Genomic DNA, 288,358 nt, shown 5'->3' on the forward strand with positions numbered 1-288,358 from the left:
ATCTTGTATTATTGCGCCGCCACGCAATACAACAAAGTGCAATTTAATTTCTATATAGGTACTTGATTTCTCGAGTTCTCGACTTTTCTCGAGCTTGATTTCCCGGGAACAAAACCCAACGATTTCCCGGGAATTCTCGACCCGAGAATTCCCGGGAATGAACCCTAATCTAGAGCCTTATTATTAATAAAAATAAATCCAGCGGTGTTGTATGTATAAGACCTAACTTTATCATGTGATTAGTTAGTATGTTTAATTCCAAGACATGTATGTATAGAACTTCCCAAAATGAATTACGAACATCTTCAATTTAGAAGTCAGCTGACATTTAAAACTATATCCCATGATGATGATATTCTGATTCTGACAAGATCTGAGTACCAACGTCTCCGGAAAATAGGTTGGTACCACTTCAGAACGGTCGCGGGCGCTCATTGGCTAATTCAAATAGCGCGCGCATTTAACGTAACATCCAACTATTGCAAAGTTTAATAAACAGCAATTCATTTGTTGTGTATAGATCCTTAGTATTCACCTACTGTATTAATTTTATTTATATACAGTTACTATTTCGGTGCCGCCACGCTCCCGCCTTATATCACTTGCCAATGTTTTCTCTTACATTTTATTTAAATTATTCTAATGGGTAGACGGCGTTCGAATTTTAAAATACATTGTGGTTATTCATAATTTGAGGACACTGGCGCCTATTCATTGTTCATGCTTATTTATACGTAAATAAAGTTCAATTTATAATAAACACTGTACTATATAATGCTACTAAATTAAAAGGTTTTTAGTTGCTATTGAAATTTATAAATGTAGCATTACTCTTTAATTTTATCGACTCATGGAACTGTTAGTTTATTAGATGATTGATGTGTTGATGATTTCGTGTTGCTACGTCATCGCTCATAGAGAATGACGTAGTCATGGGTTCAGTATTCTGTCAATATTTAGACACTGAAATATCAACCTTAAACTTACATTATGCAAAGTTGGTTTTAAAGCGAATATATCCATTATCCGTCTTTCCTACTGATTACTGTATACTGTATTTTAGAGCAAAATCGAGATTGTATAAGAATCTAGAAGTTTTACTGTGCTTTCAAATACAGTAATTTTAACAGGACCGCAAGCAACTTTTTTCGAACTATTCTAAGGCCGCAGCTGGCCTTTTCAGCTTTATCGAAAGATAGGGGGGTAGGGGGAGTGCAGATGGCACTCATGACTAGTTTGAGGGTACCGCTTGGGGTTCGAACCTCGGCTCAGGCCGTCGTAGTTTCAATCCTTGTTTGAATTGAAGGGGAGTGTTATCGCAGATTGAGTAATCAGAGCCATAGTCAACTGTAGACGCGGTAATGAATTCAATACTTGATGAAATGGAATTTATACCCGACTAGCTGTTTCCGCGATTTCGTCCGCGTGGTATTTAATTTGATTTTTTTAAAGTAAAAGCTTTTTATCTAAATTAAAAGTAGCCTAAATTACTCCTTATTTTTACTCCTTATTCCATCAGCTACTTGCATAAAAAAGCCCCGTCAAAATCGGTCCAGCCATTTCAGAAATTTGCAGGAACAAACAGACAGACAGACAAAAATGTTATTTTGGTGTATGTGCCGTATTTATATTCATATGCATGTAGTAAAAATCGGTTATTTCAATATTACAAACAGACACACCAATTTTTTTTAATATGTATAGCTGCATAGATGACTGGCTGACATGTATAGACCATCTTTTACATAACACCTTATCACGTACCCAAAATCATTTATTTTTATACTATACATAGGTGTCAAATATTTGATGGTAAACGGTTACCGTAGCCCATAGTTACAATAAAAAAAAAATATTATTACAATTCTCCATTCAATAGGAACAAACCGTTAAAAACTAGAGACGGAATAAAGAATATTGTTCCTTATTCCAAATTGTGACGTATTCTTATTCTAAATTCGAATTGTCGCTAAGTAACGTGAAAAACACATAAGTCAAATATTATATATTCAGTTGCATTTATAAATAAAAAACAAATAATGTTTTAACTACTTTATTACTTATAGGAAAGTATAAGTAATAAAATACTTAAAACATTATTTGTATTTATATTTGCAGCACAAATACTTTCTTAGTACAAGCAGTTTGTATCACCGACTTGCTTACTAGAGCAAAGGACGCTTAATAATACTGGCCACCAATAAAAACATTTGGCCATTTAAATTTCGAATTTTAAAGAAAATATTCAATTAAAAATAAGAACGGGAAGAAAATGGACGCTCCATCGTTTTACTATTTTAAAACAAGAAAATTACTAATTTAATTAGTATAATATAATTGTTTTTAATAAAATATACACTCTAGAGTGCGTGGCTATCAAACTGTATGTAATGTCGGGACGTTCCTGTGCAAAGGTGAGTAAGTTTGGTGTTATTTTCTTTACTTTGGGGTGTTCGGAATGTTGTCGACGTTCTTTCTAGATAAAATCGTTTTTTTAAACTTCATTTTCCTTAGTTTTCTTTCTTAAAATACGGTCTACTATCTATTTTTATTTATTCGTGCGGATTTGTAATGTAGCAAATACATAGGGATCTATTTCCGTAGGAGCACGTGCTCATGTATCTAGACACGCGGCAGCGTGTCAAGCCGAGTTTCAAGTAAACTGGCCTGCAGCACCGTGTGTATATTTACACGAACCATTTGGAGCCACTTTTGACCCCCTCATAACTCAAAAACTCTTTCACACAAACCTGTCAAATTTGGTTCATATATTGAGACTTGCGAGATAAATATGTGTTCCAAATTTGATAAACATATCTCAAACGGTTATTTAGATATTAATGTCCAAAAATCGTCATTTTTATCACTGATCAACTATAGATCAAAATTATAACCCACTTCCAGATGACCTAGGAAGTTCAAATTTGGCATGCAGATAGGTAATTAGGTGAATATAAAGGAAAAAATCTGAAACTGGTAAATTGTTATCATTTTACTACAATTTTTCACTTTAATTGATTCTATTTCAACTTATACTGGACGAATACTAAAATTCTATGAAAACGTCGATAGCCACCAATGAACATTGATCCCTGGCGAAAAATCTCATCTTGTACTGGACGGAAAGTAATATTGTATGAAAACGTCGATCATTACCAATTTACGTTGACCCTTTTACATCAGTGTCGATAACTAGCAAACTTCAAATATTGCATTGAGCGGTAAACACTAGTTGCTATAATTTAGATTCTGTCTAAAATATACTCGTACTTATAACTAGGAGTATAGTCGAATTTCGTATTTATTATGTTATTAAATGAGATTTGGTATTAATTATTGTTTCAATATTTAGCGCACATCGATAGTGTAAAATCATTATTTTTATAAATAATTATTAAATAATAGGCATTTCGGTATAGGAGGCCGCGGCGGCGCCGTGTGGGAGCGGTGCGAAAAAACTCAATGTTTTGTTTCTCGATATCTAACCTATAAGGTTGCGATTTATGCTACGAAATTCATAGCTTTCTTAAATTATACTTATATATTTGTGGTTATATTATTATTACATTATTTTAGTAAATACGTATGGTATAGACAATAGTTTAAACCAAAAATTAATAACAATTTTAGTATAGTTATAAGTAGGAATGTATAGTTAACTCGAGAATGAGAACTCATTGGTAATAAATTGTTTTCTTGAGAATTCAATAGATAACAGTCAATTTGTTACATAATCGTCTTTACGAACTATAACGTGTCAATACGAAGTTTCAGATATTAAATAATGTATATGTTGAAAGAGAACAATTTCGTATTTGCTTAACATATGCTATTACTATCCACAAATCTCAGAGTAATATCTATTAAATACGTCTGCGATAGAATAATTAGTAAAAATTAGTTAAAGTGCATATAAAACATTACAAACATATACCAAATATAGCTACAGAAGTAAGTTACCCTGGCATATATGAAAAACGAATCACAAAGTGCTACGAATGCGAGAAATTCACTATATTTCCAAGAGCGGTAAGCCACAATTTACCGTTAATAATTTAAAAATACCGTTACAATATTATTTACTCCAATTAACTGATTCATGGATGTAAACAAACAAATTTTCACTAATTGAATGGATGGAACTGACTCAATAACTGACAAATGACATATACACGACTACTACTTGTCACAGTGTAATAGTTGACACTTTAAAGAACGACGCAGACGCATTTTTCAACATTATAACAAGACATAGACAACTAGATAGTTTTGGATGCAAGACCATTTGGCCCATTAATTAACATCATAGGTAGGTGGCGCTACTATCGCTTGATTTTTAAATATATTATAAATATTTTAAATATATTATAATATCAGTTAATGGTTTATACATATAACTTATTGATTAATTAATTAATGTCAAGAAAGACTAATTTAAAGATGACTTCGCCAAGCAATATAACATTTAGGAAAATTAGACGATCAAGCTCATTCCATAGTCTATCTAATTCGTCACTTTATGATACCACGAATATGAGTTTACCAAATACTTCGATGGATGAGAGTATAAATATTCAAAATAAAGATAATTACATAGAAAAATTAACTACAGATCTACATTCGGCATATTCTGAAATTGATGATCTTAACTTGGAGAATACTAAATTAAAGCTAGAGTTAGAAAAATGTTTAAAAATTATAGACATATACAAAAACGATAAATGTGAGAGCACACCTATAATAAAAAGAAGAAATCCGTAACAAAAAAAACGATCTCGAGAGAACCATCGTTTTCTCCAGACAATGTATGTATACAAGCAGAGTGCAACCAAAACCTAATTACTGATAAGGGGACCAAAGAGCAAAACTTGAAGGATACATTGATAAACACTAACAGACTGGATAACAACATAGAAGTATTTTCTAATAATAAATCTACATACTACGACAATGAGCAACATATAAAAACAACAAAAAAGAATGTTGTAATTCTAGGAGACCAACAATGCCGCGGAGTAAGACAAATATTACAAAACCTTTTGGGCAACGACTATATAGTAACAGCGTTTTGGAAATCTGGGGCAAGATTATCTGAAATATTGAAATTTGATAACAAATATATATTAGAATTGACAAAAAATGACTATGTTCTTATTATAGGAGGTACAAATGAAGTTAATCCGTATGAATTTAAGATGTACGTGACTAGTTGGCTGAAGAGTATTGTTAATACTAATGTAATATTTTCTGAAATACCATTTAATATGAAACTTAACGAAAGTCGGTTAAATTATGAGTTGCGGCACATTTCTAATTTTCACAAAAATGTTTCATTTATTGACATGGATTATTCTAGGATTAAATTAACTACAATGAAATTTACAATTAATCTATGTAGACATCTTTTAAGAGAAATATTACATATTACCTACAAATATAATTATGAAACATACATTTTAAATTTAAGTAATTATGACAACGTAGTAAGGCAAACAAATTTCTGTCATAAATATATACAGACTGATGATATTTCTCATACTTCGAACATAGCTTTAAGTAATTGTAATAATGACAAATCTAATTCAGAAATGGTTAATAAAACAGAAGATTCGTTTTTTCTTGTATAATAATATCACTGTATTGCATCAAAATATAAATGGTCTTATTAGTAAATCGGATCTATTAAGCATGAGTTTGAATGAGTTAAAAAATGAGGGCTTTTCAATCGATGTGTTGTGTATAACGGAACACAATATGGTGGAAGGTGATATCAATCAGTTATATATACCAAATTTTAATATTGCAGCAGTTTTTTCTAGATCTATACGAAAAGGAGGTTCGTGTATAATGGTTAAAAACATACATAAATTCAAAACATTGTCCAAATTACAAAAGTATAGTGTACAAAATATTATTGAATGTTGTGGTATAGAATTAGTTAGCCATGACATCACGTTGTTATGTATCTATAGACCACCAAGACAAGATTCAACTTCAATGCAGACTTTTTTTGATGTATTTGATAAAATGTTATCGGAAATAACAAAAAACCAGAGGAATAAAAAAATAATAATAGGGGGAGATTTCAATATAGATACTTTAATTAAAACTAAAAATTCATTGCAATTTCAAGGTACCCTGCACAGTTTCGGTTTAAAATTTGCTATTAAAGAACCAACACGCTTGGTCAGCTCAACTTGTATTGATAATATAATACACAATGTTAGGGGTTCTAAAAGTAATGTAATAGAACTTGCTCTATCTGATCATACAGCACAAGTTCTAAAATGTCCCGTAAAAAAAACTTGCATTATTTCACACTGGTTTACGAAAAAACGAGATATTCATATTGATAATTTGATTAAGTTTAAGAAAACTCTTAAGGCACTAAGTTTTGTTGATGTATATACTAATAATGATCCTAATGAAGCATTTGACGTGTTTTATGATACATTTAAGTTGTTCTATGACCTCTGTTTTCCAATACTCAAAATTAAAGTACCTACTGAAAAAAAAAATTAATTGGATATCTAAGGGCTTAAAACTATGTAGTAAACGTAATAGAAAATGTTTATGGGAGTATAGACGAAATAAAACTATAGAAAATAAAAATAAATTTAAAACCTATAGTAGGCGTCTTAAAAACATTATTAAATTTACTAAAAAGTTAAAAAATGACAATTACATACAGACATCAAATAATAAATGTAAAGCGACGTGGAATGTTATAAATAGCAATAAATCTAATGTTGTTAAGGAACCTATAGAAAGTATATATATTAATAAAATAATTGTACATGACTCACAAATAATAGCAGATGCATTTAATGATTACTTTATAAAAAATTCAATCTGTGATAACAAATCAAATACGGATGACATTTCTTTTGACGAAAATATAAATATGACATGTAATAGTAGCAATAATAATGTAATTGACATTAATCGTATCGTATCATATCGAAATTATAATTCTATGTTTATGTTACCCACTGGTCCTGATGACATAAATTTAATAATTAAAAACTTACGAAATACTGCAAGCATAGGTTATGATGAAATTTCAACAAAAGTAATTAAATATGTAGCAGGAATAATTTCACCAGTTTTAAGTTATGTTATTAATCTTTGTATAGAAAATGGCATTTTTCCTAATAAACTAAAATTATCAGTGATAAAACCTTTATTTAAAAAAGGTGATAGGGAAAATCTAGACTGTTATAGACCTATAGCTCTTATCACAATATTTGCAAAAATTTTTGAGAAGGTAATTTACAATAACCTTTACTCATATTTAGAAAAATATAAAATATTTGCTAATGAGCAAAACGGATTTCGAAAAAATAAAAACATTAACTTAGCTATATTTAATTTTCTTAATACTGTAATTACTAACACTGATAAGAAAATAAGTGTAACAGCGCTATTTATGGACATGACTAAAGCATTTGATCATGTAAATCACGACATATTATTTAAAAAAATGGCGTCGTATGGTATAAGAGGAAATGTATTATCATTATTAGAATCGTATCTATTCAATAGGCAACAGGTAACACAGATTAGTAGAATATGTGTAAAAAGTAAGAATGAGACTATTTACACCTCGAAATTGCGATACATACGATGTGGTGTTCCTCAAGGTAGTGTACTAGGTCCGCTTTTATTCAATATATACATAAACGATCTACCGAGGGTTGTTAATCATCCAATGATTTTATTTGCAGATGACAGTACTATATTATTTATAAATGATAAATTAGCCAATTATAATTATGAAAAAGAAATAAATAACTCTACAAAATGTATAATTGACTGGTTACAAAGACATAATTTAAAAATTAATCTGACTAAAACAAATATGATGACATTTAATAGACACTCAATTCAAACTGCTACAATGAACATTAACTATTTAGGACATAAAATACTTAACATTGATAATACAAAATTTTTGGGTATTTATATTGACGATAAATTAAAATGGAAGTATCAAATCGAAAAAATTTGTAAAGACTTAAATCGATTTTCATTTGCTCTATACAATCTTTCAAAGGTAGTAAGTATAACTACTCTTCTAAGTGCTTACCATGCGTACGTCTCATCAACTTTGAGATACGGTATAATTTTTTGGGGTAACGCTACGGGTAAGGATCTAGTATTTAAAGCACAAAAAAAATGTGTCAGGGCGATGTGTAATTTAAAAAATACTGATAGTTGTGTTCCATATTTTAAAAAATACAATCTACTTACGGCTCCATCCCTTTACATTTATGAGGTGTCTATTTTTATTAAGACGAACCTTGAACTTTTTAATAACATCAAAGGAATACGTAATAATGATAAATTGTGTAATTTTCCGGCTAAAACTGCTATGTCGTGTAATAGTATTTTAGGAATGGGACCTAGAATATATAATAATCTTCCAAGGGCATTAAAATCTATTGGTAGTATCCATCAATTTAAAACTGCTCTTAGAAATATACTGATTGGTAAAACTTACTACACGGTTGGTGATTTCCTGACTGATACATTGACGTAAAGACAATTGATTAATGACTATCGGTATGATGACGTAGTACAGTAATTTTATTTCATTAAACATTAATTGTACCTACAGTTTGAAATTTTGCACACCTCTTACGAGGTTAATGTACGGATCTCAACAACATATTTATAACACCTGATTGTTTACCTACATTTGGCAAATAAAGTATTATTATTATTATTATTATTATTAAATCACAAGGCCTTAGTTTTAGCAGTCCTCTTCTCAACATAGGCTCCTCTATATTTAATAAAGGGCGGGTTTACGTGGGACTCTCCAGAGTTAAAACCTTAGATGGAGTACGTCTTAACAATTTAGATCCAAGTCACGAGAGCTCTATTGTAGAGTACAACCATCTGTGGACGTTATACCGCCCCGATTTGCCCAAAAAATCCTGATACTGAATTGGCATTGCACTTGAACATTTAAAAGTTACAAGAAAATATAGAAAATAACACAAAAAAAAGACAATAATACCCCGTAAATATACGAAAATACAGTAATTTATCAAAAATAATTTGGTATTAATTTAGTTATAAATAAGTACCTCGTATAATTTATGTACAAAAAGTAATGATATCCCATCAAAAACATAAATGTGAAATGATAGCCGAGTTTAATATTATGATATATGCCTTGATTGTTGACTTCTACGACAAAAGAGGTGAGATCTAAATGGGTGCCAAGTTCAATGGTCTGTCCTGAAATGTATTTATAACAATATAAAATATCATTTCTTCTTATAACTTAGGATAATATACTGTAGCCTAAGGTCTAACTTGGCTAGTTTTCATATACGAAATATACTGTAGCCTTCGCAAGTTCTAAACATGTTACTTGTCGGTTCCTATTTTAATATTAATAGTAACTAGCAATCGAAAGTAATAATTGGTATATGAGAACTGGCCAAGTTAGACCTTAGGCTACAGTATATTATCCTAAGTTATAAGAAGAAATGATATTTTATATTGTTATAAATACATTTCAGGACAGACCATTGAACTTGGCACCCATTTAGATCTCACCTCTTTTGTCGTAGAAGTCAACAATCAAGGCATATATCATAATATTAAACTCGGCTATCATTTCACATTTATGTTTTTGATGGGATATTATTACAGCAACTGTTGATATACCAGTATTGGTAGAATTTAGATATCGGACGATACAGTTGCCTAGTGTTGACAAAACATCATCTGGTGGTCTGTTGGTTTATCACATCGCTTTATTTACGATTGTCTCGGATTCGATTCTGAACATAATACATTTATAGTCATAAGTATGATTGTATCGGTTTGGGTGTTTTCTATGTAATAAAACCTATTTAAGTATTTATATCAGTTGTCTAGTACCTATAACACAAGCTCAGCTTAGTTTGAGACTAGATGGCGCTGTGTAAAAATGTCCAGAGTCATTATTTTATAATAATGACTCTGGAGCCCAGAACGTATTCTGTGAGCTAGAATTACATGGGATCGGCTTGTGTTAACACGTGAACGGTAGCATACGGCGAGACGGACTTTATAATGTTCTATACCTAATTCCTTTATTGATATTTTATTAGAACTTTCTTACCTAAGTTTATATACTAATATTTCGTATTGTATTAAAATCACAGAGTAATAAGACAGAACAATTTATCAGACTGTATATAGTATTATAAAAAATATTATACTCAAAGCGTGCCCATAATCACGTTATCTGCTATCGGAGACTCTGCAATCTGTATATGATAATACATTCTATATAGGTATACGGTATCTAATCTTTACAACTAAAGTTGTTATCAAACTCAATTGATCTGTATTTATAAACTTCCTCATTTATAAAAACATCAAACCACAGAGCAAGCGAAAAGCTGTATGATGTAGAGACCTTTGCCTGCTTATATTACAAATAAAAAAATGTACATTTTATGAAAAAAAATTATGAATGAAAATTTATACATACAATTGCAGGCAAGGCTGTATGATTTACTCTTTTGTTTGTTTATTTTTGTAGAATTAAAAAAAACTTTTTAAGAACTTTTCAAAGAACAAAATCTTAATTGAATCAATTTAATGTTACTATCATGAAATTAATAGTCTCTGATGTTAATATTCTGATGCATAAGATATATTACTGTAAAGTTTCAACAAAATCTGTTCAGTAGTTTTTGCGTAAAAGAGTAACAAACATCCATCCATCCATCCATCACTCCATACTCACAAACTTGCATTTATAATACAACTAGCAGTGCCTGCGGATTCACCCTCGTTAAATTTCAATAAAAATGTAGCCCATGTGTTATTCGGATGCATAAGCCATATCACTGTAAAGTTTCCATATAGGTTCACGTATAACGCATTTAAAAGAGCAACACGCAAGTTTCTTGCTTAATCTCATGTGATGAGACAGCTTTCAGAATGAGCGGTAATTTAAAAAAAATGTGATGACTATTCAAAAGTGCTTTAATATTAATAAACTTAACATTAAATATAACTAATAATAATAGAATAGATAATAAATAAAAATAATATTCTATTCTATTAACGGCCTCGGTGGTCTAGCGGTCTAGCAACACCGCTTTACGACCGATGGTCGCGTGTTCGATTCCTCGCACGTCACAAACATTTGTAATCATGAGTATAATTGTTTGTAGCGGTCTGGGTGTTTTCTATGTATAATATGTATGTATTTACGAAAAAAAAATCTATGTATTTGTATCAGTTGTCTAGTACCCATAACACAAGCTTTAGCTATCTTAACTTGGGTCTAGATGGCGCTGTGTGAATTGTCCTAAGATTATTATTATTATTATTCTATTCAACGTCGATATCTAACATACATACAAAGCCATCCTAAATTAAAATATCATCTGTTTTGAACCGTATAATTTTATGTACATTTGTACAATAATAGTACTAAATATGGGATACTTGAACCGGTTTTCCGCAAACCGCTCAGGTTTACTCATACAATAGTGATGTCACGCGATGAGTCGCCCAACTCACAGAGCAATTAACACGTTTTGTAATAATTTGCACCGCCCTTATGAGAATTGTAACAAAACTGAATCTGTGTAACAATATCAAATCAAATCAAAATGTCTTTATTCATGTAGGTCTATTACAGACTCTTATGTCTAATCTGGACATAGGTCTCCCCCAAAGATCTCCACGACGATCGGTCCTGCGCTGCTCGCATCCAATGCCTTCCAGCGATCTTGACCAGATCGTCGGTCCACCTTGCAGTTAGAAGTGCATGCAAGTTAAGAAATGACTCAACTCTTAGTCTTTTCAAATATGCTTGTACATGATTACAAAAATACAGATTCATTTTTAAATTCAAATTATGTAATGTTTATTAACATTATAAATGCGAAAGTAACTGTCTATACAAAGATATCCAGAGTTCTAGACCCTGAAAAAGGATATGGGCTACATACGTACATAGGTTGTATCGAAGTATCGTCATTTTTATAGCTAGCGGCTTGAAACTTATTTTGAAGTAACAATGAACTTGAACTATATAGTAATTTTAAGTAGCTATGACGTGGTCGAGTGGAATGAGTAGTCAATCTCACTAAAATGTCGAGACATGTGGCGGCGTGGTGGGCCGGGTCATTGGGCTCCCTAAAATATGGTCGAGCGCAGTGATGTCTGGCTCATCCGAAATATTCGTGAACGAGTGCTACTTGTAGGGACTGGCCCTACAAGTAGCATTAGTTCACGAATCTGCTCTTATCACTACGACTGAATTAATCTTATTGTGTTTTTATATTAGACCATAATAAATTAGTGCTTTTGTATTCACACGTTTCGACTTGCAAAATGTGAAATTACAAGGATTATTTAAAAGAGCAACACACAAGTTTCTTGCTCGTTCTTCTTGTGATGAGACACCCTTTCGAATAGCGGTAGATTAAAAAAATAATTTTCTATTTCTATTTCTGAAGCTGAAGGACAATGAAATGTTTTTTTTTTCTTTTGTTTTCTCTTTATTTGGGTCATTGTTTTGTTTATTTCATTCGTCAAAAGTAGATTACTTTCGAATTTAGTAAAATGTTATTACGCCTAAGTATGAGGTGAACATAAAAAAATAGAGGATAAGACAGCCTCCAGTCTGTAACATTTTGGATATGTGTACAAAACCATCAATGAGTCTGTGTACAGTTTGCAACTGTGCTATGGTCGCGGGTTCAATTCCTTGTACGTTGCCAACATATGTATTCTTGTTGTATCGGTCTGGCTGTTTTCCATGTACATTATGTATATATTTACAAAAAAATATCTAAATATTCAGTTACATAGTATCCATAAAACGAGCTATAGCTAGCTTAACTTGGGACTATATGGCACTGTTTCAACTGTCCTGAGATTATTATTAATATTATTGTTTTATTTATTTAATTCATAAAAAGTAGATTACTTTCTAATTTAGTAAAATGTTAAACACATGAAAAAATAGAGGATAAAGATAACTTCTACGATTTTTGAAGTCTGAAATTGAGGGGATTAGACATGCTGACAAAACCATCAATGGGTTTGTGTAAACAGTTTCAACTGTGCTAAATAAATTGTAACAGATTCATACAACAACTATTTGGGTGGATAGTTGCGAGTCTGCGCCAGACTGTGACATTGTGACGTCACGCAATGAGTCGCCCCGAGAACGTCTGACACACATTGTGACACGGTATTTAAAATTTGGAATGTTTGAGTTCAGTATTTATAATCTGTGCATTCTATTTTTAAATTTTCATATTTTTTAATTATTCATATTACTGAAATTTTGATACTCCAATTTACTTTTCTTTATTCTGAACGGATTTGACGGCCTCGATGATCACACCATTTTTCTTCCGATGATTGCGAGTTCGATTTATCGTACGGTGCAAACATTTGTATTCATGAGTATAGTGTTCACTTATTTGTTATTTATGTCTTCTTGTATGTAAGTTGTTATCGATGTAATATCGGCTCGTTAGCCATAGCTCCACGTCTTTACTCCGCGGCGCTTGCGCAGGGAATCCCTTCCCTCTTGCGCACGGCGGTACGTGTACGCTCGGCTCGAGACGATAGATAATAAACTGCTAGTGTTTCCACATACACTACATCTCTCTCCTTTTTAAGTTTATTTTCTTTTCAAGCATGAATCAATCCACTCTATTAGGTATTTGTTCCTTGGAGGCATGTGTGCTACGTTACAACGATGGTGGACTCATGTTGACACTATACTGCCACGCATAAGCCGAATGCCTCTAGTGCGATTGGTCTTTCCAGCGTAACCAGCACCGTGATTTTCCTCCTCATTTGAATGTAAATTGCATTTATATATTAACTCCAATTTACTCTGTGTTTCACATACTTCACCTTTCTTCTTTTATCTTTGTTTTCATATAATCGTTATTCCACTTTGTTATTGTGTAATATTAGTATAAAGCACTTCTGAAAAAAGGTTGTATGTTTATGACCAGAATATCTCTATTATAGTAGTCACTACTTTATATTTTGTAGGTTTAAGGTAAATACTTATATTTTTTCCATTCTATCTGTCTCATGCAATGTGTTATTTACATGTAGTATTTTTCTTTATGATGTACATTTGGAAACTGATTATCTAAAAGATAATCTGGAATTTCTTCAAAACTCCCCGCTATTTATTATTATCATTCCATAAAATATTGATGGGTCCTGTGGTGGTATATCAGAATATTACTATTATATCAAGAGTTGCATCAACAATTGCAATCGACTTTCCACTATATTCTGTCTACACATCTGATATCAGTCCATGTAGTATTTCTATTTCTATGTATATAATATGGTCCGTATTCCGAACCTCCTTAGTCTAAGCAGGTTGTATCACCGGCTTGCTTACTGAAGCAAAGGGTAATTGGGTATAACTATAACCATTCTTCATCGTACCAAAATTATCTCTCTTATCACCTGCATTAATTCAGTGCTAAAATATTAGGAAATGTCAGACCAGTCTTTGAGCGATCGACATATACCACATATATCACCACGGAGACTACGTACTCCAGCAATCGTCAATTATATTAGTTATAGAAATTATATTTTCGACCAAAATTAATTTGTGTCCTATGACTTTTGATTTATTATATTTTACTGAATCCGCTCCATTTCACTCCGATAATTAATATGCATTACAACTGGCAATTTTTTTTTTATTACTTATATTCAACCGCAATTTAATGCAACATTCTATCAATTTACACTTTAATGAATAGGACACCATTCATCAATACTCAATACAATGCATGATGACCCCGCCAAAGACAATTTAACACAAACTGGACGTTAATACGCAATTTAATGCTTAACGACCCAGCCAACGCAATTTAATGCAACCTGTCCGCCAATACGCAATTTAATGCTTGACGGCCCAGACCAACGCAATTTAATGCAATCTGTCCATCAGTTCGCAATTTAATGCCTGATGGCCCAGCCAACGCAATTTAATGCAATCTGTCCATCAGTTCGCAATTTAATGCCTGATGGCCCAGCCAACGCAATTTAATGCAATCTGTCCATCAGTTCGCAATTTAATGCCTGATGGCCCAGCCAACGCAATTTAATGCAACCTGTCCGTCAATACGCAATTTAATGCTTGACGGCCCAGTCTACCTTACCTCTGTAGCTCCTCTTTTAGAATATCAATGCCATTGTCACCGTCATTATAACTCCATTGAACTTCTTAATTCATCCTCTTTAAGTATTGGTTATTAGTATTATGCTCATTGTTTTTCTTCCTTTGCTAATTTCTTTAAGGTCCTCTGAGCCAATAGTTGCAATCGACTTTTTTATAAGCAAATCATGAACTCCTGCAAAACACCAAATATTATAATTATAGCACAATTAAACGCCACTCTTATCCATTTAATTTTCACAATATATACATTTATGACTACTAATATTAAACATATTTCAGATTTATTTACTCCACAAGATTGTCCAGTAAATAAATCTAGTCTAAAGTATAGGAATACTAATAGTATCCTCAGAACTATTGTTTTTGCAATAATGTCTATCGTTAGTAATTGTTACCATCATGCATCATGGTTTACATTATTATCTAGTAATAATAATAATCGTGCAGCCATAATATAACGCACCTCATTCACAATAATATACCTCGTATATAACGACTTCCTTGATTTAACTAATTCTTTGTAATCCTCTTGTATTTTCCATAAGAATCGATGTAAAATATACCTTTACATTGCGACATTATTATTATTTTTAATTTGGAAAACACCTCTTACCTCACGGTTTTAAATTATATTGTAAATAAAGTTATATAAATTAAGTCTTCATATAAAACACCTCTTTATAAGGAATTTCTTAACCCAAAACCTTTATATAATGTTCCCACCAATGGTATGGCTCTAACTCTACTTATCTCTTATCTAATAAAATGTGATTCATGTCAGGACATATTTCGACGTACTTTTGTTCGTAGAACAATAATTGTTGTTCGATGGAAAGTAATGTAAAGTTTTGTAAACACTGCTGCTTGTCACTATTGTTAAAGATTAAAGTTGAAATGGCTCAGACTGGTTTTTTTTTTTTTTTTTTACCTTTTTATAACGAAGTTTAGACCAACGTACCTTCAACATAATAAATCTCAGTTCAACGAATTACTTGATATACTACATATATATATTATTTTACTTGCTTCCTTTGTTTCGATTTGTTTTATCGAGGTTGCACTGTAGTACGTATGTAAAAGTTAAAACACGCTAATTTGTCTAAGCTACCCTGCAATGCGGCCAAAGTATTTAGAGAGCGACCAACACCAGTACTATGACGATAAACATGTATATATTTTACAACTACTACAATGAAGCAGGTATTATTTCCTATTAGCTATCTCAAAACTCAAAACCACATTAATACACTTATTTCGCGTATCGCGACACTACACAACTCCAGCTGCAACTAGATTAACTGTCAATTAAAAATGACACCCCATCGCTCCAACATCCCCGTTACATTCATATAAAACAGCTGTCAGCGCTGTCTGCATGTGATCACAAAACAAATTCTAACTCCATTCCACAGCTACTAAATGCTGTACATTAATGCAATTATGGCTATAATTCCTATTATTTATTCAAGCTTCTTTGAATAAAGAATATTCATATTCTATTCCATGTTCCCGAAACTTCAAAGAAAATAAAAATCATTTTTTCACTCTAATAACCCCTTCACTCATCTGCATAATGCATTAGGCGAGTAGGTACAATAATTCAAAACTTAATAGTAGTTCTATTTCATGTAACCATTATTGTGCAATTTCTAATTTACAGGTATTTTTAAATTAGAGAGAATCTTAAATATGATTCCATAAAGACATACTCACCACCACTATACTATACTATAGCCTATTATTAAAAGTTAATCACTGTCATTGCTGTAAAAATAATAGAATAATTCTAATTTCGTTCCAGTGTTACTGACTATAGAAACCACACACCGCATACAGAAACAGCACTCCTGTACCTTACATCCGACCATAACTAGCGACTTGACTACGTTGCTTTTTTTTTCTTCAACAAATTCATTAGACACTATTCACCAAACCAAAAGATTGCCTTCTAGGTCGCAAGTGTAGATGCGCATTCATTTTAACACAAAGCACAAATTGGTAAAAATATGCCAGACAAGTAGATAGGCACCTTGCACTACACAACATGTATAGTAGACCCCAACATAATATATCAAACTAATAATTAATCTACATTTAAAACCTTCCTATGCAAACAATAGCAATTCCCACCGGCATCCATTGGAATGCTCACTAATAATTATTATTTATAAATTATATAATCCAAAAGCCAAATCCAATCCAAATAAAAACATTTTAACAACACTACTTCGCGGCTCTGCTCGAATACCAAAATAAAATAGTCTGCAGGTATTCCGAACAACTCATTCGCATCGAAATGTATGGGACACTGTTACCCAGATACTTCAACACTTGCAATCAATTAAGGCAAATATAAATATTGTCTACCAATCACTGCTCAAACCGTGTCACCCCACCTTAGATTTTACTATTGTTGTTTTGTACATAATACCCAACATCAGTACTATAATGCAGGTACAATTGTCAGCTATCCATCATTTGTAATAATATCGTATCACCCGACAACATCGTAATATTATCCCGTACAAAATGTAATATTAGGTTATCATGTGATCATTACAGTTAGAAAGAGGAACTTTAGACCACTTCCATTTGCAGCAATACCCTAAAAGAAAATAGTGACATTTGAACACTTGTCACCACATCTGTATAAATACAATAAGGCGGCCCTATTGACAAAAGTAATTAAAGTGCATCGACACCTAGAAAAGATAAAGCAAAACAAACGTGTCGTCCGCACAGTGCTCTATTATACTTCATATCCACAGGTCTACTGCATCACGTAATATGATGTCCCACCAAACATCTCACCGTCACCGACCCCACATAAAACGAACATGCAGCGGCAACCATTACCAACATTAAAAATCGGCAATCATTACCGATTTTTATTTCAACACGGAAATACGGAAGGGGTAATGGGATTGTTAAAATAATCCCACTGCTACAATGTATCACGCCAGAGGGACCTCCACGCGGTTCCCCCCAGAAACCATCGCGACAAATTAACACGAACCCACCACGACGGGCCAACCGATCCTATCCCCCCCGCTCATTCTACCATACTCCATCAGTGCCACGCCAGCGCAGGCAGTACACCATTATTATACATTAAAAATAATAAATCACGGATATACGTAAACATAGTACCACAATGATTATTAATACGACTATTCCTACCAGCTAGAGACATTATAGGTATAGCAAGTACAATTTATAATTAGGTACCTACTTACTTGGCTCAAATCGGTCGTAAACCGATGTTACCCAGCTATTGTTTTTTCTGTATAGGTCTATATAATTCGCTCCCCGTGCGGCCCCACCATAATCCTTCTAAATTTGTAATTACTCCGTACCCGTAGGTATATGTATATCTTATTAAATGATTTTGTACTTATCTTTATTTATATCCATTTTGCCTCGTCGCCACATATAGTGTTCACTTATTTGTTATTTATGTCTTCTTGTATGTAAGTTGTTATCGATGTAATATCGGCTCGTTAGCCATAGCTCCACGTCTTTACTCCGCGGCGCTTGCGCAGGGAATCCCTTCCCTCTTGCGCACGGCGGTACGTGTACGCTCGGCTCGAGACGATAGATAATAAACTGCTAGTGTTTCCACATACACTACAATGAGTATAATTGTTTTATCGGTCTGGGTGTTTTCTATGTAGATTGTGTATGTATTTACAACATTACATTTGTCTAGTACCCATAGTTGCGAGTCTGCGCCGGGCTGTGACATTGTGACGTCACGCAATGAGTCGCCCCAAGAACGTCTGACACACATTGTGACACAATATTTTAAATTTAGAATGCTCGCGTTCAGTATTTAAAGTTCATAGTGTTCATTTATTTAAATGTAAATGGTTTACATATTATTTTAAAATATGTTATCTTATGTCTGTTCTATTTTTAAATATTCATATTTTTTTCTTATTCCTTATTAATATTATAAATGCAAAAGTAACTGTCTGTCTGTCATGCTTTCACGACAAATCTACTGAACCGATTTAAATAAATTTTTGTACACAGAGTCTCTAAACTCTGAGAAAGGACATAGGTTACTTTTTAATGCGAATAAAAGGGTTGTAAAGGAGCTAAAAGAGAAGATAAAAGTTTATTTGGAAGAATTGCCATTTTAAAAGCTAGAAGGTTGAAATTTATTATTTTTAGTTTAGACTGTTGATTGAATATAAATTAAAATAACATTCAAAGTTTGTAAAAATATTACTCTGTGAATCATACAGCAAGCACTAGTAATACATAATTTATACTATATTATAAATAATATACACAGAAAAGGTACACAAATACAATCATACGCATGTAAAGTCCGAGTATCGAACCTGCGACTTTCGAAAGTAAGGCACGTGCTAAACAGCTATACCATTGAGGTCGTCAGTTGACGCGTCTATTTGGGAACACAAAATACCAGAGACTATGATGCAACAGCCATGACGGAACGTCGGTCGTGCGTGACGTCAAAAGGACGTTTACCTCTACGCATAGTGTACTCTGTTTTTGATACGTACCATAGACAATAAACATTTTTTTTAAGTAACTGAAAAAACTTCTCACCTGTTAGTGATGGTCGATACTTCCATATAATCTTTCATCTCCTCTATCAACCTTTTACAACCTTTTTCGTCGTATCGTATTAAAAATTGTCCTTACATTCTTTATTAGGATCTAGACTATTTTTGTATCAAATTTCATTTAAATCCGTATAGGGTGTATATATATAAGGGTGTTCTAAGTTTGACGCTGACGACTTTTTACAAACGCGTCAAATTTAGAACACCCTTTTTGTGTCGTTCATTATAATACACTGTGCATTATATTTTTAATTTTATATAAAAATAGACATAGATAAAGTACAATGATTATAGATCTAGGGTTGCCAACCATCGATCTGAAGCTCACCTCAGGGGTGTCATTAGGGTCCGGCGGTGGCGTGCAGAGGCCATTCCCTGCACGCCTAGATGAAAGGTCCCTTCGATGGAAACCGTGTCGGTGGTCTTGGAGAATATATGCGCCATATGCGATCCCATGGCTACGGCGATATGTTCGAGGAGGAATAGTCGTCCGGTTTTTGGCCGGTATGAATCCGGCAGTCCCCATTTGGCCCCTAAGCCGGTGGCCCTCTACGAAGATTTTCCTGACGTTAAAAAAAATAGAGTTGTCAATCATACTAATATGATACAGTAATTATGATGTGAAAGCACTTCAGTAAGACAAAGTTACTTTCGCAATTATAATATTAGGAAGGAGAGTACCTAAGTAAGTACGACGCAAAAAGGGTGTTCACGTTTGACGCTGACGAATTTTTACAAACGCGTCAAACTTAGAACACCCTTTTTGTCGGGGTTAAAAATAGACATAGATAAGTACAATGATTAGATCTAGGATTGCCAACCATACTTTTAATGTATCCTACTTTATTTGTGGTAATTACACTTTATACTTTTACATACAAATAAAGTATGCAAAACACTTTATTTTCAACCTTTACTGTGATGCGTAAAACAGAATACTCATTATAAGTAGTTAACGATTTATAATTACTGAACCTAATGTTAGATGTCAGTTGTGCGTTGTGACATTTGTCACAGCTCACAGATGTCACTCACTATCGACGAAATTGTACAAAAACAAAACCGTTTATAATTGAAGATTAAAAACGAATTGTTTATTTATTTAATTATATGTAAATGTTAAATGTTGATTGTCAAACAAGCTTTGCAACATTTAAACATAACAAAAAAATATTAGCTTGTGCTAAAAGCACACAAAATATAAAATTTGAAAAACACCTTTTATTTCTTAATACTTTATATTTTTTACCTTATTTTTTTGTCAAAAAAAGTTGGCAACCCTAATTAGATCCTACGCTGTGATTATTAAAATATGTCCTTACACACGCAAACCTTCGATATTCCGATGACAGTCGATCTGATCAGATTGAGAATTGATCGATGGATTCGATCTCAGATCTATTAGTTAAAGCATCTAAGATCGTGCGTCAGCGATTAGTCTAAAACGATCAGATTGTACGGCACTTTGATTTAAGTGGGTTTAATGATAAAGGTGTCGACTGTAGATTAAGAAAGCGGTAATAATATAAATCAGGTTTATTACAGACTCGTATGATATGACAAATCTATCGTCAGTTCGAAGTGCATTCAAGCTAAGAACTAATAAGAAATTCAGATCTGATTCTTTTATATATGCTTGTACATTTATACAAAATAACAGATTCATTTTTAAATTCAAATTATATAATCCGTACTAATATTATAAATGCGAATATAACTCTATCTGTACACAGACGGCCTCGGTGGTCTAGCGGTTTAGCACGCTGCTTTACTTCTGATGGTCTCGGCTTTGAGGTTCGATTTCTTGCAGGCCACTAACATTTGTATTCATAATTATGATTCTCTGGGTGTTTTCTATGTATAATATGTATTTACGAAAAAAATATATATCTATGTATTTGTATCAGTTATCTAGTACCCATAAGATAAGCTTTAGCTAGCTTAACTTGGGTCTAGATGGCGCTGTATGCATTGTCCTGAGATTGTTATTATTATTTTAAGAGTCCACAATACATAATCGGAGGTGATCTTACCGCTTGTCAGTAATTCTTAGCTCGTTTGTTCCTTTTTTCGGAATACTCTAATTTTGTTGACCGCAGCTGGCCTTTACAGCTTCACCGGACGATAGGGGGCGAGTGCAGATGGCACTCCAAACCAAAGGTAGCTGCTAAATGCCATCTCCCGTCTGATGGATACCACTTTAGTCTGGGCACCGCTAGGGTTTCCAACCTTGGCTCAGGCCGACGTAATTTCGATCCCCATTTGAATTGGACGGGGGATTAAGATGTCATAGATCTACATGAATAAATATATTTTAATTTGATTTGATTATTTGTTACAGATCAACAGAAAATGAGGCTAGTGACGAAGACACACCTGCCAATCAACAGATAGAAGAATTCAGCAACACAATAGAAGAACAGAAAGAACTAGACAACGATACTGTCGTGAATGAAGGTGCCGAAGCAGACAGCCTCAGCATCGAAACGTTCTCATACCTACCTAACATAGAACTTGATAGATACATCTCGAATGATCTCGAATATTCTAGAATAAAACGAGAAATTGAGGATAACGTTGCTAAAGACAATAGTACAGATAATGCAACTGTTAAAGCTAACGTGAATATAGTTGGTGGGGTTAAGGTGATGGGTTTAAGGGTTGAAGAGTCGGAGAAAGAGCCGCATATTGTGGATGGTATGATACCCAGCGTGCTGACGGCGACCACGTTCACTTTGAGATTGTTTGGAGAAGGATTCAACAACGATACAGTGTTCTCTTTCACACACAGAGCCCAGAAGTATGGGTCGTCGTGTCACAACTTGTTGAATGGGGAATATCAGGTTTGTATTTATAAGTCTTTATTAATAACTAGTTATCCGCCCCGGCTTCGCATATATATTATACCTATAAAGTTTCCAATCACTATTGCTAAAACTGCATTAAAATCCGTTGCATAGTTTAAAAGTTCTAAGCGAACAGACAACGGAAGTGATTTCATTTTATAATATGTAAAGATATTTTCAAGAAGGGTATATTAAGGTTTCTTAAGGGTCGGCAGCTTTATAATGACACCCCTGGTACTTCAGGCGTCCACCTTTGACGGACTTTATAGCCATTTATATATATAGCCGGAACAAAAAGATATACAGACAAAAATTGTAAAAAAAATATTTTGGTGTATGTGTATACCGTATTACATTCATATGCATGTAGGAAAAAACGGTTATTCCAATATTACAGACACTTAAATTTTATTTATATGTTTTTATTTATGTATGTATATATATATATACTAGACAACTGATATAAACAGATAAGTATGTAATTACAAAAAAAAAATTGCCAGATCAGCTAGTTAATTAGATTTTTTAATAAAACCTCATGATCAACACCTTTATTCGGCGACTAACCGCTTCTTTTATAATTCCAGGTAAAATACGTGGATAACGATTCCGCATTACTAGAATTAACCGCACCGGCACCACTAGACGATTACAAATTCTACATATGCGCTAAACATTTGAACAGCGACGATTTCATACACCAAGGAGACGAGAAATGGAAAATACTGGCAACACACAACAAACTTTTACCTCTATGGGCTTCTATAATCCTTATAATTATATTATTGATGCTGGCATCCCTATTCTCTGGTCTGAATCTCGGACTGATGGCGCTAGATCGAACAGAATTGAAAATCATAGCGAATACAGGCACGGAAAAGGAAAGGAAATACGCTCGAGCTATTATGCCTGTCAGAGCACAAGGGAATTACCTGCTATGTACCATTTTGCTGAGCAACGTGGCTGTGAACAGCACATTCACGGTCATCCTGGATGATCTGACGTCTGGATTAGTAGCTGTCATAGGTTCGACTCTGGCTATTGTGTTTATAGCGGAGATTACACCGCAAGCGATCTGCGCGAGACACGGGCTGCTGATTGGTGCTAAGAGTATTTGGATAATGAAGGTAGGCTATTTATTTACATTTTGTACTATTTTCTTAATAATACTTGGACAATTAACACTAGTTTTAAGTTAAGTAGAGCTTGTGTTATGAGTAATAGATAAATGATACATATAACTAAGTTTTCTTTTTAAATAAATAGATTTTTTTTAATAAAACTGTACAATTTAACATATATAAAATCATAATAATGAATCTAGTCACAAATAATTTATTCATGTAGGACATTTTAGCCTTTATGCCTTATGGACACCAGTCTAAAGTTAGAGCTTGTGTTATGGGTACTAGACTATTATAACTCTTGACCAATAACACTAGTCTTACGTTAAGCAGAGCTTGTGTTATGGTTGCTAGATAACTGATATATATATATGACTTGGTTTTCTTTTTAAATATATACACAATATACATAGAAAACACCCAGGCCGATAAAAACAACCATACTCATGAATGATTGCACTGTGTGAGGAATCGAACCCGTAAACGTAGGGCTCATTACCTCTTTATTTTATTTAATATTTTTTATTAATTTATTTAAATATTAAACTTATTAAAAATACATCTTGAAAATAAATATTTATATATTTATAGATTGTAATGGGTATATGCGCCCCCCTCGCCTGGCCCACCAGCAAGCTCCTCGACTACTTCCTGGGTGAGGAAATCGGCACACACTACAACAGGGAGCGGCTGAAGGAACTTGTCAAGGTAAATAAGATCCTAAGTTCTTTCTAATATAATTGAAATTGCAAACACACTGACGGCCCACCTGATGGTAAGTGGTAACTGTCGCCTATATACATGAACAGCACTACGGACATCACGTTATCATGTGACGGCTGTAGTATCCTGAATACGTAATACACTGTAATTTTACTGACCATATCTCTCAACAAACCTTCTATAAATTCATGTTCTCCTGGTACTTTTAATGTAGTTTCGCTTGTTTGCTACTTTTTCTGTAATTGTAATAACAACAAACAAGCTGATGTTCCGCCTGATGGTAAGTGGTAACCGACAGCACTACGGACATCACGTTATCATATGACGGCTGTAGTATCCTTAATACGTAATACGCAGTAATTTCACTGGCCATATCTCAACAAACTGCCTATAAATTCATGTTCTCCTGGTACTTTTAATGTAGTTTCGCTTGTTTTTTACTTTTTTTTGTTATTGTAATACCAAACAAGATGTTCCGCCTGATGGTAAGTGGTAACCGACAGCACTACGGACATCACGATATCATATGACTCTCGTAGTTGGTAAGTGGTAACAGTCGCCTATATATGTACAGGAACAGTGCTACGGACATCACGTTATCATACTTTCGTATTATCCTTAATACGTTGTACAATGTAATTTCACTATCTCTCAACAAACCGTCTATAAATTCATGTTCTCCTGGTATTTTTAATGTAACTTCGCTTATTTACTATATTTTTTGTCATTGTAATACCAAACAAGCTGACGGCCCGCCTGATGGTAAGTGGTAACCGTCGCCTATATACATGAACAGCACTATGGATATCACTTTATCATGCGACATCCTCGTGGGGGGGAGGGGATTGCTACTAATGTGGACAAATAACCACCATGTACCATGTCAGGTTGACATCCACGTGGTTCCCCCTGGAAACCATTGCAATAAATTCATGGTGAATTTACCACGGTGGGCTAACTGACCTGACCTCATACTCATCTTGTCCTCCACTGGTGCCCCGCCAGCGTAAACCAATAGCGCAGACGGGTGCACCACATTACATTACAGACTCTTACGATATGTCAAATCTACCGTCAGTTTGGAATGATATTGAGCTGAGAAGAACTGACAAGAAACTCAGCTCGGTATTCTTTTCAAACATAGTTTAGAATAATACAGATTCATTTTTAAAATCAAATTTGGGAGAATAGAGTGACCACCAGGATCTAAAGGGAGGGGACGCCCTAAGAAAAGATGGATGGATTGTGTGAAAGATGATACGAATAAAAGAAGAGTATGTTTAGATATGACGACTGATAGAGAGCAGTGGAAGAGAATGACCATACTGCGCCGACCCCAAATAATGGGATAAAGGCAAGGCAATGATGCGAGTGACCACAAGCATATGCTATTGCAATTTAGGTCAAAAGCAAATAGTGTAATCAGTGGTCGTAACCCGAACAGACGATAATAATGTAAATTTATGTTATTTTTTAATACATAAATAACCCTGAATAAAGTACACAGCGGCCATAACGTCTCACAATAATCTATGTTAGAAAGCATCCAGATCGATTAAATCATACTCATGAATACAAATTATTACACTTTATAACACTATAAATCGAACTCTCGACCATCGGAAGTAAAACGGTATAACCGCTAGACCACCGAGGCTGTCTTTAATTGAGTTGTTTTTAATTTGTAAATTCTTATCTTATTTAATTGTTTTTAGGTAACAAACCATGTCAATGATTTAGACAAGGAAGAAGTCAACATCATCTCTGGAGCCCTCGACCTTCGCAAGAAGACGGTCAGGGATGTGATGACCAAATTGAGTGACTGCTTCATGCTGCCGATCAATAGCGTTCTAGATTTTGAGACCATGACTGATATCGTGAAATCTGGTAAGTGATAGAAATAGAAATAATCTTTATTCAAATAAACTCAATACAAACACTTTTGAATAGTCATATTTTTTTATTCCACCACTCATTCGGAAATCAGACTCATCACAAGAAGAATGAGCAAGAAACTTGTGTGTTGCTCTTTTGAATAAATGTTATTTTTAATAAATAATTACACTATAACAACACAAGTGAATGTGGATGGTAATAAGGGCAGAGAAAACCGAAAAAGAGATGGACGGACTGTGTGAAAGATGGTAAGAAAGGGAGTAATGGAAGAGAAAAACATATTACACAAATAAAGGAGATAAGAAGAAGAAAGAAGAAGCAGATGATGATTGTAGTACTTTACAAAGAGAATAATATGAGACTTGTTCCTACAGGTTATTCCCGAATACCAGTGTACGAGGGCACCCGCGGAAACATCATCACGGTGCTGTTCATCAAGGACCTGGCGTTTGTTGACCCCGACGACAATACTCCCCTGCGAACACTCTGCCAGTACTACCAGAACCCTTGTAACTTTGTCTTCGAGGATGTCACCCTGGACGTGATGCTGAAGCAGTTCAAAGAAGGTACCTGTTAATTATTTATACAATACTAGCCACCGGCCCGGCTTCGCACGGGTGTACATGTGTTATATATATAAACCATCCCCTTGAGTCACTTATCTATTTAAAAAAACCGCTACAAAATCCGTTGTGTAGTTTTAAAGATTTAAACATACATAGGGACGGACAGCGACAGCGCCTTTGTTTTATACTATGTAATGATGATCAAGTACCTATCGTTCATTGACCCCGACGACATCACTCCCCTGCGTACGCTCTGCTAGTACTATCAGAACCCTTGCACCTTTGTTTTTGAGGATGTCACCCTCGACGTGATGCTGAAGCAGGTCAAGGAAGGTAACTATTTTATTTATTTGTTTATACAATATTAAGTGTGGCAATTGTTGATCCAGACGAAGAAAAATTGTAAAAACTCGTCTGCATGTGTACCTTAGTTTCACCTACTTCAGCCGCCAAACAGCGTTTTTTAGAGGGAATAAGAAATAGTAAGATGTAAGGATAGGAATGTAGTAATAAGAGGGAAGGAATGTGCTATAGTCAGGTGCTAAGACCTGTAGCACTGCGACCTATATAGATCTCTTGTGCTCGCCCTTTTCGCTAGTTCACTACCTAGACCCGTCAGGGACAAGAATTGAGCAACAACACGACAAGGACAAGGATATTCTTAGGAGCGGTGGTTTTTTTCTCCTCGGGAAAGAGTGTAAACTTTCCAAAGGAGATATTTCGTTTATGCATGAGTGGGCTACAACTATATAGGGTGTTAAGTGACGTTTCCTCTTCAGCTCAACAAGCAGCTTGCTCTGTAACATACAAAAATAAGTGGCATGATATCATCAACCTCCGAAATGACAATACACAAACGATATCATGACGTGATAACGTGGTATCCTTAGTCCCATCATGTATATAGGCCGTTCTAATGATTCACATTTCTCCATTGCAATGTGTTAGGGTTCAAGTCATTATTGGCGAAAAAATAGATAATTTAAAACATTGAAAAAAGGAAATTTATTTTATTTATTTGATTATTATTAGATATTATAATATGTCCTTGGTATAATAATATTATTGTGAGCCTGTTTAATTGCCCCAATTTACGATCGATGCAAATTTTGGGTATATTAAAATGGAATAATTTATAATATTATAATTTAAAATTAATGTCTGAGCCAGGTTCTAATTATATAGTAATAAAAAAAAAAAAAAAAGTCAACAATCATCAGATAAATATTCTTTGATGTCATAAAAACACTTGTCAACAGCAATAGTAATATAATCGATTTTTTAATTTATTTAGGGGCATTTTTCTCAAGTCCAGTTGGTAATTTATTAAAGATTTTTTGTGATAGATATATATCCTTTAAATAGCGTAAAATTAAATTTTACCAATATTTTATTTCTTCTCTGTGATTGAATCAGTCTTTTATCTGATCATGTGTGCTAAACAAGTCCCCCCGGATGTTGTTTCATAAACTTGCAGATATCAAATATATACATACAAGGCAACGGAAGAATACCAGTTCTCATTAAATCATCATACATGATTCTCTGCATCCGACATTGCAAAGGCATACATTTTTTTAATTTATTTCACGGAGGTACTTTGATTATTACTGAATTCGATAACATCCCCACGCCTGGCAGATTTGGTATAAAAGAGTACAATTTGTTCGCATCCGTTTATTAATATTGAATGAGTAATACATAAATTTGATGTGATAAAATTACCGACCTCTGGCCGAGGTTAAACGCACCTAGTGGTGCCCTCATAAAGTCGTATCCGTCAGGTTCGATTGGCCTTCAGCCGCTACAAACATTTGTATTCATCTGAGTATATTGTTTGTTGTGCGGGTGTTTTCTATGTATAGCAATGTATTTATTTACAAAAAAAAAGTTTTTATAGCCACGGCATTCTGGTAACCAACGGAACGTGCCAGTTGTGTCTTTTAATAAGTGGAATTGTGATAGATATATATACTTTAAATAAGTAAAATAAATATTACATACATTTATTAATACCCGTAGTTATTAATCAACAAATGTAACATGTCAGGTTGACCTCCACGCCGTCCCCCCTGGAAACCATCGTGATAAACTTCCAGTAAATTTGTCACGATGGGCTAACTGACCTGATCTCATTCTCATCTTATCATCATACACTGGTGTCCCGCAGGGGAGTGCACCATACCATTATCATGCCTTGAATGATTCACGTTGGGTGCCCTTCAACTCAAATATTTCACTGTCTGGCAGATTTGGCAAGAGTACAATTTGTTCGCATCCGTTTATTAATATTGAATGAGTAATACATAAATTTGATGTGATTAAAATTACCGCCTCGGTGGTCTAGCGGTTAAACGCACCAGTTTACTTCATATGGTCGCGGGTTCGATTCCTCGCAGGGTACAAACATTTGTATTCATGAGTATGATTGTTTGTTGTGCGGGTGTTTTCTATGTATATTATGTATTTATTTACAAAAAAATCTTAAGTTTTTATATAAGATGTCTAGTACCCATAACAAAAGCTTTAGTTAGCTTAACTTGGATCTAGATGGCGCTGTGTGAATTGTCCTGAGATTTATTATTATTTACCAAAAAAAGTATCTAATGTTTAAATCCTTACGCAATTGCCATAAAACAAGCTCTAACTTTAGCGTGGGACTAGATGGACTGTGTTAAAATCAGGGTTTTTATTATTATTTACAAAAAAAGTATCTAGTGTTTATATCAGTGCAATCACATAACACAAGCTCTGCTTATGGGACTAGTTGGCGCATGATGTTAATTTTCAGGGTTATTTATTATTTAGAAGCAACGGTGAGTATATTTGATTCCGCCTTAAAATCTCGCAATGAGTTTTGATGTGTAATTACGCATAAATATCGAATGGCCCTCTTTTGTAAAATAATGGGAAAATAAAATTGTTGTTTTTACTATTCTCCATGAAATTTCTTCGTATTTTATCACCGAATAAACCTTCCCTGGACTTACGAATATTTTAATACTAAAATTAGCCAAATCGGTTCAGCCGTTCTCGAGTTTTAGCGAGACTAATGAACAGCAACTCATTTTTAGCTTCTAATTTTAAAAATGACATTTTCAAAATTTGAAGCTAGTAGTGCCTCCTTTTATAACCTTTTATAAGTCAATTAAATTAAAAATGATATACAATACTTCTGTGTAAATTTAAAACTTAAGGGAAAAATAATTTCAATAAATTTAAGAAAAAAAAACTTTAAATTGCTTGCTTGTATAAAATGTACATTTTTATTATTGCCATTTTTCTATTTAACCGACGATATATATATATGTATAGATTTATTTATTATTATATAGATATATTTATTGGCTTTCGTCAGGTCACAAAGGCCATATGGCGTTCGTGCAACGCATCGAGGAAGGCGACGGCGATCCCGTCTACGAGACGGTGGGTCTCGTCACGCTCGAGGACGTCATCGAGGAGATGATACAGGCGGAGATCGTCGACGAGTCTGACGTCATCAGTGAGTACACAACCATTGACAAATTATAACTAACTGTACACGCGACTACGACCGCGTCGAATTAAAATTTCATTTTTCTAAAATAAAAGCAGCAGCAGCCTAAGTTACTCCTTTTAACATCAGTTACCTGCCAATAAAATTCACGTCAAAATCGGTCCAGCCATTTCAAAGATTAGCCAGAACAGACAGACAAGAATTGTAAAGTGTTATTTTGGTGTATGTACCATATTCATATTCATATGCATGTAGTAAAAAACAGTTATTTCAATATTACAAACAGACACTCCCAATTTTATTTATATGTATAGATATAGACTATGTACATATGTAATCCTCCAAACTATCTATAAATTCTGTTGTCCTGGTACTTTCAATTTAATTTCGCTTCTTGTTTATCATTTTGATTATAGTTTATGTAATTAATTGTAATGGTAAATAAACTGATGGGCGATGATGATGATGATGGTAAGTGGCAACAGTCGCCTATATGAACAGCAACTTTCGTTGCTGCCATTTTGAAAAACCATGATGTGCCTCCGTACTCAGTGGATTCACTGTCCATATCTAACTCTGCAAACTGTCTGTATATTTATTTTCTATTCTTGACTAACTGTGCTCGCGGTTTTACCCGCGTGAAATTTATACCTTAAATGTTATTCTAATGTTATAAGATATATTACTGTAAAGTTTTATCAAAAACTGTTCTGTAATTTTTGAGTAAAAGAGTAATAAACATCCATACTTACAAACTTTAGCGTTTATAATATTATTTAAATACATATATTAAATAAAATTTATATTGACAGGTGACAACCGTACCAAGAAGCGTCTGGCGCGACCACTGAACAAGTTCCAGGACCTGGGCGCGTTCGCCAGCCACCACCATCAGCAGCGTGTTCACGTGTCGCCGCAGCTGGTGCTGGCCACCTTCCAGTTCCTCAACACCAGTGAGTCTTCACCGTTTTGTTGGTCTGATATGATCGTTGTCTATAACCGACTTTTAAAAAGGACTTTTGTGTCACTGTTAGCTGATGCACGATCGGATGGTAAGTGGTAACCGTCGCCTATGTACATGAACACCACTACGAAAATTACGTCATCATGTGATATCACTCATGGAACTGTCTATAAATTTATGTTGTCCTGGTACTTTTAATGTAGTTTCGCTTCTTGTTTATCATTTTGATTATAGTTTATATATATATTTATATATGTAAATAATAATGGGCGATGATGATGATGATAAGTGGCAACAGTCGCCTATATGAACAGCAAATTTCGTTGCTGCCATTCCGAAAAACCATGATGTCCCTCCGTATTCAGTGGATTCATTGTCCATTTCTAACTCTGCAAATTGTCTATAAATTCATGTTCTCCTGGTACTTCTAATGTAGATTCACTTTACTACGTGATTTATATATTTTTAACGTAATTATGATGGCATATAAGCTTAAACCTGATGGTAAGTGGTAACAGTCAGTATTTGAACAGCACTAAGGACATTACGTTATAATATGACATATCCTTCACGCGTTGATTTTCTGTAGTACTGCAATGCCAAGTCTCCATACACTGTAATTTCACTGTCCATATCTCACTCCTCAAACTGCCTATAAATTCATATAGTCCTGGTACTTCTAAATGTAGATTCGCTTCTTTACTACTGTTTATATATATTTTATGTAATAAATATGGTAAATAAGCCGATTGATGATAAGTGGCAACCGTCGCCTATACAAATGAACAGCACTACAGATATCATCATATAACACACGTGTGTTCTACGGTTTTGTCTCCGTACAATATAATTACGCAGTTCATATCTCTCATGAAACTGTCTATAAATTCATATTGTCCTGGTACTTTTAAATTAGTTTCGCTGCTTTACTACTTCGTTTCTGTATTTATTATGTAATTATAATGACAAATAAGCTTATGAGAGATCTGATGGTAAGTGGTAACGGTAAATGAACAGTACCACAGATATGCATTGCTATTCCTCGGGACTACAATGTCATAATATAATTTCCTATAATTTCACTGGATGGTAATCACTACTGTCTGCACATCATCAGGCGTGGACCCGTTCCGGCCCGAGCTGATCTCCGAGACGGTACTCCGCCGGTTGCTGAAACAGGACGTGATCCAGCACATCAAGCTGCGAGGTGACGAGGACAAGAATGACCCGAAACGCTTCGTCTTTCAAGAGGGAAAGCCGGTGAGTTGAGTGCAATGATGGCTGCCTCATTCGTCATACTCGTGAACGAGTGCTGCTTGTAGGGACTGGTCTGTTCGGGTTACGGCCACTGATTAACAATGGCTAAAGGAAATGGTCTACCGTTTCCTTTTGACAAGATTGCTCTAGTAAAGGCTCGTGGTCACTCTTGAATTAAAAAATGTATCTGTATTTTTTTTAAACATCTACAAGCACAATTGAAAAGAATAAGAGCTGAGTTTCTTTTAAGTTTTCCCCAGCTCGAATGCACTACGAACTGACGGTATATTTGACATATAAGAGTCTGTAATAGACCTACATGAATAAAGATATTTTGAATTGATTTGATTTAGAACTTAGAACTTTAGACTGTACTATATTAGAATTAATAAGAATTTAGAGGTCTTAAGGGTAAAATTTTTACAAACTTTGGATGTCTTATTTATTTAAATTTAATCAACAGCCTAAAAAATAAGTTTCAAGCTTCTGGTTTTACGATATTTTCGTACAACCTTTTATCTCCCCTTTCAACCCTTTTTCAGGGTCTAGGCTATCTGTGTACCAAATTTCATTTAAATTGGTTCAGTAGTTTTGGCGTGAAAGCGAGACAGACAAGAGTTACTTTCGCATTTAAAATATTAGTAAGGATTTACAAAAAAATGCATTTCAGTACTATCAGTTGTCTAGTCTAGATGGCGCTGTGTGAATTGTCTTGAGTTATTATGCTATTGTTTAGGTGGACTACTTCGTGCTGATCCTGGAGGGCCGCGTGGAGGTGACGGTCGGTCGGGAGAACCTCGTCTTCGAAGCTGGACCCTTCACGTACTTCGGCGTGCAAGCGCTCACGCAGAATGTGGGACTTGGTAAGTTTCGATTCTTCATGGTGAAGAAAAATATATTTCTAAGTAGCTAGTAATGAAAATGTCGATAACAAAACTTATCCAAGATATGGTGGTAGGCCCCCTTTTCTCCGTTTTTTAATAGTAAGAAAAAACTTCGAAAGACCGTTCTTACGCCAAAGTAGTGACGAGGGTGTGTGTGAGATTCTTGATGGATGGCAATGGATTCAAATATAGAGAGGGAAATGTGGGCATCACCGCTTTTTTTTCATGCTGGGGGAAAAAACCTTCGAAAGACCGTTCCCCCGCAAAAATGGTAACAAGGGTGATGTGTGGAATTCTTCACATTCTTCTTTTTTATCCTGGGGAAAAAACTTCGAAAGACCGCTGTCCCACCAGAGTGGCGACAAGGGTGATGTGTAGGATTCTTAATAGATCGCAATGGATTCAAACATAGAGAGCGAAATATATCCAGTAATGGAAAGGTCGATAACAAACCAATTATCCCAGACACGGCGGTAGGATCGCCCTTTCCTTCATTTTTTAATAGGAGGAAAAAGCCGTCCTCCCGCCAGAGTAGTAACAAGGGTGATGTGTGGGATTCTTAATAAATCGTAGTGGATTTAGATATAGAGAGCGAAATATGGACATCACCGCTTTTTTTCATGCTGGGGGAAAAACCTTCGAAAGACCGTTCCCCCGCAAAAGTGGTAACAAGGGTGATGTGTGGGATTCTTCATAGGGCGGGAAAGAAATCGTCCTTCAGCTAGAGTAGTGACGAGGTGGTGTGTGGGATTCCTAATGGAGGACAATGGATTCAAATATAGAGAGCGAAATATAGGCATCACCGCTTCTTTTATCCTGGTGAAAAAACCTTCGAAAGATCGTTTCCCCGCCAGAGTGGTGACAAAGGTGATGTGTGCATTCTTCCCTTTCCTCCCTTTTTTAATAGGGGTGGGGGGTGTCCTTCAGTCAGAGTGATCCTTCAGACGATGGGGTGTTCGTAATGGTTCGCAATGGAGGTCTGGACAGGTCAGGTCAGTTAGTCCATCGTAACAAATTCACTAAGATTTTATCACGATAGTTTCCAGGAGGGTTCCTCCTTGGTATGGACGTCGACCTAACATAGTGCTAGCAATGGTAACCCCATTGCTAGCACTAAAAATGATGTATTCAAGTATTTCTATTTGTCTAGTACCCATAACACAAGCTCTACTTAACTTAGAACCAGATGGCGCTATGTGAATTATCCAGGGTTGTCATTATTATATTTTGAATTATTTATTTTTATAAAAATGTTTTATTTCCGCTCTTCAGCGGAAACGCCGGCGCCCTCTACGCTGGGTTCGTTACAGAACTTGAACATGGACTCAATGTTGCGACACTCGTTCGTGCCTGATTACTCTGTGAAGGCCATCGCGGAGTTATACTACCTCACTATAAAGCGGTAAGTTATATACACGATTATATATATGAATTAGCTGTACCCGCGACTTCGTCCGTGTGGAATTTTACAAAAAAGTTAATTAGAGAATTTTTGTAAAATAAAACTAGCCTAAGTTACTTCTTATTACATCAGCTACCTGCCAATAAAAGTTCCGTCAAAATCGGTCCAGCCATTTCAGAGATTAACCGGAACAAACAGACAGACAAAAATTGTAAAATGTTATTTTGGTTGTATGTACCGTATTTACATTCATATGAATGTAGTAAGAAACAGTTATTTCAATATCACAAACAGACACTCCAATTTTATTTATATGTGTAGATAAGAATAGAATAGAATGATGCTTCTCACTCGTCTGACAACGTTCTGGGAAGGGTCTTATGTTTTGTGATATACCAGTTTTCAATAACTAACATAAAAAAACAGGTTTCTATTTGAAGGCCATTGAAAACAAATTAAAAGGTTTCTAAACTAATCCATTTCTATCCTTTTCTTTACTTGGTGAGTATTCTCATGGAGAGCCGATCGCCCGTGGGAAGTAGACCGGGTACTGCCGGACTCTTACACCGGCGAAAACCCTCAGTGTTCCTTCTCTTATCCTTTTGTCAGAGTTACGGAAATGCGCGAGCAATTCTGCTACCCTGGCAGCATATATGTCGAACAACTAATTAAAACACGAAATTTTAACTATTAAAATGTGATCAACTGTTTTGTGCTTCTCTTAAGCTTTTTTCAGAGTTACGAGAATGAGCATGCAATCTTCGGCAACCCATATGCCAAACCCCTAATTAAAATACGAAATTTAATGAAAAATATGATGAACTGTTTTGGGTGGCTGTAAAAATTACTGAAATTGATATGGTGATTTATGAATGTTTTAAAATTAACAATTTCAGGACTATGTATTTGGCTGCCAAGCGTGCTACGCTGATGGAGAAGGGCGCTCTCAACAAAGGAGGCACCAACGAGCAGATTGAGCCTGAAGTTGATAAGGTACGGTTGACTTTAACACCGAAGTTGATAAGGTAAAATTGTGTTTTTTAAGGGTTATGGACTATGGTCACCTGACCATATAGCACCTGCTAAGACTGCTGACTCTTTTTTCACAGTTCGCTACCTAGACCTATCAGGGACAAGAATGGAAGGATATTCTTGGGAGCGATGGTTTTTATCTCCTCAGGACATAGTGTATACTTTCCAAAGGATGAGGACGGTTACGACTTCTCATCAGATAGGATGTTTGCCCTATGCCATTCTGGATACAGAATAAGAAAATATTTGTGATTTCAGTTGTTGAGCGAAGGCGACCGCCTGGAGGACATCAGGGAGCCTGAGAAGCCGCCGCGACAGGTAAACAAATTTTTAACTTTTACGAATTAAAATACACACTACTATGCCAGTTTTTTTTAATTTCTTCCTTTTTTCTTATTCTTTATTGTATACTAATCAACTCATCCCTGAGTCACTCTAATTATTATCTGTCTATCTATTGCTAGGAAACTACGTTAAAATCCGTTGCGTAGTATAAAAGATTTAAGCGTGTATAGTATAAAACCAAGTCCACTGTCGTACAGTGGACTTCGTTTAGTTTCTAGTCTAAAACCTCGGCAGGTAGTTCATTCCACACGCAGGAGGAAGTTCCTCTGAAACCGAACTGTCCGATACCACTTAGTTTCTAGCGTGTTGTCCGATACCACTTAGTTTCTAGCGTGTTGTCCGATACCACTTAGTTTCTAGCGTGTTGTCCGATACCACTTAGTTTCTAGCGTGTTGTCCGATACCACTTAGTTTCTAGCGTGTTGTCCGATACCACTTAGTTTCTAGCGTGTTGTCCGATACCACTTAGTTTCTAGCGTGTTGTCCGATACCACTTAGTTTCTAGCGTGTTGTCCGATACCACTTAGTTTCTAGCGTGTTGTCCGATACCACTTAGTTTCTAGCGTGTTGTCCGATAACACTTAGTTTCTAGCGTGTTGTCCGATACCACTTAGTTTCTAGCGTGTTGTCCGATACCACTTAGTTTCTAGCGTGTTGTCCGATACCACTTAGTTTCTAGCGTGTTGTCCGATACCACTTAGTTTCTAGCGTGTTGTCCGATACCACTTAGTTTCTAGCGTGTTGTCCGATACCACTTAGTTTCTAGCGTGTTGTCCGATACCACTTAGTTTCTAGCGTGTTGTCCGATACCACTTAGTTTCTAGCGTGTTGTCCGATACCACTTAGTTTCTAGCGTGTTGTCCGATAACACTTAGTTTCTAGCATGTGGAGTTAACTGTCGTCAAAGTCCGCCCTCATTATAATGCTGGTATAGATATCTAATGATGATTATTTACCTTTACATGCTGCTAGAATTTGGAAGTGCCTAAAACCAGATATTAGGTTTGTATTCTGATATTTATGCAAGTTTTTGGTCAAACATATTACTTGTCTTATTGACTCACTGAAAGAAGGTATTCGAATAATACACTTTTAATTAAAATATTTGTATTTTGTGTGTATTGAACCGTGTATTCTAACGTAGACTTATTAATGCAATTTTCTTAAATTTTGTGTATCGACACTTCGGCACACACACACACTTGTAAAATAAAGAAGTATGTTGAACCGCTGAGGTTTTTCGAGGCATTAAAATTTTTTTTTTTTCTTCTAGTTCCTACCAGCTTCTGCCAGCCCGCACACAAATGCCACATTCAAAACAACAGACAAGAACCACACCAATCCGGAAGAAGAAAAACTACTAAAAAAGTAGAATTCTACCACGGCAACACTGTAATGTAAAATTCCTACAGTGTTGCCAGATTTACCCATGATGAAATCCTAAGAACAAGATATGACAGAATTCTGATTAAAATAGCTAATTTATCTAAATAATAATTTAAATTAAACGAAACCTACATTTTTCTCGTTTCGACTTATGGTGCCAGTAAAGAGTTAGAAGAGGTTGCATGTACGAAATGCAATTTAAGGCTATTAGACAAACATAAAAGTATAGCCAAATTATCTGCATTTCCCTCTATAGGGCATGTCATGCAAAAATATGTAATATTCCGTAATGACCTAAAAACGGCTGTTGGTACCTTTCAGTAACGGTATACTTCTATAGGGTCAATGAACTACCTTAGTGCCTAAATTATATATATATTTTTTAAATTACTTCAATGTAATTTTGATATAAAGGTATTTTTATTTCATTTATTTTAATACACAAATGAATTAAATAATTATACAATTTTGGTAATCCACTAAGGCTTTCAAAGCCAAAAATGTTTTGTTTTTAATTAATAATTGTTTTAGGTATGTGAATGCTCTATAGCAGAGATAGCAGATAATTTTGTAAGCACTTTATATACAAGTTACTTGACTATATTAATCAGAATTACGTATTCTTGTTTTTAGATATCTATGCATACAGTAGTTTTCAATAGTAGTTTACTAAATAGACTTATGACAACATAGTTACTTAAGTGTGCGTAACATGAACAGGAAGCCGTTAGCTTTAGATGGCAACACCTAATTCGATTTTTAATTACTTTTTGAGAGGTGTGGCGACCTAACTTTTTAATTTATATTTAAGTGTTGCTATATACAAATATTTAGTAATATTAGTAGAAAACGTTTAATGATAGATGTTACAGTCGGTCGAGTGGTTTAAAAATTAATTATATTCTATTTAAATAAAATTATCAAATGATCATTCAGTTAATTCGAATTTATTTTCAAATTAAAATAAAAATATGACGACAGAATTTGCAAATTCTAATATTTATGAAATATCCTAAAATTCTTTTTAATATATTTGTCACATTATGTCTTAACTCATATTTGAACAATGAACGAATGAAAATACTTCAAATTTATATCACTGATCCTTTGTCATTGAAAAAATAATTATAATAATTCTAAAATATATCAATACGTGTGCCTTAATCAGAAAATGGTGCTGAATATTAAAAAAAATACAAATTTTTGCTATTTTAGTACCTTAATATTAGATAGATAAAAAAACTTGATTATAATTATTTACAACTAGCTGTGCCCGCGCCATATGTTATTCTGATGTATAAGCTATATTACTGTAAAGTTTCATCAAAATCTGTTGAGTAGATTTTGCGTGAAAGAGTAACAAACATCCATCCATACTCACAAGCTATGGCGTTTATAATATTAATAAGATTATAATCTTGATTGATATCATTTCTAGCTACAAACTAATATGTACAAGAATGTTCTAATAATACAGTATATTTTAAATTATAAAACGTGAAATGTAAACCATAAGCAAAAATCTATTAACTTAGACAGAAGAATATGGGTGTAGACTCAATAAGGGTCTGAATTTGATCGCCATCAGAGAAGGTCATAACGCTTCCAGTAGCGGTGGTCAGGTTTCCGCACTGAATATTTGTGGTCTCCGATCAATCTTCCAACTCGATTTGAATGATTCGTTTTGTAATCTATAAGGCTTACTTTCCCCGTGTTTTCGGGATTGGTAGACCATATTTTTGTAGAACAAAATGAACTTTATTATTCAGTGGATAAAGTAGTCTTTTTAGATAATTTGAAAGAGTATAAATTATATACGACGTACGTACAACACTAGTACATATCTATACATAAAAAAACATATTACCCTACTTTCTTCGGTTTGGTCGGGTAAAAAATTATTAACTCCTTGTTTATAAAAATCTAAATCTCTTACAAATCCTCTATCAGAATGAAGAAAATAAGTCGAAAGTCGAACACTTATTTATTAGACATGATCATATTGTCTGGAAGAGATAGCATTAGTGATAAGGCTGCTAACATACGCTCGGTTAGTCGTCAGGTTGCGTGAATACGCCCGATTAAGTATAAAAACGTGTAACAAAGTAAGGAATAAATATGCCAATCCGCTTTTGGTCACTGCTGCGCTTATTTGCAAAATAATTATAAACGCCAATTGTAGACCAACCTTACGATCAAACGACTGTATCTTACCGGCCTAAGAGACATCTAAGAATGAAATTAATTCTTATTTTTTAAACTCCTGAGAGGTTTTAATTTACTGTTTTTATAAATAAGGAAACGACTTATTTGCGTAGTACTTATGCAATTTTGGTTATGTACTTATATTTTTACTTTTTGTGTTATATCCCTTTTTCTTTATATAGTATAGAGAGAGACAGACGATCATGTATTATAGGTTCCCATGTAAATAAATATATCAAAACCGAATAGCTGTAAGTTACAACAATGAAATATTGTTTTTATACAAAAATAAATCTTAACCACTTCATATAAAATGTATTTTTGAAGATTTTTCCTAGTATATAAATAGCTTATTGAGCAATGTACACTTGGTGTCATGACTTTATAATTTTATAGGACTATAATCGTGCTATCCCTTTCTCTAACGTTGGGATAGAGAGAGAGGGCAAGTGTAATCCGACCAAGTTAAATATATATCTATTGATATAAAATGTAATAGTTTAAAAGCTTGTGAATGATTCACGAGATGTTATGCAGTAATTATTACGTAAAATGTTATTTTGTTTTAAAAGAAATGAAAGAATTAATAAGCTTTTGAATTTGTTTGTTTTATTTATTATATATCCCTAACCTAGTTAATTGTTAGGCACTTAGGTTACTTGCAAAATAATGATTTTCCAGGAAAAGTTATGAAGCTTTTCTGTAGGACTCTGAGAATGCTACCCAGAACTATTATCAGATCGGCTAGAACTCGTCGGAAGTTGCACTTTTCTTATATGAATTATAATTTGGACGCGGCATCTTAAAAAATCGATTTTACGTTTTAATTTCTAGAACTATTGATATAACTGATAGAGAACTGTAGAACTGTTGTAAAGCAAGCTAGAATTCTGAAGAAAGTATTGATTTTCGTGATTTCGAGAACTGCGTGAACTTAGCGCATGATTTTTTTAAATTTTTACTTAATCGAAACTAAAATATATAAAATGTGACTATTCAATAGGATGTCAGAACTCTGACGTATGGCAAGTTCACAGGAGTTCTCCCACGTTAGCGTATCTATACCTATACCTTACTGTACTATATTAGGTCGACCTCTACGGGGTCCCCTCTGGAGACCTTTATGGTTCATTTCTAGCAGTTTCTAGTGAATTTGCCACTATGAACTGAGAACCATTCCATTATTATCCATTAAGTAAAACAGTCACGATTTTCATTAAATAAAACAAACACATTTGTCGCTTTGTCACGATTTTCATTAAATAAAACAAACACATTTGTCGCTTTGTCACGACTTTCATTAAATAAAACAAACACATTTGTCGCTTTGTCACGATTTTCATTAAATAAAACAAACACATTTGTCGCTTTGTCACGATTTTCATTAAATAAAACAAACACATTTGTCGCTTTGTCACGATTTTCATTAAATAAAACAAACACATTTGTCGCTTTATCACGATTTTCATTAAATAAAACAAACACATTTGTCGCTTTGTCACGATTTTCATTAAATAAAACAAACACATTTGTCGCTTTGTCACGATTTTCATTAAATAAAACAAACACATTTGTCGCTTTGTCACGATTTTCATTAAATAAACACATTTTTCGCTTTGTTAGATTTAAAGAAGATAATAATAATTTACTACTTGAACTCTATATACAGGAATACTACCATATCACATATTAGGTGCAACTTTTTTCTGTTTACTCTCCTTTCTATTATGAGTTTTTACGTGCGACAATAAGGTGCACTTTTGCGTGAAACTCTTGCCGCAGGTATCACAGGAGAAGAGTCGCTCGCCGGTGTGTATACGCAAGTGGACCTTCAAAGCCTTTTTACGAGGATATCTGAATATGTAAAAAAAAACTGTAAATGAACAAAAATACAAACAAGCTGACGAGTCGCTTCGTAGTATAATATATGTAGGTAGTCAACATAATCTATGCATATAAATAAAATTGGCGTGTCTGTTTGTAATATTGATATAACAGTTTTTGTACCCTCGACTTCGTCCGTGTGGAACTTAACTTTATTTTTTATTCTTATTTTAGAAAAAAAATTATTACATTAGCTACCTCCCAAAAAAGTCCCGTAAAAATCGGGCCAGTCGTTTCAAAGATTAGCCGGATTATGGTACATACACCAAAATACAATTTTTGTATTTGGTATATGTACCGTATTTATATTCATATGCATGTAGTAAAAAACGGTTATTTCAATATTACAAAAAGACACTCCAATTTTATTTATATGTATAGATTACAATAATGACAAAACAGTGAGTATTGTAATCTTATCAAATTCAAAATATCTTTATTCATTACACTCTTATAATATGTCAAAACTACCGTCAGTTCGGAATGATTCCGTGATGAGAGGAACTGACAAGAAACTCAACTCGTATTCCTTTGAAACAAATATTGTACATGTTTACAATAATACTGATTTACCAGCATATGCTATAGCAATTTAGTCAAAAGCAAATAGTCTGATCAGTGTTCGTATTTCATGTTATCTCTCTGACTACAAACCTTTTAGGGCACAACGTACACTGGTACAGCATGACGCCAGTATGCGACGCCATGTGTGCGGTGAGCTCTTGTTTGTAAAAGAAGCCCGCCTCACACTCAGTACAGAAGTAGCGCTTTACTTTCATGTGTTTGTTACGGATGTGTGCATTGAGGTTACCTGTAACGTAAACAATTCGAAATAGAAATAATCTTTATTCAAATAAACTTAATATAAGCACTTTTGAATAGACATCTTTTTACTCTATTATTAATTACAATTTTTAAAAACAATTCCCTTTTAACAGTATCTCGGACACACTCCATTAATATGTTATGCAGATTTTCTATAGTATTGCAATAAACATTTTTAAAGTCATATTTTTTTTTATTCTACCATTCAATCGGAAAGCATTATTTTAGGATGTTAATTAGATTGAAAGTAAAAATTTTATCCTTAAAATATTTATTTTATTTTTGTATATTCGTAATTTTTTAAGTTAGAACGTTGAATTTTTTTCTTTGGCTATTTTTGGTTACATTATTGAATATTTTTTCTTTATTTGGTCAAGGTCACTATTCCACGCGGACAATGTGCGAGCACAGCTAGTATATATGTAAAATGTTAACCGGCGAGTAGGAACCTGCGACCGCAGGCGCGGCACTGCCTGCGCGGTGGTGGGGCTGCGTGCGCGGCTGCTCGGTGGGAGGCTCGCCGGGAAAGTGTTGCGAACCGCTCCGGACACTGCGGGCAGCGGTACAGCTGCACTGAGCCGTGCTTACGCTGCCTACCACACAACAACACAAACTTTTAAACGTTAAATAACATAGGAGGGGAGATTATTAGTACACCAGGACCTCTGAAATCCGAAACCCTTCTAAGTCCGAAAACTTTCTCTCTTAAATTAAAAATTATAAATATAACATTACATTTACAAAAATATTACAATCTGTTAGACACACAATGATAATCACTGGTAGTTTTTATATTTTTTTTTTCGGACTACTTTAATGCTGTTGGCTGCAACTGGCCTTCACAGCTTCACCGGACGATAGAGGGCGAGTGCAGGCTCTGCAAACCCGCGGAAGGACTTATGGAGCGGCTGAAGGCCAGCTCCCGCCCGACGTATACGATTTTAGTCTGAGGGCGCCACTAGGGGTTCGAACCTCGACTCAGGCCGTCGTAACCTCGATCCCCGTTTGAATTGGAAGGCGGATCCATCGAAAGGGATATATTCTTTTATCTATATTCAAAATATGATGTTCTGTATATACATTTTGTTTTATACACTTCTGTCACTGCGCTCTGCTATAATAAACGTCTATACAAGCATCTCTCTATGTTCATTCATTATTATTCAATCATTATTTTGATTAAAGAATTCCATTTCTTTAAAAAAAATAATGTAACCTTTATAAATGAAAATACACATGTACATTTGAAATTTCACGATGCTATTTGTTTTATTTCATAAAAATACCCTATAAATTCTTACCAACCTACTCTGTTCCGACTCTAATGGATATTCTGATTTGTGCCTTTTTGGCTTGCTGAGACACATGTATTTTTTTATTAAACTGTTGTTCGAAATCTGATCAATGCGATCATTACTTGATTTAAATAAAGAATTACAAATTTAAAGTCGTTTATTGTTCATAATGAGTTTTGTACAGAGAGATATGACAATAGATGTGTTGCCAACTTTATTTCCATTTTAGGACATAATCAATCAATCAGGTAGTAAGTTCTTAGTCAATTTGCCACGTTGTGCTCACTGACCTGGCCTCATGCTCATCTTATCCTCTACTGGTGCCCACCAACGTATATTCATACTATGATGGTGGCAAACAACCATATTACAATATTAGCGACTCACGTGGTTCCCCCTGGAAACCATCGTGTTAAATTCCTGGTGAATTTGTCACGATGTGCTAACTGACCTGACCTCATGCTCATCTTATCATCCTCCACTGGTGCCCCGCCAGCGTAAACCGTTAGCGCAGGCGGGTGCACAATTCCATTATCATCCACAAAAAAAAAAATATTAGCAACTAACCTATGTGATCCCAGTGAGTTGATATTCGTAAATTCTGTATCACAATCATCACATTTGAAAGGTCCCTTCTTATGGGACGGCATGTGTCGCTTCAGTCTTTTTTCTGTTAAGAAACCTGTGGGTAAAGAGGAAAACTTAAAACTTTTGTTTTGAGAATATCACTCCTTACTTAATAATAATCTCAGGACAATTCACACAGCGCCATCTAGACCCAAGTTTAGCTGGCTAAAGCTTGTGTTATGGCTAGGGCATGTGTCGCTTCAGTCCTTTTTCTGTTAAAAAACCTGTGGGTAAAGAGGAAAACTTAAAACTTTTGTTTTGAGAATATCACTCCTTACTTAATAGTCTCAGAACAATTCACACAGCGCCATCTAGACCCAAGTTTAGCTAGCTAAAGCTTGTGTTATGGGTACTAGACAACTGATACAAATATTTAGATATATTTTTTTGTAAATACATACATATAATAAAAATAATCTCAGGACAATTCACACAGCAACATCTAGTCCCAAGTTAAGCTAGCCAAAGCTTGTGTTATGGGCACATAATATATTGCAATATTGTCAAAAGCAAATAATCTAATCAGTGTTCGTAACATGAACAGACCTTACCCTCAATCAGCACCCGTTGAATTGAAAAAATATTTTTGTGTTGGATAGTCCATTTGTTGAGGAAGTCTTTAAGCTATATAACATTACGCTACGACCAATAGGAGCGAACCATCAGTGACAAATGTTGCGAAAATTGGGAAAAAATCGCGACAGTGTTTTTGATAACCCCGCGAACGAAGTCGCGGGCACAGCTAGTGATAAATAACCAAATATGTACCTTTTCCGCAGGACTCGCATATATGATTAGGAAAATGTTGATTCATATGTGAATGGTAGACATACACGTTCGGTAACACCATAGAGCAAATACCACATTTCAAATCCGCCGCCACTTCATAATAAACTTCCTGTTTCACATCCTGTCCCTTTCTTTTATCAATATAAATTGTATCTTTGTCTCTTTCTAGTTGGGTTCGAATATTCGAATTCCGTTCGTTATTTGAATCTGCATTTTCTTTTTTTATTGTCTCTGGTTCAAAGTCTGTGAATGAAATATATTTTTTAATGGATAATGGAATGGTGCTCCCGCCTGCGCTAATGGTTTACGCTGGCGGGGCACCAATGGAGGATGATAGGATGAACATGAGGTCAGGTCAGTTAGCACATTGTGACAAATTCACCAGGAACTTATCACCAGGGGGAACCGCGTGGAAGTAACCATGGTACATTGCTAGCAATAGGGTCATCAGTCCACATTACTTACAATCACATACAAATGTGAAAATTTGTTATAACGTCACGTCACGTCACGACACGTCACGACTCGTCACGACACTTCACGACACGACACGACACGTCACGACATATCAGACAAATATAAACTCACCTTAAGATGGTATTTTTTATTTTTTTCCCGCGCAAACGTAATGCACCACAGATGCACAATATTGATGTATAACAATATAACCAGTATTGGTACAAACAGAGCACATGCCACATTATAGTCTAAAATCATTTTGAAAACTTACCTTTCACTTCTCCATCAATGCAACTGCCATGCAACTCATCGACATCATCGAAACTTGATTTATTATCAAAACTGGAGAAATCTTCATTGATTTTGTTTATTAAAATACTACCATTGTCATTTTTTATTTCTATCACTGGAAAGAAATAGAAATAGAAATAATCTTTATTCAAATAAACTCATTACAGGCACTTTTGAATAGTCATATTTTGATTCTACCACTCATTTGGAATGCAGATTCAACACAAGAAGAATTAGCAAGAAACTTGTGTGTTGCTCTTTTGAATAGATGTTTTTTTTATATAATAATTGCAGTATAACAAGTAAGAGGCATGTGATAATCAACATATCGCTATGCACTCATTATTAAATTAAATTAAAATAAATAAGAAATTAAATATATGTATAATTTATTAATATTTTACATTAATACTTCTTTCCTACCTAAATTAAATAATAATAATAATAACAATATCTTAGAACAATTCACGCAACGCCATCTAGTCCCAAGCTAAGCAGAGGTTGTGTTATGGGTACTAGACAACTGATATAAATACATATATGCATTTTTTTTGTAAACATATTATTATACATAGAAAATACCCAGATCGACACAAACTTTAATACTCATAAATACCAATTTTTGTACAGTGTGAGGAATTGAACCCGCGACCATAGGATAGTAAAGTGGTATGCTAAACCACTAGACCACCGAGGCTGTTAATCAAATCAAAATTTAAAACATAAAAGAAGGGAATATTGAAAAAAAAATGCACTTGCAGCTGTAGCTGTTTTTGGACATATTAAAAATATCTCAGGACAATTCACACAGCGCCATCTAGTAACAAGATAAGCAGAACTTGTAATATGGGTACTAGAATAACAGAGACTAGCCTCATATAAATATATAGATATATTTTTTTTAAATACATACATAATATACTTAAATAGGGGAAAGGAATGTGTAATGTAGACTGCAATGTACCATGTCAGTTTGATCCTGGAAACCATCATGATAAATTCATGGTGAATTTACCAGTTTGGGCCAAATGACCTGACCTCATCTTATTATCCTCTACTGGTTTACTGCCAACATAGACAGTGCATCATTCCATTATCATCCATAACAAAGATATACATAGATAACATCCAGACAGATAATCAATCATACTCATGAATACAATTTGTATTCAGGAACTGAACCTGCGCCCATAAGTAGTAAGGTGATGTGGTAAACAGCTAGACTACTGAGGCTGTCACAATCTTTATTGACATAGATAACATCCAGATGGATAATCAATTATACTCAAGAATACAAATGTTTGTATCATGCAAGGAATTGAACCCGCACCCATCAGTAGTAAAGTGATGTGGTAAACCACTAGATCATTGAGGCTGTTATATTTTATTTTATAGGTACTCACATCCAGTATTAGATAACACATTCAATGTTTCATGGACTTGGTTCTTGAAGTTAACTGCATCTTTCAATGTGTTGGCACATATGCCACATATATAAGTATCATCTTCATAATAATCTGTGGACAGCTAAAAATACACATACGTGGCAATTACTACGAACAATGCCACTGTAGGAATAGGCCGACCAGTCCAGGGCCCTCGCGGCTGCTTATAGTTAACTGTACCAAGGTTGTACTGCCCCTCCGATCGATCCCCAGTCCAATTCAAATGGGGATCGAAATTACGACAGTCTGAGCCGAGGTTCAAACCCCTAGTGGTTCCCTCAGACTAAAGTTGTAAACGTCAAGCGGCAGTGGGCCTTTAGCTGCTCCATAAGTCCTTCCATGTGTTTGAAGTGGCATCTGCACTTGTCCCTATGGTCCGGTGAAGCTGTAATGGCTAATGGCTGCGCCCAACAGCATTAGAGTAGTCAAAAAAATGGATAAGTAAAGTAGAAACACCAGAGGAGACATGTGGGAGTTGCCGACCCTTAATAAACCTTAATATACCCTTCTTGGAAAACTCCATGCTGTAATCTCTCGAGAAAACCTCAGCAAGTAGTTTATTTGCACAATATGACATTGAGGTTCAAGAGGTTATTCCTTCTTAAATGGCTGGCAATGCACTTGTAAATCAGCAGGTATTGAAAGTACTCCTGGGTGGCGGTAATCATTTACCATCAGGTGAGCCGCAAGCATATTTGTCCCTCAAAATTTTATTGCCAACTAGCTGTACTCGCGACTTCGTCCGCGTGGAATTTAACTTTATTTTTCTAAAACAAAAGTAGCCAAGTTACTCCTTATTGCCAATAAAAGTTCCGTCAAAATCGGTCTAGCCATTTCAGATATTAGCCGGAACAAACAGACAGACGGACAAAAATTGTAAAAAATGTTATTTTGGTGTATGTACCGTATTTATATTCATATTCATATAGTAAACAGTAAAAAACGGTTATTTCAATATCACAAACAGACACTCCAATTTTATTTATATGTATAGATAACCTACTCCAAATAGGGTGTTCTAAATTTATTTAATTGATGGCGCTGTGTGAATTGTCCTGATATATTATTATTAATTGTACATACACTAATCAAAAAGATCTCCTTTAAAACTTCCAGGTAATTCACATTATTTTCGAACACAAATAAACTGCTAAGCTCCTCTGTGGATAAACAGCAAAAGCAAAAATATGCATCTACTGACATTTCTTAACAACGTAAATTAAAATTTAAAACAAATATTAAAATATTCAATAATTGCATATAGATTTGAGGTTATATTATTGTTTAAGTTTTTTTTTTTACATTATGTGTACTCTGTGGATTTTTTTAATTCATTCAAGTACGTTGACGTACAGCCTATAAGGGTTGCCTATCTTAAAAATCTTGGAATTGTACAACAATAAAAAAATGTTAGACATTGGTTAGATTTGGATGTCCAATAACTAAATAATAATATGTACCCTATACAGCGTTTATTGATGTCCGAGACCACTTATGTTCCAGTATGTAAGGATCAATTTCCTGTCGATGGCGAGCGGTGCGACGGTGAATAGTAGCCGAATGGTACAATTTATCAGAACATAGTCCGTTGTGTATTATATATGTATATTGAATATCATATTTGTATATTAGGGTTCATGATTTCTCGAGCTTTTCAATTTCTCGGGTCTCGAGAATTCTCGAGGTCAATTTCTCGGGTCTTCTCGGGTTGTCGAGAAATTTACATTTACGTACGTTTTCTCATATTATTTGGTTCCAATAACGTCAAAAAATTCAGTGGTTTTCCTCTCAAATAAAAGTATCAAATTAAACTTTTGAGTATATTTAAAAACATTAATATTACATATGTATAAATTATTATTTTTTTAAATAGAGAAATAATATTAGATCCTTACATATGAAATTGGCGTTTTGTGGTACTGGTCACTTTGATCTCAAATATCTCCTCTTTGGTTAGGAATTTCATTTCCAAATTTATACAGCTATTCACTTTGGGTCACTCACAGCATACAAAATGAAAAAACTTAAAATATCGCGTTATTTACGAGTACGAGTTCCGCTGTGGCACCAGTGCTACACGGTGCTAAACGGCTCGAAGTATTAATGATGTGTATGGCAGTGGTCTCGCAAAAGAAAACACGTGCATTTTTGGTTACAACGTTTTCGTTCTGGAAATTTCGACCTGCAAAGCAATCTCCGTGGGCGGCCGGAATCCAAGGTTAATAATGAAGAATTGAAGGCTATTGTGGAAGCGGATCCATCGCAAACCCGTCCGAGTTAGCTGCAAGCTGCGGTGTTAGTGACAAAACTGTTTTAATCCTTTAGCAAATTGGGAAGACGAAAAAGCTTTTACCCCAGGGTGGTACCAGTAACCATGTTACTGGAGAATCCAACCCTGAGATATCACACTCAGGCTGCCCTGCGTATTCTGGGGTGGGCAATTCTCCGCTCAATTTGGCCAGAAGGAAACCGAGCAAATCTCCATCGGCGTTTTCTTTGCTCATAGTCAGTTTTTGCAACATCAGGGGAATTCATTCTAATCTCAACGCCGTTCACCACCATCTAGAGTCGGCGAGGCCGGCTTTGCTCTTCCTTACGGAGACGCAAATATCCTGTCCCGACGAAATTATTGAGTCCTTGGCGTTGATATATCAAGTGACGTTGTTTTGCGGTCATTTGGAGGACAAGGCTAAAATAGCCTCAAAGAAGCTTGGTGTGCTTAGTAGTGCATATGGAATACTGTTCTCATCTCTGGGCCGGAGCACCACAATACCAGCTACTTCCATTTGACCGCATTCAGAACCAAGCAGCCAGAATCATTGGTAATCATGTCTATGTGACAGACTCGACCCATTGGCTTTGCGGCGAGATATTGCATCTCTGTGCATTTTCTACCGCATATATCACGGGGAGTGTTCTGAGGAATTGTTCGGATTAATACCAGCTGCTGAGTTTCACCACCGTACCACCCGCCAGAAACTGAAATACCATCCTGATAATCTGGATGAATGGCGGTCTTCCACAGTACAGTTTTCTAGAAACTTTTTGCCTCGCACAACCACATTGTGGAATCACCTTCCAGCAATGGTATTTCCGAACCGATACGATATTGAAACCTTCAAGAAAAGAGCTTATTCCTTTTTAACAGGCCGACAACGTACTTGCAATTCCCCTGATGTTGCGGGTGCTCATGGGCGGCGGTAATCACTTACCATCAGGTGAGCCGCATGCTCGTTTGTCCCCTGTGTTATAAAAAAAAAAAGCTTGAAAAGTGGGTCCCTCATGAATTCAATGGAGTAAATCGACGTACGCGCGTAGCCTGCTGCGTTACATTAATCAACCGGCATAATAATGAAGGGATTTTAAATCAAATCATTTCCTGTGGTGGAAAGTGGATCTTGTACGATAATCGGAAACGCTCATTGCAATGGCTAAACCCTGGCGAACCAACCAAATCCTGCCCCAAGCGAAATATGGCTCAAAAAATGTTACTTGTGAACGTTTGGTGGACTATTTACGGTGTTCTTCACTTCAGCTTTCTTAAATCTGGCTAGACGATTACGGCAAATGTGTATTGTCAGCAATTGAGAAACCATGATGGAAAAGCTAGCTGCTAAACAACCGAAGCTGGTCAATCGCCAAGAACGCTTGACCACATAGTGCACAACAGACAGCACTTCCCGGACCTTGCTCCAACAGATTACCATTTTTTTTCGAAATTCGGTAACTTCTTGCAAGGGATAAAATTACACTCCGATGGGGCAGTCCAAAGTGCAAAAACAAAAGGCAAAAGTGCATAAATAGAAATGGTACATACTTTGATTAAATAAATATATTTTATATATTATTTACTTTAACTTTAGGTTATTCCCTTACAAAACGCCAATTTCAATTTTTTAGGACCTAATTATTCAGACTTATATTTATAATGATAGCACCATTTTTGGCTGCTTATTTAGATAAAAAAAAACAATGTAAACAAAAATAGTTTCTACAAAATAAAAAAATAACATGAAAGAAAATAAAAACGTTAATATCTTAAATTATTGCGCCGCCACGCAAGAAAACAAAGGGCAATTTAATTTCTATATAGGTACATGATTTCTCGAGTTCTCGACTTTTCTCGAGCTTGATTTCCCGGGAACAAAACCCATGAATTTCCCGGGAATTCTCGGGAATTCCCGGGAATTCCCGGGAAATTCGGGAAATGAACCCTATTGTATATCTATATTGAACATACAAAATGAAGTGAAAGAGCGAGAGCGTGATTCTGTCGTTGAGTTCGTCGGTGAGCCTTAGTAGATACTCCCGCCATAGCATGGACCTAATGAAACCGGTAAAAATAATGACATGAAGTTCTTCGATCATATTATGCTATTTTTATTCAAAATGCCGGGTCTTAAGAGGAAATCCCTTGTTTGGAACATTTTCGAACCGCCAGTGATTGAACGTGTAAAATGTTAGAAATTCTCGGATTCATTTTAAACATTTAGGAAATACGAGCTCGTTATTGAAATATATTAAAACCTTTTTAGTTGACCTGACAGTCCTTCCACGGATTTGGAGTGCCATTTCCACTCCCCCCTATGGTTCAAGGTCAGCTGCGGCCTTTAACATTGGAATAGTTTGAATAATAAAAAAAAAATTTTTTTTCAGCTCGAGTTAACTTGAGTCATGTTTATTATGCATAGAAATTAGAACGTCTCTGAACCGAGTCAAAACAGGACTCAGACTTCAGACAGTTTAGAGACGTCCAGTTGCAATTATCCAATTCTGGTGCCCCGTCAGTGTATACCATACGCGCAAGCGGATATCATTCGGATATAAGATATCAGAATTAAGAACAAGCAAAAATCAGGAATTTTTATTTTATAATTATAAATAAAACTACGTAATACCCTTTTAGAGCTTCCAAACCCGTAGCACCTTTTAATTCTTGAAATTTACATTGTAATTAATGAAATACAAATAATACATACAAGATAACTTATCTGGTTGATAACATTACCTTGTGAAAAATGAGGTATAAAATGTACACGATGTAGATTCTACTGATATATCTTTTTTATTTATTTTACCTATTTAAACAGATTTACACACATTTAAATTATGTTCTGGTACAAAAAAATATTTTTAATAATTAAACAATACTTTTTGTACTTTTTACTGTATTTTGAGAGAAAATAACATTGTAGTGCAGTCTTCTACTACTGTTATATTATGCTATAATTTTCTCTGAACAACAGTAAGTTTATCTGGTATAATTTTAATAGTTTTTTTTGTTATAATCAACCGAAATGGATTTCAGAAAATACTTAAGTACTCATTACTGGCTTTTATTTATTCTGTTTCCACTATGTGAAATCAAGTCTTGTGTTGACTCATGTTGTCTTTTAAAACCACACACATTGCAATTATTTTATTAATTTATTCTTTATTGCACTTTTTAGAATAAATGTACAATTGGAGAGCTTATGCCATATGCCATATGGCATTCTCTACTAGCAATGGTTTGATAGTAGGATAAAAACAAAGTTATTGAACCACCTTCTGTTCCGGCAGTAATGGGACAAAGCCTTCTTTTGGTTTACCTAACGTAGGTAAATGTGTCAATACTTATATGCTTACATAACAATAATATAATAATAATAATAATATAGCCCTTTTTTCTGAAAGTTGGGGTACATTTTGATGTTTACAAAATGTAGCACAAATCGGTGTGCCTTTTGGCAGGCCTCCTTCAGCTCTCTCCACTGAACTCTGTCTTCTGCAACCCTGTTCCAGAACAGTCACAGAATCAGGTTGATGTCATCTGTCCAGCATATTCTTTAACAATAATATATATGTATTTAAATACTAACTATAATAGATACTATATATCACTATATATAGGTTAGAGTTAACTACGACTGTGGTTTCTCATCAGTGTGTGTAAGCAAATGGCGAGTCAAACCAAATCTTTTTGTAAAAGATTTTTTACACACATCACACTGGTTTGCATTTTCACCAGTGTGTAAAAGCAAGTGATGTTTCAAAGTCTGTTTTGTTGTGAAACTTTTTTTACACAAATTACAGCTATGCGGCTTTTCACCAGTATGCGTAAGCATGTGTAATTTTACTGATGCACTTGATTTAAAGCCCTTTGCACATACTTTACAGCTATACGGCCTTTCATCGGAATGTGTAAGGTAATGCTGTTTTAATTGGTCGCTTCTTTTAAAGCCTTTTTTACACAAGTCACATGTGTATGACTTTTCACCGGTGTGTGTAAGGAAGTGCATTTTCAGTTGACCGGCTGTTCTAAAAGATTTTGTACATGTGTCACAATTGTACGCCTTTTCATTACTATGTGTAAGAGAGTGTAATTTTAGTTGCCAGGCTGTTCTAAAACATTTTGCACATGAATCACAAGTGTACGGCTTTTCCCCAGTGTGTGTAAGGAAGTGCCGTTTCAACTGCTGGCTTCTACTAAAACCTCTTTTGCACACATTACACACAAACGGCTTTTCATTAATATATATACGCATGTGCTCTTTCAATCTATACTTTGTACTAAAACTTTTTTTGCACATGTCACAGCTATATGGCTTTTCTTCCATATGTGTAAGTAAGTGTAATTTTAGTCCCCCAGCTGTTGCATAATATTTCATACACACATCACAGCTATGTGACTTTTCACCAGTTGAAGCTTTTAAATCCTTCGTTTGGGATTCAGGAGAGTTCTTGTTACAATCTTCAGAGCTAGTTTCCTGATTATGAGCTGCCACATGCTCTTGTAAAGTAATATAATTGCTGAATGTTTCTCCACACACATCACATCCGTAAACTTTATCCAACACTGATTTTGTTTTACCATTATCAGACTTTACTTTAGAATCTGTTGACTGTGAAGATTCACCCGATACAGTCTCTGTTTTTACAGCAGTAGGTCCTATATTCAACTCACTCTTCACCTTATGGTCCTCATATAGGTCTGACTTTAAATTATCATTAATATTACCAGAATTACCTGGATATGCTTCTGAAGATACCTCAGTCAGATAAATACACTCCGTCTTCACAGATCTGTAGTGATTGTCAGCTTCTGTGGACTGGTCCGGTATGTTGCTTGCCGCGTACTCTGGAGTCTCGTCAGGCGGAACCTTCTCTTGTTTAATCTCAGTACCAACATGTAAATGATCTTGTGTATTGTGAGATACAGTATCTGATTCTGGGTCCAAACACTCCACCTTGATATGTACGATGGAGTGTTCCTGGAGTACAGTGTTACAATACATCGCGGAGTTCAGTGAAATCGCTGACACAGCAAAATCGGGGTTACAAATCACTTAAGTAAGAAATCAGCTTAGTGTTGATTACTGACTATATTCCTGTTAAAATCGACTTATGAGAGCTGTGACCAATCATCACTTGATTTTATGAATTTAAGAAATAATCAAAGATCAGAATTTTTTTAATAAATTAATCAGTTTTAATTAAAAAAATATTAATGTTATTATATATATATACATATGTCATAATACATTGAAATGTCAAACGACGTGACTTCAGATCAATGTTGCCAGCCTTAATTTATTGCCTCGTACTAAGTTGAAATTCCCGTATAGAGATAAAAATAATTTTTATTCAAATAAACTTGATTATTCAAAAGTGCTTATATTAAGCACTTTTGAATAATCAAGTTTTTTTACTCTGGCGCTTATTCGGAATGCAGATTAATCACAAGAAGAATAAGCACGAAACTTGTGTGTTGCTCTTTTAAATAAATATTGATTTACTTATATTTAATTAACAACAAGGATTAGGCATGCGACAATCAACATAGAAACCGCTACGCACTTGATCTCTATTCAATCAGATAACATTGTCAGCGCTATGAATTTTAAGTTAGATATTTTCTACAAAAACATTATTATCATTTATAAATTCTTTAATTTTATAATAAACTTTATTACGAATAAAATATTTTATGACACATTTGAATTTTTTCTGGCAAATTGAGTACAGACTCTGGAGTTTGTTGTAAAACCTTACGCAATTTCCATAAAACGAATTACTAACTTTCTTCAAACGGCACTTAGGTAAAACTAGTTTGTTGACATTACGTAAGCTTTTATTAGTGTAATCACCTACTTTTTTAAAACCGTTAATGTTTTTCCTGGCATACAAAATATTTTCGTAGATGTATTGAGAAGCAACGGTGAGGATATTTGATTCTTTAAAACATTCACGCAAAGACTCCCTGAAACCCATACCGTAAACGGAGCGGATGGCCCTCTTTTGTAAAATAAATACTGTATTTATGGTATATCAGCTGCTTTGCCACATAATAAAATACTGTATGTCATAATGCTACGAAAATAGCTAAAATACACGAGTTTATTGTTGATACACTAGAATGTATAAATTATGTATATATACATATACATACATTAAATTGTAGAATATTGAATCAGTGTCATTTTTATATTCTGTGATAGTACAGGTTACGCGGTGGTTATCACCTCACCACTATAGCATTATATATGTGATGAGGTGTCGTTACATAATATATTGTTTACTGTAGTATGTAGGTAGTGAGTATACAGATGAAATAATTGTACTATTTATTGTACATTAGTAAGTTTATTTGGTAGTGTGCTACAGGGCTTATTAGTAACGCGTACATTCGACGCGGAGTCGTAACGTGGACTGTTTACACTGAACTTAAATATATTTAATGTGGAAATGTAAACTTGTGGAGGGTTTTAAATGTATATATAATAAAGTACTCTGTGTTAAATGTCAACAGAAATATTACAAGGGTAGGCACAGTGTAATAACATTTTTTAATTGACAATCTCTTTAGATCTACTATATATTATTTATAATTTTTCTTTTTTTTTTATTTAATCGACATACTTTTCGGGTTTTGCAAATTGGCCAGCGAATACATTTGGTCACAATAAAATACAAGAATAAAATATATATATATAAAAAAAACCATTTATTCCAATTATTACAAATCTTAAGGTATATTTGCTAAGTAGTCTTTAACGTGAGCTGGTTCCAGGCGTCTGAAGCCGCTCGCATCACATATCCCGACTTCAATGTTATCTTCAGTCATCTGACCTTCGAAGCCTTCTTTGAGTGTCAGGATGGCGGTGTGGACCGCATCATCCAGCTCCAAGTCCTCGGTATACCTGTTGATGCCCCATGTTTAATAGAAAAAGATTTCATCACGAATATAATCTAGTTATGAAAATAAATTTAGAAAAATTCTAAAATTAATGGTACTTATAGATACATGTATATAGACTAGCATGTATGCATATATATAGACTAGCTTTGCCCGCGACTTCGTTCGCGCAGCGCAACGGAAGCCCTCAAATATGAATAATTTTCTCCGTTTTGCAACATTTTTCAATATAGCTTAAAGCCTCGACAAATGGACTATCCAACACAAAAATAATTTTCAATTCAGACTAGTAGTTCCTGACATTAGAGCGTTTAAACAAACAAACAAACTTTTCAGCTTTATAATACTTATTTTATACATGGTTGGCAACATGGCCGACGTATTACGTATAATTGATGTTACTAGTAACTAAGTTTGATATTTTTTTTTATTTAAATATTCTTAATTTAAGCACATTTGAATAATTAATCTACGACTGTCTCTGTGGTCTATCAGTATAGCACATTCAAAGTAGAATCAAACCCACAACCATCAATAGTAAAGCGGTGTGCTAAATAGCTAGACCACTGATATATTGTCTATATATATTACCATACCTCTTTTCAAGGAATGTTTTGCCGTTGTTGAAATTCTTGCCCATTGCTGTTGCCTTCCATGCAAAGTATGCTCCAGATGGATCACATTGAAACAGGTAGGGGCGGTCGTTGTCCCACCCGCAGATCAGGAGCGACACCCCGAAGGGGCGTACACCACTGTAAGGTTGAAACTATATATAAGACTAGCTGTTACTAGGTACGTCGTCCGCACGAAATTGAACTATTATTTAACACGTAGAAGAACGCATTTTTTTATTGTTAATTACACATATACTATTTTTTAAATATGTTTTTAATGTACAATAATTGAAGGTAGACATTATTTAACCATTAGATTTATTTCAATAGGGCACTTTACCCATGGGTGATCACCGTTTCCGGAATCATTGGTAATCAAAATCTATGTGACAGACTCTACCCATTGGCTTTGCGGCGAGATATTGCATCTCTGTGCATTTTCTACCGCATATATCACGGGGAGTGTTCTGAGGAATTGTTCGGATTAATACAAGCTGCTTTTTCAGTTTCAGTTTGCAGTTTCACCACTGTACCAACCGTCAGAAACTAAAATACCATCCTGATCATCTGGATGATTGGCGGTCCTCCACAGTGCGGTTTTCTAGAAACTTTTTGCCACACACAACCACATTGTGGAATCACCTTCCAGCAATGGCATTTCCGAACCGATATGATATTGAAACCTTCAAGAAAAGAGCTAATTCCTTTTTAAAAGGCCGACAACATACTTGCAATTCCCCTGGTGTGGGTGCTTATGGGCGGCGGTAATCACTTACCATCAGGTGAGCCGCATGCTTGTTTGTATCATGCTGCTTGTTTGTGTCATGCGTTATAAAAAAAGAAAAAAAAAACTGAGTCACTAGTCTTACCCAGACTGTGTATATTCCTGCATGACAGTAGCCACTCGCTGCACAAGTTGAGCTGTGGGTATCGGTTCGTGATACATCAAGTAATACTGCTGCGCCATCTTGCGAGCCTGGGTGACGAGCAGGCGGTAGTCTGGCCCCATTCCTGAGTACACCATGCCTGGAGGAACAGTCAATTGTCATTATTGAGTTTAAAAGATTTTTTTAATGGATGATAATGGAATGTTCCACCTTCCTGTAGTAACGGTCTAGGGTGGCAGGGCACCAGTGGAGGATGTTAAGATGAGCTGCGCATGGAGTCGGGTTGCATGCCACTGTCCCTTAAACAAGCACCTGTACACAATAGGCGCTACAGTGTAGGCTGCAAATTATAACAAATGCTCTGCAGGTCACAGGGCTAAAAACCTAAGCACCAAGTAACAGCCCTAACTCAATTATAAAGAGCAGAAAGGGGATTGCTAGTAATGTGAACTGATGATCTTATTGCTAGCAATGTACCATGTCAGGTTCACCTCCAGGCAGTTCCCCCAGGAAACCTTTGTGATAAATTCCTGGTGAATTTGTCACAATGGGCTAACTGTCCTGACCTCAGGTCCATCTTGTCATCCTCCACTGGTACTCCGCCAGTGTAAACCGTTAGCACAGGCAAGTGCACCGTTCCATTATCCATTAAAAAATATCAGGTCAGTTAGCCCATCGTGACAAATTCACCAAGAATTTATCACGATAGGCTAACTGACCAGACCTCGCAGCTGGGTGCATAATTCCATTATCATCCATAAAAAAAACCAATAATAAAAAAAAACACTAACCAATATGTCCCGTGATCATTTCAACTTTGTTCACACTGTGTTCATCATACAGTATGCTCTTGTGTTTGTTCTCAGTGGCAATGACAATTCCATTGGATGCTGAAATAAAAAACACAATTATATTAAATGTAGTATTAAATTATTTATATTATAGCCTACTCATACACAAATACAATTGTATAGGTTTCTAACTCCTTCTTCTTGTGATGAATATATGTTCAGAAATGAGTGGCAGAATAAGTAACAAACAAAGAGACTTATAAAAAAATATATTGGTATATATATAATTGATAATGTAATATACATTATCAATTCATTTCAATGCATTTAATATGTTTTAATAAGTCATTGGATATCCTTACAAATGGAAAGAGTTTATAAGTTTTAATTTCCGATGTTTGCCTGAGGGATGACTCGTAATTTGAAAATATCATAACCTAAAAATGTATATAAATACTACCTTTTATACCGACGGAAGTACCGCCGGCTGCTACAGCTGCTAAAGCATATTCTATTTGCACTAATTTTCCTGACGGGCTGAAAATAAATGCAAAAAATGTAAGAATTCCTCAAACGTTCAGTAACGAAAGTATAAACGGATTATATACATTATTTACGGTACTTAACAGTTAAATACTAGGTAAATTAGGAATAACATATTATAATAAAGAAATTTATAACTGAATAACATAGGAATTTTAAGTAAAAACATTAATTTTACCTGAAAGTGGTGAGAGAGAAACTATACCGTTCTGACGCCATGATTACATTGCAAAATGTCAGAAATGTTAAATGTCAAAAACAAAATTGCTACCGCTGTCATTGTAGAATTACTTTTTTTATCTCGTAATGGTAAGGCAAAGGGAATTGTACTCATACAGCCATGTCAGCATGTTTTTGATATTCACATTTCATTCCTTATTTTATAGAATAGAAAATAATTTATTCAAATAAACTTAATTTCAGCACTTTTGAATAGTCATAACATTTTTTATCTACCGCTCGTTCGGAAAGCTGACTCATCACAAGAAGAACGAGCAGGAAACTTGTGTGTTGCTTTTTTAAATAATCCTTGGAAGTTTACATTTACAAGTCGAAACGTGTGAAATGTGAATACAAACTACCAACCAGCACTAATTTTTTTTGGGTCAAATATAAATATACAGTAAGATTTAATCAGTCGTAGTGATAAAAGCAGATCAGTCCCTATAAGCAGCACTCGTTCACGATTGTCTTGAATTGTTGAAATAATGTAATGGTATTATACAGTGCAAGTAAAGGAATGGTTGTCTCTGACTGACTACAAATACAAGCTTTTTTAGCGGCTTGCTTGTTACCGCTATTATTTATTTTGTATTCGTTTGGTACGGGGTGCGACAGGTGTAGGAAGATGAAATAACAAGTCCAGTGATGGCTATGTACAAATGTATATTCTTGCGTTATTTACAATGGTTGTATGGTTTAACTATAATAATAAATCGAATATTAAATGTATGAGAACAGAAGCGATTAGGTACCAAACTGACAGGTTTGTTATTTTCCGTCTCCCAACGTCGCTAGGCAACAGTAGATTAGAGTAGAAACAGTAGAATCGCCACACTTTTTTAAAATTTATTAGCAAAATACAAAAAGACTTATAATATCACCAAATAATTATATGAAATCCTAATAATATATAAGGAGAAAACAGCAGTTTTTGACCTCGGTAATCTAGGATGTTAGCATATCGCCTTACTTCCATTAGTCGCGGGTTCGATTCCTCACACTATACAAACATTTTTGACCATGATTATAATTATTTCTACTGATCTCGGTGTATTACATGTTTAGTATGCATAACATAAACTTTTGTTAGGTCAGGACAAATGTCAAAACAGTTGTAATTACCATTACATGTCTAATTATACAATGCGTTGATGTTATTTCTAAAAAATATTCTTTCACTTTAAACCTGTATACCCCTGATTATCTATATCTACAAATAAATAAAATTGAAGTGTCTTTTTGTAATTTTAATTAACAGTTTTTCACTAAAAGCAAATTAAAGTAGGTATAATACTATTGTTATTTCCATCAATAAATTTACAACTGTTTGTGCTTACTTGACATTGAAGCGGCTAGACCGATTTTAACGAGACTTTCACTCGTAGATAGCTAATGTTATAATGAGTAAGTTAAGTTACGTTTATTTTCGAATAGAAATATAGGTATTTCAATAAAAGAAAAAATTTAACGGACAAAGTCACGCGTCAGTTTGTATTTAATGAAACAAGAGTACGTAAGAGTGCTTAGTGCTTACTTACCTAGTGGGGTAGTGGGCTCTATCCGAGAGAAATTCACCGCCGTTTTTTTTTAATTTATGAATTTATATATATTTTTTTTATTTGATTCAGATGTCTATATCTAACATTACATGAAAATCCCGTACATGAATAATTGTTGTCATTTTGTCTGTGGTAATAGTAAAACATGATGTAGCAGGTTTTTTTTTCGGACTACTCTAATGCTGTTGGCCGCAGCTGGCCTTTACAGCTTCACCGGACGATAGGGGGCGAGTGCAGATGGCACTACAAACCTGTAGGACTTAATAAGCGGCTGAACTCAACTCTCGCCTGACGGATACGACTGTAGTCTGAAGGCACCGCTAGGGGTTCTAACATCGGCTCAGGCCCATTTGAATTGGACGGGGAAGCATGTAAACATTTATAGTTGGTAGAGTCACAATATAAATCAATTTGGGATCTATCAGAACGTCATACTCGTGTACGGATGCTGCTTGTAGGGACTGCCCTACAAGCAGCATCCGTACACGAGTATGACGATCGATCCATTCATCATTGCTCTAACTGATGAATTTTAGTAGGAGGGTTTCAGTTTTATAGGATTCCAATAATAAAACTCAATAATACAAATTAAGTTCTTTATATCTTGAAAAGATTTAACAATAATTTACTTTTGAATGATATTGACAAAAAAAATAACATTAATAAGAAGGTTGTCTATGGCTAACGTTATATAACTTGTAAAATACTGCGGTAATCTCAAATAAAAATATATCATAACATACAAAATGCGCTAAGTATAATTATTTATTTACAAATTACACAAAATGTGTTTAATAAAAAAAAATGACTTAAAATTCGTTATTCTCTATATCAAAGCTGTCCAAAGCAAGACCCGAAGTTTTCCTTCGTTACGACGTATGTAAAACGAAAAAATATTTTACTTTTTTTCTAAATTATTTTTGGTAGCATACGAAATAAATGAATATAATATTTTTTTCGTATAGCAGCAAGTAGGTTCTCTTTGTTGAAATATCAAAATCTGTAAATATTTTGTTTCTGTATACTACAAAATTCTTTTCTATTGGACCCAGATCGTAACTGGTTTGGACAGTTCTGTTCTAAATAAGTTTTTTTTTTAAATCTAAAACAAATACTACCAATATTCAGTGCTCTATGATTCTCATAAAAATATGAAAATCGAAGAGAACCAAAAACAATTGACTCGTGAAATTGTCTTTTATAATTCGAGCGTGTTAGTAAATTAAAGTAAGATAATACAAGCGTGGTACATGTTTTAAGTGGTAAGTAGTAGTTAGTTGTGGCTTATAATAGTTTTAACTGTATAACAATTTACCCGACTCTCGCTTCGATAAAAAAAAAGAAAAATTACTTTTTTTATCAATATGCAATTTAGTAGAATGAAATATGGTTATATAGTTCTTTTGAAGCTATATAACCATATTTTTTCCTACTAAGGCCTTGAATAAAAGCTTTATTTTCAAATATATTTTAATTGTAAATAACTTGTTGAATAAATTAAACGTTTTTGTCGAATTTATGTATTAAGTAGTAGAGATTCACTTTCAGTAAAAAAAAAAGTTTTTTCTTACTTATTAGGGCGCTCAATAAAAAGCAAGTATATTGTAAAAATATATAAAAAGCAAGTTCAATATAAAAATATCTTTTTACCAACTTTTAGAATAAATTAAAGGCGTTTTTTAAGATAATCTATTATTAATTAAGTAGTAGATATTATATTTTTCTGCTTATTAAGATTCTGCGATCAGATCCTATGCTTATAAACTCTACTTCATTTAAAAACACTTTAAAGAGCCAAGAAAATTGTTATACGTTCCAGTTTGATGTGGTACTGTTTATTGTTGTCAATTTTGTATTGTGGACTTCTTCATTCCTTGAATATTAGACAAGGACGGCACACTACAGTATTTTTTTTATAGCCAATCACTATTTGTGCTTTTACTAATACAGACAAGAGTCAGTAATTCTAGAGGCCATCTATAAATTACGATACACGAATTTAATCATTTCTAAAACCTTTCCCTCGTTCTTGTCACAGTCTGTCACATTTGTGATTCTCCCCTTAATATGAGGTATAGGTAGATATTTAATAATTTTATTAAAATCCCGGAAATATTTTAATAAGACAGTTCAAACCTTGTTTGTAGTACTCCACCCATCCCTTGTCATACAACGTCACTCTTTGTCACCTCTGACGTAATTTATAGATGCGCCCGTATGATTCAGACCAATATAAGACTAGTGCACATATGTTTGAACGGAAGATGTCGGAAATTGTCTTTGGTTTTAAAAGAAAAAGTATTTTATGGCAGAAAGTAGGTATTAGCTTATTAGGCTAATAAATAACAATTTGAAATACTATAAATTAGGCACGTTCACTTAGCCCTATTATAATTATTAGGTACTGTACACAATATAGTTCTACATATCAGTCGCCATTTTCTAACCAACTGAGTGCATTAATTCGCATTACTTCTTTAATATCTGTACAAAATATACATATTTCCATTCGTGCGTCTATAATGACTAATCAGAAATTACATTATATACTTACACTAAATTATTTTCAGTTAAAATAGTTTTAAAATTAAGTATCATCCTTCAAACTCACAAATTGTAGGTATTATAAACAATTCCTTTGCAGTGGCCTTTTGGCGCCAAATTATAAAAAAAAAAAGTTATTTTTTTTTTAATTAAAGTACTCTGTAATATCAAGTACGTATAGTTCATAAGGTCGGTCATGTTAACAATTCATTTCATTGTTGTTTTTAAAAACTTAATACGAATATAATATTAATACAGTTAATAGTAACTTGACACAAATAATTTTATTGTAAATAAGGTAGTTACCTTTCTCGACGTTTTATTTATTATTCGTGTTAAGACTTGATTAACTATGTATATTCTACATTAAACACGAAAGTTTATAAAAAAGAATCGATCCTATTTTGTTTTTTGATGTGGCTACACTAATACTTTTGCATAATAACGCCAAGGACTATGAACCCATTCCACTATTCAGCTAGTCGATCTACTTTGAAAACTAGTTCCGATCCAATGACATTAGCCGTTTCGCGCCTTTTTAAATTATACGCAAGCAAAGTACCCATGTTTCGTGATAATGATCACGAAACATGGGTACTTCGCTTGCGGAAATTTGCTTAAGGAATTTAACTGATATTATTATTATTAATTTATTCTGTTTAGTCTTGATTATGTTTCAAAATACATTGGATTGAAATCTATATTGAAATTAGGCTCCAGAGTAGACCTGCCAACTTTTTATTTGACCTTTTATCAAGTTTGTTCCTTATTTTGGTAATGACTAACCAATCCAAATTGCCTTTAGTTTAAAAGTGTTTGTGTTTGTAATTGATATAGACAAAATCTCTTTCAAGTGAAATATATAGTTGGTAAATAGAGAAAAATTATTCTTTAGTTTAAAATTAATCTGGTAGACTTTTAGGCGTTTTTTCTGATCGCATTTAGACTCATAATACTACCATATAAGCACCATATGGTGTTAAAATTGACCAGTCTCCCATATGGAGTAACATGGTTACTCTATTTTTATATAAATTACTTTTATTAGCTCGTTTTCAGCAATTTATACTTGTGCCTTATATTACCAACATCTTTAGTTGTAGACAAGGTAAGTTAGATGTTTTGTGAAAATATATTTTCATTGTTTTATTGTAAAATCCAATATATCAAAAGCCCAGTTCTTATATTGGTTTCATTGTAATTAATTAAATGTATTTCAATTAAAAAAAAAACAAAAATTATATTAGGCAGTTTACTTACGATGTCCTTTACCGTATTTAAGTATTTAAACTTTCACGAAACGTCAACAGTTACGTTCTAGCAGCTGTCAAAAGTAAAATCAGCAAGTTTAACCAATTACTCCACTGAATAAAGCACCGTTTGGTATTAATTTAATTACAATATCAATTCCATTTTACGAGCGAAACGTTAAACATTTTAAATAACATTGTATTTATTGATTAACATTTTTTATATTCCAATATGGCGGCATTATAAATTTATTCAAACATAGACAAGATTTTATTCCGAAAACGGGATTTTTTTTTTGGAGATACGATTATTTTAGAGCAGCATTCGGACGACAAAAGATAGTCATGATGATAGTGCAGAAATCGATTGAGGCACTGACAGTCTGTTTTGTGGTGAAATGCTAACGAGAAACTCTGATTTTAGTGATGGCATTACGAGGTACATTATGTGGTTTGGTAAAAATCCCACAGATACCATCCACTTCCACCTATGAATATCTTCATGGTCCTGCTCTAAATTGGTGAAGATTATCCACACGCCAAAAAAAAATACAGGAGAATATTCTGTATCTCAACGTTTTATATGTAACTTTGTAAAACTGCGTTTTCCACTTGTTTATAAAATGCTTAACGCTTCCTTCAACCTTATTGCGTAATAAATAGGACCGTAACATACTTATGTGCCATTTCGTAAAAAATATTAATATACTAATATAAAATCACTTCACCAAAATTAGGCGTACGTAATTAAGTGAAATCATCACATTCCTTATAATATTTTAAGTTTGAATTGTGAAATTCTTCCACTAACTTAAAAAAAATAATGTGACAGTATTTATTTCAAAAGGTTTCTGAGCATTTACATCTACCCAGTCACTGTTCAAATTCAAAAGATCGGTAAAAACCGTATATTTAATCTTTGATACGCAAGATACAGATCAACGACAATTAGAGGGACCAAATTCACAATTCTTTCAGTAGTACAAAATTAAATTCATTACCATAAAAAATAATTCATTGGCTATATTTAATAAATTATTTTCTTTTTAATTTTTTCAATAAAATTGTATGTATTTTTACGTTAGCATTAAGCTGAAATAAATCTAATGACATACCAATACGTTTACACAATCGAGAGCAATAGGCACGACTGATTTTACAAGGCTTCCAATATACATAAAGTACTATAAAAAGTGCACACATCGATTTAATTATCCTACACAACCCACGGTTTTACATTTCATTCTTACACTTCCATCACCTTTTTTTAAAAATCAGTCGAATTAGTATTAAGTAGTATTTATTAAGTAGTACAGTCGATAACACGTACTGATTTCATACTTTTGGCACTTTCAGTTTTTTCCTTTTCCTCACTTTCCTGCACCTATCTAGTTTAAAAAATATATTGCCTACAAATTGTTTAAAAATTTGATTAGTATTTTAAAATATTTTCCTTATCCGAAAATTTTTTTCACTAATACTACACCCACAGCGCAATTTTATTGGAACCATCCCTAAAAATCTTTTTAAAAATGCAACCATCGACTAATTGTATGAGTTTTATTTTTACCCCATATATTTTTGCACCCGCCCTTTTATCCAAAAGCACACATTGCGCCACACGAGACAATTACGTTCTATGACAATATATTTATAAAAAAAAGTATTGACGCCATATTAAAAAGTTTTGGCGCCAAATATTTTTATTAATCTGTGCCGGTGTCTGAATCCGCAGAGAAGGGCAGGCGTGCGTATTTTATGTGCTGCGTCCAACTCTACGATTCTGTTTTTCATACCTTTGCTGTCTACGTCAGTAAACTTACAGCTTTATTTTCTTAGCCATGAAATAGGTTGGTACCACATTATCTGCATTTTGCATGTACACCTCATACTGTTATATGTATTAAATCTGTTTTGTGTAAAGATGCCTTTAAAAACAGGCTTTTGCCGCTTTGCATAACAATATGATTTGGTAGTTAGGATAAGGGTTCAATGAACTACCTTAGTATCTAAATAATGACCTATATACATGCAGTATTTTAGTTTTTTTTTATATTTTAGTGCGACAGGGAATTAATTCCCACATGTTAGAACCCCAACAGGTCTAGTGTGTAGATAGTGCGCTTTCAAAGGAACTTCCTCCCGCGTACACGCGTTTTTTATATAACTATCGTGGTAAATAAGCATACGGCCCACACTTAGATAATGGAATGAACTACCTGCCGATGTATTCTCTAGAGATTACAGGATGGGGTTCTTCAAGATAAGGTTTCCTAAAGGTCGGCAATGCGCACGTGATCTCTGGTTTTTCAGGTTGCCCATAGGCTACGGTAACCGTTTACCATCCGATGACTATGCTTGTTTGCCACCATCGTAGTATAAAAAAAATGAAATTACACTATCCCTTTATCCCTCCGGATGCAGATAATATGGTAGCACCGTATTTAACGTACTAAATTATAGCGTAAATTCATATCATTTAATGAATATTCAATAGAAAATTCTATTACGGATATTTCATCGATCAACCCATTGCCGAGTAATTTTCAATTCTAAACACTACGCTTTAAATCCCACTTTTGTGTGTTACAATTCTTTTAATTGACATTTCAGTCGTAGTGACTGGAAGCTAAGCTCGTTCTAGAAGAATGCAACGTTGAGCTGTGTTGAGGCATCGTAGTTGATGCATTTGGGAGCCGCGAGTTGGACGATTGCTTCTCTTGATCTTCTAGTTGGGCAGCGAACTCCTCTTCCAAAGCCTGTAGATAAATAAAAAAAAATAAACATCTTGTTTAGTGTAGATATTTTCCTAACTACCAAATATGGCTCCATAGGATCGGCCGGACGACTCGTGCTGACGATGCTGCTGGATTAGCGTATTAGTTGCTTTAGATTGGAAGTGCGCCAATCGAATGTGAGTCGGCACGAGTCGTCCGGTTGATTGTAATAACGTGTTAGCAGATTAAACGTTGCCTATACCTTATGTAGGTTATTGTAACATATATATGATCATATTTATCTATTGTAACGTTACAAAATTTTCTAGAAATAAATATACATAAAAATCTTGTGTAGATATAATTTAGTAAAGTATTTTTTTGTTTAGGTATACTGAATAGTAATCTAATTAATAAAATGATCATATATACACATGATAGTGTAATAAACTCCTAACACGCCACGGTATTCCAAATACAAAATTTTATACACAGATAACGAAATCAACTCAATATATTAAGTATTGAAAGTGTTCGTTTAAACATTAAAAAGTATTTTTGACGTCTATAATTTTATTCTAAAATTAAAGTTAGGTTTCATTATCTATGGAAATGTGTATCTGGAAGTATAAATTAATAAAAAGGGACTTCGAAATTATCGAATTTCATCTATATTATATCTAATTTACCTATAAACATAATTCCATGACAGCTGTAACAATATATTTGACTGTTAATAAGAAATCGGATTAGTACGTAAACTCATATTAGTATTAAAAAATTGCTTCAACATACTATATATTATTCAAGACTTATAAAACATATGCAAGCAGTATAGATCATGCTCTTCGCCTAATTCGTCTTCTAAATTATAAACAAACATTTTTTTTTCTAAATGTGACGCAACTGAACTTATAAAATTACTAATTAGGCAGTATGAGCCATGTTCTTCGCCTGGCCAAATTTTAAAACAAATACAAACTTGTAAAAAAGAATCGCGCCAGATTCATCTTACTATAAATAAAATATTTTTTGGTTGAATCTATCATGTTAATGTCTAAAATGCTCTCAAATTATTATCAGACACTCTTTATACGTAGGTATACACTGGAACCAGGTAAGTGAGAAACTACTATTATTGAGAGTTGCAATGAGGCGGGACCTTTTCATTGAGTTACCTCTGTTAATGGGACTTTTCGAACATTTGTACGTTTACCTCTATAATTGGGACTCTGTAACTCAATTCCTGGTATAAGTGAGACAAATTAATTAATTCAGCTGTTCACAAGGTTGTTCTCATCTCTTCATATGTCTAGCAATATATATTTATAAAGAAAAACTTATCTAATATGCAGCAAACACAGTACAGTTGACAAAATTTAGTCGTTGCGTATATAATTTCATAAATTTCTCTATAATCCTATATTATATGACAGTAAATATATTAAAAATCAACAAATTTCCAAGAGAGATTAAAGAAATGGGATCTCATACGTTATTCAAACGGAAACTAAAGACAGACTTTTTACAGTGTCCAAGAATATTTAAGTAACACAAAAACCTTCACGTAATTTGCATGCCTGTATGGTAAATGTTGCTGATCAATCAATTTCATGTAACATCATATTAATTATAATACTGTACCAATATTTCGGAAATAAATTATTTTATTTCATTTCAAAAGATAGAACAAATATGGACCAATCTGACTAAAAAACAATATGTCCAACCGAATAGAATTTTATTCAATTAGATGGTATTATGCGGAAATCCATGTTATTATTTAATGAATTTGTATTATTATATTTAATTCCATTACCATTACGGCAGAATTAGATCACTAATGCAGAAGGTCGTAACGCTTCCAGTAGCGGTGGTCAGGTTTCCGCACTGAATATTTGTGGTCTCACACTTGATAATTGTAGCGGAATTTAACAAAATACAAATCCATTAATTAATTAAATAATATCCATTAAGTAATTAATTTTATAAAACATTTCATATGAGCTTTTAAAGAACATGATGGAACATCGTGGAAATTGGCAAGAGCTCCACTGACAAGAGCGTCTTTTAAATTGTGAATAAATTAATTCATTATTATGAATTCATTTATTCATAATTGAACTAACCACGTGACCATACACTTTGTATGGACGTTTGAATATTTTTAATTTCACCTAAATCTATATCTAATATGAAATGAAAGTTCCGTGCATGAACAACTATTGTCAATTTTTTCGGATTCTTCTAATGCTGTTGGCCGCAGCTGGCTTTCAGCTTCACCGGACGATAGGGGGCGAGTGCAGATGGCACTCCAAACCAAAGGAAGGACTTACGGAGCGGCTGAAGGCCAACTCCCGCCTGACGGATACGCGCTTGGAGTTTGGAGTTCGAATCTCGACTCAGGCCGTAGTAATTTCGGTCCGCGTTTGAATTGCACAGGGGATCGATCGGAGGATTACACCTACTACGACAAGTACCAAATTTTGCCAACTGTACTAAGAATCATGCGATTTAGTGCGCTCTATATACAAGCACTTAGTGTGATTAAAAACTTAAAACAACATACCATGCGGTCCATCCGGCGGTCTGTGCGTTGTTAGAAACCAGGCGCCTTCGTTAGGGAAGCACATGCAGTAAGGCTAACCAGTAGTATACTCCATACAGAGTATAAATAATACAGATACGTAATTGTAAGGGCAAACAATTGACAGTTAACAGTAGTTTTTTTTTTTGGTTTCGCTTTCACTCCGATTTTAAGGTACTTCGGCAAGAGCGGTATTACCTATATTACATATTATAAATAGTACCAGTAGTACAGATTATAAATAGTACCAGTAGTACAGATTATAAATAGTACCAATAGTACAGATTATAAATAGTGCCAGTAGTATAGATTATAAATAGTACCAATAGTACAGAGTATAAATATGATACAGATACGTAATAGGACTGGCAAACTAGTTGTCGGCCCACCTTTCCTCTATATACATCAACAGAACTACAGAGCATCACGTTATCATGTGATATCACTCATGCATCATTCAGACAATAAAAACATTAATATATTCTATATCACTCTCTAATCTGTACCTTACAACCGAAACACATCTTACAAAGCAAGCTGCTTGGCGGCTGAAATAGGTGAGACTGAGGTACACACGCGGACGAGTTTTTATAGTCTAAAGTCTAAATATAATTGAACTATATATAACCCTATTATATGCCCTAATTTTAGGCTTCTAAGTCACCTAAATTACATGAATTAATAATTTAGAAACAAACTGTTATATTTGTTATATTATATTTATTGAGCAAAGCCTATTACTCACTAAACGATTACTTAAACATGTACAATGTAAAGCCAGTTCTCAATTGAATCTATATACTGAACTGGACGGTACGGAAAAAAGACTTAATACAAAAACTTGACGTTGATAAGCGGCAAAAATGTCCTATATTAATCAATTAATTTTGATTTTATTTGATAAATCAGTGTAGTAAATCAGTTGAGTTTCTTATCAGTTCTTCTCAATTGAATCTGTATGCTGAACTGGTCGGTAGGGAAAAGATACTAATACAAAAAACTTGACGTTGATAAGCGGCTAAAATGTCCTATATTAATCAATTAATTTTGATTTTATTTGATAAATCATTTGTATGTTAATGTTTCAAGTAAAAATACTACACAAATTAAGATGAAATCTTCACGGAATGCATTATTAAATAGGAACCAAAATATAAATAAAATTTGGAAAAACACCCCTTCAAAAGGCGATAATTATTTTTGCGAGTCAAGTGAACCGACATACATACTCAAAAAAAATTGGAAAAATTGGGCATTAACTAACTTACAATTTCCTCAACTAATTCCATAATCGAATAATAGATGGCGCTGTATATAAACTTTATTAATTGCTCTCATTTGACCACCATCAACAGATGGCGCTCTACTTCACCCGCGTATGGAGTTACGACCACCACTAGCTAGCATACCAAGCTGTTACTCTTTCAAAACGAAGCTAAATAACCTCCACCAATTGTTATAAATAAAAATGCAATCATTCGTAAACTTAACGTTTATTTACACAATAAGTAGATACATAATAATGTTTCTAAACTTAGGCACAAATTGAATAATACCTCTTATAACTACGTACGGGAATTTAATAATAATATCTCAGAACAACTCACATGGCGCCATCTAGTCCCAAGCTAAGCAGAGCTTGTGTTATGGGCACTAGACAACTGATACAAAGTACACCGTCTTCTTATCTATGCTTGCTACATGGTTGACTGGCAGCAAGTGCCTTATAAGGTGTTAAATCCGCCATATGTATTTTTATTTTTGTATTTGTGCATTAAAGCTTTAATAATAAAACACATAATATACATAGGCAACAGCCAGACTCATGAATAGAAAAGTTTATACTGTGCGAGGAATCGAACCCGCGACTATCGGAAGTAAAGTGGCGTCATACCGCTAGATCCCCGATTGTACTGCGCGAGGAATAGAACCCGCCACCATCGTAATTAAGACCATGTCTAAACCGCTATGCCATCTTGGCCGTCTGGAGTACGACAATGGTTTGGTCTATATCCGGATGTCTTCTCCAGAACGAATATATTTCGTTCTAGAGTTACAGAGTTATTATATTCCCCGTACACAGTTATATGGATATTATTATAAATATGAACACAAGTATTATTAATTATATATATATATATATACACACAATACAAATTATTGTTAAAAGCATTAAAGTTAATATACAAACACGTTCATTATCTACATCTCATAGTCTGTGGTTAAAATATAAAATATAATTTGTAAATAATATATAAAATAAATTCAAATATGTTTAGATAACACAGTATTAAATCCTTTATTTGTAATCTATAATTAACGTCACACATTACGGAGGGAGAGGCAGACGGGTCGATGAACTGTGACATAGTGTGACAAGAGTCCGTCCGTGACATTGTGTGACAAGAGACTGTCCGTGACACAGTGTGACAAGACACTGTCACACTATGTCACACTTCAATTTTAATCGTTCAAATTTCAAAATCCTTTAAATGCAAAATAATATATATAATTTTTAAATTAATTTCGAAAATGGTCATTATTTACACTAAGAATGGGTAGTTATATGTGACGTGGATGAGGGGGGAACGAAGAGATAGGATGAGGGTTGGGGGGAGGGGGGGAACTGTCATAAAGTTCGTGTGACGTAATTACCATATCGAATATAATTGGTCATTGTTTATAATAAATAAAAGCCTACGAAGTAATTTTTCAATTATTGTAATAATTTAACCTTGTATTTCAAAACAGCTTCACACAAATGGATAAAACTGTTCAACAGCCAAATTCAACAGTTAAATTATAATTATACAAATTTCTATAGAAAATAGGATAGTATAGAATAATTAATTAGAATTTATATTTCTTTATTATTAAAATAAACTTAATAATATTAACATATAAATTTAAGTTTATTGTTAAAGACTATTTATTTGATTCCCTTCGTTTCGTTGCTGAACGTGTTGAATGATATGAACAAACAACAAATTAAATTAAATTTACATTAAACAATAAATATTTATATAGCAATACAACTAGTATAAATTATTAATTAATATATAACCTAATTTTATATTTAGATTGAAATAATTGAAATCAATTTATTTGACTTTATTCGTGTTTGTTAAACAGTTTTGAACTAAACTATGGTGAGAATTACGCAATATTATATATTTTTTTATTTAAATAATAAAGCACAAGAATTTTGTTAATGTATATTCATGAATAATGGAAACGGACGTAGTAATACATATCATACATATAAATCAACTCCGGAATCATAGTATCCATATTAGAAATTCTTTTAGGTACTATTTTTGAAGGTTATTATTTCAAAGTAACCTAGGTTACATATATTCGTATACAAAACTCGGAAAGTTATTACCACCCGAATAAAGTCGGGTCAGACATCTAGTGATGACAATAAATTGATTTTAAATAACATCTTAATTTAAAAAAATATCAATTTCCAATCATTGATGTATTATGTATTAATGTAGTAGAGAAGACGCTGTATACCACATGCACTATTTATTTGTACAAACAAAAAGTAATCAGAAATATTTATGTACCTAAATTAATATTCTTTGTCGATAATATATTTATATAAAAATTACTTTACTACTTTTACCCCCTTAGTTATCCCCGGCGATATTATAAATCACCCGTTAATTGCTCGGGGCCACCCGACACTTTTCTATCGAAAGCTACATCTCATCGGCAAGTAAAATAGACAACACTTTTCTTTAGACAACATTGTCCAAAAAATTAGGAAACTCTTACATTAATTAATTGTAAACGTTACTTCTAACTACATGCAGTCGGCCCGGACTCAATTGCGGCGCGAACACCGCAATCGTCATACCAGTGGTCACGTTACACCCGTCTCATCTAGTACATTACTACATAATACCTCGATGTTTACAGCATATATTATTATAAATATTAACACTATTATAGCGTAAAGGCTTTGTGATTAGGCACATCGAATGTTTACAATCTAAAACTAATGGAACGTGGCGAATCAATGCCGTATGTGGGCATGCGATGCGATAATTGCGAAAAGATATAAGATAATTTCATTTGCTGATATATCTTACAAGTCTTACTACTAATATTATAAACGCGAAAGTTTGTGTGTATGAATGAATGTATGGATGTTTGTTACTCTTTCAAAAACTGTAAACTTTACAGTAATATAGCTTATACATCAGAATAACACATAGGTTATAATTTAAAAGTAAGTTTGTGAGTATGAATGGATGGAAGGATGTATGGATGTTTGTTACTCTTCAAAAAAAACTTTACAGTAATATAGCTAATACATCAGAATAACACATAGGTTATAATTTAAAAAGATATTCTGTCAATTGGGTGAAATATAATGTTAAATGTCAAGTAAATGCTGTAAGTGTGATGCAGACGAAGTTGGGCGTGTCAGCTAGTCATTAATACTATTTGTCTAATTCCACTATTACTAGAGGCCCTCCATAAATTAAATTACATTCAATTCTAGTAATTGTTATGATTTTTATAGTACAGGGGACAAACGAGCTTGCGGCTCACCTGATGGTAAGTGATACCGCCGCCATTGAGACCAACACCTATAGAATCTAAAATTAGTAATGGTCGAGACATTTGAGATCTTTTGTTATGGTAATTTCTTTATTGCTGTGATCATAAATCACATTAAATACAAAGGTATTGCGTCCTTTGTATTTAATGAACAAACTGTTAAAAACATCCGTGCACAAATGATTTCATTTGCATAAATTTATTATTGCTTCACCAAGACAAAAAAATCTCGTCAATGAAGCGGTATGACAAAGTCTACTGAATTAATTGAACTAATTCTAAATCTATATAGTTTATATTGATGGCCTCAGTGATCTAGCGGTTTAGCACACCGCTTTGCTTCCGATGGTCGCGAGTTCGATTCCTCGTACGGCACAAACATTTATATTCATGAGTATGATACTTTCTATCGGTCTGGGTGATTTCTATGTATAATAAGTGTGGAATTATGTATTTGTATCAGTTAACTAGTACCCATAACACAAGCTTTAGCGAGCTTAACTTAGGTCTAGATGGTGCTGTGTGAATTGTCCTCGATTATTATTATTATATACCCCGCTTATATAGAATAATTTGTATAATTGTCAACTACTGTGATTAAAAAATTTAAAACTGTTTAATATTATCATTACATAGTATAAAACAAAGTCGCTGTCTGTCCGTCCCTATGTATGTTTAAATCTTTAAAACTACGTTTTTTTTAATAGATAGAGTGATTCAAGAGGAAGGTTTGTATAATACATGTACACCCGTGCGAAGCCGGGGTGTGTAGCTAGTTACAAATATAGCATCGTTACGATATATCGCATTCGCGTCGCGTTGCCCACGTAGGAACTTAAACAACGCCATCTTGCTTTGAGCACTCGAATAAATATTTTAGAGACTTATTACATACAAAATTCAAATTTGAAATATCTTCATTCGTGTAGGTCTATTACAGACTCATGTCAAATATACCGTCAGTTCGGAGTGATTTCGAGATGAGAAGAACTGACAACAAACTCAGCTCGTATTCTTCACTACATATTATAAAACAAAGTCGCTGTCGCTGTCTGTCCGTCCCTATGTACGCTTAAATCTTTAAAGCTACACAACGGATTTTGAAGATGTTTTTTAATAGATAGAGTGATTCAAGAGGACTGTTTATATATTTATATAATAGATGTACAAATGTAGCTAGTTTCAAATAAATGTTGTACATGACTACAATTATCAATTATCAAATACATTGATTTCATAATGTCATCGAACAGTATATATAATCTAAAACATCGTGCATGACGAGGGACATATTGATTATATAAATATATTTGACGTATCTGACTTTCATAAGCGGCTAAAATGCCCTAAGGGACGTTCAAGTATTACATAAGCACTATTGGGGGGTTCTTTGCTTTGCTTATTTTGGATAACATGGGGGGTAGGGTAGTCTAGATGATGATTACGTAATCGGGAGTTCTTTTCGTTTTTTTCGCGAATGGCAACCCTCACATTGTCTTTGCAAAAAAAAAAACAATACGTTAACTGAAAAATGTTTACGTAAGCATGGGAGGAGAGGGTAAGAGCTTTGCTTACTTTTGCTGACAAGGGGGATGGGAAGGGGGGTAAATAATTGCAATATATGCTTACGTAATACTTGAACGGCCCCCTACACGAAGAAAATATTTTCGATTTGATTTGATCGTGTAATAAGGCTCTAATACAGACTCATACATTTACATCTCACAAGAGAAATCACGTGTTTCAATGGAGTTCATTGCTAACTTAATTTGTAACTCTAATACTGATAAATGGAAGTGAAAGCTTTATGCCCAATTTACACTCAGCCCGAGTGGGCAGGGAAGTGAGCAGCGCGAGAGTGTAAACACGAGTGGAAACACTTCCCATGCCATTGGCGCTGCCACTCGCGCTGCCCGGCGCTCCCTCGATTGTCGGTTTTTCGTGCGCGAGTCAAAGGACTGGCAGCGCGAGTGGCAGCGTATTTTTACATTCAGCCCTCTCGCTCAGTTGTCGACCGGCAATATTTCCGCCAGCGCGAGTGGCAGGGGAAGCGGCTGAATGTAAACGTAGCCCTTAGTAGTTAGACTATTTGGAAGTCAACGGGCTGTATTTGAGTTTGGAAAATCATTTGCTATGCTCATTGGAACATTTGTACCAATACTGGATGAATAACGCATTGTTTTTTTTAACACATTGATAGACAGTAGGTACAAGTGAAGTTTGAAAATGAACACTAATGTTTTTGTAATTAATAGAAAATTAGAAGTATTATTTTACTTTTTCTGCTTAAACAAACTTAATTTTAATACAATTCAAGTGGAAACACGCTCGCACTACCCCGTGCGCGACCACGTGCGTTCAGTACGCGATGCAACCTACATATATCTATTGTGCAGGTCCTTCAAAGTTCGCTAGACCCGTGAGGTACACGAATTGAAGGATATTCTTAGGAGCGATGGTTTTTTATCTCCTCAGGATAGAGTGTAATCTTTCCAAAGGAGATATTACGTTTATGCATAAGTGGGCTACAACCACATAGGATATGTAGTGGCGTTTCCTCTTCAGTTTGGCAAAATCTCCAGATTTTTCTAGACCCAGAAATATACCCAGAATAATAACATAACCAATAATTAAATATACATATTATTATTACTAAACCAAATATTTTCTGTAACTCATGTATACCATGTCTCTGTAATTGGTTTAAAAGAATTTATATATCTATCTATGAATATATTCCAATTAGATGCAAAATTCTCCAAACTCACATACAAAAAAATAACTATAAAATATGACACATATTTCTTAATACAAACTTATTTATTAAACCTACATCTTTATAACAATAATAATGGAATGCTTTTAAATACTTAATTAATTATATATTATAATGTCTTTTAAATTGAACTTAGCGTAATACAATGAGTAAATATATAAGAATCAAGCAATTAAGAATGTAGACAATGCTACCAAAACAGAAATAGGACCGTTTTGTTATTAAAAATACATTAATAGCCTGATCTAGTCGAGTCTATGGTTTTTAACACCTTTTTTCGCTGACAATAGACACGCCTGCTGGGCACTGATCTAAACCTCTAACCCCTGACAATAGGGTCAAGCTACTGAGTTATTTATCTAATACATAAGCCCGTAATACATTGTTATAAATGAGATTGATCTAGGGAGAGTGTACCCTCGGTGCGTCACCACCAAACTGAAAAGAGTCCCCCACGCTTTGAGGACTGCCCGCTTGCTGGGGTCGCGGTCGATAAAGAAAAGTGGGTGTGACCCTATTCCCTAACAATATACCCAATCAAGTCAATACAATCCTTGCAATGTCCCGTCCAATTCAAAAACGAATCGTAACTACGACGCTTGAGTTGGATTTCAAATCCCTAGCGATGCCTTCAGGCTAAAATCATATCCGTCAGGCAAGAGTTGGCTTTCAGCCACTCCATAATCCCTTTCGCGGGTTTGGAATGCCATCTGCACTCGATCGTTGAAGCTTTAAAGGCCAGCTGCGGTCAACAACGTTCGTAAAAGGTCCATTACTATGCGGTTCTAAAACCACTTCACTTACAGGGATAGATCTGTGCCCAGTTTCAAAAGATAATTTAGTACCGTTCATATAAGCTCAGTTATTCTTATCTTTGCTTCCCTTTTCATTAATAGACGCTCTCAGATTCAACGTGGACAACTGACTTACAGGCACTTCGGTGTTTGAGTAACTATTTGATCCCCTAACTGGTCCCCATCGGCTAAAATGTTTACTGCTAGCACCGTCTATCTCGCTATCATCGCTACATATTGTGCTCGAACTTTTCACCGTGCCGTACCTCTCGCCTTCTAACGATGGCATATCGATCATCATAGCTTCCATTGCTATATCCTGTTTCAGACTCTGCTGCGATATGCTCCTTTTCATCGTGGTCTCCGTGTTTATCTGTGCCATTAACTGTTCTGACATGCTTTGCCGGTAGTATTTCTTCTCTTTCTTCTGCGTTGTTCGATCCAACGTCATGGTCTCTTGCATCTCATTTGGCACGTCGTCCCCGTACGCCATGATCGGTGTTCTCCTCCCATCCGATCCGAAGACTGAGTAACCTGACACTTTCTCCGAAACCAGTTTCAGGTTCGATGTGGACCCGAATTTCTGGGCTTTAGTCAACTTGTCTCTTTTGAGTGGTTTCCCCCGTGGGGGGCTTGTACTTAGTCTCCTGTCCAGACTTGGAGTGTTTGAGTTGGAGAGGAAGTTTAGGCTAGTCCTGGATCTGGACAGCGAGCCCATGAAGGAGCTCCTCTGGTGGTAGCTGTTGAGGAAGTGTTGCAGGACGTTCTCCGGCCACGGCACGTTTAGATACGACTCCCTGTCCGGAATGGGTATTTGGAACTTTTTCTCGTGGTTATCGAGTTCCTCCTCGAAGTACTTTATTTGATTCTGTGTAGAAATGGTCGCGTTTAGTCGCGTTACTATCGGGACGACACAAACATATATCCACCGCCTTTTAGGTAATGGCAAACAAGCTGACGGCCAACCTGATGGTAAGTGGTAACCGTCGCCTATATACATGAACAGCACTACGGACATCACGTTATCATGACAGCCGTGGTACCACTCATGCGTTGCCATTGCCACGACTAAGATGCCTCTTATCCCGTAATTTTCCGTGAATTTGAGACGCGATGACAACACTTAGACTGGTTGAGAATGTCAATTTTGTAAGCCATTTTGAGGATACTTATTTCTTTGTCATATTTATTTTTTTTACCTAAAATTTACATTTTTGACAATGCGTAATATTTACTATATTTTTTAGGTAACTGAATGACCAAGCTGATGATAATTAACGAACCGCTATAACCGTTGTCTATATACTCGTGAACAGTCTCACAGATAACAGAAAATATATTGTCTATGGTACTGCTAATACGTTCCCAAGAAGTATATATATATATAGTATGCCTAATATTTCAATTTTTTTTAAATACAAGTTATTTTAATAAATATAAATTGAAATTATTTAAAATATATATTAACGTCCAATCATGGAATGTTCAAGGCGGTTTAGAAAATAAATTCTTTACACTCTATACATTACATTACTAGAATGTATAAATCATACTTGCGATTTGCACAACCAAAATTACTCGTATCTACTCACCTACCAAACAAATTTTGTTCCTCGTGTATATACGCAATCAGCAAGGTTGTTAAATGACTATGCAAGTCTGCAGTCCACTGAGTGCATGAGTTTTATTTTAAATGATGCCTCAAGCGTTATGTTAAGATATTAAGAACTGGACTGCACTTTATCCTACAGTATTTTTCCATTTCAGGCATTTTGGGAGATTGTTAATCCGTAACCTCTGAGCTATCATTAGGATTGACACTCAGCCAAATGGCAACCAAACAAAATGCCAATATAATATAAAGCCTAAAAGATGTCTCGCGTCTCAAAACCTATGTCTGTAAAGGAATGACTATCACCGGATGCTGTACAATATAATGTTCCATCGTTCCCATCACCTGATTAGTGTTACCAAGCGGCAATGTACATGCGTAACCCACATATAGTACTGGAGATAGGGTCCATTTAATTCATACAATATAAAATTAAAATATTGTTTAAACTAATATTGTAAAGAAAGACTTGATTATTTCTTTAAAATAGATTAAAATATTTGACAGACCATCAACATATAATGCACTTAGTCCATTTAGTTCACACAATTTAAAATTAAATTATACTAAAACCAATATTGTAAAGAACTTGAATATTTCATATATAAAAAATAGATATCCAAATATTTGACAGACCTCTAAAATATTGCATTCAACGCGCACGTATATGCCCACATGCATATTATATTGGTATGGTATTTGGGCGTCAAAAGGCTACGATAACCGTTTAAGAATGTAGTATAAAAAAAGTGAAATTATTAAACACTACATTAATACAAATCTCACAAAGTTATCAATAACTGGATTAAACAGGAATTGGCCTAGGACACAGCAACGAAACGAAATAATGACGACGCCCGTTGAACACGTAAATTAAATAAACACTAACTCCAGTACTACGTATACAAACATGCTTTACAATTTCAGATGCAATATTCATGCACATACCAATATATATTAAACTGTAAGACCCTTTAGACCCTTGCGATCTGTATTATAAGCTCTTAGACTTAGTTCAGACCCTAGACTTACGGATTTTCTGTAACGAGAACTAGGTCCATTTGTAATGAAGAATGATATGACCACCTCTTTGTATCCCCCTCAGAACCCTATCGTAGTCAAATTCTGGTATATCTGCTATGATGTGCTAACTGATCAGACTTCATGCTCATCCTACATCCTAACATCCTCCACTGGTGCCCCGCTAGTTTATATCAGGCGGATCCTTAAATATTTATTACTGATAAATGAGAACATAATGATTCTTGATTGTATTACTAACAAACTAAAACTCTTGATGATCAATTTCCACCCGCCCCTTCTATATTTAATTTGATTTTCAGAATTCCTCGTGTATTTCACCACGCTAGTTCACCTGACCTATCACCTATTACTTATACATATTACCAAAGAGGAATTTATTGAATAATCACAAGAGGTCGAAAGGTCCTATATGAATAAATGAGTTTTTTTAGAATCCCTGGTGTATTCATAATGAAAGTCCACCTGACCTACCACCTCTGTACTGGTGGGGCACCAGCGTATACTGTTACCGAAGAGGAATTCACCGAGTTATCACACCAAGTCGAAAAGTCCTACATGAGCAAATAATTCTGTCTTTAAGTTTGGAGTTCAAATAGACTCACCATCTTCCTCTGTCCGAGGGTCGCCCTCCACTCCTTCAGTTCGAGCGAGTACTTCTCCTCAACCGTCTTGATCTTGTTCGCCTCATGGTTCATGAGCGCCTTCCGTTTCTCATTCTGATATTGCTCCAGTTCACGTACTAAAGCCTGGCGATGTAAAAACATTATCTTAACATACTATAAAACAAAGTCGCCGCCGGTGTTTCTTCGCTTATATCTTTTAACTTACGCAACGGATTTTACTTCAGTTTTTAGCAATAGATAGAGTAATTCAACAGGAACATTCAAATGTGACATTACCAAAATTGCCAGGATTTTGGAATTTTAAATCGAATTGTGACACAATAGGAAATTAATATTAATTACCAATTTGATAGGTTACTCGGAAATTTTTTTTGAAAATCTGTTGTGGAGACGTCATGTAAAGCTTTAAAACTAATATGTTATAATAAAAAATTACGATTAAACAAATGGGTATTGCAGGTACAGCACTACCACACTACAACTGGTGGCAATATTTGAAAATTTTATGTGTGTTTATATTTATTAATTTTGTATGTTAAATGTACACCTGGCAATTTAGTCTCTGAGATTAAAAGACAGACTATAGTATTTATTTATTATCATATTATATACCTCTCCGGCTGCCTTCAGCTCCTCCCTGGCTTTCGCGTGCTTGGTGGCCAGTCTCTGTTGCTCCGCTCTGTATCTTTTCTTCTCATTCTCTTGGAACTATAACAATAATATATTTTTAATTGAAAATTCACGACTATGTACACAAATTATACATATATTATACACATATTTACTAATCTGCAGTAGCTGTTTAGGCTGTATATGATAATTCTGTTGCTATCTAAATATATATAACTCAAAGGTGACTAACATAGTGATCTATCAACACACAGCCCAAACCACTGGACGGATCGGGCGGAAATTTGGCATGCAGGTAGATGTTTTGACGTAGCCATCCGCTAAGGAAGGATCTTGATTAATTCTACCCCCAAGTGGATAAAATAGGTGATGAAAGTTTGTCAATTTTAAACCGATCGGGCTGAGATTTTGCATGCATAAATCTACTATGACGTAGGCATCCCCTAAGAAAGGATTTTGATAAATTCCACCCTTAAGGGGATAAATTAACGCGAGCGAAGCCGCGGGCAATAGCTAGTTTAGATATAAAAAGCAAATATGTTATATATTCTAGAATCAAATGTAATGGAAAATACATGGAAATTTAACTTTTAACTAAAGTATTTTCACTCTCATCAATTGCAATCTTATTCAGTAACTAAAAATAAAAAAGACAATTCCTAGCACAGATGTCACGGCCTCTAAATTAGTGACATTGTGTAAAAATGAATAAATATATTATTATATATATCTCCCTTTTTATGGGGGTAATATATTCAAACACGCGGGCCTTAGCCAAGCATAATAATAATGATAATAATAATAATAATCTTAGGACAATTCACACAGCGCCATCTACACCCAAGTTAAGCTAGCTAAAGCTTGTGTTATGGGTACTAGATAACTGATACAAATACATAGATATTTTTTTTTTTTTTTTGTAAATACATACATATTATATATAGAAAACACCCAGACCGATACAAACAATCATACTCATGAATACAAATGTTTGTGCCGTGCGAGGAATCGAACCCGCGACCATCGGTCGTAAAGCGGTGTACTAGACCGCTGGACCACCGAGGTCGTCAAGCATGGATGAGTTATGTGATGAAGATAGAATATAATATTATTATTATTATAATTACAATGTTCTAATATATACTAACTTTGCAACCACATCATGTAATGATGGAGAAAAAATATCTTTATTTTTATTCTATTTTAAATCGCCATAGACTATATACATGATTACCACCACTATGGTATAAAAAAACCTCATACCCTCTTCAGTTTCTCCCGGTCGTCGTCGTGCTGGCCAGGAATGGCGCTGATCCGCAGAGACTCTCTGAACATCATCTCCCTAGCTTTCTGCTCGGCTCGAATCCGCTTCGGTAACGATCGCTTCTCTAACGTTTGACACTTAGCCAATTCCTCTTCTTTGCGAGTGTTTTTTCTAAATAATTAATATTATTTAAATATAACAGGTGTTTATTGTAGCCCTGGTTTTCTTATCTAAATATATATAACTCAAAGGTGACTGACATAGTGATATATCAACGTACAGCCCAAACCACTGGATGGATCGGGCTGAAATTTGGCATGCAGGTAGATATCATGACGTAGGCATCCGCTAGAATTTTGATTATTTCTACCCCCAAGGGGTTAAAATAGGGGATGAAAGTTTGTATGAAACTTTGTCAATTTTAAACAGATCGGGATGAAACTTTGCATGCACAAAGCTACTATGACGTAGGCATCCCCAAAGAAAGGATTTTGATAAATTCCACCCTTAAGGGGATAAAATAACGCGAGCAAAGCCGCGGACAAAAGCTAGTCTATATATATAAATGAAATTGGAGTGTCTGTTTGTAATTATTAAACCGTTTTTTACTACATGCATATGAATGTAAATGCGGTACGTAACATCAAAATAACATTTTTTACAATTTTTGTCTGTCTGTCTGTCTGTTTGTTTCGGGTAATCTCTCTAATGGTTATACCGATTTTGATGGTACTTTTATTGGCAGGTAGCTGAAATAATAATAACTTAGGCTACTTTAATTTTAGAAAAACAAAGTAATATTGCAAAATTCTTGCGGACAAGGCCGCGGGCACAGCTAGTTAATATATAGGTTTTATCACTCAGGATAAACTCACCTTCTGATCTGCTCCAACTCCTTGTCGTGCCTGACCAGCATCTGGTGCCGCCGCAGCAGAAACTCATCCTTCAGCTGCCGCTTGGCGAGCTGATGCCTCTCGTGGATTTGCTTCTCTTCCAACTCCCAAAGTGCCGCTTCTCGAGTACGCATTATCTGTTGAGGACATACGTACAAACAATGAGTCTTAAAACTACTGTCAATTGTTGGTATCGATTTGGGTGTTTACTCATGAATACAAATGTGCGAGGAAACGAATCCTCGACCATCGGATGTAAACCGTGTGTTAGCTAAACCACTAGACCATCGAAGCCGTCATCGCCTGCCGCTCTCAGTGCGAGTCGTGCAGTCTCCGCAGCAGCGCGTGGCCGCCGTGTGTGTGTGTGTGTGTGTCTGTCTGTCTGTCTGTCCGTCCGTCCGTGTACGTGCCTGCTGCCGCTGCTGCAGGTACTGGCGGTCTGCGAGCGCCTGCCGCTCTCGATGTGAGTCGTGCAGTCTCCGCAGCAGCGCGTGGCCGCCGTGTGTGTGTGTGTCTGTCTGTCTGTCTGTCCGTCCGTCCATGTACGTGCCTGCTGCCGCTGCTGCAGGTACTGGCGGTCTGCGAGCGCCTGCCGCTCTCGATGTGAGTTGTGCAGTCTCCGCAGCAGCGCGTCGCCGCCGTGTGTGTGTGTGTCTGTCTGTCTGTCTGTCCGTCCGTCCGTGTACGTGCCTGCTGCCGCTGCTGCAGGTACTGGCGGTCTGCGAGCGCCTGCCGCTCTCGATGTGAGTCGTGCAGTCTCCGCAACAGCGCGTGGCCGCCGTGTGTGTGTGTGTGTGTCTGTCTGTCTGTCTGTCCGTCCGTCCGTGTACGTGCCTGCTGCCGCTGCTGCAGGTACTGGCGGTCTGCGAGCGCCTGCCGCTCTCGATGTGAGTCGTGCAGTCTCCGCAACAGCGCGTGGCCGCCGTGTGTGTGTGTGTGTCTGTCTGTCTGTCTGTCCGTCCGTGTACGTGCCTGCTGCCGCTGCTGCAGGTACTGGCGGTCTGCGAGCGCCTGCCGCTCTCGATGTGAGTCGTGCAGTCTCCGCAGCAGCGCATCGCCGCCGTCGGCCAGCGCGGCTACGAACGCTCGCTCTCTCTCCGCCTGTTCGGCGTCGAGGCGGGCTCGACGCTGACGGTACGCTTCCTTGCGCCGCTCCTTCGCCACCAGCTCCACCTCCTGAACACACAGACAATTTCACAATTATAATATATATTTTAAACCGATAAAAGACGGCGTCAATATCTTGGTGTTCACAATTGTATTATAAATACAAAAGTTGTAATCTGAAAGAAATTCAACACTAGTATCCGGCTCGAAGTATCAATGTTGGTCCTTTGAGCCGCATATACAGTGTAATAACATAGTTATTCCTCATTTTCTTCGGCTGTGAGGGTGGGAGCGTGCGGTACCTGCTTGAGCAGCCGCAGCTCCTGCTTGAGCGTGTCCCGGAAGTGTCGCAGGTCCCGCTCGTGGTCGGCCCGCAGCCTCTTGGCGGCGGCCCGCAGCTCTGCCTCGAGCGCCTGCTCGGCTCGCTGTGAGGGTGGGAGCGTGCGGTACCTGCTTGAGCAGCCGCAGCTCCTGCTTGAGCGTGTCCCGGAAGTGTCGCAGGTCCCGCTCGTGGTCGGCCCGCAGCCTCTTGGCGGCGGCCCGCAGCTCTGCCTCGAGCGCCTGCTCGGCTCGCTGTGAGGGTGGGAGCGTGCGGTACCTGCTTGAGCAGCCGCAGCTCCTGCTTGAGCGTGTCCCGGAAGTGTCGCAGGTCCCGCTCGTGGTCGGCCCGCAGCCTCTTGGCGGCGGCCCGCAGCTCTGCCTCGAGCGCCTGCTCGGCTCGCTGTGAGGGTGGGAGCGTGCGGTACCTGCTTGAGCAGCCGCAGCTCCTGCTTGAGCGTGTCCCGGAAGTGTCGCAGGTCCCGCTCGTGGTCGGCCCGCAGCCTCTTGGCGGCGGCCCGCAGCTCTGCCTCGAGCGCCTGCTCGGCTCGCTGTGAGGGTGGGAGCGTGCGGTACCTGCTTGAGCAGCCGCAGCTCCTGCTTGAGCGTGTCCCGGAAGTGTCGCAGGTCCCGCTCGTGGTCGGCCCGCAGCCTCTTGGCGGCGGCCCGCAGCTCTGCCTCGAGCGCCTGCTCGGCTCGCTGTGAGGGTGGGAGCGTGCGGTACCTGCTTGAGCAGCCGCAGCTCCTGCTTGAGCGTGTCCCGGAAGTGTCGCAGGTCCCGCTCGTGGTCGGCCCGCAGCCTCTTGGCGGCGGCCCGCAGCTCTGCCTCGAGCGCCTGCTCGGCTCGCTGTGAGGGTGGGAGCGTGCGGTACCTGCTTGAGCAGCCGCAGCTCCTGCTTGAGCGTGTCCCGGAAGTGTCGCAGGTCCCGCTCGTGGTCGGCCCGCAGCCTCTTGGCGGCGGCCCGCAGCTCTGCCTCGAGCGCCTGCTCGGCTCGCTGTGAGGGTGGGAGCGTGCGGTACCTGCTTGAGCAGCCGCAGCTCCTGCTTGAGCGTGTCCCGGAAGTGTCGCAGGTCCCGCTCGTGGTCGGCCCGCAGCCTCTTGGCGGCGGCCCGCAGCTCTGCCTCGAGCGCCTGCTCGGCTCGCTGTGAGGGTGGGAGCGTGCGGTACCTGCTTGAGCAGCCGCAGCTCCTGCTTGAGCGTGTCCCGGAAGTGTCGCAGGTCCCGCTCGTGGTCGGCCCGCAGCCTCTTGGCGGCGGCCCGCAGCTCTGCCTCGAGCGCCTGCTCGGCTCGCTGTGAGGGTGGGAGCGTGCGGTACCTGCTTGAGCAGCCGCAGCTCCTGCTTGAGCGTGTCCCGGAAGTGTCGCAGGTCCCGCTCGTGGTCGGCCCGCAGCCTCTTGGCGGCGGCCCGCAGCTCTGCCTCGAGCGCCTGCTCGGCTCGCTGTGAGGGTGGGAGCGTGCGGTACCTGCTTGAGCAGCCGCAGCTCCTGCTTGAGCGTGTCCCGGAAGTGTCGCAGGTCCCGCTCGTGGTCGGCCCGCAGCCTCTTGGCGGCGGCCCGCAGCTCTGCCTCGAGCGCCTGCTCGGCTCGCTGTGAGGGTGGGAGCGTGCGGTACCTGCTTGAGCAGCCGCAGCTCCTGCTTGAGCGTGTCCCGGAAGTGTCGCAGGTCCCGCTCGTGGTCGGCCCGCAGCCTCTTGGCGGCGGCCCGCAGCTCTGCCTCGAGCGCCTGCTCGGCTCGCTGTGAGGGTGGGAGCGTGCGGTACCTGCTTGAGCAGCCGCAGCTCCTGCTTGAGCGTGTCCCGGAAGTGTCGCAGGTCCCGCTCGTGGTCGGCCCGCAGCCTCTTGGCGGCGGCCCGCAGCTCTGCCTCGAGCGCCTGCTCGGCTCGCTGTGAGGGTGGGAGCGTGCGGTACCTGCTTGAGCAGCCGCAGCTCCTGCTTGAGCGTGTCCCGGAAGTGTCGCAGGTCCCGCTCGTGGTCGGCCCGCAGCCTCTTGGCGGCGGCCCGCAGCTCTGCCTCGAGCGCCTGCTCGGCTCGCTGTGAGGGTGGGAGCGTGCGGTACCTGCTTGAGCAGCCGCAGCTCCTGCTTGAGCGTGTCCCGGAAGTGTCGCAGGTCCCGCTCGTGGTCGGCCCGCAGCCTCTTGGCGGCGGCCCGCAGCTCTGCCTCGAGCGCCTGCTCGGCTCGCTCGGCGGCGGCGCGTCCTCCTCGTGCGAGCGCGTCCAGCTCGGCCTCGTGCGCGCGCGCCAGGGCCGCCAGCTCCGCCTCCAGCCTGCATCACACCAGCATCACCTCATCATTATATTCCGTGCCGCGTTGATAGGGGAACCGAGTATCGAGCTCCTGCGCCTGTCCCAAAATTGCTAGGAGCCCGATAGCGCACCCAAAATCGATCAGCGACTAGCACTCCACAGGAAAGGACATCAAAATCAACGAATTTTGTTGGCATCATAAAAAGCCATATCCAAACGGTTTGAACACGCTAATCTCGGGAAATTCTAGTTCAAATTGAAAGATTTTTTTGAGTTGGACAGTCCATTTTCCGAGCAAGACTTTAAGCTATATAACATTACGCTACGACCAATAGAAGCGAAACAGTGAGCAGTAAAAAATGTAGCAAAAATAGGCAAAATTATTCATATAGGAGGGCTTCTTCAACGGAAGCCTATATAAATATAGTTAAGCCTAGTTTAAAATAATTTATACCACAATATTGACCTATATCGTTAAGAATGACGTGACTACTACGTTAACTATTACAGCAGTCAGATGACCCACCTCTTATCCTGTTGCTCCCTCAGCTGCTGCTCCTTAGCGTTCAGGTCCTGGAACTGCTTCTGTTCCTGCTTCTGCAGCATCTTAATCTCGCGCAGCTCCTGTTTGCGCAGCGCATGGTCGTCCCACGTGCGGCCGCTCTCCTCATCTCCCCATATGACCTTGAATTCAAAAGTTATTTTTCAAAATATATTTTTGTAATTTTATTACAACAGTAATATAATTCCCACCGCTCCAATTTTTTAGTATTGTGTTCAAAAATAATTTTGTTCTCAATAACGCTGGAGTATCAAAAAAATAAAGGTACTCCCATAATATGGTTGAGAGCAATGATAGCTGGCTCATCCGTCATACTCGTGAACGAGTGTTGCTTGTAGGGAGGGGTTCGTGTTACGTCCACTGATCAGATTTTCTTTCGTCAAAAATGCATTAGCAGCAATGCTCACTGTGATCACTTTATTATTCGAAATTGATATTAAAAAACAGGCAGTAGATGTCCTCAGCCGCTCCATAAGTCCCTTCTTTAGTTTGGAGTGCCATCTACACTCGCCCCCTATCATCCTGTGAAGCTAGCTATAAAGGCCAGTTCCAACAAAGAATTTAGAGTAGTCCGAAAAAAAAATATCGGCTTCATACCTTCGAGGTGGTGGTGGTCATGATGACGCCGTCGATCTCGAACTTTCTCGTGCGCTTCCTCGTCTTCTTCTTGAGGTTTGCCATGTGGATATCTTCTTTGGACCTGATGATAAACACTGTGTTGTAATCTCTTTGTACATTCTTATATGTTTAGTTTTTTTTTAATTTTGAATTGATTTTCTTTTAGAATTGTCATATATTTATATTGTCACCTTTTTGACTTACAACCGTTTGTATACGCATCTTAATTATAAGTATTTACCATTTTCTATCCATTGTTTGATTTATATCACGCATACTACATAACTACTATCGCCCACACATCGCATTTATGATCTACCTTTACAACTGACCATAACAATCTCAGGTCATTATCAACCAATATTGTTATAAACCAATATTGGAATTACCCTTAAATAAATTCAAAGCATCTGTTAAATCATATTTACTGAGCAAGGCCTATTACTCACTAAACGATTACTTGAATGACGAGCGTGCATAGCAATAGTTTTCATGTTCGGGATTTTCATTTAATGTTAGACATAGACACCTATATAAATACCTATGCATTGTAAATAAACTGGATTTTAAAAAAAAAGTAATTCAATTGAGTTTCTTGCCAGTTCTTCTCAATTGGATCTATAAACCGAACTGGACGGTAGGGAAAAAAAATATAATGTAAAAACTTGACGTTCATAAGCGGCTAAAATGTCCTACATTAATAAATGATTTAAGAATTTGAATTTGAACCTTATTTTGTTAAGAATAAGAATAATTTATTGTTGCCAATGAGATTACATAAAACTAAATACATTTATAGGGTCAAGTACCCTTAGGCGATGCACTAGGTTCCTAAGGTTTTTTTATATCGTTAATGTTATTATTATATATATGTAAGTAGGTATAAATATACACGTTGGGGGTAGGAGATTGTCAGTAATGTGGATTAATAACCCTATTGCTAGCAATGTACCATGTTAGGGACCTCCACGCGGTTCCCCCTGGAAACCATCATGTTAAATTCCTGGTGAATTTTCCAAGGGCAATCTGACCTGACTATGGAGTATACAATACAAAACATATCACGTGACCGACTTACCTTTGTATCCTGTTGACGGCCTGCCCATCTTGGTTCTTCCTCCTCAGCACAACCTGGTCTCCGTTCTCCAAACCTTGGTGATCCGTGTTTATCCTGTTTAGTAAAGAATGCATTTTTAATACACTTTACTATTTCACTTTACCAATTTTTATTTATAATTATTGAATAAATTGGTTCGAAGATAATTACGTATTTATTCATATACAAGCTTTGCCCGCAATTTCACTCATGTTAAATTTCAATACAAAATATAGCCTATATGTTATTCTGATATACAAATTATACAACTGTAAAGTTTCATCAAAATCCGTTCAGTAGTTTTTGCGTGAAAGAGTAACAAACATCCATCCATACTCACAAAAGTATGGTGTTATCTACCTTATATATAATGTTCATCATTCAAACATTTCTCCACATTAGTACGATTGTTTGTGTAGACGGCATTTAGGTAAAATTAACTTATTTTTATTATAGTCAACATTTTTTTTAAATCTACCGAATAAGCGGTAGATTTAAAAAAATGTTGACTATTCAAAAGTGCTTAAATTAAGTTTATTTGAATAAACGATTTTCTATTCCATTCTATTCTATTGTTTGTATCATTATGGGTGTTTTTTAGGTATATTTTTATGTGTATTTACAAAAAAAAAGGTATATCTATCAGTTGTATGGCAGCGGATTTTGAAAAAGGGCAAGTAAAATAGATCTGTGTAGGTCGCAGTGCTACAGGCAAGACCTGTAGCACTGCACCTTGCACACCTGGAAATAGCCTAAAACCCTCAATAAAAAAACTGTTGTAGAGTATCCACTACACAATATCTGTTTTCTTTTTATCTCAGAATAGTTGTACTCAGACAGACTGCCCATCTTATGGACGGTTAATACTTCAGTCAGTGGACACCGCTAGGGGTTCGAACCTCGGCTCAGGGCGTCGTAATTTCGATCCCAGTTTGAAATGGAATTGGGGATCGATCGGAGGGGATATATCACGTATGTATATTATACTTATGGTAAAGGCCCTTGCTTAGTTTGGGACTAGATGTCGCTGTGTATGTGGCGTATGGTGGTGTGAGGTGGCTGTGCATGTGTCGTGACAGGTTGTCGTGGCGTGTGGTGGCTGTGTACGAGTGTTGTTGGGTTGTGGTGGCTGTGTACGAGTGTTGTTGGGTTGTGGTGGCTGTGTACGAGTGTTGTTGGGTTGTGGTGGCTGTGTACGAGTGTTGGTGGGTTGTGGTGGCGCGTGGTGGTAGGTATGTGGTGGTGGTGGGTACCTGTTGCCGCCGTTGTGGTGTCGGTGGTGGTCGTCTGCGTCGGGCGGCGCACGTGACGACGACGACGCTACCGACCCGCTGTCCGACTGGGACCGTCGGCTGCAACACACACTTACTACATTACAATATGTCCTGATTTTAAATCAAATCACAACAAAAAAAAAATATATTTACTAGTTATAATATACAGCTGTACCGCAAACATTGATTTTCCATATAAATTTCGCAATTAAGAAATAGGGGGTTGATGGTGGAAGGGTGAAAATTTAGGGTTCGTAGTTTTTAATACCACATCATAAAAAAAATGTGTAACAAAATAAAAAAAAATGTTAGGGTTATCCTTAGGGTTGTCCATATCTAATATTTTTTTATTTTTATGATTATGAAAAATATATAATAGCCGATTCTCAGACCTACTCTATCTTATATATAAAATTCTCGTGTCACAGTTTTCGTTCCCATACTCGGCATAAACGGCTTGACCGATTCTCATGAAATTTTGTGAGCGTATTGAGTAGGTCTGAGAAACGGCCAACATCTATTTTTCATCCCCCTAAATGTTAGGGGTAGTCTAACTCTAATTTTTTATTTTATTTTAAGGCAAAACAACGTTTGCCAGGGCAGCTAGTATGCTTATAAAATTACATTAAAATGTAAGTCGGTCAAGCCGTTTGAAGTATGGTAACTAACATTGTGACACGAGAATTTTATATATAAGGTATTTTTTTTTATACTACTATGATGGCAAACAAGCATACGGCCCATCTGATGGTAAATGGTTACCGTAGCCTATGGACGTCTGAAGCACCAGGGGTGTCACGTGCGCGTTGCCGACTCTTAAGAAACTTTAATATACCCTTCTTGAAAAACCCCATGCTGTAGTCTCGTGAGAAAACCTCGGCAGGTAGTTCATTCCACAATCTAAGTGTACGCGGGAGGAAGCTCCTCTGAAACCGCACTGTCCGAGACCACTTAGGTTCCACCGTGTGGGAATGAATTCCCTGTCGATGGCGAGCCGTGCGATGGTAAAAGGTGGCCGTAGGCATCATATCGAACAATTCGTCAGGAAAATTCCGTTGTATAATCGGTAGAACACACGAAGCGAAGCGAAGTCTCGCCTCAAACTAAGTGTTTGAGGCGAGACTTCGCTTCTCTTTGTATATATATTTCGGCTCGATATTATATATAGTTTCTGGAAAAACGATCATTCTGGAAGACCACCATTCATCCAGATGATCAGGATGAATGATGAATTCTGTCCATGATGGGCAAATTGCTTAGTAAATCAAACTCACCTCTCGAAGCTGTCAGGGCTAAGCCGCGGCGGCTGCGCGCTGTGGTCGTGGTGGTCATTGTGGTGGTGGTGATGATGGTGGTGGTCGGGCTGCAGCGCCACGTGTGTGGCGGCAGAGTCCCGCACGCGCACCTCTTCATTGCCCACCGTCACCACAGACACGTGGGACGTATCCTGAACGAGACCAAGTCTTTTATATCTATGCTAGAATTAAGTTATTCTTCTTCTATGCTATTCTATTTTCCACTGCCCCAGAAAGTAGGGAATGTAAAGAGACTAGAAGCAGAGATTAAATAATTTCTAGGGAGTCAAGAGAGATGACTGATAAATTCCTAGAGAATTTATCACAATAGGCTAACTGACCTAACCTCGTTCGTGACCTTATCATATTCCACTAGTATCCCGCCAGCGTAATCCGGTGGCGCAGGCAAATGACTGATTCCATTAGCATCAATAAAAAACCCATAATTTTCAAAGTCGTAATACTTTTACTGGTGACTAAGTTTTTAATGACCATACTATTATAAATATTAAAAGAAAGCATCGCGAGGTTAGATAAGCTATGTAACAATAGATACAGAGAGAGAATACAAGGATTGTTTAAAAGAGCAACACACAAGTTTCTTGCTTATTCTTCTTGTGATGAGACAGCTTTCCGAATAAGCGGTAGATTTAAAAAAATGTTGACTATTCAAAAGTGCTTAAATTATGTTTATTTGAATAAATGATTTTCTATTCTATTCTATTCTAATAAAGTTACCAGGTTGAGTGCGTTGTTGGCGCTTTCGTCGAAGACACCGGAGTCTGCTCCGGCACCAGGACTCAGGATCAGCACTTCGCTGCTGTCGAGGCGGCGGCCTCGGCCCTTCTCTGCTGAAATGAACATTGGATGTTAGTTACAAATTTCGTTTTATATTTACATCTAATAACTGTTTTGTGTTTTTTTTAATGGAGGGATTTGGGCTATTGTTCGGTGCTAAGACCTGTAACACTGTGAACTGTACAGATATATTCTGCTCACCCTTATTCAGAAATTGTTGTCTAGACCCATCAGGGATAAAAATTTAAGGATATTCTTAGGAGCGATGTTTTTTATCTCCTCGGGATATAGTTTAGTGGTTTTTTTATGGATGATAATGGAATGGTGCACACGCCTGCGCTAACGGTATACGCTGGCGGGGCACCAGTGGAGCATGATAAGGTGAGCATGAGGTCAGGTCAGTTAGCCCATCGTGACATATTCGCCAAGAATTTATCATGATGGTTTCCCGGGAGAACCGCGTGGAGGTCAACCTGACATGGTACATTGCTAGCAATGGGGTCAACAGTCCACATTACTAAGAATCCCCTGGTTACGCAGACCGACATGACGCGACCGGAAAAAATAACAGTAATAAGGTAAATGTAATGTACTAGGGGGAGCTTATCACTGAAAAGAGATTTCTTTCAGTAAACTTGAAAAATATTATAGAATAATGTGTGCAATAGATCAGCCATGTATAATTATGAAAAAAAAAAACATGTATATAATTACAAAAAAATATATTTAAAAATATCTATCAGATGTCTAGCACCCATATTTTATATTAGTACCCATAACACAAGTTGTTTGGCACTAAATGGCTATGTGATAATTCACCATCTGCTTCTTCCTTATCACATTTATTTGTGGTCGTCGTAACATGTTTCCTCTTCCATTCATCCCTGTTCGCAGTCATCTCGGCCTTCCTCTGTCCTTATAACCATCCACATTCATATGTAACACCTTCCTTAAAATTGTGCTGATAATTGTCCTGGGAAATTATAATTAACATGTTCAAACATGTCAACCAACCTGTATAGGAATTGTTGCAGTCCAGAGAATCAAGCGAGGAGGGCGCGAAGCAATCATCGTCTGATGATGAACCGGCGCCCACTATTACCACCTCGTCTGCAATGGGCGGCGTGGTCGAGATGGTCACCGCATTCGGAGGTAGCTGGAAATAGAAACAATCGTTTATGGGGGTGCGTATACTACCCTTTAGGGTTTAGGTATTACTACTACCTACTTCGTCTAGAACTTGGGAGTTTCAAATAATACAGTCGACAAACAGAAATATCGTATCTTAACGTATCCGTCAAGCGAGAGTTGACCGGGTACCGGGCACCGCTAGGGGTTTAAACCTCGGCTCAGGCCGTCGTAATTTCGATCGCCGTTTGAATTGGACGGGGGATCGATCGTAGGGGCGACTAGTTAGCACAACTTGAGGGCTTCGGTTATATTTCTAACCTCGGGGCGAGCGGGACCTCGCGAGTATTTGTGTTTTATAACCGTCATGTAGACTCTTGTTTACAAATATGATTAAGATAATGATTTACGTTCTTCCTTTGTTTGAAGTGCCATCTGCACTCGCCCCCTATCGTCCGGTGAAGATGTAAAGGCCAGCTGCGGCTGACAGCATTAGAGCAGTCTGGAGGAATTAATTAAAGTAATATGACGATACAAATAACATCACCCTGTATAGTCACAGTCACAGTGTACGTACCGGCGCGGCGTTGTTGATGACTGGCGGGTGCGTGGTGGTGACTGTCACGTGACCTGCGGGCGTGGCCGCCAGCGAGTTGGGCTCCACCACCACCACGCTGTCGCCGACCGCCACCGCCACCACCACCGGGGACGCCACCGTCACCACCTGCGGCTGGCTCACTTGCTGCGGTGGCTGCAATTTAGAAAAATTACCAACTTAAATTCCTTAGAATTTAGTGGTAAACAAGCTGTCTGCACCTGATGGTAAGTGATAAACTATATACATGAACAGCACTAAGGACACCAAATTATCTGACACTACATCCGTGGGAACATTCATAGCTTGCCATTCCAGAGTACTAAGATGTCACGCCTCTTATCCTGTAATTTCACTCTCTAATCTGCACCCTACAACCGAAACATCTTACAAAGCAAGCGGCTTGGCGGCTGAAATATGTGAGACTGAGGTACACACGCGGACTTTTCAAAGTCTACTGTTAGCAAAAATTTTCGAATAGAAATGAATAACAAAACTCACCGTGACCGGCCTAATCTCCACTGCATTCTGCTGCGTTGTTCTCCACTGCTCCTTCTCATCTCTAACTCTCTTCTCATTCTTCTCCCTCTTCTCTATTTCTATTCTTTCTCTCTCATCCACTGAACTGGATCTCGAATACCTTTCTATTCTACTCACGGCTGCGTTCACTCTGTCACCAGTTCTATCTTCATCTACAGAACCAGACCTAGACTTATCTGCGTCTAACTTTTTATTCTGCAATCTATTCACTTCTGCGCTCACTCTAGAAACTTCTTCTATAGAACTTGACCTAGATTTATCCGTGTCCGGTCTTCTGTTATCGTCTGTGTTCACTCTGGACACTTCTTCTACTGAACTTGATCTGGAATACTCCTTTTCCGTTCTGTTCACTTCTGGTTTTAATTCTTTAGTTTCTGGCGTTGGCTTTGGTTTATGGACTATTTCGTTTTGTTTCTCTGGTGTACTATCTGTTTTTTTATCTTCTACCGCCTTTTCTGCTTCTTGACATACCTGTCCATAAACATTACGAGTCTTATAGCTTGCAAAAACAATTCCTAACACAGATTTAAGTTTTTTTTGTGGATGATAATGAAATGATGATGACCTGACCTCATACGTCTTATCATCCTCCATGGTGCCTCGCCAGCATAAACCGTTAGCGCAGGCAATTGCACCATTACATTATCATCCCTAAGAACCTCCAGACAACGACAGAGAGCAAATAAAAAAGTAACTGACCTGATCTACGATCTGCTTGCCGGCGACTGCGGCCGTGGGAGTGGCGGGCGCGGACGGCGGCGGCGGGGCGGGGTGCTTGCGGGCGGCTGCGGGGGCGGGGGCGGTGACGGGGGCGGGGGGCGCGGCGGGGGGCGCGGGCGCGGGCGCTCGGGTCGCGGGGGAGGCGGGGGGCGTGGCGGCGGGCGGCGGCGGGGCGGGACCTTTCTCTTTCTTCGGTGCCTGCGGGGACAAAACATAAAGTAACAGCTACAGGCATGCATCATATATTGATAGAATGTGTTCGTAATGCATCTAAAAAAACAGTACAGAAAGTTAAGTTTAGCAGCGCTACGTCTAACGCGTCATTTATGCGTCACACATAAAAATGGACCAAGAATAGATCCTTGAGGTACACCTATTATATCTCAAGGATTTATTCTGGGACCATTTTTATTCCTAGTTTATATTAAAGATGATTACATATGCCATACAGGATAAATGGGGCATACTATTTTTGCAGACTCTTAATTGATTTGTAAAGTTATTACAATTACAGGATTGGCATGAAAGATTTTTGATTTATTGATTGAAAGTGGCTAAATCATCCAAGCTTTGAAGTTTATGTTAGTCTCAGATGCAGCCGAGCAATATTTTATAAAATCATCCTATTAATATAAGTTGATTATTTATTATTTAAAATAGTTATGATATCGTCATAGACACATTTTGTGTACAAAAATCCCAAGCACAATACGAAACAAAAGAAAGAGAGAAAAACTTACAGGCGCTTTCCTGTCAGCGGGCGGGTGTTCGTCGTCGCGGGGTCGCTTGGCCGCGGCGGGGGCTGCGGGGGCTGCGGGGGCTGCGGGGGCGGCGGCGGGGGGCGAGGGCGGCGCCCGGGGCTGCGCGGCCGCAGGCGTAGCACCCGCCGGGGGCTCCGCCTCCGACACTGCGGGCGGACACCATTATTCATAATAATAACATACATTTGACGCATTTTTAATGCCTCGGTGAAATTGTGGTTTAGTACATCATCATCATCATCATGATCTGTTTCTTCCTGATCCCATTTATTTGTGGTCGGTGTAATATGTTTTTCTTTTCCATTCATCTCTATTCACAGTCATCCCGTTATTTACTTCCTTTCTTACCATATCATCTTTCACACAGTCCATCCGTGTCTTTTTCGGTCGTCTTGTATCCTTTTAACCATCCACATTCATATGGAACACCGTCCTTAGGATATGATCATCATTCCTACGCATTACATGCCCATACCACGATAGACGATTACTCTTCAACCTCACCGCCACTTTCATACTTCCTCTAATGTATTCATTCTTTATCTTATCCACTCCTGTCACACCACATATCCATCTCAATATTCGCATTTCAGTTGCATGCAGTCGTCTCTCATCCGTCGCCTTTATGGGCCCGCACTCTGATCCATACAAAATAGCAGGCCGGATCATGGCCTTGTAAATTTTGCTTTATTTAAATATGTCACGATGGGCTAAATAACCTGACCTCATACTCATCCACTGTTACCCCACCAGTGTAAACCGTTAGTGCAGGCCGTAAGTAGTAGCCGTAATAATCCGTTAATGGAACGGTGCACCCCCATTCCATTATCATCCATAATAAAGTCTAATACTACTGCTATAACAAACCACCTGACTTTATCCTTTCACATTTTGCACTGTATATTTGATCAAATAAATAATTAGTAATTATATTTTGTTATAAACTCACTCTTGACGTCCGGCGTCTCGCCCGACCTCACAGACGTCGAGTCATCTTCCATCTCCATATGCATCTGCGAGCTGCGATGTTCCTGCAACACACAAAACTCACATAAATATATATTTCTAATCTAATGTGGGAATATGGCGGCTTAGACTTGAAGAATAGTGTTATATATATACTAAATTATTATTTACGTATTACATCGTTCTGTCAACTCCTTCAATTGTTTATTTAAAAATAACATTATAATCTTAATGAAATACATAAATCCTCTTTCAAGATATAAAAAAGCTTGTATTACGAGTACAAGAAAACCGATACAAATATTTTCAATACATTTATATAAGTTAAAAAAGAAACAGCAGAGCTTCTGCTCACCTTGGGACTAGATGACGTTGTGAATAGGACTTTGCTACTTACGTGATGTTCTGAGAATTGTCCAGGGGTATTATTATTATTCAGTTTATGTGACCAAAGACTATTTCTATTTCTAAATACATACATAATATATAAATTACAATAACGCGTTGTACCTTCAATGCAGGCGGACGCTCTCGCGGCTGCGCGTCCATTTCGCAAGCAATGTAGACCAGACATAAATACTCCATTAACGCGACAAACTCATATTAAACTAATATAAATTACACAAAGTATGTTGACTTATTACATTCTAAGACTACATTCAAGCTCGTGATTGTTTCAGTGGTTTCAGACTACGAGATTTTAGTTTAACCGCTTACCATCAGGCGGGTTGTATATTTTAGATTGGTATCAAAGAGATGAAAAAATGAAACGAAGGCAACAGAAAAAAGAGGCTGGATCATTAGGGCTGTGGTTCGATCAACATGGAGAAGGAAAGCGTTGGAGAGAGGAATATGGAGTTTATTGGAGGAGGCATATCTTAGGACAGGCTGATGAACTGAGGGAGTAAAATGGGAAGCCTACTCCACATTTTATCATCGCACGAGTCGCCATCGATAGGGAATTCATCCCCACACGCAAGAACTAAGTGGTCTCAGACAGTGCGGTCTCAGAGGAGCTTGCTCCCGCGTACACTTACATTGTGGAATGAACTACTTTCCCGAGAGACTACAGCATAGGGTTTTTCAAGAAGGGTATATTAAGGTTTATTAAGGGTCGGTAACGCGTCCGTGACACCATTGGTGTTTCAGGCGTCCATAGGTGCGGTAACCCTTTACCATCACATGGGGCGTATGCTTCTTTGCCACCTATGTGGTATAAAAAAACATCATATTTTGAGAGAAACGCTCTTGTCGTTAAAGCTCTTGTGACTTCCCACGATCTTCCATCCCACTCTTTAAACGTTGATACGACACGACTCCAATTCTGTCCTTAATTTGCATGCTTCATGTAGCTGTGCCTTAGTCTTCCCCTCATTCTCTTTCCTTCTATCTTTCCCTCAATAATAACATTCATAAATTCATCGTGCCGTATCAAGTTATAGATTTATATTATTTTGTTTAATTCCCCTACAATTAGCATGTGTGAAAACTCAAATATTCAGTGTGGAACTTGACTACCGTTACAACCTTCTCTATTGGTGATCAAATTCCGACCGTTATTGAGTCTACACCCATACTGCGACACGTGTGTCGTCTTTGAACGAGGCATCATCAGGCATTGAATAGAGTTTTGATATAGCTTGGAAAACTAGTGTTGACTGTTCGGCGACCAATCCGCGGTAGTCAACACAACAGTCAATAAAATTATATAAATCCATTAAGTAGTGAAATGGATTTCCGCAAAATACATCTAATTCGTTAAAATGTATATTTTTAAATACAGATATTGTATAACATAACTATATATCTATATATTCATATGTAAAATAGTGGAAATCCATTAACCAGCCAATCAAATTCACTTCGACTTTCTAATTTTACTTCTTTGTAAATTGGATACAGCTTTATGAATGTTGCTTTCTCGGCTTCATATATACTTTACAGCTAACCTTCGTCATAAAGAAGTTATTATTTCTTTTCCGTTGTCAATGGCCAGTATCATTCATATTAACTTCCAATTTTGAATTTTACTTCTTGGTTACTGGAATACAACTTTATAAATATTTTCCTTAGCTTCGTATATACTTTACAACTAACCTTCGTTATAAAAAAGTTATTTTTTCTTTTCCCATAGTCAATGGCCAGTAATAAATAAATAAATGTAATACTAACCTATTCTCTGATACTGTTCCTTATTTGGCTTGTGCTTGCTCCGTCGCGACTTGCTCTATACGAGGCAAGGGTTAGTAAGCGTGCGGACAAGCAGACACGTGGACATATTGTTAGTTAGTTATATATATATATATATTATAAAACACGGTAAAACACAAATTACAATATAATTACGGGTCGTCCGCTCAGAGTTTGCGTTTCTGACAGGTCGGGACCAAATGGGCGCTGTAACTTTGAACTGACGTCCAATTTACGTCAAATTTTTAAATATCTTTTATTTGCCTTATAAACGAATGAGTGATATAATTATAATGGTAATAAAAGTTGTACTAGATATAGATAGATACCAAGAGAATCTCAATAGCTGCCTTTACACGACACGTTCTTTCACGTGCGTTAAACCGCGGAAATGCCGCCGCGAGCCGACGCCGCCGAAAGGTCAAGTGAAAAATTACTATTAAAATTTATTTTTTAATACACAGATTTTTTCTACAGTTGCTGCTACTACTTTTATTCTTACTCTAGGCTACTTTTATTTTAGAAAACATATTTTGTATTAGAAAAATAAAGTAATATTTCAAAATTCTACGCGAACAAAGTCGGACGTACAGCTAGTTTAACATACGATTGAAAGAACCGAAAATACGAGCTGGCGGCGCGCGGTCTTTCTCGTTCCCTTTGTCTACATTTACATGTTTACACTTTCCTGCATGAAAATCTATTTGCACGTAAAAGAGCATACGTGTAAAGGTGGTTATTTACCAGGTTGTCCATTTAAAGATTCCTTTAAGCGATTTGTTACCATATTTATATATTATAGTATTTTTTTTTGTAAATATTTTACGATATGCACAATAAACAGTTCTATTATTATTATTACCATCCGGCATACCGTATGCTTGATTGTCTTCTTTATTGTATAAAAGTATCACACCATAAAAGTACTAGGCTACCATGAATTGGTAGATATTTTAAAAACTAATTACATGCATTTAAGTTAAAACATTACAGCGCCCGTATAATTCAGGCCTGAAATAGATATAGGACCTAATAATAGATGCTCTTACCTCCGAATCATCATCCAAGAGTTCTTCCTCCACCACCTCAGCGCGGTATTCGAGTAGGAGATCCCTAAGCGGCTTCGAGTCCAGGTTCCCGTTTACAAACTCGTGCTTGAGCAGTTCAGTTGCGGTCGGCCTCTTCTCTGGGTCCTATACGAATAAAAAAAAATAAAAAATTCTTTATTCAAATTAATTTAAATAAATACACTATTGAATAGTCATACTTTTTTTAATCTACCGCTCATGCGGAAAGCTGTCTCATCACCAGTGAGATGCCATATGATAGAATAAAACGGATAATTGCAGAAAGAGACAAAAACAGGTGCGTCACTCTACACACCCGTGACACTACCAGCACGTGTGAGCGAGAACGTATTATGCAGCGATATCACGACGACATCAATGTTGAAGTTTAATGATCCTAAATAGCTCTACCTACTCCGATCAGTACTCATCACATAAGTAAAGATTAAACTGTTATTTAATAACATCTTATATATAAAATTCTCGTGTCACAGTTTTCGTTTCCATACTCCGAAACGGCTTGACCGATTCTCATGAAATTTTGTAAGCGTATTGAGTAGATCTGAGAACGGCCAACATCTATTTTTCATCCCCTTAAATGTTAGGGGTAGTCCAACCCTATTTTTTTTTTTTATTTTAAGGCAAAACAACGTTTGCCGGGACAGCTAGTAATAATATAAAAACATTACTTAAGATATGTATCTACGTTATTTTGTTTCCCCTACCATTATCATGTGTAATACACAAATATTAAAAAACAGAAACTTGACCACCGCTACTGGAAGCGTTACGCCTTTTCTAATGGTGATCAAATTCCGACCGTTACTGAGTCTACACCCATATTGCGACACATATTTCGCCTCGGAATGAGGCATCAGGCAATGAACATAACTCGAATACAGTTTGGAAGCTTAGTATCGACTGTGCTTAGCGTCAGAACAGGTGAGGCTGTGTTACCTTGTATATAGATGAATTACTAAATATACCTCGGTAACATTATTTATACCGAATATCACCTTCAAGCATTACCATAGCAGATACCATATAGAGTATAATAATATAACATGATCGTTGCAGCAGATCAGACATGGTTTTTGGCATTTGTTTTACTTTTGTTTTCATATTAAACTAGAAGACCCGTCCCATCTTTGAATGAATACATTAAAAAAACTTTGAATTTCTCGTTTTGTTCTATACAAAACACGCATGTATTATACATATAAACCTTCCTCTTGAATCACTCTACATATTGCTGAAAACTCCGTTGCGTAATTTAAGACATATAAGCGAACAGACAACAGCAGCAAATTTGCACTATGTATATAAAATTCTCGTGTCAAAAGTTTCGTTGTTAGACGCCTCCGAAACGGCTTGACTGATTTGGATGAAATTTTATATGTATATTCAGTAGATCTGAGAATAGGCCCGCCCAAATAAAATCGCCATTTTTTTAATATTTTTTTATTGTGTGGCATTAAAATATACATACAGCAAGGTTAAGGTTGCCTGGAAGAGATCGCTTTTTAGCGATAAGGCCGCCCATTGTTACCTCTTTGTCTTGTTTATTGTATTATATATATATTTTTTTTATAATTTTGTACATAATTGTATATGTAATTGTATTTTCTGTGAGAGGAACAATAAAGAGTTTCATTCATTCATTCATACAGCCTGAAATTTTTACCCTTCCACCACCAACCGCTATTTTTTAATAACGATTTTAATTTATAAGACAAACTACGTTTGCGTAGTCAGTTAATAATATGTAAGGATTTTGTAACTACTCACGCATACACGATTTTAAACTATATCCACTACAACAAAAGGCATATATTACCTTAACAAGGGCTTTCGCTATGAAGTCGTTGAAGGTCTTGCTCCACTTGGAGGGCTGCTCGAGCGTGGGGGGCTCGCTCTTTTGTATCTTGAGCAGTACCCGCATGGGAGTCATCTCGTGGTTGGGGGGCTCGATTTGGGCGAACTCTATCAGCGTGATGCCGAGCGACCAGATGTCCACCTGAGGAACAGCAAATTTATATATTTAATCCATACTAGGGGGCCGTCGTTCAAGTATTACATAAGTACTGTGGGGTCATTTCTTTACTTATTTCGAATGACATGAGGGGTGGGGGTCTAGGGGATGATTACGTCATCGGTGGTAAATTACTTACGCAAATGGCAACCCTCACGTTGTCATTGCTAAAAAAAACAATATATTAATTAAAAATGTTTATATAAGCATGGGGGGAGGGGGTAAGAGCTTGGCTTACTTTTTCTGACAACGGATGGCGAGGGGGAGGAGGGGGGAGAGGGGGGGAATAAATAATTGTAATAAATCTGATTACGTAATACTTGAATGGCTCCTAATATAAAGCTTAAGAGTTTGCTTGGCGGGAGCGTAAAAATCTATCAAATACACTATATTCTGTCTATTTACCTATCTTAAACTAAATTATAAAAAATATTACCTTAAAATCGTATGGGTTGTCTCTAAACGTCTCGCAGAGCACCACTTCGGGCGCCATCCAGTACGGCGTGCCGATGAACGTGTCATGTTTCTGTAGGGTCCATTTGTTCTTCGCAGACACGCCGAAGTCCGCTGGCGAATAAAAAAAAACATATATATATTGTATACACTTTTAATACAATATGGAGTCTCCTCTTGCCTCTGTCCCACTTTATGCGGCGTCGGATCTTCAAATTTTTCGGCGCCAGGACAGGTGGCTGGAGGACCTCCTCTACTTTTACGTTCAGGTAAGTCTTAAGGCTTGTTTGACCACATAATCCTCGTCATTACGCATTACATGGCAATGCTTTTTAAGACGGTTCTCTCATACAATGTGGAGTACGATAAAAAAATAATAGAGGGTCGTATATTCAGTGATTTGTCAATACAGAACTTATACAGAAAGGTTTGAGTTCTAATTTACACTTTAAAAAGCTTTGTACTTCCATGGCGCCCCGTCAGCGCAAACGAATGCACCTATTCATATTTAATAATTAAAAAAAATTACTATTTGATACAGATTTTGTACAAAACCTGCATCAGTTACTAATGTACAAGTTATACAAACAGGATATTTATCATGATAATTACTATTTATGAAGTCCCAATATTCTACCCGCGGCTTCGCTCGTATTGAATAAAAAATATATATTATTTTTAATAAAAAGAATCCCATGTTCATTCTAATACCTCCAAGAACATGTGTATAAACTTTCATGATGATCGGTTCAGTAGTTTTTGCGTAAAAGCGTAACAAACACCCCTACTTTCACATTTATAATATTAGTAAGAATTAATACAACTTTGAAACAAAACATAAAACAGATATTGTAGTGAAAGAGATGGAAGCATTATGTCGTCTCTTTCGCACACTGCTGGCGTCTTGTGTTTCTTAGTCAATAATTAGAAAGACAAAGAGTACAGATACCAACCGAGTTTGACCCCTCCGGGCATCGTAGCCAGAACGTTGCCCGCCTTCAGGTCTCTGTGGATGACCTTCCTCGAGTGGAGAAACTGCAGGCCCCTGCACATTTCCCGGCACACGTAGGCGATCTGCGTTTCGCTGAGACCCTTGTCCAGCTCCGCCATCACCGAGTCTAAGGCACCACCGTCGCAATACTCCAGCAGCATCTGAAATTCATAACTTTGTAATCACATACAAGCTCATTTGAAAAGCATAAGAGGCGAGTTTCTTATCAGTTCTTAGTTTGAAGACACTCCAAACTAATGATAAGTTTATTAACACGTTGAAGATTTTTCAATGCGGTGTGCATTGACAAATCTTATTTCTCACATAGGGACCAGCATTTTATTGTAAATTACGTGAGGCTATGTCAAATTAAGTAAGTCCGCTATATGCAGTATCTTTTCAAGGGACCAGCGAATGAACTACTGTACGTAAATACTTTGTTTAATCGTAAGGTTTTATTTTAGCATATTCGTTTTAAAGCTATATACCAGGTTTCCATAACAATTTTCCATAATTTACGTACGGTATACAAGTATTTATAATGTATAATTTAAAAGTGTTAAAAAGATATTTTTGTGTTTCCACGTACACTTAGTATTTTTTACAGCATTAAGCTATAAACTGTAATTTTTGAGCTTAAGCCTTTTAGTCTTTGTTTTAGTGAAAACAATGTCAATTAAAAAACTATTTTGATAAAAAAAACCTTCTATTTATTAATTTTGTGTAATGCGTTTTAAATAAACACACCCACACATTATTTCTAATTAATTTATAAAAATACGTAATGAATATCAATTTCCAATAATGACACAACCCTATTTAAAAATTGTAAAAACCTGGCAACATAGGTAATGTCAAATTTGTCTCTGGGATAAAAAAATAAACTATACAGAATACAATACACTTTCAATTCAACTCACCCATAATTTATTGTCTATGAAGTACGCCTCATGCATCTCCACCACGTTGGGATGCCGGCACTCCGTCAGTATGTCAATTTCCACTGTGAAGTCGGCCAGGTCATCCTCGTTGTCCAGCACACACAACTTGGCGGCCGCCAGCTGACCGGAGGTTTTGTGTTGCGCCTTGTACACCTGGAAACGAGATGCTGGCAGGTCAATGAAGAGTCATACATATCTAGAATCAATTGCCGAGTTAGAGCAGTTTAGAGATTCCATATAATTTTGGATGGCCCTTATGTCCGGTAGAGGTAGGCGTTAAAACACTGACGTACCGCATGACGCAGATACTGTCCGGGCACGGAGTTTTGTTAAACTGGAGGACACGGCGCAACACACGCTTTTCCAACGTTGTGAGCGCCGTGTGAACGATTGATCAGTAGCGAGAGAACTAGCTCCTTTGCAGTTCACAGATAAATTATTTTTTTCGTTCGTTACGTGTATTGATCAGTGTTACATCTACAGGGCGGGCCGTTATGGGGTATATTAGGAATATATTTCTCACACACCGCCCCGCCCTCCCTCCGGCGGTGTCACCGTCTTTTCAATATTTTCCACACGTTAAAAAAAAACTTAAGTTAAACTGTTTTTTGTGCGTGAACGATTAAACTACTTTACAGTTCACAGATAAATTATTTTATTCGTCGACTGGTCCATGAATACGTTGCGTCGAAACTCCGACATCGTCAATAGGTAAACGTGATTTTCGTTCGTTACGTGTATTGATCAGTGTTTCTTATATTTCCAAAAAAATAATATTTAAGCAATTGTATCAATTGTCTAGTACCCTGATTTCGTATCCCCTTAGGAGATGAGTGAAAATTGGGACCTCGAGGGCCCGAATCAATTCCGGGGGTTAAATTTTTTCTACTAGCCATAAGAAGCTCTGCGTAGCTTTGGACCAGATGACATTGTATGTCTGTCCAGGGTTATCATTATTATTATTACATTACCTTTCCGAATGCGCCGTCTCCGAGCTCGCCGACCATATCCCAATTCTCCGTGGGATCACTATTGTCGCGGATGTTCGCGAACACTTTCTTCTTTTTCGCATCATTTCCACCGCCGAGGTGTAGCACCTGTTAACACGATCTTATTAGAAATAGAGAAATAGAAATAATCTTTATTCAAATAAACTCATTACAAGCACTTTTGAATAGTCATATTTTGATTCTACTACTCATTCGGAATGCAGATTCTGAGTTGCTCTTTTTAATAAATGTTTTTTATATAAATAACAAGTAACAGACATGCGATAATCAACATAGAAATCGCTACGCACTTTATTATCGCTATTAGTGATATTCTTGTTTTTTTTAATAATATTTACTATTTTCCATTTCTAGTATGAGCCTGTCCATTATTACATAATATTATTCATATGTGCAGTGGACGTCTTCCGGGCTGCGATGATAATGATTTATATGAGGCTTGAAATTTTAAGAATCTTTGCAGGTACAAATATATACACGTGACTTTGTCTAACGCAGGAATAATAAGACTAGCTGTATTTCGGTACAGAATAGATAACAATGATTGGTACAGTTTATGCTGTAAATAATATAAATGAGGTAGTGGAGTAACTTGAAACAGTCATGCTCGCTATAAAGTTCAAAATGTGGCGGCGTGGTGGGTAGGGTCGATGTGCTCCCTCTAATATGGTTGAGTGCAATGATGGCTGGCTCATCTCGTCAGCTCGTCACTCTATTCTCCCAAATTAGAATTTAAATGAATCTGTTTTAGTGTAAAAATGTACAACATTTATTTAAAAAAAAAATACGAGCTGAGTTTCTTGTCAGTTCTTCTCATCTCGAAATTATTCCGAACTGACGGTAGATTTGACATATCATAAGAGTCTGTAATAGACCTACATGAATAAAGATATTTTGAATTTTAATTAAATAATCCGCGAGCTAGAATCTAATATCCTTTTAACCTCTGTATAGGTATAATTTTAAACAATCTATTTTGCAAACTATGGCAAAACACATGATACTAAGTTTTAATTACCATCTTTTATACTGTGTTTTTTAAGCAAATAAATAAATTATTATTATTATAATATCAAAAATTATTAAGATGATCAGTAGTATATAACCTAGCGACTGATTGACTTCGAAAGTTGTGTTAGAAGGACGATCCTTACAACACTGTATAGAAGAGACCGCCCCTTTTAAACTTTTTTTAAACCGAACTGGCCGGTAGGGATTCCTTTAAAAATGCTGACATGCCTAGGCCAAAATATCCCTGAGGAATAAACATTTTTTTATTTGACAGTATTGATGTGGACTCACCTTTTTCAGATTACTCAAGAACGACATGGTATGTGGTGGCGCGCCGATGTCGACGCGCTAGCGCCTCAACCGTCTTTGAACATCTTGTCACACTGCGGCACTATGGACTGACCCTGTAACAAAATAAGGTATAATTTTAATTGACTTGAACCGAACATCTGTAACATATGCGTATGTACTTGTCCCTGGTGCAATTTCGCGGACTACTCTATTGCTGCTGGCCGCAGCTGGCCTTTGCAGCTTCACCGGACAATAGTGGGCGAGTGCAGATGACTCTCCAAACCAAAGGAAGGACTTACGTAAGGAGCGGCTGAAGGCCAACCCCCGCCTGACGGATACGACTTTAGTCTGGGGGCGCCGCTAGGGGATCGAACCTCGGCTCATGTCATAATTTCGATTCCCGTTTAAATTGTACGGGGAACAGTTAGGCGGAATGTGCAATTACTGCATTGTAACCTTTCGTTTCAAAACCACAGTGGTGGCAATCTAGCATACGGCCAATCTGATGGTAAACGATTACCGTAGCCTATGTACACTGAAACACCAGGGCTGTGGATACTTAAAAAGCTTTAATATACTTTTCTTGCAGTACAAACATTCCTCTTTGCAATCTTAACATATAAAAATCTTGTGTCACACTTGTTATTCACCAACTCTCACAACTGGCCGATTTTTATGTAATTTTCGGTACATCTGAGGAAAGCTTGTTATCCTTGTTATCTAGGGGTAGGATAGGCCTACCTCTAGATAACAAGGATGGTCCAATCCAGAACTTTTCCTATTTCCTAATTATACTAGAAATAATATTGCAAAAGAATGTATGCCGGTATCAACTGCATGACTGTAACTAGTATTAATATGTATTAGAATAGAATAGAAAATCATTTATTCAAATAAACTTAATTTAAGCACTTTTGAATAGTCATAGTTATCATTCTTAATCTACCGCTCATTCGGAAAACTCTCTCATCACAAGAAGAACAAGCGACGAAGAAACTTGTGTGTTGGTCTTTTAAATAATCATTGTAACTTTACATTTCCAATTCGAAACGTGCGAATACAAACCACCAACTAGCACCAATTTATTACTTTCTATAGATATTCAGTACACAATAGGATTATTATATTATCATTAAATAGTATAAAACAAAGTCGCTGTCGCTGTGTCTGTCCCTATGTATGCTTAAATCTTTAAAACTACGCAACGGATTTTGAAGCGGGTTTTTAATAGATAGTGATTCAAGAGGAAGGTTTATATATACAACTAGCTTTTGCCCGCGGCTTCGCTCGCGTTAATTCATCCCCTTAGGGGTGGAATTAATCAAAATCCTTTCTTATGTCTATGCCTACGTCATAGTAACTTTATGCATGCAAAGTCTCAGCCCGATCGGTTTAAAATTGACAAAGTTTCACACAAATTTTCATCCCCTATTTTATCCCTTTGGGGGTAGAATTAATCAAAATCCTTTCTTAGCGGATGCCTACGTCATAAGATCTACCTGCATGCCAAATTTCAGCCCGATCCGTCAAGTGGTTTGGGCTGTACGTTGATACGATCACTACGTCAGTCACCTATGAGTTATATATATTTAGATACATGTACATCCGTGCAAAGCCGGTGCGAGTGGCTAGTAATATACATAGAAAACACCCAGACCAATACAAACAATCGTATCATGAATAAAAATGTTTGCAATCGAGGAATTGAACCCGCGACCATCGGAAGTAAAACTGTGTGTTAAACCGCTAAACCACAGAGACCGTCAAGCTTCTATTCTTAAAATGATACTTCCATGCAACCTTTCAACACTTTATTCTCATTTAAGTGAAGTTTTTGCTTCACGTATTTATAATGCTACGTTTACATTCAGCCGCTTCCCCTGCCACTCGCGCTGCCGTAAATATTGCCAGGCGACAACTGAGCGAGAGGGCTGAATGTAAAAACACGCTGCCACTCGCGCTGCCAGTCATTTGACTCGCGCACGAAAAACCGACAATCGAGGGAGCGCCGGGCAGCGCGAGTGGCAGCGCCAATGGCATGGGAAGTGTTTCCACTCGTATTTACACTCTCGCGCTGCTCACTTCTCCGCCCACTCGGGCTGAGTATAAATTGGGCATTACACTTCAAGATAATGCAAACCTATAGATAGTGTTTAGCTTGTAGTTAAATAAACCATAATAAACAGGGGGAAGGGGATGTGGACTCATGACCCCATTGCTAGCAATGTACCATGTCAGGTCGACCTCCACGAGGTTCCCCTGGAAACCGTCGTGATAAATTCCCGGTGAATTTGTCACGATGGGCTAACTGACCAGACGTCATGCTCATATTATCATCCTCCACTGGTGCCCTGCCAGCGTAAACCGTTAGCGCAGGCGGGGGCACCATTACATTATCATCCATAAAAAAAAAACCATAATAGACGCACCTACAAAACAATATAAATCGGTACAAACCCAACACAAATATGTACCAAGTCATTGAAAAAATGCGAACACTTAAAAATCCAAATAAACATAATTGAAAGTGATAATATAAATGAATAATCAACATAATACCAGTATTATACTAATATACGGCCTTTTAGACAACCTCGCCGCCTGTCCTTGCTAGATAACCTTATCTTTGTTATACGAATGTGAACCTTATACAAATAGAAATAACGGTCAAAGTGTATACGAAAGAATTACAAACTAAAATATTTGCTCGCCATCAGAAGATACCGGAAACTGTAGAGTCGATTTCTACGTCATTATAAAGTCTCTTTGCAAATTCTTAGAGCATCTTTGACAGACTCGCTGGTCTAGTGGTTTAGCACACCGCTTTACTATCCGATGGTCGCGGGTTTGATTCCTAGCACGGTACGAATGTTTGTATTCATACATCTTCACCGGACGATAGAAGAAAGACTAATGGAGCGGCGCAACGCAGAGTTTCTGTTATAGGTACTAAACAACTAATATAAATACATATATTATATACGTAAGCCCCGACATATATATAATATCTCCTTACAATTAACACAGCGCAATCTAGCCCCACGGTAAGCAGAGCTTGTGTTATGGGTACCAGACAACTGATATAAATAGACTTTTTTTGTAAATACACACATAATATACATAGAAAACACCCAGACCGATGCAAACAATCATACTCATGAACACAAATATTTGTGCCGTGCGAGGAATCGAACCTGCGAACGTTGCAAGTAAAGTGGTGTGCTAAACCTCTAGACCACCGACGCCGACAATACTTATCTTACTAATATTATAAACGTGAAAGTTTGTGAGTATGTATGGATGTTTGTTACTCTTTCACGCAAAAACTACTGAACGGTGTTTGATATGATTGTACAGTAATATAGCTTATACATTAGAATAACATATAGGCTATAATTCAAAAAGATATTATGTAAATTGGGCGAACTGTAATGTTAAATGTAGAGTAAGTGTGATACAGACGAAGTTGCGCAGGTACGCTAGTATATCTATATATATATATAACTTAAAGGTGACTGACATAGTGATCTATCAACGCACAGCCCAAACCACTGGACGGATTGGGCTGAAATTTGGCATGCAGGTAGATGTCATGATGTAGGCATCCGCTAACAATTCTACCCCCAAGGGGATAAAATAGGGGATGAAAGTTTGTATGAAACTGTCAATTTTAAAACGATCGGGCTGAGTCTTTGCATGCATAAATCTACTATGACGTAGGCATCCCCTAAGAAAGGATTTTGATAAATTCCAACCCTAAGGGGATAAATTAACGCGAGCGAAGCCGCGGGCAAAAACTAGTCTTTATATATAAAAATTACGTGTCACGTTGTTTGTCCACGATGGACTCCTAAACTATTAAACCGATTGCAAATTTGATTTGCACATTCAACTTGAAAGATAGGATAGCTTACATCTCAATTTGTAGTCGTAATAATATTTTATTCAAGAACCTCAGCCACAGCAACGCGTGGCCGGGTCTAAATAGCTAGTATAAATATATGTAGTAATATATTGAGGGGAGGTGATTATTAGTTAAATCAAGTGAACCATGATTCATTGTAAGATTATAACAAAATAGCTGTTATCACTTAGTTTCCGGTTGTGCGCACATTATCAAGCTATGACGTCACGCGGGCAGTTCCGGTACATTGACGGATAGCTACGGGTTTTGGGTCTTGAATATACATATGTACATTTAGATTAGTCTTATTTTTATTACACTAGCCTCTACACTAGAAAAAAAATCCTGGACACTTAAATTAATATTCCAATAAAAAATAGGGGTTGATGGTGGAGAAGGATGAAAATTTTAAGTTGAATGCTAAATCATAAAAAAATAAATAAAATTGACAAAAAAAATAAGGGTGTGTCACCCTTATTGAGGAGTATGAAAAATATATGTTGACCGATTGACAGACCTACTCGATACGCACACAAAACTTCATAAAAATCGATAAAGGTGTTTAGTAGTGTGGTAACGAAACACAGCAACACGAGAATTTTATATCTTACTAATATCTTTATGGATGTTTGTTACTCTTTCAAGCATAAACTACTGAACGGACTTTGATGAAACTACAGTAATATAGCTTATACATCAGAATAACATATAGGTTATAAATTTCCCGCTAGAGAAACCGCGTACACAAAACTTAGCTAGTATTAGATAATATAAAATACTAGCTGTTACCCGCAACTTCATCCGCGTGGATTGTAACTTTCATTTTCCAAATAAAAGTAGCCTAAGTTACTCCTTATTACATCAGCTACCTGCCAATAAAGGTCCCGTCAAAATCGGTCCAGCCATTTCAGAGATTAGCCGGAACAAGCAGACAGACAGACAAAAATTGTAAAAAATGTTATTTTGGTGTACGTACCGTATTTATATTCATATGCATGTAGTAAAAAACGGTTATTTCAATATTACAAACAAACACTCCAATTTTATTTACATGTAGGTAGGTATTATACATCTAGTATAGATTTCCCGCCCTTAAGGCATAACAATAAATTAAAAACAGATCAAAAGGCTTGACAAATCAAATGACTAAACTCACATGACTTAATTGAGTCATAATTGTGTATCGCGTAACATTCAAAGACTCAAAATAACTTTTTTATCATATGCTTGCTTGTTTATGGTTATATAAAAACATATATAGTAATTAAAATTAATTTATTGTTTCTTTGTTACCAATTCTTGTTTTTCCAAGAAGCTCACCCGTAAGCATCGTAGTTAATAATATAATAGAGTCATAATAATAGTGTCTCAGGACAAATCACACAGCGCCATCTAGTCCCAACCTAAGCAGACCTTCTTATGTGTACTAGATATATACATTATCTGTTAATACATACATATTATAAATAGAAAACACAGACCGATACTAACAATCATGTTTATGAATACAAATATTTGTACCGTGCGAGAAATCGAACCCGCGACCGCTAGACCACAGAGGCCGTCAGTTAAACTTGTTAGCTGGATAAACGTATTTAATCTGCACTCCCCTATATAAACTTAGAACTGTACGAAATTTCGTACTCCACCGTCGGCAAATTTTCGTAAAATGGGGCAATTTTTTTTTCACGTATTAATATAATGACAATGCTATTATTGTTACATATTATTCTACTATCATTATGTACATTATGAGCGAGTTACATGGGACGTCCTCCTATATGGAATACTTCCCATGTAACTCAAGTGTAGACACACTCAATCACAATAATTAAACTACCAACTTTTGCTGGCAATCATTAGCTGTGGATATGTTTTTGTATATTTTCTTGGTATGCATACGAGCTTAGACTAGGTATATAAATAAATGACTTTTCTTAAATCTACGATAGTGGAAAACAAGTATACGACCCATCGGTTACCGTAGCCTCTGGACGCCTGAAATACCAGAGAAAAACTCTATGTAGTCTCGTGAGATAACATTGGCAAGTAGTTCATTCCACAATCTAAGAGTGCGCGAGAGGAAGCTCTTCTAAAACAGCACCAGACCAGCTTAGGTTCTAACGTGTATGACTAATGTATGATGAGTGACATCATGCTCGCACTGCGCTCCGATGCTTCATCTGACAGTGACGTATAGCAATTAATATCACTACCAATGACTAAGTTATGAGGATTTAGTTTCGTGATGATGGTATTTCCAGCTTAGCTAATATAATATATAAATTTCTCGTGTCACAGGATACGTGTTTATACTCCTCCGAAACGGCTTAACCGATGATGAAAGTTTATATATGTATATATCCAGTAGGTCTGAGAATAGGTTATTTTTATACCTTAAGTGTTAAAATAAAAAAATATTATGGGATGATCCACCCGATCATCGAATAATATTTTTTTATTTTTCGAAACAAAATTTTATTTTTATTTTGTTACCATAATCCTCTAATATTCCCAATCATTTTAATAGCGATTTTAATTTATTTAATAACGTTTGCGGCGTCAGCTAGTATAATATAATATTCAATATCAATTAAAAAGATATTACAAAATGATGCCGCTCAACTTTAGGTTTAATCGCATGGATTTACGCACACATACAGTAATACACGCACACAGACGCAAATAACCGTATATATATATATCAATCGGTGTGGATTTAGTATGAACCATTTTGATCCTTGTAATATTTTAATTAATAATGTGATATGTTTCTACTTAACTGAGACTATTAGGATTTTTTTAAATAACGTTATTTATCTTAATTATCAAAGTGCTAATAATGACCATATTTTTTATTATATTATTCCTAGAGGGTTGATGTCAGGATGCTGGCCGATTGTACAACTAAAAGCCAAAACCTTAAGTAATATGAGTAACAAATAATTGGGATAAGGACAGGAAGATGAAATTACTATAACATAAATTTACTAATTAATTCTTCTTACATATTAATTCAGTTTATTTATTAATATACAATATAATTTAGAGTCGGATACATTATTGCCATATTCACTTGTTCTAAATATTATACTTAGCAAATAATTATTTTATTTATATATAATAGTTGTGTTTTCAAGGCTTTGTTTTGATTTAAAGGTCCCATCCTTATATGTATATTAGGTGTGTCCGCGACTTCGTCAGCGTGGTATAATGAAATTGACCAAATAAAGGAAATATATTTAGATTATAACCTAAAAAAGTTTCTTTGTTTCAATTAAACAATGACGATACTTTTATACAACCTTTCATCTCCGCTTTTAATCCCTTACAATACTTTTTTCGCACTATAAAGTAGTCTATGACCTTTCTCAGGGTATACTATCTGTGTATATGTATATCTATCTATCTATATAGACTACCTGTGTATATATATGGTAGTGAATTTACAAGGTACAGGGGAATAACACCCGAGTTTTCAGGAATGGCAACGCATGAGGGAAACAATGTCCTGATATGAACATGGCAATATGCTCATGTATATAGGCGACGGTTACCCCTTTCCATCAGGAGAGCCGTCAAATTTTGCCATTCTAAGTTGTAAAAAAAAAGCTTCAACTGCTATCATTGCTGTTCCTGTATCATTGACGTCGCCGCATGATATTGGCTGATATGCAGCTTCTCGTTCTTGGTTGGCCGATTCTTGATTCTTGATAAATAATTAATTGTTAATGTCAAACCTTTTTATAAATTATTATAAGACGCCTCATTGATTATATGTAATGAAATCACCATGAGCTATAGAGATTTTGGAAAACTACTGAACGGACTTTGATGAAACTACAAAATAGCTTAAACACCTCTGCTCTCATTGGCGGGATTACTTTTATACTTTTGCTGGAGATTTCTGAGAAAGACTCTGTGTCATTAACATTGTCTCCCTTATGGACTTTAATTGAAAGTTTAAAACTACTGACAAATTTGAGAGCTCATTTTTATGGAAGCACAGATAGTGATTTCCCACACTAAATGCTCAAACTTGAGGAAGGAATTTCTCAAAAGCATGATCCAGTCATGAAATTTAAGCCCGCCGAACATGTGCAATGGCGTCCCATTGGATATATTGCTTACTAAAGAATTGAAAGACAATTTAATTGTAGACCATTATAACCGGTACGTTAGCTGGGCAACCAGCTTATATACCAAGAATACCGATGATTCCAACTATTACAATACCATTTTAACGGCTTCAATTTCCGGTTAAAATATCATCTACACATGTAATAGATCTATGTATGTTTTGATCTTAAAAAACTACGCAGATTTTGATTCGTTTTTATTTAATAGACAGAATAGATAGACTCAAGAGGAAGGTTTATATATAACGTCCCAATACTGTACACGGATCTTTAAACGCGCGATAACCTATATATCCCATATTCACGCGGGCGAAGCCGCGAGATAAAAGCATATATCTAAATAAAAACATTTATAATGTTGTTGACTTTTTACCCAAACACGCATAATTATTAATGACATAACTGTACAGTAATGAAAGTCCAACGAGTATAATCAACAGAATAGCTGCAATTTAGAAATATCTGTATTGTGTAAAATATATAAAATTGGATAAAATATGTCTAAACAGAAGGAATATAATTTATATATAATTTGGTGTTTATTTACAATCCACATTGCATACTAGATGATATACACTATATAACACAAGACAAATGTACGTAAAAATAATAATGGTATTTTTATAAACAATAACCCTATTTTAATTTAGAAAAAAACTACAAAATAAACATAGAGTAAAATTGGTTTACATTTTCTTACATTTTTCTCTCAGATAAGCGTTATTTTTAAAAATACTAAAATGTTCTTTTTTTTAATTTTAACAATTAATTGCCATTAGTGTGACGAAATACCATGCTCTTGTGCTTTTCATAGTCCAGCAGGGTAGGTAGGTTTTATTTGTAGCATAACTGTACTTTTGTCTTGGCATGCTAAAATAAATATTATTATTATATATATATATGTATATATATATTTAACAACAACTTTAAATTAATATTCGTAGAAATAAGTATATATTAGCAAAATTAATTAAATATTACTTAAATTATCAAAATGGTTTAGTCGCTCTATACTAATGTTCACTGACGAATGTCTTATCTTAGCGGTGTTGTAAAAAATAGCATAGGTCCTACCTCGACGAGCGCTAGCGCAGCATTGAGAATTTACTTTTGGCGCAACGGAATTTATACAACTTTAAATTATTATTATTGTTTATTTTTTTCTTAGAAACTTATTTTTTTCATATTTCTAATCTACAAGTATATTAACTTTATTATTATGTGTTTTTTATGCAAAAATTTCGTTGTATTTATGAGAAAATTAGAAATGATTATGGCAAAGTTTTGTTGAAATTTCGGGTTTAATTATGATCAATTTTTTAGATATTTAAGTTGAAAATGAAGAAAAGGACGATGCTGTCTCAATTTATAAAGTAATTATCAAGTTTTAGTAAAGATATCATATCAATTTATGTTTGTATATTAATGAACGACGACCCCAAACTTGTCTCTTAGCGTTTTTGAATAAACTATTTTAGAAATTAGGAAGACTAACAAAGAGAAAATTAACATTTCAAAGATGTTGTTTTTAAGATTAGATATCTATCTATATAATTCAGGAATCAAAATGTATATCCGACTCTTAATTTCTTAGAACCAGAACCCCAAAGACACTGCTTTTAGGCCAAAAAATGTGAAAGGCCTCTTAATAATTATTACTCAACCAGTTATGTGTATTATTATTTTGACTCCAACTAGCTGGTAGTTTATATTCACACATTACAACTTAAAAATGTAAAGTTACAACTAAATTATTTAATAGACCAACTCGCAAGTTTCTTGCTCATTCTTTTCGTGAACTTCCCAAAGAGCGGTAAATTAAAAAAAAATGTAATTAAATAATAAATAAGTTTATTTGGATAAAGAATTTTCTATTATATTATAATCAAATTTTAGACATTAATATTAGAAATACATTAATGGTATATAAATAAAGCAGGACTATTCACACAGTGCGATCTGGTTCCAAAAGGAACAAAGTTTGTGTAAGTTATTAGACAACAAAAATATATATAAAAAAAGATCAAAACACCAAGATCACACAAAAACAGCTACTATTCGTGGGTCGAACCCGCGACCATTAAAAAGTAAGGCAGTGTGTTAAACCGCTAGACCACCAAGGCCGCCAACACGTCTTCATATTATGATATGTTAATATTATGAATAGCAAAAACAGGCGAGGTCGGAACGATCCATTATTGCCTTATAAATAACGCATCAGAATATTTATCTATACATATATAACGGTGCATATTTTATATCAGAGATGATAATGAAATAGTGGACACGCCTTCGCTAACAGCGGATGGCGTGGTACCAGTGGAAGAACAGCATGATGTTAGGTCAGTTAGCCCATAATATACAATACTCAATTTGCCAGAAAAAAAAATTCAAATGTGTCAAAAATATTTTCTTTGTAAAAAAGCTTATTATAAAATTGAAGGTTTCTATATTGATTGTTGCAAGCCTAATCCTTGTTGTTAATTAAATATAAGTAAATCAATATTTATTTAAAAGAGCAACACACAGGTTTCTTGCTTATTCTTCTTGTGATGAATCTGCATTCCGAATAAGCGGTAGAATCAAACAACTTGACTATTCAAAAGTGCTTATATTAAGTTTATTTGAATAAAGATTATTTCTATTTCTATTTAATAGTGGCGAATTCATTAAGAATTAACTGCGATGATAACGGCCGCGAGTAATTCAACCTAAACTATACAAATATTCTAAAGCTGAAGAGTTTGTTTGTTTGAACATGCTAATCTCAGGAACTACTGGTTTCTAAATGAAATAATATTTTTGTGTTGGATAGTCCATTTGTCGAGGAAGGCGTTAAGCTACATAACATTACGCTACGACCAATAGAAACGAAGCGTCAGTGAAAAATGTTGCAAAAAAGGGGAAAATTAAAACATCGAATTGGTGAGAAACACCAATTCGATGTTTTAATTTTCCCTAAAAATTCTTTCATTTATACTACGTTGTACATAGGACGAAACGAAATAAAAAACGGATGCTTAATCAGTACATATTTCAAAAACTACTGAAAGGATTTTCATAAAGTTGTCACTTATCAACAAGTTAATTCCTAACGAAGGTTTCTGTTTATAATATAAATTATCTATCTATAGAATTGTGAGTAGCTATGACGTGATCTGGTGTTTTGAGTAGTCATGCTCACTAAAATGTCCAGACTTGTGGCGGCGTGGTGGGCCGGGTCATTGGGCTCCCTAAAATATGGTCGAGCGCAGTGATGGCTGGCCCATCCGTCATACTCGTGAACGGGTGCTGCTTGTAGGGACTGGTCTGCTCTAATCACTATGACTGATTTCCTCTTATTAATTGTTTAACCAGTTGGTTATGTATTCAATATTTTTTTCTTTTTGAGTATTTAACTGAATTAGTGCTAATCGGTGGTTTGTATTCACACACTTAAACTTAAATTGTAAGTAAGAATAAATTATTTAAAAGAGCAACACACAAGTTTCTTGCTTGTTCTTCTTGTGATGAGACAGCATTCCGAATGAGCGGTAGATTAAATGATTTTCTATTCTATTCTATTCTATTCTATTCTATTCTATCTCGTCTAACTTTGTTTGTGTCTTTTCCCCTCGATTCTGTAAATTTTTCATTACACCTGCGCTTCAATTTTGTCATTCCTCGAATTTTGAAAAATTGAATTGCTGTTTTGAATTTCTATGCATTTAGCCGTAGCTGGTCTTTACAGATACACCATACAATGTGGATACCTAAAAATTCTTTCATCGTATCTGTGCCACAGCATTTATGCCACAGTGTATATACAAACTGTTTTGCTCTTCTAATTTTGAATTAAATTGCTGTTTCATGTTCACTACTCACTCTATTCTCCCAATTTTGAATTAAAAATGAATCTGTATTATTGTAAACATGTATAATATTAATTTGAAAAGAATACGAGCTGAGTTTCTTGTCAGTTCTTCTCATCTCGAAATCATTCCGTACTGACGGTAAATTTGATATATCATAAGTCTGTAATAGGCCTACATGAATAAAGATATTTTGAATTTGAATTTGAACTCGAATTTCTATGCAAGCCGTAGTTGGTCTTTACAGCTACACCGGACAAAGTGGCTCCCTAAAAATTCCTTCATCGTATCTGTGCCACAGTGTATGTTCGACGATACAAAATTTTTATAACAACAAATTATGTTAAACACCCAGTACAATATGGTAGGCACGCCGACCGGTTTGGATGTTCAAATATAACACATTCTAGACAAGTTTTGTTACACGGCGCTGTATTACGAGCGGGGACGCGGTATGCTTAATATCTTACTAATATTATGAACGCGAAACTTTGTATGGATGATGGATGTTTGTTACTCTTGCGTAAAACTACTAAACGGATTTTGATGACAATAATACAGCTTTAAAATCAGAACAACACAAGCTGTAAATTTTATGGGGGTGCATAACTGCGTCTGTATCACATTTACTTGACATGTATGTTTATATATCGCCCAATTGACATAATATCTTTTATAATATTAGTAACATTATGAGACAAAAAAATAGTATGTTTGCATTGAATAGGCTCCGATACTACTAGACCGATTTGAATAATATGTTACCGTTAGAATCTTACATATATTTTCAAAAACGATATAGTTTGTTCATGTGTTGATGTTTATACTTTTTGAAATTATTGTTAAATATCCATACGAACCCCGGGCGGGCAGTCATATTTAAATACAAAATCTCTCCGCTTGATTTACAAGACTAAACATACTTAAAGAAATTTTGAGGTAAAATAATAACAATTTACACAGCGCCATCTAATCTCAATCTAATCTAATCAGAAATCGTGTTAATAGGTACTAGACAACTGATAGTAATACTTAAATACATTTTTTAAATGCATACATAACGTACAACCAGACTAATATGAACAATCACACATATATGTATATATTTACGAAAAAATAAAACATATTTGTAACAGTTGTCTTGTACCCATAACACAAGTTTTAGCTAGCTTAACTTTGGTGTAGATGGCGCTGTGTGAATTGTCTTGAGATTATTATTACATATATGTTGCATATATTATAGTAATTATTTAAGTACGTACATATTATTGTTATGTAAGCATATTAATATTGGCATATTAACAACCTAAGTTAGGTAAATACTAATAGTATGCCTTTTGCCATTACTGCCCTTCAACCACTTTCTGTTTTTATACATTGGTCAGCTGGTATAGAATGCCATATGGCACTAAGCTCACCAATTGTATTTATTTTAAATAGTGCAAAAAAGAATTTAAAAAAAATCTATACGACGGGACTTTTTTTTGGCAGGTAGCTGATGTAATAAGGAGTAACTTAGGCTACTATTATTTTAGTAATATAAAGTTAAATTCCACGCGGACAAAGTAGCGGGTATAGCGATGTAGTAGTATAGAGTCTATACATATAACTGAAATTGGAGTGTCTGTTTGTAATATTAAAATAACCGTTTTTTTACTACATGCATAGAAATATAAATACGGTACATACACTAAAATAACATTTTTTTTTATTTTTGTATGTCTGTCTGTTTGTTCCGGTTAATCGCTAAAATGGTTGAACCGATTTCGACGGGACTTTTTTTGGCAGGTAGCCGATGTAATAAGGAGTAACTTAGGCTACTTTTATTTTGGTAATATAAAGTTAAATTCCACGCGGACAAAGTCACGGGTATAGCTAGCGCGCGCGCGTGCGTGTTACAATTCCGTGTGTCACCATACAAGACGATTAGCATAATTTGTGCATACGCTGCGTTTAGAAACCGTTTTTACTGTTGTTGACTAGATCAGGTCCAGCCGTATTGTTGATATCGATTTCAAAGTTTAATTTTAAGCTTTTGTAAAATAGAATTCACTAATAATAGAGTATGATTGTCTGTATTAGTCTGCGTGTTTTCTATGTATGCTTTAACACAAAAACATGTATCCAAATTTTCAACTAGACAACTAATAGTTTGTTTTTATTATATATAAAAACAAAGTATTTTATTATATATAAAAACCATGTATAAATTAAAACGTTCAACTTATTAGCTCAGTTATTACTCCATGAAAGAATATCAAAAACAAATGAATATCTTTTCTTTGGTAGAAAACACAAATACCTTCTTAATATATATATATTTTATATGTACATTCAGTAGGTTCGACAATATGTTTATAACCAATTTTTATACCCCAGAGGTGTTAATGGTGGCTCGCCCCAATTTTTTTTTTTCTTCTTTTATAATGTGGCATTTATAAATACATACAACCTTAAATTTTCACCTTTCTATCACCAACCCCTATTTTTTAAGCGATTTTAATTTATTTTAACTTTAATGCACGCAATACAATATATAGTACAGAACATTTGGCGTACTTAACACCATGCGGCATTTTCTACCAGTCAACCATAGGTGGTGCAGAGAATCATTGATGGCGGTGCAAAATTATAAACGTAAACAAAATGCAACAAATTTACATGGCAAAGCAACGTTTGCAATCAGCTAGTTATATATATTTTACACTAGCAACATAATGTCAGTGACCATTATATCGTAGACACAATATCCCGATTCCACGACTGCAACGATAACAGTTTTGAAACTGCCGACAATTTATAAAATACCAATGGCAAATTATAAAATTCCTCATATAAAGCTAGCTGAGTTGGATAGTCCATTTCATCGAGGAATTTAAAGACTAAATAACATCGCACTTCAAACAAGAGAAGCATGAAATAGGCATGTATACAAAAGCCTTGCATTTACTAATAAATAAAATTTAAATATATCCGTCTTTATATATTTAGTTTTGAGATCTAAACGTATTGGCAATTGCTGTAATTTTACGTTATTATTAATTTAACAAATGAAATAAAAGAGAAGCTTCTTAGCATTCCACAGATCATTGTGCGGGTGCCGGGTCCATCGAGCAGCAGAGAGGGAAATTCCGGGCAATTCCCGGGACTTGTGACTCGGGTGTAAGTTTAAGTGGGCCCTTTTGCCGACGTACATTAACACACACCTTGACCGGTCGTGTTTCTGTCCCAGCTCATACAAATCTGGTAACAGTTTTAGATACACATTCTAGTACAGAACTTACTACAGTTTTAGATAGGCCAAGATCAAAAAATAAATGAAGAATATTGCAAAAACGAGAAATAATCTTCATTTTGAGAACCGACGTCGTCCGCGCATCTGTTAATAGCTTATAACTCTTTTATTTGTAAAACGATTGTAACAAAACAAACAGTAAACTTCAAATGAAGCTTACCACAATACAATTGTGTAAACCGTAACAAAACAGCAATAGCAATGTACTATTTCAAGACCTTTTTTCAACTTTATGCTGTCTTTGGGAGACAGTTACTAGATACATCAATGTAATACTTGCAATTAATTATGATTAGTAAGACAAACTAAATATTATCTACTAAGCGCTGCCTACTAGCATATAAGATCAATATTTTTATGTACAATTGATTGGACCGATCTTGACGGGACTTTTATTGGCAGGTAACTGATGTAATAACGAGTATCTTATGCTACCCTTATTTTTGAAAAGTACAAGTACGCGGGTACAGCTAGTATATATATATACATCGTCTTATTACCCCGCAACACTGTCCGCTCTTGAAACAATTCAAAATTCAAGATATCTTTATTTAGGCAGGTCTATTCCAGACTTATGATATGTCAAATCTACCGTCAGTTCAGAGTGCTTTCGAGCTGAGAAGGACTGTAAGGAAACTCGGCTCGTATTCGTTTACCTACATAGATAACCATCCAGCCCTATACAAACAATATTCGTATTGTACGGGCATCAAACCCGCGACCATCTACTTCTAAGAATATGTAGTCTAAGTCGGATTGACTTGAGCGTTTCTATACTGAAGTCAACGACTGTGGTCAACGCTAGGTCGGTATGCGGTGACGCCCAGCTAAAGTGGTGGCAAGCTCTTGTGTACAGTTAAGTACGCGATCGTTGGTCATTACCACAGATTAATATAAGCGTGAGATACATCTATCAGTATTACAGCTGAAGCTGATGTTTTTTACTTGGAAAAAGTTCTGGTGATCTGCCTCCCCAAGGGAAGACAAGTTTTTTTTTTACGAATGATGATAATGGAATGGTGCACCCGCCTGCGCTAACGATTTACGCTAGCAGGGCACCAGTGGAGGATGATAAGATGAGCATGAGATCAGGTCAGTTAGCCCATCGTGACAAATTCACTAAAAATTCATCACGATGGATTCCAGGGGGAACCGCGTGGAGGTCAACCTGACATGGTACATTGCTGGCAATATGATCATCAGTTCACATTACTAACAACCCCCTTTCCCCCACTCAGGGAAGACAAGTTACCATACTACATGTCGAGGTTTTCTCGAGAGACTACAGCATAGGGTCTTTCAAGAAGGGTGTATTAAAGTTTCTTAAGGGTCGGCAACGTGTGACACCCCTGGTGTTTCAGGCGCCCATAGGATATGGTAACCGTTTACTGTCAGATGAGACGTATGCTTGTTTGCTACCTACATAGAATAGAAATATGGCCTATGTAATAATAATAATAACCTCTTTGTTTACTTCAGGTTACTTTCCAGTATTAGTGAAAATTATTTTAGTGTAAGAATATGGGCTATGTTTAAGAAGACCTTATTGCCTTATCTATACAAGATCAAGCTACGAAATTATCTTAGTGTAAGGATATGGCTATGCTTTATCAAGGTAGGTTCCATAGCCTTATCTATATTCGATCAAGCTACGACTATTGGAGCGAAGCTGCAACATGTTGCAAAAACTGGGAAATGTAACGTAGACAAAGTTGTGCGGGTGAACAACTAGTATGCTATCAAATATATATTTTTTATATTATATGGCCTTGACCGAATTGTAGTGAAACGCTTTTCCCCGCGCATGTCCACACGTAAGGCTGCACGGTGACACGCTTTCGAACTCTCCACCTGTCCGTTGGTTTTGTAACGCGATCTCAGAAACTACATCGCCGGCACCGATATATTTAGTATGCAAACCGCACAAGTTAGATATTTATACGAGACCACATTGGATTCTCTGAATTTCGGAACGGAGATGGTCTGTGCTACTTTTTTGGGTTCCGTATGTAAAAGGGCATACAGATATTTATTAAGTTCAATACACACAATATGATGACCTACAGTACCTTTGGCCGACTTAACACCATGCGGCATTTTGGGCAGTTAACCATACACCGTAGGTGGTGTAGAGAATAATTGTTGGCGGTGCAAATATGATAAACGATAAACAAAATGCAAAAAAATATAAACAGACTAGCTTTTGCCCGCGGCTTCGCTCGCGTTAATTTATCCCCTTAGGGGTGGAATTTATCAAAATCCTTTCTATGCCTACGTCATAGTAGCTTTATGCATACAAAATCTCAGTTCGGTTTAAAATTACAAACTTTCATTCCATATTTTATCCCCTTGGGGGTAGAATTAATCAAAATCCTTTCTTAGCGGATGCCTACGTTATAACATCTACCTGCATGCCAAATTTCAGCCCAATCCGTCCAGTGGTTTGGGCTGTGCGTTGATAGATCACTATATCAGTCATCTTTGAGTTATATATATTTAGATTAAAATTCTTATTTGTACTACCAGGTACTAAATAAGTACTCGCAGTACTTGAACACCAGTTACCATAGACTAGGCCTCATTAGGCGATTGTACAGTTACGACATCTATATTCAATTAATTAGCAATTAACTCTCATCCATGTATATTTATGTTATGCTTAAGACGCCTCGTTGCGTCGATGCTACGGAGTGTGGAAATAAACTTGTCAACACATTTTTTATTTGAATGGTAAACAAGCTAGCCCGATGGTAAGTATTCTAGCGGTGTGTAGCGCTGACAATATTATTTTTTAATTTATTTAAATAACTTTAATGATTGCACTATAGACTAAGCATTTTTCGTCAACCATGAGTTGTGCAGAGATAATGTTGCGGTGCAAACAATAATATATTATTTTATAGAATATACAAGAATAAATATATATATATACACATGTAACTACATAAATATTTCAAATATAATACATATACATTACAAAAATTACCATACACACATAAATATATTATTGAAATGAGTGAACACACAAGCATATTCTAGATACAATATGATTCTTGTGTAATAAGAAACTTAATGCTAAAGAGAAAAATATATAAAAAAATATAATGAACAAAATTATATGTTAAGATACTGTTACCTGTTGAAAGAAAATGACATTCAACAGTCGTTCCAGTTTGATTGAACGGCGAAAGAATGATGGACAAAACCGGACAAATGTGCCGGGACATGAAGTAAAAATCTTCTAGTTGTGCGAAGGGAGCGATTGCGAATATTATCTGATTGCACTAAGACTAAGTTCGTAGCGGTTGCTATGTTGATTATCGCATGCCACTTACTTTTTATTCTATAATTATTTATTTCAAATAACATTTATTGAAAGAGCAACACACAAGTTTCTTGCTCATTCTTGTAATAAGTCTGCATGAGTGGTATAATAAAAAAATATGATGAACATTGAACTGTTACCTGTTAAAATGACATTAACGGCCCATCTTTGAGAGTAATAACAGGACTTATCACAGATAGGGGTTTGGGCCCATTTGTGGAGTATACAATAATTTTTGAACACTTCAAAAATTATTGGATACTCCACAGATGGGCCCCAACCATTAAATAATGATCCCAACGTTGGGGGAAGTGGATTGTAAATAATGGACTAGTGATATTGCTAGTAATGTACCACGTTAGGTCGACCTCCACGCGGTTCAACCTGGAAACCATTGTGGTAAATTGCTATTTCCCAAGCTTGAATTTAAAAATTAATCTGCATTAAACATGTATAATATTAATTTGAAAAGATTACGAGTCGAGTTTCTTGTCAGTTCTTCTCATCTCGAAATCATTCCGAACTGACGGTAGATGTGACATATCATAAGAGTCTGTAGTAGACCTACATGAATAAAGATATTTTGAATTTGAATTTGAATTTGATGGGCTAACTAATCTGACTACATGTTCATTTTATCATCCTCCACTGGTGCCCCGCCAACGTAAACCGTTAGCGCAGGCGGGTGCAATATCAGTATCATTCATCATATTAAATCCTGGTTATTACAATGGGCAAACTAACCTGACTTCAAACTATCATATATACTGGTGTCCCGCCATTAGCAACGGCGGGTACAGGATTCCATTATCATTCATAAAAACATACGACCTCCAACATGTCACTGTGACGTCACCAATACCGTCGGTACACGGGCCCCGTACCTAGGGCCCCCATTCCCAGAGGGCTCTCGAAGGACTGACAATTTTTCTCACACATTTATTCTCAAAAGATTTTTGTCGGCCACACTACATTTTTTTGACAAATCAGTAATGTTATCAGAAGGTATTTACAAGCATATACTAACGCCATTATACCGATTACTTCGCCTATTCCTATGTTCTTATACCTAATGAGCTTTTTTTTATTTTCCAAAAGGGCCCCAGCCTTGTTTAAGAAGTCGGTGGACGTCACGCCACTCCTATAGTAAACATTAACATAAATATTGCACATAATTACAACAAATAATAAAGGCTATTAAACGGGCAATGAAATTTGTTCAACTTGACCTAATGAAACGAAGGTTAGCAAATACGCGGGAGGATGTTTCTGTAATTGAAACTGCCAGTGGATGATCAATTTAATATACGATCCATTTTTAGTGGGAACATTTTTTTTTATAATACGAGTTTTTTTATACTACGTTGCGTATGGGTTGATGAAGTGTCGAGCTTACTCCTGCAAGATGGACCGATGACTTCAAGATGGTCGAGAGTGATGGTGAAAGGCATTGGGAAAGGCCTATATCCAACAGTGGATAGATACGGGCTGAAATGAATGAATGAATGAAGATGGGTAAACGGTTAAGAAAGACTGTTCAGAAATGAGGTGCTGGAGAAGAATGCTACGGACTAAATTCAGAACAAATAATAATAATCATTCATCTCAGGACAATTCACACAGCGCCATCTAGGCCCAAGTTAAGCTAGCTAACTGCTTGTATTAAGGGCACTAGATAATTAATACAAATATTTTTTTTGTAAATACATACACAATATCCATATAGAGCACCTAGAATACAAATGTTTGCACCGTGCGAGGAATCGAACCCGCGATCATAAGTCAAACGGTGTGCTAAACTGCTAGACCACCGAGGCCGTCAAAATCAAGTTAAGTAACAATTGGGCAACAGTCATCTCGTACGTTGCCGGGACCATCTTTTGTTATCAAGACATACGCGATAAGATGTAGGAACTGCGTTTATCTTGCAAATAGTTTATCTGCCAGTTATCTCCGTGATTAGATAAGGAGCACCTACATACGGGTACATTATCAAGTTTTTTCTCAAACTATTCTAATGCCGTTGGCCGTAGGCGCTCTTTTTCAGACTACTCTAATGCTGTTGGCCGCAGCTGGCCTTTACAGCTTCACCGGACGATAGGGGGCGAGTGCAGATAGCACTCTAAACCAAAGGAAGGACTTATAGAACGGCTGAAGGTTAACTCCCGCCTGACGGACACAACTTCAGTCTAAGGATACCGCTAGGAGTTCGAATCTCAGCTCAGGCCGTCGTAATTACGACCCCCGTTTGAATTGGACGGGGTATCGATCGGAGGGGGACCGTAGTTGGGCATTACAGTCTCACAAGACGATTAATTGAGAGAGAGTGTAAATAATGTTTTATCAAACGTAATGTAAATAATAGAATAAACGTAGAATGTAAATAATTATTCTATCACTAAACTGGCTACCCGCCTCGGCTACGCACGGGTGTACATTATACATATAAATCTTCCTCTTGAATCACTCTATCTGTTAAAAAAAACCTCTTCAAAATCCGTTGCGTAGTTTTAAAGATTTAAGCATACATAGGACGGACAGACAGCGAGAGCGATTTTGTTTTATACTATGTAATGATTAAAACAATAACTTAATATAGAAAAATCATTATTAAAATTATTTGGAATTTGAATTTCAGTTTTACATTATATATTATGAATATGAACTTACTGTGTTTCGTTAAAAAAAAATCTCCTAAAACATATTATTTGTGTTTCTTAAGTGAAGCGTAGTCATGGAACATGCGGTAGCACCGTGCCAATATCATTTATAAAAGAAATCAGTTGAGATTGCGGTCTTAAAAACGCGCTTAAAATTCGTAATTTAAAAAAAAGGTAGAAATACTAGTCTATAGTTACACTATTTTGTCTATGGTCGGAACAACATGTACCTAGTAATGGAATGCTATATAACAGGTCGTAAGTAATTAACACTAATTTTGTCAGCTCATGTACTAATTAGGGGCCGGTGGGCTGACTCACTTTTGTACAATTCTTTCTTTACTTTTATTAATGACTAGAATGATAACTGTCATTTCGTTCGAGTGGAATTAAATCCCCATCAAAAATGAAACGTGAGCCAAGTTCAATATCTATCTATATATATAAAACACAAAGGTGACTGACATAGTTATCTATCAACGCACAGCCCAAACCACTGGACGGATCGGGCTGAAATTTGGCATGTAAGTAGATGTTATGACGTAGGCATCCGCTAAGAAAGGATTTTTTATTAATTCTACCCCCAAGGGGATAAAATAGGGGATGAAAGTTTGTATGAAACTTTGTCAATTTGAAACCGATCGAGCTAAGACTTTGCATGCATAAAGCTACTATGACGTAGGCATCCCCTAAAAAAGGATTCTGATAAATTCCACCCCTAGGGGGATTCATTAACGCCAGCGAAGCCGCGGACAAAAGCTAGTTATGATATATGCCTTGAATGTTGACTTTAACGACAAAAGTGAGATCTAAATGCGTTCCAAGTTCAATGGTCAATCCTGAAATTTATTTACAACATAAAATATCATTTCTTCTTCATTATTTACCCTAAGGCCCCCGCTGAAAACCAGCGCTGTAGCGTCAGCTACAGTAATGTGCTGAGCGGAGTCCATTTTAGCAAATAAATCTTAGTGGTATATTGGTGTTTAAAAATTATGTTACTATGTCGGAGTGACGGTTGTCCCAGAACTCAAAGTCAAGCCGAAACGGGTGACAGTATTGATTGTAACCATCATGAGAAAAATCAGAAAAAAATCTATCCAATGCAGTTTGAAAATTATGGACATTTAAGAAAATCCTAGAAATTTGGTCAAGCTAACCATTTTTCGGTTATTGTTGTTTTTATTATTATTTTTGTTCATTTAAACTTTGATCCGTAACCCTAAATAACATTTCTAGAACATCATCATCTGCTTCTTCCTTATCCCATTTATTTGTGGTAATATGTTTTTCTCTTCCATTCATCTCTGTTCGCAGTCATTCCGTTATTTACTCCCTTTCTCACCATATCATCTTTCACACAGTCCATCCATCTCTTTTTCGGTCTTCCTCTACCCTTATAACCATCCACATTCATATGTAACACCGTCCTTAGGATATGATCTTCATTTATATTGTATTTTTGTTACATTGCACTGAATAAAATATTTTTCTTTCTTTCTTTCATTCATTCCTACGCATTACATGCCCATACCACGATAGACGATTACTCTATAACCTCTCTGACATCGGTGCCACTTCCATACATCTCTAGAACCAGTCAAAAATAATGACACAATAGCTCCAAGTTTTCTAGAACTAAGACTATTTGTTACATCATGAATATAACATTTTCAAAATGTGTAGACTTTGAAAGTCGTATCAACACTAAAAAAACACCTGGTTCACTGTCTACCCCGTGTAGAAATTGAAGATAGAGATAGACGATGCAGAGTATCTTGACTTTTAAAAAATAAACTTGTATCAACAATAAACTGCCTACCCCGTCTAGAATCTAAGATAGATAGAAAGAGACAGATATACGATGCGGAATATACTGACTTTTAAAAATAAACATGTCACTAAAGTGCTTTGATGTAACCAAAAGTTATTTATCGAAACCAAATCCCCTCTCGCACTAAACTACCACTTCAGTTATATTTATAAATCGTTTGAACTTTTTTCCCGCAAAATAATTATATAGATAATTATATAAAATATTCTGCTACGCATCTATACAAATAAATAAAATTTCAAAGTCGGTCCAGCCGTTTTAGAGATTAGCACGAACAAACAGATAAGACAAACAGTAATTTAATTCAAAGTTTAAATTCAAAATAACTTTATTCCTGTAGGTCTATTACAGACCTATAATATGTTAAATCTACAGTCAGTTCGGAATGATTTCGAGATGAGAAGAAATTACTCATTCACTCAGATCGTATTATTTTAAAATAAATGTTGTACATGTTTACAATAATACAGTTTATAATATTAGTAAGACGAATAACATGGGCCAATATTGTATAAATAAATAAATTACAGCTATCAAATAAAAAAATCACGACTGCTAAAAAACGATAAAAAGAAAATTAAAGATAATGCAAGTGATGTCTATACATCACTATATCTTTCCAATTAATCAGTTATATATTATATCAACTTTACTACGTATAATATATATATGTAATTACGAAAAAAAATTTCTATGTATTTGTAACAATTATCTAGTACCCATAACACAGGCTTTAGCTAGCTTAACTTGGGTCTAGATGGCGTTGTATGAATTGTCCTGAGATTATTATCGTTGTCTGATTAACTCAGCTTTTGCTGGCATAGCATAAAATATTTAATAATCTAACCCAAAAAAGCCAAAGAATAAAGTTTCAGCGTTTTGGCTTCAATTATTACCAATTTCTTTACATTCTTTCATCTCCTATATATTTTATCCCCTTAAGGGTAAAATTTTAAAAATCTTTAAATTTCCATATGTATTTATATTCATTCAACAGCCTAAAAAATAGATTTCAAACTTCTATTCTTAAAATGACGATACTTCCATACAACCTTTCATCTCCTCTTTCAACCCTTTATCGCATTTAAAAGTAACCTAGAAAACCTGTGTACCAAATTTCATTTAAATCGCATCAGTAGTTTAGGGGCTAAAACGAGACAGACAAAATTATTTTCGCAGTTATAATATCAGTAAGGATAAGTGAGCTAAATTTCATATTCGTCCCTGCAACTTTGGTAAAAAGAGGTACAAAATTTTTGCTTCCCGTATAAATGCACAATTGCGAACAGGCTGGACTGTGGGTATATTAATCAATTTACATATTCCAATGGAATTGTACAGCGGTGATTTTTATTTTATTATTATTGAGATTTTAATCTTTTATTTAATACTAACTGTTGCCTGCGACTTCGTCTGCATTTCCGTCGTTTTTCCTAAATTAAGTAGCCTAGTTCCTCACGGTTCAGTGGTTTTGATGTGTTTTCCTAACATTTCCCTTCACTGCTCTGCTCCTATTGATCGTAGCGTGATGAAAAGTATATTATAACCTGCCCAGGAGTATGAATAATAATTGTACCAAGTTTCGTCAAAATCCGTCGAGTAGTCTCGGATCCCCTCCGAATAAATATAATTAAAATAAATATAATCCCCTCAATTTTATATTGTTTCTATAACGAACATACAGACAGACAGACAGTCAAAAATTTTACTTTGCATTTTTGGCATCAGTATCGATCACTGATCACCCCCTGATAGTTATTTTGGAAATATATTTCATGTACAGAATTGACCTCCCTACAGATTTATTATAAGTATAGATTTATTTTTGTGTATATTAGTATCTGTACATACTTGATTAAAAAAATATTATTATTATTATTATAAATATAAAACTTCAAGATAATGCAAACCTAGACATCAGTGTATATTTCCAATTAATCAGTTATACTAATGTATGATATCAATTAATTGTGCTACCGTAACGTTTGATATTGATGACAAAGAACCAAAAAGTCTGGTTATCAGAATGATAAACACACTTGACTTATTAATATTCTTACATAAAGAGCAACACATAAGTTTCTTGCTCATTCTTCTTGTGATGAATCTGCATTCCGAATGAGAGAGAGTGCTCGTAATGAGTTTATTCGAATAAAGATTATTTCTATTTCTATTTTGCATCATGCGTAAAAGAAATATCTTCTATGGAAGGTTGACTCTATCCTGAGGAGATAAAAATCATCGCTCCTAAGGATATCTCTGAAAAAAGGCGAGCATAATAGATGTGTTATCTTATATTGATAAATATAAGAATATCACAATCTATCAAACATATTACGCCGACCCCAAATAAATGGGATAAGAAAGAAGCAGATGATGATGATGATGATCACAATCTATGTATACGCGGGTGGAAGCTCCTCTGAAACTGTACTGTCCAAGGTCATTTAGGTTCAAGCACGTAGGGATGAATTCACTATCGAAACTGTCAATCTGAGTTGCCTTTGCGAAGGACTATCTAAACGAAACGAAAGTTTATGAGTATAGATGAATGTTTGTTACTCTTTCACACAAAAACTATTCATGAAACTTTACAGTAATATAGCTTATATCATGGGCTATAATTTAAAAAGATATTATGTAAATTAGGAGAAATATAATTATAAATGCCAATCAAGTGTGATGGAGACAAAGTCGGACCATCTAGTTTAAATTAAAACTATTACACTTATTAATTAATCATTGTCTATTATTAACATTTTATAATCATCTGCAAGGTTATAAAAAAGCTACGTAAAATATAAATTTATATTCTGTGTCCTTCGCATAGTATTAATAAAAGTTTGTTATTCTTTCTGTCATCTGTGCTCAGTCTATTTCGCTTTCATCTAATTTTTATGGCTTTTTTTATGCTTGTCGAATAAACTACAACATGACACACATTACGACGTTGTAGTGTGAACGCCCTAAACCTCAGTCTCTAAAGACTTTTATCTTTAAATTTACTAGACACTTAAAAAAAAAAGATTAAGATATGTCGTACCTATAACACGATACGATACTGAAATATTTTCAGTTAGGTAAGTACACAACACAATGCAAAATTAAGGTTTCTCACGAGTCGGCAACGCGCACGTGACACCCCTGGTATTCTAGACGGCCGTCCATAGGCTACGGTTACCGTTTACCATGACATGGCCCGTATGCTTTGCTATCTACGTGGTATAAAAAAAAGCATGACTGCTTTACACTAGATTTATTGCCAGACGAAATGGGCGTTCGTCCGTATGCGACATGAACCATCCCTTGATTACGTTGTGTGAATTATCTAGGGTTATTATTCACTAGCTGTACCCGCGACTTCGTCCGCGTGGATTTTAACTTTATTTTCCTAAAATAAAAGTAGTCAAGTTACTAGTTATTACATCAGCTCCCTGCCAATGAAAGTCCAGTCAAAATCGGTCCGGCCATTTCAGAGATTAGCCCGTACAAACAACAGCAGATATGCATGTAGTAAAAAACTGTTATAACAGACACTCCAATTTTATTTATATGTATAGACTAGCCGTACGCGCGACTTCGTTCGTGTGGAATTGAACTTTATTTTTCTAAAATAAAAGTAGACTTAGATACTCGTTACCACACCAGCTCCCTGCCAATGAAAGTCCCGTCAAAATCGGTCCAGCCATTTCAGAGATTAGCCCGTACAAACAACAGCAGATATGCATGTAGTAAAAAACTGTTATAACAGACACTCCAATAGTATTTATATGTATAGATGAGCAGTAGCCAAGGTTGTGTAAAGAATATAAATGCACAATGCTAACATTTTTTGTGACCCTCAAATTATAGCAGTGAAAGTATTTAATTTTATATTGAAAAAATAATAATACTAAAAGACTCAACATTCATAATTTGGGGGGAAGGGTATTGTTAGTAATGTGGACTAATAACCCCATCGCCAGCAATGTACCATGTCAGGCTGACCTCCATGTGGATCCCCCTGGAAACCATCGTGATAAAATCATGATGAATTTACCACGATGGGCTAACTCTGACCATGCTCATATTATCGTCCTCCACTGGTGCCCCATCAGCGTAAACCGTTAGCGCAGGCGGGTGCACCATTCCATTATCATCCATAAGACGTTTATAATTCATTCATAATTTAAGAGCCACAGTTTTTTGTGTAGCTCTTGCCATATTACGACACACGACTTAAAATTTAGATGGATAGGTAATTTATTTGCTTCAAAATTTTCAGTGTTAGGTACAAATGTTTGCCTCATATTTAGGAGGCATGCAAATTATAATTCTTAAACAATTACTTTTTCCTTAATCAGCTTAATATAGCTGTGTCATGGTCTTCCGCTTCCCCTATTTTTCCTTCAATAATATTCATATATTATTGTTGATTTGATCTGATTGATATAGCACTATTACTGATTGCAGATAAACAAAGAAAACCTACGGAATCATTGTCTTTGTTTGGGTGCCAGAAAATTCAATTGATTTCACCAATATTATGGTTTGAGATATGGTGGAATTCTATAGTTTCTTTATATTTAGCAAATTTCCTTCATATCTTTACATAGTATGAAATAAAATAGCTTCTGCTATCTGTTCCCATAGAACATTTAAACTGTGCAATGGATTTTAATGCAATTTTTTGAAATGGATAGTGATTCAAGACGACGGTTTATATGTATAATACATGTACACCCATATGAAGCTGGACAGATAGCTAGTTATTATGAAATAGAAAATAATTTATTCAAATAAACTTACATTAAAGTACTTTTGAATAGTCATCACATTTTTTTTTATCTATCACTCACTCTGAAAGCTGTCTCATCACAAGAACAACAAGTAAGAAACTTGTGTGTTGCTCCTTTAAATAATTTTATTCTTACTTTACATTTGTTATGTTTTCATTTTATGTATAATACTTTACCCCAAGCGACCAAAAAGAAGCGACAGTGTGTAATGCTTGCAGTATGCTTAAAGAGCAGATCCTCCAGCTGGGTGGACACTCCATTGTTAGTTCCCACACCCTAGCATAGATCTGCTCATAGTTTTGAACTGATTGCAGATAGGAAGAGAAAAAAAGAGAAAATAAAAAGCTTATGTATAAGTTAAACTGTTTTTTTTTTCTTATGTATAATTTTCTTACTTTACTGGTTACTTGTTTATCAAATTTTGATATGAATAAAGAATTTTTATCTATCTCATGGATATAATTAAACAGGTTTTACCATGAATAATTTTGTGGTAAATAAAGGTATTTGTCTCTCTCCTTCTTCATATGTTATTTAAGTCACAATACAATGTGTCATCATTCCTTATCACTACTAGAACGTCATATGCTTGCATCATTAGAAACATGTTTTTGTGCTTTAAACATTTTTTTTTTAAATAGTATTAGTTGCTTCGATATAATAATTTTAAAGGTTCTACCATATATGCTAAACTACTAGAATTGAAACATGATTATCATCTGCTTCATCCTTATCCCATTTATTTAGGGTCAGCATAATGTGTTTTTAGATTCATCCCTGTTCATAGTCATCTCACTACTTGATGGATTTATAATGTTTAAATACATCATCTCGTTATTTACTCCCTTTCTTATCATATCATCTTTCACACAGTCTTTCCATCTCTTTTTCTGCCTTCCTCTGCCTTTACAACCATCCACATTCATATGTATTACTACAATTAAAACAATTTCTTTAAACCACCAGCTTTATATTAAAAGAAGCAATTTCAGAGTTTTTTATGGATCATAATAGCATGATACACCCATCTGTGATAACATTTACACTGGCAGGGCACCCGTGGAGGATGATAAAATGTGCATGAAGTCAGGTCAGTTAATCCATCGTGGTAAATGACAATTTACTACAATAGGTTCCAGGGGAACCGCATGGAGGTCAAACTGACATGGTACTTTACTAGGAATGGGGTTATTAGTCCACATTACTAAGAAATCCCATTCCCCCATATTACATAGATCAAATTTTGGTTAAATTCTCATACAGCTGTAAAGTATCATAAAATATAATATTGTTTGCTCTGTCATATGTCATAAAATTAGAGAGGAAAGTACAATAAAGTAGTAAAATAAATAACAAACGACTATTACAAATTACGATATAAAATAATATAGCTGGGATAGTTAAAATAAATAAACCTTCCTCCCCAGGGGAGTAACCCACATGTGGCAGTGTTTATAGTAAAAAGGCCTTACTATAAATCTTGATTACTGAACATACTGATAAAGAAAATATTTAATTTTATTATAAGAAAATATATTTATAACAAAATTAATGAATCTTTGCAAAAGTTAACAGAGACAATATAATAATAGGGAACAATTCCAAATAAAAATTCTTCCCTTTTTTATTTTATTAAAATAATAAAAAATCATAGACAAAATGGCCAGTCTTAATTTTGCCATTGCTTATTATGATATAATTAATAGATTAATTTAATTGAACTATAACTACAATGAATGCTCACCTTCAAAATCACCTGTATAGATCACTGATTTAAAAAAAAAAACACTGGACGGAAGCATAAAAAAATAACTTAATATTCACTTATTTTTAAAAACTATAGTTCAGGATCCCAGACAGGGGTTTTACTTGGTAACCCAGTGGAACATTTGCTTATATTAAACCAAGCGAAACATTTGCAATCAACACACACAAAACACTGCAATCCAATGGAGAAAATGCAGAGACAAGATATTGCTCGTCGTATTCCACGAATGACTAATTTAATTAAGCAATTTAAAAGTTATAGACGACGTAAATACAACGGAGACGATACGCGACACATTCGCAACTGCGAGGACTCGACAAAATACGGGCCCGGTGTCATACAGGCCGCGTCCTCGAAGAAAAAAACTTGTTCTTTTCACCTACTGAACTAAACTAGTGTTTCCGGCGCACATTAAATAAATATGAATGTACAGCGGATGCTTTAATCACCACTCAATACAAAATGTGTGTAACAATCTTATGATAATTTCTTAATTATCACACTTAAATATTAGTTGAGTGAAAGGAGACATACCTTAGTAAAAACTTGAATCCAACTATTCCTCACAAATGTTTAGAGCGTTTCAAAGTATAATTAACACAAAACACTAAATTATAGTTCACAGAAACGTACAAAACACAAATAAATAGTCACACCCACGGTTAAATGAAAACGGCAAAATATGCGGCGGAAATGAACTAAAGTATGAAAGACGCCATTTTGATTTCGTCAACTAATAACTATAGAGAAAATAGAGTTATTGCGTTTAGTTATTACACTTTATTTGAATTAGAGTTTATTTTGATTTATTATTAAGTTATTTTTGTACTATTTCAATGCTTTATTTTAAAATAAACATGTATGTAATAATGTAGAAAAAAATTAACATTAATTAATATTAGTAGAATACTAGATAACAGACAATAACTATAGCCTACAGCTTAATGGAATTTTAAAACTATAACGTAGAAGTTCATATTATCTATAAAAAAATAAATTGCCAGTAATAAAAAGAAAGACAGACTAAGGAAATCATTGCTATTTCACATTAAAAAGATACATATCTATAGAAATAAATAAAATTGAAATATCTATTTGTAAATTCAAATTAACAGTTCTTATTAAATACATATGAAAGTATATACGTAATTATACTCTTGCTAATCTGGGAAAAGGTTAGACTGATTTAATGAGACTTTTACTAAAATATACTCAATATTATAAGGACTTACTTAGATTATTTTCATGACAGAAATCTTATTTATAAAAAAAGTTAAATTCCATGTGGACAATGTCGCCGGTAACTTCTAATGATTAATAATTAATAATATAAACCGAAAATCATATGAGTGTACGAATGTAAAACAGCTATTATATAATTAAAATTAATGTCACGTAATTTAAGAACGCGACAGTAAGTACACAAAAATAAAAATAAATTATCATCATAATGGTAAGAAAAAGTGGGATTACTTATTCACATGGGGCAACATTTCAATTGTCAAACAAAAAGAGTCTGAAGCAGCTGTACTGGGACGTGTTTTTATTCGATTAATTGGATATTTCTACAAAAATGGCTATGTGAGAAGATAACAAACAAGGAAACTAGATGTGAAACGCGTAAACAATATGTCTAGCCGTCGGTCTATGCTCGGTTCGGCGCTTGACTCGTTGCCAGCTCCCACAGATCCGCTCCGCGAATTATTCGAGGCTTGCAAAACAGGCGATGCAGCGAGAGTGAAAAAACTTATTTCACCTCAAACAGTGAATGCTAGAGATACAGCTGGAAGAAAATCTACTCCCCTACACTTCGCTGCAGGTATCTGTCCAATTTTTAAGTGGTTGTTTACAATTTTATAGTTAATAAATACAAAGTGAAAGGATTGTGTTTATTAATTAAAAAATTATAAGTTTTGTGTTGTTGCATAATTAGTTACGCTGTATAATTGCGTTGGGTTTCGTGTTTTAACAGTTTTAATTCGATTAAAGTGGTACAATGCGGCGTATCGAGATTAATTGCCATTTTTTTACGTGTTAGATGGCTGCTATAATATTTATTACTCTATTTAGTGTTGTTTCACACGTTACATTTCATAGTTTGTAATATATTGCATTTCTAGTAAGTTATACAACATATCCAATGCATAATAGTGACAAGCTGTCAATGGTATAGCAGTTTAGCACACCATCTTACTACCGATGGTTGGAGGTTCAATTCCTTGCATGGCACAAATGTTTGTATTCATGAGTATGATTGTTTGTTTTATTACTTAATTTGTTTTAATTATGTTAGTTGTATTGGTCTGGGTGTTTTCTATGTATAATATGTATGTATTTGCAAAATAAAATATATTTATGTATTGGTATCAGTTGTCTAGTGGGTTGCCTTATGGGTATAAGGCTTCAAGAAATCACACAGGTGTCAAAAAATCATCATATTTTCTTGTGAATACTCTCTTTCCAAAGATTGTCTTGAAGAGATTACATTAGTCATAATACCACCTTCTGTATTTTTAATTTTAATGTTTTAATTTTGTCAACAAAAAGACTCAAAAGAGCAAATATCCTGGAGCTGGTTAAAAGATTTCTAGCTAGCTGAAACATGGGGAACTTGTCAAGGTATAGAGAAACTCCCACACCACCAGCTCACCTGATTATAGTACCCGTGATTGCAGATAGCCAAGTTCCAAAAATTAAAAATTTTGTTGACATCATTCTGTGTTAGTACAGTAAATTGTAATAAATTTAAAAAAACCATTGCCTTGCCTTATTCTATTATTTGTTGTTGGCGCAGTATGTCATCTGCTCCCACTGATCTCTATCGGCCATCATATCTGAGCATACTCTTCTTTTATACATATCATTCACACAGTCCATCCAACTTAATTTCAGTTGGCATCTCCCATTGCATCCATCTACCTTCAGCTATATATACTTTCTTCAAGATATGATCTTTGCTCCTCTGCAAAACATTCATTTTTACAATTATTCTGTTCATCATGTTTCACCAGGAATGGTATGTAAATATGAATTATGAACAATTTTCAATTATTTTCATCTAAAACCTTTTTAGTCTTTATTTCTGTACTTTTCAATAATTTTTTTTTGTTACATTCATGTTCATTCATATTATTATATTATACTATATATTTATTATAATTATTATTATGTATATATTTTTTTACTATTTTTATTTGCACATTTGTTAAGTAGTTTGATTTTCTATGTTTAATTATTAATTTCATTATTTATATTATATCCCGCAGTATAGAGTGCCTTATGGCTTAATTCCTTCCAGTGTAAATCTTATATAGAAGTGAATAACAATGTGAAGTTATCTACAACGTAATATTGTCAATACAATAAATAATTTCTCTCAATTTATATGTTGATTTTTCATTTACTTCATTTAAATTTTAAAGATATATAATGCTAGATATATTATTTTATTAAGTACTCTAATTTTCATTAAATTACAGTTTCTTGACAATACTGTCCTACATATGGGGAATTTGGTATCTTGGAATCTCTGGATATGAAGACACTAACATCTGCTTCTGATAATAAATAGGCAGATAATAATTATTATATATTCTGTTAATAATTAAGAAGCAGATGATGTTAGTCTCTTCATATACAGAGATTCCAAGATTTTTCTATTATTTTTAGGGTCAGCATAATATGTTTTTCTCTTCTATTCATCCCTGTTCGCAGTCATCTTGTTGTTCACTCACTTTCCATACATCTCATCTTTCATCCATATCTTTTGCCCTTCCTCCCTTATAACCATCATTCATATAAGAATTAACTGACATACTGCCTTTATTCACGTGTGTGATAGAAACATGTTAGAGTGATAGACATAGTTAAGTGCATCATTCCATTAAGTGCACCATTCATCATCCATTTAAAATATGTGAAAAGTAGTGATAAAAGCTACTATAACTAAATCAATTTTAATTGCCACAGGTTATGGGCGCAGAGAAGTGGTAGAGATTTTGATTTCCGCTGGTGCAGCGCTTCAAGCGCGTGATGACGGTGGTCTGCAGCCGCTGCACAACGCCTGCTCATTTGGCCATGCAGACGTTGTGAGAGCTCTCTTGACGGCCGGAGCGGCACCCGCCGCAAGAGACAATTGGGGCTACACGCCGCTGCACGAAGCTGCTGCTAAGGGAAAGGTTGATGTTTGCATTGGTTAGTATTCTGTAGATCTTTTTCCATGTTCTTCTATCTGCAATCAGTCCTAGAACTAAAAGTGGTCTATCGGCGCTACCGTGGCAGATTGCCGTCGTCAGTGCCGTGACCATAGAGACAATTTTATTTTTCATATTTTATTATTATTTCTTATGTATGTTAGTCTATAAGGTATTTATAATATGGGCCATGTAGCCTGAATTAAATAAATAAATAAAAGCAGATCTTTTGAGTGTGGGAACTGATAATGGAATGTCCACCCCAGCAGAATCTCCTTAAAGTTACTGCGAAATATTTTATAACTAACCTGTGATTTTGTCCGCGTGGTTTTTCCTTTGATTGCCATGTTTAATCTCCTTATTGTAATAAACTCTGTACTGTATAACTTACTATAGATGTTTAATTATATCCCACGGGAACTACAATATTCCATGATTAAAAGTATCTAAGATGTTGCCTGGGGATATTAGGCACAACCATGCAAAATTTCATCAAAAGGCGTCTAACGGTTTCAGAGATTAGCCTATACAAACACAGAAAAAATAAATTTGAAAAAAATCATTTTTAACATCCACCTGACTGTTTTTGTGTTGTAATAATACGACACGTGTTTCACCTCTGAACGATGCATCATCAGGCAATGATTAGAGCTCGGATAGCTTGGAAGGCTAGTGTTGACTGTTTGGCGACTAAACTGCGAATCGTCGAACAGTCAAAAATAATATTCCAAGCTATAACGCCATTTCAATAAAAGCTAGACTTTGTTTTTATAAATTTACTTAACTTTGCAACTATGTAAGTTGAAAACTTCGTCTGCACAAACTTTCATCACCTATTTCATATTATATAATAAGATAAACTATGTACTAATCATCTGACTCAGCGGTATTGCGGTTTAGCGCATCGTTTTACTTTCCATAGTCGTGGGTTCGATATATCGCGCAATGCAATTATTTGCATGTACGAGTATGATTGTTAACCAATACAATCAATTATGCTCATGAATGCCAGTTCTTCTCAATTGGATCTATATACCGAACTGGACGGTAGAGAAAAAAATAAAATTAGAATGTAAAAATTTGACGTTCATAAGCAGCTAAAATGTCCTACATGAATAAATGATTTTTGAATTTTAATACATATGTTTGTCCCGATCGCGAGGATCCAACCCGCGACCATCGGATAGCAAGACAGTGTGTCAAACTGCTAAACCATTGAGACTCTTAACGTGGCTGATGACTGTTTTAGCACTGCTTCAGCATGGCGCCGATCCGAATATAAGAAACACCGAGGGCAAGACTCCGCTAGATCTCGCCGACGCCGCCACCAGACCTGTCCTGACAGGTATGTATATAATCATGACTTATGCTAGGTGGGGTATCGGGTCATCGGTGCGTCTTCCCCATAGTGGCCGGATGCGGGGGAACTGAGAAGAGTTCCCCCCACGCGTTGAGGAGGGCTTTAGAGGGTAACCGCTGCTGGGGACGCGGTCGATTGCGAACTCGATTCCGTGACCCCGGCACTATGGCGGCGAGGAGGAATATCGTGGGGTATTTGGTGAATAGAAGTCTCACAGTACCCGTCCGTCCAACCCCTGGGACGGGCGGGTCTCCATTAGGGGGTTTCACCACGTAAAGAAAAATAAAAAAAAGGTGGGGTAGTCAGAGACATTGTCAACATTCAAACTTTAAAACCGAAATGGCAGGTGGATTGCCAACTGCTAACTCAGGTTAATTTTGATTTGGAATTTAAAAAACCTTCGGACATTAGATTACATTTAAAAAACCTCCTTCACGGAGGTGGGCAGCATGTTGGTGGGAACCCGGGCCGCAAACGCCTTGCCTCAATGTCAGATTACTCCAGGTCCATATATAGTCGACAATGTCCTGCTGCTTGGTGGTGTAATGTAGGCACGACAGATACATTGCCCTGGTCAGTGTAGCAAGTTTTGCCACGCACAACCACATTGTAGAATCTTCTAGCAATGATATTTCCGAACCGATACAATATTGAAACCTTAAAGCAAAAGTTTATTCCTTAAAAGGCCGGAAACGCACCTGCAAGTCCCTTGGTTTTGCGGGTGCTCATGGACGGAGGTAGTCCCTTACCATCAGGAAAGTCACGAACTCATTTGTACCCTATACTATAAAAAAATATCTCAGTGTACACGCTTGTGACTGAAACCAACCACCTTCTACACTACAGGGGAGTACTGCTCCGCGGAGGTGCTGGAAGCGGCTCGGGCCGGAGCAGACGAGCGTTTAGCGGCGCTACTAACTCCGCTCAATGTGGACGTGCACGCTGCAGACGGGCGTCGCTCCACGCCTCTACACCTGGCCGCCGGGTACAACCGCGCGCGCGCCGTCCGACTACTGCTGCAGCGGGGGGCTGATGTGCACGCCAAGGATAAGGGGTGAGTCTTAAAGTCAAATCAAAGATCATTTATTCATTTAGGACATTTTAGTCGTTTATGAACGTCAAGTTTTTGATATTAATATTTTTTCCCTACCGTCAAGTTCAGTATACAGATTAAATTGAGAAGATATTTCACGTTTTACTCCTGTTATTGTACTAAATTATAAATATAATTTATTATAGAAGAAAGAAAGAAAGAAAACAATAAAAGTCACGTCTGTAAAGGAGGATGTGTAGAGAAATATTCCTCTATGTGTGTATTAAAATTTGGGATAAAAGGAAGTACTCTAGTTTCGGGAAAGGTGTTTACGAAATTATGATTTAAATGTGAATTTAAATACTTACTAAAACATACCCTTCAATAAAAACCTTGTACTACTAACAAGCTACAACAACAATTAAATTCTTACATACATTTGTAATTGATACAGTGGTCTAGTGCCTCTTCACAACGCCTGCTCGTACGGACACTACGAGGTGACAGAGCTCCTAGTCCGCGCGGGTGCTGACGTGAATGCCACAGATCTGTGGGCTTTCACACCACTACATGAAGCCGCCAGCAAGGCCAGGCTGGAGGTAGGTCTCATGCGCAATTCATATACATGGCTCTATGTACTAAAATTATAATAGACCTGATAGTCAGCTATGGACATTACGAGATGACAGAGCTCCTTGTCCGCACAGGTGCTGACGTGATTGCGGGTTCGAATCCTCGCACGGTGCAATCATTTCTATTATGTATTTCGCTGATATATGTTATCACTTTTGCTGTATTATATTATATATATAACGTGTTCGGGTGTGGTGTCTGGGAGTCACGAAATGAAAAATCAGGAGACATAATCACTGATATAATACGCTATTCCTGTGCTACATGATATAGATAAGATAAGACTGGGGAGGGACGTGCAGTAGATGCGCTATGCAACGCGATTTAATCTGATCGTACTCTAATTTAGTCTGTATATGTATGTGCATAGCACACCTAAATGTATAGATTTACAAGAAAAAATGTATTTATATCAGTTCTCTAGTACCCACAGCACAAGGTCTACATTAAGCTAAGTAGACCTTGTGCTGCTTAAGACTTGATGGCGCTGTGTAAATTGTGGTTTATTATTATTATGATATACGGGAACTATCCGGCTCGAAGTACTAAAATTATAATTAACAGCCGTGATGGTTAGCGGGTTTACACTCTGATGATACCTGATTCGATTCCTAGCGTGTTTAATTCTGTTTATGATTGATTGCATTGATTTGCATGTTATCAGTAGATTCAGATAACATTCAGAGCAATACAATTAAATATATTTGATATACTTATGACGGCCTCTGTGGTTTAACGGTTTAGCGCACTGCTTATGATGGTCGTAGGTTGGATTCCTCGCACTCGCATTGTATTGTCGGAGTGTTTTCTATGTATGTTATGTATGCATTTATAAATATTTACATAACACAAGCTCTGGACTAGATCTTAGCTCGGGACTAGATGGCGCTGTGTGAATTGTCCACGATTATTATTGTATATTAGTCCCACAGCCCATATTAATATGTAGGATACTTTTAACTGAATTCGCATCGTGAAATCTGCAGCTGCCATATAGTGAACAATTTAATTGGGATACTGATAGTGAAGAATATTATTTTTCATCGGGACACTTATAGTGAACAATATTATTTTTCATTCAAGGTGTGTTCATTACTATTAAGCGAGGGCGCTGACCCCACGCTATTGAACTGCCACGGGAAGTCCGCGCTAGATGTAGCACCTTCGAGAGAACTGCAGGAGCGGCTAGCTTGTACGTATATAAATTATTTTAAACAACTAATGTCCTATATGGAGCCGTTCAACTATTATGTAAGCACTATAGGGGGCGGGCGGTCTTTGCTTTGCTTATTTTGGATGACATGGCTGAAAATGGCAACCCTCACATTGTCTTATTTACTTTTTTTATGAAAATGGCAACCCTCACATTGTCTTATTTACTTTTTTATGAAAATGGCAACCCTCACATTGTCTTATTTACTTTTTTTAATAAAATGGCAACCCTCACATTGTCTTATTTACTTTTTTTTATGAAAATGGCAACCCTCGCATTGTCTTATTTACTTTTTTACGAAAATGGCAACCCTCACATTGTCTTTGCTATAAAAAACAATACATTAATTGAAAAATGTTTACGTAAGCATGGCGGGAGGGGTAAGAGTTTTGCTTACTTTAGCTGACAAGGGGGATGGGGGGGGGGGGGGGGTTAAATAATTGTAATAAATCTGCTTACGTAATACTTGAACGGCCCCTATTACATTTACTTCACAGACTAATAAATTACTGATAGTTGGTAGTTTGTATTCACACGTTTGGATTTAAAAATATAACCTATCTATCTATCTACTGTAAAATTATGGAATGCAAAGTTATAATAAATAAATAAAGTTACAACGATTATTTAAAAGAGTAACACACAAGTTTCTTGTTCATTCTTCTTGTGATGAGACAGGTTTTCCGTAGATTAAAAGTATAACTATGATTATTCTAAAGTGCTTGAATTAAGTTTATTTGAAACAAGGATTTTCTAATCTTCTACTAATAATATAAATATATAGAACACTGACGACTCTCTTCAGTCAATAGACCTCCTTCATAAGGCGAACCTCTGTTATCAAATTCGTCTCATACACATACACCGTCTCTATCAGACGTGAAGAAAGAATAGAAAAATTTATTAAAATTATTTGGAATTATTAATTTCAATCTTCATTACGTTTTCTACTTCCTGTGTTGTGACTATAGTCGTATTTTTAATTATGTAGTGTCGTAGTTTTTGAAACACATTTTTTTTTTCGGGAGCCTCAATAGGTAGTAGTGACGCAATAATATTCTTTTATAGTTTGAAATCATTAACTATTCACACTCGTTCATTCGTCTGACCGAGATCTGAACGCATCACTATTACTTTAAATATGACAACATTATTTTACAAAGTGACATTAGCTACTGTCAGTTGGCTTCGTCTAATTAAAAACACGACTATAGTGATTTTTTCCTAAAACATATAATTTAAGTTTCTCATGTGAACATTTCACTTCATTATGTATGTTACATTAGGGTCATAAGAAATTTAGGTTAATGTGCAACATGTCTCAATAAAGGTTGGGAAACACTGGTCTAAACATTAATTGTGTATAATTTGATCCTTACCAGTTGAGTACCGGGGTCAGTGTTTGCTGGAAGCCTGTCGGTTGGCAGAGCCTGGTCGAGTCAAGAAGCAGCTGTCCACCGCCTCTGGTTCGCACCAGGTAATTTCATCCTTTATTATTAACTCTTTGGTCTAGGGTTTTGATTGCCATTCAAATTTGATTGCCGTCCATTGTTACCTCTTTCTCTTGTTTATTGTTTTTTTTTATCATTTTATACATAATTGTATTTTCTATGAGAGGAACAATAAAAAGTTTCATTCATTCATTCAAATTATATAAAAAAAATCAAATACCTACAATTTAAATACTAATGTAAAGCTAAAAACATGAATACGCCACTTGCCTGCGCCAAAACATGTGTAATGTTATACCTACCCTATATAAGTAAAACAAATAAATTCAAAAGCTCAGTAATGCTTTAATTTCTTTTAAGGTAAAATAACATTTTACGAATTTTAATTATAGTATCTTTTCCCTGTCAAATCAACAGAGTGGTCACACGTCAAGCGGCGGCAGCACCCACTCGTTACCAGGCGAGTGTACAGCGGAGGCACTGGTCAACTTCCAACATGTAGGGACTGGAGATCGGCCCCTACACTGCGCAGCTGCCAGTGTCTACCCGAAACGGAAGCAGGTATGTGGTTGGTACGTTAGATGACGGATGACTTACGTTTGGACAAAATTAAGATGTAATGGATTTCACTCATTTTCCATACTTAAAAAATTAAAGATTTACTAAGCTTTTGAATTTATTTGTTTTACTTATATAGAGTAAGTATAATATTTAACATTTTTTCGCGCAGGAAAGTGTAACACTTGCAATTATAGTAAATTTTTTAATACCAGAAAAAATTTTTTTGAAAATTTGACATTTACACGTCAATATAGTCAATATTGACGTGTAAATGTCAAATTTTCTAATAATGTTACCACCTACAGCGGGGTAGTGGTGTACCTGCAATACACCGATTTGTTTAATCGGAAACTTTTATTGTAACATATTAGTTTTAAAGGTTTAAGACACGTTTTCATAATAGAATTTTACAATTTACGTACATATACTAGTGTTTACATTACTGTCGTAGTATTATACAACATAAAAATACATTTTTGTCGTTTCCGTACAAATAGTAAATTGTTCAACAACTAAATATTTATTAATACATATACTATATTAATTTTGTGATATTATTTCTGAGTAACATATAAAAATGGGTATTTAATATTAATTTCCAATAGTGCCACAGCCCTTAAACATTGCAAAAATCTGGCAACATCGGTAATGTCAAATTTGTACCCGAGATTTAAAAACAGACAATAGAAAGAGACAGCAAGTATATTAGGATATATAATTTTTTGCAGGTTATGGAGATATTAATAAGGAAAGGCGCGAGAGTGAACGAGAAGAACAAAGAAGGGCGGACTCCGTTACACGTCGCGACCGAGCACGCGCATCTAGATGCAATGGACCTTTTGTTGAGGCACGGTAAGTGTGAAGGAAGGTGGATGCGTGGTGTGACAAGAATGGATAAGATAAAGAATGAATACTTTAGAGGAAGTATGAAAGTGGGGCCGGTGTCGGAGAGGTTGAAGAGTAATCGTCTATCGTGGTATGGACATGTAATGCGTAGGAATGAAGATCATATCCTAAGGACGGTGTTACATATGAATGTAACACCGTCAGGTTATAAGGGTAGAGGAAGACCGAAAAAGAGATGGATGCACTTTGTGAAAGAGGATATGGTGAGAAAGGAAGTAAATAACGGGATGACTGCGAACAGGGATGAATGAAAGAGAAAAAAATATACGAAGACCACAAATAAATGGGATAAGGAAGAAGCAGATGATGGTAAGAGTGAAGGAAGGAGATCAAGATGAGGCGAGTAAAGTAAACGGCTCCGATATCGCACAATATTATATTCACTTATGTCACATATGTAGAAATATAGTGTTATAAAAAAACATAGATAATAAAAGGTATAAAAAATAGTTCGCAACAGGAAGTCTAATATATGAAAAATCTAATTTATTAAACCGAACCTAATATATTTATGGCAAACCTAGGCCTGTGCACAACAAAAAATACAGATTTTGTCACACTGAAGAGGAAACACCACTACACGTGCTATGTGGTTGTAGCCCACTTATGCATAAACATAATATCTTCTTTAGAAAGTTTACAGTCTATTCTGAGGAGATACAAACCATCGCTCCTAAGAATATCCTTCAATTCTTGTCCCTGATGGGTCTAGGTAGTGATCTCTGAAAAAGGGCGAGCACAATATATCTATATAGTTCGCAGTGCTACAGGTCCACGAATAATAAAAAATGTCTTATATTATTTCCTACTAAAAAGCTAAACAAAGAGGTCATTAACCCGACCATAGACTACGATAGCAGTACGATTAGAAAGAATGTGATTTAAAAATATATTTAGTATTTTTAAAATTTATAGTTATTATTTGTTGTCTATGGTTATTTTTCTTTTTTAGGCGCGAAAGTGAACGCTATGGATGGCCGCGGCGAGAGCGCGTTGTCTGTGGCCGCCAGAAGGGACGCCACCGCCGCCTGCCGCCTGCTGCTGGCGTGCGGCGCGGACAGCCGCCCCGAGCCACCACCCGGCCACCACCACCAGCCCGACGGTCAGTACCACCCGCCACGCTGCTTCATTGTATACTTAGTATGGAGACGCGACGCGACGATATATTGTTCATCCGTTATTATGCTGATAGTTAAATAGTCAGGTTAGATTCAAACGGACCTAAAACCACTATGGTTTCCAGAGAGGATTGCGTGCGAGCTGACGTTTCATCGATTGTGTATGGTGTGACTGAGATTTGTTTGTGTATGACAGCGGAGTCGTCGGCGGGTGCGGGGGCGGCGGCGCGGCTGCTGGAGGCGGCGCGGGCCGGGGACGCGGACGGGGCGCGCGCCCTGCTGGACGCCCGCCCGCGGCTCGTCAACTGCAGGGACCTGGACGGACGCCACTCCACGCCGCTGCACTTCGCGGCCGGGTGAGTGTGGCCTCCACCGCCTGCTGGACGCCCGCCCGCGGCTCGTCAACTGCAGGGACCTGGACGGACGCCACTCCACGCCGCTGCACTTCGCGGCCGGGTGAGTGTGGCCTCCACCGCCTGCTGGACGCCCGCCCGCGGCTCGTCAACTGCAGGGACCTGGACGGACGCCACTCCACGCCGCTGCACTTCGCGGCCGGGTGAGTGTGGCCTCCACCGCCTGCTGGACGCCCGCCCGCGGCTCGTCAACTGCAGGGACCTGGACGGACGCCACTCCACGCCGCTGCACTTCGCGGCCGGGTGAGTGTGGCCTCCACCGCCTGCTGGACGCCCGCCCGCGGCTCGTCAACTGCAGGGACCTGGACGGACGCCACTCCACGCCGCTGCACTTCGCGGCCGGGTGAGTGTGGCCTCCACCGCCTGCTGGACGCCCGCCCGCGGCTCGTCAACTGCAGGGACCTGGACGGACGCCACTCCACGCCGCTGCACTTCGCGGCCGGGTGAGTGTGGCCTCCACCGCCTGCTGGACGCCCGCCCGCGGCTCGTCAACTGCAGGGACCTGGACGGACGCCACTCCACGCCGCTGCACTTCGCGGCCGGGTGAGTGTGGCCTCCACCGCCTGCTGGACGCCCGCCCGCGGCTCGTCAACTGCAGGGACCTGGACGGACGCCACTCCACGCCGCTGCACTTCGCGGCCGGGTGAGTGTGGCCTCCACCGCCTGCTGGACGCCCGCCCGCGGCTCGTCAACTGCAGGGACCTGGACGGACGCCACTCCACGCCGCTGCACTTCGCGGCCGGGTGAGTGTGGCCTCCACCGCCTGCTGGACGCCCGCCCGCGGCTCGTCAACTGCAGGGACCTGGACGGACGCCACTCCACGCCGCTGCACTTCGCGGCCGGGTGAGTGTGGCCTCCACCGCCTGCTGGACGCCCGCCCGCGGCTCGTCAACTGCAGGGACCTGGACGGACGCCACTCCACGCCGCTGCACTTCGCGGCCGGGTGAGTGTGGCCTCCACCGCCTGCTGGACGCCCGCCCGCGGCTCGTCAACTGCAGGGACCTGGACGGACGCCACTCCACGCCGCTGCACTTCGCGGCCGGGTGAGTGTGGCCTCCACCGCCTGCTGGACGCCCGCCCGCGGCTCGTCAACTGCAGGGACCTGGACGGACGCCACTCCACGCCGCTGCACTTCGCGGCCGGGTGAGTGTGGCCTCCACCGCCTGCTGGACGCCCGCCCGCGGCTCGTCAACTGCAGGGACCTGGACGGACGCCACTCCACGCCGCTGCACTTCGCGGCCGGGTGAGTGTGGCCTCCACCGCCTGCTGGACGCCCGCCCGCGGCTCGTCAACTGCAGGGACCTGGACGGACGCCACTCCACGCCGCTGCACTTCGCGGCCGGGTGAGTGTGGCCTCCACCGCCTGCTGGACGCCCGCCCGCGGCTCGTCAACTGCAGGGACCTGGACGGACGCCACTCCACGCCGCTGCACTTCGCGGCCGGGTGAGTGTGGCCTCCACCGCCTGCTGGACGCCCGCCCGCGGCTCGTCAACTGCAGGGACCTGGACGGACGCCACTCCACGCCGCTGCACTTCGCGGCCGGGTGAGTGTGGCCTCCACCGCCTGCTGGACGCCCGCCCGCGGCTCGTCAACTGCAGGGACCTGGACGGACGCCACTCCACGCCGCTGCACTTCGCGGCCGGGTGAGTGTGGCCTCCACCGCCTGCTGGACGCCCGCCCGCGGCTCGTCAACTGCAGGGACCTGGACGGACGCCACTCCACGCCGCTGCACTTCGCGGCCGGGTGAGTGTGGCCTCCACCGCCTGCTGGACGCCCGCCCGCGGCTCGTCAACTGCAGGGACCTGGACGGACGCCACTCCACGCCGCTGCACTTCGCGGCCGGGTGAGTGTGGCCTCCACCGCCTGCTGGACGCCCGCCCGCGGCTCGTCAACTGCAGGGACCTGGACGGACGCCACTCCACGCCGCTGCACTTCGCGGCCGGGTGAGTGTGGCCTCCACCGCCTGCTGGACGCCCGCCCGCGGCTCGTCAACTGCAGGGACCTGGACGGACGCCACTCCACGCCGCTGCACTTCGCGGCCGGGTGAGTGTGGCCTCCACCGCCTGCTGGACGCCCGCCCGCGGCTCGTCAACTGCAGGGACCTGGACGGACGCCACTCCACGCCGCTGCACTTCGCGGCCGGGTGAGTGTGGCCTCCACCGCCTGCTGGACGCCCGCCCGCGGCTCGTCAACTGCAGGGACCTGGACGGACGCCACTCCACGCCGCTGCACTTCGCGGCCGGGTGAGTGTGGCCTCCACCGCCTGCTGGACGCCCGCCCGCGGCTCGTCAACTGCAGGGACCTGGACGGACGCCACTCCACGCCGCTGCACTTCGCGGCCGGGTGAGTGTGGCCTCCACCGCCTGCTGGACGCCCGCCCTGCTGGACGCCCGCCCGCGGCTCGTCAACTGCAGGGACCTGGACGGACGCCACTCCACGCCGCTGCACTTCGCGGCCGGGTGAGTGTGGCCTCCACCGCCTGCTGGACGCCCGCCCGCGGCTCGTCAACTGCAGGGACCTGGACGGACGCCACTCCACGCCGCTGCACTTCGCGGCCGGGTGAGTGTGGCCTCCACCGCCTGCTGGACGCCCGCCCGCGGCTCGTCAACTGCAGGGACCTGGACGGACGCCACTCCACGCCGCTGCACTTCGCGGCCGGGTGAGTGTGGCCTCCACCGCCTGCTGGACGCCCGCCCGCGGCTCGTCAACTGCAGGGACCTGGACGGACGCCACTCCACGCCGCTGCACTTCGCGGCCGGGTGAGTGTGGCCTCCACCGCCTGCTGGACGCCCGCCCGCGGCTCGTCAACTGCAGGGACCTGGACGGACGCCACTCCACGCCGCTGCACTTCGCGGCCGGGTGAGTGTGGCCTCCACCGCCTGCTGGACGCCCGCCCGCGGCTCGTCAACTGCAGGGACCTGGACGGACGCCACTCCACGCCGCTGCACTTCGCGGCCGGGTGAGTGTGGCCTCCACCGCCTGCTGGACGCCCGCCCGCGGCTCGTCAACTGCAGGGACCTGGACGGACGCCACTCCACGCCGCTGCACTTCGCGGCCGGGTGAGTGTGGCCCTCTACTGCCGGGACCTGAACGGCCACCTCACTCATCGTCTACCATCACCCGTCGCTGGCTGCTGCTGAAGGAAGACCAATATATATTTTTCCATAACAGCTACCACACCATTATCTACTGAGCTGTGCGGTCATAAACGCAATAAGTTGATTTATAAACAAAGGAAAGTTTTATTCATTTATACATTTTTTTTTTCAGATATAATCGACTACCCCTCGCTCAGCTGTTGTTACAACGAGGGGCGGACGTACATGCGAAAGATAAAGGGTACGTTTACAATTAAATAGTTGACTCGGAATCAATCAAGTTTATCGGTTTATTTGCCGTCAATGTACATTTATAAGGTCTGTCTTTTTGTAAAATCTTTCTCTGAACTGTTCAAAAAATCAAATGATATCGAAAGTAAGAGAGACGTCCCAATATGTTAGGTTATCCCTTATTAAAGACTTCATTGTCCAACTCAAACTGCTATGCTATGGCAATTAAAATATTTAATAACTTACCAGATAAACTCAAACAATTAAATAAAATCAATTCTAAAAAAGAACCGTATAGTGGTAGTTGGTAAACAAGTGCTTCTACAGTACTAATGAATATCTTTTATAAAAAAGGGGGAAGTGATGTAGAGACTCGCCTCTTATGTATTTGTAGATTATATATGTATATACAACTGGCGCATGTTGTCTGTTGTATGTCAGAAATGACTAATGTGTTGAACTAATATGTTAATTATCTTAAACCATCAGTGTAAAACCACATTTAAACAATAAATTTCATTTCATTTGGGATATAATAGAATAGAAAATCATTTATTCAAATAAATTTAAGCACTGTTGAATAGTCATAGTCATCATTCTATTATTCTACCACTCATTGGGAAATCTGTCTCATCACAAGAAGAACGAGCAAGAAACTTGCGTGTTGCTCTTTTAAATAATCATTGTAACTTTACATTTCCAATTCGAAACATGTGAATACAAACCACCAACTAGTACTAATTTATTAGGGTCAGATAAGGTAAAGGGCCATATTATGGAACATTGTACTAGTTTATGAAACAAGTGATAAAAATCTGAATTACAAATAATTTCTAACGTATTCAGTATTTATAATATTATCTTTATGATCTTTAATAACCTATTTATTGATTAAATTAATTTATTTTGGTAAACACCTTAAAATGTATAGAAAAAAAAAATAGTGAAATGCACGTGTCAGGTTGCATGAAAAAAGACTGTCTTTTAGAGTTAGAGAATGACAGGTGTCATCACAATTGTTTTAACAATTTGAAATATTTGTCAATGATTCAAAAATACTTGAAACATGTTAATCAAAAGTTTGACTTATAATCTATTGATTGATATTGAATTTAAAGTACTTTAATAAGGTATTTATTTTTTATTTAGGTGTTTCATAATTGCCGCAAAAATTTCTAAACAGACCGTATTTATGGAACAGTATATTCAGTGTTCCACATCCCCCTCACATTCGATTTTCTAAGTTGTCCGTAATTATGAAACAGCAATAAGTGGACAATATTTAGTTAATTTCGTGTTAATAATTGTTAATTAATTATAACAAAGCAATTTACGTTAGAACAGTTTATATTTATAAAAATTTGCATTTAGATAAGTACATAGATTGTAAATTTCCATGAAAATAAAAAACTAACCTCAAAAATGAATAAGCTGGATGATAAATATTGTTTTATGTTAATTAAAACATATACTTAAGTGGAAAACCTGCCTGAAAAAATTAATAACACTTTATTTTATTCAAAATTTTTACGAAGCACCTACATATCACATTTTTATAGATGTTTTTAAATTAATAATTTTTATAGGTAGATACATTTTTTTTATTGAATTTGATATCTTTATTCTATAGACTTGTTTTATATTGTTATTATTAATTTTGATTGTTTGGTATAATTTTTATAATTTGATATTGGTTGGTTTTCATGAAATAAATAAACTAACTGTCAAAGAAGTGACGTTGGTAAATTTTAATTTTTAGAGAAAGAACAGAACAGTAAGGAAATAATTTGATTAATAATCAAGTCGAATGATAAAACTAATGTTTACATGACACTTAACAATGATTGTCATTCTTCTATTAATATTCTCCTCTGATAAATACCAGTACCCAGTCTCAACAAAGCGGCCATTCCTGAGGTAATTACTGTATGAAATTATAGTATAAAATGAACCTTTAGATATGGTTACTGAAGCTCATTCTGGTATTAATGAAAGTAATAATTTAAATTGACTAAATTTAACTAATATTTTGTTAATATAAATTTAATATTGTGCGTAATGTTGGTGATGAATTAATATTTGAGTTGAATTTGAAGTCAAGAAAAAATGGATTAAAGTTGAGTCATCAGGTAAACTCAAACTACCTTCTGCTGGCATATCTGATCAATGGATGCAATATGACTCAAAAAAAGAAACTGATCGTAAAACTAAAGAAGAAAAGCTACATAAAAGAAAACAATTATTAAATGAGAAAAAAGTGATAGCTGATGAACGGAAAAAGCTACTAGAGAACGCATTACTACAAAGGATCAAAGAAGAAATGAATTTTTGGTTTAATTTAATGTATATTTGGTTTTTATATCTTGTTTATTAATCCTAAGATTTGAAACTGTTCTTGTCATATTTACTTTGTAAGTGAATATTTATTTCTTGCTTGTTTATTCGTATAATTTTTAAATCTAACTGTATTAATAATTAATAATAAAACTTTTGATACTATGAATAAATAAATTAGTAACTGAAAAATGATTTTAATGTGAGTACTTCAGTTCATTTTGAGTTCCATAATTTGGGACATTCCCGATGGAACACCCGTACGTGTTGCTTTAGACTGTTTCATAAATACGGCCGTATGTACTTGTCTGTTATTTTATTCAATTTATTAGCATTTTCAACTAAAACTCACTTGATAATAATTATTATCACTTCAGTAGATATCAGGCAAACTATTAACTTAGAAAAATTCAATGTTTCAACTCTATTTTTTTTAAACAATGTAAAATATTCAACTCCTACTCAAAAGGTGTCTCATAATATGGCCCTTTACCTTAATAAATACACAATAGGATTAAACCAGTCGTAGTGATTAGAGCAGACTTGGGATGCCAGCAGCACTCGTTCACGAGTATGCCATGTTTGTGCCAGTCATCACTGCACTTGACCATATTTTAGGGAATCCAATGACCTAACTTATCACATTATCATTGGGATATTGAAATGCTATAATTGAGTAAGATTTCTTATATTGATCAATATTACTTCGAGTACAATGAAATGACACAGAACGACAGAATGATTTCACTCAAGAGATCACAGCTAGTAAGTAAAAGCGCAGGTAGCACCCTCATACAGCTAAAAAGTACAAATACAGTATTGAGTGTTGCTTACTGCAAATAATCACTATAATTCCTTAATAATATAAATTTAATTTCTACTCAATAAAGTTGTCTATGGTTAGCCGATTCCCGTGTAAAATACATTGTAAATTTTTATACCTATTCCCATAGAAAACCTATTGATTTTTATAAACGATACTCGGGGACAGCAAGTTTGTCTTTACATCTAGTAGTAATATTATGAATATTGCTGTGTTTTTAGAAATAAGTGAAGATTTTGTTATGTTACATAAGAAGCAACTGTAAGAATATTTGCCCCTTTGAATTCGTCTTTGAATGAGACCCCCCGGAGGCCAGAGTGTAAAGGATATGGTTGTGTCCCGTACAGCGGCCTGGTGCCGCTGCACAACGCGTGCTCGTACGGGCACTACGAGGTGACGGAGCTGCTGGTGGCGGCGGGCGCGGGGGTCAACGCCGCCGACCTGTGGCGCTTCACGCCGCTGCACGAGGCCGCCGCCAAGGGCAAGGCCGACATCGTGCGGCTGCTGCTCAAGGTATCACGACCTACACACTGGACGAGTCCTTTCTAAGCCGATCCACTGGTATGGTACCAATTCCCCTATCTCCATCCCTTTCCCGCGCAGTGTATATAAACCGAGGTGCTTTTTTCGGACTACTCTAATGCTGTTGGCAGCTGGCCTTGGTATGGTGCCATTTCGTCTATTTCCATCCCTTTCCCGCGCAGTGTATATAAACCGAGGTGCTTTTTTCGGACTACTCTAATGCTGTTGGCAGCTGGCCTTGGTATGGTGCCATTTCGTCTATCTCCATCCCTTTCCCGCGCATCCCTAATACGAAGTGCTTTTTTTCGGACTATCCTAATGCTGTTGGCCGCAGCTGGCCTTAATACGGGGACGAGTACAGATGGCACTTCAAACCAAAGGACTTATGGAGCGGCTGAAGGACGGATATCACTTTAGTTTGAACGCACCGCTAGGGGTTTGGACATCGGCTCAGGCCGTCGTAATTTCGATCCCCGTATGGATGGGACGGGGGATCGATCGAAGGGGCGGCCGAAGGCACCGGTATGGAACGCCCGGGCGCGTTCAGAAGCCTGGTTGATCGCGCGGTATGGTGTGGTTGAGGTCATCGTCTTCACCGGCGAGGATAGTGTCGTGTGTGTATGTTACAATATAATGAGATCGCCCGATTGCCTCGAGTACTATCGGTTAAGAATAGTGACATCTCGTGACGTAAAACAGTTTCATCACAAGAAGAATGAGCGAGAAATTTGCGTATTGCTCTTTTAAATAATTGTTGTAACTTTACATTTTTAAATCGAAACTTTAGATACAAAATAAGATGAAATTTGTCGTAGTAGTGTATCGTAGTAAGTCTAGCCCAAATCCAATAATTTAATTGTAGACCACTATGAATCTGCAGATTCTGCCAATCTGAAGAGGAAACGCTGCTCCATCAAAACATCCTATGTGGTTGTAGCCCACTCATGCATAAACGAAATATCTTCTTTGGAAAGTTTACACTCTTTCCCGAGGAGATAAAAACCATCGCTCCTAAGAATATCCTTCAATTCTTGTCTCTGACGGGTCTAGGTAGCAAATTTTGAAAAAGAGCGAGCACAATAGATATATGTAGGTCGCAGTGCGACAAGTGCTACAAACATCTGACAATAGCCCAAACAACCTAATAAAAAAAAAACATACAATAAAAGTAGACCACTATGCAAATAGCGGGCTGAGCTTGGCGTCACTCTTTTAAACAAGTAAACGAACGCGGTCTATCTCGTAGTTGATAGTCACCATGTGCATGACATGACAAGAATTCACATCATTATTGTAGAAAAAATCCGATATTTTAAAAAGATATTAAAAGAAGGTAGTTTGTGTTTAGTACCAATGTAGTACCCAATGTAAAGATTATTACGAATATTGTAAAAAGCGCCATCTAGTATTTGTAGTCCGACCTACTACACTGACTTTGGTCTATAAATACGGAGGTCGGTAGTTGAATAATCCTTTTTCGTTGCGTGAGTCGCGGCATTCAGTCGACGAGCGCAGAGCGTGCCGGTTGTGCTTTGGATACTAAAGTAATTGTATTAGAAATGGGTTTATCCCGGTCTTAGTTGGGCCTGGGGGGAAGCTGCAAGTAGTGAAGGTGAGTGTTAATGCATTCGAAAAAGGGCCTTTTAAACCTACACCCGTGTCACAAGTCATGGGCGCTACTTAGGGTTTCCCTTGCGGTAGCCGGCTTCAAAGCCTCAGTCGTCCATCATAATTAGTGCTTCTTACACATATGTAACTACAACTATTGTGATTCGTCAGCACGGAGCAGACCCCAGCAGAAGGAACCGTGACGGTCTGACGCCGCTGCAGCTGGTGAGGCCCGGGGACTCGGACACCGCGGACGCGCTGCGCGGAGACCAGGCCCTGCTGGACGCTGCCAAGAGGGGGGACCTCGCGCGGGCCAGGTCAGATTTCCTCAATTGTAGACCAATGACAGATGGCCTCGGTGGTGTAGGAGTTTAGAACTCCGCCACTCAATTCGATCGAGTACAAATGTTTGTATTCATGAGTATGATTTTTTGTATACATTAGAGGAAGTATGAAAGTGGCACCGGTGTCAGAGAGGTTGAAGAGTAATCGTCTATCATGGTATGGACACGTAATGCGTAGGAACGAGGATAATATTTTAAGAAAGGTGTTACGTTACATATGAATGTGGATGGTTATAAGGGCAGAGGAAGGATGGACCGAAATAGAGATGGATGGACTGTGCGAAAGATGATATGGTAAGAAAGGGAGTAAATAACGCGATGACTGCGAACAGGGATGAATGGAAGCGAAAAACATATTACGACGACCACAAATAAATGGGATAAGGAAGAAGCAGATGAGTATGATTTTTTATATTGGTCTAGGAGTTGTCTATTTATATTGTGTGTGTAATGAAATGTATTTATTTTCTTAAAATATATAGTATATATATTAAAAGAATGTCAGTATTAATAAATATTGTGTACTAACCGCATATTTTGCAATTGTTTTGGCGTAAAAGTTTAGTAATCTATACATTATTATTGAAGATTTATTCACAAAAAGAATTTACGAAATAAAAATATATATATATATATATATACATATAAATAAAATTTGAGTGTCTGTTTGTTATATTGAAATAACCGTTTTTTACTGAATTGATATGAATGAATAGAAATAAATACGTTACATATACCAAAAATCATTTTTTACAATTTTTGTCTGTCTGTTTTGTTCCGGCTAATTTCTGAAATGATTGGACCGATTTTGACGGCTAAAACTGTAACTTAGGCTATTTTTATTTTAGAAAAATAAATTCCACGCGGACGAAGTCGCGGGAACATCTAGTATACATATAAGTGCTTCTAATCTAGGTGTTAGGTCCGCCATGTGCACTTTTAGTTGTGTATTTGAGCATTAAAGTTTTAATTAATAAATGAATAAGGATTCTACCAGTTGTCTAATACCCATAACACAAGCTCAGTTTGGCTTGGGTCTATATAGCGCTGTGTGGAATGTCCAATGTTATTATTATTATTAAAGCAACATGATAATGTTTGTTAACATTTTTTTAATAAAAGATTTGTTTTTTTTTTCAGGAAACTAATAACGCCACAGAATGTAAATTGTAGAGACGCGCACGGAAGGAATTCTACGCCTTTGCATTTAGCTGGTAAGTGGCGGTGATTTATGGTATGGCAGTTATGGGACACAGTCACCTAGATACATCAAAATAATAATTGCATTTATAATGTCTAGTAAGACAAATTCAATATTGTGTACTAAGCACTGCTGTGTCTAAACTGTGTCACCCAACCTTACATTTTCCTATTGTTGTTTAGTATATAAGATCATTATTTCTATGTACATATTGTCAGTTTATTACCATCTGTAATATACATCGTCTCGACCAACAACATAGTATCATTCATCCGCAACAGTAGTCTTTAGAATTACGGTCTCGATGGTGTTTGATTCCACTCGCGATTTGCATCGCAATTTTTTTACATGCATTTGTTTTCTATGTATATTATGTATGTCTTTACAAAATTATGTACTTCTATCAATTTTCTATTACCTCATCACAAGTTACGCTACTTTGGAACTAGATGGCGCTGTGATTAGTACTTCTATAAATTGTCCCATCAAAAGTTACACTACTTTGAAACTAGATGGCGCCACGTTCTATTCAAATATCAGGCCAATCATCGTGATGATGAACGTGGCAGAAGGTTATCCTACTGCTGTCTTTAGGATTTATAGTTTGATATCAGCGTTTCACACACAATCTTTTTTTTTTGACTAGATTTGAACTCACGACTTTCTTGGTGTAATTCAGGGTATTGTATCTTGGACCTTGTTTCCGCACTTTTGGATAGTTGAGCGTTTAGAACCAAGGCTACTACAGTAGCCAGCTAAGCTCCCTGAAGCGAAGAAGCCTTCTGGTGTCTTCACAGGCTTCACGGAGCGACCTCACCGTTCCGAGGATCCATGTTCATTGTGTGGCCACTTCTAGCACTACCGGACTACGTGAGCGGCCGTTTCTTCGACTTCAAAGTAACCCCGGCAGAGACTGTCTGTAACACCTATTATCTACAAGTGCTTGTTCAAGGAACAGTGGTCCTAATTATTAATTAAACCACTAGAAACCAAACTCGACGACCTCGGTGGTCTCGCGGTTTAGCACACCGCTTTACTTCCGATGGTCGCGGGTTCCTTTCCTGGCACGGCACTAACATTCATGAGTATGATTGTTTGTGTCGGTCTGGGTGTTTTCTATGTATTATATGTATAAAAAAAAGTCTATGTATTTGCATCAGTTATCTAGTAACACAGGCTTTAGCTAGCTTAACTTGGGTCTAGATGGCGCTGTGTGAATGGTCTTCAAATATATTTAAAAAAAATTTAAATTAATTTATTGGTGTCTAACTATTTCTACCATCCACCAGCCGGCTACAACAACCTGGAGGTAGCGGAAGCCTTGCTAGAGGCCGGGGCTGCGGTCTCGGCCCGCGACAAGGGCGGACTGGTGCCCCTACACAACGCGGCCTCCTACGGACATCTGGAGTTGGCTGCGTTGCTCCTGAGGGCGGGGACACCGCCCAACGCAGCAGATAGGTAACTGCTGTTCTCTATCTATACTAATATTATAAAGCTGAAGAGTTTATCTGTTTGTTTAAACGCGCTAATCTCAGGAATTACTGGTTCTACTACTCGTTCGACAGTAATGGAAACACAAGTCATTTAAATCTTAATTTTCATTCTCCTTTGTTAACATTAGCTGTAATTAATATACTTACAAATGTATTTAAGTGCAATAAAGAATATTTATATTTCATTTAAAGTAATTCCTCTTCAATTACTCTATCTATTGCTGAAAACTGCATTAAAATGGGTTGCGTAATTTAAAAGATATATGCGCAAAGACAACGACGACTTTGTTTTATTTTATTTATTTATTTAATTCGGATTATATCCATATTGTGTTAGTAAAGAACTTAAAAAAGTACATTAATAACTTATAATATACTGATACAGAGATATATATACCTAATTCATATATCCGTGTCCACGTCCAGAAGCACTGGGTCCACAATGCAACGATATCCAGTGCCTCTGGAGCGGACAATCAGGTATTTGCAACAGTTGTTAGGATGCTGTTTGCGCTCCCCCGAATTCTAGACATCAGTGATATAGCTATTTTGTGTATATATATATTATGGCTTGAAGTAATATATAAACTCGTGTATATAAATATATCTCTGATGCAATGTGGTGATGATTTATACTATGTAAAGATTATTGTTTGCAGATGGGGCTTCACACCGTTACACGAAGCGGCGCATAAGGCTCGGACTCAGCTCTGCGCTTTACTGGTGAGAAACTGCAGATTTATATACACACAGCAGTTTCTATATTGATTATATACTTTTATTGTGTATTTATTTATTTCAAACTAGCTGTACACTAATGAATGACTATTCAGAATATAAACATGATACTTTACTTTGACTACCTCGGTGGTCTAGCGGTCTAGCACACCGCTTTACGTCCGATGGTCGCGGGTTCGATTCCTCGCACGGCACAAACGTTTGTATTCATGATTATGATTGTTTGTATCGGTCTGGGTATTTTCTATGTATAATATGTATGGATTTACGAAAACAAATTATCTATGTACTTGTATCAGTTATCTAGTGCCCATAACACAAGCTTTAGCTAACTTAACTTGGGTCTAGATGGCGCTGTGTGTATTGTCCTGAGATTATTATTATTACTTTAATAATGATATAAACGTAGCTGGCGCACGGCGCGGACCCGTACCTGAAGAACCAAGAAGGGCAGACGGCGGTGGAGCTGGCCGGAGCCGAGGACGTGCGGTCGCTGCTGCAGGACGCGATGACTGCCGCCGCGGACCACCCGCCGCCCCCGCACCATCAGCGCCCCCCCGCGCCCCCGCCCGCCCCCGTGCTCATGCCCAGCGGGGACACCGTGCCGCTCACCATGCCGGTCAGTACACTACCGACGGTCGCGGGTTCGATTCCTTGTACGATTTTTTTTTATATTAGCTTATGATTATAAAGGCAGAGGAAAACGGAAAAAGAGATGGATAAAAGAGGAAAAGAGAGATGGATGAAGGATGGATAAATGAGACTGTGAAAGATGATATGGTAAGAAAGGGAGTAAATAACGAGATAACTACGAACATGGATGAATGGAAGAGAAAAACATATTACGACGACCACAAATAAATGGGATAAGGAAGAAGCAGAATATTATGTTTGAATTATTGTATTTATAATAGCCCATATATATATATCGGAATTTTTTGCATCCAACATATTATTTTCATAATTGAAGAGTAATTTAGAAATGTAAAATGTTGTTGCTCATCTCGGCCAGACTTGAACTTACTCTCTTACCAACACTTAGTAAACTTTTTACACAACACAGCTTTATTTACGAATTATTCTAAATCAGTTAAAAGCTGACAGTAACAGTAACTAGTTGACGGCGTCGGTGATCTAGCGGTTTAGCACACCGCTATACTTCCGATGGTCGCGGGTTCGATGTATATATAAACTAGCTGTGCCTGTGATTTCACCCGCATGAAATTTGTAACCTATGTGTGATTCTTATATATAAGCTCTGTTACTGTAAAATTTCATCGAAATCTGTACAGTAGTTTTTGCGTGAAAGAGTAACAAACATCCATCCACATTTTCATAAACTTTTGTGTTTATAATATTAATTAGATATTAATTAAATGAACGTATTTGTAATTATATGCAGGTGGTACCAAGCAACTACTGGGCGGAGGGCTCCAGAGGGAGTCTAGAAGACGCCGCGGGTAGACCTGCATCAGCTCTGTCTACCTCGGAGTCACTACAGACGTTCCTATCCAGGTATTAAATATGTATAATAACAATTTCAGGACAATTCACACAGCGCCATCTAGACACATGTTAAGCTAGCTAAAGCTTATTTTATGGGTGCTAGATATCTAAATATATATAACTCAAAGGTGACTGACATAGTGATCTAACAATGCACAGCCCAAACCAGCTAACCATTGGGTAGAAACAGAAAGCGGTTGATGAGCAGTAATGGGAACAGGCATATTATTCCGTCATACTCGTGAACGGGTGCTGCTTGTAGGGACTGGTCTGCTCTAATCACTATGACTGATTTCCTCTTATTAATTGTTTAACCAGTTGGTTATATATTCAATAATTGAATTAGTGGTAATTGGTGGTTTGTATTTGCACACTTCAACTTAAAAATGTAAAGTAATAATAAAGTTATTTAAAAGAGCAACACGCAAGTTTCTTGCTCGTTCTTCTTGTGATGAGACAGCTTTCCGAATGAGCGGTAGATTAAAAAAATGTAATGACTATTCAAAAGTGCTTAAATGTAAGTTTATTTGAATAAATGATTTTCTATTCTATTCTATTTGTATTTACCTAACTTAGGTATATATGTCAATAGTAATATGCTTACATAACAATATACATATATATATATATACAAAAAAATTAAATGTGTTTTTTTTTGTGTAATTTGATTGGCAGTAATAAATTATTCTTATTCTTATTCAGCATCGGTCTGGAGCAGTTGTCGTCTGTGTTGGAGCGCGAACAGATCACAGTCGATATATTGTCGGAGATGTCGCACGAGGATCTGCGGGCGGTGGGCGTGGCCGCGTACGGGCACAGACATCGACTACTGAAAGCCGCCAGGCATTCCCTGCACTCAGCCGCCGGTAACTTTCATTTATATATTTACTAGCTGTGTCCGCGACTTCGGCTGCGTTTTGTAGTGACCTTGGCCAAATAAAGAAAAAATATCCAATATTCTAACCCAAAAGAGGGAATGAAGAAAATTTCATCATTCTAGCTTCAAAAATGAATTTCCATACAAATTTTCATCCCCTATTTTATTTTAGCCCCTTAAGGGTAACATTTTTACAAATTTCGAATGTGATATTTATTTATATTTTATCAACAGCCTAAAAAATAAGTTCTAGCTTTAAAAATGATGATACTTCCGTACAACCCTTCATCACCCCTTTCAACCCTTTTTCGCATTAAAAAGTAGCCTATTTCCGTTCTCAAGGTCTACACTATCTGGGTTCCAAATTTAATTTAAATCTGTTCAGTAGTTTTGGCCTGAAAGCGAGAGACAGACAGAGTTACTTTTTATAATATTAGTAAGGATATTTAGTTTACTAGCTGTCTTTACACGTACGCTCTTTCATGGAGAAATCGGCTTTCACGCAGTAAAGAGTGTATAGACGGAGACAAGGAGGGCACCTGAGGGCACCGCTAGGGGTTTGAACCTCGGCTCAGGCCGTCGCGATTTCGATCCTCGTTTTAATTGGACGAGGAGTCGATTGGAGGGGCGATTACTTTTTGCGTATATATATATTTGTGTATCGTTTCAGAGTGGTATGGCGGCACTACGCTGGTGGAAGTGACGCCGGGTGGTGAAGGCGAGTGTTCAGGAGAGAGCGAGTACGTGATACTCGAGAGGGAGATGCAAGCATCTGTACGCGCGCATCGCGAACACCAGGGCGGAGTGTTTACGCACTACCACGTCGTCAGGGTACGTAGCGACGTCGAGCAGAACACACGACACCGTCCTCCCTGGCGAGGACGATGACCTCGATCATCTAAAATACTATCCTGATCATCTGTATGAATGGCGGTCCTCTACCGTGCGTTTTTTAGAAACTTTTTGCTACACACAACCAGCAATGGCATTTCTGAACGAATAGGTTAATGAAACCAACGTAATAAAATAATTGAAAACCCATACGCTACTATAAAATAATTGCTAAAAAGGACTCCGCGCTCAGCCTATTATGTTTTTTTATTTGCCACTAATAAGAAATACATACAGTTAAATAATAATAATAATGAAAAAACTTGAATAATTATAAAAATAATTATAATAAGAAATTCAATTGAGTTTCTTGCCAGTTCTTCTCAATTTAATCTATATACAGAATTGGACGGTAGGCTAAATATTATATAAAAAATTTAACGTTCATAAGCGGTTAAAACATCCTCTATGATTAAATGATTTTTAAATTTGAATGTAAAAACTAACAAATATAGACAAATGTATATTTCTAATTTACTACCACCATAACTTTGTAATAGGCAAGAAATAAAAATGTTTATTTATTTATTTTTTAATTATTTGCCACCACAGATACAGAAGATAGTGAACGGTCGTCTGTGGGAGCGCTACCAGCACCGGCGGCGCGAGGTGGCCGAGGAGGCCGGGTCGGCCAACGAGCGTATGCTATTCCACGGCTCGCCCTTCATCAACGCCATCGTACAGAAGGGCTTCGACGAGCGGCACGCCTACATCGGTACGTCAGAGTCTGTTTGTGATATTTGCTTTATTTTATCTAGTGTTTATTTATATTATATAACATTAGCTGTGTCATGTGTCTATGGTGTACTGTATATATTTGTATTTTTTTTTTTTGGGTCTATCTACCTATTATTATTTATTATTAATATCACAAAAATTTGCATCACATAACATTCTTACATTTGTAAAATAAAAATAAATACACTTTTATATAAAACTATATACATATGTGTAGTTGGTAATGAACAAGTGCATCTTAATATAATACTACTCATGATTCAGAACGCAACAGTTTACTAAGTACCTACTTATTTACAATATTAACACGAATTCACGTTACATAGGCTTTTTATGTGGGCACCTGCAGCAAATGTTAATATTGAGTTATCATAGGTGGTTTTTAAACGGATGTTATATAGAATTTATTTACGCATTATGTATCTATACTTCACAAGGTTTTCACAACACAAAACTATGGAGAATTCATCAGTTAGCACAAAGACAAGTAAATAGTACAAAATTTGTTTTATAATAGATGGATGTAAAAATGGTACTTAGCGGACATTATTATAAAGTATTATTGTATCTATCCCAAGACTACAATAGACACAATCCTATACAAGTACGTGAAACGAGATTAGCTATAATTATTATGTTAGAATATCATGTAAGACAAATCATTGGTTTAAATTTATTAGTGCCACTAGCATCTAAACTAGGCCGTGCCTGTGTCTTAGATGAATAGTATTATAGTATTATAATCATTTCACATCACTACCTCTTTTCATGACAACTGGCCGCTTACAGACCAGACAGGCACGTTCCATATTTCACCTATAAAATATTCTCACTTCATCTGTCACTCGCCACATACAACTATAATTGTAATAATATTTTCTAGTATCGATTTCTATAATTTTCTTTAATATACATTTTATCATTAGTTGAGGGTCTATTTTATTTACATTACTGATTGCAATCGAGATGTTCATAAGAACTGTTGCCAACGTCCATACCACGTTGAATACACCGGTTCTCGTCCGATCACCGAAGTTAAGCAACATCGGGCGCGGTCAGTACTTGGATGGGTGACCGCCTGGGAACACCGCGTGTCGTTGGCTTTTTACTATTTTTTAATAATTTCACCATTTACACTGATCGCAATCGAAATGTTCATAAGAACTGCCGCCAACGTCCATACCACGTTGAATACACCGGTTCTCGTCCGATCACCGAAGTTAAGCAACATCGGGCGCGGTCAGTACTTGGATGGGTGACCGCCTGGGAACACCGCGTGTCGTTGGCTTTTTACTATTTTTTAATAATATCAGCAATTAGACTGATCGCAATCGAGATGTTCATAGGAACTGTCGCCAACGTCCATACCACGTTGAATACACCGGTTCTCGTCCGATCACCGAAGTTAAGCAACATCGGGCGCGGTCAGTACTTGGATGGGTGACCGCCTGGGAACACCGCGTGTCGTTGGCTTTTTACTATTTTTTAATAATTTCACCATTTACACTGATCGCAATCGAGATGTTCATAAGAACTGTCGCCAACGTCCATACCACGTTGAATACACCGGTTCTCGTCCGATCACCGAAGTTAAGCAACATCGGGCGCGGTCAGTACTTGGATGGGTGACCGCCTGGGAACACCGCGTGTCGTTGGCTTTTTACTATTTTTTTAATAATTTCACCAATTACACTGATTGCAATCGAGATGTTCATAGTAACTGTCGCTAACATCCATACCTTATTATTATATTGCCTTTTTTAAGTTAGATTATTGAATATCGAAAATATTCAGTGTAGGGGTTGAAATGGGAGGTGAACGTTTTGTATGGAAAATCGTGACGACGAAAAAACTTTTTTCATTGCCTTTTTTTATACATAAAAAAGGCAATGAAAAAAGTTTCGTCGTTCTAGCTTAAAAATCACGATTTTCCATACAAAACGTTCACCTCCCATTTATGTTATTATTATTATTGTTAAAGCGGTTCCCTAGGGATATGTATCCCGAGAGATATATTCCTTCGATAAGACTGTCGTCACAGATCACGGGCAAAGTAAGGAGTTACGAGCGTACCTGGCTTTCTGCTATGGCGTCTTGGTGCAGGAATCGATGATCGACGACGATGATGATCGATGAACTGATCACACACACAACACGCGCGGCGGAAATTAGTGTATATACACCTTGAATATTGCACACTATCTATATACACCTTGACAATTCAATAGTTTATTAAATCGTAGTGATTCAATTATTATAAAACGTAATTATGTGCGAGCGGCGTTTCTCAGACACGAGCGGGAAAACGAAGAAGAAGCGCCATCTTTCTTTCCATCGATGGCGCGGGCGTACTCGGCTCCTTTCGGCCCTAGATCGTGAGTATGTCTGTCCTTGTCTATTACACGAGATGTGCATTTAAACTAGTTGTGGCGCAAACATTCCCCCGGCCTTAAAGGGTTGCCTTTAAAAAAAATATACATATATATACCACTGGGAAATGAATAGCAGTATGCGGAAGATATATATAAATAAAATGAGCGGTATATTAATGCGTATAAGATTAATCATAAGCGGGAAGTTATCTGAGGTTATGTGAATACGATATATGAATGAAAGTTATATATAACTAAGCTAAATCTAAATTTTACTTATATTAAATATATAACTATTGATGCGGCAATGGGCACAAACGAACTACCGGGCGAAGGTAGCTACCCTTTGAAGTTTAAAGTGACCACTCGCGTAGTTCCGTCTTTGGAAGGATGTACCTTTTCAACGACAGCTAATGGCCATGAAAAGGGCGGTGCGTTATCTATTACTAAAATATACAACAGTACCCTCCTTAATGGGAACTGATGGAAGATTCCATTTAGCGCGTGTCTGCAATTGATGCAGATACTCCATTCGCCACCGGCGCCAGAAAGACTGTACAATGCTATCCAGAAGGGAATGGCGTTGATTTAAATCGTGCGTGTACGTAGCTTCTGGCGCAGGAATGGATGAAAGAGGGACAGTATTTAAAAAATGAGCCGGCGTAAGAGCAGACGGCTCAGCGGGGTCACTACTTCTAGCTGTGAGTGGACGCGAATTAATAAGTGCCTCAACCTGAGAAAGCACTGTTATAAGTTCCTCATAAGAGAGAATTTGTGATCCTATCACCTTAAATAAATTATTTTTAACTATTTTTACGATGCTTTCCCAACTTCCACCGAAGTGGGGAGCAGCGGGAGGAATAAATTTCATACTAATGCGATTTTCTGAAAGTTCTAATTCTAAATGCGGGCGATATTCATCAAGAAACTTATATAAATCGCGAAGATACTTGCGAGCACCCACGAAACATGTTCCATTGTCCGTATATAAACAGTTTATCGGGCCTCGGCGAGATGAGAATCGTTTAAGTGCGGATAAGAAACTAACCGTGCTTAAATCAGTAGCAACTTCAATATGAGTAGCACGGGTTGTCAGACAAGTGAAAATACATAGCCATGCTTTGCGGCCTTTAACCCCCCGACCACGAATAGGTGTGTACTGTAAGGGACCGGCATAGTCACAGCCTACATGCGTAAATGCCTTATCAACTTGAGTGACGCGGTGGCTCGGTAGATCGGCCATGAGTGGAAACGTAGGGCGCGGTTTTATTTTAAAACAAGCGTTACATTTATGAATGCGATAACGTATTAAGCGGCGAGCGGACAGGATCCAGTACTTCTGCCTGAGTAAGGACATAAGTAACTCTGGTCCTGCATGAAGATGCTTCTTATGATAAAAGTCGATAAGAATATCGATAACATGATCGAGGCGCGAAAAAGTAGAGGATACTTAGCGCAGTAATCCTCAGCGGAACTTGACAAGCGACCACCGACGCGGATGACATCGTCCTTGTCTATAAATGGTCGGAGCTTGTTTAAAGCGGAAGAACAATATTTATTATTTTTTAAATTATTAAACTCATGTGCAAAATATACTTCTTGCACGGCGCGGATTAACTTTATTTCAGCAAAATCTAAGTCTTCACTCGTAATAACGGTATTACGAGGAAGGCGTTTAATAAATTTATATATATATACAATAGTCCGTAATAATTTAGAATATACAGAAAAGCGTTGAGATAGCGCGTAAAGTAGTGATTCAGAGGTATTTGAAATTAATGTGTGTATAACAGTCCGTTGTTCGGGAATGTCTTAATTCGATAAGTCGTGATTAACTTGAACTTAAAAGAATCATTAGAGTTATCCCAAAATAGATAAGATCTTGTGCGGGGTGGAATTATCGAATGATTTGTAAAGGGTTTTGTGTGTATCCGGGATGTGAGCAAGCACGTCGCGGGATCGTCCACTTTACGAGATCAAACTGTGCCATTTTAAAAAATGCAATAAGTTCGTTGCTAATGGTAATAGCCTGTTCATCTGTCATAACAGAAGATACGATATCATCCATATATAGTGCAGACGAAGCAGCAGCGGCAGCAGCAGGGAATTTATCCCCTTCATCTTCAACTAGTTGTTGAACAACGCGGAGCGCGAGAAATGGACTCGACCTCAGTCCGAAGCATACACGATTAAATTCATATTCAGTCACAGGATCATCGTGCTGAAGCGGTTACATTTGATGAAACATTTGAAAACAGTCGGCGGAAATACAAACTTTAAAAATTAAAGTTAATTAAAATACTAAATAAATCACCCTGTAGGTTGGTACCACTATGCAATATATCATTTAACGAACGACCAGATGTCGTTTTACAACTGGCATTAAAACCACGCGCAATTTAGTGGTGACCTTATCCTCTTAGCATCCGTGATGTGGAATGTAGTACGAGTACGAGGGTATATGTGATTTGTCTTTATGCGATTTAACTGGACTTAAATAGCCCTTATCAATATATGCGCGAATTACTTCGTTATAAGAAAAACGAAAATGAGGTTTACCAACTTACGTTCTAGACATAAATAACGTCTATGTGCGGCAGCGAAAGAGTCTTTTAAGGAGAACACGTCCTCTCGAAACGGCAGGGATACGATATATCTACCACTATCATCACGAGTAGTGGTGGCGCGAAAATAATGTTTACTAATCATCTGCACTCTGAGCGGGCGGCGCGGATATCTCCTCAATTCCCAAAAACTTTGGAAGAGAGTGTCCATACGATCATGAATCACGGAACAACATGACGTTTATATGCGGTATTTAATAATGCGGAATTAGGCGATGCGGAATTAAAATACGGAACCCATGATTACAAACCCTAATACGGTTTGTATCGCAGGCGGAATATTACGATGCTTGCTATGCACAATACCCGGCAATAGCAAGTGCGGGAATATAGAACTACCTATAAGTACGTCTATATTACTAGGAATGGCAAACTCGCCGTCTGCCAGCGGTAGGTTTTTAATGTGTGAAAATGCGGCGGTATTGACAGGAACGGAAGGCAAACTGTCCGTAATACGGTCAACAACAAGCGCGGAAATATTAAAGCGAACATTAAAATTAAAACGAGAAAATATATTAAATTCTACACCTTCTTAACGTTTTTTTGTGAGCCACCAATACCCTTTACCATCGTAGATGAATATTTTAATTCATTTAATAAACCTAAGCGGTCACAACATTCATCAGTAATAAAATTACTTTGGGACGCACTGTCCAATAAACATGTCTAAGTGTTGTTTACCTAATGCGTCATACACAATAACGCGTGCAGTTGCTAGTAGCACAGTTTTGTTACTGAGCGCGCAAAGTGACACACCACTCTGCTTGGCCACGGCCTCGCCACTGTGTGACGGGAGCGGGGGTGAGGCCATGCTACTACGGGGCGCGGGCGCATCGCGCGCGGGCAGCGAGCCCCGATCCGTAACAAAATGTAGCAAAGAATGATGGCGCTTTTGACATGCACGACACGAAGATTTTGATGTACAAACACCTGACTTATGCTTGGTACTTAAACAATTTACGCATGAATTGTTAGCTTTAATATGTTTATAACGATCGAGAGGTGACAATTTTTCGAATGCACTACATTTATAAAAATGATCATGCATATTACTATTACAAAGTGAACATTTTAGTTGAAACATAAGACTGCGGGTCCGTACTTAGCAGGCGGGCGGTATTTATTTGTAGTCGGGCGGTATTTATTTGACTCTGTACTGGTGGCGGGCGCGGGTTGTGTATTTTCATATATGCGGCATTGTGTTTTTATAAAATTAATAAATCCGTCAAAATCACGTGATTTTGTTATAGAAGAGTGTAATTCGAACGCGCGTAATGTTTCTGAATCGAATTTACGTTTTGCAATATATAATAAAATGAAATCAGATAATTGTTTTATACCTAAGCCCTTTAATGACATAGCGGCGGTGACATACTTATCTATAAATAATTGAAAACTTGCGGCGGAAGGCATTTTGCCTAATTTAAGATTTAAAATCTGGTCTAAGTAATTAGAACCGAGAACGTGAATATCTTGATACTTATCAAGCAGAGAATTAAATATAATTTCATAGTTTTCGGCGCAGGGTGTAATACCTGCAAATACCGATTGTACTTTGGGTGATAACTTACCCAGTAAATAATACAGTTTTTCTGAGTTTGTAAGTGAGAAGTTGTCATGGACAGTAGATTTGTAACTAGCGTAAAATAAATTCCAATCTTGATAATTGCCGCTGAAGGAGACTAATTCCAGGGGGGAGTGGGCCTAGATACAGGTTGAATTCCCACCCGTGGGTGAAAGACAGAAAATGTCTGTTTAATTGAACAAAACAAATCTTCAAATGAGTCATATACATGAAAATTAGGTACGGCAGAACATTCTCATCAAGCATCCTACTATTATATTCATCAAGTACATCTTGAAACTTATTACGAACGTCATCGATGGTTATACATGAACTAAGAAACATACGTCTTTTTTAATAATTTAACTTCACTTATTAAATACTTTGTATTCGTTGAAATAAAGCATTACGTTTAGCTTCTAACATAATAAGTTGACGACTAGGTGAAAAGGTAGGCGCATCTTTATCTTTACGTGACATATCTAATGATTTAACGCAATATAACTATAGGTAATTATACAGTGACCTGTCAATAGACAGCGTAAGCGGACAGTAACGAAAATAAAAATTATATTAGGTATGTAGCGAGAACACGGTTAAGTGTTGCGTAGATTACTATATAAAATATAATGGAATTTTATATAGACATTTATATTTGTATATTATGGGATGTACAAGTAAAATATGTATAATATAGTTATAGGATACAATTTTAAGACTATACTATAAATGCGGTGATATAAATATTTATTATCTAAAGAGATAATACAGAGGAATGCGGGATATCATATGGTATTCTATAGCGGTATATAATAAATATGTTTATAAATAATAAACTATTACACATATAGGTGCTTGGTTGCGGTATAATATAAAGAAATAACAAGGCAATCCTATATGGCTACGCGGGTATGTCTGAGAAACAAATAAGTAATATAAGACTAAATAAGCGGATTTTATATTATCAATTTTGAAAGCGGTTTCTTAATAATAATACGATAAATAAAAATTTTTACGTTATTAAATGTAACTCAATTTAAAAATAGCAAAATATCCGGTTCGCAACGGGCCACAAAATGTTAAAGCGGTTCCCTAGGGATATGTATCCCGAGAGATATATTCCTTCGATAAGACTGTCGTCACAGATCACGGGCAAAGTAAGGAGTTACGCGTACCTGGCTTTCTGCTATGGCGTCTTGGGGCAGGTATCGATGTTCGACGATGTTGATGATCGATGTCCCGATCTCACACACAACACGCGCGGCGGAAATTAGTGTATATACACCTTGAATATTGCACACTATCTATATACACCTTGACAATTCAATAGTTTATTAAATCGTAGTGATTCAATTATTATAAAACGTAATTATGTGCGAAAAGACACGAGCGGAAAACGAAGAAGAAGCGCCATCTTTCTTTCCATCGATGGCGCGGGCGTACTTTTTTCCTAGATCGTGAGTATGTCTGTCCTTGTCTATTACACGAGATGTGCATTTAAACTAGTTGTGGCGCAAACAATTATTTTATCGCATTACAAAGTAGCCTACATCCCTTCTCAGGTTCTAGACTATCTGTGTACCAAATTTCCTTGACATCGGTGCAGTAGTTTTGGCGTGAAAGCGAGACAGACAGACAGAATTACGTTCGCATATATAATATTAGTAAGGAACCGCCGGTACTAACACTAACTAAGCTAGTAGGGACTATTATACAGGTCTGCATTTTCTATGTACGTTAAGATTGTATTAATAGAATAATAGAAAAAAAAATTAGGCTGAAAAAATCAGTTGTCTAGTAATAACAACAGAAGCTGTGTTTAGCTTGAGGCTGTATGAATTGTCTATGGTTAATATTTAAATTTAAAAGTAGACTAGGCTGTACAGTTTAAGTATCTTTGCCTATTTCATCATTGAAAAGAAGAACAACTATGAGAAAAAAATTGTCTATGGTTATTATTATTGTACTGATGTTCGCAGGCGGTATGTTTGGCGCGGGGATATACTTCGCGGAGCACTCTTCTAAGAGCAACCAGTACGTGTACGGATTCGGCGGCGGCTCCGGCTGTCCGACGCACAAGGATCGCAGCTGCTACGTGTGCCACAGGTAATTACGTCCTTACCATTACCTTAGGGACGTCAAATCATGTGTTTACCTTTACCTTACAAATTTACATCCGTAACAAACATCCGTACTTACAAACTTTCGCGTTTATAATATTACTAGCTTTTACCCGCGGCTTCGCTCACATAACTTCATTACCGCCTGCTAGATGCTGCTGAAATAGCAAAATGTTGTTTTTTTTAATGAGAAGTATCCTATGACCATTCTAATACATCCAAGAACTTGTACAAAATTTCATGAGGATCAGTTCAGTAGTTTTTACGTGAAAGCGTCACAAACAATAATAAATATAAAATAGATAAAATATTTATACATAACCTAAAAAAATTACTAGTAAAAAAATGTTATTATAATGTCAACGAATATTTGATAGATAAATTATAGATCGATCAGAAAAATCTTATATATAAAATTCTCGTGTCACAGTTTTCGTTCCCATACTCCTCCGAAACGGCTTGACCGATTCTCATGAAATTTTGTGAGCGTATTGAGTAGGTCTGAGAATCGGCCAACATCTATTTTTCATCCCCCTAAATGTTAGGGGTAGTCCACCCCTAATTTTTTATTTTATATTAATGCAAAACAACGTTAGCCGGGACAGCTAGTAATATATAAAATAATTATATTCTGTTAACGACACTGTATCTCATTGTAGCTTGCTGCGCCCATCACGGTCCATAGTGCTCTTATAATAATATCATGTCAACCATTATTGTAATACTGGAATGCAAATGAATAAATAAATAAACAAATAAACATCCGTGCTGTGACATTTATACGATTAGTAAGGATTAAGATTATTACAGGATAGACGAATTCATAGACGACAACATAAAAAGTAAATAACTAGTTTATTAGCATACAACGTTATAATTTAATTTTCTCATTGCTTTCCTGATTTAATTGATTGATTTTAGAAATATGATGGTTTTTGTATTGATTGCCGCATGCATTCTTATGTAAAATGTGAATACTATAACTATCAGATGGCAATTGTAAGTAGCTTTGACGTGGTCTAGTGTTTTGAGTAGTCATGCTCACTAAAATGTCCAGACTTGTGGCGGCGTGGTGGGCCGGGTCATTGGGCTTCCTAAAATATGGTCGAGCGCAGTGATGGCTGGCTCATCCGTCATACTCGTGAACGGGTGCTGCTTGTAGGGACTGGTCTGCTCTAATCACTATGACTGATTTCCTCTTATTAATTGTTTAACCAGTTGGTTATATATTCAATATTTTTTCTATTTGAGTATTTAATAGAATTAGTGCTAATTGGTGGTTTGTATTCACAAACTTAAACTTAAAAATGTAAAGTAATAATAAAATTATTTAAAAGAGCAACACGCAAGTTTCTTGCTCGTTCTTCTTGTGATGAGACAGCTTTCCGAACGAGCGGTAGATTAAAAAATGTAATGACTATTCAAAAGTGCTTCAATGTAGGTTTATTTGAATAAATGATTTTCTATTCTATTCTATTCTATAAGATGTTGTGTGGTTGCAGACAGATGCTGCTGTGCCGGGTGACGCTGGGGCGCGCGTTCCAGCTGGTGAGCGCGGCCAAGATGGCGCACGCCCCGCCCGGACACCACGCCGTCGCCGGCCGACCCTCCTCCGGCGGACTCTGCTTCCCGGAGTACGTCGTCTACCGCGGAGAGCAGGTACCCGCCACCGCACACACGCACTCACAATCACATCAATATTAGGATCTTTTTTTAACCCCTTAAACTGTATTTACATTTAACCAAAACTTAAGAAATTTCGTGGATTTGTCACGATGGGCTAACTGACTTGACCTCATGCTCATCTTATCCCTCAGGTGTCCCGCCAGCGTAAAATGTTACGCCGACGGATGCATAATTCCATTATCATCAACCCTTCCCACTCCGTTTTGTCACACCTGGTCACATTTGTAACATACTCCTCCCTTTCCTAGTATGACGTGACATACTAAATCATCATTAATCATTATATATATATATATATATATATATATATATATATAAGGAATCATTTTATATATAATTGTGATAAATCATTTTAAGCCCCTATTGACATACTAAATCATCATTAATCATTATATATATATAAGGAATCATTTTAAGTTTGTCAATAGTCAAAATTAACTCACTCACACAAAAGTAACTCCCTCTTAGTCCTTAACGTATTTTATCGATTGTATTATATATAATTATATATATATATATATAGAGTATTAAAAATTGTGTAATTGAAGCAACCATTGTCGTAGAAAATAACATGTGGAACACCCCTGTGTTACACATGTTATTTCCTTCCATCCACGAAATACCTATTCCGTAGAACAACAGATGTTACGGCCTATAAATGAATGATATTGTGTAAAAATTAATAAATATATTATTTTTACATATATACCTTAAATACACTGACTATATTTTACCCAAAAACAGACTTCGTTTGTCCTTTAATTATGTAACAGCTACAATTAAACATATAGTTATTAGATTAACAAATTATATCAGCCACTAATATTACCTATTTTTCCAGGCGTATCCGGAATACCTGATCACGTATCAGATAGTGAGTGCTGACAGTAACACCGGAGCGGTGTAGTGACAAACGGACAGTAAACGATGTATGGACAACCGTTAAGTAATCCAAAAGTAATATAGCATAAAGTGCAAATTTGATTGTTCATAACGAATGATCAAATACTTGACAGTTTTAAAAAATCTTGTACTCACGAGTACTCATGAATACAAGTAACAGTATAGCGATGTATGGACAACCGTTAAGTAACCCAAAAGTAATATAGCATAAAGCGCAAATTTGTTTGTACATAAAATTTTATCAAATACTTGAAAAATATTATACTAGCGAACACAAATGATTGCTCCGAACCCGCGACCATCAGAAAGGCGATGTTACACCGCCAGACCACCGAGGTAATAATAATGTCAATACTTTTGTAGTAAGAGCGATGTATCAGTAATAGGCCTTGTTTAAAGTAGAATCAGTTCCTAAATAATCCGGCTCGAAGGACCATAGTTATTTATTTATTCAATTTATACAATATAAACTTTCAGCTAATTCCAACACATTTGAAACTATTACACTACACATATAAACTACTATACATATAAACATAGGGACATTCTAATTTTATTTATTACTAGCTGTACCCGCGACTTCTTACGCGTGGAATTTTGCAACATTATTTTTCTAAAATAAAAGTAGCCTAAGTTACTCCTTATTACATCAGCTACCTGACAATAAACGTCCCGTCAAAATCGTTCCAGCCATTCCAGAGATTAGCCGGAACAAACAGACATACAAACAAAAATAGTAAAAATGTTATTTTGGTGTATGTACCGTATTTATTCTTATGCATGTACGGTTATTTCTATATTACAAACAGACACTCCAATTTTATTTATATGTATAGATAGAAGGCAAGGCTTCTGTGTACACGTCAGCATTTAAGACCTTACCTGAAAATAAGTTTAAGAGATGCAATGCTCGAACAGTCTGACAATTATTAGTGTGTTCTTTATAGACTACACTTTAATTGAAATATTGTTCTCAATTTATTATTGTATATGAGTAAAATAATAGAATTATTTATATTATATATTATGTTATACAATTAAATATAACTATAGCAATAATTATTGTATAATATGAAAAAAAACATCACTTTATCGATTTTAAACTCGTATGTGTATTTGTATGTATATAATGACACGATGGAAATCTTTACAATATTTTAAACCAGTTTTCTCATGGAGTATATATTTAACAATTTTTCATTTATATGTTTGCAGAATAAAGCGCTAAATATAGGTTTTACAGTATTTAATAGAATAGAATAGAAAATCATTTATTGAAATAAACTTAATTTAAGCACTTTTGAATAGTCAACAAATTTTTTTTATTCGGAAAGCTGTCTCATCACAAGACGAATAAGCAAGAAACTTGTGTGTTGCTCTTTTAAATAATCCTTGTAAGTTCACATTTTATAAGTCGAAACGTGAATACAAACTACCAACCAGCACTAATTTATTAGGGTCAAATATAAATATACAATAAGATTAAATCAGTCGTAGTGATAAGAGCAGAGTAGTACCTGAATATTATGTACAGTACATGTCGCTGATTAAATGCCTAACGGCCACATGACACAAACGGTAAATTACAGGAGAGCTCATCAAAAATTTCACTGTGATATTTTTACTTTTTAAATGTTGTAGAAATGTTGTACCTCTTTATATGAAATTGCACAGATGAAGTAGTATGAAATTTCACACACTTATAGTTTATATAGAGAAGAAGTGCAGAATACTAATGTTTAACAAGAGTTTAATGTTTTACAGGAGAGCTCATCAAAATTTTCACATTTCATTGATATTTTTACTTTTTTTACGACTCTATTTTTTTCTTTTTTTTTTCGGACTACTCTAATGCTGTTGGCCGCAGCTGGCCTTTACAGCTTCACCGGACGTTAGGGGGCGAGTGCAGATGGCACTCCAAACCGGCGGAAAGACTTATGGAGCGGCTGAAGGCCAACTCCTGCCTGACGGATACGACTTTAGTCTGAGGGCACCACTAGGGGTTCTAACCTCGGCTCAGGCCGTCGTAATTTTGATCCCCGTTTGAATTGGACGGGGGATCGATCGGAATATCTATGTGATAGTTCTAGAATCATGGGTGTCTTTTTTTAATATAAAAAAAAAATAACGTATAAATTATAACGATTTAGATACTATTTTTGAAAAAAAATAATGTCAGTTTTTTTTGCGTTGTGGTCCTTTGGCATTTCATCAGCGATGTATATATATATATATATATATGTCCATCCTGCATACAGACGTGCAAAATGGTTTTTAAGTTACTTACGTTCATATGTAATAATTAAATTCATATTTACTAATATTTAAACAGTTAATTGTAAATTTATAATTCATCTGGATTACTGTCACAGATAAATATAACATATCGTCGGTTAAATAGAAAAATGGCAGTATTCAAAATGTACATTTATTACAAGATTTATAGCAATCATTTAAAGTTTTTAAATTTATTTAAATTATTGTTTCCTTTAAAAGTTTTAAATTTACGCAGAATAATGACTGAATATATCATTTTTAAAAGTATTTAGATAATGATTAAGACGGCGTGGTTAATTTAATTGACTTATATCGAAAGGAGGTAATTCTATATAATTTTGAAAAATGTCATTTTTCTATTTAATCGACGATATATCCTGCATTACATATATTCAGCATTTAAAAGTAGCTTATATAGTTTTTTCTTGCATTTAGTTGAATTTTAAACAATTTTCTTATGTTTAAAATCAGTTTATAATGTTTTTCTCGAAACCACAAATACTTTTAACTGTTTTTCTTACATTTAGAAAAATGTTGAATGTTTTTTCCTTCGGTTAGAAGTAGTTTTCAATGTTTTTCTTGCTTGCTTAAGCTATTGATATGACTTTTAGTGTGGCTTTAGTAAGTTTTATAAATTATCAAGATTATGTAGCGATGTGATAACTGCCAAAGGTGTAAATCCAGCATAGTTTTGTCTGTACTAATAGTATTAAAGGAAATGATTAGATTTTTTATATAATAATTATATTCCTGGACAATTAACACAGCGCCATCTAGTACCACGGTAAGCAAAGCTTGTGTTATGAGTACTAGACACCTGATATAAATACATTTTTTTGTAAATACATACATAATATATATAGAAAATACCCATACCGATACAAACAGTCATACTCATGAATAAAAATTATTGTACCGTGCGAGGATTCGAACCCGCGATCATCGGAAGCAAGCGGTGTGCTAAACCGCTAGATAACCGAGCCCGTTATGTTTGTTTCTAATGCAAAAAATCAAAAATGTCTTGAGTAGATCAAAGATTCCTTCACCTATAGGACACGTATAGTGTCAGAGAGATACATGGGCTTGTTTCACAGGCAACGCCGCGGCATGATGCTAGTATATGATATATAATATGAAGGTTGTGTACTTCGTAATCGGTTAATGTCCATACATCGGTTGTAGAAAGGAGTGTAGTGATTCTAAGTTTTTTTTAAATAATTAATATTTGTATATATATATTAAATAAACTGTATTAATAAAGTTATTTTGGCAGCTACTAGAAAAAGTGAAAGATTGTATTTTTTTTATTACCTGTGACCTGTGGGCTGATTATGAAATATCGAATTGGCAACACTGCTGTCGTGTAGTGAGTCGTGACAATTTTCCCACTTTAATAAATTTTAAATTCTTTCACGATTTTCTACGTAATATTTACTATAATAAAAATATATGTAATACTGAAAATTATCAAAACAAGATATATAATGCTGCTGATGTTAATATTTTAAAGATTGTAACCAAAATAAACACCTTCTAAATTGTTTCTTATACTCACGGAATCGCTATTTTGTCAAAATAGCGATTCCGTGACATTACAGCGAGGTTACTAAATCGACATTCGATAGAAATATTTTTATCGATATGTAAAGTTGCGTTTACGTTGCAATGCTAGTTGACAGCGTCAAATGGCGTCAATATAATCGCATTATAGACAGTTGACATCATTTTCACTACGTTACATACGAAAATCTTTGCTATCGATTTAGATAATTAGCCCACTGTAAATATTCTTTTGATATGAAGAGGAGGCACCAACTAACACATCTTATGTGGATGTAGCCCACTCAAGAGTAATTGAAATATCTCTTGGAGAGCACACACCTGTTACGTGCGGAAGCAGCAACGATACACAAAGATTATTAACTTCTTTCAGTTATATGTAGGTACTTCACACTTCGAGCGTTTGAACCGAACTGAACTGTCCACACAATATGGTGGTTCTATTTTGAAAGTCAGTAGGTAGGACTGTTATGGTCAAATCTTGAAAGGATCTTTGTTACTCTTTCACGTAAAAACTACTGAATGGGTTTTATTTTAACTACAATAATATGATGTATAAGCTATACATCAGAATAACATAGGCTAGAAATTACACATGGAAGAAACCATGGCTATAGCTACTATAAAATATCCATAGAAAATACTCAGACCAATACAAACAAAATAATCATACTCGTATTTGCATCGTGCGAGGAATCGAATCCGCTACTATCGGAAGTAAAGCGGTATGTCAAACCGCTAACCACCAAGGTCGTCAAACAGTCCACGTATTCAACAAGAATTCAAAATAAAACAACAGGCTTGTATTTCAATAAAATAATTGTCTTATTATTGTAATATTTTCTAAATTTAAAACTAGATAATAAACTTGTTTAAATAAAAATATCAAACGTCTAACAAACACAGGGGCGGATCTACTTAACGGCCTTTTGGGCTACAGCCCAGGGCCCCAAGGCGATGTTTAGAATATAAAAAAATATCTAGAATGTTAAAAAACCTAACATAAGCCTGTCAACCCTAAGATCAATCAACCCATGAAAGTGCGCGTCTAACAAAAGCAACGGGGAATTTCTGGTCGCTTGTTTTTGGTCGGTGTATTTCTTTAGTTGAGTAATATAATTAGATAGGTCCCTAAGTAGACTAAGTCCAGGGCCCCACAAATTCACGATCCGCCCCTGAACAAACATTTAAATAAATACAACATATTGAACTTTACTTGCGTTACTTATTAACATTTGTAACAAATATAATAATTATTATTACTTATATACATCTTCAAAGTGACAAACTACATTATAAAACCAATTATATCATAGATGTCATTAAAGAACTATAATATGAGTTCTCATTGGCGGTTTATATTATTATATTATGTCATACTCGTGAACGGGTTCTGCTTGTTGAGACTGGTCTGTTCGGGTTACGAACACGGATTACACTATTTGCTTTTGACATAATTGCAATAGCATATGATGAAGGTCACTCTATTCACCCAAATTTGAATTTAAAAATGAATCTGTATTATTGTAAAATGTACAACATTTATTTGAAATACGAGCTGAGTTTCTCGTCAGTTCGTCTCATTTCGAAATCATTCCGAACTGACGGTAGATTTGACATATCATAAGAGTCTGTAATAGACCTACATGAATAAAGATATTTTGATTTGATATGGATACCATCACATATTGGTGTTTCTGGTAATGAAAACTCGGACTTCCTGGAAAGAACTATGACCAACCTTTGGCTCTTTACTAATTAAATGTCACTACTACAGTGCAGCCGCTCAGAGTTTGCGTTTCAGACAGGTCGGGATCGTATGGGCGATGTAACTTTGAACTGACGTACAATTTACGGCAAAAAGTCAAATCACATCAAACTGCGCTGTTTTAAGGTTATGTTTTTGTTTTTGTAATGTGACCAAATAACCTTCAAAATATTATAAACGCGAAAGTTTGTAAGTATGGTTGTTTGTTACTCTTTCACGCAAAAACTACTCTACGGATTTTGTTTAAACTTTACAGTAATATAGATTATACATCAGAATAACAGAGTATAATTAAAACAGATATGATTTAAATTTAGCGAAATGTAAATATCATGTAAAAATGTAAATATAAATTAATTAAGTAAGTGTAATGCAGACGACGTTGCGCGGGTCAGCTAGTAGTTAATAGTTTTAGCCCAAAATAATACGTATATTGCAAGTAGGAATAATTATTAAATTTATAATGTTTTTATTTATAAAAAACTCAGTCAATTGTACGTCAGTTCAAAGTTATATATATTTTTTTTATATAATGATTTCATCTCTAATTTAATGAATTGTTTTTTATTTACGTTTATCTTATATAATAATTTATATGCAGCTGTCGGCATCGTTTTTATTGTGTTGAGATGTGTGATGTAATAAATGTTATTCTATTCTATTCTACATCGTCAACCGATCCCGATCTGTCAGAAACGCAAACTCTGAGCGGCCGGACTTAACATTTAAAACCTACACATTATATACACGGATTTAAATCTGCCGTCATGTTTATATGAGAACATGACACTTTCTGACCAGTCGGGACTGCTATTCTGAATAACTTCCCTTGTGGCATGCACACACACACTTTGAACTGTCCCGTTGCGGATTTATCAGTTTTATTCAGAGGTAAGGCTATAGGCAAGTATCGTACATCTATAAAAACACCTTCCTTTCCACTCAGCACCACTGATCCGTTGATGGACTTCAGGTAGATGTCCTGGTCGGCTTTCCATAGCAGTTCCTTTGACTCCATATGCGTGCCTTCGGCTCCTCGAAGGTGGGCTGATGTATTTGAACGGAGGAGCAGGTCCTCGTCGACGGGGGATGTTATTCTCTTCGTTGATAATTGCTGGAACGTGTATATTTAATTTTGAGTGTTAGTCATATGTTTGTGATGTTTTCCTTGGTCAGGTGTTGTAGAAGAATTTTAGGTGCTCTTCAATGAATTTTGTGTTATAAAGATTAGATAAATTTAGTTTATTGTGCGAATAAAAGTATTTGTCTCCTCTATTCTCCCAAATATGAATTGCTGGCTTGTCTAGAGCCAACATTTGAAGAAAATAAATGAGGTAGCACCTCACTGGATGTGACTTATCTCCTAATGCCCATACTGGACCGTCTTTCACCTATTAGAGGCCCTGGGCACATTAGTATATATATGACCCTATGACCATAGTAATAAAGCAATATTTTGTTAGAAAAAAAACTATCTAAGTCATTTTTTAACATGTCTCTTTAGAGATGTATATGGGGTCCTACCTTCAAAACCAACCTGGTAAAAATAATTTTAAAAAGGCGTTATGTGATGAGGGGTACAAGTTCTTGATAGACATTTATAAGAAAATTAACAAAAAGCTATCGGTTATGGTTTGGTAATGGAGTAGGGACTCGACTAGACTAGGGGGCCCCAATCCATCGTGGGGCCCTGGGCACATGCCCAGGGTATCCAGTGGGGAAGAGGGGCCTAGGCCTAGGGAAAATTCAAATGCTGCAATGATTATCTTCATATAACTTACTTTAGCTTGTATATTATTGACACCGTCGGGCAGGTTCATCTGTGAGGAGCTGGTACTGAACACCGTCTCCCCCGAGTCAGGGTCCAGGAGTTGGAGACCACTCACACCGCGCACGAACACGCCCGACGTGTTCACTGATAGCTTCGTGTCAGAGCGAGACAGCCTGCAAGTAATGTTATAAAGTCAAAAGTTGTTTGTTTGTATTAAATACTAGCTGTACTCGCGGTTCCACCTGCGTTGCGTTTCAATAAAAATTATAGCCTGTGCTATACTGATGCATAAGCTATATTGCTGTAGTTTCATCAAAATACGTTCAGTAGTTTTTGTGTGAAAGACACATCCATACTTATAAACTTTTGCATTTATAATATTTAACACACTTAAAAATTTATTTAAGTGCAATAATATATATATATATATAAATTTTACCTAACCAGAAACTTTTTAATACCTGTATCTTACCAGTATTGGTATCATACGAATGTCAAACATGCAATGACCAAGAAAATATGCAAAAACTTGTAACATGCCAAAGGAGTATGGAGAGAAGTATGTTGGGTTATAACAGGAGAGATAGAAAGAGAGTGGCGGACATAAGAGTTATCACAGGTTGGGACGAAGTCACAAATAAAATTAAAAGGTTGAAGTGGAAGTGGACTGGTCACACACTAAGGGGAAATAGGAGATGGACAAAAACTGTAATTGAGTGGATTCCCCGTTATCAAATGAAATGAGAAAGAGGAAGACAGTACAAAAGATGGTCTGATGACCTTAGAAAGATTGCCGGTCCACTGTGGCTCCAATTGGCAAAAGATAGGAACACATGGAAAATGCTGGAGGAGTCCTATGTGCCTAAAGGACACACTAAAACTTTTAATAAAATATTTTTGTTAGATTGATTGTAATTTTGTGTCAATTAATAAAAACTGAATTTGAATTTGAAACTTTTACATTAATTCACGATTACCTTACCTGGTCTGCAAATTGAAAAGAACAGATCCATTTTCACTTGATATGGACATTGGTGTGTCTTTATAGCTTTCCAGTAGTCCATCTCTCTTATACACATGCTCCAGGTCTGTAGCACCGAAGAACTTCACTGCATTGTGTTCAGGAAGGAACTCCATGCTCTCCATACCTAATTAAATATTAATTTAGTATGGAGTTCTTAATTTAAATGTTAAAATTTAATTTATTTAAATTAAGAACTTGGTAGCCTATCAGTTTAGAATACCGACTTATTTCTGAATTAAATATATACTAGTATGGAATTCTTAATTTAAATGTTACAATGACATATTATTTAAATTAAGAACTAGTTAGTCTATCAGTTTAGCACACTGATTTCTGAATTAAATTTTAATTTAGTTTGGTGTTCTTAATTTAAATGTTAAAATACATGTAATTTAAATTAAGAACTCTATAGTCTATCATACCAGCACACAACCTTACTTGTGATAGCTGGAATCCACAAGCTTTAATCCCTGCATTAAATATTTTTATTTTTAAATTATTTTTTTATATACACCTAGTTATAGTATTGGATTAATTAAAAAATTACAAACTTTAGACAATACACTCTATGGCACTAAATTTAAAATTTAATTTGACTTAATGCAATATTGTACTAGGTGTGTATAATATATTATATATGTATTCAGAAAATAAAATGTATTTTCAACTCTTTTCTCCTACATTTAGCCTCTATCTGGATTGTTGTACATGTATACCATAATACTAGCTCCGCTTAGTTTAAGACTTGTCTGGACTAGACTAGATTTCAGTGTTTATCCATTACAAACAATAATAATAATAATAATATGATTTATTTATTTCTTCTCGCAAACATGACTCATAACAACAAACAAATATTTTCTCTCAACATATTTTTGTTCTTTTATACACATTTATGTCATTATCTCTCAACATATTTTTATTTTTTAATACACATTTATGTGTCATTAATACTAAAAAATATCTACAATTGCACCAGTACGAAGCTGGAGCGGATCACTAGTATTAAATATTAAAAAATGAGAGAAGCGATTGTTAGTAATGGTAAATTAGCAAAGGTGTCAACAGAATTTGTGTAAGATATAATATAAAGACGACCTCAACGTTGTTCCCTCTGTCAACCATTCATATAATAGTAGTAATATCAATCTCCACTAGAGTTCATAACTTTAATAAAAAAATAAGAAAATACCTTGACCAAGTCGCAGCACGGCCAAAATTGTAAATATTAAAATCAAATTTCCAATAGCGAGTGCAAACAGTAACACAACCAGGGTCCAGAATGCGAAAGTCTTTCTCCCTTTATGCACCGACTTAATAACATCATTCCCGTTTTTATCAGAATAATTCCTGACGCCAGATTTACTGTAAACTTGAGTCTGCGTTGCAGTTCTCGTTAATAATGCTTTTTCGGCGCGGTTTCTTTCCAGAGTGCTTTCCGACATCGTTTCCGAGGAAGGAGATACACCGCGAAGGCCGTTCAACATATCGCACTATATTTTTATTCCAGTTTTCTTTAACAGACCATAAAATTAAAAATAGATCGATGTTTTTACGTTTCTGACAAATCAAGTCAATCAAATTATTGAGCGAAGTTTAAGCTTTCCGATTGGCTGCTCGATCAGACCAATAAGATTTATTGAACAGTGTTGCAAGTTTACAAAATGCCGTACTTCTAAATTTTTTAATTGTGTACGTATTTGATTTGTTATACAAATTATTATGACAATAACAAACTAATCCAGGAATTATCTATTTATTTCTATAACCCTATATTTATTTTTAGTATTATAGATTTGTAAATAAAGAAAATCATTGTTTTAGAGGCAGTCTGTTGAAAATTAATAAATATCAATTATTTTAGTAGGATTTAGTAGAATTATGGTAACACATATTATGGCGTCTAATTTAAAATTTGGCAATATTTCATTTAAAATTTATTGGTTTCGTTAAGTTCTATTTGAATATGGTGTCGCATTGTTGAAATAGCAAAATGAAATTGAGTGAATTAACCGAGTCAAGAGAAACAGGAACTACAACATTACTCAATTCAAATGACTGTGGACATTATGAGGAAACTATTATGAATAAATATAAAAAATGCGGGTTTCTGAATTTAATCCAACATATAGATATATATGGAAAATCCCATTCGAATTACGTTGAACAAAGCAAGCATAAAACGAGTGAAGTGTCCGCCATTTCATCGACTTCTCGAAAATTTGTGTATGGCGACGGTTTAACTCAAGATTTTATGAAAGATCGATTATTGGGCGAGAAACTTAAAAAACTTTCAGTAACTACTAGAGTCTGCGGTTTGTACCCGGGCAATGACATTTTATCGAAACGTAAGAGGAAATTTATGGTGAAAAAGTTTTGAAACAGTTTATTTTTTAATTCCTGTACCTTCTGTAATATGAGGAATAAAAAATTATAAGTAATCTGTTTTTTTCTATAAATACTTTATTTATATAATAGCCAGCGCATAAGGCCTCCTATTAGTAAATAATTCAATTTTTATGATGGTATTAGAAAAAACGATGTAGAAATTAACAAAATTAAAATATAGAAATGTTTAGTAAATATCTATTAGAAAAAGCAATAGGTCTTTTATGGGAATGGGTATAAAAATTTAAAATAAGATACCAAAGGAATTACCCTTAAATAAATTCAAAACATGTGGTAAATCATATTTACTGAGCAAAGCCAATACTCACTAAACGATTACTTGAAAGACGAGCGCGCATTGCAATAGTTGTTCATGCACGGGATTTTCATTTAATATTAGACATAGACACCTATATATGAATTGGCTTTAAAAAAAATAATAAGTAATTCAACTGAGTTTCTTGCCAGTTCTTCTCAATTGATATACTGAACTGGACGGTAGGGAAAAAATCATCATCATTGCCTTGCCTTTATCCCATTATTTGGGGCCGGCGCAGTATGTCATTCTCTTCCACTGCTCTCTATCGGTCGTCATATCTGAACATACTCTTCTTTTATTCATATCATCTTTCACACAATCCATCCATCTTTTCTTAGGGCGTCCCCTCCCTTTACATCCATCCACATTCATATTATACACTTTCCATAAGACATGTTAGGGAAAAAAATATAATATAAAAAAAATTGCCGTTCATAAGCGGCTAAAATGTCCTACAAGAATAAATTATTTTCAAATTTTGAATAGATATTAACAAGGATTAAACACACCAACGATTAAACGTCGGTAAACAAAGGTCTACAGGTATGTAATATTAAATAAACACAATGGCAGTAATTTATAAATTTATTATAATACTATAATTCTTGTGTTAATGAGACCACTCATATTAGTAATGTCAGGCGGCCACGCCATCTTGTACTCCATCGTCATCTGAAATAAAAAAATATATCTTAATAATTGATTCTATTTATGTATAGTCGGCCTTGGTTTTCCTTTACTAAGTAAATAATATTTTTTTTCGGACTACTCTAATGCTGTTGGCCGCAGCTGGCCTTTACAGCTTCACCGGACGATAGGGGGCGAGTGCAGATGGTACTCCAAACCAAAGGAAGGACTTATGGAGCGGTTGAAGACCAACTCGCGCCTGATAGATACGACTTTAATCCGAGGGCACTGCTAGGGGTTCGAACCTCGACTCAGGCTGTCATAGTTTTGACCCCCGTTTGAATTAGACGGGGGATCGATTGGAGGGGAATTGGACGAGCGATTGATCGGTCGGAGAGGAATTGGACGAGGGATCAATCGGAGAGGAATTGGACGGGAGATCGATCGGAGAGGAATTGGACGGGGGATCGATCGGAGAGGAATTGGACGGAAGATCGATCGGAGAGGAATTGGACAGGAGATCGATCGGAGAGGAATAGTACGGGGGATCGATCGGAGGGGGCAATGCCTCCCTAACACTGTTGATTGTACCTTTATCATCAGTATCCATAGGTTCAGGAGTCTCCTGGTAAGCAGGCGCGAGCGGTGAGACCACTACGCCGTCCCAGACTGTGATCTCCGTGGAGATGTCTTTACCACCTTCGAAGGCCTGCAGCCCTAGTACGTAGCGGTGACCGCCGCGAGCGACCACGCGTAGCAACCTGTTTAAGGGTTTTTAACATAATAAATAGCTTTAGGGTTGGGGTGAAACTGTTTAATGCAATAATTTATTTAATTCGAGCTACTTTATGGCCCTATATAAGCTGTTCCCGCGACTTGGTCCGCGTGGAATTTACCTTTATTTTTTTTAATTAAAAGATTTTTTCTGAAATAAAACTAGCCTAAGTTACTCCTTATTACATCAGCTACCTAAAAAGTCCCGTTAAAATCGGTCCGGCCATTTCAAAGATTAGCCGGAACAAACATACAGACAAAATTGTAAAAAATGTTATTTTGGGGTACCTTATTTATATACATATGCATGTAGTAAAAAACGGTTATTTCAATATTACAGACAGACAATCTAATTTTATTTATATGATGATGGTGATGAATAGATGTACAGATAAAATATAAAATATATATCTTACAAACTAACATACAAAAAATATTTATATTTGAAATACAGTTTAAATATTTCTTAAAATTATATTAGTTAAATTAACCATTCATGCATCTTAATATTATTTAATGAGTGTTAAAACTGAACGAATTTTCATTCATTCAGTGTTAAACACTCATTTCATTATAGTTTATATAATAAAAATTACAGTGGTTGCACTGTATTAGAATTTTACATTTTCACTGCTAAACAGTTTAACAGACAGACACTTTCGCATTTACAATATTAGTAATAATCACGAGTATAAGTCAGATATTACAGAGGCAAACTTGGTTCATTGGTCTACCCCCCGTAGCTTGTGTCAATAAGATACAGTCTACGTCGTATAGTACTACTATATCTAATAATTCAAATTCAAAATATCTTTATTCATGTAGGTCTATTACAGACTTATAATATGTCAAATCTACCGTCAGTTCGGACTGATAACAATAGTACTAACGTTTGTGCGGTGGCGGCTGCGGCGTCCTGAGCAGCGAGGTCTAGTGCGGTGTGAGCGCGTGCGTGGGCCGCCTCGCAAGGATCCGGGAGCCCTGCACACCCCGGCAGGAAGAGACCTCCGGCCACCAGGGACAGCGCGCGTCTACAACACAACACAAACAATAGTAGCTCATCATTTGCTTCTTCCTTATCACATTTATTTGTGGTCGTCGTAATGTTTTTCTCTTCCATTCATCCCTGTTCGCAGTCATCTCGTTATTTACTCCCTGTCTCACCATATCATCTTTCACACAGTACATCCATCTCTATTTCGGTCTTCCTCTGCCCTTATAACCATCCACATTCATATGTAACACCTTCCTTAAAATATGATCTTCATTCCTACGCATTACGTGTCCATACTTTCTAGCCATATCATCTTGGTGGAAAGGGGATTTGTTAGTGATGTGGACTGATGATCTTATTGCTAGCAATGTACCATGTCAAGTTGACTTCCACGCGGTTCCCCCTGGAAACTATCGTGATGAATTCTTGGTCAATTTGACCTAACCTTATTCTCATCTTATCATGCTTATTATAAAATTGAAAACTTTATAAATGACAATAATATTTTTGTAGAAAACCTAAAAATTCATAGCGGTGACAATATTATCTGATTACACAAAGATTGAGTGTGTAGCGGTTTCAATGTTGATTGTCGCATGCCTAATCCTTGTTATTTACTTAGAACAACAATTATTTAAAAGAACACACACAAGTTTCTTGCTCATTTTTCTTGTGATGAGTCTGCATTCCGAATGAGCGGTAGAATAAAAAAAATGTGACTATTCAAAAGTATATTAAATTTATTTGAATAAAGTAAAAAAAAATTGAAATATGTTTTTTTATGGACACTTAACACAGCGCCATCTAGTCCCACGGTAAGCAGAGCTTGTATTATGGGTACTAGACAACTGATATAAATACTTAGATATATTTTTTTGTTATAAATACATAGAATAAGATTAAAAAATACATAGTAAACATCCAGAGCGATAAAAACAATCATATTCATGAATTATATTATAAATATTTGCACCGTATATATATTCATAAATATTTGCACCATGCGAGTAATCGAACCTGCGAAATGTAATAATCAAGTGCTTATATTAAGTTAATTTGAATGAAGATTATTTCTATTTCTATTATTACCTGAATGCAACGTTGATGGGTAACGCCTGGCGCGCGGGGTTGTTCATGATGCAGTGGTGCGCCAGCAGGTCGATCATCCACGGGGTGAGGGGTTCGAGTCCTGTGTGCCGCGCGCACATATCACGCAGCAGTCTTATTAACACCTATTAAAAAGTATAATTTAGGATTGAAAATTATAATATCTTTATATAGTACTAGCTACTCGCCCTGGCTTTGCCCGGGTAGATGTGTTATATATATAAACCTTCCACTTGAATCACTCTATTGCGTGTTTAAAAGATTTAAGCATACATAGGGACGGACAGCGACAGCGACTTTATTTTATACTTTGTAATGATGTTGAATAATTTTGAAATTTTATACGTGAATATACGTATAAAATTTCATCAAAATCGATCAAGCCGTTTTGGTAGTAAGTCTGAGATTAGGTTTATAACTAATTTCTATACCCCTAATTGTTAAGGGTCGATCACCACATAAAAAATATTTCGACATAATTTTTAATTTATATTATGTGACATTAAAAAATATATACAACCCTAAAGTTTCACCCTTCTATCACCAACCCCTATTTTTTAATAGCGATATCAATTTATATGGCAAAACAACGTTTTCCGGGACAGCTAGTATATATATACATAACTTTATATATAAAAATTACGTGTCACGTTGAAGTATGAAAGTGGCGCCGGTGTCAGAGAGGTTGAAGAGTAATCGTCTATCATGGTGTGGACACGTAATGCGTAGGAATGAAGATCATATTTTAAGGAAGGTGTTATATATGAATGTGGATGGTTATAAGGGCAGATGAAGGCCGAAATAGAGATGGATGTACTGTGTGAAAGATGATATGGTGAGACAGGGAGTGAATAACGCGATGACTGCGAACAGGGATGAATGGAAGAGAAAAACATATTACGACGACCTCAAATAAATGGGATAAGGAAGAAGCAGATGATGACGCGTCACGTTGTTTGTTCGCGATGGACTAACTACTGTCCTAAACTACTGAACCAATTGCAATTTTGATTGCACATTGTGTGCAATTTGATCCAACTTGAAAGATAGGATAGCTTACATCTCAATTTATAGTCGCAATATTATTTTATTCAAGAACCTTAGCCACAGCAACGCCGGATCTGTTAGTTAAAATACCATCATCATTGCCTTGTCTTTATGTCTGTATGTTTGGTCGGCGCAGTATGTCATTCTCTTCCACTGATCTCTATCGGCCGTCGTATCTGAGCATACTCTCCTTTTATTCTTTATACAGCCTCGGTGGTCTAGTGATTTAGCACACCGCTTTACTATCCGATGATCGTGGGTTCGATTCCTCGCACGGTACAAACATTTGTATTCATGAGTATGATTGTGTATCGGTCTGGGTGTTTTCTATGTATAATATGTATTTATTTACAAAAAAAATGTATCCATGTATTTATATCAGTTGTCTAGTACCCATAACACAAGCTCTGCTTAGCTTGGGACTAGATGGCGCTGTGTTAATTGTTCTGAAATATTATTATTATTATTTATATCATCTTTCACACAATTCATCCATCTTTTATTGGGGCGTCCTCTCCCTTTCTATCCATCCTAAAATATATATTATACTAGCTGTCCCGGCAAACGTTGTTTTGCCTTAAAATAAGAAAAAAATGGACTACCCCTAACATTTAGGGGGATGAAAAATAGATGTTGGCCGATTCTTAGACCTACTCAATACGCTCACAAAATTTCATGAGAATCGGTCAAGCCGTTTCGGAGAAGTATGGGAACGAAAACTGTGACACGAGAATTTTATATATTATATTATATATGAACCTTGATGGACGAGTGGTGTGCGTTCTCCTCGAACCAGCGACTGTGCCGGATGGCGGCCAAGTGACTGCTGATCACTTTGTAGTCCAAATGTACCTGCAAACAAGAATATGTACATATAATCTATGCATATAAATAAAATGAGTGAGCCGAATGAGCGGTGGATTAAAAAAATGTAATGATTATTCAAAAGTGCTTCAATGCAAGTTTATTTGAATAAATGATTTTTTATTCTATTCTATTCTAAAATTGGAGTGTCTTTCCTCAGTCTTCTTGTGATGAGACTATTTTTCGAAGTCGTATACGTCAGGCGGGAGTTGGCCTACAGCCGCTCCATAAGTCCTTCCTTTGGTTTGGAATACCATCTGCATTCGCCCCCTATCGTCCGGTGAAGCTGTAAAGACCAGCTGCGGACAACATCATTAGAGTAGTCCGAATAGAAATGAGTGATAGATCTTAATTAAAAAAAAATCTATTCTAAGCTGTACTCGCGACTTCGTACGCGTGTAATTTAACTTTATTTTTCTAAAATAAAAGTAGCCTAAGTTACTCATTACATCAGCTACCTGCCAAAAAAGTCCCGGCAAAATCGGTCCACCAATTTCAGATTAGCCGGAACAAATAGACCAACAGACAGACAGACAAAAATTGTAAAAAATGTTATTTTGGTGTATGTCCCGTTATGTTATTTCAATATTACAGACACTCCAATTTTACTTATATGTATAGATTAATTGGAAGCCATACTTCAGGTTCCAACTTCCTGAGGTTCTGGTGAAGTGTGGTGACCAGGACGCGGACGGCCGCGCTGGCGGGGCCCGTCGACGTCACCGTGAAACCTCGCTCGTGGCTGCCGCAGCTCACCAAGCCCACACCCTCGGCGCGCATCAGCTTGTTCAACTCTTCATTTACCTTGATGTTAAAACGGACTATTTATTATTTTCTTCTAACCAAGATTTATCAGGACGACTTTATGTATCTGAAATTACATAAAAAACTCTCTCGAAACTTGAAGAGATTCATAAGTACCTGATGCGCCAACAATTCATGAACAGATAAAGCGGCACATCCAGAAATATACAGACCAAGTGTATTTATCAAAAAATAACAATTTTTTTTACTGTTAGAGCAACTTTTATTAATTAACTTTTTCATGTAAGATGTTTTAAAACTGACGTATTTTTGACTAAGAATAATATTCTTCTTAGGTTTGTCGTAGACACTAAAAGTGACAGCATCAAAAATCAAATCCACCAAAAATAGACATCAATTGGCACTAACAGTAGATGATAATAATAATAATAATCCATGCAGCACAATAACAAACTGATATTACCTAAATGTCGTTTAACTAAAGTTAGTAATTCGTTTTAGGGTAATTGCGTAAGGTTTTACAATAAAATACCAGAGTCTGCTATAAATCTGTCTGAAAAAAGATTTAAATGTCATATAAAAATGATTTTTTTCTCAACTTTAGGATATTTCAACATAATATTGTTAATTGCACATGTGCAATGTGTTACCCTCTCACTAATAGTTATGCCTCACTGTTGGGTTGACTGGTAGAGATCTCTTTTAGAGATAAGTCCACCTTTGCTCACTTTGTATATATTTAAGTTTACAACTGTATTTAAAAGTACAATAAAGAATATATATATATAAAACATTTCCTTTGCAAAAAAGCTTACTATAAAATTGAAGAATTCGTTAACGATAATAATGTTTTTATAGAAAAACTTAAAATCCATAGCACTGACGATATTATCTGATTACACTAATAATGAGTGCGTAGCGATTTCTAAGTTGATTATCGTATGCCTCTTTCTTGTTATACTGTAATTATTTATATAAAAAAAACTATTCAAAAGAGCAACACACAAGTTTCTTGCTCATTCTTCTTGTGATGAATCTGCGTTCCGAATGAGTGGTAGAATCAAAATATGACTATTCAAAAGTGCTTGTAATGAGTTTATTTCAATAAAGATTATTTCTATTTTTATTTCAGATCTCTTGGAGTTTGGCGCCTTCTCACACAGTTTAGAGACTGAAGAGAAGGAACATACTGTAGAAAGGCAGAAGTGGTGCTGACTTCATCGCCTACAAATCAAGCAACATTCAACAGAACTGCTTATAGAATTGCGCCAGTTCGCCAATTAAAATAGAAAAAAAAAACTGCAGTACAGAAATCATTTTTTTATGGATGATATAGCACTTAAATTAGATGACGCTAATGATTTACGCCGCAGGACACCAGTGGAGGATGATAGGATGAGCATGAGGTCAGGTCAGTTAGCACATCGTAGTAAATTTAGAAATTTATCACGATGGTTTCCTGGGGGAATGGCGTGGAGATTAACTTGACATCATGAGGTCAGGTCAGTTAGCACATCGTAGTAAATTCAGAAATTTATCACGATGGTTTCCTGGGGGAATGCTGTAAATAATATAAATGACATCATGAGGTCTTGAAACAGTTATGCACATCGTAGTAAATTCAAAATTTATCACGATGGTTTCCTAATATGGTTGGGGAATGATGGAGATTAACTTGACATCTTGTGGGGACTGGTCTGTTCAGTTAGCACATGATTAGTATTTTTTTTCATTTTTTTATACGATGGTTTCCTGGGGTCACTCTATTCTGGAATTTGAATTTAAATATATTGCTATTGTAAATATGTACAACATTAAAAAAAATACCTCAGCTCAGTTTCTTGTCATCTTCCATCTGAAATGCCCCGTCTGACGTAAACAGTTAACGTAGGCGTTAGTTTTTGTATAATGATATTTTGTACTAAACTTACCTTGTTGGAGAGACCTTCCACAGCTTCTTTGGTGGGTAACGTCTTCATTATAACTACAATATCTGCCACATTCTTCCCCGCCATCATTGTGCCTTTTTTATATGATCCAACTTGCCTCACTTCTTCTAATTGCTGTAAAAAAAAGAATATTAGGAACTCCGGACAACTGTTACCATCTAGTGGATAAAAGAAAGAAAGAAGAAAGAAAAATATTTTATTCAGTGCAATGTAAAAAATACAATATAAACAACAAACGAAAAAAAAAGAGCAAATAAAATGTACATATAATTAAACTTATTTTACCATAATTAAAAAATAAACATAAAATAAACATTTTTTACATCCAATAGTGCCCGTGTAAACATGGCTCCAGGCTCAGTTTTTTTAATGTATTTTGTCCTACCGTGAGACATGGTTTTTGGTGGGCACTTCATTATAAAAATATATATATAAAAGGGGGGGAGAGAGAGGGCACTATTTAAAATATTAATGATAATAATTAAAACAAAATTACAACTAATAAAAAGCGCATAGTGGATCATATGGAAATGATGCCGCGGACGAGTTGGCGAGAAGAGGATCAGGCATGACGGTAGAAGGCCCCCTCCCGCTCTTCCCATTACCATTCTCACAATTTCGATCCTGGATTCGCCAACAAACAATCAAAAGTGGCAATTCCTAGAACAAATCAACGAATGACAAAACGCCTACTTAATCTGGACAGGCACAACATAAAAATAATGATAGGGACAATGACGAACCACTGTCCCTTAAACAAAAATCTGTACACAGTAGGTGCTACAGACGGTCCCCTGAGCCGGGGCTGCTTTATAACCGAGGAAACGGCTGCTCACGTAATCCTGGAGTGCGTAGCAGTGGCCACACAAGGTAATCAAATCCTCGGAATGGTGAGATCGCTCCGTGAAGCCTGCGAAGACACCAGGAGACATCTGCGCTTCTGGGAGGAGCTTGGCTGGCTACGTTAGTAGCCTGGCTCTACACGCACAACGGCCCAAATGAGAGGCCAATTGCGGAAAATGGAGTCCAACCTACATTACATTACATTACCCCGGACAACTGGAGGGAAGGTAATTGTTAGTAATATAGTCAATTTTTTTTGTAAATAAAAAAAGTAGAGGGATGTAAGGAGGGGAAGACAAGGTACAGCAACATCAAGCATTTTCAGGACAAAATGGGAGTAGTGTCATATCAACACTTAAAGAGTGTTGTATAACAATACTTGTGTATCTTTTATTATTACCCTCAATATATCAAAAAAGACAAATAAGTAAGTAAAGACTATTCTTAAGGCACTATGGTTTATAACCAACTCACCATACGACCCTGTAATCTATATAAGCGAGATCTATCATTTCTACAAAAGATAGATCTCGCTTACTATCTTGTCTATCTTATCTAGTTTAATTATATGTACATGTTATTTGCTCTTTTTTTTCTGTTTGTTGTTTATAATTTTTTATACTTTTTTTTTATTAATTACAAAATTGGTAAATGACTATTAATTACAAAATTTGTTGAACCAAATGTAGGTACGTTGCGTCGATCGATTAGATTTTTTAAGTCTACGTTATATCGCGGATACAAATAGGATGGGTGGTGCTCCACTAAAAACACTAATTTTGTGTTGCGTTTTATTGACAGAGAGTATGTTCAGATATGACGACTGATAGAGATCAGTGGAAGGGGGCCGTTCAAGTATTACGTAAGCACTATGGGGGGGCGACCAAGACACCCCGTCTTTGCTTTGCTTATTTTGGATGACATGGGCGGTGGAGGACTCTAGATGATGAATACGTCATCGGTAGTTATATAGTTACTTTTGGCAACCCACACATTGTCTTTGCTAAAAAAACAATACATTAATTGAAAAAAGTTTACGTAAGCATGGGGAGGGGTAAGAGCTTTGCTTACTTTTGCTGACAAGGGGGATGCGGGGGGGGGGGGGTAAATAATTGTAATAAATCTGCTTAAGTAATACTTGAGCCCCCAATAGGATGACATACTGCGCCGACACCAATAATGGTATAAGCGCAAGGCAATGATGATTTAAATAATTACTCACACAAGCGGCAAAATCACCAGGTGCTACCACCAGGTTGTCGAGTACAGTCTGCAGTTTTGTGACGAGGCTGAGGACGGCCGACTGTTCGGCCGGCGTTGGACACAACTCCGCATGCCTCTTGAGGAGTGCCTGTCAATAAATACAAACGGCGACTTGTTTTTATATTTAAAAGAGCAACACACTTGTTTCTTGCTCGTTCTTCTTGTGATGAGACAGCTTTCGAGTGGTAGATAAAAAACAAATTGTTTTTTCAAAAGTGCTTAAATTAAGTTTATTTGAATAAATGATTTTCAATCATTAAACATTTATATTTACACTACACGTGCGAAGCTGCACAGGTGTACATGTATTATTATATATATAATCCTTCCTCTTGAATCACTCTTTCTATTGAAAAAAAATTTTAAATCTGTTGTGTAGTTTTAAAGATTTAAGCTTACATAGGGACGAACAGACAGCTACTTTGTTGTATAGTATGTATAAAACATAAGATATAAATAACAATGTCATTTAGATTTAACAACATGTATCTTAATGAACTAATAATACAGAATGGAAATTATCTTTATTCAAAATAAACTTAATTTAAACACTTTTGAATAGTCATATTATACTTTGATTCTAGCACTAAAAATAAGACATTTTTCATAGGGGACAGATGAACCTGCGGGGCTCACCTGATGGTAAGTGATTACTGCCGCTCATGAGCATCCACAACACCAGGGGAATTGCATGTTACAGAACTTTTAAGCAGGAATAAGCTCTTTTTTTTAAAGTTTTATTGCAATGGTTCCGATATACCATTATTGGAAAGTGATTCTGCATTGTTGTTGTGTGTGGCAACAAGTTTAAAATGACTATTCAAATATGCTTATATTAATAATAATAAACTCAGGACATTTCACACAGCGCCATCTAGACCCAAGTTAAGCTAGCTAAAGCTTGTGTTATGGGTAATAGATAACTGATACAAATATATACATATTATACGTAGAAAACACCCAGACCGATATAAACAATAATACTCATGAATACAAATGTTTGTGCCGTGCAAGGAATTGAACCCGCGACCATCGGTCGTAAAAAACAGACAAACAAAACTTGTAAAAAATGTTATTTTGGTTTATGTACTGCATTTATATTCATATGCATGTAGTAAAAAACGGTTATTTCAATATTACAAACAGACACTACAATTTTATTTATATGTATGGATAAGTGTGCGAAATTTCATACTACTTCATCTGCAAAATTTCATATAAAGGGGTACAACATTTTTGCTTTATGTACTAATATGTATAGATAATAGAGACCTGTTTAGCATTATGTCAGTATCAGTGGGTTACAATAATGTTTCAACTGTTATTGTATTTGTTGGTAACTTTTATTACATTATTAATGAGTACATCATTATTAGAATAAAAACTTAATTTGAAAAAAAACAAATAAAAAGCTAAGAATATTTAATAAATTTTATTTGCTCTTTTTTTTCTTTTGTTGTTTATGTTGTATTTTTACATTGCACTGAATAAAATATTTTTCTTTCTTTCTTTCTTTAATAATATTGTTTATCTCTGCGGTAGATTAAAAAAAATGTGATGACTATTCAAAAGTGCTTCCATGTAAGTTTATTTGAATAAATTATTTTCTATTCTATTCTGCAGTCTACTCAATAATATATGGATCTAATCTCAATGAAAATAGTCTTTAATAGTTGGTTTTCTAGTTAACACATAAGACATAGTAGACCGAGGTTAAATATAGACGAAAATTACTTGTGTTAACGCAGAATCGTCAGGCGCAGGCTTGCATCTTGGGAAAGCCGGTTCTGCTAAAATTAGGTCGAAGGGCGGCCTTAGCATTAACACTCGGGGTCTGTTGAAGGGTGGCCGGCCCATACCACCTCTTCCTGGCATTCCTCGACCACCGCGGCCAGCTCCACGAACCATTATCACAAATTAATAACTTTGGTTATATTCAAGAACTTGTAACCCCAAATTTGTTCACTAAAACACTTGTATAAATTAAGCTACATATAAGCATTAAAAGTTTTTATTATGTTAATATTATTTATAAACTTTTAGGCATAAATAAACGAGATTCTTAGGTATTCTGATATAAAACAAAACAAAATGGCAGATTACTAAAGGCAGACGCCGATTTCATTGATTTTGAAGGTTATGATTTTCTATAGTCTGTGTTTGAATCAATGATCTGTGTTTGTTTTTTTTTTATTAATACGTTTTCGGGCTCTGGATACAAGTTTTTTTTAGCCCAACTGTCATAATCAGTGTTACTACACGATTTTTTTAAAATATCATTCGATTAATATTTAAATATTGGTAATAGAGATAAGTACTATTTATTGAGTATATTGGTATATATTGAAAGTAATTTGTGTTTGTTATTTGTCATTATTATAAATTTGGCACACAAAATATCCCCAAAAAAATTATGTGGTCGCAATAAGGTTGTACCTTCAATAAAGGTGCGCCACCTTACTATATCTACTAACAACATATTTACGTTGTAACTTAATTTTTGTATTTTTATGTAATTCTCCAATTAAAGTACTAATGTAATTACAATCGATTTCGGTGGTTTGTTTGTGTCAACGTCATAGTTTCTGCTGGCTGTCAATGTCAGAGTGACAATTTTTGATTGTATTGTATGCGAAAATGACGTGGAGTTGTAGGTTATGAATTTGTTGTATTAATTTATTTACAATTTAATAAATTATTTCTATGATTATAAATATATTAAATCTACAGATAATTAGTAAAACTACAAAATGATTGAAATATCCGACGTTCAAAGTAAGTGGTCTTTATGGAATGAGACATTTTAAAATCAGTATAGGGAGAGTCATTTCGTAATAAATATTTACTATTTCTCACTAATATTTTTTTCGTAAATCATTATAAATAATCTAGAAAATTATTGTTACTAATCTTCTATAAGTCTTAGTTAAGTCATATTAATTTTAAAGGCGATAAACATATTGAAATGTATAATATTAATTGTCATATTTACACACTAAAATTGATAAATATTTAAGATAAAATCGTATAGTATCAATTATCTGTAGGTAATTATTTTAATCTACAATTACTGGCTGTGAATAATAACACAACAGATTTGTTGTAGATAATATAATGAGCTCAAGATTGTATAAATAATTTTGCAATTACAAACTAATATTTTTGGGTGGAGGGAATTGTTAGTAAAGGGATATAGTCACGGCCCTGGACTTCATGCTCATCCTATAATGCTCTATTGTTAACCCACCATTGTGTTAGGTAGGGTAAACTCACCAGTAACTGGCCACTTAAGCCACTTATCTACTTTTTTTTTTAAATGTATAGTTACATGGAGGTAAATTACAGCATGATGAATAATTCTATATAATTTATATAAAATGAAAAATGATACACAAATATAAAAATTATACAATTTATAAAATACACATCACTTTTTAATATTCAATTTGCATATATGACATATTTACAATTATATTTGAATTACAAAATAAAAAATTGAATGAAAGAAATAAATAAGATCTTATAATTCTACTATTCATAGCTCATCAGAGAAAGAAAAAAAAATATATACAATAATAAAGTTTTATATCTATATCTATAAGACTTTTATTATATACATATATATATATATATATATTGTTTCTTTCTGTGATGACCTAAAAAATGAGTGGTAGAATAAAAAAAATATCCAACTATTCAAAATTATATTAAGTTTATTTGAATAAAGATTATTTCCATTAAAACTACTTCATCTACAAGCTAATAAAGAAAAAACTACTGCTCTATGCCCAATTATTAATATAATATTTTTTTTATTTTTATCATGCAATTAGTCTTCCAGACTATAAGCAGATTTTTTGGTTATATAATAATTAATTTAGTATAATAATTGAATAATTTCCAGAGATCGGCGTCGGCCTGGTGGGGTTTGGGATGACGTTTCTCTTTCTCGGAATATTATTGTTGTTTGATAAAGGCCTGCTGGCCATAGGCAATGTGAGTACTTTATTTACATGTATAATTCGTAAATCACCATGTTTTATTTTTATTGAGTTCCCGATATTTCGGTAGTTTCAACCGCCATGATCACGGGTAAGCTGTAAGATCACCAGGAAGTTTTACTGACTGGTATTCATTTATATGATAATTTAAATCAGTGGCTTTGCTCATAAAAAAGATAATGAATATCTATATAAACTCTCTACTTTTGAAGAAAACTAACAAAACTGAGGTAGACTGTCTAACAGCTTTGGTGGTATAGCTTGTTATTAGGATGACCTATTTCACCGTACTAGCCCTAGACAAGGGCAGATCTACCTAAGGGCTTTTTGGGCTGCAGCCCAATCCCCACTGAAACAATATTTAGAATATAACAAAAATTTCTAGAATGTTAAAAACCTATCATAAGGTTGGCAACCCTGCATGAGTTGATTGATCTCAAGGTTTATCAAAAGGAATGGGGAATTTCTGGTTTACTCTTGAGTAATATAATTAGGTACGATAAGTAGGCACCTAAGTAGATTTAGCACAACGCCCCACTAATTCACAATCCGCCCCTGCCCCTAGAAAGGAACTTTCTTAGAAATTAGAAGAATTACCTTTATTATTTGAGTTACTATTTGTTGACTTTAATGGGTAGTTAATTAATAAAGACTGAAATTGAATCACAATCTCTTGCAAGAAAAGACAGCACTTGTATGCTGAAAAATGTTAGAAAGATTGTAAGCATTCAACTGAAAATATTTTAATGTAATGTCAAAAATATATATATATATATATATATATATATATATATATATATATATATATAGGTTTACACACTTACTTCTGATGGTCGCGGAATCGAGTCCTCGCACGACACAAACATTTGTATTCATGAGTATGATTGTTTGTATCAGTCTGGGTGTTTTATGTATTTACGAAAAAAAGTCTATGTTTTTATATCAATTATCTAGTACCCATAACACTAGCTTTAGTTAGCCTAACATGGGTCTAGATGGCACTGGGCCTAGCTGTGTGAATTGTCCTGAGATTATTATTATTGTATATAAAAAGTACAAATCTTTGCAATGTTATCAACAAAATTATTCTCCATTCTCCAGATCCTCTTCATCAGCGGCCTGGCTTGCATCATAGGCCTGCAGCGGACATTCTTCTTCTTCTTCCAAAGGCACAAAGTGAAAGCGTCTGTGGCATTCTTTGGGGGGATCATAGTCGTCCTCATGGGCTGGCCCATGTTTGGCATGATAGCAGAGATCTACGGATTCCTCTTATTGTTCAGGTATGATTTTCATTAATATTCTTAGTCTTAGGCAGAGAAGAACTGGCAAAAAACTATTTTGGATTTCTTTTTTTTTTAAAAGCCAGTTTATTTACAATGATTACTCACATAGGTGTCAAAGTCTAACATTAAATGAAAATCCCGTGCAGGACCAACTATTGCCATGCACGCTCGTCATTCAAGTAATCGTTTAGTGAGTAATAGGCTCTGCTCAGTAAATATGATTTAACAGATGTTATGAATTTATTTAAGTGTAATTCCAGTATATCCTTTGGTATCTTATTGTAAATTTTTATACCCATTCCCATAAAAAACCCATGGACTTTTTCTAAACGATACTTATATACGAAATTGTATGTGAAATGTGTTTTATGTTATTTTCAGGGGTTTCCTGCCTGCAGCAGTTAACTTCCTAAGAATGATCCCAGTGTTGGGAAGTCTACTTAATCTACCTATCATACGGGGGGTGAGTAATTTTTTTTATTTTATACTAGCCCTTGATTTGCTTTTTGATTTGATTTGATTTTTGCGTGGAATCGAACCCGCGACCATCGGTAGTAAGGTGGAGTGCTAAGCCGCTAGACCACCGAGGCCGTCAATTAATAAAAAAAAACAATACTTGTAAGGTAAAGGTACGTATGTACATATGGTAAATGCTTATTTGATCATTTATAAAAAACTAGCTGACCCGCGCAATTTCCTCTGCATCACACTAACCTGACATTTATCATTATATTTTGCCCAATTTACATTATATGTTATGGAATTATAGTCTATATGTTATTCTGATGTATTAGCTATATTACTGCAAGTTTCATCAAAATCCGTTCAGTAGTTTTTACGTGAAAGTGTAACAAACAACTATCTATGCTTACAAACTTTCGCGTTTATAATATTAACTAACTACTCGTCCCAGCTTCGCCCGGGTGTACATGTATTATACATACAAACCTTCCTCTCGAGTCCCTCAATCTATTAAAAGAAACGGCTTCAAAATCCGTTGCGTAGTTTTAAAGATTTAAGCATACATAGTGACGGACAGACAGCGACAGCGACTTTGTTTTATACTATGTAATGATGATGATGATTATGTAATGATAATGATTAAGGAATTAATAATCTCAGGACAATTCACACAGCACCATCTAGACCCAAGTTAAGCTAGCTAAAGCTTGTGTTATGGGTACTAGATAACTGATACAAATACATAGATATTTTTTTTTCGTAAATACATACTTAATATACATAGAAAACACCCAGACCGACACAAACAATCATACTCATGAATACAAATGTTTGTGCCGTGCGAGGAATCGAACCCGCGACCATCGGACGTAAAGCGGTGTGTTAGACCGCTAGACCACCAAGGTAAACTAACCGAGGTAAGGATAACTTTTGCCATTTTTGTTCTCAGATCGTGGATAGGATAGCAGGAGATAACGGGCGCAACATGGTATGATACTGTGTGACAAAGACTTGTATTAATAGTGTAATTATGTGTGTGTGGGTGTGAGGTGCTCCACGGCGGTCGGTCTGTACCTAAAATTACGTGCTACTGTATCATATGCTTTACTTAAATTTATTTAAAGTCTATATTGTTTTATTCGTTTGTAGATTGAACATTCCTGTTACGTCCTGGATAGCCAATGAAACTAGTGGACTGTATTAATAGGTTTAATATAAAAACTGTTATGAACAACGGACAGATTCAGATAAAATTTAGAATGGAGGGATTATTTGTAAGCCGGTAAGTGTCGATGCCGGTCGGACAAGAATGCCGGTGTCCGCCACCGGCCGCAGTTGCCGATGCGCAGCACCGCCCCCGCAGCCCGCGGAGCGGTGCGTTGAGTGCGTAGACATTCCTTGTACATATAATTATTTATTTTCTCAAAAACAGTACAAAATATGATAAGGCATTGTAGGTATCATTATTTAAATTATTAACCGGGTCGTAACACGAATAATTAAAATTATCATCTGCGTGGAAATCAGTCATAAATCAATTCAAGCAAAGTTCAGTAGCATCAACAGTCGATAAGTGTACGGATACCGTGAGTGCTGTGTTGCGAACTTTCGTTGAACAATCTAGTGATGGTAGATGAAAAAACTGCTGTCACCTATCTACATTGACATCGCTGTTACTCCAGTCAGCTCGTGACCACGGCTAGTGCAACCTAGTCGAAACGTCGAGAGAGGTAAATACCTTTATTTGCCATAAAATTATTCGTGTTAAGACCCGGTTAATAATTTAAATAATGTATATGAAACACGAAAGTTAAAATTAACTATAGTAGATATCATGTGTTGCCGTAGCAATGCCATGTAAAATATTGTTTAAAAATTATACATAAATAATTTATACAGAGAGAAAATTATAATAATAATAATATTTGACAATTCATCAGCTTCAGTGTCACCACAGTCAGTAGATGTTGTGCAGGAGGCAGAAGCCATTATTTCTGTACCCACTTCTGGCTCAAATCGTGCGTCAAAAATGGTCAAAGCAAATGAACGAATTTATTTGGCGCATATACCTCTATATAACAAACAACGAGCAAAACCTAAAAGCATATGTTAAAACATTGCATCAACAATTTACTCAGAAATTCCCAACAATGTACCTGTCACAACAAAGGCTAGGAGAGCAAAGAAGATACCAAGAAGTCTTTGCCCAATTTACACTCAGCCCGAGTGGGCAGGGAAGAGAGCAGCGCGAGAGTGGAAACACTTCCCATGCCATTGGCGCTGCCACTGTCGCGCCCGGCGCTCCCTCGATTGTCGGTTTTTCGTGCGCGAGTCAAAGGACTGGCAGCGCGAGTGGCAGCGTGTTTTTACATTCAGCCCTCTCGCTCAGTTGTGGCCCGGCAATATTTCCGGCACCGCCAGTGGCAGGGTAAGCGGCTGAATCTAAATATAGCATTAGCAAACATCTAGACACGTCGCAAATCCCCTCTTCTACAATAGAACTATTATAAAAAGCTGTCACTCAATACATGCCGTAAGGAACATCAACCATATTGTAAGGAAATTTCTTTCTTCATCACTTTATCATTGTTTACGCCTTTTATTGAGCAGACGGTCTTGATGTGTAATCAAACTCGTGGATTTCTGTCTAGTTTTTTAATTACTTGAAAATAGGTTTACAATGGTTGCGTGTGATAATGCGTATATGATCGTTGACAAATTTCGAATATTCGATCGTTCTTCATTTATAGAAACACTCATCTCATTAGAAATTCCTTTTCCTTCATCCATTGTATGCCTATTAGCTCATCCTAATCCTATAATTTATAAATCTCTTGCGTCTTTTATTTTCCATAATAACATTAAACTTTAAAACCCATGATCACTAATTCCGAGTATATTAAAAATTTAACCCGTTCCTTTCCATTATCCTGTCTCGTTTCCTGTTTTTAGTGGCATAATAGGCAACACTAGCCTTTTGCCAAAAAAAAAAGTATAACGGTTAACATATTGTCTATGGCCCGCTGAAATACCGACGTTTCAGTGTTGCAGTATCAAAATACAATTTGGGCCACAAATTAGTGCAACCGCACCTGAACAATCATCATCATATAACTCATCCACGCTTGGCTAAGGCCCGCGTGTTTGAACGTATTACCCCTGTAAAAAGTGATATATATATATATAGTAAAATAGAATCTCTCCAGTCGATAGTTATATATAGTCACAAAAATCCTTCAAATTATAAAATTCCTTAATCCTTCACTATTCTCGTAATGTCTTCTTAAATGTATATATGTATGTATATATTGTTGAATGAACATAGAGGAATATACATAATTGTATTTGAGTAATAAATTCTGTGATTGTAAAAGAATTTTTAATAGATTAAAAGTTACGTATTAACATCATGTCGTTCATATAATTGTAGTATATATAGTCTTTGGCATAATTAATATTGTTCATAACGTACTCTGTGCAGTTGACAGAGCCTGATTGTAAAAATGGCGGGAACGGTCTAATTAAATGTGAAGCGCAATTTAGCATTTTATTTATTTAAATACAGTACAAATTGGCGACGAGTAATAATTCACGTGTGTAATTAAGTTTGCATTAATAAAATTGTATTGTGTGATGTGATGGCTAGTTACGGAAACATAATGTTCAGCGGTAGCCTCACTTATGACCACCGCTCTCAGGAATGGAGCATATTCAAAAGTCGTTTTATTCAGTACTGTACCGCAAATGATATTAATGAAGAGAATGATAAAAGTGGAATAAATCGTGCATTATTATTAACGGCTTTGGTGGAGGACACATACCGCGTAGCGCGGGATATCATTTTACAATAATATCTGCTATATGTGTATATTTTAAATGGTTTTTCCAACTATACTAATGCTGTGAACCCTGTGACACCAGGAAGCTTCGCTTTTGGCTACCTACTTTAGTAATCTCGGCCACGCACAATGGCCCAATTAAGGTTTTTTTATGGATGATAATATAATGGTACACTCGCCTGCGCTAACGGTTTATGCTGGCGGGACACCAGTGGAGGATAAGATGAGTATCAGGTCAGGTCAGTTAGCCCATCGTGACAAATTCACCAAGAATTTATCAGGATGGTTTCCAGGGGGAAACGCGTGAAGGTTAATCTGACATGGTACATTGCTAGCAGTAAGATCATCAATCCACATTACTAACAATCACCTTTCCCCCCACAAATGAGAGCTAAATGCAAAGATTCCAACTTACATGTTGGCCGCAGCTGGCCTTTACAGCTTTACCGAACTATATGGGGCGAGCGGCTGAAGAATAACTCTTGCTTGACGGATATGACTTTAGTCTAAGAGCACCGCTACGGGTTTGAATCTCGGCACAGGTCGTCGGTAATTTGTGTCCCCGTTTGAACGGACGGTGGATCGAACGGAGGATCGGTTGCTGGCGACCGGGCGATTGCATTGGTTGATGTGGTTGGGGTCAATGTCTTCGCGGGCGAGGACGGTGTCGTGTAATATTAAGTGGTCTCTACACTTGAATTAGAGGCAATATCGAAGCAATCATGAGGACCGCCCATGATCACTACCTAGGTTGCCTAGTGTGCCATCCAAGTTGATTTCCTATGTATATCAGTGTAACCGAGAGATTTTACCCCATTACCACTGCTCCAATATCAATATATCCAAATCTTGATTTTAGTATCACATGTAGGCAGTTTTATGGTAGTTTACTATAGGGTTGCCAACCTCTGCGCTAATTCAATTTAAAAACAGTACGTAGTAATAGAGTTGCAAAAGTTAAATCAATATGTAGTGACAATAGATGAAATGAAATTCAAGTAATTATAACAATTACTAGAAGCATTTTACAGCTTAAATACTATTCCCAGAACACTACAAAAAGTAGGACATATCCTGGGAAGCAGGACGGTTGGCAACTCTAGTTTACAAGGACCTTTTATGTAACTGTAGGTAGAAACTTAATTAAATAAAAAAAAATATGGAAAGAGGTAATTGTTTCGTATTCCGAATACTTCCTTAGTGGTTTAATATAAGCACGTTGTATTACCGGCTTGATTATTGGAGCAAAGGACGCTTGATAATACTGGCCGCCAATAAAAACATGTGGCCACTTAAATTTACAAAAAAAGATAAATGAAAATGGAAGTTAATGGACGCTCCGTATATTTTACTGTTTTATAACAAGAAAATTACTGCTTTAATTGATATAATTGTTTTAAACAAAATATACACTCTAGAATAGAATAGAATAGAAAATCATTTATTCAAATAAACTCAATTTAAGCACTTTTGAATAGTCATAACAATTTGTTTTTTATCTACCACTCGTTCGGAAAGCTGTCTCATCACAAGAAGAACGAGCAAGAAACTTGTGTGTTGATCTTTTAAATAATCCTTGTAAGTTTACATTTACAAGTCGAAACGTGTGAATACAAACTACCAACAAGCTCTAATTTTTTGGGTCAAATATAAATATGCAATAAGATTAAATCAGTCGTAGTGATAAGAGCAGACCAGTCCCTACAAGCAGCACTCGTTCACGAGTATAGTATAGAGTGCGTGGCCATAAAACTGTACTACATGTCGGGACGTTCCTGAGCAAAGGTGAGTGAGTTTGGTGTTGCTTTGCTTACTTTGGGTAGTTCGGGGTGTGGTGACGTACTTTCGAGGCGAAATTGTATTTCTCCTTCCTTTTCTATAAATTACTAGCAGACCCGGCCACGCGTTGCTGTGTATAAGGTTCTTGTCATAAAATAATATTGCGACTATAAATTGAGATGTAAGCTATCCTATCTTTCAATTTGGATCAAATTGCACACAATGTGCAAATGAAATTTGCAATCGGTTCAGTAGTTTAGAAGTCCATCGCGGACAAACAACGTGACACGTAATTTTTATATATAAAGATTTTGGAATAGAAATATAAATAGTCTTTATTTAAATAAACTTAATATAAGCTCTTTTCAATAGTCAAATTTTTTTTTCTACCACGCATTTGCAACGCAGACTCATCACAAGAAGAATGAGCAAGAAACTTGTGTGTTGCTATAAAACAGTTCACTATTTTTATCTATTTGTAGCTATATTATGTGAATGGTTATCACCACGGTCATCACGTTATCATGAATCTGATATCCCTGATACGTTGCCGCGTTGCCACTTTAGACTAAGGAGACATGCCTTAATACCCTGCAATTTCTCTGCCATATCTGATCCATTTAACTGAACACATTTTAGAAAGCAAGCTGCTTGGCAGCTGTATTAGGTGAGACCGAGTTAGTCATGCAGAAGACTTTATACAAAGTCTAATGGATATACGAAGTTAAAAATTTACACTCCAAGGACGAAGTAAATCTGATGTCAGTTGCGATCAGGCTAACCGTATGCTTGTTGTCTAATAGATATACGAATTGCTAAATATTTACACTCCAAGGACGAGATAAGATGAAGAGATCTGATGTGGTCTCTGTGTGGTTAGCTGCAATCAGGCTGGTCGTATGCTTGTTTGTTAACAACGTGAAACTACTATGAAAGTACCAGGACAATATGAATTTATAGGTAGTTTGAACGGTGAAATATTATGAAAGTGATATTCTAGTTACTGTATTATTTCTGTCACAAGGTTTTGCAATTTTCGGGCGATACCTTTAAGGTTGCACACGTTCACTATTTACTATATAATCAGGCGTACCGTATGCTTATTTGGCATCATGATGTATGTTACAGAAACGCCACTGAAAATACCAGGACAACATGAGTTTATAGGTAGTCTGAAGAATGAGATATGCGAATAAAATTACTAGATACTTGAGATCTTGAACATTACGCGTTCTGGGGTTTCATCTGGTGACCATTTATCGTCCGGCGAATATATATTTATTTGTCATCCTTATTGACTTGGAGTTGACGACTTCGGTGGTCTAGTGGTTTAGCAAACCAGCTATACGTCCAATGGTCGCGGGCTCGATTCCTAGCACGGTATAAACATTTGTATTCATAATTATGGTTGTTTGTATCCGTCTGGGTGTTTTCAATGTATATTATGTATTTATATATATACAAAAAAAAAATATCTATGTATTTATATCAGTAGTCTAGTACCCATAACTCAAGCTCAGCTTAACGTGGGACTAGATGGCGCTGTGTGAATTGTCTAAGGATACTGTTATTGTTTAAAAAAGCATCGAAGTGTGATTGATATTTGAAATTATCTAAATATATTTAATCATCTTGTAGGACATTTTAGCCGCTTATGAAAGTCAAGAATTTGTATTTTTTCTACCGTCCAGTTCAGTATAGAGATTCAATTAAGAACTGGCAAGAAACTTCTGCATTTCTTTTTTATTGGCCATTTTTTTTAATCGTATACTTATATAAGTTTCTGTCTAACATTAAATGAAAATCCCGACCATGAAAACTATTGCCATAATATGGAAGTAAGTCATGGATTTACTAGTAGTTAGTCAGTTCGCTTCCACGACCAGAATTCGAAGCCTATCCAACTGCAGCGAGGTGTCAGACAAGGCGATGTCATATCGCCAAAGCTGTTTACCGCTGCGTTGGAAGATGTCTTCAAGCTTCTGGACTGGAGCGGGCTGGGCATCAACATTAACGGCGAGTACATCAATCACCTTCGATTTGCCGACGATATCGTGGTCATGGCTGAGACCCTGGAAGACCTTAGCAAAATGCTCGAAGACCTCAGTAGAGTCTCACAAGGAGTAGGTCTTAAAATGAACATGGACAAGACGAAAATTATGTCAAACGTCCATGTCGTACCTGCTCCCCAAAAATCGGAGATTCTACACTGAAATTGTCGATCACTACGTATACTTAGGGCAAACTATCCAGCTAGGTAGATCCAATTTCGAGAAAGAGGTCAATCGTCGAATCCAACTCGTGATGGGTAGCGTTCGGGAAGCTCCAATAAATATCTTTTCGTCCAAATTTCCGCAGTGTCTCAAGACGAAGGTTTACGACCAATGTGTGTTGCCAGTGATGACTTACGGAACAGAGACGTGGTCGCTAACTATGGGCCCCATCAACAAGCTCAGAGTCACTCAGAGGGCAATGGAGAGGGCTATGCTCGGAGTTTCTCTGCGTGATCGAATCAGAAATGAGGAGATCCGCAGAAGAACCGGAAGTGACCGACATTGTTAAAGAATGATATTTTGGGGGCAATGGGCAGGGCCATAGCTCGTAGGACAGATGGCCGTTGGGGCAGTAAAAGTCCTCGAGTGGCGACCACGGATTTCGGAATACGCAGCGTGGGAATATCCACAGGTGGACCGACGATCTTCAAGATTTCGCGGGATTTTATTGGATGCGAGCAGCGCAGGACCGATCGTCGTGGAGATCTTTGGGGGAGGCCTATGTCCAGCAGTGGACGTCTTCCGGGCTGCGATGATGATGATGATGAGACGGGTGAGAAATGGCAGTGACATTATTGGGTATTGGGCATCTAGATTTTCATCATTAAACATCATTGGACCGTATTCTTTATATACAACAAATAATACATTATTTGTTGTAAAATATAGAAAAAACAGCGGCGTATGTATAGTGAAAGTACCAGGACAACATAAAATTACAGAGTTTCAAGTGACAATGGAATTTACTAAGTAGGTACGGTGCTCTAAATATTTTCGGATTACTCTCTGCTGTTGGCCGCAGCTGGCCTTTACAGTTTCACCGGACGATAGGGGACGAGTGCAGATGGCATTTCAAACCAAAGGAAGGACTTATGAAGCTGCTGAAGGCCAACTCTCGTGATGGATACGACTAGTCCGAGGGCACCGCAAGGGTTTCGGACCTCAGCTCAAGCCATTCGAATCATCCCCGTGTGAATTGAACGGGGGATCAATTATAAACAACATGAGGGTCATGATCACGCTTCTTTTGCTGTAATAGTTCTGCGGGTTTTTATTAATGACTAGCTGTACACGCGACTTCGTCCGCGTGGAATTTAACTTTATCTTTCTAAAATAAAATATTTTTCTAAAATAAAAGTAGCCTAAGTACTCCTTATTACATCAGCTACCTGGCAAAAAAGTCCCGTCAAATCGGTCGAGCCATTTCAGAGATTAGCCGGAACAGACCAAAATTGTTAAAAATGATATTTGGGGGCATGTACCATATTTATATTCATATGCATGTAGTAAAAAACGATTATTTCAATATATTCAATATTACAAACAGACATTCCAATTTTATTTTCATGTATAGATTTTATTGTACAATAAAGTACTATAAACTGATTCGGCAATGAAATTGCAGGATAAGAGGCATGTCATCTTAAAGCTGTCACATGATAAAGTGATGTCCATAATTCTGTTCTGTATATAGGCGACAGTTACCACTTACCATCAGGTAGACCGTCAGTTTGACTGTCAATTCAATTAATAAATTAATAAAAAAAACAATGTGAAACTACGGTGAAAGTACCAGGATAACATGAATTTATAGGTAGTTTGAAGTAGTGGTGAGAAAGATACCGAGACATAAGGGAAAGTACTCGACTTTCCCTGTATACCACTAATATGTATGGGCATGGTACAGTCTAAATTTTTTATCTTATTTTGTAAAGTGCCCAAAATCGGTCACAAATAAATAAATACTAGCTCAAAATTAGGACAATAAGATTGGTTCGGCAATGAAATTACAGGATAAGAGGCATGACATTTTAGTCCTTTGTAATGGCAATATGAGGTATCACGGCTGTCACATGATAACGTGATGTCCAAGATGCTGGTCTGTATATAGGCGACAGTTAACACTTACCATCATGTGGACCGTCAGCTTGACTGTCAATGCAAGTAATAAAAAAACAATGTGAAACTACAGTAATAGTACCAGGATAATATGAATTTATAGGTAGTTTGAAGTAGTGGTGAGAAAGATAACGAGACACTTATGTCTCGTAGTTTCCCTTTCCCTCGTCGTTTCCCTTAGGAAACTTCGACTTTCCAGTCTTCTTATATGTATAATAGCACTAATAGGTATAGGCATGGTACATTTAAAATTTTTCATCTTTTTAACATCTTGTAATGTACTCAAAATCGGTCAATAATAAATCAACATCAACATCATCATAAAAAAAATAGGTCAACATTAGGACAATAAGACTGATTCGGCAGTGAAATTGACAATGATAAAGTGATGACCATGATGCTGTTGTATGTGTTTATAGGCGACAGTTACCACTTACCATCAGGTGGGATGTTAGCTTGACTGTCAATGCAAGTAATAAAAAAACAATGTGAAACTACAGTAAAAGTACCAGGATAACATGAATATATAGGTAGTTAGTAGTGGTGAGAAAGGTAACGAGACACTTATGTCTCGTAGTTTCCCTTTCCCTCGTCGTTTACATTAGGAAACTTCGACTTTCCAGTCTTCTTACATGTTAATAGCACTAATAGGTATAGGCATGGTACATTTTAAATTTTGTATCTTTTTAACATCTTGTAATGTACTCAAAATCGGTCATTAATAAATCACCATCATCATCATTAAAAAAAAAAATAGGACAACATTAGGACAATAAGACTGATTCGTTAGTGAAATTTCAGGATAAGAGGCATGTAATGGTAGTCCTTTGTAATGGCAATATGAGTGGTATCACGGCTGTCACATGATAACGTGATGACCATGATACTGTTCTGTATATAGGAGATAGTTACCACTTACCATCAGGTGGAACGTCAGCTTTACCGTCAATCCAATTAATAAAAAAAAATGTGAAACTACAGTGAAAGTACCAGGATAACATAAATTTATAGGTCGTTCGAAGTAGTGGTGACTCGATTTTTCTATGCGTAATACCGTTGTCTGCGCTAACGGTATCGGCTGGAGGGGCACCAGGGAAGGATGATAGGATGAGCATGAAGTTAGGCCAGTTAGTCCATCGTGATGAATTTCACCAGGAATTAACCACGATTGTTTCCAGGGGGAACCGCGTGGAGGTCGACCTAACATGGTAAATTCTTAGCAATAATACGCTTACTATTCTCTACTACTCCCTTGCCCACTGGTGACTCGATTTTTGTAGACTGTATCATATATGGAAGTACCAGGGCAACGGATGTATTACAAAGTTTGAAATAGGTAGATTAAAAAAAAATTTTGATTATTCAAAAGTGCTTAAATTAAGTTTATTTGAATAAATGATTTTTTATTCTATTCATGCCTCCTGTATGGTATGCTATAGTTCTTACGAATGACCATGTAGTGAAAAAAATACCATATGAACCATATCTTCTAGGTTCTTTCAGAAGAGTCGGCAAAGCGCATGGCACCCCTGGTGTTCAGGCGTCAATAGGCTACGGTAATCGTTTACCATCAGACGATCCGTATGCTTGTTTGCCACCATTGCGGTATAAAACCCTAAAAAAAGAAGAACAATAAAATTTCCCACTATTTGTTTGAAACCGTTGGCGTGCGAGGCCAACTCGGACTTTACCGTTTTTATTTTTTTTTTCAGGAGGAGTCATGACAATCGAAGCACAGGGACGCGACTTCATAATTCTATAAAGCTCAGCTGCCTGCATTCCGAATTATATTTTATGATTACCATTAAATATCTGTATATTAACTAGTTTTTAACAGATATCTATACTATACAAATAAATAAAATTGTTTATATCAAATTTGCAGCTTTTTAGCAAATGCATAGGGAAGTTAAATATTTATTTAACATTTCTATGCCATGACAATTTAGTTATTTAGAATTAACTAAATAACTAAAATGTTAAGCTCTTTAACCTCTACATTTAATACTCATAAACTCATAGCTTACAAAGCAAGCTGCATGACGGCTAAAGTTTATAGTCAGACTTAGGTTTAAAAAAGGTCGAGCATAATAGATCTCTGTAGGTCGTAGTGGTATAGATCTAAAACATTGTAATAGCTCAAACCATACAATAAAATAGGTTTGCGCAGTCTACCTTGCCCGTAATAGCTATATGAAGGGGATTCTATTATCATCAAAATGTTTTTAATTATAACTTTTACGATGTTATATCGTGCAGAAATCGAACTTGCGATCATCGGAAGTAAAGCGGTGTGCTATACCACCGGACCACGGAATCTATGAAACAGTATTACATTGATTCAAACGGGGATCGAAATTACGACGGCCTGTGCCGAGGTTCGAACATCTACCGGTGCTCCCAGACTAAAGACGTAACCGTCAGGAGTCAGGCACTCGCCCACTATCGTCCGGTGAAGCTGTAAAGGCTAGCTGCGGCCAACAGCATTAGAGTAGTCTGAAAAAAAAAGGTATTTATACGAAATATCCCTATTTTTTTTACATAATACCACATATAATGTAACACATTTGCTCTCAGTCGTAACAGATTAAAAAAAAAAATGGAAAATAAAATGATAATTGCATTTAGGTGTAAACTTAATTGAGCCATTTGCAAATGAAGACTGTTAAACAATTGCATAATTACAGAGGTGTTGATATAGATGTTTTAAATAATTTTTTATGTACCTGGAAAACTGGCTGTTGCTTGATGGTAAGTGGTAACCATTGCCTGTGTACATGAACAGCACTGCGGACATCACGTTATCATGTGACATCCTTTTATGCATTGCTCATCTAGAGGACTACGATGTTATGCCATTTATTCTATAATTTCACTGCCATATACTTAACAAAAAAAAGGTTTATAAAACCAAAAAAGGATAAAACTACAAAGTCTATTTTGGTAAATTGCGTTACATAATTAAGTCCCTGTAATCCTGTTGCTTTTCCACGCAACGTTGGCGCCCAGCAGTCTGAAACGATAACATTGCTCACAACTAACAAAAAGAAAAAAAAGTAATTCATTATTTTGGCGGGTTTATTGGCACAGAGTATAAACAATTAATTCGCTCACAGTGACAAGTTATTAATGCAATAAATCTTAAAATGCAATCCGTAAAATATCTGTGGAACATCGATATTTGATGGTGTAGGGGGCAGCACAGCTTGTACGGACACGGCTCAGTCACCGCCCGTCCCCGGGCGAACGCGGATGTTTATGGGGTGACCATCGATTTTTTAGAACGCCTCGATAACACATTCAAAAAATTATCGCGCGTATCCCCATATGTATATTAATCGGTATAATGAATAAAGTAATATATGAAGATTTGTGCAAAACCGAATTATAGTGTAATCCAATTGTTTGAAGTCACGGACTTGCCTCGCGAAAGGACATAGAGGGAGATAGGTGTACAAAAAAGGATAGCCTGTAGAATTAGCAACGTTTCATTCTGTTTTAATTAAATTATGATTGAAATCCCGGATGCGTAATGTATTTTTCATGTGAGTTGGGGTGTTAAGTTATTTTTTCGTCCGTTCCCGATGTTTAACGTCTGTGAAACATGTAAGTACCTTTAATATGGGATGAAGTGTTCAATATTTTATGAATGAGGTTATATATGTATTGAACCTATTTTATTATTTTTAATATTGTCTATGACTAATAAAAAAAAATAATAGGTTCAATATTATGTTAATTTGAATTTAGAATGCAATAAGTAATTTTTTATATTTTGGTATTATAATTAAAAATGTATAATAAAATTATTTGCTTGAAATTACAATCGCTTGCGTTATTTTATTTGCTTATTTATATTTATATATTAATTAAGCTTGCTTGATTTGCTTGTTTGTTTATCGTTTGCTAATACTGTAATTTAATTGCATTTTATGTTTTTTTTGGTTTGTGAATATATCGTTTAATTATTTTTGTGTTTTTTTGTTATTCTTTATACTTTTAAAAAATAAATTGATAATTTGTTGTTTGATTACTTTTTATTTTTTGCTAACCTTCTTTTTATAAATAAATAGTTTATTTGTTTTTTATTACGCTTGTTTTTTTTTTTTGACGATATAATAAATTGACACAATTATTTACAATGTTAGTTATAAAGTAACAAATAACCATGCGAATAGACTTAATAAATTATAATATTTTATAGACATGGATCCCATAACATTATTAGATATCATTTACCAGCGTAATCGGCTGCTGTTTTTTTTTATAATGTGTAACCTATGTCCTTCTGCAATACAATGTATCTACATATTTAATTTTATGAAACTCCAATCAGCCATTTAGTCTAATAAGTACTGTACAGAGAAATAAACTCACATAGAGGCATTTATTGATTGTGATATGATTAAATATTTGCAAACATGTAAAATATAGGATTCTTTGTAAAGGGTACTAAGTCAAAATCAGGTATCGAGTATTTTTTTAAACAGATAATAATAATTACCCTGGACAATTAATACAGCGCCATCTAGTCCCAAGTTAAGCAGAGCTTGTGTTATGGGTATTATACAACTGATACAAATACATAGATATGTGAATATGGTGAATAGAGAAATCTTTCTGTGTGCGTAGCGATTTCTATGTTAATTATCGCATGCGTCTTACTTGATATAATTACAGTAATTATTTATATAAAAAAACGTCTATTAAAAAGAGCAACACACAAATTTCTTGCTCATTCTTCTTGTGATGAATGAGTGGTAGAATCAAAATATGAGTATTCAAAAGTGCTTGTAATGAGTTTATTCGAATAAAGATTATTTCTATTTCTATGTATCTCTCTCTGTCCAACCCATGTTCCCAGTTTATCTGGGATCGGGTCTACCTGTATATCTGCGTCACAGAACTCTGTTCTGCAGTAAGATTGTCCTGGTCCATCTGCTTCTTAATATTGTTCCAGCATATGACCTGCCCCTACCTATGGTCGAATTTGGTATAAATATTTAAACAGCCTCGGTGGTCTAGTTGTTTAGCACACCGTCTTACTTCCGATGGTCGCGGGTTCGATTCCTCGCTCAGCACAAACATTTATATTCAAGTGTATGATTATTTTCTATGTATAATATGCACGTATTTACAAAAAAATATCTATATATTTGTATCAGTTATAACGTACCGATAATAGAAATTTTAGCTAGCTTAACTTGGGTCTAGATGGCGCTATGTGAATTATCCTGAGTTTTATTTTGTATGCATTATTTTTACAGCTATTGCTGGTATTATTATTATTAATGATGATAATGAAATGGTGCACACCCGCCTGCGCTAACGGTTTACGCTGGCGGGGTACCAGTGGAGGATCATAAGATGAACATGAGGTCAGGTCAGTTAGCACATCATGACAAATTCACTAGGAGTATATAATAACGGTATTTTTAATTTTTTTATTGGATTGTTTAGGCAGTTGTCAGGTGCTTGGACCTGTAGCACTGCGACCTACCTAGATTTAATGTGCTCGCCCTTTTCCAGAGCTCGCTACTAGACCCATCAGGGACAAGAATTGAAGGATATTCTTAGGGGCGATGGTTTTTATCCCCTCAGGATATCTTACTAATGTTATAGACGCGAAAGTTTGTGAGTTTGGATGGATATTTGTTACTCTTTCACGCAAAAGCTACTGAACAGATTTTGATTTTGATGAAATGCTTTACAGTGAAAGGAATATTGTCTGGAATGTGTACCTATTGTATAAATAATATTGTAACGATCCTTCTGAATTTAATAAAGATTATTATTATTATAGCTTATACATGAGAATAACACATAGGCTGTAATTTAAAAAGATATTATGTAAGATAGACAATATAAATATATGTTCTGTTTGTGGATTAAATTTTAAATAAGTTAACAAATATAATTTTGTAATGTATTTCTACCTGTTGAGAATTATTTGAACAACTAACTATCACAATATCAGCCACCCCCAGTGGGTGTTCCCTAATTACATAGCAATTAACACAAATACATACCTACGCAGTTAACTGCCGATCAATATAATAGTATGTAATGTTACAGCTCACGTGTCGCTTACAAAGTGTAATAGAAAAGTTGACGACCTCGGTGGTCTAGCGGTTTAGCACACCGTTTTAGCTCCGATGGTCGCGGGTTCGATTTCTCACGGTGCAAACATTTGTATTTCTTTGTATCTGTCTGGATGCTTTCTGTGTATTATGTGTATGTATTTACCACAAAAAATGTCATCACTTGTCTAGTACCAATAACACAAGCTCTGCTTATCGTAGTACTAGATGGCGCTGTGTTGTCCAAAAAAAATATAGAAATAATCTTCATTTAAATTAACATAATATAAGCACGTTTTAAAAATATAGTCATATTTTTTTTATTGTACCACTCATTTGAAACTCAGATTAGAAGTAATCGTTATTCATCGCGTTTAAGTGGCCAGCGAGAAAACATGAAATCCATAAAAGCTAGTAAAATGCTGGCACAAAAATCTTACGAGTTGTAAGTTATGCGAGTTATGATAGAAGTGTAGAAAAATCTTAAAATTGGTTTACAAAGTTCTAACAACAGTTTGTAAAAGTATGTTTATTGATTGTTATAACAATGCAGCATAAAGTTTGCATACAAAGTATGGTTGTTCCGCTAGAAAAGAGCAACGACGGAAGCTTTAAACTGAAGGTTGGCGGGAATAGTGAGGTAACGATAAAACTAGTGTCCATAGATATATTTTTAATGGGAATAGAATCTTTTTTACCATTTTTTTATTTAAAATATTTCATAATAATTCTAATATTAAATTAAATCTTTTTAAATAAAAACTTTTAAAATAACTGTCTAATATTTATTAGATATTTTAATATTTTATTTTGTCTCTAATGTTGTCAAGGCTGTACGGTCTAAGGATCTTTGCCTGTTCCATCATTGAAATACGAATATGGGAAAAAATCAAATGTTGTCATTCTTGAGTAAGTCACAGTTCGAAATTCAAAAGATTTTTTTTATAAGGATATGTTATTTTGGTTGGACTTACTCGTCCTACACTCCGAACAAAATATTTTTGTATGTAACTGTGCAACCATATTTTTTATTTCGTCATATTTGCTATTAGATTCATTTTTAATATTTTGCCTTATGCGCAAGCTCATCTTACTTACATCTTATGTGAAATGTGAATACTATAACCATCAGATGGCAATTGTGAGTAGCTATGACGTGGTCTGGTGTTTTGAGTAGTCATGCTCACTAAAATGTCCAGACTCGTGGCGGCGTGGTGGGCCGGGTCATTGGGCTCCCTAAAATATGGTCGAGCGCAGTGGTGGCTGGCTCATCCGTCATACTCGTGAACGGGTGCTGTTTTTGGGGACTGGTCTGCTCTAATCACTATGACTTATTTTCTCTTATTAATTGTTTAACCAGTTGTTGTGTATTGAATGTTTCTTCTATTTTATTATTTCATTGAATTAGTGCTAATCGGTGGTTTGTATTCACACACTTAAACTTAAATTGTAAGTAAGAATAAATTATTTAAAAGAGCAACACACAAGTTTCTTGCTTGTTCTTCTCGTGATGAGACAGCATTCCGAATGGGCGGTAGATTAAAAAAAAATTTTTATGACTAATCAGAACTGCTTTTATTGTAAGTTTATTTGAATAAATGATTTTCTATTCTATTCTATTCTATTCTTATTAATATTGTAAATACGAAAACTAATGAGTATGGATGGATAGATGGATGTTTGTTACTCTTTCACGCAAAAACTACTGAACGGATTTTGATGAAACGTTACAGTAATATAGCTTATACAACAGAATATTATATAGGCTATAAATTTCACGCGGGAAACCGCGGGCACAGCCAATACTGTATAAAAAGATGAGAGTTCTAAAAATATCGTTGATATAAACATTGTACCTGCTATCCAAGTAGACAGATAAATTCTATTAAAATATCCATGAATATATAAATACGGATATCCGAGCATCACTTCACGGATATGCCCAGGTCAGCAAAAGCGGTTACATATCAAGAACGACGGCGAAGTTTGAAACTATGTACGAATAATGTTTTTATATGCAATAAAAAGTTATGTTTCATAACTTATTTATTACGAAATTAGTCTCCTGTGATTTTGACGACCTCGCTGGTCTAGCGGTTTGCGATGTCGCGGGTTCGATTCCTCGCACGGTATAAACATTTGTATTCATGAGTTGTTTGTATCGGTTTGGGTGTTTTCTATGTATAATATATATTTACGAAAAATAAAGTATTTAGGTCAGTTATCTAGTAAACATAACACAAACTCTACTTACCTGGGGACTAGATGGTGCTGTGTGAATTGTCCTAAAATACTATTATAATATTATTACTAGCTGTTCCCGCGACTTCATCCGCGTGGAATTAAACTTTATTTTTTTAAAATAATGGTAGCCTAATTTACTCCGTATTACATCAGCTACCTGCCAAAAAAAGTCCCGTCAAAATCGGCTCAGCCATGTCAGAGAATAGCTGCAACAAACAGACAGACATACAGACAGACAGACTGTCAAAAATTGTAAAAAATGTTATTTTGGTGTATGTACCGTATTTATATTCATATGCATGTAGTAAAAAAACGGTTATTTCAGTATTACAAACAGACACTCCAATTTTATTTATATGTATAGATGTATACATTTCATATATATATATTTATATTTAAATGACGATAGTGGAACTATACCACACCCAAAGTTAGGTAGAAAAGAGAATATTAATCGATTACGTCACACTTTATCGTGTCGATAAAGTGTGACATTGTGTGACAAAAAGGCAGTCTTCGCAAGAAGCAATCTCTTCCAGACAACCTAGGTAGAGAAAAAACAAAAGTGGTAGGTGGCCCATGAAGAATATACTATGCAAAAAAGATAAAAAAGATTAGAGTTGTAAAAAAAATCGTTGATAAACTTTGTTCCAGCTACCTCGGTATTTATAAAGTTCTGGTACTCTAACTGTAATTCCTACTTTCCAAGTTCCATTATTATTTATTTCATCATCATCATCATCGCAGGCCGGAATACGTCCACTGCTGGACATAGGCCTCCCCTAAAGATCTTCACGACGATCGGTCCTGCGCTGCTCGCATCCAATGCCTTCCAGCGATCTTGACCAGATCATCGGTCCACCTTGCTGGAGGCCTTCCCACGCTGCGTCTTCCAGTCCTTGGTCGCCACTCGAGGATTTTACTGCCCCAACAGCCATCTGTCCTACGAGCTATGTGCCATGCCCATTGTCACTTCAGAGTCGCAATTCTTCGGGCTATATCGGTCACTCTGGTTCTTCTTCGGATCTCCTCATTTCTGATTCGATCACGCAGAGTAACTCCGAGCATAGCACTCTCCAGTTGCCCTCTGAGCATAGCTTGTTCATGAGGCCCATAGTTAGCGACCACGTCTCTGTGCCGTAAGTCATCACTGGCAACATACATTGGTCGTAAACCTTCGTCTTGAGACACTGCGGAAATTTGGACGAAAAGATATATCGGAGCTTCCCGAACGCTGCCCATTCCAGTTGGATTCGACGATTGACCTCTTTCTCGAAATTGGATCTGCCTAGCTGGATATTATTTATTTATTTCACATTAATTCGTTCAGTTCATTTTTGTTTATAAATAAAAAGTACATTATTCACTCTCGAGGACATAGCTGAAAATCAGTGTTTTGCTCCTTGAGTGATTCTCTACACTGAGCTATGTACCAGTTTTGTATTGTAGCACACATTGCAGGTTTACCCTTATTGAATTTTTATATTATAGGTATTTGTCATGTGTTGTTATAATTACGCCTATATGTGTGTATACATACAAATAAAAACTATTATCTATCTAAATTTAGAGATTTACACAGATTCTATTTAGAGAGTTACACAGGTTGGTGCAATAAATATTTTGTTAGGTATAAATGACGAACGCATGTTGACAAGTTTTTTTTTGCTAGAACCTTTGCGATCCTGGAAGAAATAGCTTTTCAGCGATGAGACCATACAGTGTTGCCTCTTTTTTTTCTTTTGTAATGGCTTGGCAATTGGTGCATTTGCCAACATCAAAATTTGTGCCTGTTTTGCACATGGTTGTGTTTATAAATATTTAGATATTTATACATGTAATTAGTAAAAATCACGGCATCTTACCACGTTTTATATTAATTTACTGAGTTCCCGATATTTCGGCTGTGTTTCAACCGCCATGATCACGGGTAAACTGTAAATCGTAGTAAATAAATATAAAACGTGGTAAGATCCCGTAATTTTTACTAATTATACGTATAAATAATGACCGCGTCAATTTTAAAAAATAATTTTGATATTTATACGTAATAGTGTATGTTTTGTTGTCTATGAGTAGAGCAATATAGAATTTTTATTCCATTTGTGATTTATCAAAGACTATGCGGTTATTTTTTTTTTGTTTTGTGGCTACGGCTATGATGCGGTGTGACACTTATTGTGAGTGTTACCTAGCAATTGTTGTTGATTGTAGTATTATTAAAAAAAACTAAACGGTACTGGTAGAACTCATTGTACTATGGGAATCAAATATACCTAAATACATGCAATCAAAACAAATAAAATTACGAACTAATAAATGAATGAACAAAAAATTAGCTATATGGTTAATTTAATGCGGTCGAAGTGGGAGCGAGAGGTATACCAGCGAAATCTCTACAATCTTCTAAAAGATCTCGCCCTGTCTAGAACTGCAGTAAGTTCTTACTAGAACGTGTATCTAAAGCTGCACTAGTAGACTCCTACCAGATCTGTGTGGGCAGAGAGAAACACGAGCGGTGAAGGTGAGTGTTGACTGTTGACGTCCGCAAGGGGAACTAAACCTACACCCGGGTCACAAGGCCCGGGAACTGGGAGGGACACTCCACTCAGGATCACATGATGGACCACGTGCCGGGTCCATCGTGTGTTTTATTTTATAAACTGTATATTCGCAAGTGGTATCTATTGCTAATTCTGCCTTTATTGGACCAATATATAAAGAGCGCCTGCTTTGCGAGCGATTAAAGTTTCAATGTATGAATTAAGTTTTTTATAGCTTGTACTATAGTAGACTAGCTGTACACGCGACTTCGTCTGCGTGGAATTTAACTTTATTTTTCTAAAATAAAGATAGCCTAAGTTACTCCTTAGTACATCAGCTACCTGTCAATAAAAGTGCCGTCAAAATCGGTCCAGCCATTTAAGAGATTAGCCGGAACAAACAGAACCGACAGACAGACAGACAAAAATTGTAAAAAATATTATTTTGGTGTCTATATCGTATTTATATTCATATGCATGTAGTAAAAAACAGTTATTTCAATATTACACATAGACACTCCAATTTAATTATATGTATAGATGTATATGTATATGTATAGATGATCGATCCCCCGTCCAATTCCAACGGGGAGATTACGCCTGAACAAACAGTGGTGCCCTCAGACAAATGAAAATTGTAAAAAATGTTCCGCGGGTTTTGATCTGCACTCGCCCCATAACGTCCGGTGAATTTATATTCATACGGCCAATGCATTAGAGTAGTAAAAAACGGTAAAAATAGCCATTCAAAGATTACGGAACAAACAGGCAGACAGATGAAAATTGTAAAAAATGTTATTTTGATGTATGTACCGTATTTATATTCATATGCATGTAGTAGAAAACGGTTATTTCAATATTACATACAGACACTTAAATTTTATATATAATCTATATGATTTATAATAATAATAACCCTAGCCAACTTTCACAGCGCTATCTAGTCCCGAACTAAATAAACCTAGACTTTTTTTAAAGGCGTACCTTTCAATTAACAATTTCCATTAACTGCGATATACACTGGCGGGGCATCAGTAGTATAACAAGATGAGCATGAGGTCAGATCAGTTAGCCCATCGTGGCACGAGGAATTTATCACGATGGTTTCCAAGGGGAACCGCGTAGAGGTCAAGCTGACTTACATTGCTCACGATGGAGTATTTAGTGCACGTTGTTAGGCACCCCTTACCCCCAGCAGACCTTGTATTATGGGTATTAGACAACTGATATACGAGTATACGTGGTACGCGGGAACAGCTAGTAGGTATATTTTGAAGGTTTTGTCATCAATACAGTGTATAAATTATTAAAATTAAAATTTTAATATTTATACACATAAAAAAAAGGATATAGGTATAGTATAGATATATCTATATATATAAACTAAAATAAAATAAAAAGATATAGACATATATAAACTTCTGTAAACATTTATAGTATAGATATATCTATATATATAAACTAAAATAAAATAAAAAGATATAGACATATATAAACTTCTGTAAACATTTACGCATGGCAACCAGTAATTAAGTCAACACTATATACCTGAACTTGTTCCAAGTCATAATAATTATAACATCATAGGTATAGTATAGATATATATATATAAACTAAAATAAAATAAAAAGATAAATACATATATAAACTTCTGTAAACATTTACGCATGGCAACCAGTAATTAAGTCAACACTATATACCTGAACTTGTTCCAAGTCATAATAATTATAACATCATAGGTATAGTATAGATATATATATATAAACTAAAATAAAATAAAAAGATAAATACATATATAAACTTCTGTAAACATTTACTCATGGCAACCAGTAATTAAGTCACTATATACCTGAACTTTTTCCAAGTCATAATAATTATAACCTCATAGTGTATGTCTTGTTGGTCGCTCAAATAAATAAAAAACGATTAAAAGAATAAAAAAAATTGAAGTCGCTTTCGCTGTCTAAGTGAATAGCTTAAATCTTTTGGACTATTCAACAGATTTTAATGCAGTTTAGCAATAGATATAAACCTTCCTCTTGAATCACTTTTTTTTATAACACAGGGGACAAACGAGCATGCGGCTCACCTAATGGTAAGTGATTACCGCCGCCCATGGGCATCCGCAACACCATGGGAATTGCCAGTACGTTGTCGGCCTTTTAAAAAGGAATAAGCTCTTTTCTTAAAGGTTTCAATATCGTATCGGTTCGGAAACACCATTGCTGGAAGGTGTGGTTGTGCGTGGCAAAAAGTTTCTTCACTCTACAATATACATCCGTACAACGCCGGGGCGGGTAGCCAGTTTAAAATAAAACAGTTTATGAGTGAAACTGTGCAACCTTTTTTTTTCGAGAACATTTATAGATCGCTTTGTTTCAATCTTTATACGGGTAGTGCCAACTTTTATAAAACAGTGTTAATTGCTCTGTGAAAATATGATGCATAGGTTGTTTCTCTGTTTGGCATGAAGCTAGCGTTGTCTATTATGCCACTAACAAACAGGAAACGGGGCGGGATAATGGAAAAGAACGGGTTAAATTTGGCATTACTTGGATGAGTTGTGGATTTAAAAGTTAAAAGTGGATTTAAAAGAAATAAATAATGAAAATGCTTTATAAATCATAGAATTAGAATGAGCTAATAGGAATACAATAGTAGTATATTTTATCCACAGGTGGATAAGCAAAGAGACCATACAGCCTAATCTTCAGTTGAACAGATAAATTAATTGAAGACTTACTCTGTGGTTAGTACTAATAGTAGTATAGTTTATCTAAGGGGATAAGCAAAGATACGAGGCCATATAGCCTAATCTTCAATTGCATAGACAGATTGATTGAAGATAGTTACTCTGTGGTTAGTACTAAGTACTAATAGTAGTATATCTTATCCATAAGTGTGTATGCAAAGGTTTAAGACTATACAGCCTAATATTTAATTGAATAGATAGGTTAATTGAAGTTAGTTACTCTGTGGCTATTAATGATAGTAGTATATTTTATCTATAAGTACATATGCAAAAGTCTGAGAACATACTGCCTAATCTTTAGTTGCACAGATAGGTTAATTGAAGTTAGTTGCTCTGTGGTTAATGCTATTAGTAGTAAATTTTATCTAAGGAAATAAGCAAAGATACGAGACTATACAGCCTAATCTTCAGTTGCATAGACAGATTAATTGAAGATAGTTGCTCTGCGGTTAGTACTAATAGTAGTATATCTTATTCATAAGTGTATATGCAAAGGTATAAGACTATACAGCCTAATATTCAATCGAACAATTAGGTTAATTGAAGTTAGTTGATCTGTGGTTAGTACAAATATTATAGTAGTATATTTTATTCATAAGTTGATAATAAAGGTACTAGACCATACATCTTCAGTTTCATAGATGGCTTAATTGATTTTTTTTTATACTACGATGGTGGCAAACAAGCATACGCCCCATCTGATGGTAAATGGTTACCGTAGCCTATGGATGCCTGAAACACCAGGGGCATCACGTGCGCGTTGCCGACCCTTAAGGAACATTAATATACCCTTCTTGAAAAACCCTATGCTGTAGTCTCGTGGGAAAACTTTAGCAGGTAGTTAATTACACTATGTAAGTGTAAGCTATTCTGCAACCGTACTGTCTGAGACTACTTAGGTTCCAGCGTGAAAGTTAGTTGCTCTGTGGTTAGTATGAATGGTAGTATATTTTATCTATAAGTGTATATCCAAAGGTATAAGATCATACAGCCTAATAATCTCCCAAATTTGAATTTAAATGAAATAGTATTATTATAAATATGTACAACATTAAAAAAAAAAATACGAGCTGAGTTTCTTGTCAGTTCTTCTCATCTCGAAATCATTCCGAACTGACGGTAGATTTGACATATCATAAGAGTCTGTAATAGACCTACATGAATAAAGATATTTTGAATTTGAATTGAATTTGAATTTGAATATTTAGTTGCATACATAGGTTAACTGAAATTAGTTGATTTTATTTTTAATGCGGGTAATGAAGACCTATTACGAGTATTGTACAGGTTAGCTATAGTTATAGAGGTATTTAATCTGCAGTGCTATACGCTATAGCTTATTTGAAGATTTTGGCGGGTTAATAGCCTTGGTCACGCACACTTTACTTGTTGGAAAACCAAAAACTAGGTAGAGTTTCAACAATTATAATATAGATTACGTTTCGTGGCGCAGGTCAATAGTTCAAATGTCAATAAACATAATTTTTAACCTCCAACGCAATAACAGGGGTGTGTTTGGGAGTATTATGTTGACGGCCTCGGTCTAAAGGTTAGCACACTGCTTTATTTCCGATGGTCTCGGGTTCGAGTCCTCGTACGACACAGACTTTTGTTTTCATGGGTATGATTATTTGTATCGGTCTGGGTGTTTTCTATGTGTATGTATGCATTTACGAAAAAAAATCTGTGTATTTATATCAGTTATCTAGTACCCATAACACAAGTTTTAGCTAGCTTAACTTGGGTCCAGATGGCGCTGTGTGAATTGTCCTGTTACACGCATATGAATATATGTAAATACGGTACATACACAAAACCACTTTACAATTTTTGTCTGTCCGTCTGTCGGTCTGTTTGTTCCGGCTAATCTCTAAAATGGCTGAACCGATTTTAACGGGACTGTTTTTGGCAGGTAGCAGATGTAATAAGGAGTAACTTACGCTACTTTTATTTTACGGGAAACAGCTAGTATAAAATAATAATAGTACTTTCATCTACGGGTATTGTACCCAAAACACTTGAAAATAGTGCAAACATTAAATATTTATCCTATATATGTTCATATTTAAATATTTGTCCTAGATATGTATTACTATACATATCTCTTACCAAAACCACAATACTGAATTCCCATCTTATTACTAGGAATTTCTTGGCTTCCTCAATAACATCTTCACAGCGCAACCTTTCCCACACTTGGCTAAGGTCAACGTGGGTGGATACCTTCTTTTAAATTTATAAAATAAAAGATAACAATAATAATAATAATAATAATTATTAAAAATATATGCTATATAGTGAGAAACTACTGTCTGTCTGTCCCTATCTATAAATTGTACCCTACACTCGTCCTTATTGACCCTTTTCAGATTCCCCCCGGGTTGAGTTATAGCCGTTACATCGAAGTGTCCCAGAGCGCCGGTTACATGGTTACAAAACAAGAATCGTGTTTATGGTCGTCAGTAATGCCAACTTTATGGACGTAATTTCCTTATTTTGGTGTGTTGACTTTTAAATTTTACATAGATATACGTGGAGCGGAGGTAACTAATGTGTCTGATGAGTGAGAGGTGCTGAGGGTTTTAATAAGGAGATTACGGAGATAAAATAATGTGCGACTAATTGAGCTATTTTATTTACCCTAAGGGCTCCGCTGCAGAAGCAAAAGCAGCGCTGTAGCTTCGGCTGCAGCAATATGCTGAGCGGAGTCCTGTTTAGCAAATGTTTATAATAATAATAATGTTCAAAATCTACCCTGTAACATCGTAAGCACAGATTATTATATTAGAGTCCGTTAGTTTTCTGTTCCCGCGCCTTTCGTTCCCCTCCATTAACTAGTACTGAACCGACTGTACGGCGGCCATGACGCGCGCGCAGTGTGTTGTGAATTAAAATAAATTAGAACTGTGAAACCTACTGTGAAAGTGTGTGAAAGCTAGCGAAGATATCTTCGAGACCCTGAAGCCCAAGAAATCCGCAGAATCATACAGGTACATGACTGACGCTTCCATCATTTTTCACTATATATATACAGAGAGTAAATTCCCTAACATTTTGGTAGCAGAGTAGTTTCCCAAACAAATAATAATCTCAGGACAATTCACACAGCGCCATCTAGACCCACGTTAAGCTAGCTAAAGCTTGTGTTCTAGGTACTAGATAACTGATACATATACATAGATATTTTTTTTTGTAAATACATACATATTATACATATAAAATACCCAGACCGATATAAACAACCATACTCATAAATACAAATGTAGGTACCGTGCGAGGAATCGAATCCGTGACTATCTGAAGTAAAGCGGTGTACTAAACCGCTTGACCACCGAGGTCGTCGCAAAATAGAACGCTGAATGATCTCTTTTATACATAAATATTTTTGGTACAAAATTTTATTTGACTTTGCCGTTATCTCAAAAAGGGTTTTTTAATAGATGATGACAATGGAATGGTGCACGTGTGGTAACTGTTTACGCTGGCGGGGCACCAGTGGAGAATGATAAGATGAGCATGAGGTCAGGTCAGTTAGCACATCGTGACAAATTTCCCAGGGATTTTTTTTTGTAAAGGATGATAATTTTTTTTATTTATTTATTTAATTCGGTTTACGCTGCCGGGGCACCAGTGGAGGATAATAGGATGAACGTGAAGTCAGATCAATTAGCCCAACGTGACAAATTCACCGGGAATGTATCACGATGGTTTCCAGGGGGAACCGCGTGGAGGTCGATCTAACATGGTACATTGCTAGCAATGGAATCATCAATCTCCCCAGGGATTTATCACGATGGTTTCCAGGGGGAACCACGTGGAGGTCAACCTGGCATGGTACATTATTAGTAATAGGCTTCTAAGATTAGGGGAAAGGGGATTGTTAGTAATGTGCAACCTCCTTTCCCACTCTGAAAACGGTTTACGCTAGCGGGGCACTAGTGGAGGATGTTAAAACGAGAGGTCAGGTCAGTTAGCCCATCGTGACAAATTCCCCACATGATAGTGGAATGGTGCTCCCGCCTGCGCTAACGGTTTACGCTGGCGGGGCACCAGTGGAGGATGACAAGATGAGCATGAGGTCAGGTCAGTTAGTCCAGGTAAATTCGCCATGAATTTATCACGATGGATTCCAGAAGGAACTGTGTGGTCAACAATGGTATATTGCTAGCAATGGGGTTGTTAGTAATAATTCCTTTTACCCCTTATTAGATGGGGTAGTAATAATGTAGATCAGCCATATATATGTGTACAAAAAAAAGGACACATTGAAATATTTATTTATTTATAACACTTTGTTGCATCAACATAGAAAGGTAATTAAAACATTCAATATTAAACTAAGACCAAAAGGCGGTCTCATCTATTGTCTATTACATATAAATAAAATTGGAGTGTCTGTTTGTAATATTGAAATAACCGTTTTCTACTACATGCATATGAATATAAATACGGTACATACACCAAAATATTTTTTTTACAATTTTTTACTATCTGTCTGTTTGTTCCGGCTAATCTCTGAAATGTCTGAACCGATTTTGACGGGACTTTTTTTGGCAGGTAGCTGATGCAATAACGAGTAACTTAGTCTACTTTTATTTTAGAAAAATAAAGTTAAATTCGACGTGGGCGAAGTCTCGTACAGCAGTAATACTAAAAGAATGGATAAATATACATAAATATATGGACACACACACAAAGTACCCATTGTTACAATTACTGTAAGTAAAATAAAATATTAAAATAACAGTCCATAGAGACCGCAGTTGAGATGGCAGTATGCGTTGATTCCCACACCCCGCAGTCCGACTTGCTGTGAGAAATTGCACATTGCTAATTTATGGGAAGTCGTAATATATTTATAGGTTATCGATTGTCCCGTACAACTAGGTACAATAATGTAGTAATTTCCAGAGTTTCGTACATTCACAAAGACACAGAATTATTGTTTCATGTCATTTTTGTTATCAGATGTTAGAGTTAAATTATTCAAAATGAAACTAAGGTTGTGTTCACGGATTTATTTTTACGAACACTACCCACTTCGTTCATCCATCTTCGTTCACATTATTTTTTTTTCGGACTACTCTAATGCTGTTGGCCGCAGCTGGCCTTTACAGCTTCACCGGACGATAGGGGGCGAGTGCAGATGGCACTCCAGACCCGCGGAAGGACTTATGGAGCGGCTGAAGGCCAACTTTCGCCTGACGGATACGACTTTAGTCTGAGGGCACCACTGGGGGTTCGAACCTCCCCCCACTCAGATGAGTGGCGTTCATTTTATAAACAATCATTGAGTCGTTACACAACTTATTTTATTTAATAAGTGAAATTCATTTACAATGTTTCTAAAGTTTTATAAATAAATACATTAAATAATAAATATGAAAATGTAATATTATAATTAATACTAAATACAGTTTCTACAAATAAACTATAAATAGTTATTTCACATTTATTGCAAAAGTCAAATGCATACAATATAAATCATATTAGATACTCAATTATATATTTAAATATATGGTAGTTTCACACACTTAAACTTAAATTGTAAAGTAAGAATAAAATTATTAAAAAGAGCAACACGCAAGTTTCTTGCTCGTTCTTCTTGTGATGAGACAGCTTTCCGAATGAGCGGTAGATTAAAAAAATGTAATGACTATTCAAAAGTGCTTCAATGTAAGTTTATTTGAATAAATGATTTTCTATTCTATTCTATTCATGTTAGATAAAAAATTACTTTGATGTTACGCAGATAACTCAACGGTATGTATATCACGACCTGATTTTGTTGGGATTTTTTACCGCCTCAACATCTAGTTTGAGTGAGATAAACACCACAATATATTTTTAATTAATTAATATAATTTATGCTTATTAACTTATAAAGTAAATATATAAATAGTAAATATTAAATCTAATTATAATTATGATATAAAATGTATGTTCTAGAAGTTTGATATAATCATGTATATTTTTGAGTACAAGATATAAGTTCTGATTTGACCATAACAGTCCTACCTACTGACTTTAAAAATAGAACCGCCATATTGTGTGCACAGTTCAGTTCTGTTTAAACGCTCCAAGGCTGTACGGTCTAAAGATATTTGCCTGTTCCATCACTGAAAAGGAGATGGACGAATATGGAAAAAAAAATGAAATGCTCAAAGTGTAAAGATCATATAACTGAAGAAAGAAGTCAATAGTGTTTGTGTCTCATTGCTGCTGCCGCTTCGTAACAAAGGAGTTGGCGCAATAAAAATATAAAAGTCTACTCTCGCAATTCGTCTACGTCATTTCCCCTCGTTTCTGCCGCAGATTTCGGTGTTTTCCCAGATCATTTGATAACCGTATATGACATGGGCTGTATGCATTTGCCACCATCGTAGTATAAAAAAAAATGGATATTGGTATATTTCACTAGTCTGTACGTCAGACAATTTGTTATGATGAGCTGATCGAGCTGACCTCATATTCATCTTATCCTCCACTGGTGCCCCGCCAGCGTAAACTGTTAGCGCAGGCGAGCGTACCATTCCATTATCATCCTCGAAAAAAAAGAAAAAGAAATTCTCTATGAATTTGTCATATGATTTGTGCCTGGTCACTTTTTTTTAAGTTCATCGTCATTTTCTTTGCCATTCAATTTCATAAAAAAAACAACTCAAATAATGGCTGTATTGTTTAAACCATAGACAAAAAAGTATTACTTTTTTATTGGATTCTCAGATGTTTTGCGTATAGAGGTCTAGGAAGCCGTCTAGGGCGCTCCTAAATAAGATATCTAGAAATAAATTATTTAGATAAACGCTCGTGTCTCAGCCAAATAAACGATTCTGAACGTCGGTCGGTTTCGTTGGAGTAATTGATAGGCGGTCGCGGATTGCGAATGCTAGCAGATAATGTAGGGATGGTTTTGGGCCGATAAAGTAATTAATAATTATTTTATTTATTTATACTTTCTATTACACCAAATACAGAAAATAATTAAAATTTAAACTGATACAAAAGGCAGTCTTATCGCTAAGCAATCTCTTCAAGACTATCTTTGGGTAGAGAAAGTAATATTAAGACAAGAAAATGGTGGTGCACGTAATGAACATAAATCCTAACTACAATTATAAATGCGAAAGTAACTCTGTCTGTCTGTCTGTTTCGCTTTCACGTTAAAATTACTGAACCAATTTAAATGAAATTTGGTGCTCAGATAGTCAAGACCCTGAGAAGTTGTAAGGGGTTAAAAAGGGCGATGATAATTTGTATGGAACTATTGTAGTTTTCAAAAGGTAGAAGCTTGAAACTTATATTTTAGGCTATTGATTGAATATAAATAAAAAATAGGGTTATCAATCGAATGTCGTGGTGAGTCGTAACGCTAACGAATATACGCCAGCGAGATACCAATGAAAGATGATAAGATGAACATTCATTCAGCAATTACTACATTACTAATGAAATAACAATGGAGGCTCCATTTTTACGTTAGAGTGAGTGAGTGTAGAACGAAGTTTGCAATCGGTATTCAGACTGGCTGGTATGATAAACTATGTGTGTTTGAATATTTGAAAGACGTAGAAGAGAGAGTGAGAGAAGAGAAGATGACAATACACACTGTTTTGTCATCTTCTCTGTTTTCATACAAAATATCCGTACTATGTATATTGTCGTAAACGATTGCAATAAACGAGTTTTATATATATATATTTTTAAAATATATTTTTGTTTATTGTTATTCTACGTTATTTACTTGTACACCACTAGTTACTATGTTAAAGTGAGAAGTTCAGAGGTAATTAAACATTTTTTTTTTATTTATTTGAAAACCAACAGCGAAATAAAATATGACAAATAATATGTGCTTAAAAATAAGGCCAATGAAAGGTTTTCTCACAATTACAACATTTATGCAACAAAAAGCAATACAACATTTTTCAACATTTTTATATAATCATTATATTTTAAATCCGCTATCCGCTTTTCAATTATGTCCTCTCCGGAACGTCAATGTCTGTCGCACAGATTGTAGAGACTAGGTTTGTCGTGTCTGTTTTTCTGTGGGCGCGTTCCAAATTCAAATCACAGGTTTGTCGTATCTTTTTTCTATGGGCGCGTTCCAAATTCAAATCATATGTTGTTTTATAAATAGAGTTAATTGTTCCACCGGCGCCGCCATCAGTTGTTTACGGCCGGCTTGTTCGTAAACGTCATTCTAATAAAGTTGTTTATGCTTCGAGTAATGCTTCAATGTATACGCCTTGTCCAGTGTTGCCAGTGTTGCCAGATAACCTGCTCAGGTTTCCTCGAGAAACAGCCTAGAGTTTTTCAAGAAGGATATATTAGGGTTTCTTATGGGTCGGCAAAGCGCACGTGACGCTTCTGGTGTTTCAGACGTTCATTGGCTACGGTAACTGTTTACTATCAGACGAGGCGTATGCTTGTTTGCTTATAAGATCAGACTATATCAATATATTAGTATTATAATATTAATTCTTATGTATGTTAATCTATAATGTATTTATAATATAGGCCTAGTTGTCTGAAAAAATAAATATAAAAATGTCCGTTTCGCTTCCTCCTTTCTTTTGTCGGATATTTACTCGTAATACGAATAACTATTAGAACTATTACTAACGAATACTTAAGAAAAACAATAGAGATAATTAAAACTTCTTTCATGTTTCTCGTGTTTTTTATGCTCCGATGAAAACGTGGTCCTGATGACCTTTTTTTTTTGGATCGGTATGACCTGCAGGCTTGTGTTTTTTCTCTTTTAGTCTTACATTATGACAAAATAACTGTACATAACTGCAACTTAAGATGTCCCCTCACAAATTCCCCTTTTTTATACTACAATGGTGACAATCAAGCAAGACTCATCTGATTCTAAAGGGTTACTGGAGCCTATGGACGCCTGAAACACCAGGGGTGTTGTCCACTCTCAAGAAATCTTAATACACTTTTATTATTTGTATCCCATACCTTTCTCCCATCGTTGCAAATTCCCCTAAATTTGGGGTGAAACCTGCGAATCTGGTATCACTGACCGTGTCGGACGACAGCTGGCCAGATAGTCAAAATTGTGTGACTAAACATTTCATGACTCTGTTTTATTTTTTATTAGTTTCATTTAATTTCACCTTCTTTTCTACTTACCTGCCAGTATCTTAAACAAAGTCGTTCAGGGTGATAAATGTAGTGATTACTTGCTTATTTGCTAAACACACTCTTGACTTATTTGCTTTGTATGTACCCGCACATGAAAAAAAAAAATATTATCATCTTCAACCATCTGTGAAAAAGCACTATTAAAAAATAAAATTAACAATTATACAAGTGTCCTTTTTTGTGAAAATTATATGAGTATATCTATACATATAAATAAAATTGGAATGTCTGTTTGTAATATTGAAATAACCCTTTTTTACTACGTGCATATGAATATGAATACTGTACATACACTAAAATAACATTTTTTGCTATTTTTGTCTGCCTATCTGTTTGTTCCAGCTAATCTTTGAAATGGCTGGACCGATTTTGATGGGACTTTTATAGGCATGTAGCGGATGTAATAAGGAGTAACTTAGGCTACTTTTATTTTAGAAATATAAAAGAAATTCCACGCAAACGAAGTCGCGGGTACAGCTAGTTAATCATACAATTTTGTATTGAGTTTTGGAAAAATCGCGGCCTTTCAAATCTCTCAGGACCCAGAAGCAAATCTCGCCAAAAGCTGGATACCTCATGCTGACTTTATGTATTACCATATATCTGACTGATATTATAAACGTGACAGAGGCGACTTACAAAACATCTATTAAACTTAAATAGATAAATTCCTAAAATAATGTTAGGTACAATAACGGGCCACTGTCAGGGGCGGATCTACCTAAGGGCTTATTAGGCTGCAGCCCAGGAGATATACAAGGGGCCCCCAGGCCCCACTGAAACGATATTTAAAATAAAAAAAAATCTAGAATGCTTAAAATCCTATCATAAGGTTGGCAACCCTGAGATCAATCAACTCATGCAAATGCGCGTCTATCGAAAGGAACGAGGAATTTCTGGTCACTTGTTTCTGATCGGTGTATTATTTTAGTTGAGTAGTAATCAGGTAGGTAAGTAGATTTAGCTCAGGGCCCTACAAATTCACGATCCGCCCCTGGCCACTGTCCCTTAAACAAACACTTGTACACAACAGCTACAGACAGGCCCCTTTGTCGGATCTTTAAAGTCGAAGAAACGACTCACTTAATCATGGAGTGCGTAGCAGTGAAAATGTATCCATATATTTGTATCAGTTACCCATAACACAAGCTCTGCTTATCTTGGGACTAGATGGCGCTGTGTGAATTGTTCTGAGATGTTATTATTATTCTGATATTTCCAATTCGAAACGTGCGATTAAACCACCAACCAGCAATACGCGCAACCACATTGGAATCACCTTCCAGCAATGGCATTTCCGAACCGATACGATATTGAAACCTTCAAGAAAATAGCTTATTCCTTTTTAAAAGGCCGACAACGTACTTGCACTCCTTTGGTGTTGCGGGTGCTCATGGGCGGTGGTAATCACTTACCATCAGGTGAGCCGCATGCTCGTTTGTCCCCTGTTTTATAAAGTCAAAATAATAATTTATGGATAGATCCTCCTCCCACGCCTATTTCCAACAACTCACCTGCTAGATCCGTATTAATAGCAGATAACCAAATTAAAAAAATATATATTGTCTCTGGAAGGCCTGGAAAACATTAGTTATTTACGAAGATACTGTTTGAAAGTTCGTTGATGTATAATCGGCAGGTGTCAGTCAATATTAAGAGAATGTTTTACGATTTTAACACAAGCTTTTACAAGCTTTTATACAGAGATACACTTTGTGCAAACTTGTATACTTTGACTGATCTATTTTGTTCCTCAAATAACTAAATATTTATTTAAATGAATAGGAATGAAGATAATATTTTAAGGAAGGTGTTATATATGAATGTGGATGGTTATAAGGGTAGAGGAAGGCCGAAAAAGAGATGGATGGACTGTGTGAAAGATGATATGGTGAGAAAGGGAGTAAATAATGGGTTGACTGCGAACAGAAATGAATGGAAGAGAAAAACATATTACGACGACCACAAATAAATAGGATAAGGAAGAAATAGATGACTGCAAAATAGCAAAGTTGACTTAAATAAATAAATAGTTACTATTTATTTATTTATTTAAATCAATTTTGCTATTTTGCAGTTTGCACATAAAATTGTTAGTAATTCTAAACAACGTTTATTTAAAAGATATTTTTTTCGGACTACTCTAATGCTGTTGGCCGCAGCTGGCCTTTACAGCTTCACCGGACGATAGGGGGCGAGTGCAGATGGCACTCCAAACCAAAGGAAGGACTTATGGAGCGGCTGAAGGCCAACTCTCGCCTGACGTATACGACTTTAGTATTTAAAAGAGCAACACGCAAGTGTCTTGCTCATTCTTCTTGTCTTAAGTCTGCGTTCTGAATAAGTGGTTCGATTTTTTTATTTTACCAGTCTTTTGTAATATGATGTTTAAAAATACATAGAACCCTAAATTTTCACCATTATATCACCAACCCCTATTTTTTAATATCGCTTTTAATTTATATGTCAAAACAACGTTTGCCCGCTTGGTCAGCTAGTAAAGCTATATAAAATATATATATATAAAATATTGTTGCACAGATTAATAGACACATTATTCTGTAATAAGTGACTCGTGTCTGATCTGGACGAAAGACCAGAGACAATCTGTTGAAATAGTCGAATTGCCACAATTGCAACGGAATTAAGTGGCATACAGCCAAACGACATCCTGTCATTTACATCGCCATTTCCTGCTTCCTATCCAAATACAGTAAATATTATTTAATCTGCCTAACCAGCTTGCACAGTCTTATAGTTTTGTGAATAAACAGATTATATAATAAAACTATTATTTTATTCTGTAGTACCTATATATAAATTAACGCTTTACGACCGATGGTCGCGGGTTCGATTCCTCGCACGGCACAAACATTTGTATTAATGAATATGAATGTTTGTATCGGTCTGGGTGTTTTCTATGTATGTTTTAACAAAAAAATCTTTATATAATAATAATAATATCAGGACAATTCACACAGCGCCATCTAGTCCCAAGTTAAACTAGCTAAAGCTTGTGTTATGGATACTAGATAACTGATAGTGAAAGTACATAGATTTTTTTCGTAAATATAAAAAGAATCTTTGTATATGTAATGTAAAAAAAAAATATTTTCCCGCCAATAATAATAACAACCCTAAACAATTTACACAGTGTCATCTAGATTGATCCTTCGTCCAATTAAAATTACGACTGCCTTAGCCAAAGTTTGACTAAAGTCGTTCCCGCCAGGTGGGAGTTGGCGTTCAGCCGCTCCATAAGTCCTTCCTTTGGTTTGGAGTGCCATCTGCACTCGCCCCCTATCGTCCGGTGAAGCTGTAAAGGCCAACTGCGGCCAACAGCATTAGAACTCCGAAAAAAACAGTGCCATCTAGGAAATCGGATTTTTGGTACTAAACAACTGATATATATTCATTTGTAAATACATACATAATATACATAGAAAACACCCAGACCGATACAAACAATCATACTCATGTTCATGAGTATGATTGTTTGTATCGGTCTGGGTATAAATGTTTATATCGTGCGAGGAACCGAACCCGCGACCATCGGTAGTACAGCGGTGTGCTAAACTGCTAGACTTTCAAAGCCATCAAATATGTAATACTAGCTGACCCGCGTAACTTCGTCTACACCACACTTACTTGAAATTTATCATTATATTTATTTAGCTTTTGCCCGCGGCTTCGCTCGCGTTAATTTATCCCCTTAGGGGTGGAATTTATCAAAATCCTTTCTTAGGGGATGCCTACGTCATAGTAGCTTTATGCATGCAAAGTCTCAGCCCGATCGGTTTCGAATTGACAAAGTTTCATACAAACTTTCATCCCCTATTTTATCCCTTTGGGGGTAGAATTAATCAAAATCCTTTCTTAGCGGATGCCTATGTCATAACATCTACCTGCATGCCAAATTTCAGCTCGATCCATCCAGTGGTTTGGGCTGTGCGTTGATAGATCACTATGTCAGTCACCTTTGAGTTATATATATTTAGATATATTGTTATTATATATTGCCTATATGTTATTCTAATGTATAACCTATATTACTGTAAAGTTTCATAAATATTAGTTCAGTAGTTTTTGCGTGAAAGAGTAACAAATATTTATCCATACTGACAAACTTTCGCGTTGATAGTAATTATGTTATCTGTGGTATTATTAAGATATGCATTGTAATGTGTATACCCGAGCAAAGCCGGGTTGGTAGCTAGTGTGTATATATTTTATTACATTTTTATATCCAACACGCCGAATTTTATGACTCGGATTATTGGTTTCTTTGAATTACTTCCTACTTGAACGAATAGGTACTTCCGGAGTTTATTATTTGTTCATATGACCTCGGCAGTGTTCCAATGGTTTAGTACATTGCCTTTTGGATGGTCGCGGGTTCGATCCTCACACAAATCAAGCATATGTATCATTTCATCATTACATAGTATAAAACAAAGTCGCTGTCGCTGTCTGTCTCTATGTATGGTTAAATCTTTAAAACTACGCAACGGATTTTGAAGCGGTTTTTGTTAATAGATAGAGTGTAAAAATAATCACTTACCATCAGGTGAGCCGCAAGCTCGTTTGTTCCTTATACAATAAAACATATGAAATGGAATAGAATTTAACCCACACTACTGGACGGTAGGGAAAAAATATTAATACAAAAATATTAATAAAAAACTTGACTTTCAAAAATGTTTTTTTAATTGATTATTATTCTAAACTATCTACTCACCCCGGCTTCGCACGGGTGTACATGTATTATATATATAACCTTTCTCTACAATATATATGCTTAAATCTTTAAAACTACGCAACAGATTTTGAAGCGGTTTTTTATAGATACACTCTATCATCCCTATAAGCATATATAGGGATGGACAGACAGCGAGAGCGACTTTGTTTTGTACTATGTAATGATGATGAAAATGCAGACAAAGTCGCGGCTCACTGTTAGTGGGTTTTAGTTTATTCAGCAAACAGTAGTCTTGTTTTGCAAACGAGAGTGTTGTTCAAGGTAGAGTTCAGTTTTACGAGGTATTATTTTGAAACGATGTTTTTGTTACGTACGCAGTACGTATATATGTGTAGTATTTTTAATCTAACATTGTATATACTAACTCAGTAGTGTAGTGGTTAAACACATCACCTTACTTACGATGGTCGCGGGATCGATTCGATCGAGCCCCCGTCCAATTCAAACAGGGACCGTTACGACGACCTGAGCCGAGGTTCGAACCCCTAGCGGTGGCTTCAGACTAATGTCGTATCCGTCAGGTGGGAGTTGGCCTTCAGCTCCATAAGTCCTTTGGTTTGGAGTGCCATCTGCACTCGCCCCCTATCGTCCGGTGAAGCTGTAAAGGCCAGCTGCGGCCAACAGCATTAGAGTAGGCCGATTCATGGCACGGTACAACAAATTTAGTAGATCATAGCGATAATGTTAATAGAAAGAATAGAATAGAATAGAAAATCATTTATTCAAATAAACTTAATTTAAGCACTTTTGAATAGTCAACATTTTTTCAAATCTACCGCTTATTCGGAAAGCTGTCTCATCACAAGAAGAATAAGCAAGAAACTTGTGTGTTGCTCTTTTAAACAATCCTTGTAAGTTCACATTTTACAAGTCGAAACGTGTGAATACAAACTACCAACCAGCACTAATTTATTTAGGCTCAAATATAAAAACAGAATAAGATTAAATCAGTCGTTAAGAAATTAATGTTACGTATAAATGTTCTGTATAAATGTGTATAGATGTATTTAGGTAGGTAAGTGTTAGTCATCATTGCCTTGCCTTTATCCCATTATTTGAGATCAGCGCAGTTTGTCATTTGGGCAGATTTACCTACGCAGTTCAGGGCCCCGAGGATACAAAGAGCCTCCAGTCCCCACAGAAAGGATATTTTCTAAATATCGTATAAAAAAATATCTAGAATGTTAAAAAACCAATCATAAGGTTGGCAACCCTGAGATCAATCAACACATGCAAGTGCGCGTCTATCGAAAGGAACGGGGAATTTCTGGTCACCTGTTTTTTATCGGTGTATTTTTTTAGTTGAGTAATATAGTTAGGTAGACCCATAAGTAGATTTAGCCCATCGCAAATTCACGATCCGCCCCTCTCATTATCCATACTGCACAGGTTTTTGGCATAAATTTTTACGGCCAGCCGCCTGCCTGACCAACCCTCCTTTGGAACGCTATTGTTGGTAGTTTAACGCCCACCATAAAAGCACCTTTTGGCACTAGTTGCTATTACACTGGGAATTTTTAAACTCCTGTTGTCCTATTACAACAAGGTGATTTTTGCCCAAGTTTGATTCACATGTTAACCAAGTTTTAAGGTTTTCCTTCGCTCCCCGGTTAGCATAGGAGTCAGGTTTTTTTTTGTGAATGATAGTGGAATGGTGCACCTGCCTGCGCTAATGGAATACACATATATATATATATATATATATATATATACTTTATTGCACTTATTATATTAATAGACAAAGACAGTTATACTAAATTGTGAGCAAGGGCGGGCTTATCTCAGCAAGAGATCTCTTCCATACATATGAATAACTTAAAAACAATTTCTCGTTAAGTCTACATTCAAATTCAAAACATCTTTATTCATGTAGGTCTATTACAGACTCTTATGATATTTCAAATCTACCGTCAGTACGGAGTGATTTCGAGAGGCGAAGAACTGACTAGAAACTCAGCTCGTATTCTTCTCAAATAAATATTGTACATGTTACAATAATTTATTTTTAAATTCAAAATTGCGAGAATAGAGTTACTACCAGCATATGCTATTGCAAAAGCAAATCTAATAAGTATTCCTAACCCGAACAGCCAGAGCCCACAAGCAACACCCATTCACGAGTATGATGGATGAGCCAGACATAATTGCAGTCGACCATACTAGAGGGAGCACATAGACCCGGCCCACCACGCCGCCACATCGTGGGTAGACTGATTTCAGCTATTTCAGCCGCCAAGCAGCTTGCTTTGTAAAACATTATTCTTACGTGTAAAACATATCGAAGTTTCCGTCTGCCGTCAGATTGTCTGCCATTTTCAAATATACATCTATACATATAAATAAAATTGGAGTGTCTGTTTGTAATATTGAAATAACCGTTTTTTACTGCATGCATATGAATATAAATACGATAAACAAACAAAAATTGTAAAAATAACATTTTTTACAATTTTTGTCTGTCTGTCTGTCAGTCTGTTTGTTCCGGCTAATCTCTTAAATGGCTGGACCGATTTTGACGGGCCTTTTTTGGCAGGTAGCTGATGTAATAAGGAGTAACTTATACTACTTTTATTTTAGAAAAATAAAATAAAATTCCACGCGGACGAAGTCGCGGGAACAGCTAGTGTATAATATAAGCAAAACACGTAGAGATCTTAGTTAAATAATTGAACGAATGACCAATCTAATTCCATACCATGGACTGCACGTCTGCTTTTAATCATGGCCTCTCGAAATTGTTTAACTTATTTTTAACCTCAACAGAAACGAATAAGTTTAAAAATGGAACGATATATTTTTATTTTGTCTATGTGCAAGCACTCGTCTGGTCTACAATGAGTTCGATATCTATGTATTCCTTTGCCTGATGTCTTTTCGCCAAAGTCCAATTAAAAAAAATGCTTATTTTGACAAGCGCGCGTAAATTACAACACAACATTTTTTGTAAAAAATGGACTGATATATTTTTTTTATGTTGTCTATGTTCAGGCACTAGTCTGGTCTATAATAAGTTTGATTTGTTATTTTATCTTTGTCTTTGTCTGATGTCTTTCCAATTCAAAAAAATGTTTATTATCTACTGGTTGTCTATGACAACTCAATATTTTTTGGAAAAATGCGATTTATTTTGTTGGATGAAGTCTTTTGAAAGCCCATAACAAAAATATCTATGTGTATTTATGACAAGGCGTGTCATTATAACGCTATAATTTATGTATGAGACTGTGAAATCACATTTTTTTTCGACTACCTAGACAATGGTTGTCTTTCCCTGAAAAAAAAAACAATATTTTTATTGACATTATAAAACTACAGATAGCATACCGGTTGCATAAATTCCTTCTGACACATTTATTTTCTTTCTGGCAATAGGATAGTGTTGCCACAATTTTAGTAGGTTATCCTGAAGGCTTCATAAACTAAAAAGCAATTCTGTATATACCTACAGAAACTAAACTTAATCTTAACTTCAATAAGGTATACAACCTTATTAAAGTCGATAAAGTTTGTCATAATATGCAAAAAAATACGACATAGCAACGCATCATATCTTTGTGTTTGGAAACTATTGTCTATCTAATGTATGTATTAATATATTTTATATTTATTATTATTTATAGATACTTATTTATCTTATATATAAAATTCTCGTGTCACAGTTTTCGTTCCCATACTCCTCCAAAACGGCTTGACTGATTCTCATGAAATTTTGTGAGCGTATTGAGTAGGTCTGAGAATCTGCCAACATCTATTTTTCATCCCCCTAAATGTTAGGGGTAGTCCACCCCGATTTTTTTTTTTATCTATTTTTCATCCCCCTAAATGTTAGGGGTAGTCCACGCTAAAAAAAAAATAGGCGTGGACTACCCCTAGGTAGTCCACGCCTATTTTTTTTTTTTTTATTTTAAGGCAAAACAACGTTTGCCGGGACAGCTAGTTATGTATATACTTTTATAATATAACCTCATTATAGGTACTAAGTGTTGCATGATATTTTTATTTCATTAAAATCAGCCGATCACCTAACATATCAATTCTGTGTAATGATATCCTCTGAACCACACAATACTTGCATGTCTAGTGTGTGGTTCGCCGTAATGTGTATTAAATGTAAAAGTGTTTTATTGGCCAATAAATTTTATTATTATTATTAAAAGTCGAATTAGGAACTCCTTTTTAAGTCGTATAACGTTGTCTATGGTGCAGTCTAAATTGTTTGTGCCAACGTCATGGAATTATTAAAAGTCGCATTAGGAACTCCTTTTTAAGTCGTATAACGTTGTCTATGGTGCAGTCTAAATTGTTTGTGCCAACGTCATGGAATTATTAAAAGTCGCATTAGGAACTCCTTTTTAAGTAGTATAACGTTGTCTATGGTGCAGTCTAAATTGTTTGTGGAAACGTCACGAAATTATTAAAAGTCATTATAAAACTACAGATAGCATACCGGTTGCATAAATATATATATATAGGATATGCCACAATTTTAATAGCATTAGGAACTCCTTTTTAAGTCGTATAACGTTGTCTATGGTGCAGTCTAAATTGTTTGTGCCAACGTCATGGAATTATTAAAAGTCGCATTAGGAACTCCTTTTTAAGTAGTATAACGTTGTCTATGGTGCAGTCTAAATTGTTTGTGGAAACGTCACGGATTCGTTTCTCGATACATCATCATACAAGGGGAAAACAGAACCAGAAAAAAACACTTTTTCATTGACATTACAAAACTATAGTACTTGTAGTTTGACCAAATGTGACGCTATTTTTTTTCTTTTTAGCAATAAGCTAGTGTTGCCATAGTGCTTATTTGTAGCTTATTCTGGAGGCATCATAAACAAAAAAGTAATTATGTATGTATGTATATATTATTCTTTGTTTATTTTATTTTATTTTTTGTCATATATTACTAGTATTAATATTATATAAACACTAAATTTTTATATGCACTCTGATCGCCGTACCAATGTAACGTTAACTGTCAAACCTGCTTTGATTTCCACGATACAGGCATTGCCTAGTGTGGGGTCATAGTTACAATGTTACTTAAGTTATATTTTATGAAATAAATGTTATTATTATTCTCGTTCTCGTTCTCGTTCTCGTTCTCGTTCTCGTTCTCGTTCTCGTTCTCGTTCTCGTTCTCGTTCTCGTTCTCGTTCTCGTTCTCGTTCTCGTTCTCGTTCTCGTTCTCGTTCTCGTTCTCATTCTTATTCTTATATATCTTGTTAGTAATTTTGTATTATTGAAGTCAATTGAGCTTCTCATACGGTTGGAAAAAATACTCTATGCTCGTGTTTCGAATATAAAGTTGAATTAAGAACTCCTTCTTAAGTCGTGTAACGTTGTCTATGGTCAGTCTGAATGCTTTGTGCAATCAACGTCTCGGATTCGGTTCTCGGTATTCCTAACCGCTTTTCAAAGGCTGTTTAAAAGAGATTCTACAGAGATAAGACCGTGATTGTACTATATTTTATTGGAGTGTGAAACTTAAATGATATAATGTTTCTTTTTTATTTTCACTTCATTTATCTATAATATATATATATACATATAAATAAAATTGGAATGTCTGTGTGTAATATTGAAATAACCGTTTTTTTACTACATGCATATGAATATAAATACGGTACATAAACGGTACTAAACTAAACATTTTTTACAATTTTTGTCTGTCTGTTTGTTCCGGCTAATCTCTGAAATGGCTGGACCGATTTTGAAGGAACTTTTTTGGTAGGTAGCTGATGTAATAAGGAGTAACTTAGGCTACTTTTATTTTAGAAAAATAAAGTTAATTTCCACGCGGACGAAATCGCGGGTATAGCTAGCATATATATATATATATATAATTGACGGCCTCGGTGGTCTAATGGTTTAGCACACCGCTTTAATTCCGATGGTCGCGGGTTCGATTCCTCACACGTCACAAACATTTGTATTCATGAGTATGATTGTTTGCATCGGTATTTAGGAAAAAAAGATATTTATGTATTTATCAGTTATTTAGTACCCATAACACAAGCTTTAGCTAGCTTAACTTTAGTCGTGATGGCGCTGTGTGAATTGTCCTGAGATTATTATTATTATCTATGTTTATTATTACCATAGATAAGATATATTATTTAGAGGTACACTTTGTACATAGGTAGACACTCCTGTGTACCTATTTCAGCCGACAAGCAGCGTATTATATCAAACGTGTTTAAGGGTGAGACAGGAAATTACGACATGATGAAATCTATATTCACAATCTTTAATTAAATTCATTGATTACAATGTAACTTTGTAATATAAACATCCATAACGCAAACAATAACAGTACCATAAATAAAATAGAGTATCTCTCTTAAAAAACAATGTCACATAATGTTTACACTATCAGAAAAGTTTGAAAATGTCGGTCAGAAAATGGCGCATTGCCAATATTGGCGGGAAATCATCGTGTTCAATTATATTAGTTTCGCAGAGCCGTTTGTCTTGTCAGGGAAAGATTTAGTGGCGGAGTAAACGTTCCACGTAAATAAACTTATAACTATATAATGTTTTCTATTATAAACGCTTTTTTTTATATTGTTACAGAATATGTCTTCTGGCCTTGGCGTATTCACTTCAAGAACCATACAAGGACAAGACTTACTAATATACAGTTATAATTGATAATAAAAAAAACATTTCAATTATTGTCTGTGGTTTCAAAATGTCGTCTGTCAAACACATGTATTAGAGTGTGGGAGAAAGTAACAGTGACATGTAACTGTTATTTTTAGAATGCTTTATTGAGTGAAAAGAAACTGTTATATTAAAGATGGCGACGCCGCCTGAATCTCCTGTAGAGGAGCATGCGTACGAATTGGAGCCGAGTCGAACGCCGAAACCTATTCCAGTCGCTTTAGAAGAATTATGTAGACAAACGAAATTCTCTAAGCAAGAAATTAGGGTTATGTACAGAGGATTCAAAACGGTAAGTATCTATGCATTTAACTATTTTATTATCTATGGCGTCGGTGGTCTAGCGGTTTAGGACACCGCTTTACATTCAATGGTTGCGGGTTCAATTCCTCGCACGGTACAAATATTTATTTTCAAGATTAAAGTTTTTTATATCAGTCTGGGTGTTTTCCATGTATATTATGTATTAGCTAGTCGCCCCGGCTTCGCACGGGTGTACATGTATTATAAACATAAACTTTCACTCACTCTATCTATTAAAAAAACCGCTTCAAAATCAGTTGCGTTGGGTAGTTTTAAAGATTTAAGCATACATAGGGACAGACAGCGACAGCGACTTTGTTTTATACTATGTAATAATGATAATGATGTTTTTACAAAGAAAATAATATCTATGTATTTATATCAGTTGTCTAGTACTCGATTACGCTGGCGAGATACCAGTAGAGTATGATAAAACGAGCATAAAGTCAGGTCAATCAGTCACCAAGTTGGTCAGCTCAACTTTAAGCATAAGGTCTGGTCGGTAAGCCCAACTTGTTAAATTGGAATTTACCACGATGGTGTCTAGGGGCAACCGCGTGGAGATCAAACTATTTCAGAGGAGTATCGTTACAAAGAGTGCAAATCTGATCTCTAAAATCGCTCCGCGATTCGAGCTCCGCTCAATAACATAACTTATACATCAAATGAAATGATATTTATTCAGTAGAAAACTAAAACACACATTAAACAAACAAAAAATAGAATAACAAATAGTGCGAACAATTACATACAAATAACAGTACACAAATTACGTATGTGCGCGTCAGAATAATACATCTTAATCTTAATAATATTATAAATGCCAAAATTTATGAGTATGGACGTTTGTTACTCTTTCACACAAAAACTACTGAACGTATTTTGATGAAACTCTACAGTAATATAGCTTATACATCAGAACAACGTATAGACTATAAATTTCATGCAGATGAAACCACAGGCACAGCTAGTAAGTTATATGTAACACAGGCCCGTAATTCTGGCGTAATTAATATACAATTATTAAAACGGCCGTTCGTTTGTTTGAAATTTCAGTCGTAGAAAAAAAGATGTTTCAATTTACATCCACCGCTGCTTGATGGATTAATAACGTTATTATATTACAAAATGTTTATGTAAACGTTAATCAAAGTTTCGCTGTTATTAAAACCGGTTATTATAAATAACAGCTGTTAAAACCGGTTGTTATTAATAACAACTGTTATTTTTAATCTATTCGCTAAGTATGTGGCAAATAAACGGTTAGGAATTCTAATTAAAATTACTAATATGATTATCTTATTAATATTATAAACGCGAAAGTTTGTGGATGGATGTTTGTTACTCTTTCACGCAAAAACTACTGAATGGATTTTGATGAAACAGTAATATAGCTTATACATCAGAATAACATATAGGTTATAATTTAAAAATATACAGGGTTACTGGTAACTCGACGTATTCCCGTCAGGACGAGATAGAGGAGATCAAATGCAATAATTTTGACAGATTGAATATTTTTTTAAAAAACAAAAAATTCAGGATAACTCGAAAAGTGGCTCCCAATCCGCCTTCCACATGATATGCACATCCTGACCATGCTCTATAACATCCTTAATAATCCCAATGCTCCTGCTTACCTTAAATCCCTCCTTTCAATTCATGCCCCCTCCTATTAGACCGAGACGTCTTTGCCAAAACCACTCCAAAATGTTAAACTTCCACTTGACAAGTTACAATTCTTAGGAAATTCCTTTTCATTTCGCGCTGCTCGGTTATGGAACAAACTACCAGTACAGATACAGGAAAGTCCATCAATTGGTTGTTTTAAGAAAAGGTTGAAATCACACTATTTATCGACCTTAGTATGATTAGTTTCATCATGTATTTTGTGTAATATATGTAGATATCTATAGTAATTGTATATATGTATGTATATATATATATAACTTTTATTAATGTTTATTTTATTTATTATTGTATATCTTATTATAATTACAATATAATTAGAACTTTATTTAATTAGTTGAATTTTAAATGTTTTATTTTTCTCAACTTTTGGACATTTCAACATAATAGTGTTAATTGCACAGGTGTTACCTACTCACTACTAGCTATGCCACATTGTTGGGTTGACTGGTAGAGATCTCTCTTAGAGATAAGTCCACGTTTGCTCACTTTGTATATGTTTAAGTTTACCACTGTATTTAAAAGTGCAATAAAGAATATACATATACAAAAACTATTAACTTTCGACCATACATATATAGGGTCAAAATCATTGCATTTGAGCTCCTCTAACTCGTCTTGACGGGAATACGTCGAGTTACCAGTAACTGTGCATGTAAATTAGACGAAATATAATAATATCAATGTTTTCGTAACGACCTCGGTGGTCTTGTGGTTTATATCAGTCTACTACTAATGGTCGCAGGTTCAAGCACGGTGCAATCATTTGTATTCATGACTATGCTTGTTTGTATTCGTCTGGGTGTTTTCTATGTATATTATGTATGTATTTACATAAAAAATGTATATTAACATATATATCAGTTGCCTAGTATACATAACACAAGTTTTGCGTGGCTTGGAACTAGATGGCGCTTTGTTTATAGTCCTAGATTATGTTTAATACGTGAAGCAAAAACTTTGTATCCATTTTTACTAAGCTAGTATGAAATTTCGCACACTTATAGTTTATATAGAGAAATATTGCAGAATGATTATATTTTTTTAAAATTATGCATTAAAAATACATTAAATCAATAAATTTTGACCCATACAAATGTATAATACAAAAAAAACATTACACACACTTCCAATATGGAAGACCTATTTTTTTTTACACAACAAACGAATATATTAATATATATTCTTTTGTTTAATATTACAATATATTATAACATAAAAAACTAAAAAATATAAAAATATCTTTGCTAATTCAAAGATCTTTTTATATATTTAATTGTTTATCATTTTATGGTAATTGCGTAAGATTTTACAACAAACTACCACAGTATGTTCTAAATCTGCCTGAAAATAGATTCAAATGTCGTATCTTTCTTTGTAACACTTTCTCTGTAAAAATGCTTTATAAAATTGTAGAGTTTGTAAATGATAAAAGTTTTTGTAGAAAAAACTTAAAATTCATAATATTGGCAATATTATCGCGGTTTCTATATATATAGATTATCGCATGCCTCTTACTTGGTACTGTGTATTTATTTGTTTAAAATAACATTTAGTCAAAAGAGCAACACACAAATTTTTGTGGCATTGGGCTCATTGGGATCCCTAAAATATGGTCGAGCGCAGTGATGGCTGGCTCATCCATCATACTCGTGAACGAGTGCTGCTTGTAGGGACTGGTCTGCACTTATCACTACGACTGATTTAATCTTATTGTATATTTATATTTGACCCAAAAATAGTGATGGTTGGTAGTTTGTATTCACACGTTTCGACTTGTAAATGTAAACTTACAAGGATTATTTAAAAGAGCAACACACAAGTTTCTTGCTCGTTCTTCTTGTGATGAGACAGCTTTCCGAACGAGTGGTAGATTAAATTACAAACAGACAAATTGTTATGGCTATTCAAAAGTGCTTAAATTAAGTTTATTTGAATAAATGATTTTCTATTCTATTCTTGCTCATTTATGAGTCTGCATTCCGAATGAGCGGTAGAATAAAAAAAACATGACTATTCAAAAGTGCTTGTATTGAGTTTATTTGCATTAAGATTATTTCTATATCTATTTTTATGGTCGAATTTCGACCACAAACTGGCAAAAGGCCATACAATTTTTAGTATTCTATTCGCAGTTGTAACATTAGAAAGGAAAGTTTACAATAACAACTTGCAGCATCCAGTTGTCGAAACCCTCGCGATGGGTATTGTGTTCTATGTACAGAGCTAGGGCTGCCTGACACATTTCAAAATATTTCTCTGTGGTACTGGTGAATATTTTATCTGTGGTTTATTACAATATTTAAATTTAGAACTCTCTGCTGTTCTTTTAATTCCAATATACCAAAAATAACAAAACTAGCCAATCTACTGAGATACTGCCTGACACATATCATGACGTTGCTCTGTGGAATTGTTGAATATTTTATCTGTGATATATTACAGTATTTAAATTTAGAACTCTCTGCTGTTCTCTTAATTCGAATATACTAAAAATAATAAAATTAGTGCCTATTCTATAATCTACAGAGGTAGGGCTGCCTGACACATTTCTTGACGTTGCTCTGTGGAATTGTTGAATATTTTATCTGTGATATATTACAGTATTTAAATTTCGAACTCTCTGCCGTTCTCTTAATTCGAATATACTAAAAATAATAAAATTAGTGCCTATTCTACAATCTATAGAAGTAGGGCTGCCTGGCAAATTTCTTGACGTTGCTCTGTGGAATTGTTGAATATTTTATCTGTGATTTATTACAGTATTTAAATTTAGAACTCTCTGCTGTTCCCTTAATTCGAATATACTAAAGATAATAAAACTGGTTCCTATTCGCCAATATACAGAGTTAGGGCTGCCTGACACATTTCTTGACGTTGCTCTGTGGAATTGTTGAATATTTTATCTGTGATATATTACAGTATTTAAATTTAGAACTCTCTGCTGTTCTCTTAATTCGAATATACTAAAAATAATAAAATTAGTGCCTATTCTACAATCTATAGAAGTAGGGCTGCCTGGCAAATTTCTTGACGTTGCTCTGTGGAATTGTTGAATATTTTATCTGTGGTTTATTACAAAATTTAATTTTAGAACTCTCTGCTGTTTATTCCCTTAATTCGAATATATTAAAAACTAGCTGCAACCGCGACTTCGTCCGCGTGCAATTTAAGTTTATTTTTCTAAAACAAAAGTAGCCTAAGTTACTCCTTATCAGCTACCTTCCAAAAACAGTCTCATCAAAATCGGTTCAGCCATTTCAGAGATTAGCCGGAACAAACAGACAGACAGACAGACAAAACTTGTAAAAAATGATATTTTGGTGTATGTACCGTATTTATATTCATATGCATGTAGTAAAAAATGATTATTTCAATATTACAAACAGACACTCCAATTTTATTTATATGTATAGATCACCCTACATTAGTACCGCGCTACTATTACAGCAAGTGCATCATTCAATATTTGAACTGACGGTAGATTTGACATATCATAAGAGTCTGTAATAGACCTACATGAATAAAGATATTTTGAATTTGAATTTGAATATATTTTTTAATTTGAGTGATTTATGATTTTCTAAATGGCAACCCTACGTCGGCTGCTTCCGCTCTAGTAATAGGTGTACATTTCTCAGTCCATTGAGGAGATACGTCGCCGAGAACAAACAAACAGACGTTTCTTGGTTGTATACATACGTGAGTTGTGTGCGTATGTATAGAATGATTTTTTATGGCAGTACAAATATTGAAAGATGCACTCGCTGTTAGGGTGGTGCGGCAGTAGTGGAGGGTGATATATACATATAAATAAAATTGGAGTGTCTGTTTGTAATATTGAAATAATCATTTTTTACTAATCTCTGAAATGGCTGGACCGATTTTGATGAAACTTTTTTTGGAAGATAGCTGATAAGGAGTAACTTAGGCTACTTTTGTTTTAGAAAAATAAACTTAAATTGGACGCGGACGAAGTGATAAGAAATAGACATAATCTTTATTCAAAATAACCCTGGACAATTAACACAGCGCCATCTACTACGGTAAGCAATGCTTGTGTTATAGGTACTAGGCAACTGTTATAAATACATATCTATACGTATAAAAAAAATGGAGTGTCTGTTTGTAATATTGAAATAACCGTTTTTTACTACATGTAAGAAATAGACATAATCTTTATTCAAAATAACCCTGGACAATTAACACAGCGCCATCTAGTCCCAAGGTAAGTAGAGCTTGAGTTATGGGTACTAGAAAACTGATACATAGAAATAAAATTAGAGTGTCTGTTTGTAATACTGAATAACCATTTTTTACTATTCCTTATTACGTTAGCTACTACCAAAAAAAGTCCCGTCAAAATCGGTCTAGCCATTTCAGAGTTTAGCCATAAACTTAAGTAATTTGTAATGACATATTGTAAATTAAATAATGTAAATTTAATATTGCAATGGGTGAAAACTGTGATCGGTACAGCCTATGCTGTAAATAATATATTATGACCTGTAAATAATATATAATAATATATTATATAATTGACGTAGTGGAGTAACCTGAAACAGTCATGCTCGCTATAAAGTTCAAACTTGTGGCGGCGTGGTGGGCCGGGTCGATGTGCTCCCTCAAATATGGTTGAGTACAATGATGGCTGGCTCATACGTCATACTCGTGAACGGGTGCTACTTGTGGGGACTGGTCTGTTCAGGTTGTGAACACTGATTAAATTTTTTGTTCTTTGCGATAGCATATGCTGGTGGTCACTCTATTCTCCCAAATTTAAATTTTATGTATTATTATAAACATGTTCCTCTATTATTTGAAAAAAATACGAGCTGAGTTTCTTGTCAGTTCTTCTCATCTCGATATCATTCCGAACTGACGGTAGATTTGACATATCATAAGAGTCTGTAAAGACCTACATGAATAAAGATATTTTGAATTTGAATTTGAATTTGAATTTGAAAACAAACAGACAGACAGACAAAAATTGTAAAAAATGTTATTTTGTTGTAAGTACCGTATTTATATTATATTCATATGCATGTAGTAAAAAACTGTTATTTCAATATTACAAACAGACACTCCAATTTTATTTACATGTATAGATACTATTGCATCAATATTAAAAGTAGATACATAAAAAAAATTAACATTAAAGAAAGAAGAAGGTACAGAAGGCTGTTTTATCTACTTATTCCTCTAACCATAAACCATAATCTCGGACAAACTTATAAATGTAACCATTTCCGGTTTTTCAAGAATAGTGGGGCACAAGATGGCGGCTTACGAACAGTGCCTGGCCTCGGTGGTTGCGGGTTCGATTCCTCGCACGGCACAAACATCACATCACACAACACAATTCATGAGTATGATTGTTTGTATCGGTCTGGGTATTTTCTATATATAATATGTATGTATTTATGAAAAAAATCTATGTATTTGTATCAGTTGTCTAGTACCCAAAACACAAGCTTTAGCTAGCTTAACTTGGGTCTAGATGGCGCTGTGTGAATTGTACTGAGATTATTATTATTATAGTATTTCGTACAAAAATTGCAGCATACGATCAGCCAGCTGCGAGTTTCTAATATAAAATAAAATATTTGTACCAGGATTTTTACTGCTGGCATCCCCGGTCGGGTTATTGTGCTCTCTAAAATATAGCAGTGTGCAATATTGGTTGACTCATCCGTCATACTTATAAACAAGTGTTATCTCTTATTATTAGGGATGCAACATGGTTCTGAAAAAGATCGATGTTTTAAAACATCGATGTTTGCTTGAAAAAAAAGTGATAAAATATCGTTAATAAGAGCAATATATTGATGTTTTTATTATTTTTTTTAATAGGATACTTTATTAATTAACCCTAACATTAATAAATTCGATTACATTAAATACATACACTACAAAACCTAACGAAAAAACCAACCAACATAATCTAACTACTTTTGAATTGACTAGCGTCCACCCCGGCTTCGCACGGGTTCAATGCTGATACTAAATATACCTACCTACTACAGAATGTCCTTATAAACAACATTTACAGTTTTTTTGTCATTAGACAGTACAAACATGTTTTGTTTAGCGCCGCCGGCCGGGCCGGTACCGCCGCACCGCTATGTCCCTACAATTTAAATATGTAATATCTCCGGAAATATTAATTTAAATTACATGCTGTAAAGGGCTTTATTGATCTACATTAAATGGACGATCTATTTAAGATACTTAGTGAGATAAAAATTAATGCTGTATTGCTTAAAATCCCTTCGTAAATAAGCCATTTTTTCCCGTAAAATGTAAAGGATAAAAAAAGGTTATTTATTGTTGGTTATCCTTAAGAGATGGACATATACCATCGCGGACTTTTCTGTTGATCTTTTTAAGGTGTACTATACTGTAGTACATTATTGTGATTTATCTCGTGGTGTGCAGCCAGCGTTTGCAATGTAAGAGCAAAAAAATATGCTTATTTACAACATTACTCTCCTCACTAAATTAATCAGTGTTTCTCTGCAATATTATATATTTATTAATTACATTTTACATTATCGACGGCCCTTACGAAGGGTAAAGATTTCTCACAAAAGAAAAAAAGTCGCATAAAATTAAAAGAAATATTTATTCATCATAATTATCGAGTAATTTTTTTCAAAATTTTTACAATTCAAATTAAATATACACTCTCCTTGACTTTTTTTTTTTTGCAAACTGATTTATTAACACATTTATAGCTGAAGCGGGAAAAAAATATTTTTGGCTTTTGTCATTTGTGAAATAAAAAAAAATTGGGAAGTTAAATTTTGCTTACGTACGATAGGTCGATGGGATGGCCCCCGTAGTCCGGGGGTCCCGTATAATTGATACGGCAAATACGGCGGAAGCTACGCCCCTGAACTGTGTACACTCGCCGTTGCTCCAAAAGCACACTTCAAAGTCGGGAGAAATAAAATCGTTTACTGCACAACCAAAGTGTAATGAATACGCAAATACCACAATAAGAAAACCAATCAAAACCCTGTAATCAATAAATTGCTACAACTTATAAGTAACTAAACAACGAAAACATCGCGTTGTAGTAATTGAACAGCGCCATCTTGTGTCAATTACAAAAGGCGATTAAACAGCTGTCTTGGCTGTGTAAAAAGGGAAAAACAGAACCAAAAAAAAAAAATTAAACAGCTGTCAATGTATTTTGCCGCCATTTTTTCGTCGAATATGACATTTATGATTTTCGTATCTACATATAACCACAGATAATTATTACATATTAGAGGCTTAGGTGGAAAATAAAGACAAAATATATGAATAGTTATTCAATATAGATAATAATTTTAGTAAGAAATAAGAAATAATTTCAACAGAATATTATATTGGTACGGAAAAAATGCATATCGATTTATAACAAATGTTTAAAAATAAATAATATTGGTACCAATATACGACGATATTTTTTCTATGCATTTACTCTTCAATATATATTTTATTAAACTGTGCAACTTTCTTGTTTAGAAGATTACAAGTTGTTACATAAATTCGAATTTAAATTTAATTCTTATAAAATAATTGGCAATTTTTATAAAACTCAGTGATTACTTACTTGTTTAAAATTGACCGAAATAAATCGCGGGAAACAACCAATGCTCAATAAAATTTCAAGTCTGTGCTTTAAATTTAAAATAAGAACTAATAATAGTCGTAGTATATTTATTTCCATAAGAATTGGCCTTTGCCCTCATTACCTATTTATTTATACGCTACCTCTACATCAATAGACCTTTAAACAGCTGATGCAAGGATATGGCGATACTTGATTAATTTTGAAAACAAATGAAAGCAGTAGTTGATAATTTTACATAAGAATTGGCCTTTGTAAAGTACACTAAGCTGTACGGTCCAAGGATCTTTGCCTGTTCCAACATTAAAAAAGAGATGGACGAGAGAAAAAAAGTAGTGTATTTAATTCATAAGTAGATAAACAAAGGCACAATACTATACAGCCTATTCTTCAGTAATACCACAGATAACATAATATTACATAGTAATACTAAAATAAGAACTATTTTATATTTTTCAGACAAAAGTAGAAATGCAACATTATATTGTGAGTACGACAGCATTTTTAAAGTACCATTTGTAATCGCATTTCACGTCAAATTACTCAGATAACAGTATTCGTGGCACGTCGCGCGCGGTTTCACATATTTCACGCAAATACTTAATGCCACAGTTAATATCTTTTATGATCTGTGACTTTTAGTGATACGTGATACAAATTTTCACAGCGCTTTACGTCCGACGATCGCGGGTTCGATTCCTCGTACAGTACAAATATTTATATTCATGACTATGATTGTTTTTATGATTGTTTATATCGGTCTGGGTGTATTCTATGTATTTATAAAAAACAATGTATCTAAGTATTTATATCAGTAGTCTAGTACCCATATGATAAGCTCAGCTTAACTTAGGACTAGATGGCGCTGTGTGTATTATACTAGGGCACTAGGCTAAACGTTTAATAACCTTTCTGATAAAGATAATGTTTGTCATTGTTTTATTTTGTAACATTAAATTACATAAACATAAAACCATCCGCCACGGCTGAACCTATTTGGAATGGATGGGGCAGTCCGAGGTATTTTTTTTTCTTGAATGTTAATAATTGTATGGCGCACCCGCCTGCGCTAACAGTACATGCTGGCGGGGCTCCAGTGAAGGATGATAAGATGAACATAAGATGAACATGAGGATTCAGGGAACCGCGTGGGGGTCAACCTGGCAGTACAGTTCTAGTAATAGGATAATCAGTCTACGTTACTAACAATCCCTTTTCCCCCCTGTTTGGTACTGTTCATGTATATAGGCGACGGTTGACACTATCTATATATTATATAAACTCCCTTTTCCACCCTGACAGAGTCATTGGCAACTGTCGGTGTTCTAACCTATTTGCGAGTCATGTTCTCCTGGTACTTTCACTGTAGTATCGGTAATAGTGAGATAACTTCACGACTGTTACTTTTGATGGGATAGTCAGAGTCATTGTCAACTGTTGATGTTTTGAACGCATCGCTAGACATGCCCACATTTCGCTCGGTATATTTGAATCAAAAAATCACATTAATCTAATAGACGGTGGTAGGCTGTAGCCTACTTGCGAGTCATGTTCTCCTGATACTTTCACTGTAGTATCGGTAATAGTATAGATAACTTCACGACTGTTATATTTGATGGGTTGTCAGAGTCATAGTCAACTGTCATCGACAGTTGTGACTCATGTTCTCTATCGACACTTGCGAGTCATGTTCTCCTGGTACTTTCACTGTAGTATCGGTAATAGTGAGATAATTTCACGACTGTTATCTTCGATGGAGTAGTCAGAATCATTGTCGATTGTCGATGGTTTGTTGACATGTCCACATTTCTTTCGGTATATTTGAATAAAAAAATCACATTAATTCAATAGACGGCGGTAGTCTTTAATCTACTTGCGAGTTATGTTCTCCTGGTACTTTCACTGTAGAATCGGTAATAGAGATAACTTCACGACTGCTATCTTTGATGGGGTAGTCAGAGTCATTGTCAACTGTCGATGTTGTGAACGCAACACTTGACATGCCCATATTTTGCTCATCATCACAGCCCGGAAGACATCCACTGCTGAACAAAGGCCTCCTCCAAAATTCTCACGACGATCGGTCCTGCGCTGCTCGCATCCAATGTCTTCCAGCGATCTTAGCGACCAGTATATATTTTTTACTTTTATTAATATACTGTGCAATATATAGTTACCGGTTTAAAAATTACTTGTGTATCTTTAGTGAATTTTATGGCACCACTTTAAATTTTAGATACATGTGTATGAACGGGAGAGTATCTATTTATTTTATTGGGTTATTTAGGCTATTGGTAGGGTAACTGTAGCACCTGTACTGCGACCTACATAGATCTATTGTGCTCGCCCTTTTCAGAGTTCGCTACCTAGACCCGTCAGGGACCAGAATTGAAGGATATTCTTAGGAGTGATGGTTTTTATTAGGGATGTTATGGATATGAAATTTCGGATACGGATAGGTTTCGGATATGGGAATAATTATTATACCGGATACGGATGCGGATATGAAATTGTTTCGGATTATCCGTTAGTTACCATTAGAAAACAAAATAAAAATTGCATAATACACTTCTCAAACGTCTATGTAAGCGACGCAAATAAATAATATATGGGAAACTAGACGTTTCCCATTTCTTTTGTAATGCGGAAGCTGTTATTTCACGTTTTTGTGTACATTTTACGAAACAAGACACGTACAAAATCGTCGAACTTATATGGTTTTTCATGTACTACTCGCCCCGTATTTGCCCGGGTGTACATTTATTATATATATAAACCTTCCTCTTGAATCACTCTATCTATTAAAAAAAACGCTTCAAAATCCGTTGCATAGTTTTACAGAGTTAAGAACATCCCCCTCTGATGGATCCCCCGTCCAATTCAAACGACCGTTATTTCGACGGCCTTAGCTGAGGTTCGAACCCCTAGCGGTGCCCTCAGACTAAAGTCCGTCAGGCGGGAGTTCGCCTTCAGCCGCTCCATAAGTCCTTCCGCGGGTTTGGAGTGCCATCTGCACTCGTCCCCTGTCCGATGAAGCTGTAAAGGCCAGCTGCGGCCAACAGCATTAGAGTAGTCCGAAAAAAATCAAAAAATTAAGCATACATAGGGACGGACAGACAGCGCCAGCGACTTTGTTTTGTACTATGTAATTATTATAGTTTAAATAATAAGAATAAATGTACAATTATTATAATTATTATTTATTTATTTCAGACAAATATATAGACTAACCATACATCTGAAATAATATTTTAAAAATAATATATTGATCTTGTTTGTGTGCTCACGGCACTGACGACGGCAATCTGCCACACTCTACACCACTTCCTTCTGCCAGTAGTCCTCCTTCAGGAAAGTGGGCTATTGTATATTACAGGGGCGGACCGTGAATTTGTGGGGCCCTGGGCTGATTCTACTTAAGGGCCTAACTAATTATATTACTCAACTAAAAAAATACACCGACCAAAAACAAGCGACTAGAAATTCCCCGTTCCTTTCGATAGACGCGCACTTGCATGAGTTGATTGATTTCAGGGTTGCCAACCTTATGGTAGGTTTTTTTTTTATATTCTAAATATCGTTTCAGTGTGGACTGGGGGCATTTGTATCCTCGGGGCCCTGAGCCCAAAAAGACCTTAGGTATATCCGCTCCTGGTTTATTAGTTTATTAAAACGAAAGTAAGTTAATTGCTCAGCTCGCGAATGGATCCAATTAGACTTTGCAAAGGTTTCATGGCGCGGAAACGTTTCGCTGCGACTGCGTTTGTCACTGTGACGTAACCGGGTTAGTGGTCCGGAACACATTTTTTGTCACTTGACACCTACTCTGTAGCACAGAGTAGTTTTATTTTCGCATTTTTAGTCAAACCAACATGATATATCAACGCATTTGTATCTTGTTACCTACTCTGTGCTATAGAGTTTTATTTTAGTATTATTCGACAAACTAACATAATAATTGGAGCTCTAACTCAGATGAGTCACCCCCTGCCATGCAGTATAAATTAATATCATAATATTAATAACAAACTGATTAATAACATGCAATATTAATAAAGAGTAATTATATATATCCATACTCACAAACTTTCGAAAAAAAAACTGCTTCAAAATCCTTTGCGTAGTTTTATAGATTTAAGCATACATAGGGACGGACAGACAGCGCCTGCGATTTTGTTTTATACTATATAATGATAAGAATACATTATTATAACGTATTGTAATAAAATAACTAATTATAATATATTATGTTACAAATACCGTGTATTGTAATATAATATTTCATTTTATTTATTAATATAATTGTAAATTGAAATTATATAAATATTATTACTGTAATAGCTGCACCCGCGATTTCAAAATTATTTAATATTAAAACAATATTTATTTAAAAGAGCAACACACAAGTTTCTTGTTCATTCTTCTTGTGATGAGTTTGCATTCCGAATGAGTGGTAGAATCAATAAACTCGACTATTCAAATGTGCTTATATTAAGTTTATTTGAATAAAGATTATTTCTATTTCTATTTCGTCCGCGTGGAATTTAACTTTATTTGTCTAAAATAAAAGTAGGCTAAGTTACTCCTTATTACATCAGCTACCTGCCAATAAAAGTCCCGTCAGAATCGTATGTACCGTATTTATATTCATATGCGTGTAGTAAAAAACGGTTACTTCAATGTTACAAACAGACACTCCAATTTTATTTATATGTATATAGATATAGATATGTGTTATAGAATGATAACAGTAGTACGGCTGTCAATGTCATTACTGTCAGTCAATAACTGTCACTCGGCTGTTCTTTTTTTTTCTCGGTCTCTTTGGGTTGTACTTTTTGCTCTGTACACACATGTATATTAATCTATTCTAAATATATATAACTCAAAGGTGACTGACATAGTGATCTATCAACGCACAGCCCAAACCACTGGACGGATCGGGCTGAAATTTGGCATGCAGGTTTTGATTAATTCTACCCCCAAGAGGATAAAATAGGGGATGAAAGTTTGTATGAAACTTTGTCAATTTGAAACCGATCGAGCTGAGACTTTCCATGCATAAAGCTACGATGACGTAGACATCCCCTAAGAAAGGATTTTGATAAATTCCACCCCTAAGGGGGTAAATTAAAGCTAGCGAAGCCGCAAATGCTAATTAATTATATAAATCCGTTTGTTTCTTTACCATCCACCCCAAGAACATCAATAAATTATGACTTGCCATTTATGTGAAGAAGTTATTTACATTTTATATAGAAACGAAAATATAATTAATACCTACGTAATTTTCACAGTAGAACTAGCGTGCGATTTTAGCGTGAATCTATCGGACGCTAACGTTGGGCGTAGCGTCGCTTTAATTTCCGTTACGAGATTGTCAATCGTTCTAACCAGGCCCCTCTTTCCCCCTGGGCACACTGGGCACGTGCCCAGGGCCCCGCGATGGATTAGCGCCCCCTAGGAAATAGAAATAGAAATAGAAATAATCTTTATTCAAATAAACTCATTACAAGCACTTTTGAATAGTCATATTTTGATTCTACCACTCATTCGGAATGCAGATTCATCACAAGAAGAATGAGCAAGAAACTCTTTTTAATAGATGTTTTTTTTATATAAATAATTACAGTGTAACAAGTAAGAGGCATACGACAATCAACATAGAAATCGCTACGCACTCATTATTAATATAATCAGATAATATTGTCAGTGCTATGTATTTAAAATTTATCTGATTACACTAATAGGCTACTCTAGTCCCTACTCCATTACCAAACGATAACCGATAGCTACTCTACTGTCGTCTAATTGCCTCTTACTTGTTACACTGTAATTATTTATATAAAAAAACATCTATTAAAAAGAGCAACACACAAGTTTCTTGCTCATTCTTCTTGTGATGAATCTGCATTCCGAATGTGTGGTAGAACAAAAATATGACTATTCAAAAGTGCTTGTAATGAGTTTATTTGAATAAAGATTATTTCTATTTCTATTTCTGAAAATCTGTTTTAACGACTATATTAGCGCTTGCCGAATATGATTAATTTGTTAATTTTTTTTTATAAATGTCTAACAAGGACTTGGACCCCTCATCACATAACGACTTTTTAAAATTAATTTTGTCTGGTTTGTTTTGAAGGTAGTTCATAGTCATATACATCTCTAAAGAGATATGTTCAAAAATGACTTTGTCTATTCTATCAAAATAGTGCTTTATTACTATAGTCATAGGGTCCTCATTATCATAATGTGTCCAGGGCCAGATGAAAAACTGTCCTATTTCTAGCGACGGGTGATTTATCATTTGAATTAAATCCGGTACATTTCATGATTTCTCATAAACTATTCATTTGACAACGTCGGTGGTCTAGTGGTTTAGGACACCACTTTACGTCAGATGGTCGCGGGTTCGATTCCTCGCACGGCACAAACATCTGTAGTCATGAGTATGATTGTTTCGGTCTGGGTGTTTTCTATATATAATATGTATGTATTTACGAAAACAAAAAATATATCTATGTATTTGTATCAGTTGTCTAGTGCCCATAACACAAGCTTTAGCTAGGTTATCTTGGGTCTAAATGGCGCTGTGTGAATTGTCTTGAGATTATTATAGATTATTATTATTATTCATTCTTATGATATGTCAAATCTACCGTCAGTTTGGAATGATTTCGAGATGAGAAGAACTGACGAAAAACTCAGCTCGTATTCTTTTCAAACAAATGTTGTACATGTTTACAATAACACAGATTGCCTGTGACTTCGTCTGCTTTTTGAGTCAAAATATTGTCTATGGACGGGTATCTTTCAAGTTGGATTGAACTGCACACAATGTGCAAATCAAATTTGCAATTGGTTCAGTAGTTTATCGTATCCATCGCGTACAAACACGTAATTTTTATATGTAAAGATTATTTATATAATATTAATTAATATATGTATGTTGCCTGAAATCTATACATATAAATAAAATTGGAGTTGAGAGTGTTTGTATATTGAAATAACCGTTTTTTACTACATGCATATGAATATAAATACAGTACATACAACAAAATAACATTTTTTACAATTTTTGTCTGTCTGTCTGTTTGTTCCGGCTAATCTCTGAAATGGCTGAACCTATTTTGACGAGATTTTATTTGGCAAGTAGCTGATGTAATAAGGTGTAACTTAGGCATCTTTTATTTTTGAAAAAAAAAAATTTTAGAACACTAAAGTTAAATTCCACGCGGACGATGTCGCGGGAACAGCTAGTAAAATAATAAAAAGACATATTTTTTATTCCTTGAAACAGTGTATATATACATATTATTATTCCCTTATTCTACGTGTTACCATCACATGGGCCGTATGCTTGTTTGCCACCTAGGTAAGTGGTATAAAAAAAATGTATGTTTATGATGTTAGAAAAGATTAGAATTAACAAATCTAAAGTATCTAGCGAGTGTTTGAAGGAGCAATAAATATGTCGGACACTTCTCGCCTTATAAATATCTACCGGCGAAAATAAACACATTGGTCATTGCATAATGATGGTAGACTCGAAGTGTCCGAGTCAGTGTTGCCAGATAACTTTGTGGTATTCCTCATTATATATAACTAGCTGTGTCTGCAACCACTGCCGTTTTAAACTGGGACCCTTGGGCACACAAGAATAAGGGGCCCTTTTGGAAAGTAAAAAAAAAGCTCATTAGGTATAAGAACAATAACATTACTGATTTGTGAAAAAAGTGTAGTGGGCCCGACAAAAATCTTTTGAGAATAAATGTGTGAGAAAAATTGTCAATCCTTCCGGGGCCCTCTGAGAATAGGGGCCCTGGCCACGGGCCCCGTGTGCCGTTATGGTAAAGATCTCCCGCAACTTAGTTCGTACAGTGCACGCAACGGAAGCCCTAAAATATGAATAATTTTCCCCGTTTCTTCAACATTCTTCACTGATGCTTCGCGTCTATTAGTCGTAGCATAATGTTATATAGCTTAAAGCCTTCCTCGAAAAATTGACTATCTAACACAAAAAGATTTTTTCAATTCGAACCAGTAGTTCCTGAGATTAGCGCGTTCAAACAAACAAACAAACTCTTCAGCTTTATAATATTAGTAGAGATTTGTAAAAATGTGAATGCAAGTTTTAAAAATAAACATTATTGTGAACGTTATAAAGCACATTTCAAATTGCAAAAAGGATTGTCATCGTCACATTTTGTGTACAATAATAAAAAAAAGTAAAAGAAAAAAAAAACGAGCACCTTGCTTTATAAGGTGTTTGGGTTGTAGAGCGCGATGGCACGATTACGCAGTTTAGATGTCTTATAGTCCCTGAAATGGCAACGTATGAGTGAGAGGGACCACGTGACGAACTTTTTTTACATACTAGCTGTGCCCGTGGTTTCACCCGCGTCTAACAATCTATGTGTCATTATGATGCTTAGTTCAGTAGTTTTTATGTGAAATAGTAATAAATATCCATACCCACAAACCGTTAGTTTGTTAGGTTTTTAACCACGTTTTTAATATTATTAAGATTTGATTTTTGCACCACCACATATCTACACATATCACACTCACATTTGTCAATCATCATCCCCTCAAATTCTCCCGTATCGTTTCTTTCCAGGCTACTTGAATGTCAGCTGGCCTTTACAGCTTCTCTCAAAGATAGGAGGCGAGCACAAAAAACCCACGCGTCCACGGGCGCCTCCTGCCTGACGGATACGATTTTGGTCTGAAAAAAAAGGGTTCCCACAGCGTTACAAAATTCTTCCAAATTTGGGGGAAAATCCTCAAACTGGCAACACCGGTCCGAATTCACTTGGCGCGAAATTCTTGCAACTCAACACGTCCTACTTAATATTTTTTATAAGGTTCATGTATATCGTCATACTGCCGAAGAACTTACAATATTTACAGTTCTTATAAAATATTGGAAAAGTCGTGTTGGATATTTTTGGGTGTGGACAAACGCATTAGTGGCTTCTCCAAGACTTTTTTTTATCTAACTAGAATGACAAACTAACTGACGGGTAGGCCCACCTGATGGTAAGTGGTAACCGTCGTCTCAGACATGACCTCGTTATATAACGCAATTGATACTCATTCTTTGTAATTCTGGAGTTTTAAGAAATCATGTCTTCCTACGCTGAAATTTCACTACCCTATCTCACCCGCCAATCAAAGCACAGCTTACAAATAAATTGCCTTGTGGCTGCCTGAAATGGGTACACAGAGAAACCCATGTTGCCTGCTCTGCGGCTCACACTGGTCATCCGTACCCACCTAGGGGAGGGAAGGTTGGGCGAACCCTTTGCCCCGGCATCAACTCCGGGGGCAACAACCCCCGGGTAACTGGGTTGTAAGCCTCTTTTAGACGGGAATTAACATAATAAGAAAGGGATTGTTAGTAACGTAGACTGATGATCTTATTGCTAGCAATGTACCATGTCAGGTTGACGCTCGGTTCCCTGGAAACCATCGTGATAATTTTTTGGTGAATTTGTCACTATGGGTTAGTTAATATGACCTTATGCTCATTTTATCATCCTCCACTGGTGCCCCACCAACGTGAACCGTTAGCGCGGGCGGGTACACAATTCCATTATCATCCATAAATGTAACAACAAGAAATTTAATGAAATAAACTTAACATAACGTAGTGACATTCTTGGAGACAATTTATTTTATTTTATTTTTTTGGTTTTTAGTTTTTATTATTTTTTTCCGTTTTTACCTACTGTGTCTACTCTGTATTAATTATAAAATTATATTAGCCGAACGGATAACATAAAATACAGAGGCGATCTCTCTTCATAATAAAAAAATATAATTTTTATAAAATTATTATAATATTGTTTGCACCGCCAACAACTTATCTCTGCACAACTCATGGTTGACTGGTAGAAAATGCCATTAGGTGTTAAGTCCGCCATATGTACTTTTTACCTGTGTATGAATGCATTAAAGTTATTGAAATAAAAAAATATATATCAATTGACTAATTTCTTGAGTAGAAAAACTTATAACTGGCTCTACGCACTAAATCATATAGTCTGCACATACTTTTATTACTATTCTGCGTGTTTGCAATAAATAAATAACACATAAATCATTTATAGAGCATAGAACAAGAATATAAGACGACTAGAATAGAAAACATAGATAAATAACGAAACAAATGTCATGTTGACAGGAGGGCATTTATTTTTGGCGCGAAAGAACGGTCGTCGACTCTCTTACCCACTGACCTTTTGCCAGACAAAACAACAGACATATAGGCGTCCCTTTCTATCTCGCAGTCGTCAGGTTATGTAATCCCGTTCTGATTCATTAGCCGAAATAGAGTGTAGTGCAATTTTACGGAGCGTGAATAGTCGAGGGTGCATGACATGTTCCACTTTCGCGCCTTTACTCGCCATTGTTAATATTCTTGTTTATTTTCTGTTATACATTACTATTTTTCTGAACATACTTCAATGCTTTAATCATACTCATGAATGAGATTTCTTTAATAGATAATAATGGAATGGAACTTGGACCTGTTTTGGCAATAGTTATGTAATAATATAACTTTTTTTTTCGGACTACTCTAATGCTGTTGGCCGCACCTTTACAGCTTCACCAGACGATAGGGGGCGAGTGCAGATGGCACACCAAACCCGTGGAAGGACTTATGGAGCCGCTGAAGGCCAACTCCCGCCTGACGGTTACGACTTTAGTCTGAGGTCTCCGAAGGGGCTCAAAACTCGGCTTATACCGTCGAAATTTCGATCCCCCGTCAGAATCTGCATTACGACTTTGCGTTGCGTCTACTAGTACTCACGTAGTTTTGTAGCACACTACCAATAAAAAGTACAATTATTTCACTCACCTACACATACTACAATCTATACATATAAATAAAATTGGAGTGTCTGTTTGTAATATTGAAATAACCGTTCTTTACTACTTGCATATGAATATAAATACGGTACATACACCAAAATAACATTTTTTACAATTTTCGTCTGTCTATCTGTCTATCTGTTTGGTTCCGGCTAATCTTTGAAATGGCTGGGCCGATTTTGACGGGAGTTTTATTGGCAGGTAGCTGATGTAATAAGGAGTAACTTAGGCGACTTTTATTTTGGAAAAATAAAGCTAAATTCCACGCGGAGAATTCTCGAGTACAGCTTGAAAATAAATAAATGTTTTAGAAGAGTGTAGGGTAAGACTGATTTCTTGCTCCCACTACTTTTTTAGGAATTACAGAAAAGCAAAGAGATATTGAAATTCAAATTCAAATTCAAATTCAAAAATCATTTGTAATCCACCCATCCGATGTCGGTGTTGTCGCTGTAGTAGACAGCGGACTAACATTAATATTAATAAATAAAATACATTAACATAATCTAGAACATTCTCAAGGCCCACATTATGGTCATGTTTGGGGTCGACACGCGAAATTGCGTGCTGTGAGTTTGCGGTAATGTTTTATTTCAAAATAATAAAAACTATATGTATATTTGTGGAGGCTACTATTTGATATCGAATTTATTTCGACGGTTTCGTATTGGAGCGGAATTTTTTCATGGGAAATGGCAAATCTATGCATACAAATAAAATTGGAGTGTCTGTTTGTAATATTGAAATATCCATATTTTACTACATGCATATGAATATAAATAGGGCACATACACCAAAATAACATTTTTTACGATTTTTTGTCTGTCTGTCTGTTTGTTTGTTCCAGCTAATCTCTGAAATGGCTGGACCGATTTTGATGGGACTTTTATGGGCGGGAAGCTGATGTAATAAGCAGTAATTTAGGCTAGTTTTATTTCAGAAAAATAAAGTTACATTCCACGCGAACGAAGTCGCGGGTGCAGCTAGTAATAACATAATAATCTCAGGACAATTCCTCTAGTCCTAAGTTAAGCTAGCCACAGCTAGTGTTATGGACACTAGATAGCTGATACAAGTACATAGATAATTTTATTCGTATATACATACATATAATACATAGAAAATACCCAGAAAGATACAAACAATCATACTCATGAATACAAATGTTTGTGCCGTGCGAGGAATCAATCCGCGACCATCGGACGTAAAGCGGTGCGCTAAACCGCTAGACCACCGAGGTCGTCAAATAATGTATATAAAATACGAAACTTTAAAATAACTATTACATTTTTCTTGTTCCAGGAATGCCCGGAAGGTGTCGTTCAAGAGGAGTCTTTTAAGGACATCTACGCTAAGTTCTTCCCGCATGGCAGTATGTGATATATCCACTTATTTATATACTAGCCGTGCCTGCGGTTTCGCTTGCATGAGATTTATAGCCTATACGTTATTCTGATGTAAAACTTAAGAGCAAAATTTGCAAGACCATGATCCGGCCTGCTATTTTGTATGGATCAGAGTGCTGGCCCATAAAGGCGACGGATGAGAGACGACTGCATGCAACTGAAATGCGAATGTTGAGATGGATGTGTGGTGTGACAAGAATGGATAAGATAAACAATATACATTGATATGGATGAATGGATAAGATAAAGATTATACATTAGAGGAAGTATGAAAGTGGCGCCGGTGTCAGAGAGGTTGAAGAGTAATCGTCTATCGTGGTATGGACATGTAATGCGTAGGAATGAAGATCATATCCGAGAGATGAATGGAAGAGAAAAACATATTGCGCGGACCCCAAATAAATGGGATAAGGAAGAAGCAGTTGATGATGATGATGTTATTCTGATGTATAAGCTAGATTACTGTGTAGTTTCATCAAAATCCGTACAGTAGTTTTTGCGTGAAAGAGTAACAAACATACACCCATACACACAAACTTTCCAGTATATAATATTATTATGATTAAGATAAAAAAACCTATACAATTCACACAGCGTCATTTAGTTCAAAGCTAAGCCGAGATTGCGTTATGGCTTCTAGATAACTGATAGAGATACTTACATATATATATATTTTTTTAAATCTATACCTATTATATATAGAAAAGAGCCAGACCAATACAAACAATACTCTAGAAAAGATTGCTTTCAGCAATAAGGCCGCCTTCTTATAACTATACATGTTGTCCTTTAATATATTGTTTATGCCTTTTTATTTACTGTGTGTTACAAATAAAGTATATTCTATCGATGAATACAAAAGTACAGGAATCGAACCTGCGACCAGGGCGTTTTTCACCTATTAGAGGCCCTGAGCCCTGAATAATGGGTCCGTATGACCATAGTAATGAAGCACTATTTTGTTAGAATAGACAAAGTTCCTTCAAAACAAACCAGGCAAAAATATTTTTATAAAGTTATTCATTTATTTATTGACATCAAACTAAGCGAACCTTACAGCTTCCCAATATGCTCACTTAGGAGAAATTATATTATACAAAAATATGAAATATTAATATTACAAGAAATATATATAAATAATTATAAAAAAATATATATTAAAACAATCTACAGTTTTATGTATTATTTAGGAAAATTGGGCGCTCGTATGGATATTGATGCTAATACCGTTTGGTTGCATTTTTCTCCTCTTAACACTTTTTTTTTATGGATGATAATGGAATGGAGCACCCGCCTGCGCTAATGGTTTACGCTGGCGGGGCACCAGTGAAGGATGATAAGATGAACATGGTGAAGTGATGATGAAGTCAGGTCAGTTAGCCCATCGTGACAAATTCACCAGGAATTTATAACGAAACAAATTAAAAATTCAAAAATCATTTATTCATGTAGGACATTTTAGCCGCTTATGAACGTCAAGTTTTTACATTATAATTTTTTACCTTACCGTCCAGTTCGGTATATAGATCCAATTGAGAAGATCTGGCAAGAAACTCAATTGAATTACATTTAAAAAATTATTTATATAGGTGTCTATGTCTAACATTAAATGAAAATCCCGAACATGAAAACTATTGCCATGCACGCTCGTCATTCAAGTAATCGTTTAGTGAGTAATAGGCCTTGCTCAGTAAATATGATTTAACAGATGTTTTGAATTTAAGGGTAATTTCAATATATCCTTTGGTATCTTATCGTAAATTTTTATACCTATTCCCATAAAAGACCTATTGACTTTTTCTAAACGATACTTGGGGACATATGTAATGAGAACTGAATTTAATGTTATTGAAATTATTTAGTGTCATAAAGAGGTATAAGACTTATCCACTATAAATGCGTGTATTTTTTTATTGATATAATTTACTTTTTACACACAATTAAAAATATATCATTCTGCATTCCTTCTCTATATAAAACTGTGCGATATTTAATACTCCAATTTTCGTAGAAACTGGTACAAAGTTTTTGCTTCACGTATAAATATGTAGATTATAATTTATTCAATTCTCATATAGGCGTGGCCAACACTTATAAACATAAGTGTTAATTACTAATTATTCTGTGGTACCTACAGAGTGAAAAATTTATGGAAACACCCCGGCGCTCGGCGCTTGTAAGAAATCACTAAACAATTGGTTATGTGCCAGCGTTAACTCATAACACTTTATATGATTTATTTAATAGTCGCGGTTAACAACACAATTTTATTGTACTCGTATTGTTTTAAAATGGAATTGAATTTAATAGTTGCTAAATATTTAAAACATAGTGATTACTTGCTCAGTGCGAATAGGTTTGACAGTTTAATAATGTAATGACCGCATAATCAAAGCGTTCAGAATTTTTAAACTTTTCACTTTTTTAAATTACCTTTGTTTTGCTACAATTTCGATTTTGTTTTTTTTTTTCGTTTAAGAAAAAAAGGTGTCATGACCATTTAGTTTATTTTTCTTTCATTAACAGTTTCTTCAGTGAATCTAATAAATACTATAAAAATAACTTATCTAACACATTTGTCTTTATTAACCAATTCTTCTTAGTTTATAGGCTTTAATAAATATATGTATTGCAATTATTAATAAAAACTCCATATGGCCCATAAGTAAAGATTCCAATTTTGAAAATGAAACGAAATGGATGAAAGTAGTTTGTAGGTTTCCATTTTCTGATTCTTATTTAGTTACTCAACCAGTTAGTCGTAAATTTAATATTTTCTCTATTATTAGTGCTAGTTGGTAATGTGTATTCACACACGTCAACTTAAAAAAGAAAATAACACTAAATTTATGTAAAAAAGCAACACGCAAGTTTCTCCCTCGGTCTGTTTGTGATGAGACAGCTTTCCGAATGAGCGGTAGATTGAAAAAAAAAATGTGATGACTATTAGAAAATGCTTCAATGTATGTTTATTTGAATAAATGATTTTCTATTCCATTCTGATTTTAAATAAAAAATATAGTTGAATTTCAAAATTGAATATATCCATTAAAACGTGAAATTAGATGTAAAACTTTGAAATATCTGACGGCAGAGATTTAACTTAACTTTTCCTGCAACTACTGAATCGTTGCAGGAAAATAACATACAGACTCGAAGACTGGGGGGAGTAAAAAATTATTAAATTAGGATGTAGGATGTAGTGGACGATTTTTTTTATCTCTCTTAATGTAGTAATATTGTGTTTTCAGATTCCGCGCTGTACGCACACTATGTTTTCAAAGCCTTCGACGTGAACTGCAGTGGAGCGATCAGCTTTAGGGTGAGTTAATAAATAACTTAATATTTAGTAGGAAGGCGCTGGACAGAGGAGCCTGGTGTCTTTTGGAGGAGGCCTGTCTTGGGACAAGCTGATTATCGTCAGCACAAAGGCTCTAAATAAATAAAAATTTATTTATTTTATTAATTGGATGTCTTCCGGACTGCGATGATGATGATATGATTTATTTATTTATTTACTGCCACCAATAGTTTTTATTTATTTTATAACTAACCGACTCTGCGAACTCCGTTGCGCCTCAGAATTGAGTAATATGTGAAAGGTTTTTTGAAGTTTAATTACGCAATGATTCTGAATAGCCCAAGAGCCCACGACGGTCAGACATATGTCTTATTAGTAAACTAGCTTTTGCCCGCGGCTACGCTCGCGTTAAGAAGTATTATTATAAGGTATAGTTTTTGCGGCTTTATAGTACTACATACTTCATAGAAACTTTCATCATCTATTTTATCCCCTTAGGGGTGGAATTTATCAAAATACTTTCTTAGGAGATGCCTACGTCATAACATCACGTCATAACATATACCTGTATGCCAAATTTCGGCCCGAATCGGCGCTGATAGATAGATCACTATGTCAGTCACCTTTGAGTTATATATATTTAGATATAGAGAACTATTAAACAGTGTTTCCTTAATTGCCAGACAGTTTTGTTGACCATTTTGCCTTCATACATGTTGCTTTGATATATGATTATATATGATTATCATAATAATCATATATGATTTCTATATAAACACTCATATTGACCCCTCCCTTCGATCCCCCGTCCAATTCAAACGGGGATCGAAATTACGACGGCCTGAGCCGAGGTTCGAACCCCTAGTGGTGCCCTCAGACTAAAGTCGTATCCGTCAGGCAGGAGTTGGCCTTCAGCCGCTCCATAAGTCCTTCCGCGGGTTTTGAGTGCCATCTGCACTCGCCCCCTATCGTCCGGTGAAGCTGTAAAGGCCAGCTGCGGCCAACAGCATTAGAGTAGTCCGAAAAAAAAACTCATATTGTTTTTATGCTGTTATGTGTGTACTGCATATATAAATAAAATATAACCCTGTACAATTAACACAGCGCCATCTAGTACTATGGTAAGCAGAGCTTGTGTTATAGGTACTAGACAATTCATATAAATACTTAAGATACTTTTTTTTGTAAATACATACATAATATACATAGAAAACACCCAGACCGATACAAACAATCATACTCATTAATATAAATGTTTGCACCGTACAAGGAATCGAACTCCCGACGAAAAGCGGCGTGCTAAACCGCTAGACCACCGAGGAGTCACAATATAACAAAGTATTATATTAGTTTGGGAAGCAATATAAAGTATGATATAGGTCGTAAATAAATTTGGAGCAGTGAATAAGAGAAGTTGTTATAGCTTTTGTACAAAAACAAAACCATTAAGCGAGGTATAGCAGTCCCCGGGAATTCTGACCCGGGTACTGCCATGCCCGGATTATCATTACATAGTATAAAACAAAGTCGCTGCCGTTGTCTGTCCCTATGCATGCTTAAATCTTTAAAACTGCGCACCGGATTTTGAAGCTGTTTTTTAATAGATAGAGTGATTCAAGAGGAAGGTACATATATAATACATGTACCTACAGCCGTGCGAAGCCGGGGCGAGTAACTAGTTTACAATAATAATATAAATCCTAACTCCTTACTTCCTTACTTTAACTCTGTCTGTCTGTCTGTCTCGCTTTCACGTCAAAACTACTGAACCGATTTAAATGAAATTTGGTACACTGATAGTTTAGACCCTGAGAAAGGACATAGGCTACTTTGTAATGCGAAAAAAGGGTTGTACGTGGTTGAAAGGGGGGATGAAAGATTGTATGGAAGAATCGTCGTTTTTGAAGCTAGAAGCTTGAAACTTATTTTTAAGGTTGATTGAATTGTATGGAATTTAGTATCGTCATTTTTGAAGCTAAAACAATTAAACTATTTTATTTGGCTTTTATTCGGTTAGGTCATTAAATATTTTTTTCATTATTTACGCGGACGAAGTCGCGGGTACAACTAGTCTGTAATAATAATAATAATCTCAGAACAATTCACACAGCGCCATCTGGGTAGGTACTAGATAACAGATATTTTTTTCGTAAATACTTGACTTACGAAGAGAATTCACGTAATTTTAATTATAAACTTTCGTTAATAGTTCAAACACATTTAAATAAATAAATATCTGGACAATTCACACAGCGCCATCTAGACCCAAGTTAAGCTAGCTAAAGCTTCTGTTATAGGTACTAGATATCTGATACAAATACATAGAAATATATTTCTTTTTTCGTAAATACGTACATACATATTATACATACAGACACTCACATTCATTTCATACACACAGAGAGGTTTCACGCATACATTATACAATTATACCTCACAAAAACATTTGTTAGATTTATTAAATACCAGTAAGTCCTCGGAGTGAGCCTGGAGATCTGTAGTAGGTACAGGTTTCGACTTAGTTCAGACTCCAGACTCTCACAAGGAACAGCTTGTAAGATTAAATACATACTTTTGTTACTTTATTCAATATTGTAAGTTTCCTTGTGAGCAGTAAATAAAGATTATTATTTTTTTCGTGTATCCGAAATTTCATATCCATAACGTGTCATAATGTATGATACCAATATAAAAAAATAATTTATTTCTAATGATGCAAGCCTCAAAAGTTCGAAGTTTAATTAATTTTTTATGTTTTGTTTTTTATTTAGGAAGGCAAAGGTAACTGTGTCCATACAGATATATTTGTTATGTTTGTATTGACTTACTATTAGCCTCTTTTCTGGTCTTTGTTCCTCTTTTAATAAAGAAGAGCAAAGACCAGTTTTCATACAGCTATAGTGCTAGATGCTAGTAGCATCTTTTTCATAATAAAGAATAGCAAAGACCAGTTTTTATACAGCTATAGTGCTGGAACTATTAGCATCTTTTTCATAATAAAGAATAGCAAAGACCAGGCTTCATACAGCTCTCATCTCCTCTCCTTAAGAGAGGAGATGAGAATTTTATTATTATTATTCTTATTAGTATACATAGAAAACAACTAGACCGATACAAACGATCCTCTCCGATCGATCCCCCGTCCAACTCAAACGGGGATCGATATTACGACGGCCTGAGCCGAGGTTCGAACCCCTAGCGGTGCCCTCAGACTAAAGTCGTATCCGTCAGGCGGGAGTTGGCCTTCAGCCGCTTCATAAGTCCTTCCTTTGGTTTGGAGTGCCATCTGCACTCGCCCCTTATTGTCCGGAGAAGCTGTAAAGGCCAGCTGCGGCCAACAGCATTGTAGAGTAGTCCGGAAAAAAACCGACACAAATAATCATACTCATGTGTACAGGACTCCTTACATTTGGGCCGCTGGCTGGTACGACTATTCCTTATTTTTAAATATTTATATTTTATATCGGTTGCTATGGTTTTGTTATTTATTCTCCTTTTTACTATTCCTTGTATTACTCTTGCTTTCATATAGTTTGTTACGACATATATTTTTATAATATAGTTTGTTACGACATATCCTTTTACATATTGCATCTTTAATTACCACCATCGTTGGCTGCACCGACCCCAGCGCCCTATACACAGTCCCACACACTCATGAATACAAATATTTGTGCCGTGCGAGGAATCGAACCCGCGGCCATCGGAAGTAAGGCGGTGTACTAAACCGCTAGACCACTGAGACCGTTTTAAATTATATATTAACTGTCAAATGTCCAAGAATGTAACGAGTTGGTTTAAACTGTTTTGGATACTAACCAAAACATGTTACGTTACTTTGCAGTTGAATTAACTTACATAGTTCATTATTTACGGCTAAAGTTTCACTTGTAGATAAAGTTATGTCTAGAAACGTAATGGGTTATTGTATTTCGATATTTTATATCGACTGCAATTTACTTTATATATTTACTACTCGCTACTCGCCCCGGCTTCGCGCGGTTGTACATGTATTATATATATAAACCTTTCTTTAGAATCACTTCATCTATTAAAAAACAGCTTCAAAATCCGTTGCGTAGTTTTAAAGATTTAAGCATACATAGAGACGGACAGCGACAGCGACTTTGTTTTATACTATGTAATGACTTGACTTAAAGAGTAATAAATAATAACCCTGGACAATTAACACAGCGCCATCTAGTACTATGGTAAGTAGAGCTTGTGTTATGTGTACTAGACAACTGATATAAATACTTACATATATTTTTTTAGATGAAATTTAACGCGCGTGAATCCACGAGCACTGCCTGTATGTAATGTACAAAATCTACTTCGGTACTAACTTCCGCTGAGTGAAAATCGTTGCATTGGACATTTTAATTAGTTGCAGAAACTTTGTCGATTCGTTAGTTCGCTTCGGTAGGTTCACTCTGTAGATAGGTATTAATAGTATTGGACCAATTTACTGCATCTACGCTAGCACTATAGCTGTATGAAACCTGATCTTTGCTATTCTTTATTATGAAAAAGATGCTAATAGTATCTAGCACTATATCTGTATGAAAACTGGTCTTTGCTCTTCTTTATTATGAAAAAGATGCTACTAGCATCTAGCACTATAGCTGTATGAAACCTGATCTTTGCTATTCTTTATTATGAAAAAGATGCTAATAGTATCTAGCACTATATCTGTATGAAAACTGGTCTTTGCTCTTCTTTATTAAAAGAGGAGCAAAGACCAGAAAAGAGGCTAATAGTCAATAAGCCAATACAAACATAACAAATATATCTGTATGGACACAGTTACCTTTGCCTTCCTAAATAAAAAACAAAACATAAAAAATTAATTAAACTTCGAACTTTTGAGGCTTGCATCATTAGAAATAAATTATTTTTTTATATTGGTATCATACATTATGACACGTTATGGATATGAAATTTCGGGTACGGATAGGTTTCGGATATAGGAATAGTTATTATACTGGATACGAATACGAATCTGGATATGAAATTATTTCGAATTATCCGTTAGTTTCGAATAATTTCGGGTATGGATATTAAATTTTTAAGGAATTTCTCTTGAATCACTATTATCTATTGCTGAAAACTGCTTTGTTTTTTTATGGATGATAATGTAATGGTGCACCCGCCTGCGCTAATGGTTTACGCTGGCGGGGCACCAGTGGCAGATGATAAGATGAGCATGAGGTCAGGTCAATTAGCCCATCGTGACAAATTCACCAAGAATTTATTACTATGGTTTCCAGGAGGAAACGCGTGGAGGTCAACCTAACATGGTATATAGCTAGCAATGTTGTCAACAGTCCACATTAACAACCTCCTTTTCCCCTATTCCAGGAGTTACTGGTGACCCTGTCGACTCTCCTTCGAGGTTCAGTATACGAGAGACTGCGATGGGCCTTCCGCCTGTATGATGTTGATGGAGATGGAGCTATCACCAGACAGGAGCTAGCTGAAGTGGTGGTGGCTGTTCACGAGCTGTTGGGCCGACGGGCGCCACCTGGATCGCCTGCTGCACGACTGGATGACGCGAAGGCGAATGAACAGGTCAGTTGAATATAGAAGAACTGACAGGGCAGAGGCAGAAAGAACAAGGAGGGGTAGAGGCAGAAAGGACAGGATGGATAGTGGCAGAAAGGACAGTCAGGGTTAGAGATGGAAGGGACAGGGAGATGGTGAGGCCGAACGGGCACGGAGAGGTAGAGGCAGAAAGGCGGGGTAGAGGAAGACAAAACAGTCGGGGTTAGAGGCGGAGAGGACAGGGAGGAGTAGAGGCAGAAAGGACAGGGTGGGGTAAAGGCGGAAAAGATAGGGGAGAGGTAGAGGGGGAAAAGACAGGGAGGGGTAGAAGTAGAAAGGACAGGGAGGGGTAGAGGCAGAAAGGACAGAGAGAGGTAAGGGAGAATGGACAGAGAAGGGCAGTAGTATAAAGGAGTGTTCCCACATGGGTTCCCCAATTAAGGGGCTAACTAGGGTATGTACCCTACTTACCCAGTTAGCTCTTAATTGGGGCATGAAACTAGGGTCACAGAAGAATAAGAAAGCGTTCCTGCTGAGTGGAATACTGAGGAGTTTTTAGTGGATAAGAATTAAAATCTGAATCTATTATGGATGAGTTTCTTTTGGCGTTTCTCTTATAACTTCTCTTATGGTTTTTTCGAGTTGCTTACTATTCATCAAGTATACTTTCACCACACTCCGATAGATTTTACTATGCATTATTTACTTTTAGCACACTCTGATACACTTTACTATAAATTAATTTGTTTATACTATTCATCAATCTAGTTTCACATTTTACTATTCAATAATTTATTTTTACCATAATTCACACTTTACTATTCATAAATTTGTTATATTCATGTAAGACCGTGATCACACAGGTGGACCGCGTGTTCAGGAAGCTGGATCTGAACCAAGACGGCGTGATCACCATCGAGGAGTTCCTGGAGTCGTGTTTGAAGGATGACGTCATCACACGTTCGCTTCAAATGTTCGATACGGCGCTATGACGTCAGACTGACACAGCGGAGACGCAGACAGCACCCAGGTACGTTCACCATATTTTTTATACTATGGTGGCAAACAAGCATACGGCCCAACTGATGGTAAACGGTTACCGTAGCCTATAGACTCCTGAAACATCAGGGTGTCACTTGCTCGTTGACGACCTTTAACATGTTAAAGACCGCACGCCCACCGGTGGGTCACTCCGCAACGAAAGTAAATTTACACGCTGGGACCGGGTGATCACCCATGGGCACTTACATTAAAATAAATCGAGGCGTTAAATAATGACTGCCTCAAATTATTGTACACTAAAAACATATTTAAAAAATAATATACATAATTAACAATAAAAAAATGGCGATGCTTATGTAAAAAATAAGATTTTTTAATGCGGTCTTCAAAGTTTTAAGAAACCTTACTAATAAACTACCTGCCGAAGATTTCTCGACGAGCCTACCGCATGGGCTTTTTCAAGAAGGGTATATTAGAAAGGGTAAGGGTACTTGAAAAACCCCATGCTGTAATCTCTCGAGAAATCTTTGGCACGTAGTTCATTTCACAATGTAAGTGTACGCGGGAGGAAGCATGTGGGGATGAATTCTCTGTCGATGGCGAGCGGTGAATTGGTAAAAGCTTCAGATAGTCTTCAGGGATGGTATGGATATACGACGACGGTACCGTAGTTCTGGTCATGGATATATGACGGTTGCCATTTATTTCTTTTTTTATTGGGTTGCTTGGGCTATAGTCAGGTGCATGGACCTATAGCACTGCGACCTACATAGATCTATTGTGCTCGCCTTTTTCAAAGTTTCGCTACATAGACCCGTCAGACAAGAATTGAAGAATATTCTTAGGAGCGATGGTTTTTATCTCCTCAGGAAAGAGTGTAAAATTTCCAAAGGAGATATTTCGTTTATGCATGAGTGTCTAACGCACCGCGGAGTTGGAACCTCAGCTCAGGCCGTCGTAATTTCGATCCCCGTTTGAATTTGACAGAGGATCGATCGGAGGGGATTCGATTATACGATAATAGTAATAATATTCCTGGGCAATTGACACAGCGTCAACAATTCAGACTAGATTCCATGATAAGCAGAGCTTGTGTTATAGGTACTAGACAACTGATATAAATACATAGATACTTTTTTTTGTGAATGCATATATAATATATACGATGACTGTTTATGTGTATTTATCACTTGTTCTCCATTACAGACGAAATAAAACATAACCTAAAAATGTTTTCAGGAGTGCAATAAAACGTGCGAGCCCGCCATATCGTGTTTCCCGCCATTACTGCCACTGTTCCCGGGCTCAATCTGGGTTCTTTCACGGCGTGGCGGCCGCGTGGCGTCTCCGCGCACAGGAGTACGCGCGGTACTTTGCTGCCTTCGAGAATTTCTACGTCGGTATCGTTCGCCCGAAGATCAAGAGCGTTCTGTTTTTCAATTTCTAGACGTTGTTCCCTTTCGCGTGTTTAGATTTAGCTAATCTATAATACGTACCATAGATTAAGCACGGTTCTCGGTTGGCTGTTTATATTATGTTCCTTTGCATACCAATATAGGATTTAAAAAATAGAATCAGTTACTTTAAAAAGACCGATTTTATTTCTTAATACAAGATCTTCGTTCAAGCGTAATTAAATTCACGAAATTAGGTAGATATACGGAAGGAAAAAAATCGACATTTCATTTTAAAATCTAAATTCAAATGTGTCTCTAGTTCGCTACATTAGCGCACGGTTCACGTCCTAAAATTACATAATACATTCTATTTTTAAACTTTTAAATATTTTCTCATTTATTGTAAATTAATTAGACTTAGAAATAAATTGTAGCCAGCATTAATTAGTAATTATTGACTTCGGCAATGCTCTTTCTTTTCAGTTAGGAAACCAAGTCAATTATAACTATATTTTTTTAATATTAATTTATGGTATTGAATTATTTTTATTTTCAGCCAGCCTGTCTATAGCGTGTTATTAAAATAGTAAAAAAAAAGTATTAAGTCAATAGTTATTTAATTTATTTTATTGTAGACAGTGTAGACCGTAGTAAGTTAAATAATAAAAATAAATAGGAATTGCCGTGAAAAAAAAACTTTATTCATTAATGCATAAAGTCTTATTATTAAAACAAAAAAAAAACAAAAACATTGTACCCACTTGACCCGCTATACCCACACACTCCGACCTCAAATGTGAGTTTAAAGGTAAAGTAAATAAGAATTAAATTACAATAACAGATGTTTTACCGAGTTTATATATTTAGAGTAATATATAGGTATAATATATCAATCAAATTGTACACGTGAAATTTACATAGATAATTAAATATTATCTATGACTGCCCGCATGAAATAGTATTAAGGTAAAATGTACAATACATTGTTAGTAGTAAAAGGTATACTATAATCTATGGACAGTATTCATGTAACTAATTGCCACATAAAAATAAAAAATCAATAAAAGAACTTTAAAAAAAAACTAAACAGACCTTGTGTTGTGGGCACTAGATAACATATATAATTTATTTTTACGCGGTTAAACCGCGGGCACAGCTAGTAAAAAACATAACATTTATGTCTTTGGATAAATTGTTTTTGGTTTAGCTACCTTTACTACTAATTCTGTATAGTAATGCATAGTTTTTCTCATTTATTTTAAAGTAATTATTAATCTGTAGAATATTACATAGATATCATTAGAATCAATGCATAGACTATTATTAACTAAAATGGCCATAGACAATATAGGTAAACGACATGCATTAAATCTTTTTTTATTGTAGCAATAAAGTTTAATTTAAAAAAAAATAATCAAATAGTCTGTAGATATTATAGGCAATATAGGCACGTCTTTTTTTCTGTCATATGACATTTTTTATTTGTTTACAGTGCAGGCAAAGGTTTGTAGATAAAGCATTGAATTTGACATTTGATCATTGACATTTCCCGCGTTTTTACAATATTGTGTTTTTTTTATTTTAAATAAAAAATAACAGGGTAAAAGAAACCGCTCCTATTAAATATAACTATAAAATGTCACAAACTTTTTCAAATGAGATGTGCGTTTTAATGAAATTTTTGACATGCTTACTAAAAAAAACAAAGTGGTATTTTTCGACAAAAAAAAACAATTTATTTGTACAGTTTTTTTGGCTCGTGTCCGGTTTTTATCATGTTTTTATAAAACATTTACACATATGCAAAACGCTTCGATGGGCATTTTTAAAAGACACATGTATTTTCTAATACTATATATTTCTTGTTATTATTATATTAATAATTTTATATATGTATATATAAGTGACCATCATTAAAATACGTTACATATTCAGGGGGTTTGACAAAATGTAATATTATGTGACAAGGGGTTGACAGGGGTTCTAAATTTTGTGACAACGCAGCTCAAAGTCTAATAATACCAATATAATAGTATAAAGACTAATAAATTACAATTATACCTAACTTCATTCTCATATAAGGTTGAAATTTTTATTGCCAACGAATTTACATGCGTATTACTGGTGTAAAACTGCGATGTGACAAAGGGTTCTAAATTTTGTGACAACACATCTCAAAATACGAAATTTGAACCACTAACAAATAAATTGAAAACAGTTGTAACTTCATTCTTATATAAGGTTGAAATTGTTTTGCCAACGAATTTACATGCGTATTACTGGTGTAAAACTACGATGTGACAAGGGGTTCTAAATTTTGTGACGTCATATCTCACAAAACCAATAGCGAATAAATAAAAAAAATCACTAACTTAATTCTTATATAAGGTTGAAATTGTCTACGAGTTTTCACGAACATTACTAGTGTAAAATTTCGATGTGACAAGGGATTGGCAGGAGTTCTAAATTTATTAAAAACATTTCTAACTTCATCCTTATATAAGGTCGAAATTGTTTTGTCAACTGTGAATTTCAAATATGTGACATCATACCAGGGAGACGGGACTGTCACAAATGTGACCAATTGTGACAAAGACAGGGCAAGGGGTCTAATTATGAAATTTATGTAACGTAATTTATAAACGGATTCTAACCTAAAATAATGCATTTTATATGTGTACTATGTAATAATGTTAATGTAATAACTGTTATGTTACATATTTCTAATGTTACTAATGTATTATATATTATTAAACTATATTAAAGAGAGCTCCGTAACCGTAACCGAAACTATCGGATATCCGATACACAAATGATTCCTAACCGTAACCGAATCCGAAATAAAAGTTTCGGATAATACCAGATAGAGGCGGAGCCTAATTGTGACACGTTATGTAACCATTTTATTAGCTATTTGTATTTTACTTATGAAATTCCTTAAGAAAACAATGTCCGAACCGAAATTTTTCAAACAATTTCATATGCGCATCCGTATCCGTATCCGGTATAATAAATCCTATATCCGAAACCTATCCGTATTCGAAATTTTATATCCATTACATCCCTGATATTATTATTATTGTAAACATGCACATGCATTTTTAATTTTACTTTTTAAACTAGTATTACCGTGACTTCATACGCGTGTATATTTGTTGAGCGACATCTGTTGACGATGGTCAAACAACAACAGTAAATACTGCAGAACGCCATCTATTATTTGATTAATGAATTAATAAAATTGTAAGTAATGTTTTGGAAATTTTATATTATTACCTATAAATATTAATTGATTGTTAATACACCCACCAAGGAGGCTATTGTATCCAATTTATATTAGTTTATATGTTGACCATATTTTACAATATATTCAGTGATTTCATTCTAATTCCTCCAGCCATTTCTTACAAGAAATCTTGACACACAAACAGACAATTTGTCATGTTGTTTCCTCGTCATTGATATTTCGATTTTATTATATGTAAACATGCAACTATTGTCTTTTTTAATTTCAAATGACTATTTTGAATAGAGGCAAAGAACAAATTATCTATTTTCTTTAATCGATATGACAACTATAAAAATAAAAATTTAATATTACATTATATCGAAGAGATAATGTAACATTTAATATCATCACTTGATTCCCAACCACGTGGGTTTATTGTCTATTCTTTTTTTTCTCATTCATCATGCCACAAGATATATTGTAATAGATCAATAAAAAAAATATTTCTATGTAAACAAATTCATTGTTAAAACTATAAATTTTATATAACAATAACAAGAAGATATTATTAATACAGTAAATTTGGTGTTAACATAAATAATTTTATTAACTAGCTACGCGCCCGGGTTTTGCACGGGTGTACATATATTATACATATAAAGGGGCTGTTCAAGTATTACGTAAGCAGATTTATCACAATTATTTACCCCCCATCCCCCGTTGTCAGCAAAAGTAAGCAAAGCTCTTACCCCCTCCACCCATGCTTACGTAAACATCTCTCAATTAATGTATTGTTTTTTTTAGCAAAGACAATGTGAGGGTTGCCATTCGTGTAAAAAAGTAAATTACGACCGATGACGTAATCATCATACAGACTCCCCCACCCCCATGTCATCCAAAATAAGCAAAGAAAAGACCCCCCCGCCCCCCTATAGTGCTTACGTAATACTTGAACGGCCCCAAATCTTTCTCTTGAATCATTGCTCTATCTATTGCTAAGAACTGCATAAAAATCCGTTGTGTAGTTTAAAATATCTAAAAGAAAAAACAGAGAAAGTGACTTCGTCTTGTACTATGTAAAGTTGAGGAGGTAAAATGGTTGAAGCAAAGAGGTAAATAAATACCTTTATTAAAATTATTCGTGTTAACATCCGATTGACAATTGATTAATCTGTACTAAACACATAAGTTTTAAAAATAAGTATAACAAAAAGCAATTTCAATTCATATCATAATTACAATAATTAGCTTATTCATAATTTCTCAATGATTATAATATAACTTAGTTTACGTAAATAGATTTAGCATTAAGTTACATCTGAAAATAGCGTCGTGTTCACTTATTCTTTATTTGAGTATTATATCTTCTGGTACATAAGTGAGTTAACTACATAAAATCTGTTCGTTAGCCACAGATCTAGGTCTTCACTCCGCGGCGTCTGCGCGGGAAATATATATCTCCAGTGTTGCCAACACGACTAATACAAAATTTGCTGAAATGTTATTTTTTTTTGCCCAAAGTTACACTATTTGTTATAAAAATAATGCTACAGAAATATGTTAAAAAATTTTGGATGTCAAATAAAACGTCATGTAATTTTAAATCAAGATTTATCACAAAAACTAAATTTATTTTACGTTTTATTAAATTATGTTATCGAAGAATATAAATATCTCGGGCTTCATCGGCACTTGATGCTGATCGACAAATTACCAATAATCTCTATATGGGTTCCGAAGCAGGATAAAAATTACTCTGACAAGTCTGTTTCCTTCATAAGGTATGAAGAGAACAGACTCTTAATTCATGCCAATTTGTATGTGATAGGGACAGACTTGTCAGTGTAATTATTTTGGATCATTTATTTTATTATTAAATGTTTAATTATTTGCTAAATGCTAAACAACAATTAAAACTGATAAGGTAAAAATATGCCAAATCTAGGGTAAAATATGCTAAATTGGCAACACTCTATATCTCCCATCTTGCGCACCGTGGCCGGCAGCCCAGGAAATCTCGCGAGGCGACAGGTTAATGAACCGCTAATGTTACAAATACAACAAATGTAATTGTAACATGATCTTTATACAATATTAGAATAAGGTTCAATGTTGGAGCAGTAGCGAAATCTGC

The 288,358-nt window shown here is 36.0% G+C and overlaps 10 protein-coding genes and 4 non-coding genes across 15 annotated transcripts; 8 read left to right on the forward strand and 6 right to left on the reverse strand.

Annotated features, from left to right (window-relative positions):
- The first annotated feature begins 20,087 nt into the window (after positions 1-20,087).
- On the forward strand, positions 20,088-37,769 carry LOC131850220 (unextended protein-like). The gene is made up of 14 exons (XM_059200390.1): positions 20,088-20,197; positions 22,145-22,646; positions 23,237-23,776; positions 24,365-24,481; positions 26,212-26,383; positions 26,767-26,958; positions 30,317-30,460; positions 31,267-31,407; positions 32,536-32,678; positions 33,412-33,538; positions 34,832-34,961; positions 35,858-35,954; positions 36,252-36,311; positions 37,612-37,769. The coding sequence occupies exons 1-14, from the start codon at positions 20,088-20,090 to the stop codon at positions 37,708-37,710; spliced, it is 2,574 nt and encodes an 857-aa protein (XP_059056373.1). The 3' UTR covers positions 37,711-37,769.
- Positions 37,770-41,573: 3,804 nt separating this feature from the next.
- On the reverse strand, positions 41,574-48,836 carry LOC131850246 (gastrula zinc finger protein XlCGF8.2DB-like). Of its 2 annotated transcripts, XM_059200413.1 has the most exons (8): positions 48,628-48,836; positions 47,503-47,626; positions 46,080-46,214; positions 45,329-45,592; positions 44,501-44,615; positions 43,074-43,231; positions 42,468-42,624; positions 41,574-41,783 (listed from the first exon to the last, which is right to left on the reverse strand). In XM_059200413.1, exons 1-8 carry the CDS (start codon positions 48,745-48,747, stop codon positions 41,612-41,614), a joined length of 1,245 nt encoding a protein of 414 aa, XP_059056396.1. In that variant the 5' UTR covers positions 48,748-48,836; the 3' UTR covers positions 41,574-41,611. The 2 variants fall into 2 exon arrangements, with proteins under 2 accessions (XP_059056396.1, XP_059056397.1); XM_059200414.1 differs by lacking the exon at positions 46,080-46,214.
- Positions 48,837-53,447: 4,611 nt separating this feature from the next.
- On the reverse strand, positions 53,448-54,994 carry LOC131850245 (gastrula zinc finger protein XlCGF46.1). The gene has a single exon (XM_059200412.1). The coding sequence runs from the start codon at positions 54,819-54,821 to the stop codon at positions 53,448-53,450; it is 1,374 nt and encodes a 457-aa protein (XP_059056395.1). The 5' UTR covers positions 54,822-54,994.
- A 1,508-nt stretch (positions 54,995-56,502) lies between these two features.
- LOC131850247 (proteasome subunit alpha type-2) lies at positions 56,503-59,824 on the reverse strand. The gene is made up of 6 exons (XM_059200416.1): positions 59,736-59,824; positions 59,475-59,551; positions 59,015-59,113; positions 58,206-58,362; positions 57,319-57,474; positions 56,503-56,726 (listed from the first exon to the last, which is right to left on the reverse strand). Exons 1-6 carry the CDS (start codon positions 59,774-59,776, stop codon positions 56,552-56,554), a joined length of 705 nt encoding a protein of 234 aa, XP_059056399.1. The 5' UTR covers positions 59,777-59,824; the 3' UTR covers positions 56,503-56,551.
- An 18,139-nt stretch (positions 59,825-77,963) lies between these two features.
- Positions 77,964-138,918, reverse strand: LOC131850210 (serine/threonine-protein kinase 10). Its single transcript, XM_059200381.1, has 27 exons — positions 138,744-138,918; positions 108,656-108,768; positions 107,315-107,440; positions 106,323-106,496; positions 105,365-105,563; positions 104,395-104,525; positions 103,764-103,943; positions 101,909-102,052; positions 98,653-98,734; positions 97,683-97,849; positions 96,922-97,140; positions 96,184-96,693; positions 95,665-95,838; positions 94,974-95,115; positions 93,900-94,012; positions 93,141-93,313; positions 91,846-91,944; positions 90,575-90,667; positions 89,476-89,578; positions 88,843-89,000; positions 88,129-88,336; positions 85,620-85,823; positions 84,630-84,784; positions 83,754-83,925; positions 82,473-82,568; positions 81,840-81,983; positions 77,964-79,449 (listed from the first exon to the last, which is right to left on the reverse strand). The coding sequence occupies exons 2-27, from the start codon at positions 108,680-108,682 to the stop codon at positions 78,646-78,648; spliced, it is 4,797 nt and encodes a 1,598-aa protein (XP_059056364.1). The 5' UTR covers positions 108,683-108,768; positions 138,744-138,918; the 3' UTR covers positions 77,964-78,645.
- Positions 138,919-139,721: 803 nt separating this feature from the next.
- LOC131850217 (poly [ADP-ribose] polymerase tankyrase) lies at positions 139,722-179,265 on the forward strand. The gene is made up of 25 exons (XM_059200387.1): positions 139,722-140,028; positions 142,179-142,403; positions 143,652-143,747; positions 144,609-144,816; positions 145,250-145,394; positions 146,512-146,620; positions 148,024-148,118; positions 148,510-148,653; positions 149,382-149,505; positions 150,512-150,622; positions 150,874-151,033; positions 154,361-154,429; positions 157,924-158,089; positions 159,878-160,023; positions 161,191-161,264; positions 162,541-162,709; positions 163,404-163,467; positions 163,892-164,101; positions 164,885-164,997; positions 165,691-165,854; positions 166,536-166,696; positions 167,309-167,471; positions 176,034-176,160; positions 177,677-177,833; positions 178,702-179,265. The coding sequence occupies exons 1-25, from the start codon at positions 139,839-139,841 to the stop codon at positions 178,765-178,767; spliced, it is 3,456 nt and encodes a 1,151-aa protein (XP_059056370.1). The 5' UTR covers positions 139,722-139,838; the 3' UTR covers positions 178,768-179,265.
- On the forward strand, positions 168,479-168,597 carry LOC131850299 (5S ribosomal RNA). The gene has a single exon (XR_009357827.1). It is a non-coding gene; the product is annotated as a 5S ribosomal RNA (ribosomal RNA).
- On the forward strand, positions 168,664-168,782 carry LOC131850300 (5S ribosomal RNA). The gene has a single exon (XR_009357828.1). It is a non-coding gene; the product is annotated as a 5S ribosomal RNA (ribosomal RNA).
- Positions 168,849-168,967, forward strand: LOC131850301 (5S ribosomal RNA). Its single transcript, XR_009357829.1, has one exon. It is a non-coding gene; the product is annotated as a 5S ribosomal RNA (ribosomal RNA).
- On the forward strand, positions 169,034-169,152 carry LOC131850302 (5S ribosomal RNA). Its single transcript, XR_009357830.1, has one exon. It is a non-coding gene; the product is annotated as a 5S ribosomal RNA (ribosomal RNA).
- Positions 179,266-184,608: 5,343 nt separating the features above from the next.
- On the reverse strand, positions 184,609-188,713 carry LOC131850251 (uncharacterized). Its single transcript, XM_059200421.1, has 4 exons — positions 188,356-188,713; positions 187,122-187,287; positions 186,150-186,312; positions 184,609-185,482 (listed from the first exon to the last, which is right to left on the reverse strand). The coding sequence occupies exons 1-4, from the start codon at positions 188,648-188,650 to the stop codon at positions 185,108-185,110; spliced, it is 999 nt and encodes a 332-aa protein (XP_059056404.1). The 5' UTR covers positions 188,651-188,713; the 3' UTR covers positions 184,609-185,107.
- A 1,728-nt stretch (positions 188,714-190,441) lies between these two features.
- LOC131850218 (interleukin enhancer-binding factor 2 homolog) lies at positions 190,442-202,279 on the reverse strand. Its single transcript, XM_059200388.1, has 9 exons — positions 201,838-202,279; positions 200,063-200,191; positions 197,980-198,111; positions 195,923-196,087; positions 195,179-195,271; positions 193,355-193,497; positions 192,162-192,302; positions 191,089-191,258; positions 190,442-190,542 (listed from the first exon to the last, which is right to left on the reverse strand). Exons 1-9 carry the CDS (start codon positions 202,009-202,011, stop codon positions 190,508-190,510), a joined length of 1,182 nt encoding a protein of 393 aa, XP_059056371.1. The 5' UTR covers positions 202,012-202,279; the 3' UTR covers positions 190,442-190,507.
- A 464-nt stretch (positions 202,280-202,743) lies between these two features.
- LOC131850290 (vesicle transport protein GOT1B) lies at positions 202,744-206,977 on the forward strand. Its single transcript, XM_059200500.1, has 5 exons — positions 202,744-202,878; positions 204,008-204,099; positions 205,206-205,384; positions 205,769-205,850; positions 206,799-206,977. Exons 1-5 carry the CDS (start codon positions 202,854-202,856, stop codon positions 206,841-206,843), a joined length of 423 nt encoding a protein of 140 aa, XP_059056483.1. The 5' UTR covers positions 202,744-202,853; the 3' UTR covers positions 206,844-206,977.
- A 19,270-nt stretch (positions 206,978-226,247) lies between these two features.
- Positions 226,248-282,920, forward strand: LOC131850294 (Kv channel-interacting protein 1). Its single transcript, XM_059200504.1, has 9 exons — positions 226,248-226,487; positions 229,184-229,255; positions 231,628-231,757; positions 249,759-250,140; positions 271,648-271,717; positions 275,003-275,073; positions 280,414-280,623; positions 281,460-281,626; positions 282,838-282,920. Exons 4-8 carry the CDS (start codon positions 249,985-249,987, stop codon positions 281,586-281,588), a joined length of 636 nt encoding a protein of 211 aa, XP_059056487.1. The 5' UTR covers positions 226,248-226,487; positions 229,184-229,255; positions 231,628-231,757; positions 249,759-249,984; the 3' UTR covers positions 281,589-281,626; positions 282,838-282,920.
- Positions 282,921-288,358: the final 5,438 nt, after the last annotated feature.

Source organism: Achroia grisella, unplaced genomic scaffold, assembly GCF_030625045.1.
Source record: "Achroia grisella isolate CSIRO2021 unplaced genomic scaffold, CSIRO_AGI_Agris_v1 utg719, whole genome shotgun sequence".
In the NCBI taxonomy this organism is placed as follows: domain Eukaryota; kingdom Metazoa; phylum Arthropoda; class Insecta; order Lepidoptera; family Pyralidae; genus Achroia; species Achroia grisella.

What these genes read in the sequence shown, in the direction of transcription:
- LOC131850220 (XM_059200390.1), top strand. Translation starts at nt 20,088, where the DNA reads ATGATTATAGATCTAGGGTTGCCAACCATCGATCTGAAGCTCACCTCA. An exon ending in CTTCCAGTTCCTCAACACCA is followed by an intron (nt 31,408 to 32,535) that starts GTGAGTCTTCAC and finishes GCACATCATCAG; the next exon opens with GCGTGGACCCGTTCCGGCCC. An exon ending in TACTACCTCACTATAAAGCG is followed by an intron (nt 34,962 to 35,857) that starts GTAAGTTATATA and finishes TAACAATTTCAG; the next exon opens with GACTATGTATTTGGCTGCCA.
- LOC131850246 (XM_059200413.1), bottom strand. Translation starts at nt 48,747, where the DNA reads ATGTCAGTAGATGCATATTTTTGCTTTTGCTGTTTATCCACAGAGGAG. An exon ending in TGTGTTATCTAATACTGGAT is followed by an intron (nt 46,215 to 47,502) that starts GTGAGTACCTAT and finishes ATTTCTTTCCAG; the next exon opens with TGATAGAAATAAAAAATGAC. An exon ending in TGTACGTTGTGCCCTAAAAG is followed by an intron (nt 41,784 to 42,467) that starts GTTTGTAGTCAG and finishes TTACATATTCAG; the next exon opens with ATATCCTCGTAAAAAGGCTT.
- LOC131850245 (XM_059200412.1), bottom strand. Translation starts at nt 54,821, where the DNA reads ATGTATTGTAACACTGTACTCCAGGAACACTCCATCGTACATATCAAG.
- LOC131850247 (XM_059200416.1), bottom strand. Translation starts at nt 59,776, where the DNA reads ATGGCGTCAGAACGGTATAGTTTCTCTCTCACCACTTTCAG. An exon ending in AATGATCACGGGACATATTG is followed by an intron (nt 58,363 to 59,014) that starts GTTAGTGTTTTT and finishes CTGTTCCTCCAG; the next exon opens with GCATGGTGTACTCAGGAATG. An exon ending in CAGGAATATACACAGTCTGG is followed by an intron (nt 57,475 to 58,205) that starts GTAAGACTAGTG and finishes TCAACCTTACAG; the next exon opens with TGGTGTACGCCCCTTCGGGG.
- LOC131850210 (XM_059200381.1), bottom strand. Translation starts at nt 108,682, where the DNA reads ATGTCGTTCTTGAGTAATCTGAAAAAG. An exon ending in CCAACAACGCACTCAACCTG is followed by an intron (nt 93,314 to 93,899) that starts GTAACTTTATTA and finishes GGTCTCGTTCAG; the next exon opens with GATACGTCCCACGTGTCTGT. An exon ending in GCCGTCAACAGGATACAAAG is followed by an intron (nt 89,579 to 90,574) that starts GTAAGTCGGTCA and finishes GTTTATCATCAG; the next exon opens with GTCCAAAGAAGATATCCACA.
- LOC131850217 (XM_059200387.1), top strand. Translation starts at nt 139,839, where the DNA reads ATGTCTAGCCGTCGGTCTATGCTCGGTTCGGCGCTTGACTCGTTGCCA. An exon ending in CCGCTGCACTTCGCGGCCGG is followed by an intron (nt 151,034 to 154,360) that starts GTGAGTGTGGCC and finishes TTTTTTTTTCAG; the next exon opens with ATATAATCGACTACCCCTCG. An exon ending in CGAGCGGCACGCCTACATCG is followed by an intron (nt 167,472 to 176,033) that starts GTACGTCAGAGT and finishes TGATGTTCGCAG; the next exon opens with GCGGTATGTTTGGCGCGGGG.
- LOC131850251 (XM_059200421.1), bottom strand. Translation starts at nt 188,650, where the DNA reads ATGTTGAACGGCCTTCGCGGTGTATCTCCTTCCTCGGAAACGATGTCG. An exon ending in CGTGCTGCGACTTGGTCAAG is followed by an intron (nt 187,288 to 188,355) that starts GTATTTTCTTAT and finishes ATATTTAATTAG; the next exon opens with GTATGGAGAGCATGGAGTTC. An exon ending in TCAATAATATACAAGCTAAA is followed by an intron (nt 185,483 to 186,149) that starts GTAAGTTATATG and finishes TACACGTTCCAG; the next exon opens with CAATTATCAACGAAGAGAAT.
- LOC131850218 (XM_059200388.1), bottom strand. Translation starts at nt 202,011, where the DNA reads ATGGTTCGTGGAGCTGGCCGCGGTGGTCGAGGAATGCCAGGAAGAGGT. An exon ending in ACGATTCTGCGTTAACACAA is followed by an intron (nt 200,192 to 201,837) that starts GTAATTTTCGTC and finishes ATTTATTGACAG; the next exon opens with GCACTCCTCAAGAGGCATGC. An exon ending in GCAGCCGCCACCGCACAAAC is followed by an intron (nt 191,259 to 192,161) that starts GTTAGTACTATT and finishes ACCCTTAAACAG; the next exon opens with GTTGCTACGCGTGGTCGCTC.
- LOC131850290 (XM_059200500.1), top strand. Translation starts at nt 202,854, where the DNA reads ATGATTGAAATATCCGACGTTCAAA. An exon ending in TGAAATATCCGACGTTCAAA is followed by an intron (nt 202,879 to 204,007) that starts GTAAGTGGTCTT and finishes AATAATTTCCAG; the next exon opens with AGATCGGCGTCGGCCTGGTG. An exon ending in GGATTCCTCTTATTGTTCAG is followed by an intron (nt 205,385 to 205,768) that starts GTATGATTTTCA and finishes TGTTATTTTCAG; the next exon opens with GGGTTTCCTGCCTGCAGCAG.
- LOC131850294 (XM_059200504.1), top strand. Translation starts at nt 249,985, where the DNA reads ATGGCGACGCCGCCTGAATCTCCTGTAGAGGAGCATGCGTACGAATTG. An exon ending in GTGGAGCGATCAGCTTTAGG is followed by an intron (nt 275,074 to 280,413) that starts GTGAGTTAATAA and finishes CCCCTATTCCAG; the next exon opens with GAGTTACTGGTGACCCTGTC. An exon ending in ACGCGAAGGCGAATGAACAG is followed by an intron (nt 280,624 to 281,459) that starts GTCAGTTGAATA and finishes GTGATCACACAG; the next exon opens with GTGGACCGCGTGTTCAGGAA.